Source organism: Diadema antillarum, unplaced genomic scaffold (genome assembly GCF_040938485.1).
Source record: "Diadema antillarum isolate AM-2024a unplaced genomic scaffold, OU_Dant_1.0 seq00001526_RagTag, whole genome shotgun sequence".
NCBI classification, from domain to species: Eukaryota; Metazoa; Echinodermata; class Echinoidea; order Diadematoida; family Diadematidae; genus Diadema; species Diadema antillarum.
Genome location: NW_027272258.1, coordinates 89203 through 373868, shown reverse-complemented (window position 1 = coordinate 373868; position 284666 = coordinate 89203). Strand labels below are relative to the sequence as shown.

At 38.2% G+C, this 284666-nt stretch overlaps 5 protein-coding genes and 2 long non-coding RNA genes across 9 annotated transcripts; 3 read left to right on the top strand and 4 right to left on the bottom strand.

Moving 5' to 3' along the window:
- Positions 1–3003: 3003 nt before the first annotated feature.
- LOC139710377 (uncharacterized) lies at positions 3004–7464 on the bottom strand. The gene is made up of 3 exons (XR_011709453.1): positions 7341–7464; positions 5938–6006; positions 3004–3118 (listed from the first exon to the last, which is right to left on the bottom strand). It is a non-coding gene; the product is annotated as an uncharacterized lncRNA (long non-coding RNA).
- A 20028-nt stretch (positions 7465–27492) lies between these two features.
- On the bottom strand, positions 27493–31579 carry LOC139710376 (C-type lectin domain family 19 member A-like). Its single transcript, XM_071622293.1, has 3 exons — positions 31411–31579; positions 30577–30849; positions 27493–28025 (listed from the first exon to the last, which is right to left on the bottom strand). The coding sequence occupies exons 2-3, from the start codon at positions 30847–30849 to the stop codon at positions 27759–27761; spliced, it is 540 nt and encodes a 179-aa protein (XP_071478394.1). The 5' UTR covers positions 31411–31579; the 3' UTR covers positions 27493–27758.
- Positions 31580–53886: 22307 nt separating this feature from the next.
- Positions 53887–60847, bottom strand: LOC139710381 (uncharacterized). The gene is made up of 3 exons (XR_011709454.1): positions 60596–60847; positions 57423–57502; positions 53887–56398 (listed from the first exon to the last, which is right to left on the bottom strand). It is a non-coding gene; the product is annotated as an uncharacterized lncRNA (long non-coding RNA).
- A 542-nt stretch (positions 60848–61389) lies between these two features.
- On the top strand, positions 61390–72748 carry LOC139710373 (steroid 17-alpha-hydroxylase/17,20 lyase-like). Its single transcript, XM_071622287.1, has 10 exons — positions 61390–61469; positions 63457–63634; positions 64371–64544; positions 66465–66558; positions 66816–66974; positions 68625–68833; positions 69189–69311; positions 70497–70736; positions 71086–71184; positions 72088–72748. Exons 2-10 carry the CDS (start codon positions 63469–63471, stop codon positions 72351–72353), a joined length of 1530 nt encoding a protein of 509 aa, XP_071478388.1. The 5' UTR covers positions 61390–61469; positions 63457–63468; the 3' UTR covers positions 72354–72748.
- Positions 72749–85088: 12340 nt separating this feature from the next.
- On the top strand, positions 85089–162276 carry LOC139710375 (epidermal growth factor receptor kinase substrate 8-like). Of its 3 annotated transcripts, XM_071622290.1 has the most exons (22): positions 85089–85347; positions 114064–114116; positions 131355–131488; positions 133438–133622; positions 134038–134186; positions 134683–134844; positions 135304–135453; positions 136907–136980; positions 145114–145325; positions 145863–145978; positions 146513–146728; positions 147413–147636; positions 148255–148444; positions 148810–148991; positions 149928–150087; positions 150722–150901; positions 151256–151322; positions 152316–152396; positions 152780–152957; positions 153275–153407; positions 155346–155481; positions 157384–162276. In XM_071622290.1, the coding sequence occupies exons 3-22, from the start codon at positions 131415–131417 to the stop codon at positions 157407–157409; spliced, it is 2895 nt and encodes a 964-aa protein (XP_071478391.1). In that variant the 5' UTR covers positions 85089–85347; positions 114064–114116; positions 131355–131414; the 3' UTR covers positions 157410–162276. The 3 variants fall into 3 exon arrangements, with proteins under 3 accessions (XP_071478391.1, XP_071478393.1, XP_071478392.1); XM_071622292.1 differs by lacking the exons at positions 85089–85347; positions 114064–114116 and adding an exon at positions 125563–125891; XM_071622291.1 differs by lacking the exons at positions 85089–85347; positions 114064–114116 and adding an exon at positions 128380–128803.
- Positions 162277–185081: 22805 nt separating this feature from the next.
- LOC139710378 (uncharacterized) lies at positions 185082–191847 on the bottom strand. Its single transcript, XM_071622294.1, has 4 exons — positions 191805–191847; positions 190634–190701; positions 188822–188960; positions 185082–186282 (listed from the first exon to the last, which is right to left on the bottom strand). The coding sequence occupies exons 2-4, from the start codon at positions 190687–190689 to the stop codon at positions 185875–185877; spliced, it is 603 nt and encodes a 200-aa protein (XP_071478395.1). The 5' UTR covers positions 190690–190701; positions 191805–191847; the 3' UTR covers positions 185082–185874.
- Positions 191848–206090: 14243 nt separating this feature from the next.
- LOC139710374 (uncharacterized) lies at positions 206091–244012 on the top strand. The gene is made up of 6 exons (XM_071622289.1): positions 206091–206146; positions 215469–215603; positions 216617–217003; positions 220596–220688; positions 236637–236794; positions 242445–244012. Exons 2-6 carry the CDS (start codon positions 215490–215492, stop codon positions 242527–242529), a joined length of 837 nt encoding a protein of 278 aa, XP_071478390.1. The 5' UTR covers positions 206091–206146; positions 215469–215489; the 3' UTR covers positions 242530–244012.
- The last annotated feature ends 40654 nt before the right edge of the window (positions 244013–284666 follow it).

The following is a 284666-nucleotide window of genomic DNA, read 5'->3' as shown; positions in this document are numbered from 1 at the left end:
GAACGTGGTATTGAATCTTTCAAATCACACACTAAATTCTGCTAAATGTAACCAAACAAAAATGATATAAAAAAGAATGAAATCAGCAAGAGAAAATAATGACAGAGAGTAATTGATCATGAAGTACCAAAACGACTTTCTACAAATATCAGACATCAAGACCATTTCTATTTCATACGATCAATTTACCATTTGCGCCATTGGCGCAGTTACTAAACAACATGTATTCAGAATTTCACTTGCAATGTACCTACAATTTGGGCCTACATAAGATATTTGTCTTTAACTTGTTGAGGGTGGGCGTATTTTGTTAGAACGCACATCCTATAGACACCTGCCCAAGTATACTCACGACTAGTCTTCAACTGGTTAACAATAAGGTAGCATACTGTAAAAGTGGAAATTTTTGCGGTGTTGAAATTTTCACGCATTTCACGCGATTAGAAACTAGCACGAAAATAAAAGCACGCAAATATTTTTGCTTGTCATATGTTTCTGTAGTAAATATCTTGATACCGCAGAATTAAAAACATGCAAAACTCTTCTTACCCAGCCAAGTGCGAAAAATTAGTCGCACGAAAATATCCACTTTTACAGTATCCAACAGTGTGGAACAGCAAGTCATTAGTCTAATGGCAAATATGTTTGATCACAAAGTGCAGAAGCTGGAAAGAGAATAAAATAAGATACATGTTTGTACTGCATTGTCATAGTGATTGGTTTTTGGTACTGTTCTGGATCACGATCGATATCTAGAATTGAATCTAGAACAATGTGTGCCCAGATCTATGGCACTGGAGGAACTGTGGCCTTGGTAGAGGTTTGCATTCTCCAATTGCTTCTGATTTAGATACAAAGTTTGGTGCAGTTTGCAGCTTTTATTGCCTCACTACATTATAACCAATTGAAGGCGAGCTAATTTACTATACCACGCATTCCCCATAGACACTTGCCTATATATTATTCAAGACTAGTCTTCAACGGGTTAAGATCATGTAAGAAATGGAAAGCAGATAAACAAAGCTCACTGTTCAAGTTGTGAGTTGGTGAGGATGAGTGGGTGCTAGGCAGCTGGGGCACCCGGTGGGAAGGCGATGGGGAGAGGCGAGGGGACACTCGTGTGGTGGATGAAGACCGACTACTGGAGCTCGCTGAATCACCTGAAATGATATAGAAATCAATTATCAACTCAGCTACTATGCTCATCACTCAATAAACTCATTTCATGAAGTCTTAATCTAAACATGCGACTGAAATATACAGACATCTAGGCTACACCTATGACAGTCATGTTACAAAAGATTAGAAGGAACTTCATTTTTCAACCATTCAACTGTTGAATAGAATGTACTCTTGCCTTCCACAGTACAAAAAATATCAATCGAAACATTCACAAATGCCCTTCTTGCAGATCCATCCATGCTGGAAAAAGTATTTCAGAGGGAGAAACTACCAAGTACTGAGTACACAGTCAACTCTGTACAACAATACTATTGATTTTCATAAACATTGTTTCAGAAATGCTATAATCCCATATATATCTAGCTCCATATGTAGGCAACTGTTTCTATTTCTCTTTTGTCAATGCAATATGGATGCTATCAAGTGTGTTTGTTGGACTGTGGTAGCCTCACAGACTGATTAGTCTAAATTTACAAAGGTAGTTAGAACTTTCCGCTAACCCATGGTTTAAGGTTTAATAGTCTGAAGCTAAGGGTAGCGTGAAATAGAGATAACTTGCAAATATGGTTTTATCAGCGTGCTTTTGTTATTGGTTTATTTTGGTGTACATTATGCAATGTGTCACATGCATTTATGCAGTCAGAATTTGCAAAATCCACCGACGAGAATTAGATTACCTGTAGTGAATTCCGATCAATGTGAGTGTCAAAATGACACTGTATCCCAAGGATTATTTTGAAGCGTTATGTGGTGTATCATTTTTGGCCTTGAATCATGATATTACCATGCCTGTTTTATCATTGATTTATAATAATATCTACATTAATTTTATATTAACTATGTTTTCTGTATGTTCATTATATGTTTTATGATACCACGTTGAAATGTATTATATTCTGTTTATTTTCTGTTTTCCACAGCACAAGTATCCTTACTGGGTAGAATGAGTACTTCATATGAGTTCACTATCAACATTTTATTATTATCATCATGCACAGACATATTCATCCATGAGTTTCTGGCAAACTAAATTCCTTAGCAGCTCCATATGAAAGACTTTCTTTTTATGTGGAAGAATTTAGAGATCCACAATAACATGATGTTTTTAACTTACTCTTACTTCTTGTATGCATTGTAAGATGATGCACTTTATTTCTAGCTCACAAGTCTGCTTGAAGAGAGTCAATTACCTATAAAACAATTACCACATTACAAGAAGAGGGTGAACACAGTACACATACTTCACCTTGTACTGCAATTGCATTGATACAACATCAGCAGTACGGTCCTGAACAAAGAAATAACCAATTTACTAAAGAAATCTCACAATTTTTATGTCCAATGCTGTTTTGATTGCACTATTTGGTTGATAATACTTGTAGTACTGATGGTGCAAATCTCAACTGCTCTGATGTATCACATAGTGTTTTGCAAATGAGGTATTATGCCTGGCAATTATTGGGCTGAAATGCAATACTTGTACTTTCTAAATCAGTACACACAAATCAAATTTAGCTTTCTATTTTGATATCTGGGCAGCTCAATACAAGGAACTAAGCTAAAAACTACAGAAGATTGTTTCACACAGAAACTTCAATTCCTCACTCTGTTTCTTGACAAAGTGCATAGATTCATTAGAATAGGTCTAATCCTCAAAACAATGCACACTACTGGGGAGGCTGTCTTTGTTTTTCAACAACTTTCTAATTTATCATGCTCCTAAGTTCTGTTTAAAGTCTCCATACAGTCCTTCTGTACTGGCCACAGCTGCCCGGGCTTTTCTACACATTTGTAATGCTGCTATGGAAGGTAACTGCTGCCCTTGTAATAGCTTCTGTCAAAGAGCCAGGTCTCAGTCTATGGTGTTTTATTCAAACTCCGCCCTCTGAATGAACTCTGAATCATGCATGCTGAAGCTCCAAATGTTGCAAAGTTGCTGAAATAACAAGAAAATTATAAAGACAATTTGATTATACAAGTATATGTATTGTGCTGATAGACAGATAGATGATATAAAATGAAATGAAATGAATGAATACACGATATTGTGATGTAAAGAATATGTCCTTAAAGTGTATACTTGCAATTCATGTTCACATTCATTAAATAGGGATGGGGAATCAACCCCTTGTGCTGTTGTAGTAGTAAGCTGATTTTAAAATTCCTGCTTATTCTACTCACTTGATGTACGGTTCACTTGTGATAACAAAATACAATGTACAATGTGTACCAGCTCATGAATGTAGCATGTAATTATGGTCCTCTACCTCTCAAATCAGTTCAGTGCACGATGAAATGCGGAAAGGTTTACAACTGGTCTGGTGCAGTCAGACCAAATCCATGGTTATTCATTCGGGTACAGACCTAAGAGGTGACAAGCACTAATTCACGATTCACACACAGCTCATTTTCATAAAAGATTATGACAAGCATCAAGTGTGTATCAGTGTAGAGATCCACAAAATGGCACAATTACATACAGTGTAGTATTGTACATCACTCCAATGTTTGCAGGAGATGGAGTAGGCACAGGTTACAATGCAACCCTGCATGATGATCATGTACACCATGCATAGTTGTGTTTACAGGTAGCTCACTTGCAGTGGCAGTTGCCCATCAATGGAACAGGATTATACAGAAATGAGCTGTAGCCTAAAGCACTTCAACTAGATTTGCCTGTACCAGATCCAAGAGCTGAGCTAGATCATAATATATGCCTTGGATGTATCCTGTGGAGCACAGCAAATAATGCCTTTCATGTACACATATATCCGTAATTCATCCACACAGTATCCCTTACTGTGACTCACGCGAACATGAAGCCCCAGGGTTAGCGTATTCCATTCTATATGGCCACATTTTTGTTTGGTTCTTTAAAATTGAAACCAATACTAATTGTAAATATAAGTGTACCTCGGTATTATTCCATGTTAAATGACAGCAAGATAGCAACATCATGGGACACCTGGATATAAATATTCCCTTCTTTGTAACAGCCAACATGGGTTTAGAAAAGGGAGGTCCTGCGAAACTCAACTAGTACGATTAACTGACGACCTGGCCCAAATTCTTGACGCGAAGGGTCAAGCTGATCTCTGCATACTAGATTTCAATAAAGCATTTGATTCTGCACCTCATCATCGCTTGTTGGCCAAGCTTGACCACCTTGGTATTCGAGGAGCAAAAAAGACTGGATCCAAAACTTCTTAACAAAACGTTCCCAGAGGGTACTAGTCGAAGGTCAATGTTCGTCCAGCCAACCAGTGATTTCAGGAGTGCTGCAAGGGACAGTCTTGGGTCCACTGCTGTTTTTAACGTACTTGTGATATCCCATCTTGCATCTCATTTAAAGTCAGACTGTTTGTGGACGACCTGGTTCTTTATAGACATATGTGACAGTGCACCTCAAAACGAACGTAAAGTCGCACACAATGATTTTGCGTGAGGACTGAAAATAAGTGAAATGGGTCAACCTAGCCGAACTTGACTTTTTCATATTTTCTAAAAGAGTGGGTCTTCTTTTACATTATGCTAAAATTTGGGATCATAAAACGGGCAGGAAAGTGTGTTTTTTAGCAGTTTATCTCGAACATTTTTGATAGAATACAGAGACTCCAACCCAAAGTACCTTCTGATCTGAGATTCTCTCGCCTGAAACCCCTAGCAAACGGGAGACTCAAAGTTGATGTGTGCGAAGCGCGAAATTCCCAGGGTTCTAGATGCTCTCTGGTGCTATCTAAGGCTTATTTTTTCAACATACGATAGAAATATGTAAGAAATCCTTTCCAACGGGAGACAAAGAGCCAGGGCGGGAGAAATTAAATCTCAAACGGGAGAACGGGAGATTTTGCAAAAATGGGTTTTCGGCGGGAGATCTCCCGTCGAAAACGGGAGAGTTGGAGTCTCTGAGAATAGTGTGATTAGGTGTGTCTTTAGAATTCCTTTTTCATTTTTGAAAAACCTTGTCCACACTCTTCACTTTCAACTCTAATAACTTTTGAAAGGATTGTGCTACTGCTTTGAAAGTTGGCATTAATTATGGACAGAATGTGTTAATGAGGCATGCTTAATTTAGTTTAATTGATAATCCCTTCATTGTTGTTACTCTGGTGGTTTACTTCCTGTTTTTTGTCCCATTCATCGCACAGCCAGCACGGTTTGATAAAGATTAGCGCTTGAATAGACATTGTACTTCAGAGCCTCTTTTCTCAGTTCACACTTTTCCTGAGTTTGTGCTTTCTTTCCAATATTTAGATAGGTTAGGAGAGTCCATTTGATTTGAGTTATACATCATTTTAAAGCTTAAAGTCTGCTCTTTCAGAATATGGTCTTAACTAAAAATTCATGTCTGGCGACTTTTTGTTTGTTTTGAGGTGCAGGGTCACATATGATCTCTCCAAAGGACTGTGATATTTTCCAACAAGATATCATAGCACTGTGCAATTGGCAGTCACAATGGCAGATTAAGTCTAAAAGCTCATGTGTCATATGAATATGAGAATAACCCACAAGAGGAGCCCTCATCACCACACATAAATTAGGCACAAGTACGTCACGAGTGGCTTTGCCCTACAGGAAGAGAAACATCATCCTTACCTACAATGTAGGCATACAGCTGACACACAGATAGAACCTCATCTGGTCAAGACACATCAATCAGACAATCTCAAGTGCAAACAAGATCTTAGGTCTTTTGCACCATAAACTCTGGAGCTGTTCCAAATTTACAAAAGAAATTGCCTATAAAACCCTCACCTCGTATGTCCAAAGCTCGCGTATTGTTGTGCCATTTGGGATCCTCTTCAAGTCACCCACATCACCAACCTGGAGAAAGTTCAAAGAATATCTGCTAGGTTTGTCACCAACTATTACAGGAAAACCATCAATCAGTGTCACAGACATGCTCCATAAAGATTGAAAAGTGGAATTCTCTTCAAAGACGCCACACTATTGCCAGGCTTACACTAACCCGGGGGGCTCCTTGTGCACAAGTATACTGTAATTTACGTATTCGGGCTGGTCGCAGTTGTACTTTTACCTAACGTTACAGCTAATTCATAAAGAAACTTATCTTCTGTAATTGTTCAATCCTGTCAAATATAGATCACCTAAAAAGGAATTAATGCCAGAATTGGACCACCAACCAGATCAAACCAACCCTTGAGGGCATGAATGATGAATTAAAACATTATTCAGACAACAAAGATTGTTATCATCACCCACTTTGTCTTTAAAGGACAAGTTCACCTTCATAGACATGTGGGTTGAGTGAATGCAGCAATATTAGTAGAACACATCAGTGAGAGTTTGAGGAAAATCCGACAATCCGTTCAAAAGTTATGAATTTTAAAGTTTCTGCTCAGTCATGGCTGGATGCGAAGACTACTGTAGCTTGTGATGTCACATGAGTACAACGGTATAAAGAAAGTACAAAGAAAATTCACCTTATTTTCACTTTTCTCGCATAACAAAAGAACACTCGACTTCTCTCTTTCAGAAGGCAAGGGGAATAATATTATCCTTAACATACATCAGTAACAAGTCCAAGAAATGTGCACTTCATTCAAAAAGTAAAATTTTGTGAAATTCTCTGTTTATTTTCATTATGTCGTTGTACGCATGTGACATCACACACTGTAGTAGTCTTCTCATCCAGCAGTAATTGCACAGATACTTGAAAAAATTCATAACTTTTGAACGGATTGTCGGATTTTCCTCAAACTTTCACTGATGTGTTCTACTAATATTGTTGCATTCACTCAATCCACATGTACATGACGGTGAACTTGTCCTTTAATACCCAAAAGGACAATCCTAATCTGGAAACACTGGTCACTGCCATCCAGCGTCCAGCAGAAATAATGACCATTACACATCAATACTTTTAAATCTTATTTGTCTAAAATGAGATTTTATAGTCCTGCAACTGTACGCATACGGGACTGCAGGTCAATAGCCCAGCAGCGGCGGTTGGTGCAGTACAAACAAGAGGAGACAATTACAAAAGACCCAATGATCTGTCTACTGTAGACCCACATACCTAAAATAATGTTAGTAAATTTACTGTAGAAGAGTAGGTCTAGTCAATCATCTGTCTGTATTCATGGTATATCTGACAGCATATCGTGTACCAATTGGGTAAACAAAACACACCTCACCTGATATGAGATTATGATGCGCTGTCATCATAATTGAAGACTCACTTCTATCAGGTGGGTCTCTCAGCAGTAGAAATTACAGATGACTCTTTGCTCTGTTGCTTGGCCTTGCTTTGACAATGAGATTATGGATTGCCATGGTACACCACACGCACAGTACGGTGTGTGTGTAGGTAGTAAGAGGCCTAGCTCTAGGCGCTTCCATTGTCGGTGCGTAACCATGTCTGATGTACACGAAGTGTGCACATTGACGCACAGACAGGACAGATGAACCAGATGAGATCAGATATTAATTATTATGATTACTAGTATGGTACATTATGCATTGGTTTTCCTACCTACATTCAGAATCAGTGGCGTAACTACGGGGCGGGGGGTGGGGCATGGGGGGCACGTCCCCCCCCCCCCCATCCGCTGGTTTAAAAAAAAAAAAGAAAAAGAAGAAGAAAAAAAAAAACCCTACCAAAATGGTAATTCAAGGGTTAGTAAACTGCTTTTGAAATCGACATGAAAGGATGATCAAGAAAAAAGATATTTTTCTAAGATTTCTTTTAACCATATATGATATATTAAAGAGGTATATACAGTGAAACATTGTTCAAAAAGCCGGAGACGACAAAAGATTGTGATTCAGCGTGATTCCTGGTTGGCATTTTGAATACAAGCAGGATGTGTGCAGTGTACTCAGAACATCGGAATGGCAAAAAGAGTCGCTGCAATTAATGTTGCGCAGTGTGATAGGTTCACACATTTGCTATCAAAGCTTGATCATTGATTTTGCAGTGTTGCTTTACATACTAGTCTATATCAAAATGCCTTGCAGTGCCAATAATAAGACTTGACCTTGGCTATTTCCTATTTTTTCCATCTATATGAAACACACACACACACAAACACAAACAAATTAGGGATGCTCTATATAAAGTGCAGATTTTGGACATCCTTCTCCCGCTTGTCACTTCGACGCCCCCTCGCTAGTCATACCTCCCCCAATCATGAACGTAAACCCTTGACTACCAGTGGCGGATCCAGGGGGCGCACCGGGCGCCCCTCCCTCCGAAGCGAAAAAAAAAATATATATACATGTAGCTACAAACGACAGTTTTTGGACGGTAAAATGTCAAAATTTTCAAGCTCGCTCGCTTCGCTCGGTCGCATTTAACCGTTATATATGCCATTCTCCTGATGTTACTGCCAGTAATTGCCAGCAGTTGCGCCCGGTGCGCCCCCCCCCCCCCCCCCCCCGAATCAATTTCCAAAGCGAAAAAAATATAGCTACAAACGGCAGTTTTGGGACTGTAAAATGTCAAAATTTTCAAGCTCGCTCGCTTCGCTCACTCGCAGTTAATCGTTATGCAATTCTCCTGATGTTGCTGCCAGTAATTGCCAGCAGTTGCGCCCGGTGCGCCCCCTCCCCTTAATTTCCAAAGCGAAAAAATATGGCTACAAACGGCAGTTTTTGGACTGTAAAATGTCAAAATGTTCAAGCTCGCTCGCTTCGCTCTCTCGCATTTAATCGTTATGCCATTCTCCTGATGTTACTGCCAGCAACTGCCAGCAGTTGGCGCCCGGTGCAACCCCCTTAATTTCCAAAGCATATGTATATATATATATATATATATATATATATATATATATATATATGTGTATATACATATATATATATATATACATATATTATTATATAGCTACAAACGGCAGTTTGGGGACTGTAAAATGTCAAAATTTTCAAGCTCGCTCGCTCCGCTCGCTCGCATTTAATTGTACAGTTATGCAATTCTGATGTTGCTGCCATGAGGTGCCCCCAATGTCTTGACCCACGGTACGCCTTTGTTCAGAATCCACTTCAAATTGTAATAAAAATTTACAGATTTTTTTTTCTCCTGATTTTATTTCGTGCATTAATTCATGTCTGCATGAAAAAGTCTCAAAAATTTCATCTTTATTTGGAAGTTAGAATATCATTGAAGACATACACTCAGCATAGATAGCAGCTATCTAACTATGACAGGCAAACTTTTTCTTGAAACAGGTTGATGTGCGATTCTTTTGCGAGATATTCAGAAACCACTATATGAAATGTTAAAAAGTCTATAATTCTAAGAGGAATTGAAAGTTTATTTGATGGAGATAAGTTTTAGAATGGCTGAGATATCTAAAAACCAAGATAGTAATCAAAACAATCCTAATTAAAGGTGGTTCCCATCTTTTAAGGGCTTGCTTTGTTTTGGATATCTTAACAATGGGATAAGAGTACAATGCTATTATAGGTCGTATATACCCGCCAAGTTTTATAGAAGCTGTATAGGCCTAGATACTGGAAAAAAATGATAATAATCAGGACCATGGTCCGTAAAGTATCACTTTGACCCCACCCCCCCCCCCCACACACACACACACACATCAGTGGAGGATCCAGAGGGGGCGCAACGGGCACGCGCCCCCTCCCCTTTATTTTTGGTTAAAACGAAAGAAAAGAAAACAAAAATTGGGGGAGGGGTGCGTGCGCCCCCCCCCCTTATAGTCCTTTTATTTCGCAAAGGCGCCTCCCCTTCACGGAGTTTTTTGGATCCGCCCCTGCACATAATTCCTGAGACGTGAAAATTGTTCTTGCTTTCAAAAATCAACAACCGTTTTTGTCCAAATATTTCACCCAAAGTGTGCACCAGATTGATTGATTTCAATTTTGAAAATGAAAAATATCTCTCTGGGAGAGAGATGGATACCCGACCCCTCCAACAACCTCTCCCTCTGTGTAGGTCCCTTTCCATATGCGCACTAAATCTACACTTTTGAGATAAAAAAACATTCGAATATTTCATCAAAAATTGTGCACCAGATCATTATGTCATTTCATACCAATGCCAAGAAAAATGTAAAAGTTCCGTCATGTGGGAGGGGATCTCCTTTCAATAATTGACCCCTTTCCCACTTGGTTCCTCTCCGTAGGGCCTATAGATTCAGTATACACTTTCGGGATGGACAATTTCCCAAATTCCATGGTAATGCTTTTCCGGGACATTTTCATTTGAATTCTAAAAATGCAAATGCTCCCATCACGTATAGAAGGATCGATTCGATCTTGGAGGACAAGGGGGCAGTTGCCCCCCTCCCCCGGCCCTCCTGATTTTTTCTTTTTTTGGGGGGGGGGGGAGGAGGGCAAACATAGCATTTTAACTCCGTTGATGATTCCCAAAATGCGGAGAATTTATTTTTTCTAAGAAAACTTTCTAAAAATTTCACCATAGTGCACCAGATCGTTGAATTTCAACTCTGAAAATGCATAATCTCTCTCGCCTCGAGTGCATGGGAGGAGATATACCTCCTTCAACAACCCTCCCGCTAGCAGTGGCATATGGCCAGAATTTCATCTGGGGCAGTTTGTATGCGAGCGAAGGGGGTGTTTGGGGTGTCCCCTTTCCGACAGCAGTGAGATTTTTCTTCTTTTTTTTTCATTTTAATGGTGCAGTTTGCTGCATGTTTTGGCATGCTTTATCAACCTGAAACAGCCCCCTGAGAAGTAAGGTAGCATTATTTCGATGTAGTTTAACAATATGCCTATATATATATACGTTCAAACGAATTTCTTATAGTACTCTTACAGTGAATATCATGAACACGAGTTTCCAGTGATGGCGATTTCTTGTAATGAGGGGAGGGGGGGGGGGGGGGGGTAAGAACGGAAGCCGAAATGATTAAGATATCACCCGAAGTATACATGAGTAATATGACCGCTTCCATGATCTTTTGTCCTTTCTATTTCGGGGGGGGGGGGGGAGCAAAAAGGGGTAAAACACTTAAGTTCTAGGAATCTAAAGTGACTCTGCGATGATACTGGATAGACATGCAGAATTTAGTTGTTGTTTATTTGTTTGTTTGTTTGATTGTTTGTTTGTTGTAGCCAATTTAATGCAGGAAGGATTAGTTTAACAGACAGAGGGAAGGAAAAGATTCATGCAAGGAGATAATGTATCGTATTTATGTCCTCGCATGATATTCCTCCAGCGTACTTTATTTTTGTAATTGAAAAACTGCAATAGGCCTATGAATATACTATACACTCTTAAAACATCCGAGTCAGAACTGACCTGGAATTGGGTCCGTTGGGGTCACACACCGTTTCCGGGTCAGAAATCACAAGGAATGGGGTCAGATATGACCCATTCAGAGTCATGAATTGGGTCAGGGTGACCCCATTCGGGGTCGACTTCATGACCAAATTCCAAGTCATTTTTTACCCGGAACGGTGTGTGACCCCAACGGACCCAGTTCCGAGTCAGTTCTGACTCGGGTGTTTTAAGAGTGTACATATAATAGGCTATATCAAATTCATATATGTGAGAAATAAGGAGAAAACCGTGCGTATAGCTTAGACATCATTATTCCTTTCACTATTTCTCCTTTTCGGAAAAGTGCAAGAGCTGAAAAGTTGGTCTCCGCCAGGAATCGAGCACAGCTAGGTCTTTGGCATGGAACGCCAAATCCGTGAACCGCTCTGCCACGGAGATGTCATATTGGTTCAGGCACAGAACTCAAGAGTTCTGTGGGTTCAGGCAGACCCACGCCCGATTACCCGACGGACCACATAACCCTTCAACCTTTTATGCGCATGTTCCTTTCTGGGGCAGAGAGCTGTGACTATATGGGCCTACATGATTGATATATATATCACGTCCAATGGCTCAAACATGGCGTGATTCCGTTTTCATGATGGGGGGGGGGGGGGAGGAGGCGGGGGCAAAACTTGGAAGATAATTTGCCAGGGAGCGAAGCTTCTACACGATGGGGGAGTTCCTATTTTCAGACCTGAAATTCAGTATAATCTTAAAGGGATCGTATAGTTTTGGTTGAGACCCAATTTCAGGTTTCTAACATTTATTGGTGAGATAATGAGAAACCTCTTATGACATAGGAAAGAGCATGTAATTCCATGAGGAATTCAACGTTTATTTGATGAAAATTGATTTTGAAATGGCTGAGATATCCAAAACAGAGCGATTCAATAAGGTGTGGGACCCACATTTTATTACGATCGCTTTGTTTTACTTTGTTTTTTATGTTTCAGTCATTCCAAACCCAATTTTCATCAAATAAACTTTGAATTCCTCTTAAAATGGTATGGTCTGTACTATTCCATAAGTGTAAATTCTAGAATTTCCAGCGAAAGGTATATAAGGAAAATTAATACAGTAGCCTACTCAGGGAAATGTTAATGGCTAAATCGCGGAATCTCGGCTCTTATTCCGAGTATGTGTCATCACAGGGAATACTAAGTCTATGGGGGAGGAGGAGAGGGTGTGGGAGGAGGATACCCTCTCACACACGACGGAGCTTTTGCTTTTTTAGATTTGAATAAAGCGATCTGATGCACACTTTTTTTGTGGAATGCAAGGTTATATTCGAAAAAAAATTGTCATTTCCAGAGTGTATAAATCTATAGATGGGAGCGAGCAATGGGAGAGTCGGGGGCTTTGCATTTGAATACAGAGAGCTTTATTTTCTTTTTTTCTTCACCTTGAAAACCTTTGGGGTGGCTACCTCCCCCCCCCCCCCCCCCCCCCCCCCGCGCCCAGCTGTAGGCCCCCTTCCCTACACTTAAGGGCTTTTTACACTTGTAAATTTTTGCTTAGTCCCGTACCAACAGTGGGGCTAAGGGAGGGGTGCCTTAGCCCCACCGTTGGTACGGGACTATCCTTAGCCCACTTTCTGTTTACACTCCTTTTTGCCAAAGTGGGCTAGCCCCACCGATAGTCCGGTACTATCTGGCCCTGCAAAATAGCAGGGTTAGCACCGCAATTGCGGTGCCAAGCAAGTGAGTGTAAACAGAACGAAAAAATAATCCGGGGCTAAGCAACGGAGACGAAGTCCGACCCCCACTGACCAATCAGAAACGAGGTAATCAAGTGTAGCCGGTGCGTGCGTGTACGTATCTCTACAGTGCACAGCGTAATCATGAATATTCATGTGGTTTGGAAAGTCCGGGGCTAAGAAATACGAGTGTAAAAAGGTCAGTTTTCTCCTTAGCCCCGGACAAGAGATAGTACGGGACTAATCATTGGCCAGTGTAAAAAGCTGAAAAAATTGGTAAGGGACTAACGATAGTCCTGGGTCAGAGAAAGTCCGGGGTTAAGAAACACAAGTGTAAAAAGGGCTTTAGTACACCGTTTATGTTTTGATATTGACAAATATTCTGTCAAAAAGTGTGCACCAGAGTGGCGGATCTTGTCGGAGGGGGGGGGGGGGGGGGGGCTGTTAAGGGACAGCCCCCTCACCTTTAAGCTTTTGACTGTTGTCTTTATTACTTTTCTTCTCTCTCTTACTCCTCAAAGCGCCTATAGATAGAGTGCTGGGTATAGGGACGCAAGGAGTGCGCGTCCCTTTTAATTTTTCAACATTTTTGTCTTCATCATTAGTCTTATTTACTCGTCAATCGTCTTTGATAATTATTAGAGAGGATGTATTCCTCATACCACACCCTCCCCCTTTCAGGCGCTCCGATCCCTCGCACAGTAACTTGATCCAAGTTTTAATGCAATGTCTGTCATTTTGTTTGTAGATTCTATTCTGTCTATGTGAGCGGCGTGTCACAATAGTCAAACCTGTACGGTCTATATCACATTTCGTTTCAGTGAACTCTGAAGGTTTGGTTACACGGAAAGATCCGGGTGTGCTTCTATTTCTAAGTGTTACCTTGATCTGAAATTTGAGACAGTTTGAGGTTATCTACAGCGATAAGAAATATGCTACTCTATACGGCTATTGCCAACCAGAGACCTTCCAAAATAAGTGCAGGTATACCAGATTCAAAGGTGAATAAACAACCCATTTAGGAGCAAGAGGATAAGGTGTAAGATTAATATCGAAGGTCCATAATAGAGTATACTTGAGCCATCCGACTTCAGCAACATGAACCGACTCTTTTCGGGAGTATAAGGAAAGGGCAGGTCACCAAGGTCACTGAACGTGCAGGAAATGTTATGACACTGTCGTTTAACACTGTTCACGTTTTTTCTTCTTTCTTCTCTCTTTTTAAGCTTCTAATCAAACCATCACATATTAAAGGACAAATTCGCCTTCATAGACATGTGGATTGAATGAATGCAGCAATATTAATAGAACACATCAGCAAGAGTTTGAGGAAAATCAGACAATCCGTTTAAAAGTTATGAATTTTTGAAGTTTCTGCTCAGTTACTGCTAGATGAGAAGACTACTGAAGCTTGTGATGTCACATGTGTACAATTAACGATATAAAGAAAATATAAAGAAAATTCAACATATTTTCACTTTTCTTGCATTAAAAAAGAACACTTGACTTCCCTCTTTCAGAAGGCAAGGGGTATTAATATTACTCTTAACATATGTTAGTGACGAGTCGAGGAAATGTGCACTTTTTTCAAAAAATGAGATTTTGTGAAATTCTCTTTATATTTCCCTTTATATATAGCAACATGTGGTGTTGTACGCATGTGATGCTGTAATAGTCTTCTCATCCAGCAGGGACTGTGCTGATACTTAAAAAATTCATAACTTTTGAACGGGTTGTCCGATTTTCCCCAACCTTTCACTGATTGTGTTCTACTATTATTGCTGTATTTACTCAATCCATCACATGTATATGAAAGTGGACTTGTCCTTTAAGTTACGAGACAAGGCAAGCGCTGGAGTATAGATATGAGATGGTACAAAGTACAGGAGATTTTAAATTGACATAGAAAAAGCATGCCATATCGATGGTAATGGGAAGTATCACATAGAAAAGAATATCATCTTTATCGAAGTTCATTGTTTGTCTGTATGTTTGTTTGTTTATTTATTCATTTTTCTCCAACATACTTACATACATGAATCAGAATTCTTTCCAGTATGAATACCTTAGAGAACATCAATGTATAGGCCTATAGATTATTGAACGTGATTCAAAGGAAGAAAGGAACGTTGATTCCATAACCAATATTGTATTACCAAATTTATAGGTCCCCCCCCCCCACAATTTCATCAGATTTGCATTCGATTTAACGATGCGGTCATTCAAGTTCGAGTGAATTTGAATGATCACCGAGATCGACATTCAAAAAGGTGACAAGTTCATTCAATTTGATTTCATCAGCATGCAATTTCGAGTTTCTCACAGAAACTTGCAAAAGGGCATTCAAATAAAAAAAAAAATGAAAGTGCATCTCATTCAAATTCGCATTAGCACCAAAGTGAAGAACGTTAGGAATTCAAATTCAGGATAAGGTAAACAATTACAAAGCATGTAATGGCCAGTATTTTTCGTTGGTGCTTATATCCTTTGTAGTTACTCGATCCTGTTTGAATATGATGCAAACTTGATCTACCTTGAAATGTGACTCTCGCTTCATACTATAGCTAACTTGGCTCGTTTAATAACCCCACTTTCAAACACGTATAATACATACACTTTAAATACACGACTTTAGCTGCTTCAGGACAGAATGTGCATGAACATTTGGAACACGGACAGAATTAGTGGATGAAGCTTCACCGTGACAACCAGCAAAACTGGCGATATAACCCTTTGATGAAGTGGGTATATATTTACAGTGATCCAATTGTGGCAACTAATGATAATATGAACCCGGGAAAGTAAGAAATGTAATCAAAATGTAAAATATGGATTCGGATATATAAGATATTCTGGGACATGGCTATTTCCTAAATATTACAAACTGTTCGGGATGAATTGAAAGTGAAAGAAAGGTCGACAGAAAAGAAATACGTAGCATACGATTAAGATTAAGTTATTGATCTATGAGACTTTGAAATGAAAATGAAATTGTATCATCCAATATATGACAGTGAAAAGGGGCACGTAGAAAGTGGTGTATGTTGATTGAATTCGAACGTTCAAAGTGTGAAGTTGTGTTCCTGCAAATGAAATTGTAATTGGTACTTTGCACGAATTTGGACGTCTATCCAGCTGGCGCCAAGTTGAATGCCAACTTTGAGTAGCTAAATGGAATGAAAAATTAATTTCCCTCTAAGTTGATTGAAAATGCGATAGAATCTAAAAGGAATAACACGAAAATTAAACTGAATACTCAAAGAATTAAAATGAATCGTTAGAGTATAGAACAGTGACCAAAATCGCTTGAATTTTAACGCCTTTTCATTAATTGGAATGCAAATGTAATGGAATTGGGCGGGAAACCTATGTTATACAAAAACTACCTAAGATATTATGCAGAAGAAGGACTGCTACTATAAGAGAATGCTTGAACATGTTGCAGCCCAGGAAACCTTTCTACTTAAGCAGAATGGAGAAGAAAGAAAAATCTGAACATGAATGCAGTCATTTTTCATATTCCGGTGCGTAGATACTCAATAAAAATAGGGTAAATTATGATTATGATGAAAGGGTGATGATGAAGGGGAAAAAATGAAGATGGAAGGTGATCTGATCAGAATTGTCTTTGATAGGCGTCAGTGTCTTCTTTTCTACTTCCAAAATCATCTGATATGGTATGTTGTTCTTGTTCGTTCGTTCGTTTGTTTGTTTGTTTGTTTGTTTTTTGGTCAATTTATAGTCTCTAGTATATAGGCCTATACTTTGTATCATCGGACAATCAATGGTGATATATCTATAAAGTACTCATTTGTAACGAAAAAGGGATATATTGGTTGTTACCTAATCAAAGTGTTCACTCAATTTTAATCCGCATCTCACCCTCTTTCATTTCATTTCATTTCATTTGATTTCATTTCATTTATTAGGTTTCCACACAAATCATAGTGTTGTGTTTACAACATCCATTAATGACAATGTAAAGTGACACAAAAATTATAAGTTATAAGTTCAGTATATACAAGAAGCATTTACATGAAATTGCTCTAATGGGTACATTCATGGCGGATAAATAAAACTGTGTGTGGAGGGAACCTACATAGAAGCAGATGCTTGTAGGAGTAGGTTCCCCGAAGGAAAATCAACACACTCACACAGCGACACTCTGCACGCACGCAAGTGCACCTGGACAGGCGTGCGTGCACTCACACACACACACACACACACACACACACAAACCCACACACACGCAACAAGGAGAAGAGAATGAGAAAGAGGAAGAGGAGAAAACACCAACAAGACCGTAATAGGGACAGTACCCTCAATGGTGCCAGGTAAAAATGGCAGAGGTAAATATGGCAGAGGTAAAAATGGCAGAGGTAAAAATGGCAGGGGTAAAAATGGCAGAGGTAAAAATGGCAGAGGTAAAAATGGCAGAGGTAAAAATGGCAGAGGTAAAAATGGCAGAGGTAAAATGGCAGAGGTAAAAATGGCAGGGGTAAAAATGGCAGGGGTAAAAATGGCAGAGGTAAAAATGGCAGAGGTAAAAATGGCAGAGGTAAAAATGGCAGCGGTAAAAATGGCAACGGTAAAAATGGCAGCGGTAAAAATGGCAGCGGTAAAAATGGCAGAGGTAAAAATGGCAGAGGTAAAAATGGCAGAGGTAAAAATGTCAGATGTAAAATATTAGAAGTAATGACTGCGATTTCGTCAGAGATAAACGTATGAAGAGGTTTTGAATGATAACCTAGCCAGAGCAAATTGTATTTATCGAATTATCAAATCCAAACTGCAGATTTGAAGAATGTTTATTGAATTACGTTTTAAAAAGATTAGAGCACTCTCATTATTCTGAGTTTGATTCAAGTGCAGTGGCGTAATCTGTCTGTTCAGAGGAATGATAAACCAGCTAAGAGCCTAGTAGGCCTATGGGAAATTATTTTTATTATTCAGTATTATTATTGTTATGTTATTATTATTATTATTATTATTATTATTATTATTATTATTATTACTATCTATCATTATAAGGGGGTTCCAACAATGCTGCAAAGCCCTTAAACAGTATAATCCTACGTTGTCTCGCCCAGTGAAGTTATCACACACACACACACACACACACACACACACGCGCGCGAACCCACTTTTGGTATAAACATACATATACTTCTATACGCAGATATACATACTCTCACATACACACTCTTACACAAACGAATTCCGCTCACGTCAAGGCTAGTACTCTATTGTCATTATTTTTCATTTTTTGAACTGTTTAGTGTAAAGAAGTGAAGGAGACATAGTCGAAGCAAACCGCTAATTTTCCACCTGTTGTATGTTATTTTCTCACATTCAGATTTCGTAGGAGCATATCTATCTCACAAGGCCTGATCACGACATAATGTAGAAGTAAAAATACAAAACGCAAAAAAAAAACAAACTACAGCAGATGTATCGGCAGACATAAGCTCTTGCAAAATATTTATTACATTGTTCAAGTATCACATGGCGCAAAAACAAATATCTCGAAGTTTAATGAACACTTTGTGGTCACTTTACAAACTTATGCATATTATAAAAACTGGAGACGAACTATAGCAATAGACTGTTCTAGTGAAAGAGAAAACCGACAGTTTACCATGGGATTTCTTTCAATCATTGTTGAACGAATCCGCAGGCGAAATAAATGTAAATGTTTGATGCCTTTCAAACGTAGCTGTTGCCCCAAAGCATGGGCGTAAATCACGGAACACACCAGAATCAGGTCAATAGCACCATTAGACCCAGAGATAATCGCAACTGTAGATTTCAAATGGCGACCATTTTGAAATCCAATATGGCGGACATAAAGAGAGAATTCCAAGTGCCCCAATATCTGAAAATGTTTGCAATATGTGTTAATGTACATTTGTGCCAAATTTGGCGCTTGTATTACAAAATGCACGATAGGTTTGCTAAGCTGCCCCACTAAGAGTATTTAGTGATACCCCTTTATAAAATATTTTCGTGTAATTAATGATTTGCTTAACCCCTAATTTTGGGGGAATGAGACATCAAACGGGGAGAAATGAGACAACCTGGACAGAAATTGGATAACCATCATGACCAAAGTAGGATTTACATGTGCCGCGGGGAGAAATGTAACACTGCCCTATTAAATTTCTCCCAGTGGTAACAGAAACAGTAAAAGATCCCTGCCAATTTTTCATACCTGCATGTCTGTTATCAAGCAATTTTATTTTCATAATTTTGCACACTTATTAAAATACCTATTAACATAAGGACCTACCAGAACTATAGTAAATTTGATATTTTACTGACAAGATACCTGTAGAGCTGTATAGTGGTTAATATGTCCATTTTCAGGTGTACCGAGGCTCATCTTTTTACTGATATATTTGGATTGTTGACTGGCCAAGCATTTTTCAAGTTACATTCCAGTGTCCCATTTCTCCCCGGTCTCCCCCGTGCTTTATTTCAGAAGGCACGAAAAGCGCGTATTGCGAGAAAGGTGTCAGACACATGAAGAAAAAAAAAAATCTGTCACTTTTACTTCGTCCTCTTGAATTTCAACGACTAAATTTTTATCAATGGCATTTTTATCTCTAGCATTTTGACCACTGACATTTCGACCACTGACAACTTTACCTCTGACATTTTACCACTGACATAATCATTTACCTCTGACATTTTTACCCCTGCCATTTTTACCTCTGACATTTTTACCTCTGCCATTTTTACCTCTGTCATTGTTACTTCTGCCATTTTTACCTCTGCCATTTTTACCTCTGCCATTTTTACCCCTGCCATTTTTACCTCTGCCATTTTTACCCCTGCCATTTTTACCCCTGCCATTTTTACCTCTGCCATTTTTACCTCTGCCATTTTTACCCCTGCCATTTTTACCTCTGCCATTTTTACCTCTGCCATTTTTACCTCTGCCATTTTTACCTCTGCCATTTTTACCCCTGCCATTTTTACCCCTGCCATTTTTACCCCTGCCATTTTTACCTCTGCCATTTTTACCTCTGCCATTTTTACACCGAACCGTATCAATGACGGTACCTGCAGGTGCAAGAGGAAAGAAATATGAAAGAAAAGAAAGATCAAACCATGTTTAGACCTGATCTATCATGCCGAATAATCTATATCAGTATCAATCATTTCAAATCATGTGCTAAATGATATCAATTCATATTATCACTAGAGTATTGCGAAAGAAGTTTACTTTTAAAGCTTACGTTTGAATGAATACCAACCGGGAGTTCGTCGTATTTCACTATCTACAGAATTCCAAAATTTGGGGACATTGTAAATAACAGTATTCTGTAATATTTGTAATCTATAGTTTTCGGAATATGAAACATATCACTCTGTCGTGTTGGATATATGTATTTCTTCATTTTTCTTCAGTAAAAACTCCAAAACTTCAGGCAAAACACAATTATTCAAATTATACATCAAAATTCCGAAGTTCATTGAATACAAATCATCTATTTTTTTAAATTCTACTATCTAAGAAAAGCGGATCAGTATGTGTGTATGAATTACATCCATAAATGCATCTTAAAACTCTTTTTGTTTTAGCAACTTATTAACTTATCAACATTCGTTCTAGCTGAGCTTCCCCATGCTTATCCACTTTCTCATAAGTTTATTTGTTCATACACTTTATTCTTATATATGTGGGGTTTTATTAATGTATGGAATGAGAGGGCAAAAAAAAAAGGATCATTAAGAAAATTTCATACAAATTTTCCAAGCTAATGGAGCACATTCGTTGCGTTTTTTATAATACAACCTGTATCTGTATCAAACACAATTCGATCTCTTTTGATTTTTGTTTTGATTTTGTTTTTGTTTTGTTTTGTGTGTGTGTGTGTGTGTGTGTGCTTGTGTCTTGTTGTGGTTGTTGTTGTTGTGGTGGTTGTGGTGGTGGTTGTGGTTAGCTTTTTTCTTACAATTGACATAGCCCGCTAAGAATATCGGATTATACTTTCCGAACATTATTAGCATCTTTGATCTCCTGATCTTTTTTGTTTTGTTTTCTGGCAAAATCGTAAACGTTTGTGGTTATTTCAAGTGCAGGGAGGGAGCTTTAGTAAATAAAGAAAATAGATGTTGAGTGAATATTCTCAAAGTTTGCAAGACAATTTGTGTCATTATTCCATAATTATACTAGTGTACGAACAAACCAAAAATGAGCAGGATGTGAATTACACCGGAAGCGTCCATGAGAAGAGGACTGATTAGAACAACAGTAATACAACATGTACAATTTTGAATGTATAAAGCCATTACTACATTACTTAATTCTTTCAAAAAAATTATGTATGGACAGCTAACATTCGATATAGGCCAATATATTATTTACATATCATTCTGAATGAGTGCCTCCTGTGACAAAACAGAGTCACGTGGATTTTATTTGCAAAGTAAAGAATAGAGAAAAACCGGTTGTATATTTCACAATGCCACACTGATATCATTCCAAAGAATGAAACTTGGAATCCGTCGAGTATAGACAACCAATATTGACTGCAGGTATAATATCATAGGGCTGATCAGACTTTCATTCAGTAAGCTTACAACTTTCCCATTGATGATAGAACCAAGGGGGTTCAAGAGAATGGAGTCGCAACTGTCTTATTTCCTTTGCTAGATGTTCGATGCCGCCGCTCAGAAATATTTGAAGCATGTGCTAAACAGGATCTGCCACGCAGATAGGAAGACAATTGACTCGTGTCTCATTGCATAATCACCAGCCACTTTCTAAGGAAGATATGTCTTTGTGATGGTAATTACTTTTCGCTATCCCTTCTTATTATACAAGGTATAGATAGGTGGTACAGACACGAGGATGTGCGAATAGAAATTACGCAAAAAATGCTGAAATAAAGATGAGAATTACTCGACTGGGCATACCCGGGCACTAATCTGACATACTATCAATAAAGAATTATATCTGAAGATTATTCCAGGTCAGTTTTATTTGTCGGAATTAAGCGGAAAAGTGATAAAACCGGCTTTCCAGGATGGTACAGTTTTTAACATTTTCTCATGATACAGCTCTGATTTACACTTTCGCACAAATTTCTGCACGGGATTGATTTTTGTTTTACATACTTTATCATTACGTGAAATTTCATTTCATTTAATAAATGAATAAGCAAAATATGGCCAATATAATGTTAACGTTCAAAATGAATCTTCAGATTGCTCAGCATGCAAGACGGCGGCTTCGAACATCGATCATCAAAGGCACAATGCACCTGTGAAATTCTTTTGCACATCAATAGAAATCTGACAACTGTTTGAATAATTACAGCCAGTTGGAACTTCAACTCTAAAACCTCCTCGATAGAACCAAAAACACGCAGGCAAATACAAAAAGACCCTTTCATAGCATTATCTGATGGTTTCTTGGTTAGTTTAATTGAAGTTGTATTTTGTCCTGTTTGGTTTTATTTAATTGTTTCGTTTGTTTGTTTGTTTGTTTTATTAATGACAATTAGGAAGTTTTTGCATCAAGTATAGGCCACCTATATTGCTTTGACCCATTGTGCACCCGTTGACGTAAGTTTCTAATTCGAGATATTGACGAGTGGAAACTATATTTTATGTCGGTTTCACGGTCCTTCCATAATAGCCCAGTGTAAGTGAATCTGTGGCAGTATATTAGAATAGAACATTTTCCTCATTTTCTGTACTGATTGTTCAAATTTATTCTGATACTTTTACGTCAGCACCACTTGTGACTCAGTAACCCTATGCAAACGGATGCAAAAATAGAGACTTTTACATGTTTTGGTCTTTTGGAATGGAATCACAATAGCCATATTCAAAGCGCATGTAAAAAAAAAGACCACAACAACAATGAAATTAATACTGAGGGGCATTATGCTGCTGGTACATAGCGTGGTCTGTAATTTGGGAAAGTACATAACAACCAAGAGAAATAAACGCGGGTTGAAGTCGTCGAGTGTACAGCCCACGCACACTTGACTTTAAAAGTACAGCCTTCCTCGCGTGACCAAAAATACCCTCGTCTTTACTGTGACAAACAAGCAGAACAAGTGATCCCTATATCCACTCGATCTCCGGATATCATCTCCATTACGAACTCGACCTTGCCTTGAATTATAACTGGGCTGTTATACTTCCACACCGTTATACCGTTAAACCCTGCGTTATACTTCCACACTAAAAAGAACAATTCAACATCTATTTCAATGTACTACGCCATTTTAAGGTGACTTAGATTGTGTAAAAGCAAACAAACAAATAGCAAATTCATGTTTCATCAAAATCGTACCTAAATTTTGCAATGTGAGGGGATTACAAAAGTTCAAATATGTGCCTGAGAGATGTGCGTGGGCTTTCAACATGAAAATTGAAAGAGGTCACCATAGGCCTATGATGATTACACCATCAACTCACAGATGTCTCAATGATTTTGTGCATAATCTTATATGAATTTCCGTTTTTCTTAAACATTAATACAATAAGTTGTATTTTTATGCCTCCTTTTTTATGCCGTCCTTCCGTCCGTCCGTAATCAATTTTGTGGACACCACAGCTTAAAAAAAATGTTTGAGATATGAAACTTGGAATTTACATAATAGGCTACATGAGGGGGTGAAGTTGTAACTATTGACTTTTAGGTGCAGATGCTCCTGGTCAAAGGTCAAGGTCAAATGTTAAACATTTCACTATTTCCCCTTTATCTATGCAGTGTCTGAAGGTATTTTCTTGAAACTATGTGTATACATGTACTAACCAATAAAGATTCCCTAGTGAAAGTTTCGGGTCATGAGGTCAAAGGTCAAGTGAAAGTTTTGTAATTTCCCTTTTTTCTGCATATCTCGGAAATGGTTCCATATCTTCATGGAACATATAGTACATCAGCATGTACTGACTAGGAGTGATTATCTATAGGGAAATAGGGGTCATGGGGTCAAAGGTCAAGGTCAACTCCTCACATTTTCACTTTTCCCTCATATCTTTCTTGCCAAAAGGTAAAATGTCAATAGGTCAAGTGAAAGTGCAAAATTTCACGTCTTCCTCCATATCTCGGAAGTGGCTCAAGATATCATTATAAACTAATATTCATGCATGCTCTGCCTGACAGTGATTTCCCTGGGAATTTTAGGGTAATAGGGTCAAAGGCCAGGTTAAAATGCTAACAATTTAGTATTTGATACAGAAATTACACTTTTAATCCATACCTTGAAAATTGCTCACTGCATAAAATTATAAAAGGTCAAAAGTCAAGTAAAAGTCCTCAAATCCCCAAATGCATGCTCTCTCAGAAAATGTAGCCATTCATCCAATTAAACCTATAGTGAAAGGTAAGTGAACACTCAACACATTATGACAAACACGTCATTTCAATATTTTGTCTTTTAGATCAAACTGTCATCACACATTATAAAGACATATAAAGACCTATTGAGGAGAATCATACATTATTGTGGAGGCGTACCAGTCGCCATAGCGACATTTCTAGTTCTCATCTCTAGGCCTAATAATCATTGTTGTCTTGTAACTAATCAACGATGATTACCAGGGGGAAAGAGTTTCATCTGCTGAAGCATCGTCCAAACACAAATCACTATTTTTGAATCTTTCTGAATACGAGTATTTAGGCCTAGCTGTGCGATGAGGTTATGACATGATTGCATAATTATTCATATACTTTTGTGTAAGAGGGTCTAACTAAAGCAAATTTATATTTGGTGAAAATGTATGACATATTAAAGGGATAGTACAGTTTTGGTTGAGACCTAATTTCAGGCTTCTAACATTTTTTGGTGAGATAATGAGAAACCTCTTATGAAATATGAAAGAGCATGTAATTCTATGAGGAATTCGACATTTATTTGATAAAAATTGGTTTTGAAATGGCTGAGATATCCAAAAAAGAGCGATTCTAATAAAGTGTGGGACCCACACTTTATTACGATCGCTTTGTTTTACTTTGTTTTTGGATGTTTCAGTTATTCCAAACCCGATTTTCATCAAATAAACTTTGAATTCCTCTTAAAATGGTATGTTCTGTACTATATCATAAGTGTTTTCTTGGTTTCTCGCAAAAAGTTAAAAGCCCATTTCTCATCTCCACCAATACTGTACCATCCCTTTAAACTGTGTTAATTCTCACAGATTCCGTTGAAATATCTGTTTGTTTATTTCTTCCACTGAATTATACTCTGTTGGTAATTGTTAATAACTAAAGTCATGTTGACCATGGTATGGAATTGCTAGTGTGCTGAACATCAATCTGTGGCTTCTATGCAAATTGCACATGAATGTATCGGTTCGAATTACATTCGTAGTGAATATCCCTTAATATGTTAAGAAATTGATTGTCTCCAAAATGAATTATTATCCAGCTCATGCTCAGTCACTGACGCCTTTTTTATGACGTTCGTGTATCTCAACTGGATCCAGTATGATGGAAAAAAAATCAGACATTTATCAACAAAATAAGACTTTGTGATATTTCATATTGTATTTCTTCTTTAATGTATAATTCCTAGAACCTTATTACAGTACCAAGAGTGTATATCACACCTGTGCTTGTCCTTTACAGCATAATATAACGAAAAATCAGATATTTATCAATAAAATGAGACTTCATTGTTTCGTCGGCAGAGAACCAGAAGAGTGTTGTCGCAATTTGGAGTTGTATTGAACTATTGGTATCATGTAGTAGAAGTTAATCTCCTCTACATTTTATGGTGTCGATTTTAAATTATTTTCATTTTCAGTAAAATAATTGTTTCTTTTTTTTCATTAACATTTTGCGCTCAAATCTTATAACGCGATAGCGCCCTTCAGGTTTTCAGCTAACGATATCTCATTATTGTACTTTTTTACTGTGTCATTCCTAGAATCGTATTCTCGCATCCGGAGTAATATGACACTAATCTTGTATTTGTCCTTTTCTCCAGCATTGTGCTGATAGGAGGATGTATTACTGTCTTTGTAAGAGGAAGACTGCTTTTTTTTCATTCAGTGGATAAAGTCCAAGCCTGCGAATCTTCTTTTTCCCCTCCCCTACCTCCCTCTCGATCTCCCTCTCCCTCTCCCTCTCTCTCTCTCTCTCCACTTTATCATTACTATTATAATTATAATGAAAGAATGTTTCTTTGTAAAAAATATCAAGATAAGAATTATTTTGCAAGACTTCCATAAAACTCGTATTATGATTCCCAATAAAAACACACCCTGTCCGTGTAAGTCTTTGTCTCTGTAATGTGTCAGTGCATGCGAGTATGGCTGTACGGCGTGTATGGTACGAGTTCTGGTGTATAATTCTTTTCTTCTTCTTCTTCTTCTTTTTTTGCAAGTCATTCTTAAAGGCTTGGAATGGGATCCTATAGTGCGATGTGAGGGCATACGAACTACATGCTTCAACCATTTCACTGTATACACTAGTCATATTTTTGCGTAGATCCTCCCTTTAAATCGGCGTTTTAGTGGTGGACACGTCTGCTGTGAGTATATGCCATGAAAAGAACATTGTTTCAAATATATGTTTATGTAGACTTATATATGAATATATGCAAATACATTGTATATATATATATATATATATATATATATATATAACTGTATAAACATAAATGTGTGTATCATATGTGGATTTTCATCAAAAATCATGTATGTATATGTATATATATATATATATATATATATATGTATACATGTATATCTCATAACATAAGGTAAACGTGTGTTGATATGAGAGTAAATGTAGGGTATTATGGGGTGTTGCAAGAAAGTTGCAATCAATTGCAAATAATTGCTAATTTTGAAACAATCATTCTGATTGGCTCAGGGTCTGCCCTATTGAGAAGACATGCATGCAACAATGATTTTGATTGGCCAGTGACAATCAGTTGCAAGTTGCAATTGATTGCAACTTTCTTGCAACACCCCATTAGTCTATAGCATATAGTACAGACAATGTGCGCATTCAGGCAATTTTATACTTTCATTCCATTCAAGTTCTTTTGAGTCGCTCCAAAACAAATACATCACTGAGAAAAAATGTGATGTAGTATATAGAGCAGTCTGTCTCCCTCTCTCGCTTTAACTTTCACTTTTTACAGTCTCTGACATTCACACTTCTCCCTACACAAATTCCATCAATCACAAACAGTCATGTAGATACAATGTGCTTGTATAGGACGCACAATTTTAGTCGTTTTCATTATTGTGTATTGATACAGAAGCCACATAAACAGAATCAGTGTGTAGTTTATGGAAGCAGTCATGTTTATTGATTGGTCGCGATGTCATAAACCATAATCTTCAATTCGTTAGACGCTATATTTCTTTTCGATCTAACCACCATTATGAGTTAATGTTTGTTTTTGGTGTGATAAAGAAATAAAAATCGTATAGATTTTTGAAGAATTCTACCAGTCATGGCACGAGGACTCGTCGTTGTTTTTAGTGGAAATTATAAAATGCCGTTCCGAATGAGCGATGGGGGGGGGGGGGGGAAATGGTTGATAGCTTTAGCAGCAACAGATAAAAAGTAGCTTAGAACTTAAACCCAAATCTGCGTCGTAACTTCCATAAAGGTCACAGACGTGTTTATGCTTTTACTTTGCAGATAAACGGCATGTTCTCCTGGCAGTAAATGTCATTCCAAACACGCAGGTTATCGTCGGCGTCATTACGACGCCAAACATGCACGCAGTCTTCAGCAGTCGACCCGTAGTAGCTGTTATTCGGCTCCCCGGACTTCCAGTTGTTGTAGTCAAAGGCAGAGTCGTCTGTGTTGACCCACGGACCACTTGATGTCTCTTGATGGAGTCCAAGCCAAAACCCGTGCACTGGATTACGGTTTTGTGCATTGTACTGCATGGAATGATAACAAGTTAATTGAGTAGAGTGAGTTCTCACAATATGTGTGTATGTACATAGTATATGTATATGATGTGTGTGTGTATATGTGTGTGTGTGTGTGTGTGTGTGTGTGTGTGTGTGTGTGCTCTTGTTGGAAAATATACGTGCCCTAAATCAAGTAAAGAAAAAAAAAAAGAATAGAAAGCAATGAACCAACACAACTTCTCTTAAATCGTTAACAAACGTTTGGCACGAATACGATTATTAAAGGATTGTGTCAATACAAACATGTCTGACATCCTAAAACTCCTTTAAAAAGTACAAAAGAAGTGAAATTAAAGATGCAAGACTCTCTACCTAATGAAATAGATACGGAAATTCGCCTGCCAGTTGCAAAAAAAGAAGAAAAGCAATACATGTATATTATGTTATGCATACAGAATGTATGAGTACCCCCGGCTAAATACTGGTTAGTGATAAGGATAGAGAAAGATTAGCGCTGGGTTAGGATTAGGTTCAGGATTAGGATTAGGGTCAGGGGAAGGGTCCGGGATAATTTTCCATGGGGTAATTGCCCTGGAACCGTTTTGACTATTTTAGTCAACATTACCGCAATCCATGTATAAATGGATGAATTTAATATTTGCTTATTGTTAGTTTTATGTCAGGTGATTTAAAGAATAGCTGCCGTCTTCATGTCTAGAGCATCCCAGTTTGGATGATCTTAGAAAAATGCAGCTTTTGGAGGAGACACTGTTCTGCTTTTAGGTAAGTGATAGTCACTATACCTGTCTATTATTGTAAGCACGCAAATAATCATTTTGGTTAATTTCTTTGTCAAGTTCTTATGCATATTATTTCTGTCAAGCCGATACATAAATTGATACAATATATAGAAGATAAAGGTCATTATTCTAAGGAGAATTCTTCTACGATAAATTATAGTTCATCAGTATATGCTTCTTCCTCTCTATTCTGAAACTTAGTGTATCCTCGATTCCTTTGTTCTTATTGTTATGTTTATATACCTTAAAGACTGCATGTGACTATGACACTATGAATGCAATATTTTTGTCCTATTTTGTTGTCAGATACACGTGTTGTCATTTTTTTCAGCGTTTGATTTCCTTGAAAAAAATGCAAAAATAAAATCGAACTGAACTGAAGTATATGCTCTGAAGCAAGCATTTCATAATCATTATTTTTATTACTTTTATTGCAGTAAAACTTTGATTGGGTAGCACAGCCCCGTGCTATATATAGAATTCCGCAATTAAAAGGATAATGTGGTTTTGGTTGGGCTTCATGTTTCGAACTTTTTTGCGAGATAATGAGAAATCTCATCAGAAATTCTCTGAGGAATTCAGAGTTAATTTGATGAAATTTGCTTTTTAAATAGCGGAGATATCCAAAGCAAAAGTGATCCTAATAAAAGGTGGCATCCACCTTTTAGTAGCATCGCTTTGTTTTGCTATGTTTTTGGATATCTCGGTTACTTTAAAACCTACTATCAAAATATTTAATTCCTCTTAGAATGTATGTTCCCTGTAACATTTCATAGGGTGGTTTTGTAAAGTATCTTGCAAAAAGTTAAAAGCTGAATCCTCAACTCAACCAATGCGACACCATCCCTTTAAGATAGATAAAATAATAATACAATACATCTGGTTTAGTGTCAGTAGAGAAAGAATGTGTTTTGTTTGTTTGTTTGTTTGCTTGCTTGCTTGCTTGCTTGCTTGTTTGCTTGCTTACTTGCTTGCTTTTTATCTTGTTGATAAATTTCTTGCCGCAATTTGCCGCAACATTGTTCATCTTAGAAGTCAATTTCAGTTGTATGTTATTTTGCAGAACCTAAAATATTGTCGTTTTCACTTCTTTAATTTCATTCTCAGTATATTATCTGATAGAATTTAATGTGGCATGCGTATGTCGCAATGAGTGACAGAAAAGCGTTTTGTTTTAGTAAGTTCAGTGATCTAGTTTGTTAGCCCAATTGGTTACCTTCTTAAATGCAGCATTTGCAATGTTCGCGGATCATGATTATTTTGGGACTTGACCGAACTCTAATGACAAATCAATATGAAGCAGAGTCTGATCCATAATACATTTTATGACTCTATTCTTAATTATGATTTTGTAATGTCAGGATAGCAGGGAGTCTTATTTACCTTCATATTTGATACAATTTCAAATAATTCCTGTTTATGTGTTGGCATAAGATATCCGAAAAACCTTGAAAGGCTTTCTCACCAGGAATAATGTTTCGAGCTAATTTGGTGCCACCTTTCGCACTGTTGGGAAAGATGTGAGTTAAATGTATATATCAGCTTTAAGTAAATAAGATCTAATTACTCCTATTGTTTGTTGGTCTCTGTTTTTGTTTTTGTTTTTTTGGTTAGTAATGAGATAATTTTCAATTCCATGCATTAACATAGATTCGTGGTATATCACACAAGATAAGAGGCATTCAGGACCATGCAGTTCAAAAGTTAAAACACTGTTAATTGAAGCATTTTTGTTCGGATCCAATGGGTAAAATCTTTCATTTTTGCTTGACACCTACCACCCAGTCTGGAGTGTCACCAGCGCTTGACCGGAACAGCTCGTAGGCAAAGCGGTTTTCGCTGTCACTGTGGACCGAGATGAGGTGGCCCATGCCGTTGGTAGTGAAGTGCTGGTTACATCTCTCCTCAGCAGCAGACCAAGTTACTCTGTCCCCGAAGTAGCGGTAGCAAAATCCCTCGAACTTGTGCCAGTACTGCGGGCAGAATTCGGCGTTACATGATGATGCCATAGCAAAGGCTGTTACCACCAAAATGCCCAGAAGTGACTTCATCTGTCACATGAAAATAAGAAGAATACACTTTGTTGGGCCAATAACAATACTACATCTGACAGTCTTGACTCATATAGTTACAACGTGAATTTCATGATAAAGAAGTTCACTTTTCTTTTCATCAGCATAAAATCAGTATTCGGTTTTGCAATACCAAATTTAAAGTGAAAGACGCAGTTTCTAACCAAATCCATGACATAATCCCACACACTCACAGGCCGATAGACTTTACCTTTAGTGGCCATGGCAGGACACTGAACTAAACCTGTCTGGAGAGATTAATTTCCAGAGTAGAACATAACAATGCTTAGCAAATACAATGTGCCATCAATGACTGAAAGTAATGAACCATTATGGAGTACATGCATTTTTAACTGCCGCAGTTAGTGGATACTAGACGAGAAGATTTGATGGTCTGATAATTTTCTACTTTTCAACGTGATTAAGAGTCAAGCTGAGGCTGGAAAACTATGACTTTTTCTTTTTTCTTCTCTCTTCTTTTGTATGATGTGATTGTGTATAGTAGTGTATTGGTTTCTTTAACAAGCAGGTTGGACTTACCTTCGTTTGTTTTGTCTGGAACGACCCTCCTGAAGCTGGTATACGGAAACGGGCGGAACACTAGCTCGCTGGACAGATCAGTATGTAGGATACTACCCAGATGTTTACTTGTTTTTAGTATATAAACCTCCGTCAAGGTTGTGGATATGACAAAATAGTTTTGTCTATAATAATAATTGCTGGCAATATCAGCAAAACAAGTTGGACATAATAAACAAGTGTGGAAGATTCTAGTTCAGGCGCATGCGCCCCTAACTTTTAGGCGTGTTCAATCAGTTTGGTAGGAGTGGTCTCGACGGAGAAGGCCCCGGGATGGAGGATGAGCGTACTGTGGACACGTCATCTCAGTGTTCATTCTTATTGGTTGCAGTCCTCTTGAAGGTGTTCTAGTAGCCTACTCTCAGTGGCGTAGACAGGACCTGGGGTATGTGTGCTATCATATATTTTATAAGAAAAAATGATAATAACCACACATGCACACTCACACACACACACACATACACACGCACACACTCACACACACACACACACACACACACACACACACACGCACACACACACGCAGTCATATACAGGAAAAGTGGCAGTCCAGTTTCGGGGGAGGGCAAGAATAATTACATGTATATTCAATATTCAATATTTTTGTCATGATGATGGGGAACACTTGGGATGATCATGCCAACCCCCCCCCCCCCCCCCCCCCCCATGTGAGCTGGGGATGCATCCCCCACTCGCTGTTTACGCCCTTTTGTGTACATGTTTGCACTCTCTTTATCCCACACTCAACATAGCCGGATGTTCGTTCAATCTATAAACTATGTACTCTCTTTATTTTAACTATTATACATCCATCATAAAATCTATAATATGTATATCTCCGGATATCTCCAATAAGATGGTTTGATAGATATCGTAACTGATCGACATCACTTGTAACATGCAATCAATGAAATCCATTTTCAGATGTCATTGATTTTCTCAGTTTTTCTCTTCCCCTTCTTTCTCTTTTCCCTATTTGTTTCAATTATTTTTTTGAATATTTATAGGCCTATTATCATAGTCATGATAATTCATTTACATACAAACGCCTAGATATATACATTATGTGCGTGTGTGTATGTATGTGTGTGTGTGTGTATGTATGAATAGTGAATAATACTCTTGAAGGCAATGAAACCTAACTTTTTAACCAGAAGCTCGAAATTAGGCAGAGTGTATTTGTTCTACATTTTTGGATTAAAAAGGGCATGTGAGGCGATCCCGTACAGTAATTTGTGTGGTGGATATGCCATGTTGTGGAGGGGATTCTACACCGGACCACACGGAGCAGCCCACGATGCGGGGTGTAGAGAGACTGCTACTTGTTGCTGGTGATACCTTCAAGTCAAAATTGCTTTGTGATGTCTCAGTTGTTTTGTTAGAAATTGTTACATTTCACAGAGTGATTTATTGAAAACCAAACCATACATAATCCCCAAGAAGCACGGCTTGTGATAAGTGGCGCCCACTATATAGCATTATATACAAACATTGTATGACTCCTATATGGTTACAGTATATTTTCGCAGAATGACGGTATACGAAGCATTGTGCGATGTCACAATGTATTGCTTTGTGACGGACATTAACATCATTATACACTATAAAATAATTTGGATCAGAACTGACCCGGAACTTAGGGGTCCGTTGGGATCATACCCCGTTCCGAGTCAATAATGACTGGGAATTTGGTCATGAAGACCCGGAATGGGGTCACCCTGACCCAATTCATGACTCTGAATGGGGTCACCCTGACCCAATTCATGACTCTGAATGGGGTCATATCTGACCCCATTCCTTGTCATTTCTGATCCGGCACGGGCTGTGACCCCCAACGGACCCTTTCCAGGTCAGTTCTTACCCGGATGTTTTAAGAGTGTATAGTTGTTCTGCTAGAAACTGTTACATTTCGCAAAGATGACGATACGAAGTAGTGTGCGATGTGAGAATAGGTCTATTGTAACATCATTTCACAAATAGTATCTATTTGGAAAATGTCGTCATTAAAAAAAAAAAAAAAAAATCGTCATTTTGCAAATAGTATGCCATTGGGTGTCAAACATGTCACATTCTGACCAGAGCCTAAGATACCGGCCTAAAGACCTAGGCCAAGGTGAAGCTCTTTCAACCAATTATACTAAAGAATACAGTTTTAATCAAAACTATTATAGGCCTGTAGTTCCTGCGATATGTCTACACTCTAAAAAATGCGGGGTTAAAAATGACCCCGAACGGGGTTGAAAATGACCCCGCATACTTGGTCAACTATGCACTAACCCCGTGCGGGGTCACTTTAACCCCGCATTGCGGGGTCACCCAAAATGACCCTGCAGCGGGGTTAAAATTTAACCCCGCCGGGGTTGAAATTCAACCCCGTTGCGGGGTCATTTCTAGATGACCCCGAACGATTTCGGGGTCATTTCAAAATGACCCCGCATGATTGCGGGGTCATTTAAAAGATAACCCCGCATGACTTGCGGGGTCATTAATCCGACCTTTTATGGGCAGCCAAAAATAACGAATTATTTTCACAAATGTGTATGGTATAGGTCTAACGTTTAATAGGACTCCAAATCAGAATAGGAGCCCAATAGTTCCGTAAAACCAAAGTTGAGTTATCTGCACTTTGTAAATAGAGCTGTGTCATGATTTTCCGATCTAAAAAGATCTAATGTTAGAACTCTAATTTTTTTAAGCACCAATTTTCATTCACGCATTCCAGCACTGGAACTATAATGTTAACGTTAGAATTAGAAATGCGCAATGGTGTACAGCGCAATGCGAATATAGAGGGAATTTTTGCTACGTTGCGTATAGCCATAGGCCTACCTTACAGTTAGAGAGTTTCTAGAATTTCTTTTCTTCGTGGGCCTAGTTATCTAGGCCCTAACGTTAGATATATTCTACATCTGAACTTTTGCAGTGTTGGTCTGCATGGCTAGGCCAAAAAGAATACCTACAATATACAAACAAAATCAAGAAAGCACCAATCTCTGCTTATTTGCCGGGGCATAGATCTTCCAAGTCATTTGTGTAGGCCGGCTACATTGAACAAATAACAAATGTCATGTAGGCCTATTAGTACATGTACTAGTCACTGTTAGAAAAAAATCAACAAGGTTGTTTAAAATTTTAAACAACCACAAGTTAACCGGTGAATCGCTCAACTGTTGTTTAAAAATTAAACAACGCGTAGTTGTTTAAACTTTTAACCCTTTGTTGTTTAAAAATTCTAAACAACTGTTGTTTAAAAGAAATTTAAACAACTGGGTTTTTTAAAAAAGTTGTTTAAAAATTTAAACAACTGTTGTTTAAAAGTCATTTTATACAACTGGGTTGTTTAAAAAAAGTTGTTTAAAAGTTTAAACAACTGTTGTTTAGATGTAATTTCATACAACTGTGTTGTTTAAAAAAAGTTGTTTAAAACTCTAAACAACTGTTGTTTAAAAGTCATTTTATACAACCGGGTTGTTTAAAAGTCATTTTATACAACTGGGTTGTTTAAAGCAAATATTAAATATTCATGTTTAGAATTTAAACAGTTCTTAATCCCATATTACTGTACAACTCACTTGTATATAAGCACAATAACACAAATGTTTATCTTTTTGGCCAATTATATATTTCAGCACATTTTCACTGTCTATATCACTGACAGCGTATCATTAGAAAACCTTCAATCGGTCAATCTGTCCATCGATGTGCAAACTTATTACAAATAACAAATTGAGCCAATCAAGAATTGTCTCATCCATTTTCAGAATATATACAGAGTAACAATTCTTCTTATACAGTTAACCTTTGATAAGTCGAAGTTCTCGAGAACCGAGAAAAATGTGTCGACTTGCGCGGATTTAGTAAAAATATGCAGTTTGACTGCAGAGGAATAATCACGAGCTTTTGTTATGCTTGAGTTAAGTGATTTCCCAGCTAAATTGACCTCGACTCATCTAAAGCTTAGTGTATTGTCAAATGTACATTTTGATTCCACTTACATACAAATGGGGCGCTTAACGCCGTAAAAATCACATTTCACAATATTTCAACTAAACTGCAATGGCAAATTGAATTTGAAACATGCAATAATTAAAGAATTAATTATTATGCATAACATGGATGTGTTCAGCTTGAGATTATCTATACCTGTGCCACATTGAATATTTTGTTGCTTTATTTCTCATATTGTGTGGGTGCATGGGGACCCTCAGATGGGTCCAAAAGGACTAACTGAATGAAGAGTACACAGAGAATGTAATTTTTCAGAATGCTTTTACAGTCTAATGCACACCTTACAGACATATTATCCAGTTTTATAGTGATCATACCCTGACAAGACAAGATAAATCTTGAATGAGTCTTATTTCCTGGAATGATATTTATATAATTTTCTTAGAACCACTGACTTTGTTCTTGAAGTGTTTGTCACTATTACATGCGCTTGGAAATCTCATAAGCGAAGAATAAGGGAATGGCCCCCTAAGGATTTGCTTTTCTGTCCCAATACTGTACTTTGTTGCCCCACTAAGAAAATATTACTGAAGGTATTGTGCTACACAGCTTCTCTATTAACTAGATCATTTTTAACAACGTTCAATTTGATGTAACAATATTTTGAATCATTTCAGTTGCAATGCTTTTGGGGAACATCTGCAATAGTAAGTCAGGGGTTATTAGATTATATTTCCTTGACAGTACAATGATGACTGTAAATATGCTGCAGATGGAGAAACCATTCACATTAAGAAATGTTTGATCTCTTGTGAAAATTCTACTCCATACCTATATTCAGCATATCTGAACAGACCAAATAACATAATTATACAGAAACTTACTCGTGTTTACTGGTGTAATTTGAGAAGTCATACCTGCTACCAACACATACAGTTTTTTTTTTTTCATAACTGGGATGTACCAAGTACAGCACATCTGTCCAGCAAAGATCATCTCTGTCACTCCTGTGATAGAGATGGCAGTAATGAAGATTACTCTATACACAATGAAATAAATTCAGAATGAAAATATACGTTCTACGAAACAGTTCAACTTGAATTTTATGAAGGCCACATTCAGTTCAGAGTGTCACCTCCATTATGCTCAACAGATATGAGGTTTTAATTTCACGATTGCTATATTTCTGAAAATTGACTGTCATGCTTTAGTATAAACCTGTGAAGATCTTGCCCAATATTTCATTAAGTCACTACTATGCAAAATACCCTTTTTAATTCATTTCTAGCCCATCTTTATCACAAGTTTTCAAGGGCCAACATTACCCACTAATAGAACAATCTTCTCATGACCTTTGATCTTTCCTTGTGACATGTATCCATTACTTATTGAGTTATAAACAAATAAAACATAGATACCAAACCTTTGCTTTGACAAATGACCTAAAAGTCAACTTTGTCAATTAAACTTCTGATGACCATGAAAATCTCATTCCACGCATCTAATCTTCCTGATTTGAAGAGTTCAGGTATGTCCTGATCTCTCTCACAGAATTGGACGTCACTTTACCAGGCATTTTGTACACAACTGTCTCCAAGAACTGCCAGGCAGCAAAACATTGAGCCTGGTACTCTACATCTAGGACATAATGCACTTTGAATGCACCGTCCACAGCCTTTGCCAAAGTTGGAAACAAGAATCCCTGTCTCTCTACAATAGGGAGTTTTCGCAAGCACAACGCGGCCGGGAGTTAAGCGTGTCGTGTGCGAAATTTGCTTCTGCACATGATCAAATCCGAGGAACGTCCCGTCCGGGGGAAAACGAGTACGGTACTTGGCCAAAATAGCGTTCGGTCCCGATGCTGGGCAGGAGTGAGCCAGTCAGTCAGCCAACCAATCAGCAATCTTGTCCCCACGCCTCCGTCCTGTACAGGAAAGCGAAACTGCATAGATATGGGGACGGGAGTCAGAGTACGGGGACTGTCATAAGTGATCGCTTCCTCGTATTCTCGGTCTTCGCGTCGTGTAGCAAAAACTTCCTAATGACAAAGGTTTGCAGTGGCTTCTTCCAGGATCCTCCCATCAGCAAGATGAAGGGCTGTGGTCTCTGCTTCCTGTCAATTTGTCCAATGTAGAAAGCCAGGTCTGTGCCCTCCTGTAAAATGAAATGGAAGTGGAAAAGAAACATGCATTATACGTATACATCTCGATAAAATCTTGAAATAATCTACGCAGAAGTGTTGGGTTGAGGCATTGGTATAATGAAGTCCATCAGAACAGACATATTTCCCACACCTCTCCAATGTTCAAGGTAGAGTTCATAATAAAGTGCCTGGCCAAATTCTGCAACATTTCATTTGCAAACATATACCCTAAATTGGGTATTTTATGTAGTATATAACATCCATGTATTACATTTTCTATTCTTGCAGGGGCTAACTATGACCTGGCTGAATGAATTTTCAATTGTGTGGCCTATGGGAACTTCTGAAAGGCAATTAATTTTATTGCTGGCAAGCCCAGGCAAAAAGTATTATCAAACAAAAACTACTTCTGAATTGCATTTCATTATTTTGGGTAAGTTACTCTTTCCAATACTAGTAGTATAACAATTTTGTCCACTTACATTGTAGGAACATTAAGGAGTATGCGAGGTCTTTTTTCTTTTTGGTATGGGGGGGGGGGGGAGACACCCTGTATCACATTGGATGTATATGAGTGGTATGTGATATATTTCAGCATCTTGCTGAATATAATGATACCATAGGTCAAGTGCAATATTTATTGATGAATGGAATATTCCTTATTGGCGACATTTGGGACCAATTATGCATTTCATGCCAATTTTTCCCCCTTTTTATCAAAATGAAAAGGACATATTGATAGTGGACAAGTGTGTGATTGAGCAGTCAGGCACAAAATAAAGTAAATATGTATGTTGACTATGTAATATAAGATTTTTTTTTCATTTAAAAGAATTATTGTGATTCACAGCATACATTAGCAACATAGTAAATTTGCATAAATATGTAGAATCCATGGACTAAACTAACAAATGAAACAGCATAAACTGGGAATTTCTGTAACTATGGACCACAGCTTGATGATTTTTATATTTTATATTGCAATGTCAAAGTCCATCTCATCATTTAAATATGAGGGCAACACATCACTTGTTTTAGAAGATTAGCCTCCGAACAGTTAGGTACTTACAGGTTGAAAGTCGCAGAATAACTCCAACGACTCCTGAAAGGAGCACTTGCCCCACACCCTGGCAGTCCAGCCTCGGCAAACTAGCGGCAGCATGCTGAATGCAAGCGTCTCTTTTTCCTCTGTGGAGCAAAATGTATGACACAGGGGGAGTATTTTGAATGATAAGTAAATATACCCTTTAAAAATATTAACACAATCAAGGCTGATAAAGAGAAATGCTGACAAGTATTAGCTTATGTACTTATATTGTACTTGATTGCAACCAGTATTACTAACTGTGGGGGGGGGGGGGGGGGCTGTTTTAAAGTTGTTTGGAGGGTATTGTAGAAAATACTACACGTTTTGAATGAGGGACTGATTCTGGCAATGGCATTTACTACCAAGACGGGCAAGTAATTGTGGATGAGTAGAGCAAAACTTGTAAGGCCAAGCATTAGAATTATAATGCTGTAATAATCATCATGCTATTCTACAAAGCAGCAATCAGAGTTACCATGAACTTGGATGAAAGAAAGTTGAATGGTGTTGACAGCCAGTGCCTTAATAAGAATAATCTTGCACTACTGTTAAGTGCTTAACAAAGACTATTGCAATATGAATGACATTTGGGCTTTTGCAGGAGGTTCATGTCATATTCTGGCATTGCATAAAGCAAGATCAGTTAATATGCATCTTAATTAGATTAGCAAGAGCAAGGGATGTTCAAGGTCCAGTGATTTTTATTACAAGTAGTAGGAAAAAAGAATGCAAAAACTTTAATATTTCATAAAAGACTTCTCTGTTAATGTTATCCTATAATGACAAAAGCTTGATTATCATGTGAGTTGATCAGGCAGTGGAGAAGAAAAGGGGAATGGTAGATGAAGGAGGCAAGGACAAACCGTCCAGAAGTTTCAGTGTACATGAACTGTGTGGCCGTGGGGTGCTATAATGTGAAAGAGGGGCAGGAGACAGCCTCTCCCAAATAATTGCCCAAGCTGTAGTTACAGTCATTAAAGCTGCACTACCGCATGTGATACAAGGAGCGAAAGAAGCTTGTATGAGCACAATTAAAGATGTTCTGAATCCACATGTCATCTCTTGAGGATTCAGTTCCAGCAGGACGAGGTCCAACATGAGCTAAGGAGGGACAATCTCTGCCTGACTGGCCTGCCAGAGGGGGCTGAGGAGACAGAGGAAGAGCTTACTGAGGGCAAGTCAAATGTTGCCAAGGAAGTTGGCTTAGACATTTGGAAAGAGGACATCTCATCTTCATGATCTTGTCATCATCTTGGGGAAAAGGCAAGAAGGAAAGAGCAGGCAGATCAAAGTCCACTCTATTGCAAACAAAAGGAACAAACTGTATTCTGGGCATTCTAGTCTGAAAGGAAAAGAGAACATGAAAAGTGTGTACATCAATGAAGATCTAAAGGCATGCAATGTGTCACTCGATCAGTGCATGATAAATTCAAAGGATGCTCATGATGTCGAATCGGCAACAAAACCAAATACGGGAACATGACATGCAAGTTGAATGATGGACAAAGCAGAGTCATCAAGAGCCCGGATGATCACTTTGATATTGGCTTTGAAATTACAGATCCACTTCAGTTTTTGCAGGTTTTTGCGAAAGTCTTAGAAATAACAAGCATTGAATGAACTTCTCGGTCTAACAATTTTTTTTTTTAATAGTTATATAAGTACTGTAAGTATTTTCTTAATGTTGTTAATAAATTCACCTCAACTCAAATGCAAAAAAGGAAAGGGTGGTACTGGGGCTGCAGATTAGAATCTCTACACAGAGCAATACTATTTAAAATGTACCTTGGGAAAGGCCATCGGTGTCACCCGTGTCATGCGTGTGACGAATAAGCAGCGTTCGCTGCGATGGACATCTTGATTCCCCATACTAGAGTACTTTGTCAGCATACATGGCCATACTGCAAACATCCTGTCTTCAGCCATGATCTCCTGGCTGAAGTCTTGCTTTTGATCTGTACAAATTAGGGAACAAGATTGCATTTGTAATCATATTAAGGGCGGCCCAGAAAGAATAAACCAAATGGAAAAAATATAATACTCAAGTTGATAACAAAAACACAAATGATGGAGTGAATTATGCATGATCATTAGCTTCTGCAAAAATGTTCATTCTATAAACATTTTTCTCACAAGTTTGTGTGAATTTGCACAATAAGCTTTGTTTGGCATGGAAATCTTGACAGACTGAGAAGAAAGCTCCTAATCTTTGCATAGAAACTTATTTGATGGTGACAAAAGTGCCAAAAATTGGTTCCAAACCACCTACCTACACGAAACAAATAGAACTCTACTAAGGTGGTATATTATTACTACAGGCATTAAGTTTACGTGTGTTGCATAGACTATTGTGCGTTAAAAACACAATCTGTTTTCTGTCTTTATCTTCATTTTCTATAGGGGTTCTAGGCCTTTTTTCTACTGGAAGCTTATGTAGACCTTAATTCATCGAGCATCATTGATGGCAATGATGCTCAGTAAAGAATGAATTGCTCCAGCAAATGTATTGGATTTTAGGGGGTTCGTTATGTTTACAGTAGATTTTGGTTGTACGGTTGGACCTACTACTCATCGACCGCCTAATGTTTATTTGCTTGATAAGAATATTTTACACTGAAATTCATGCAAAAAACTTGACCTACGTGATTGAGAAAATCCAGAGCTAGGCTATCAAATTCCTTTGTTCCCTTTTCGATTCGAAGTTTCAGTGCAAAAATATCGCCGTCGAACTTGCGTGGCCTCGTTTCAGCTCCCCGCGGTAACGCTCCTTATTGAGATCGACCGCTGTTTTTGCATTGACAATGCACGTAAACCGAGTTGTATTGAACACCGTGTTGTACGAAGCTTTTTCATAGAAACTTCCATAGACATTACATTACGATTCGGTGAAAATTTTCGCGTTTTCCCACACCATTCTCATTAACAGTCAAAGCCAATCCATTTTTATGTGCTTTGCGTGCAGTGAAGTGCGTACTAAGCGTTCAGTGCGCCAGTTAATAATACACGGTCGGTTTATTACAAGAGGGTGGTCGATGTATAGTAGCGTTTATAGGGCTATCATACAGCCGACCATATTATAAAGTTCTAAATTATGAGGTAGGAAATGATCGAGACAGGTCATTGTGTAATTGAACTTAGTTAGCACTAGCAGTCTAAAATTAGGCCCTAGCCCTTGACTAGGCCCTAACCGTCACGTTAGACCCTATGCCTAACTAGGCACCTACAGTAACTTGTTAGATTTCTACATCATCGAACTCGGACACTGCGCCTATAATTGTGCATGATGTGATACGGTGCCTGTTACAACTTAGAATGTTTACTGTACTGTGTCAACAATGGGAATATTCCGTACCGGTACGCTGATTTAGATGATTAGTTTTTGTAAAAGAAATTCGTATTTTATGTGAAGTTTTGAAAATGTATGTAAGGACTGAATTATGCAAGTGTTTATACAAGCACGAGTTGGTTGAAAAATATAATGTACGTACCGGTATACAGACTAACTTAACGTTAACGTTAACATTATAAACAGTTTGTTAGATCTAACGTTTAATACATGCATGAACAAGGCGAGGCGTAGCGCAGCTTGCCCGGCCAAGAACCCAAAGCGTGAGCCGTGACTAGCTTCATACATCATGCAAATTACAGATGGGCATGAAGCGATGTAACTATCAGTTAAATAGATAAATACCTTGGAATGACTGGCAAGTTCTTCTATAGCTAGACCCCATTTGCTGAGAATGTTCGTGACTCCATATAGCTGCATTGCAGTCATCGTCACTGCCGTCCATCATGATGAATAGTTGCGCTACTGTATAGCCCCATAGCTATACGTACATAAACGTGTGATGTACGTGTGTGTGTGCGAGGCGCGGTGTGGCCGCCCGGCGGCGATCGATTGCGACGACGAATACATGCTGGCCCGCTGATTGGTTCATGATTATCACATGACTTTTGCCCATCAATTTCTAAACAACGATGTTTAATTGTTTGGACAATCATTCCGAATTGTTTTTAAACAACCGCTGTTTAAGGCAATCAAGCTCCAATTTTCTATATTTAAACAACATTGTTTAGAATTTTAAACAACAATATTTTAAACAACGAAATTTTACACAGCGTTCTAACAGTGTAGTATCTCAAACTCAGATTCTCTAACAAGTTAGAGTCAGTCACATTACGGGGGTAACGTTAAAACCCCCCAGTATTACTATTGTTAGTATTCGGTCATTTAAAGGTGCATGGTCCCCGTGTTTTAGTCAAATGCGTACGCGGGCGCACGGCGCAAGTTTCCTATAGAGACCTACGCTATCGACTTCTTTTGGCGCTTACGCTTTGGCCCACTTTCCCGAGTCCGAAGAAGTCCGATTCACTGTAGTCAGTGGTCCGATCACAGTTCGGCTCATGATTCGGCTGAGGGGGATGACAGCGTTAGCAAACTTCGTTTGTGATGTCATAATAACAAGCACATATGCACGCACCCTGGCATTACTACAGACTGCGCGATGCGCAGAGAAGACAACAAAGGCAACGTTATTTAGCAACACCTACGCACTTTACTCTTGATGACAGCTCTACTTCGGTAATCTTCGGCAGTATCATCAACAGCGCCATCTACACTACCGGGACTATGCCCCTTTAAGCTTTTCTGCAATATTTTATAAACTAAAATAATACATACATACATCATATCTACAGCAACGTATGTGAAATATATCAACTTTTTTAATCTCAATTTTCATTTTTTAAATATCTCACAGAATTTCACAAAATCCCATAAGATATCACCTTGAAAATCCCCCAGAATACGGTCATCGCGATCAGAATTCGGTCACGCGATATGCTATAGAAACGTGTTACCACTAGTATATAGCTATTTATAGGCCCTAGCTACCATTACAGTTTCATACATAGCCTAAAAACCCTAACACCAACGCTGCAAAATAAATAATATAGACAAGGGGTCTAGGCATTATACGCCAGTTAATGTGAATGAACAACATAGAAAGAGATATGAAAGGAAAATAGTACCGATAATTACTTTTCTAAACACATAGTAGTCATTAAAAAACTAAAAGATTCACTCCAGATCCAGGCTTACCTTTCGCTTTGCTCTTCTTATCACACGATCCTCATCCCCAAACCACGTACCATGCCCCACCGGCCCACTCGGCCGGCCAATACAGTACTTAGTACATCAACTGCATACATGTACTGCGCGAGGCGCGTCGCGTCGCGGCCCCTCATCTTTCCGTGCAGCACACATACATTATGTATCACTGCGCGCTGCATATAGAATTCCATGACTGACGCGAAATTAAATAGTCCCAAGAAAAATCATAATTTTGACATATTGCTTCTCTGAATTACTGAATGAAACAACTTTATGTTGTACTTTTTATCATTTTGTTACTTCCTAACTGCAATTAGATTCGCAAGCATTGTGACCCTGTTTATCAATATCCGAATATTCGACCAGAGATTTTGCGGGGTCGCAATAACCCCGTTTTTTCTGGTCACTAGTGAATCGATCGAAAATTTTATCAGACGAAACAACCCCGAACGGGGTCAAATTATTTTGACCCCGCAAAATCCAACCCCGCAATTTTTAGAGTGTAGTGTCAGATAGCATGACCATCTACACATGCTTTGAACGAAGTGTTAACGTTGCTGGTAGTACACCATCGCTCAATTTCCATTCGTTCATATCTATAGCGCATAACTGATTTGTAAACTTGTGCATTCTTCTGTTTTGCTCCTTTTGGCAAACATCGAGACCGAATGCCATAAATAATGCACCCCCAGCAAGCACATAACGTTTTCAGAAAGTTTCCTACACGTTTGTTTTTGTTTTTCGAGGTTCCGTACGTCTTCGTATGGACGTTTTGAAAATGAGAAAATCTAAAATTTGGAAACAAGATAAAAGACACTGACGTCCGCAGAACGTCCACAGAACGTTTTTAATATTCTTAAAAGGTTTTCTAACGTCTATAACGTCCAAAAAGGTTCTCTGCAGGTCCTTAGAAAGTCTGAAAGGATTTGTATTGGTTTTTTAAACGTTTAAAACACATTTTTATAACGTCCATTTGAAACGTTTTAAATTCGTCGAAAACCTTCCACAAAAAGACGTTCTGAAAACGTTTAGACAAAACGTCAAAACAACGAACTTGGCTCGTTTCAAGAACGTTCAGAAAACGTCCATTTATGTGAGCTGGGTCATAGGTCTGACCAAGGAGGTTTGAGAAATAGGAGTAACAACAGTCTCATTCCCTTTGATCCCATGTTATATGCCGCCATGCCACTCAGAAATAGTTGAAGTACAAACTGTATGTGCTAAACTGGAGCTGCCTCAGAGATAGGACAATTGATTCATGTGGCATTGCATCATGACTCGTCACTCTCAAAGGAATGTCTTTATGATGGTAATTACTTTTCGCCGTCCCTTCTTAGAAAACAAGCGGCACATTAATAGTACAGGCACGGGGATGTGCGAATAAAAATTGTACAAAAATTGATGAAATGAAAATAAAAAATACTCATTTTTACATGACTTTACACTAATCTAACATATAAATGCAGGGGCCGCGGAACCGGGGGGGGGGGGGGGGGCTGGTGGGCTGGGGGGTTGCAGCCCTCCCCCCCCCCCCCCCAAAAAAAAAAAAAAAAAACACAAACACAAACACAAACACACACTTTTTGGATTGTGAAAAAAAAGAAAAAAAGAAAGAAAGAAAGGGGAAGAATCGGGGGGGGGGGGGGAATCACACTACCCAAATTTCTCACAAAAAGTGTGCTTCAAATCGCTTTTTCTTGATTTTAAAAACGCAAAAGCTCCACCGAGCGCCCCCTCCCACACCCTTCCCCTCTACCTCAATAGACTTTGTACATACACACAGATGATGCACACGCGGAATAAGAGCTAAATGCCGTGATTTTGCAATTAAGAATTTCCTGAAAAAAGTCCAGATTATTTCCATTAATATTTTTTGGAAGGGGGGGGGCTAGAAAAGTATTGCACCTAAAGTTTGCACCAGCTATAGCTGAATTTCAGGTCTGAAATGTAAAATCACCTTCGTGTGAGAGGAGAAATATCCCTTATATGTACACCCTCGTGTGCATGCATTTTCTGTTTGATTGCTTAACAGACAGTGTTCATGAAATTCATTGTAACAATCAATACAAGAAGTTTATTTATACCGCTTTATAGGCAAATTATTCAATGACAATCCACATCAAAATAGCCTGCTACCTGCTTAAACAAGTGGGGCCGTTTCAAGTCGATAAAAGGCGCAAAAACATGCATCAAATTGCACCATTTAAAACATCAAAATGCAAAAAGTTCCCACACCCTCCCCTCTCCCGTTCACTCCGCTCGCTCAGGCTCGGTCGCTTCGCTCCGATCCTTTGCATAGTATAAGCAAACCACAGAAGCAAAACAGGAGCTTCAGTGGTGGGTAGAGCACATTCACACTGCCTTCGCACCAATCCAAAGAAAGAAAGCAGATCTAGAATTGCGCTCAGATGCAGTAGTGGGGCAGGATGGGGCGCCACAAACCTTCACAGTAGTACTGGGGAAAGATGGAGTGAGAAGGAACTACATAATGCAAAGCATATAATAGTGGCATCAATTATCTTGAATTAGTTGCGGCTGGGTATGGTCTCAAGTCGTACTGCAAAGAAAGAGATGTGCATGTTTTGCTGCGTGTAGACAACACTTCAGCTGTAGCATACCTAAACAACAGGGGAGGTTTCAAGTCCCAAGGGGGTTTTCTTCAAAAAGTGGATCCTCAAGCGTAAAGTTATATACCCGTGAAATATATGCAAGTACAACTGTACAATGTACTGTATTCTTACTCGTAGTGGGGGAGGGGTGTGGGGGTGGCGGGGCGGGGCGGGGCGGGGCGGGGCGGGGCGGGGCGGGGCGGGGCCCCGGGGCGGAGGGTCCGCAGTTCATCAAGTTTGTGTGCACACTAACTAGAATGTCTTGGTTGTGTTGTGTTATTATTCATGTGTTGTGTTGTGCGTCGCACAGCCCATAGATCTGCACTGTCGATGTTCTGTCACAACAAGCCATTATGGAACGCCATTAGGGAAACAATACAAAATTCATTTCACTCCAGCCAATATTCATTTCACTTTTCACAAATACATTTCACTCACCAATATTTATTTCACTTTTTACAAAAATACATTTCACTTTTAGATAGAAATTCATTTCACTTTTCACAAAAATACATTTCACTTTTAGATAAAAATACATTTCACTTTTAAATAAAAATCCATTTCACTTTTCACAAAAATGCATTTCACTTTTAAATAAAAATACATTTCACTTTTCACAAAAATACATTTCACTTTAAAATAGAAATTCATTTCACTCTTCACAAAATGTATTTCACTTTTTAACCAAAAACATTTGACTTTTCACAAAAATTCATTTCACTTTTCAAGAAAAAAAATAAATCATTTCTTCTTTCCGTAAAAAGAATCATTTCACTTTGGCGTACCATATCACTCTGACGAAACCATTTCACTGCACTAAAACCATTTCACTCTGATAAAACCATTTCACTTCGATCAAAAAAATACGTTCCTCTCTTTTCCCGGCCAAAAGGTGGCGCCAGTCTGAGAGGAGTCACAGTGAGTGCTATGGCACTTAGCATCAAAGAGCGTACAATGGCGGCTTTGCATAGTGTCCTGTTCGCTCTTTCTACCCCGACAAATTGCTGAATTTCTCCTGTTGATGACATCCGTGCGATCTTGGGAGTGTTCACATATCGGTAAAAAAAGGTGTCATTTTTCGTTTGTTCAGTCTGTAACTTTTATGAATCCCTATTAACTGACGAATTCACTAGAGTTGTTGTTGCGCCACAAACGTGTCTTCGGTGAAAACAGCTCGCCCAGTCCGACGTATTGCGTCTTGTGTTACTGTGGGAGCCAGTATTCGGGTCCAGTGTGGAGCTGCTTGATCGCTCCGCCGGCGGCGCTGGCGGCAGTAGGGATAAAGCAAAGCCACGACATATGAGCGCGGGCAATGTGGCGGACGATTCTGACTTCAAATCATATGTCAGACAGGCACTTAGATCCAATTTAGATGGCCAGGAATCAATGAAGCAGTGTATCCAGGAACTTAAAACTACACAAGCTGAGCTGAAAGACTCGATTGACTTCGAAGCAGCAAGAAGCGATGAAGTTGAGAAAAATTAGTAAAGGCTCTCACAAAGAACATGTCTGCATGCATGAAAAAAAATTGACAATCTGCAGGTCGTCAATAACAACCTAGAGCGTCACTCTCGCAGATGTAACCTGCTTCTCTGCAACCATGGTCCAGAGAAAAAGGATGAGATCCCTGCCGCAATAGTCAACAGTGTCTTGAAAGGCGAGCTAGGCATTGATGCAAAGGTGGAAGTAGCCCACAGAGTTGGAAAAAGAAGGAGTGATGGGGCTGCCAGACCTATCATCTTCAAAGTCAGCTCAATCGAGGTGAGAGATAGGATCCTACGGGCCAAAGGCAAACTTCGTGAGGCAAAGTCACAGTTGTACATCAAGCAGGATGAGACCTTGTCTGATCGTAAAGCGAAGCAGCAACTGAAATTTGTAGCTTCTGAGGCCTTCAAAGCAGGAAAGAAAATGTTCTTCCGGCACGACAAACTTTTCATTGACGGAGTAGAATACAAGAAGCCAAACGCTGGCCCCCAAGCGGAAGTGGAAGGAGCCACCAAGGAGATAGCGTAGGATAGCGACGGCTCTTGTCAGTTAAACATCGGCTGCTGGAATGTTGGTGGTTGGTCTGATTCATGTTCATTGAGGAAAACCATTTTAGCGAAGTGTGATTTTGATATTATTTGTTTGGTGGAAACTCATCTTCTTGAAAGTCAATCAATTCAAGTTAGCAACTACATTTGGTTTGGGCATAAACCGGTTACAATTGCACAAAAATGCAAGGAAAGGATCTGGAGGAGTCGGCTGCTTGATACATCGTCGCGTGCTTCAGTATTGCTCGGTTAAATGTTTGGAGAAATCATATGAGGGGATATTATGGCTGCAGTTGAAAGACAAGCAAGGAAAGGATATGTTGCGTCTGTTACTTACCCCCAGAAAACTCAAGCAGAGGGGGACATGGTGAAGAATTTTTTGATAAGCTACTTTCCGGAGTATACAAATAAAAAAGATTGTGGTAAAATTCAAATCTGTGGAGATTTTAATGCGAGAAATGGAGATTTATCAGATATTATCGAAGGCATAGATTGCATTAGACAAAGAAAGACTATTGACTTTGAAACAAACTCTCAAGGAAGAAATGGATTTTTGTGTTTCGTCAAATTTGTGCTGCCTAAATGGTAGATATACAAATGATAATTTTACTTGTGTGTCTTATAAAGGAAGTTCAGTTGTGGATTACTGTATAGTACCCTACCATGATTTAAACCTATACTCCAATTTTTATGTTCTGCTCGTTGCAGAGTTAATTGACAAGCATTCTATTCCAGTGTTGGGTTCAATTCCTGACCATTCTATTCTATGCTGGTCACTCGACAGAAATCCTTCAGGTGATAGAGCCAAATGCACAGAGCCTGTTAATTCTAGTCCTCAAAATCTGTCTAAACTGTATCATTTAAATGATATAAATGATAGATTTATGTGTGATGAGGAAAGTAAAAATGCAGTAGATTCTCTTTTGAGAAGATTAGCAGATGGTGTACCATCACAAGAGCATTTGGATGAAGTATATGGTGAATTTGAAAAAGTTCTGCAAAATGCAGTACACAGGCATTGTAGGAAAAAGAAAACCAATAGACCCGTAAAAGGTCTCCCTCACACTCCTAAAGCATGGTGGGATGAAAATCTCCAATCCTTGTGGAATAGAGTGAAATGTAAACAAAATGAATGGTTGAAATGTAAAAATGCTTATGGTAGAAAGATGAAGTTTGATGATTATAAAGCTGTACATAGAAATTTTGATAAAGCTGTACGTCAAGCAAAAAGAGCATATCAGCATAGAAAAATTAATGCATTGGATGCAATGGTTAATAAAGACTCTAGTAGTTTTTGGAAGGAGATAGGGAAGATTGGCTCAGATGAAAGTAACAGGTGTTATAAAATTCCTGTGGAGGTAGTCAATAGTGATGGAGAAATAACGGAGAATTTTGATATTGTATCGAGTACAATGGCAAAATGATTTCTCCTCTCTTTTTACTGATAATGATGCTGGTTTTGACAATGATTTTTTGTTTGGTATAAAAAAGAAATTATTGGAGTTGGAATTAAATGTTCAGGAAATTGATTCACGGGGAGATGATCTGAATCATCCTATTGGATTATCAGAGGTAACTTCAGCAGTAAACAGAGCAAAATTAGATAAAGCAGCAGGAATAGATGGTTTTATTGCTGAGGTAGTAAAAATAAAGTTTCTATTCAGTTCCTGCATGCTTTATACTCTTTTTGTTTTGAACATGGTATTTCCCCACAGATATGGCAAAAAGGTATTATTCATCCAATTCTTAAACCTGGTATGGATGAATGTGAACCTTTAAGTTACAGAGGTATTACATTGATATCTGTGATTTGTAAGATTTGTTGTGATATCATAAAAGAAAGATTGATTAATTTCCTTGAAAAAGAAGGTGTTATTAATGAGGAACAGTACGGGTTTCGAAAGAAAAGGAGTTGTCTTGAGCACTTATATAGCCTCTATTCTATAATTGAGAACAGAAAGCTGTGTAAAAAAGATACTTTTGTTTGCTTTATTGATGCAAAAAAAGCATTTGATCATGTTATTGTTAATAGGATTTTGTTATGGTACAAGCTGAGGTCTATTGGTGTTCATGGCAAGTTGTATAACTCCATAAAGGCTCTTTATCAAGATACCAAATGTACTGTAAATGTGAATGGTAACCTTACTGATTTTTTTAATGTGGATCTAGGGGTAAAACAAGGTTGTCTTTTGTCCCCAGTCCTGTTAAATATTTTCATTAATGATATAGTTGATAGTGTGAGGCTGTGTAACAGAGGTATCCAGGTGTTAGATACAAACATTGATATGCTTATGTATGCAGATGACATTGTGGTAATTGCTGACAATGAAAATGACCTTCAGTTGAAGCTTGATAGTACAACTGTATATGTTTGTGGGCTCAGAAGTGGAGGATCGAATTTAATACTTTAAAAACTCAAATTGTACATTTCAGGAGAAAAGCCCAAGCAAAAACCACATCTTTATTTTATTGTAATGGTCAAAAGCTTGATATTGTTGACTCCTATAAATATCTTGGATTGTGGTTTGATGAATTTTTAAGTTTACAAAAAGGAACCAAGATATTGGCTCAATCTGCAACTAGAGCCCTCGGAGTGGTTATTAGTAAATTTAAATTGATCGGTGGTTCTCTGTTTATGACCTATAAAAAGTTGTATGATGCTATGATTTTGCCCATATTGCAATATGCAAGCGGTATTTGGGGCTTAGAAGAATATTCAGCCATTAATAGTGTTTTTTATAGAACATGTCATTTCTACCTTGGAGTGGGGAAATATACCCCTAATGATGCAGTTATGGGTGATATGGGTTGGGATCCCCCTTTTTTTATCAGTGTCAATCAATTGCTAGGCTTTGGTGTAACCTGAGTAAGTATACTAGTGACCATTACCCTGGAAAAATTTTCTTGTGGTCAAAGTCCCTGGCAAATCATGGTATTAAGAATTGGTGTTATAAGGTTAAACAATTATTTGCAAAACTGCAGTGTATGCATGTTGAACCATTGGCTGAGATTGTTAGTACACATACAGGTGAGCACCGTATCCAAAGCATGTAAATTATTTGTTGAAAATAAGTGGAAATGTTCACGGTTTGATGATAAAAGGAGAGTTCCCCAATCCAGAAACAAACTAAGAACATATCGTAATTTTAAACATTCTATGAATACTTCTAATTATGTTATGCAGTGTCAGAATTGATCTAACAGGCGAGCATTAGCTCTGTTTAGAAGTGGTTGTGCCCCTATTGCCCTTAAAACCGGATGTTATAAAAATGTCCCACACAATGAAAGATTTTGTATAATCTGTAATTCTGGTGATGTAGAAGATGAGTTTCATTGTTTTATGATTTGTTCGGCATACGATGATTTCAGATCACAATTATTCAGTATTATATCAGAAAGAGATTCCACCTTCCCTCAGTTACCTATTTACCTACAATTCCTTTTTTTAATGTCATCAAAGTCACTGTGCTGTCAAGTAGCCAGTTTTGCCAACCTTATTTTAACGTGCCGTAACAATTTATTATATTCCCACAGCTGAATATCTCTTTTATGTATTATTTAGCCCACCATATTCTCTCTTTTGTTATGTTAAATTATTTTTTATTGTCTGTATGTCTTACATGATTCATTTATATATTTTGTATTACTTATAATGTTTGATGTATACATGTATCACTCATAGGCCTTTTTAGGCAGGCCGTCCGTGTGACGGGTGTGATTTTTAAAGAATAAACTACTACTACTACTACTACTACTACAACCCTACATTGGAGCGGTTTTGCGGCAGCGGCAGCGGCAGCGGCGGTGGTTTGCCGCTAAACTCTGCCGCAGCGGCACGCTGTGCACACTGGAGCGGTTTGCCGCGCGTAATATGCAAATTAGATTGTTGCCCTTGGGCACCTGCAGTTTACTAGTAATCACTTACATAATTATCATGCACATGTATACTGTGAATACATTCCCCATGGATCTGAGAATTTACAAAATCACTTTTCCAAAACGAAACCAACGATAAAGGAAATCAAGGATGCGTAACATGCAAGAAGACTATTGGACAATCAGTACTGGAATCTCAACTTTTCAACTTTTTGCTTAAAAAAACAAGAATACTTTCAACACAGACTGTTCAATGAAACTGCAAAATATTCCTTGTGTTACTGATATTGGTATGCACGCAGAAATTATTGCATCGGACCACTGCCATATATACTGAGAAGGTGGTACATAAAATGTGTACATCCAACACCTCAATATCTCAAATTATGATCTGCGAATGTCACATTATCCTTGTTCTTGTTTTATTTTATTTTATTTTTTTTTTTTTACAAAATTAGTCAGCATCCAAAGCAATGATATCTTATCTTGTTTCATGTTAATGAGAAAATGACTAGTATTTTTTTTTTTCTGGTGTCGGTAAAGTCGTCAACTGTATGAAAGATGAGCTCTTTAAAAAAAAAAGAAAAGAAAAGCCAGCAACATACTTCTTTACTTGTTATTCCAATCTTTTACCGTAGAATAGTATACCGGTATTATGATATATATATATATATATATATATATATATATATATATATATATTTTAGATCATCATGATTGTGTCATTTTCATGTGCATGTTTGTGTAATGATTTTTGTACTTCATAACTCACTTTTCCTACTGCGCCTTGAGCACGTTAGTCATGTGAAATTGGCACATTAAACGTATACTGTATTATTATTATCATTATTACCTATTAACTCTATATGAATGAAATGTTAATGTTTGATTTGACTTCTGTCACAGTTCATGCTCTTTTTGGAAGTGTAGTTACAAAGGTGAGGGGATGTTTTAGAGAATATGCCTACCATTCACTCTCCTACTCAAACCTACTAGATCTACTGTATGTATGTAGAGTATAATGTAATCCACAAACGGCCCATAATAAACTCACCCACATACTGTACTCCCAGCTATGGAAAAACAAGAGTAGCATTTTCACTCTCCACAACATGTGTTTTATATTATGCATGGGGGAGAAATTAATGGCAATTTTGCATCCTCTTAGAAAAAACAAACAAACAAACAAAAACAAAAACTACACACACGCACACACACACACACACACCCACCCACACACACACACACACACACAATGTCAGTTTGGATTTCAAATTCACACATCTGCATTACACCATCAAATCTATGCTTTCAGAAATCTGGATAGCATTTTAACAGACAGTCGATTTCCAAGTGAACCACATAACTGTTGGGTAAAGTGATTACCAAAAGCCAACTGAGGTCGGTTTTATCTTAAGCAAGTTTTGTGGAATTGCACTAAATCTTTTCTTCGAAATTTAACCCCCGAATGAAAACATTAGTTAACAGGAATTTTAACCAACTTATGTCGGTAAATGACAAACATCACTCGAAATACACATCAAACAATGTACATACACTAATACAAACCACACATGTCAAATTTAGCACTTGAGACACCAATTCAGGACAATTGTTCCAACATACAATCTCATTTGATGTGATCTAATATGGCAGTCTGTTGCAGAAATAAAGTACAGTGGTATACTGTTAACATTTGCGAAGGGAAGTAATATAGCACATTCACATGTAAAATGAAAATTCACAAGATCTGACACTGTATGAGCAACTTTGTAAATCTGAATGGATACACATGAGTTGTCAAAACAATACAGTAATGGTAGTATGGTACTGGATTTTATGAATGATTGAAGTACATGTATGATAATTAACACCAATGTAATTTGTATCTTGGACCAATTTTCTATAAAATAAGCATATTATTCTCATCTCCTACATCTGAAAAAAAAGAAGAATTAATTCAGTGCAAATTCCTAGCAGAAATGCATACTTTACAACATAAAACAAATCAGTTGTTTACATTTCACTTTCAAACCTCATAAGGACCAATCTTTCTAAGTAATAAGAAACAAAAAGTACTTGTATTACATGTACATGGGTCTAGGGCAATTACCCCCTGGGCAATTACCCCGGACCCTTCCCCTGGTTCTAATCCTAATCCTAACCCTAATCTTTACTCTTACCTTACCACTACGCAGTATTTAGCCAGGGGGTAATTGCCCTCTGGGGCAATTGCTCGGATACGCATGTACATACATGTAGGACAGGAAAAATATAGGAGAGAATAGGATTGAGAGAAAAGAGCAGTACAGAGTTCATCAAATGAAGTGAGCAAGAAAGAGCGGATACATAGGGGTGGATGAGGCTTGAGATTTACAATGATATGGACATGTATTGAAGTTACAAACACAAACACAAGAAAATCAGGATAAGCAAAGGAATACAACAAAAATGGGCACCTAGGTGCTTACATGGTTCAATTTAGCTAGTCAGATAACAAAATCAAGTAGCAAACAGAATAGCAACATATTCCGCATATAATGCAATGACCCGTTGTGAGTTATCTGACATCAAATACTAATTTAATGCAAGGAAAGTACAAACTGAGTTTTCAAAATTATACATGTAATGAAAATAATATTCGATGCCATGTCAACTTTATAGATTTGGGTTTCCAAGATAAATTTGAAGCTTTCAAAAATCTGTAGTAACATGCTTCAGGTACACTATAAAGTGCTTGTTCTACTGCTAATTATTTTACTCATTGCAATGCAGCATAATACAATATTGCATCCATACTCCAAAGTCAAATACACACATGTGACAGGTACTATGTAGGTGCATAATGAAAAGGTGGAATTTCATCACATTTTTGAATATGTAGTATGTTGGCTACTGGCCTACCTGGGAGCAATGCACAGAATTCTTGTGTTGTGGGCCTGTACATGTATATGCTATCACATTTCTCCTGAGTCGAGTTCTAACTGCGAAGTGATACACAATAGCCTGCCTTGTATGATAATCATGAAGAACTTGATTACTTCTTACGAGCATAGATGAAATTGCTTGGGGTACACTACTCAAGTGATACATGAAGGATGCCAGTTGAAGACAATTATATCTTGTGTTTTCAAATTACCATTCACATTATAAAGATTGAAAGTAGTTTGATCCGCAATATTTTGGTTAAATTTTCTATAGATTTTTTTTTTCATTACCATGGAAACACATAAATTACATACCACATTTACCTGTAATAGTGGCCACATATGCCAAGTTCTAGGTCAACTCCTAAAAAAGCAAGAGAGTTGTTGTAACTTGGGTTGGAACCAGGTGCAAGCAACAATAGTGTTGACAGATATTTGGGCCATGTGAGGTCATTTAGAACTAGTTTCCATGGCGATGTCACAGTTTGGTGCTCTATACATCCCTTGTCAACTTGTACACACTATATGTGGGTGTGGTGTGTAATAATGGTATTAGCAGCTTTTCACATATTCGATACTTGTCTACATTATCATAAGTAAAACTAACTCCTTGAAAAGTGAATACATGTTTCAAAGAAGCATTGACCACTAATAGTATCAATATAAATGTACCTTATCATTCATACATGGTACAGGTGTATAGTCAAAATACAACAATATCCATCATATGGCAAATGGCTTGTAAAATAACATGGCCACTGTTATGAGGAGACCACAATTAAAGGTCAGTGCCTATTTCCCTATAACATTGTAAGTACATGTACTTCTCAAGCAAATGCTGTTTTATTATGCAGACTTGATACAGGAAGGGTGGAGATGACAAATAAATGGTTGCATTATGGTTGACTCAGCAAATTTAGAAAATAAGGGATGGATGCCAAAGTTTCAAATCCTCCTTGTTTGTACAGGAGTCCCTTTTAAAATGGTCTCACTGCCATACAATGTGGCCAGCAGTCGCGATTTAAAACGAAGATCAACTTGAAGACAAGATCAGCTGCACCCACAATGCCTTGAGGACTGTGCCCTGTGCTCTACAACTGCAGATACATGTACCTGAAGAGGGTATAATTTGCTTTCTCCAATAAGGAGGATGAAGGGCTGTGAATGCGGATGTTCTGTGTCGACCACGTATGAGCAGTTAAAACAGTCCTTCCTGGAAGAATGAAAAAGGCAAGCATATATGGAAACAGCGTGTAAACATTTTGAAGACATATTGATGTGCACTATTTTCTTATGCCTTCATACACATGATATTTCCAGTAATTTTGTATCATATATTTACTAGCAACTCCAGCAAACTAGAAGCAAGAATGACCAAGATCAGAAGGTCATTCTTCAAAGCTGAAGATCTACTATGCACATACAGGAGTGAGTCAAACATGATATCTGGAAACAGAGGGAAAACTTGTTTCAGAAGGGAATGGGGAGGTAGTACAGGCCTGTAAGAAAGCTATAGATCACAACAGAACAATTCACACAATTCTGGCCTTCATGGTGCTATCTGTTTGTTTGTTTGTTTTTTTTTTCCCATGTCTAGCTTAATTACAAACCAGAACTATCTTTGCAAAGAAGTGTAACTTTGTCTAAAGTCAATTTTTTTGACCAACCCCCCCCCCCAAAAAAAAAGAAAAATATATATCAGTGACAGACAATTCTTCATTCAAAGTTACATTTGACTTGCATTTTCATGTCCTCCGAAACTGATTAAATTGGTATCAGTACGGGCCAATTACTAGACCTAGGCACCTATGGTACACTATAATACACACTATTAAAATGATTGATTGGTCCACGCTGCATATTGTGATACCTGTCAAATGTATGGGCTGTTGCCATAGTCACTATACATTATAAAGAAAGAGAAGAATCTACATACATGTACATTTCCTTGGAATGAAAGGGCAGGGTAAAGATTATAAGATGTGCCTTCACAGAAATTTCACTCTTAAGTTCACTCTTTAGTTCTAGGTGACACTCAAAATATGTACATGTGTTGTCATTAGAATTATCTGGTACGGTACAATACATGTACCATCACTTCCAAAAAAAAAGTTGTTTTTTTTTTCCTCCCACAGGAGTAAGGTCAAGTTGTGAACAATGGTTATGGTATAAATGTACCTAGAATGTCAATCTTTTGAATAATGCACTTTCAGTAAATCCTGAAAGCTGAAACTCACAGCTTTCCAGTCAATGAGTGAGCTTGAATCAAAGCGTGGTCAGGGATGCAGCCTCCTTATGCATGGTCTTTCCGCATTCGCTGAATAGGAGGGAAGCAGATTCAATAACTGTTTACCTGAGGGTAAATAATATTCATACAAGTGAGGTGTTATACAAATGATGTGTTATACAATGCATTATTACATTATTTCCTTATATGAATAGGGGGAACTTTTTACTCAGCACAAAGAAAATGTAATACAAACGAGTCTCTTCTAAAAAGCACCTTAGCCCTTCACTCCAATAACCAACACCACATGCAGGAATTGATTGCCTGAACTTTTGGTATCTGATTTTTGCTCTTAAATTGCTCATTTTGCAGTACAGTGTAAGTGCTACTAAAATGCCAAGTGCTTATATCAATGAAACTATTCATGAAAATATACATTTGGTATTGCTACCAACATGAATTAACACACTGAATTACCTGCAGAACACAATACAGAGGTTCATCTTTCCTACCAAGGAACACAAAGGACTGGCACAGCCTCTTAGAAGAAGTAGTGGCTGCTTCAACCCTTGATACAATATGTCAAGGGTCAGCAATTAACCAACCACTGCATCATTGGGCATTTTTGTGATTGAGGGTACCGCCTATCGGCACCCTATGAATTTGCAGCTCGTTTATTACAAAAGTATAAAACAAATTTGCCTAAGTTTTTCCTCAAATAAGCTGTAAATACTGCAGTTCAAATCTCGTGACTGTTCTGTTGATTCTGAATCTCCATTGTAAAATTATGCAATTTTTCTTCGCGTGGCTGAAAAAGGGTACCTCACGATCTGCACCCCTTCCCTCCATAGGTAATACAAGTGAATTTCATAGTCATGCGTTGTTACTGAGTGGATATGTAATTGAAACATGTTTAGTTTGTTTTGTTGGCTTGATTTTCGTTTCTTTGTTACTGTTTTCATAGCTATAAAATGGCACTTAATCCCACGCGTACCTTTTTGTTCTATACGCACAAACAGCCATGATACGCAGGGTGTCGATGTACCCTGCCGATAGCTGGTACCCTTACCACACATTGAAGAAACCGTCCAAGTCTATTAATTGTGGGAAATGTGGGCATCTTTGGAAAGGCAAGACAAGATAATGCACATGCTTACCAGCTACAGTACAGTTACAGTTAAAGTGATTTTAAAACATTACCCTTAACTTGGTCAGACTCAGCCTGAGAGGATTTGATTCACTTTCTAACAAGACAAATCAGTCCTACTTCACTGCCTGTCTGATGATGCGAGACTGAATGCGAGTAAATTCAAGTAGATCGGCTTTGTCATGCCAATGTCAATGGACAAAGTTGTGGTTATGTGTATGCATTTATACCAGTGCAGTGACAGTATGGCAGTACAAAAAACAACAACTATGTAGTACGTGAACTAGATCTAGGCTGGGCCTGTATAGAGGCAGAGTCAATACCCAGAACATACCTTTTAGGGCCTAACGCGCGTTAGGTCTAGAAACTCTGTTAGACTAGAGTCTAGAATTATGTCTAAAGGCCGTGTCACACCAGCCTTGCGTGCGACTTGCAAAGAACAATTTTGACTACCTGGAGGTCCCTGTAGATATCCGCACATGACAGTACCTAGCATGTATCTCAAAAGTAGTCGCCCGGAGGTGCGCACGCATATTTTTTCACCCGCAGCCGTGTTTAGGCCCTGTCACACCTTTCCGGGCAAGCTACTCGGGCTTGTTACGTGTAGGGATTTTCTAGCATACCGGACATTCCTGAGGGCGGAAAAGGATTTGTGCGAGTCAGCGCATGTGTCTTACTTGCTGGAAGCGTTATACTTGCGAGTATACTGTGTGACCTTTGTACCAGTCGCGTGGGGGCTGACAACTTAGTGAAGGAATTTCTCTAATGGAATGGCTGAAATCTCACAGAATTTCATTATCTTGGCTGCATACGGGACTGCGAAGTACCTGCGTGGGAATTGCCTGGGAAGTACTGCCGCTAAGGGTCTCCTACTACTGGCGTTCTGCGTGGACCTCTACGGGCATTCCTGCGACTCACCCGGAAAAAGTTTTGGTCATGCTCAAAACTTGGCTGCGGTTAAATCGGACTTGCGTGAGCACCTCCGGGCAACTACGCGCTAGATACTGTCAGGTCCGGACCAACTGCGGAGAGCTCCTTGGAGTAAATTTGTTTCCCCGCAAGTCAAGCCGCAGAAGTTCCCCCGTACGGTATGACAAGGCATGAATGAAAATTGCAAACATTCTTGTTCGCCCGCTGAAAATCTTCTACGTGCTGGAAACTACCTCCTCGCCACAAGCCCGCGTTATGGTGTGACATGGCCTTAACGTTAATACTACAGTCAGAGTATCAGGCCTAGATAGAGGCTAGGTGTTTCTGTTGTTGTTTTTATTTGAATCTATTTGCCGTTTACCATTGATCATTTTTTCCCTGTATTAATTTACGCCAAAATGTTACTTATGAATTACTTTAGAAACTTCAAATTCCAAAATTTTCCCTAGGCAGGGCCTGCATTATTTTAATTTTATTAGAAATAAATCAAAAATACCAGGTAGGCCTAGTACTCTATGATATCAAATATATCTAACGTTAGAGTGTCTAGTCTAGTCTACTAAGAAGCTTATTATAAATAGGTTGCATACGTCTACGTAACCTTTTTTTTTTTCTAATGAGGATGTTGTTACGAATGTTAGGCCCTAGCGTTACCGCCTGCCACCGCTATACAACATGATACAATCGACCATATTGTGGTCCATTTATCATATGAGAAGTCCTCCCCATTTATGGACCCATCTCATTACTGGTCATTAGTACGTGTGGGACTATTTTTAGTCGGACAGTAGGAGTGCTCCTACTGGACCTAGTACTAGTTCTAGATCTAGCGGGTTACTCTGTTAGACTTCAAGGCTTCAGCACCACGTTGGCAGAATACTATATCAGAGTATTCAGACATAGATAGGCGTATATGGGACTGTGATATTGATAGACTGCTTTCTTTCGCTGGCGAGTCTGCGTCTATGGCAAAATACGTGGAAAGTTACAATCTGCAATGTAGCCTCTGCAAGAGAGTGACCGCTGTGAAGGATCGAAACAAATGGCAAAACCTCGAGAAAACCAAACGAGCAACTGAACAAACGAAAAATGACACCTTTTTTTACCGGTATGTGAACACTCCCAAGATCGCACGGATGTCATCAAAGGAGAAATTCAGCAATTTGTCGGGGTAGAAAGAGCGAACAGGACACTATGCAAAGCCGCCATTGTAAGCTCTTTGGTGCTAACAAAGTGCCATAGCGCATAGCACTGTGACTCCTCTCAGACTGGCGCCACCTTTTGGCCGGGAAAAGAGAGGAACGTATTTTTTTTATCAGAGTGAAATGTTTTTATCAGAGTGAAATGGTTTTAGTGCAGTGAAATGGTTTTAGTGCAGTGAAATGGTTTCGTCAGAGTGATACGGTACGCCAAAGTGAAATGATTTTTTTTTTACGGAAAAATGAAATGATCTATTTTTTTTTTTCTTGAAAAGTGAAATGAATTTTGTGAAAAGTCAAATGTTTTTGGTTAAAAAGTGAAATACATTTTGTGAAGAGTGAAATGAATTTTTATTTGAAAGTGAAATGTATTTTTGTGGAAAGTGAAATGTATTTTTGTGAAAAGTGAAATGCATTTTTGTGAAAAGTGAAATGGATTTTTATTTAAAAGTGAAATGTATTTTTATCTAAAAGTGAAATGTATTTTTGTGAAAAGTGAAATGAATTTCTATCTAAAAGTGAAATGTATTTTTGTAAAAAGTGAAATAAATATTGGTGAGTGAAATGTATTTGTTAAAAGTGAAATGAATATTGGCTGGAGTGAAATGAATTTTGTATTGTTTCCCTAATGGCGTTCCATAAGCCATATACATAGGCAACCTACATTTGTAATTATCTAAGCGCTGTCAGTAGTGTTGACCGTCGACCAGCTACGAGCAAGCTTCAAGAGGACTCGGTCGGTCTCGGTTAGAGCATTTCAATCCAGTTATTTCATATCTCCGTAAGTTATATGTTATTTGTGACCTGACAGCTATATGAGGCAAACCTAAGGTATTACTTCGCACCGTTCTCTTGTCGAAATTAATGCTGTCGTTAAAAAAGGGTAGAGGAGGATCGAGGAGGAGAGCATGCCATAACAGTCAGCCCAACCAACCAGACACCGTGCGAAGCAAGGCGAGCCCTTGTGCGCAGCGACAGACAGGGCTGTAATTGTAAATGTAACAGTAGGCCTACTATTAAGTAACAGGGTCCTAAGTTACTACTATAATGTCTTGGCGGAGAAACTGTGAGTAAGGTATGATTGATAGTACACTGTATGTATAATTACGTAGAGTCCAACCAGCTTATTTTAGACATCATCAGCAGACACTGAGGGATCAGTAAATAGCACAATATTTTCTACAGATACTGTAGAACTGCTGATGAGTCACTTTACGTAATAGTACATTCAGCAGAGGGGAAAACTGACAAGTATACAAGCAATCCATAAAGCCAAAGCCGTAAAAAAACAATACCGTATGTAAGGGAAAGGATGTTCATAATTGCAAAACTTGATAGGGATTCCCAATTTTTTTACTTGTTCATGTGACCAACATTCATATTTCGCCCTTGGAATTGTTTTAAGGAGAAAATGTGTAGCCTATTGATGTTGTTGTTGGGTTATTTTTCTTCATTGTAGCACTGGGTAATGGTAAACTCAGTGTGTTGCGTTATACATGCATCTGAGGAACAAACATGAAGAATTGCACTACTTCCAAATCTGATCAGTCATTGAAATTCTTGCAGTTGGTTCTAAGGGCAAAATGTAGCAGAATACTTGTAGACAGAATGCTTTGAAAAAAAAAGCTCTGTAAAGATAATCTTGTAGTTTATATTGATAAGTTAGTTTTTGTCATATTGTACAATGCACTACTTTCATAGAATTTCAGTAAAATGAATTTAAGAAGTTGTGTATAATATGTACAAGCTGAAATTTTTGCAGTGGTTAATTTATTTGTGCTAATTTCATGAATCACCTTTGGTCTACAAAAAGATAACTATACTATTATCATGAGCTGATATAGAAATCTGCAAAAACAACAAGAAAAAAATATAACTTGTTACAAAACAAAATAGCAAGCCATGCCAGATGGATTGCTTGCAACTACTAGCAACTACCATAGGTCTAGCGCTATATGTGGGCCATATGCCATCTGGGGCTTGGCAATAGGCTACGTGTACCCGGTATAGTCCAACCTCTCGTATCCAGACGTGTCAGGACTGGCACTCATGCAGATAAGGGATTTGGCTGGATATGGGAGACTCATATTTAACCCGTTGAGGACGAGTCCCGAGTATACTCGGGCAAGCGTCCATGGGAAATGCGTGTTGTAGCAAAATCAAACCGTCTTCAAACGGGTTAGTACACACAGCTGCCTACATAATGGTAGCTGCTGTACGTGTAACCTATTTCAGGTAGCATTTCTGAACATGTCACGTCCTCCTCAGCTGGTCTGCTTTCAACATTTTCTGATAAAATCTTGCGCAATGAAGGATACCCTGTACCATGCCCTGATCCAGTGAGAGGATTTCTGTCCTTGTTCTTGCAGTGACTTGGGTGTAGTGAATATCTGAATGTATCTTATTTAGATGACAATTTGTAAGTGACTGCAGGTGACTGTATGTTATCATGTTGGGAATAATACATAATTCATGTGAGTTTGTGTAGGAATTTTGTTTGAATTTGAAATCCCCATTGTCCTCGTAATTGTTCGAGAAAAAAGAAGAAGAAGAAAGTCATGGCGAGATGGTGTCCAGATCATAGAGAAATCCAGATAAAGGGTGGCTGGATAAGAGAAGTCAAACTCCACTTTGAATGCAGAACACACTTCCATGCCAAAATTTCAGCTTGTACTTCAGTAAGAAGGTCAAAATTGTCCTCAATCTGTGACATTATATTTACCATTCACTTTTCATGTAAATTCAATGGTCTATTTACAATTACTCAGGAGGTATCCAGTATGAAAGACATCCTAGGAATGTTTTTCAGTGTAGGTCAGATCAACAGTCTGACCATCACTGCAGCTATTGGACTGGTCACCTTAACTCTGGCTTATTGGTCAGTGAAGAGACCACACCGCTTTCCTCCTGGACCAAGAGGGCTGCCCATTGTGGGGAGTATCTTTGGTAAGCACCACTAGACCATGGACCACTTGTAGTAATTTAAGCTAGGATGGCATAACGAAGCATCAACTAATCAGGTCTGAGCATTGTACTTGGTGCATCAGTACCTGTACTCATTGCAACTGACGATAAAACTGCCAACCATTTAATGAAAAGAGACTAGAGAGATTGTATGATTGTATATTAGATGACGTCTTATAAAATTCAAAGAGATAGTGCTGTTATGCCTTGCCCACAGCTATGATAAGGGCATTTCTATACTTATCTTTCAAGCTGCCAGTACATTCGTGTAATACAACTTGCGATATTTTGTTCTTTCAAGCTGCCAGTACATTCCTGTAATACAACTTGCGATATTTTGTTCTGAGCTTTACCCACATGTACACTACATGCATCAGGTGAAAATATGGAATGATCCTGCAACATTGATTAAGATTTATGAGCTTCATATTGTTTCTGCTGTGTCTTCCACAAAGGTTCTGTTGGTATGAAGTGCCTTGAAATGAAAGCTGTAAGGAGTGAAGAAGACTGACTGATGACTCTGAATTTATGTGTTGTTGTTTTGTTTTGTTTTTGTGTGTGTGTGTGTGTGTGTTTTGATGGCATGACTTTTCTGTTTGAAAGTCATTGCCATTTACGGTACCGTACCATCATCTGGACTTTTTGATGACTATGTATGTGATATGGTTGATCTGATTACTCATTTACTGTCCTCTTGATTCACAATGTTTGTATCCAGGCATGATTGACAGTCCACAGATTATATTTGGACAGTGGGCCAAGATATACGGCAACATCTTTGGTTTCAAGGTAGGAGAGCGATGGATGGTGGTTCTGAATGGTCAAAAGGCCATCAAAGATGCTGTCATCAAACAAGGAGTGGATTTTGCTGGACGACCAGATTTTCACTCTGGTAAGTTTCCCAGAACAAAAATGACTTAAAAATTGTCATATTTTGATAATTTTGCATTGTTTTGCATAATGTAAATTAGTTCTCATACACATCGTTGCATAGCTACATTTAGGAGACAAGTGAATGTGTACATCACAACCAGAGGAAACACAGTGATGTGTGTTCATGATGCGCAAATGCAAAGCATTGATAAGTCAGTTAATTACACACACAAGTGCCACTCTTCATTTTGTGGGAGGAAGTGAAACCCTCATGAATGCTGTCTTTAGTAGCATAATGGCTAACGGTCCCCTAATATACTGGAAGTAGAACACATATCCCATTCCTCACCTTCTTCATGTTGTATGAGCAAACCCAGGAATACTACTGATAATTGCCATTTCTTGCAATTGATGATCACAGTTTTCTGTGCTCCTGTGTTGTAAGAAGATCAGTGCTTTTAGTCATTACATGTATATACATCATGCAAGCTATTGTGCACTACATTTGTACTAAACCAAAGCTGAGAAGTACCTTGAAAAGTGGAAAATAGCTGGGTATTGATCAGTTTATATACAGTGTACACATATGATACAGTTTGGGCTTCATTTCCCATCTTTCCTCCGCGAAATTGACAAACTGGATCACTTCAAAGCCTCACTCAAAACTCACATTTTTTACCGGACATTCAATTGCTAAAGTCTGTCTTGGAGGAGTCTGCGCCTTTGAATGTTTCTATAACAGATATATGGCGCCATACAAATGCTGTGGATCATCATCATCATCATCATTTAAACCCAAGAAGTTATGTAACACTTTGATCATATTGCCCTACCTCTCACATCTTGTGGAATGTTTGCATGAAGCAGGCAATGTCTCTATTAAACACTGCTGTTAAAGTGGTTGTATGGTGTAATTCAAAAGTTTTTGTTTGTTTTTATATCAAAATAAAATTCTGCCAGGTACTGACATGTTTCCCTCAGCAGCAATTATTATTAAATTTCTTTGTTCACTATACAACACAAGCCGTCCAGTCATAGAAACATGATCATATGACTGAGATTGTATCATAAGTGGTATACACAGATATCATATGTAATACTGTAAAAACAGTACAACATGTACAATATGCTGCTTTCCAGAACACAGAAGTGAATTCTTTCTTTCTTTCAAGGCATGTCATGCCTGGCACTTTTCCGTTTATCATACACCAATTTCAGAAAGTATTAAAATAGTTTAAGCCAAACATCACACAAATTCACGTCCAAGGTTATCTTCCAAACCATTTTTCTGTTCACATGTTACATTACAAAAGAAAAAAAAATCCTGAATTGCAAACAGACACAACATGATATTTGACAGATCCATTTACCTGTTCCTTCCGTAATGCTGTCATACTTGCCAATATGTAACACTTGGTATGCTAGCATCCCACTGTCAATGGACTTGTAGGTGGTAATGACATTAGACAACCTATTTGCAAAGCCAAAGAGACATTGGTTAAAGGACTGAGCCCCATGAAATGTGTGGTGTTTAATTCAATTTGAGAAACTTATGTTCTATTTGAAAATACATGTTGATGTTTGTATGTGTACTTCTTCAATTTGGTGATGTCTGTCATAAGTTAAATGACAATATTTGTGATTTATCTTAATGATATTTGATTACCCTGTAAGATAAAACAATGAGAATTAGCAATTATTGAATATCAGTGTCTGAAGCCAGAAAAGCTGAAATTAAATGTAGAGTTGTTCCTGCACAGTGATTAACCTTATAAACTCACCAAGGTAGGATTGATATTATTTCAAGATGGTTTCTAGCTTTTTTTGCTGTGTAGAGAAATGTATTGTCACAGCAATTCTTATGTATCAAAAGATATCTTTGGTGTGCCATGCTTACATGTGTTTAATGTATTTTATATCTGCTTTCCCTTATTTGCAGTTGAGATATTCACTGAAGGCTTCAAAGACATTGCGTTTAGCTCCTTCTCTGAAACCTGGAAACTTCATCGCAAGCTGGCTCACACGGCCCTGCGGTGAGTTGGAATTGAAATTAATGTTCTTTGTTGTTTGGGTGGTAGAAGGCTTCACGGTGCACCACGTATTCTTTCTGAAGTAAGTGAGTGGCCCTGAAAAGGGCCTACCCAATCCCGACATTTCGGCAAGCATGTTCTCGCCGTTCTCAAGGGATTCTCAAGGGATTCCCTTGAGAACACTCCCATCACCATCAGAATCATGATTACTTGTCCTTTGACTCCTAACTATTGAATGTAACTGTCTTTTCTTGTCACAGACATTTTGCCACAGGGGAGCCTCTGCAGAACCTAATCTCCAGCATGTATCCCAAGCTGAAGAAGGCACTGAGTGAGAATGGCAGCAAACCAATCAACCCAAAGATCCTCCTCAATCTTCTCCTCTACAACATCCTCTCACAGATGTGTTTCGGAAAAAAGCAAGTTTTGATTGTTACTTCTAAGTCAATGTATATGAGTAAACTTTAGATTCTTTAATAAAAGTTTGATTTTAGGTCTCAGTTTACTTCACGTGATGTCAGAAAACTTTGTGTTATATAAAGTTTCATATTGGAATGTAGACGGTTTGTCATGAATATGAGAAGAAAATGAAACATGTTTAAGTCCTACCCTTGTTCTCCTAGTAGTACAACCTTGATTTGTCTCAGTGTAGTAATGATGCAAATGCACCCTGTGCCACAGGTCAAGAAGAAGGGAGGGACAGATAGACACAGTAGCCAGGTGTACTTCACTATGTACACAATATACACCAGGTGTCAAGAAGAAGGGAGGGACAGATAGACACAGTAGCCAGGTGTACTTCACTATGTACACAATATACTTGTACACCAGGTGTGTGTTACAAGTGTTAGTGTATGTAGTGGCTCACAAATGCTATGTGTTCCAAAAGAACTTAATCCAAAGTGTATATATATATGGTTTTCTTGTTTGTATTCATTGACATATTAGGAATTCTTTGATAGTTATCAGGAATAACTCTTATACTCTTAAAAATCAGTTTCAGTTGTAGATCTTGAATTGGACTGATTTTGTCATCATTCCTGATTCATAAAGGGTTCAAGGAAGAAAAAGTGTTTGATGGGATAATTGTGATTGTATGAAAAGATAAACTGTTCTGTGAGAAAAATGCCTTTGCAAAGAGAACACCAGCATCATAACTTTAACCAGTCCTTAGCTCAGATAGCTCACTCATGTGTTTGTCAGTCTGCCTGCAGGAGGTTGGGAAAATGAGTTCATTTCTTTGGGATACTCTATAACATTTGCCTTTGAAAGCTTCTATGTTCAACACATTGAAGACTAGTCCCGAGTAAAGTCAGGCAGATGTCAATAGAAAACATGTAATAGAGCAAAATCAGCTCTTCTTGAATGGGTTAAGGCTTGTCTGTTTGATGAAATACAAAGTTTCAAAGGAGATATGTATGTGCAATGAACTACTCAATACAAGTAGTACAGTTATTACAAAAATATTGCACAATTTGAATTTATCAATAAATTGAGATGCAACCTAGCATGTCTAGTTATGGTGAACATAAGTAAAGAAAAATTCATCAAAAGTCTTGCTTTGTGGCCAGAAATCAAAAGTGATCAATGAAGTAATCGTATGGTGTATGTACATAGGTATTGGTATATTTTATACTGCAAAAATGATTACATCAGGGGGCTTCTCATGAAGCGTTTTGTCTAACAAATTTGTTGGACATAATTACTCTCAGCCAATCAGATGCGAGGACTTCATTAGCTTATAACAGTCTGTCAGAAAAAAATATCTAACAAAATACCCTTCAATTAATATCAGGTGATGCTTGTCTATAAAACATACAGCACCTGTAGGTTTCTGGCAGTGTCAACCCCCTCTCACTCAATGGAAGCTAAATTACAGAGCAGGCTTGGAAAGGGACATGTGAGCCAGATAGAGGAATACTCATAGGGATGCCTGCAGGTGGTCCAATGATTTTCAAGAGCCTGGTCAGACTGGTCTTGGGCTAAAAGGTTCATTGGGTGGCACAGTGTCTTCATGCCAAGTTTTGATCTTCATTTCTTTCAAATTCCCATTTATCTACATATACCAGGTATGAGCTAAATGACCCCAATGTGACAGGCTGGATGAAGATTAATGAAGAGATCAATGAGGGCTTTGGTCTCGGTCTTGCTGCAGACTTCTTCTCTTGGGCCAAGTATCTTCCTACCAGTGGGCCCAAGCTGCTTCGTGACACAGTAGCCACCTTCTTTGTGTTCTTGAAGGAACAACTGAGTGGCTTGGATAAGACCTATGATCCAGGTTTGTCATTGTTTAAAGGTGCTCAAAATTTACTTTGCCATAGAAATCAAAGAAGGGCAATGGGATTCACTGCTACATTACAAGTAAAGGACACACACACAAAATATATATATATATATATATTTACAAACAAAAATAATATAATAGATTGATTGCATAGGCAGGTGGATCCTGTACACACATGTCTTTTAAATGTTTTCTCATGGTTTTTTCACGTAATCACTATGGACGGGTACCTGGTAGTAGCTGGAACAGGTTGGAGTGTATGAATAAAGAATCATTACAAATGTTGAAGATGTATAGTCTTTCTCTTGTTCAATGAAGTGTATGTTGTTTGTTTGCTCCTTTCTTGCAGAAAACATTGATAACTTCTACCACCTCATGCTGAAGGCCCAGGACGATGCGAGAAAGGAGGGTGAGAATGTGGAGAAACTGACCGACACCCACGTCTTTCAGACCATTGCTGACATCTTTGGAGGTGATTTTTTTTTTTTTAAGGACAAGTTCACCTTCATATACATGTGGATTGAGTGAAGGCAACAATATTAGTAGAAAACATTATTGAAAGTTTGGGAAAAATCAGACAATCCGTTCAGAAGTTGTGAATTTTCAAAGTATCTGCACAATCACTGCTAGAGGAGAAGACTACTACAGTGTATGATGTCACATGCGTACAACAATATAAGGAAAATAAAAAGAGAATTTCACAAAACTTGACTGTTTGAATAAAGTGCACATTTCTTTGACATGTTACTGACTTATGTTAGGGGTAATATTATTTCCCATGACTTCTGAAAGAGAAAAGACAAGTGTTCTTTTATTGTGTGGGAAAAGTGAGAAAATCTTCGATTTCTTTATACTTTCTTTATATAGTTGTACTCATATAATATCACAAGCTATAGTAGTCTTGTCATCCAGCCGTGACTGAACAGAAACTTCAAAAATTCATAACTTTTGAACGGATTGTCCGATTTTCCTCAAACTCTCATTGATGTGTTCTACTAATATTGCTGCATTCACTCAACCCACATATCTATGAAGGTGAACTTGAAGGTGATGCAGTCATTGGTCCCCAGATGACTATCAATTATGCTGTCTGCTAAATGAATTGAAATTTAAATTTGTATGAAGATTGTTTTTCAGGATAGCTATTTAGTGAAAACATATTAAACCTGTAAAAATCCATGAATTTTTTACTTTCCATGTAGTGTTGATGGAATTTCTACCATTTTACTGTATTTATGAAATGCATCTTTAATTTGTTGAGGGACTGCACTTAGAGTCACGAAGTTTGCAGATTAGTCGCCTCTAGAATAACTGTAAATTGTGCCATTGCAAAGATCCACAGTTACATTTAGACAAGGGCCCTTTCTTGCCATTCATGTGGCATTATATGAATTGCAGGCTAAGGTTCCCACACTGTTTAGACACATTTGTCAAACCTTTCTTACTGATGCCTTGACGTGGAATAAAACAGTAGCTAGCAATTCTCTTCAACATGCTCATCTGTTTTGTAAATGCTGTACACTGTGATTGATTTGGATGCTAAAGTTGATTCTACGAACAGCACATCTCATCGGTCTAAGCATTTTCTTGGGTTGTATTACCAATTTTAAAATATCTATTCTTGTTTTTCTCATCCCTCTTATTTTATACTTTCCAGCTGGGACCACAACTTCTGTGGAAACCTTGTACTGGGCCATTGCTCTTCTAACAGAACTCCCAGATATCCAGAGGAAGGTCCAAGAGGAAATCGATGCAGTCATTGGTCGGAAGCGTGTACCAACCATTGAGGATCGTGGCACACTCCCGTACACCGAGGCAACTCTCTATGAGATCATGCGCTACAGCAGCATTGCTCCCATAGCTGTCCCACATGCCACTACCAAGGACACTGAACTACGTGAGTTTTAATCAGCTGGCTCCAATCCTCTGGACTAGGACTCTCCTTTAAACACTGTGGTTGTAGGAACAAGGTATACTGTGCAATATCTGTGTTCAGAATTGCCACATCTTGGAGACAGTGTTCGATTGAAACTCAACTCGGCTGTTAGCAGTTAGCAGTAGTTTAATTTATTTCACTGATTGCATGGCAATGTGAAAAAAACTAACATACTGCTGCTAGTACTGTCTGAAAACTCCCATGTATTCCATGTATCGCATTTCTGCACATGCTAATAATGTCAGATGCAATTGTTCAATGTTCTTGTGATAAAGTATGAACACACTTCCTATTCTGTCCCTTTATTCAGATGGCTACATCATTCCCAAAGGAGCTGTTGTCATGATCAACACTTACTCCATGCACTTTGACCCCCAGGAATGGGATGACCCAGACTCCTTCAAGCCAGGTATGTAGCCCAAAGTATGTTTTATAGCAAGAGCAGTTTTCAGGGAGGCTTAGGGGGCTTTCACACCAGGCTTGCATGGAGTTGGGTCCTACAGCATACTGACCATGCCAAGCTCATGCCCAACTTGGTACCAAATTGGGTGAAGGCTGCAAAAGGGTGTAAGAGATGGACACACACAAAATTAAATACGTTAAACTTTCTGCATACTTTCAGCATTTAGAGCTTTATTTGGTGAAATCTGTGCAGATAACTCTGACAAGATTAGCTTTGATGCAGTGACTTTGCTCGTATCTTCTTTTCCACATTCATGTTCATCAAACAACCACCAAGGATATGAAAGCATTGGTTCAGTTGTTCCTACATGTGTTCCATTGAGATTTTTCACACTAAACACACTTTACTTGTTATCACTCAATTTTGAGTGACGAATATGGAAGATTTTTTCATTGATAGTTGTTAATTAATTCATGGAGAGTTAAGCTGATCTGGCACCATGCTGTAAGAAAAGAAGAGTTAATCAAAAACCATGAAAGTTCAGAAATTTTCATGTAGAGCAACTTAGTGCTCATATTTTGTGCACTCTGATTGTGTCATTTATTGTGTGATCATAAATGCAAGTAGAAATGATAACAGTAGTACCTAACATTAGCATTTCAGACAAGCTTTAGGAACATAGTAACATTTGGTGTAGGGTTTCCTTTCAACTTCACCCAGACTTGTCCCTTCTATCTGGACTCTCATGTAAAAACAAAATGAAAGAAAACGCTGTTCAATGGTTACTGAGTTGAAACAATTAAATAATCATATCACAAAAAGCCCTTTGAGATTGATTTGCTCATACGATATACTTCAGTCAGCAAACCTAAAGATATAAACTTTGACATGTTGTGATCTCCTGTACAGAACATTTCTTGGATGACAGTGGCACAGTCCGCCAGCACCCTCCCAGCTTCATGCCTTTTGGAGCAGGTCGCCGTAGCTGTCTCGGAGAGGCAGTTGCTAAGGCCGACCTCTTTCTCATCTTCTCCTGGTTCCTCCAGAACTACACCTTCTCCAAGGTACCGGGTAAGGAGAGCGAGAGTCTCCTGAACATGATCCCTAAAACAGCTACAGGCCGTCTCTTGACCCCCTATGAGGTCATCATCACACCCAGGCCAATTGAGGAGTGATCCCATGTAGCACTTCTCTTGACTTCTCTTCAGGGATTCTAGTCGACCTCGCACAAGTCGAAAACTCGGCCAAGTCGAAGCTCCAGAAAAGTCCCGATTTTCTCTTTACTTATTTCTTTAAAATAATCTTTCACAAGTCAAAGTTTTACATGTCGAATTTTGCCTATGTCGAAGATAATTTCGAGTCCAGATTTGTGTAAATACATGTAATTTCCCTCGCACAAGTCAAAGTTTTTTTTTCCGGTACGTTATTCAAACATGGAAGTGAGCATTCTTTCATTCTTTACCAAACAAACGAAGGAAAAATCGCACTACTTTGTAATAAAATACTTCCAAGAGTCAAATGCAAGTTAATCCTAATGTCCCTTGTATCCTTGATGTCCAGCTGAGAAGAACATAAATCACATGTTCAAGGTTAGAGGCAAGCCATGTGCAGGCGGGCCCAGCAGGGTTTGTGGGGAAAAAGGGAGAAAGAAACAATCCTTACAATCTCCACCAATCTCACTGAGTGGCAAATGTTTGTGAGCGTAGCATGTTCAAAATTTCTTTGCGACAACAAAAACTGTTTCCGACAATAAAAACAATCTGCAAGTTTGACTGCATTTGTTTACGAATTTGCTTGCAAATTCCCTAGTATTCGCTACACCCACAAACATTTGCAGCTCAGTGAGATTTCGCGGAGCACGCGAACGATTTGTGAATAACACAAATGGCAAAATCCAACATTCGTAAGTTTTTATGCAAATGTGTTCGGACAATGAAGCAAAAAACAAAAACATATTTTTGCGCAGTTTGTGCCAAGTTCTCATGATTCATGTGTAAATGTCGCATGTACTTTTGCTAAAATACAGGGTTACTTACGAATAACACGCATCGGAAATGCAACCACGCAAATTTTTCAATAATCATCGGAGAATAATGTTTCCAAGGAGATTCATACATGTAGCTGTCTTGAGTTGAGGATTTTCTCTTTCCTGTATTTCTCCTTCCTTTCCCTTTCATTTTTCCATTGCGTATTTGTGTGCAGACCATCACTTTGTTGTTGTTTGTTTCTGATGACCTAGGCTACCCCACAATTAACGAGCATCGTTTTTCCTAGGTTCCCCCACACATTATCTTAAGTTTCAAATATAATTTCCGCATGCATTTAGAGTAATTTAAAGTGTACTTTGGGATCTTTTTTTTTTATATCAAAATTTCGTTTTCATATACAGTGTATATAGTTGCTTAATGAGTGGATGTACTACTGTAGTATGATATGATTTTGTCTTGCAGAAAACGTAGAGCGTTAAAAGGTCATACATCAAACATGCGCCAAACGTTAGTGAGAATGATTCAAAAGGTACATGAACAGGTATCGCAGTTATGTCGTAAAATGATTGGAAGAACTTCTCGGATTTCGCGAAACATACACGAGACAATTTCCAAAGTTTCTGGGTCTGTTCAGGGTTTCACGAAGATTTTGCAAACATCGCGCACGTCTGACGAAGGTCTCGCACGTAATGACAAGACTTTTGAGACATTTTTTAGACGAAATCATGACGAAATCATGACCCATTGTGAGGAAAAGCTTCGCAAAAAAAAAAATCAAATATTTTGAAATTCTTGCTGAAGTAACGACATCCCCAAACAATTGACGACGCCTCCGAACTCCTGCGTTCGTTTGATGAATTTTGCAGACTAAAATGTGAGTGTTAGATTTTGCCACTCGCGACGTGACCACATCAAAAACGCATATTACTCGCGGCGTATTTCGATTATCGCAGTCCAGTAATTGAGCTTCGCAATTTTTTAAATCAAACAAAACAAAAACACTAAATTACTACATATTGCTACCATCTAATGTAATTTAATGGCCAATAAAAACATAAAAAAGACACTGCGTTATAAAAATTCATTGGGAAATATCGCGAAACATGCGCAAGATATTCTCCGAAGCTGGCGGTCTGTTCGGGGTTTCACAAAGATTTTGCGAACATCGCGCACGTCTGGCGATGGTCTTGCGCTATGACGAGACATTAAAGACATTTTTGAAAACAAATCACGACCAAATCATGACGCATTGTGCGGAAAAGGTTCACAAAAAATTCTAATTGTTTTGAAACTCTTGCCGAAGTAAAAACGACATCCCCAAACAAATGACAACGCCCCGAACACCCATTTTTGTTTGGCGATCTTTGGCAGACATTATGTGCAACACATTTCGATTAACGCAGTCCAATAATTGAGCTTCAGGATTCTTTTTTAAAACTTGAACAAAACAAACAAATTACAACATCTTACTACCGTCTACTTTAATTTCACGACCAATAAAAACATAAAAAGGACACTGCATTATGAAAAATTTGTCAGGAAATACAAATGGAAAAAAATTCGACTTTCGCGGAAGTCAAATTTCGCATAAGTCGAAGTGTTTTCGTCTGTCCCAATAGATTCGACTTAGGTGAGGTTGACTGTATTACATGATAACTAGTGATCTTGAGAGTAGAAATCTAATCATCATTGCATATGTTGGGGAAATACGTGTAGACAAATGTGTCATGATGAGGTATAATTGCCTACAGAGTGTTATATCATATAAATGTGTAGTAAGTGTGTTATAAATTGTGTAGTAATCATATGCTGCAATACGATTTTATTTCATTATGTATTTTCCGAAATGTGCCTTTTTTTCATACTTGTTACAAAGAGACTTTGTACATGCTGTTATGCAAACTTGACTTGCAATGAGTACTCTTTCATTTCTGTCTTTCATCTTTAGTTGAATGATATCAAATTATTTTGATTGATCTATGTGGTTTTCATATTTATAGTTGTTATCAGGTATAATGACACACAAGTCTTGCATGAATACCAAAGGCTGTGTGTATTCATGGAGACAGCTATTTGTACTGTGCATCATGGTATAGGGAATAGACATTTACCTCCTGTATGTGAATATTTACCTTACACTGGTCAATAAATTGATTTACGCATGTATGGGTGTGTACATATCACTACTTCTTTGTTTGGTTGCTATCTGCTGCATTTACCTTTTGTCATCTATTATTTATCTGAATATGAGAGCTCTGTGCATGTAGTTTGTATGTGATGAGTTGTGCTGTATTAGCTGTTATGAAAGGAACACTTGAAAACACTCCCTCTTGAATTCTTTCATTTAATGATAAATAAAAAATGTTATTTATAAATAATAAATGATCAATAATTGATTCATTTATTTCTGTACTCATCAAAGGGATTTGTAATAGAGGTAAACTTTTGTCTCATCATGGTGTTCTCATTTTCATTCTCTTGGCAGTAGAAAAAAAAAATTGGAAGTAACAGCATTTATACACAATGTTTGCCATACTTCTAAATGGATATTTAATCCATTGCATACATGACATGTACTTTTAAAGGAAAGAGCCATTATGTAACAGGTCAAAACATTGCTAAAATAACAAAGCAGAGAAACTCTGTATGGAAGAGTGACAAACAATGTTACTATGTATTTTAGTACACATTGTATTTCCTAGCATGTGTATCAAGTGTATCTCCTATTGTACAAATTAACCACATAGAATTAATTCTAATTGTTCTGTAGCTTGATTCTTACTGGCTGGGCAATCATTTCATAATTCTTGGAAATATGCAAGGGCAGGAGACAAGGAGCAAAGAGACAGGGAGAGGGAGGGGAAAAGGGTGAATGACCTGTCACCATGACTTGACTTGCTCTTTCTACTGGTAAATTGAATCTTTAGTCTATGGTTTAGTATCTTCATCTAATTAGTTTGTTGGATTTTTTTTCTTCTTATACAATAAACAATGTTAGATGTCCCTGATTTCTAATACAGTACTCTCCGCGTAACCGGGTATCGCTTAAACGGGTACTCCGTTTAATTGGGTAGAAATGTCAAAGTCAGTTCCAATGCACATTAAAATTACCTGATAATCGGGTTGCCTCTCCGCATAAATGGGTAAATAATTTTCTTCTAATCTACTTTCTACCCAAATTTTATCACAGATATAACACTTTAAAAAATCATGAATGTCAAATTTTCTACGTAAGCGAGGAGTCTATAGTCAAACCACAAAGTTTTATGAAGACATATTTGTTCATAAAAAGAGTGTAAATTATTGCTCCTGACTGAGTAAGTGTAAGGTATGTATAATGTGCCGTGCAAGCACGCATGTTAAGCATACAGTGCAGGTGTTCGGTGCAGTGTACAATGCATGTTGTACATACACATTGTGTGTGTCAAATGTGAATGAGACGTGTTCTTCTGTTAATCGGGTACTCCGCTTAATCGGGTAAGAAACGCTCTGCCCGAGCCTACCCGATTATGCGGAGAGTACTGTATCGAATTTCAAAATGTGGTGGAGGATGGATGTCATTAGACAACGCTTTTCACATTCATTAAAGTCTTTCATAGGAAGAATAGTACCAGTTTTGTGAGAATTTATTGAATTCCTGTTTAGATGCTGTAACTTTCATAACTATACACATCATGGTTGCACTTTAAAAATGTTTCTTAAAACATTGTATCTTGTGAAATGTTCAATTGATGAAAAACAGAGGCACAAGAATATATACATGTAAAACTTACAGCTACTTCCCCCAAGAGTTTACCCATAGGCCTTTGTTTACAGTGCAGGGCTGGGCCGAGCCCAGCCTCAGTTGCGATACTCAGCCCAGGCTTTTAACTCAAACCTATCAATATATTGTCGTAGTGGCGCTCTGCTTGTAAACAAAACGATTATTTGGGAGCGCGCCAGTCACAATTTGGTACCGCATTTGGCCCAGTTTGTGTTTACAGTGAGAAAAGGCCAGGCCAAGCCCGGGCTTAGCCCCGGCCGAGACTACCTGTTTTAGAGCTTGGCCATGTGCGCAGCTGTTTTTGGTACTGCATTTGGCCTTTTGAGCATTTACAGTGAAAGGAAGTCCGGGCTCAGCCAGGCCTTTTCACTCACTGTAAGCGGGTTCTTAGTAACTTCAAAGTTTGTGAAGGACTCTACTGGTCTAGTCTGCAAGCTTCAGCCTGTTTTATTTAGAAATTGTAAAAAACCCAAACAAACAAAAGCAAAAAAGAACTTTATGAACCCCCTCAGAATTGAGCCAGACTTGTCTGAGGAAGATCTCTTAAAATGTAAGCTGAAGCTTGTGGACAAAACATAAACTAGCATCACGTACCAAAGACATAGCCCAGGTCATCTTTAGGTGTAGATCTGAGAGATGTAGTGATGAATTAGTCCTCACTCGGAACAAGGAGCAAACTATAACTATGGAGAATAAGTCAGGCAGGAGCACACACCAGTAAATTGGTCTCTCCTGCAATGATCAACTAGATAGGAAAGCACAAATACATGTAGTTTGCAGTCAGTGTCCATGATATATTTTCACCTTTCACTCTGTACAGTTAATTTCCCCACCTATCAGTTGTGACAGGTAGTGCACTGTATCAAATCAAGTGTCCTTTTCCCCAGTACATGTAGTCATATGCATTGTGTAATGTAATATTGACAAGATATGCAAGTGAAGTAAAAAAAAAAAAAAAAAAAAAAAAAAAAAATCTTCATCTGAATGTTATGTATAATACAGGGTAATAAGAATTATGATGTAATTTATTATTTTGTAATGTACAACCTGAAGTTTTATTTTTATAAAGCATTTATTGACATTCATGAGAATAATAAGGCAGCAAGGTCTCTACTTTTCATACTTTCACTGATAAAGTGTTCAAGATATGACTGACAGGAAATTAATAAAGCATTTACATGACTATGAATTTTGTGCTTGGCTGTTGAGTGTGTGTTTTCATTGTGGGTGAAGTTTTTGTGTAACTTTGTGTTTCCTGTTTGTAAGTACACAATCCCTGTATGCATCCACCCACCTCTTTGTCAAGTTATCTGTTCCTCCCTGTGATTAGTATTTTGTTACAAGCAATAACATTGAACTGCATTACAAAGTAACACAAACATAGCATGGACATACTGCAATATCATAAAGAAATGTGCAGTAATTACGGCAGTATGATGTAATATGCTTGTAGAATTAGCAATACTCAGTTGTTACTCAGTGATGTATTGCTGTATGTGCTTGAAGATATTATAACAGGGTAGGGTACAAATTGTATCACCATAGTTGCCATGTCCTCCCAGAGTAGTAAAATTGTCAGCCAAATATTGTGTAAAGTGTATGTTAGGAAATTAATGCTCTTCATGCTCACATAAACTTTAGTTGACCTTTTATCTTCATCAATGTTCCTTCCTTCTCTCCAATCTTTTTATTTTTATGCCTCCGCCACGAAGTGGTGCTGGAGGCATTATGTTTTTGGGTTGTCCGTCCGTCCGTCCGTCCGTCCGTCCGTCCGTCCGTCCGTCCGTCCTTCCGTCCGTCCGTAATGAATTTTGTGGACAGGGTAACTATCAAAACCTTTTGAGGTATCCTAATGAAACTTGGCATGTATGTGTATCAGGGGGTGAAGTTGTGCCTATCAACTTTTGGGTGCACATGCTCAAGGTCAAAAGGTCAAGGTCAAATGCTTAAAATTTCACTATTTCCCCCATATCTATGCAATACCTGAAGATATTTTCTTGAAACTTAGTGTATACATGTATTACCCAATTAAGATTCTCTGGTGAAAGTTTGGGGTCATGAGGTCAAAAGGTCAAAGGTCAAAAGGTCAAGTAAAATATTAAAATTTCACTTTTTTCTCTGTATCTTGGAAATTGTTCAAGGTATCTTTATGGAACAAAGTATATATGCATGTACTGACTGGCAGTGGTTATCTAGGGAATTTGGGGTTCATTTGGTCAAAGGTCAGGGGTCAAAGGTCAAGGGCAATACTTCAAAATTTTACTATTTTCCTTGTATTTATGCAATGCCAGCAGGATTATTTTTTTTAAAACTTGATGTATGCATGTATAACCCACTAGAGATTGTCTGGGATTTTTTATACCCCCGCCAAACGAAGTTTGAAGGGGGTATATAGGAAACAGCGGACGGTCGGGCGGTCGGTCGGGCGGTCGGGCGGTCGGGCGGTCGGTCCGTTGCAAATCTTGCGTCGCGAACTACTTCCTCAGTTTTCAACCGATTCCCATAAAACTTGGCACAGATGTGTGCCTTGGGTTGTAGATGTGCAAGACGTATTTTTTGACAGTACCCAAAAGTACGTTGCCATGGTAACGGCATATTATGGGCAAAAATAGGTACAAATCTTGCGTCGCGAACTCCTCCCACAGTTTTTGATCAATTTTTATGAAATTAGGTACAGATGTTCATCTGAATATGTTAATGTGCAAGACACATATTTCCGCAGTGGCAAAAAGTGCGTTGCCATGGTAACGGCATGTTATTGGTAAAATATAGGGCAAAATGCTTCATGGCAAAACTGCTTCATCAGTGTTCTTCCAATTCTCATGGAATTCATATTGGATGTTTGTCTTAGGATATAGGTTAGCATGACACATTTCTTGACAGTGACAAAAAGTATGTTGCCATGGTAACAGCTCACATATTATGAGCCAAAATGATGGAAAATTTTGTGTTGCAAACTACTTCCTCAGTTTTTGCCCAATTTCCATGAAACTTGGTACAGATGTGTGCCTTTGGTTGTAGATGTGCAAGACGCATTTTTCGACAGTACCCGAAAGTATGTTGCCATGGTAACGGCATATTAATGGCAGAAGATCAAGGAAAGATCTTGTGGATTTAACTACTTCCTCAGTTTTTTGACCAAAACTTATGAAATGTTGTTTTGACCAAAGCTTATGAAATGTTGTTTGGCGGGGGTATAACCAGTCGCTGTAGCGACATTTCTAGTTTTTTTTTGCCAAGAAGGTCAAAGGTCAAAAGGTCAAAGATCAAGTGAAAGTGCTGAACTTACTTCTTTCTCCATATCTCGGAAGTGGCTCAAGTTATCTTTAAACTTAGTACATATGTATGTATGTTCTGCCTGACATTGATTCTCTTATGAATCAAAGGCCAGATGAAAATGATAACAATTAACTGTTCAATACAGAAATTGCACTTTTTCTCCATACCTTGACAATTACTCAAGTGCGTAAACTTATGAAAGGGTCAAAGTCGAAGTTAAAGTTCTTAAATCCCCGAATACATGCTCTCCTATTCATCCAGTTAAACATAGGTCAAGGAAGGTGAACATTCGATACATTTGTGACAAACATGTCATTTTAATATTTTGCCAATTTTGTGAAAATGTAATCACACATTGTCCACATGTACTGTAGACCTATTAGGAGAATCATGCATTATGGCGGAGGCATACCAGTCGCCATAGCGACATTTCTAGTTTTCAGCCTGAGTTCATATTTCAACAGAGTTTCAAAAAGAATACACTTACCTGCTGACGACACAATATTAAAAACATGATTTCTTTGATACCATTTTATGTTGATCTGAGTGAAATAGGGGACTCTCTGTATAGCAATGCTTGCAAATTGTTCAGAACTCGGACTGTTTTTCCCTGGATGCTCTGCTCTCCAAGCTTTCATAATTACACTGTATTTGACCTTGCTATTTAATACTACTGTGGGTTATTCACCAATCTACCGGTACACATACCTGCTTTCTTACTTCTCCAATCAGCACAAACGCCCAGAACTAACCATTACTGAACAAGGATAATGCTAAATCCTTTTAATTCCTGTTGCATCAACTTTAGCCTTCACATGATTTGTTTAAGGATATAGTGTGTATGTCTGAATGGGTTGTGAAGTGTGCAATGAAGATGTGAGGGATTGACTTGATGCTTGTGAAACAGCTTTGATAGTTGCAGTTGATACCTTGGATGTGTTACTGTTAAGTGCAAGAGAATCACTAGATGCAGGTGGTATTGCAGTGACCACTGAGGCAATTCCCCTTATGAGCCAATTTTTTTCCCATTGTTGTGCTTGAACAATATACTCTTTGCAAATAAATGCTTGTATCAGTTTGGACCTTTTAGCTTATGTTCACATTACGGGAAGAATGTTTGAATGCAATTTGAGTTGGGTAAGAATTCCAGTTGTACACCCCATCCCCCACCCCCCCCAAAAGTAAATAAATAAATAGATAAACAGATCTACATATCAATTCATGACTCAAAATAACATTTGAAACCATGCATATTGTTCATTATGTCAAAAAAGTTAAAAACATAGGATCTTGCAGTGGCAGATCCCAGAGGGGTGCACAGGGTGCACCGCCCCCTTTAATTTTTCTAAAAATAAAAGAAATTTTTGAAAAATGAAAGGGGGTGCATGCGCCCCCTCCCTCCCTAAAATTGTATTGAAGCCTTTTTTTTTTTTTCCCTTCTTCTTTTTTTGCTTGTCAGGCGATGAAACCCAGAAGTGGGCACGAGAAACAGAAAAAAATGCATGGGAGCCTTTTTTTTTCCTTGTCAGCTGATTAAACCCGGAAGTGGCACCAGAGATATTTTTTGCTCCCCAACCCCTTTACAGAATTCCTTGATCTCCCCCTGTCTTGTGACATGCAAACATATCTGAGGTGCAATTGTATAGTTCTGGGGTGAATTTAACCAGTAGAAGTGCCAAACAAGCACCAATAGTCTAATAGTTTATGCCCCAGTTCCCCATCTCAACTTCAGTCGAGAGGAGATGAATATCAGTCTGCCAAGTGGGCTAATGGAATCTCTCCAGAGGCAGATGCAGCTGCCATTCAGGGTCAACTACCAGAAATATCAGATTTGGTGGCTCAGGCAGTCAGTGCCTATTTCCGTACAACAAAAGCATATAATATGAGGTCCAAATGGGATGATGATTGACCAGAAGTATTTCCCTTATGTAGTTTATTGAAAATCAGCCCGACAAAGTTGAATGCCAGTTATTCAATTCCGGCCACTACTATGATTGGGCAAAAGTGAACCCTTTTTGTCATCCTTTGTCTTTTGACTACAGACAAGACATGATTATAGTAAGTTATGTAACCCAGGCATACAGTCTGATTGGCTTGAAGTAGGTCCTCTTTTATAAACATTCATGTTATTTGTCTTATTGTAGGGATCGAGGAGAGAATATACTGATTTACTGAGCTCAGGTCCTTTCCCCATAACTTTCCCTTTATAAGAATAATGTATAACTTAGTGGTTGCTGATGATTGATTAGGCTCATTTTTACTGTAACTTTGTATCAGTATTCACTCTGGGAAATGTGCCATATAAAAGAGATAGAATTGTGAATCTCCCCCAATGGCGAAGATGAGGAGAAAGCTTGTGTGAAGCTGAGGATATCTCAATATAGGTATACAATGAAAGAACCTTCACAATAAACCCAGCAGGAGAGTTATCAACATTACTTTCAATGTAGCTTACCGGTAATGATGGCGAGCATTTAAGTAACTGTGTAAGTGACAAAGCAAGTGTCACAGGTCTATGCTATATTCCAGAGTCCTATAAGGGTTGAGTTAGGGTTAGGATTATTTGCAATACAAAATAGGTTGGTACCGGTCCATAAGTTCTGGAGTCATAGGGTTTGGGTTAACACAGTACCCCCCCCCCCCAAAAAAAAAAAAGAAAAAAAAAGAAAAAAGAAAAAAAAAAGGTCAATTATACAGGGAATACAAAAGAAACTCTTGAGTCTACCCCATGTTCAAGATGACTATATAAGAGTGAAAATCAAACAAAGAGGATGGTAGAAATATCATGAGTCTCAGACAAGTAGAGTTGTACAATTTTGTATGTTCCATGGTAAATTCATATTGGCAGATTTTACTACATTGCAGAGCAGAGGCTGAGGAACATTTCTTCATGTTAGATTCTTAGACAGGAAGAATGTGAGGATGGATCAGGTCCTTTGGAAAATATGGATGATGTGGTTTTATTTTTCCACTATTTTTTGCCATTTATTTTTACCTGAAAAAGTGAAAAGTGAAAGCCCTGTTCCTAATATGCACTATGCCTAATAAGATGAGATAGTCTGTGGTTGATGAAGTGCAAACTATCCTTACCTCTTTAGTATAGGCACAGTAGTATTGCTAATATAGAGGATGTAATTTTCATATATATGAAGAGTTTGTTTGCAAAAACTGATAAGTCCATTATTTGCCAAATGGAGATATGTGTTATTAAAGGTCAAGAAAAATAAACAGAATAATAAGAAACTTTTTGTTTCTTTTGACCGTAACTTCAAAAAATGTACCTTTATATATAGTGACCAATATATCATTTAAAGGGTATTATTTTGTACTTGACAGAGACCGTACTTCAAAATCTTTAAAAATGGACTTATCGGTTTTTGCAAACAAACTCTTTATATATTTTGAGGGCAAATTAGTAAAGAATTTTGAACTGGTCAGAGGAAAGCTTCTACACATTGACTTGCAAGCCCAAGGCGATGACCACCACTGTTCTGTGCAAGCATCTGATATTTTTGTTATCCTTTGCCATATCAACTGAAATATCTAGCATTCTGTTTTTACTTTGACATTATTATTATGAAGTAAACTGGGACATAGAGTGAAGTTTCTCTCAGGTTGCAGTAACTGAAACCATTGGTGAAGTAACTAAGATGACTGCGGGCAAAAAGCAGTCCTATGAAGTTAAAAAAACAGTGCCCTCATTAGGCATTTCAAAAAGTGGTGTCATGGATAGCTGATGTACCGGGTAAGTTATGATTTGCTTACTTTTTCTCTTCCATTTTAATTAATGTCACTATGTTCACATTTCTTGACAAACAAACAAAAATGATAATTACAGGGGGCGTGTAACATTTTTAAGGGCGGGGCCATTGGTACTTTTCATCCTTCTCCCCACAGCTAGCGGCCCGCCCCTGAAGTGACCCGATTCCACAAGTGGTTGTACGAAAATCTTCGTTTGCTGCCCTCTCTTGTTCAATATTTCACTATGTCATGGCGAGAGGTCTGTGTCGTACACATCAGGCGCAAGGCGGCGCTTTCTGATGGTGCTCTAGGTGCACGGCGCTCGCCGCCCGCCCACCTGTACCTCATCTCAGTGCCCGTGTGGGCACTGAACATCATGTATAGTTCCACATCTTTACTAGATATCAGAAATATCGTTCATAACCAGATGAGTTTTAGGGCAGATCAGTTTCTGTCTTGTATCATTTACTTTTACCACTGCAGAATTAGATTATTTTACTGTTGTCTTGAGTTTACTACCCTTGCTCCAGCTGCTGCGGGAGTGATAATAACAGTGTCTCGTGGCGCAACTTTATGGCGCCTATGTCGCCCTGTTCGTCGCAGCTCCCGCATGTTCAGACAGATGTAGATCATGTAAATGTAGTTGCAAACACGAAACGTTCCTGATGGCATTCAGTAAATTCTAAGATCGTTATAATATGCCTATCAAACCCATGGTGTCACAATGATTGCGGCTTCATCGATCCTCATGAATTTTGCATGACAATTAAACTGGCTATAATACCATTCATTATATGGCTTCATTTACATCCAGAAATACCCCCCTCCTGGAGACAACTAACATAGTTCCAATTCTTGATGCAACCTAAATGTACAATTGATTTCTCTTTTCGTTTTTGCATTGTAAATTAATGTATATTAATTGTCATCAGACTTTAATGGTAAATTATATTTTTGTCTTTGTATAGGAGAGCAATAGAATATATTTGCAAGTATCGCCGGAGGGAGGGAAATGAGTTGTTAAAATAGCGTACACAATTGACTGGCATAAAGCAAACACGGTTTCACGATCACACACACGCCCAGTTCGGGTCTGCGAGACGTACACACACACAGTGAGAGGGGTGAATGTGCATAGCATGCATAGTACGATCGGAAAACGCATGTACGCACGATCAAGAGAGGTACAAGGTGGGTAGTTATAGCTCGTAAGAGTATGTAATTAATAGATTGCAGGTGTTACTTTGTATACAAAGCGAGAGATCCAAGATTACGACGTTTCGCAAGGCATTTCTGGCAGCGAGTTCATCGTTACAAATTCTGTCACGTGTGGATCCCGAACTTACTCAGAAATTGAAGATATCATTCTGGGGACCGTTTGATGAGACCTCAAGCTTGGTAAGAGTTTACTTTGATTTCGGTGGTTTTATCGTAGCTGAATGCAGACACACGGTTGTTGCGGTAACCACGTACGCACATACGTAGTAGGGTGTCTGATCGCGCACCGAGTTGTGTCGCCCTAAATCTCTCCCCATAGGTTTTGCGTGGCGCTGCGTGTATTATGAATGGCGAGCGCGCGCATCAAAAAGTGGTCACGGTTTTCCACTAAAAAATCACCTTTCCAGCAATTTCTTAGGTTGATCCCAATCAACAATCTCGACAAGTTAGGTATCATCTGAAAGGGCAGAGTTTGCTCCATTCTACCCTCAGTCAGCATTTCAAAATTCGAAGTATTTCTGGGGAAAATCGGCAAAAGAAACATAAACTTAGCTGTTATTCCGAGACGGATTCGTTATTTGCAATGCTGACTGAGTGTTAAGAGGTTTCGGCTATCCGGAATCCATTGGTACGGTTAATTTTTTGCTAGCTCCACGGGATCATATTATAAAAGTGTGCTGAAAGTACCCATATCACTTACTCCCTAGCTCAGCGAACGGAGGAGGCGTGGCTTGCATATTCATCACTTCAGCGCGACAACGCGTAAAGCGGACTGATGCATATGCATTTTGCGCGAAACGAGCCACAATGACGCTTCCGGCGCGAAGATTAGGCCCGCACGTGCTTCGCGTAATGCATACAGAGCCGGCCCGCCCGATACGTGTGAAGTACTTGACATGCATAACAAAGTACACGTAACACTCAAAAGCGTAAGGTAACGGAGGTTAAATAGTCGCGAAATAATTTCTTAAAACATTGAAAAATGAAAGAAAATAATAAATTCATTAATTATTAAAGCATTTCACATCATTCTGAATACTTGCTCATTCCTCATGACTGCACTTAGCTGATCCACAATAAACTAGCTTGCCAAGAATTACGTTTTCAAAGTCTTGTTTTCTCAAGTCTTCGTTTCCGCCTGGGATCCCGTATTTTTTTTTTTAATCAAATGTCAAATTTTGATATTTGTCAAAATAATATTTCTACAAAGTAGATAATCTCATGCATATCTTGTATTTGTCATTTTGTTCTCCCTTATCGGCATACGCGTGACTTCGCGCACACAAGGGTTGTTTTTTTTTTTGTTTTATGCAATTTTTGAAAGCATTTATAATACGATAATGCGAACGTTTTTCAACCGCAACTAATGACTAATTGAAAGAAAAAAAATCAGGGTATTTGTTTTGATTAACGTTTGTAATCTGTGTAATCTTATTCCTTCAAGAGAGAATCTGTCCACAATTGATTCTTGCGCAAATGTGTCGCTCAATTTCATGAACAGCTCAATGCAGACAAATTTCCGTTGCATTTGCTTCGGAAACCTGATAAAATAGGTTAAAAAAAAAACTTACCTCTCCACTTCTGTTACATCGAAGTCAAGTTTCACGGTTCCAAACGATGGTTACTATCTGTTCGAAATATACATTTTACTGCTTCCAGCGGAAGAATGACTGTCGCATATTCTAGAAAGTCGGAGGCATCACGTTTTCATGACACACGTGGACGGAGTTGCGATATCACGTAGCACTGATCAAACATAAACAAATAATGACCAAACACAATAAATCCCCACAAACACACACACACACACACACACACACACACACAAACTCACGCCAACTGAGAAATACGCATATTAAAAGGAACGATTATTCTCCGTTTAGATCCGTTCATAATCATCTGCTTCGAACACGTCGCGACGTGAAACAAGAGACAACAAATCAACCTAAAGACGCAATAATTATTTCTTTCACAACTATCTGTTCCGTTTTTTTTCTTTTGCTTTTATTCTGATTAATTTCAAGTCATAATCATATTTGATATTCTCATTTTAAACACTCGTTTGTCCGGCGATAAGGTAGTCGATAACAGCGTTCCGTTTCCGTAAATGTTGACTCCAAATCTCACAAATTATACCCAAGAGCAAACGAAAATCGAACGTCATACTCGATCAGCAACAATGCGATGATGGACATATTACTGTTCTCACATTATTTCTTTCCACAAATTTATCACTGTACAATATTTTGCAACAAGAGTACACCAATTAATGTGTGTGATAGGGCCTATACGAGGATGTGAACATTTCATTATCTGTTTCTCGTCAAAATTATGAAGAATTGATCGTTTTGCCTGTATTTCTAAGTTTTATAAATCTCAACGAGTGACATACAAATACAGGGATGAGATAACAAGGAAGCCTAAACATTTTGAATTTTACATCCATTCAACATTTAATACGGAGACAAATTCATAGCGTGAAACTTCACAGCATGGATGTAATTAGTTGAGTGCTTGAAGCAAATGCAAATTCACAAATATATACATGTATAAGCTTAGTTACATGACTGGCTGATTATTCACGTGTATTTCACTAAACATGCATATTGAAACACTCGTTAAAAATGTTGATCTTGGAATAAATAAGAAAAAATGTCCGTTTTATAAAAAGGTCTGCGTGTTCCGTTCTGCAGAGATGTGATGAAAACCAAGAGCCTGGAACCTTGATGAAATCAAAAGCATATCTGGAAGAAAAAACAAGACAATGAAGGAGTGAGGAAAGCTACAAATAGGCGATGAAGTTTGGATGAAAAAAGATGGAAAAACAAAACAAGACAAAAATATCTTGTAATGACATGTATGAAAAAGCATTACGAGAGCAGTACAGTTTTCACGGGAAAAATAATAGACCACTAGAATCAATAAAATATACTTTTAAACAGAAAGAGAAAAATGTAGAGAAGTGTTTAAAATGACAAAAAAAAAAAAAAAAAAAAAAAGCTGCGCAAAGTTCGTGCTTGCGCTTCCAAATTTCAATGCGATAATAGCTAAAATTTTTAGTCGCGGTACTCGCACTGTACAGGTACACGTGTGCGCGTAACGTACACTGAGCAATGTAGAAGCCGGCCACGTGTATGAAAGTGGAATCAAAACGCATATCGGTAAGGTAGACACCGCCGACTCTGAATTCTTGATTTTACAATTTAGGTCAAACTATACTTCAATATCGATCATACTCACTTTACACACCCTTTCCGATCTGATCAGCGCTGATTTCAGGCTCTTCGTAAGTGTTTAATGCCGGCAGTATGCGTTCGACTGGGCGCGATCTGCAGGCCAATCCGTAGGCGGCCCCGGCCCCGGTGATGCAGGCCAGGCCGATGGATGGTTACATGGCGAGATAGCTCATACAGCTTCCGTGTTTATGTCGAGTATACAGTACACACTGCAGAGCGTAACGTGCGCCGTACGTTAGAGTGGGCGGGACGTAACGAGTGCGTATCCAAGCCGGGAATCGCTATGGAAGGTTGCGTATTAATGGCCTCTGTGCGCTCATCAATTGATCGCACGCGAGCCGGGCTGTGCGGGCAAATCTTACGTGCTCGCACTCGCGCTGTGAACCACTTTTTTCACGCGATTCTGGCCAAAATAGTCTAATCTGGCATCAACTTTCGAAGCTTATATCTCGTGATTAAAACATCTATAAGCCTTGATATTTGGCACATTTCGTATTTAGACATATCTCTTTTCAAATATGTAAGCAAAATCTCGGAAAGACATCTCAAAGCAATATTGTAAATTACCTTCAGACACCCTATACGTAGCTGGGCTGGGAGAGAGGGGAGAGTGCAGGCCGACAGACGCCCCACTCGCACCGTCAGTGTCCGCTTGTCTCCACGAAATGGTGCGTGCACTTGTTGCGTGTTGGCTAGGCTAGGCTAAGATTTTGGAGGAATGGTTCAAACTGTCCACCTCGAATACTAGTAAGTAACCATTATACTGTAGGCATTCTCTCGACTTATCCTGTCTAAACCATACGAGGTCAAGGGGAACATTAATTTTGCATAACTAGACTAGTCTAGTCTATTTGAGCTGCTTTGAAACACAGCCATTTTTTCATCAATTTCATTTCTCCGGGCACTAGAATTTATTTTGATCAAGAAAAACTGGGCAATAATTCAAATTTAACCTGGAATGGACAATCCCTGCAGCAGCTCATAGAAAGCTAAACCAGGGATGCCAAGTTCAAAAAAATTTTATGAGTGAGATATTCATGACTCGGCATCTCGACATGCGATTATGCACGCGAGCAAGGGTGTGGGAGGGGTTTTTCCCCCTGTGGCCCGAGTCCCACGGTAGGGAGCTTTTTCAATTTCATCAGCTAGGTGCATACTTAAGTGACTATTTTTTACTTATTGTGAAAGACAAAAGGGAAATATACCTTCATTTGCAACTATTACTTTAATCTTTTGAGCTATACTCATTATTATCTAGGCCCAAGTTGCAGACTTGGCCCGATGCGTGAGAAAAATGGGTGCCATGCGTGATAGCGTGAGATGGATCGTGAGATGGCCCCTAAATGCTTGAGTCTCACGCAGAATACGTGAGACTTGGTAGCTCTGCTAAACTGGGATGGACTGTGCAGTGGTGACACTGGCCAAGGGCAACGGTGCTTTGAAGTGCTTTCAATATTTATTATAAAATGGCTAATGCGTGCAAGTAAAAAGCAAGCTGTCAGGCTTACAGCATGCAACATTTGGACCCTACCATCGGATGATTCGGATGATTGGTAGGGCAGCCTTCTGGAAGGTATTAATAGTAGGTACAGTGACAGCATTATATCAGTTCGGGAAACCCACTCACAAGGGGGGCCCCTCCTTATAAGTAACCCGTCCCCCTTATAAGTAACCCCGTCCCCCTTGTAAGTAACCCCCGGGGCACCCCTTATAAGGAGTCTCCACGCTTTTTTGCAATGCAACGCGAAAATGAAAGGACTGCGGCAATTCGCTTGATTATGTCCATAAAGGTTCACAAGTTTCCTAGTTACTCACGAAATTTGAGCAAAATCGGTTTGAGGCATCATATCTAAAATCATGGATTTAAATGCGATGTCAAACGACCCATGCGAATGCTGAAATGCGAGCGATTACTGGCGTGAGTGTCGCCAGGCGCGGCGGCGCGGCAATGCTTGAGTGCAGACGTGGCGACTGAGTACGTACTCAGTCGCCACGTCTGCACTCAAGCATTGCCGCGCCGCCGCGCCTGGCGACACTCACGCCAGTAATCGCTCGCATTTCAGCATTCGCATGGGTCGTTTGACATCGCATTTAAATCCATGATTTTAGATATGATGCCTCAAACCGATTTTGCTCAAATTTCGTGAGTAACTAGGAAACTTGTGAAGCTTTATGGACATAAAAAGGGAATTGCCGCAGTCCTTTCATTTTCGCGTTGCATTGCAAAAAAGCGTGGAGACTCCTTATAAGGGGTGCCCCCAGTGGCGGATCTACAGGGGGGGTTTAGGGGGTTTAAACCCCCCTCTTGGGCTGCCAAGTAAAAAAAAAAATAAGAACATACAAACAAACAACAACTAATTAGTCAATTATTTGAAGACCAAAATCAACAATAAAGGCACTTTTCTTGCGTAATCAATTTTAAGTCAATTTTAAAACTGAATATGCAAAATTGTCGCCCCTAACGGGGCGAAAATTATAATACACTATCAACATACATTATCATATCTTTATACACTAATATTTACTTTATGAGTAAATTTAGTGTATAGATGGTAGCCTCGCGTCCTCGAGTGTGCCCCGTGGAACATACCTTTAGTAAAGCCGACTTTTTTTCTTTTCTTCTATGCTTTCTTGTAATACAAGAATAATTTCTATTGCTCAAACAATGTGATTACGTTTTAGCTTTTAATGAATACATTTCAGACGAATGGCAAAGTGAGAGTGGCTCGCTCGCTCTGTCCATACTTATAATAGAATGGATAGTTTGCATAATTTATGATCATAGTCCTTCGCGGGGATTTTTTTTACTGTGTTTAGTTCCCTAGGAATTTGATTTAAATGCTCTAGAAACGCGACTTTTATACTCTGTTTTTACAAAAAATCCCTATGCGTGGGACATGGGAAGAGGTATATCCCCCTCCCACACCCTCCTCCGCTCTGTCGCTTCGCTCTCGCCGCGGATCTCACACCGTCTCATGAAATAATGTTATACCCCCGTATAATCATAGTCATTTGCAAATGATACTATCCACTTTTTAATTTCCTAGAAATTTGCTTTTAAATGCTCTATAAACGCGACTTTTGTACTCCCCCTCCCCCCGCTCGGTCGCTTCGCTCCCTCGCCGAGGATCTCAACCATCACGTCAATGTGCCCATCCCCGTCGAAATTTTGCCCCCCCCCCCAAACCAGACATGTTCCACCGTGCTTGGGGCGCGGGTGGGGCTGCACCAACCCCCCCCCTCCCCCCCCCCCAAAAGAAAAAAATATATATATATATATATATACATTGTATATATGTTTGGCAAAAAGAGAGAGAGAGAGAAAATAGAGCATGCAAAGTAATTAATATGCTTAAAATTGCAAGCTGGCAATCCTAAAAATTGAAAATCTCCCTACTGTGGGAGGGGGATACCCCCCTCCCACACCCCCCCCCCCCCCCCCACTCGCTTTGCTCTCACTCACTTTGCAATACCCAGCTCAACCCTTAAACCCCCTCCTTGGAAAAAAGCTAGATCCGCCCCTGGCCCCGGGGGTTACTTATAAGGGGGACCGGGTTACTTATAAGGGGGACGAGTTACTTATAAGGAGGGGCCCCCCTTGTGAGTGGGTTTCCCGAACTGATATGGTTGGTGATTTCAGACCCATCGCACACAGTCCGTGGGTAGAAGAAATATTTGTAGGGGTCAATTGTGAATACATATATTCAGGAATACTTGGCCCTATCATGGGTTCGTGGTCGTGCCTTCCTAGAATAAGAGATGGAGGGTGCTGGGCGGCAGTGAGATGTTGACAAGATTCTATTGAACTGTGTGTACATATAATGAATTTACAGAAATGAAAAGACAAGCACAAAGGTGCTGTTGATTCTCATTGAATTGTGGAATATGGCTAGAAGTGACACCCTATTATAATGATTGCATCCATGGTCTTCTTCTATATCACATAAATGTGTCTGGTACAGTGGGCCTCTGGCATAATATCTTACCTTGTGCTTGTCAAGTGCCAAGTGTACAGTGGGCAGCTCAAATTCCTCTACAATTTTCTATGTGCAGCTTGACTTTACAGTTATGATCACATTTTGAATTCATCTTATTCATAATGTTTGTTACGTTGCAGACCTAACCCTAGGGCGCTGTAACTAGTATGCTGCGTGTTCGGGTCGGTGCGGTTACCTCAGACCCATTATGTGATAACTATCATCTTGATCAATGTAGCCACCAATTGGTTTTATTGATATTGACACACACAATAAAACTTACAGAAAACAAAGATTTGATGCATCGTCTGCACACTGTAGATTCTCTACATCACGGTTATCGCGCTGCATACATGTGCTGTTGCAAGCTACGCAAGGCGCTGTGTAGTTTCAATCATGCACTATACATGCACTATTACCCTAGCGCATGGTGACATTTTTGCATGTTCTTAAATTTTCAGTTGAACTGTGATTCACGAAATTTGTGAATATTAAAACCCCATGAAAAGAATGTCACACTGGCATTGAGATCAGGGGGTCCTATTCTGCCACTACACAATTTATGCCTTGGTTTATGATGTATTCACATGTAGCTAAACAATGCCATTGCCAAGGCTACTACAGTTTTTTTTTTTAATGCCATATATTTTGTGAGTATAATGTTTTGTGAATAGGGACTTGTAAGACAAGTTTGTAAGTGATCAACTTCACAGCAACAAAATGAGAAATAGGTTATTTCTTTTTCAGGAGAAAATTTGATGATTTCCTGCCCTGGAGATATTGTGCATTTTTTATGTTGCAAGAGATGATATTTTTGGCAAGTTGTCAATTTTGTGTACGTGCAAATTGACTCACCAAACTCACGAAAATTAAAATACCCTGCATTGTACAACATAAACTGTATCTCCAACATAAACTGTATCCCCAACATACACCCCCCCCCCCCCAAAAAAAAAAAAAAAAAAAAAAAGATTGTGGCAGAATTCCTTAAATGTGTCATTTGCTGCAATGAAAAAAAATGTATATAAAATATATATTGAATGAGGTCTGTTGATGCCCTGCACAAATCTATTTATGTAAGCAGCCATTAAGCAGGTAATAATTTTCCTGGTATTGCATTGCAATTTGCTATGCATTTTTACACCACTGCTACATAGACTAACTTAAATGTAGCAGTTTTCCTCTATAGAATTGTGCAGGATGCCATTTGAAATATTGTTCATCAGCTGAAATTGCTAGTCGAATTTGAGTTGGAAAATTATTCCCTGATTTAATATTTTCATATGATTTGCATTTCTATTTCACACCTTCAGTAATTAGGAGACTAGAGTAAGAGTTAGTTATAACTTTGTTTTGTAAGCAATTCATTTTTATATATGATTTCTAGTCAACATTTAAGTACCCTCCCATTTTGCATAATGTGTCTCTAAAGTTATCAACATGGACCATGGGTATACTTTGTACATGGATGTGTGTTGTGGGAAATTGGAATGTAATGAGGTTGGTGAGGTTGGTTCATGGGGTAACAACATTATTATTGGGGTTGTGGTACTGCTTCTCCTAGTGGGGTGATTGAGCAAGTACCCCTTTTAAATAACAAACAACCCCTGCTGAATGTGCAGATAAAAGTCAGTCTGAAAAAAAGGAGTAAAATTTTCTTGGCACAATAATTAAAATTTGATCAAAATTGGACAAAAATAAGGAAGATCTGACAATTTGAAGTTTTGCTAATTTTCAGGAAACATGTCTTGAACATTCAATATGAATATTTGTATATTATGCATATCATGTCATCCCTTAACTTTGAACATATTTTGTAAATTTATGAATTTTTAAGTTTCCAGTTTTTCATTCAAATGAAATTACACACATTCTCAAATCTTGATATCTAAGTGATCATTACTGAAGATATTCAACCTGGAACAACACCAGGTGTTTTATTTTCATAACAGAAACATTTAGTTTTGTCCCTTTTTTGTACACGATCAATGAAAAATTGAGTGATGACATCATCAGCTCACTCATTGTATTCATATATCAACTGGAACAGAACAGTTAACTGTAAAAATTGACCAAATTCACAAATTCATAACTTCCCTAATTTATGACCGATTTTGATCAAAGTTTCATTATTGTACTCAAAAGATGTAATACTTTCCTCTCAAACTATGTTGTAACTGGACTGGTATTCTTCTATAAAGAAGAAATCCACCCTGGAATTTTGTGAATTTCCTAAGAATTAAAGAAAGATAAAAAAGTTCCAACAGAACAGGGCAAAAATGATCAGGATAAGAAATGAAAGAAAAGTTATGACATTTTGGAGTTTCACAATTTTTCGAAAAACACTTCGTGTCCAGTTGTTATGAATATTCAAATCAGCAAGTTGATAATGTTGTGCCATCACAATGCTTTCTTCATTTCAAGTACAGAAATGACAAAAATCTCATATTTCAGCTGGGTATAAATGTCAGAACTTGCCTTCAAACCACCCAAAATAAACAAGAACACATACTACAGACTGTACATGTAAGTACTGTATATTTTGGTATGGGACTTTGCTTTTACCTGTATCACTTTGGTATGGGATTATGTTTTTACCTTTATTAGCTCTAAATTTCATATGAAACATACATGAAAAATTGTGAGGGCATGACATCATCAACTCACTTACAGCTGTATACATAGGAAGCTGTCAAGAATGCTTTATGAAAAAAAGAGAAATTTCAAAATGTCATAATTATATCTTATTTCTTTTCCAATTTTGGTCAATTTTTTAACTTTCTGTAGGGAATTTTTTCTCTTTCTTTTAAAGGGATTGTATAGTTTTGGGTGAGATCTAATTTCAGGTTTCTAACATTTTTTAATGAGGTAATGAGAAAACCCTTATGGAATGAAAGAGCATGCAATTCCATGAGGAATTCAACATTTATTTGATGAAAATTGGTTTTGAAATGGCTGAGATATCCAAAACAGAGCGATTCTAATAAAGTGTGGGACCCACATTTTATTACGATCGCTTTGTTTTACTTTGTTTTTGGATGTTCCAATCATTCTAAACTGATTTTCATCAAATAAACTTTGAATTCCTCTTAAAATGGCATGCCTACTCTGTACTATTTCATACATGTAAGTGTTTTCTTGGTATCTCGCAAAATGTTAAAAGCCCGATTCTCATCTCCACCAATACTGTACCATCCCTTCAAAGTTTGTTTATTTTTGGGTAGATATCCTCTCCAAGATTAGTTTACCCATGGATATTAATGGACTTAATATACGGTGTAGAGATTATAACATGGTATGCATGTGACATCTGTGCATCTATTGACATGCCAAACATGCCCTTTTTAAAGCAAAGGTGGAGACTCAAAGAAAAACACAGAAATTCAAGGAAAGTGTTTGAATTTCTTACCTCAAATTAGAAAATACTCTGAGCTAGGACAGACAAAATGGCTTGATAATAAATACCCCTCTGACATTAAGTTTGTTTGAGATATTGAGAAGTTTTGCTATAAAGAGGATTGTTTAGCCATACTGTGGATACTTTACGTGATTGATATTTAAGGGTTTGAATGTCAGTGTGAAAGGCTTTTCTTGATGAAGTATTCCTAGTGTTGAACTTGAAAAATACTTTACCTTGATTTGATACAGGAGCACAGAATGTGCAAATGACATTGATTATAAAAATACATTTGTTTGTCTATGTCGTGATTTTAAAGGTATGAGTAGTGAATAAGGAAAACGACAGAAAAGAAAAACACTACTGAAAGTAAAGTGTTTCATGTTCTTTAGGAAAATACATTAGTTATTGCTTCCCTTTAAAGCTTGATGTTTATCAATGGCAGACAATGTTATACTTATGGGTGTGTTTCCTTACAGTTTGAAGATATCATGCTCTGCACATGAAATCTCTCTGTGCCTTAATAGATGCTAATCACTAACATGCTTGATAGTAGTGTACTCTGCAGCCTCTCCTTTGTTTACAATCCCTGTGTACATGTATCATCAGTCTCCTTTCAGTTTTGGGATGTTGACGCCTCCTTGAATAAATATCATGATTTGCCTATCCTGCCAGATACCAAACTTGGGAGACACATTTGCAGTGTACCCTTTTATCACAAAGATCTGATTGGGCACGTCATGTGCTATTGTGTGTAATACAACTGTACATTGTCAGGTATGTTTTCACAATTGTGACTCTATGAGCTTTTCTGTTATGTCAGATGTCCATATGGTATTGCTTAATTTGTAAAGCCCACAAATTGACTCTCCCAGGCTTTATAACTGAACAAATCCAAACAGCTTCAATCAAGTTTTTAGTTTCCCTTTTCTGTTTCTGAGTTCATTGGTATTGTCTGTATGTGATATGCTGCAAGACTCATGAATTTGTATTGCAAATGATTCATAATTTTCAATATCTTGCTATGATTTTTTGTTTTCCAGTAAACAAGACACTTTTTGTAAACTGCCATAACAAGTCAAGCTCACTGTAGCTGAGAAGCTGTCTTAATTTGATTAGAACCCAGTGGTTGCAAATATACAATTGGTTAAAGCAGCATTTTGAATGTGAACACCATAGCAGACAATGTTACATCATTCCTCAGGTATGACATTCCTTTAGGTCATAGCCATGATATCATAATGTAAAAATCAAACACACACAAACAAATATTCCCTTGGTACGTAGATTTTTATGTGTATCATAACATACTAATAGGACAAAAACTGTTCTGATAGAGAATACTTGTTCTATTGCCTTCCTCTGGTAGAGAGTGTGTTATGGTTTGCCTGACTGATTAATTAACCAATAAACATTCACTTGTAACAGTAGTCAGGGAGAGAAGCGTTGGTCTACATTAGAAATGAAGACAGGGTAATGGATAGATACATAGAACTGACTCACTGTGAGTTTCTGAGTGTGTGTAATAGACAGTTCCAGTCGTTCAAGGGCATGGGAATCTTTTGTGCGCACAACAAAGGCAAGCCAAGGCTATATGTGTGTGAGAAAATAGATGTTTTCCTTCTGTGTTTGGATCACGACACAATTTTATTTTTTCTTTACATTTCCTTGTTTGTCTTGTTTTACTCCATGGGAGTAAAGAACAGTTTTTCTTTTATGTTTCTTCTGGATTGATCCAAGAAACAGTATTCCAGCCATCATACATGATAGTCACATCTCTGTATGAATGTGTTGACCCATTCCCTACAGGAACCTAGTGGCCTGTGTAGTATTAAAGTCTATGGCAATTTCAGAATTTAGTTTGGAACAGGTTAACTAAAACAGAAGTTTACTTTGTGTGTTTACTCAAAACAATTGTGAATGATATGTTGACTTTAATTACAATGAAGTAATTCTGACCTTCTTACTATCATACATTGTAAGTACATATGACAGGGGTATCTTGGAAATGTTACAATGATATAATTTTGACCTTCTTACTGTCATAAGTACATTTGTATATAGACAGGGATATCTTGGAAATGTTAATTTATCTATGAATTCTAATTTCTAGGCCGTGGTCTTGAAGTACGTATAGGTGTGGTACAATGTAAGAAACAGACCTAAGATTCTAGGTCTTTCCAATTTTATGAAACTCTGCATTCTGTGTGAATCACAAAGTCTATTCTTGTACGGACAGAACTAACGAAAGGGGGATTGTTTGTCACCCATGTGAAGATAAATCATAATTATGTTGTGATGGATGTTTTTAACATCTATCATCCATGGCTAATGTATCAGTGAAGGAAAGTGTATTAAGAAGGGATGTTGATAGTGAGGAGATATCACCATGCACAGTGCTTCAAAGGGATTCTCCTGTCTCAAGACCACTCTGACTCCCATATTCACTTCACTGTGTCTAGGACCAGGCCTCTAAGAGCCTCTAACAATTGAAGTCCTAGATCCTTCATTGTGTCTGTGGTCTCACCGAGTCATGAGTGGTGGAGCGGAAGGCATTTTCACTCAGGTAACAAAAGAATGAAGTGATGAAAGCAGGGATAATCAGTTCAATGAGTACCAGTTGCAAGCAGTTTCCCCTTTCTAACTGATCATGCCAGCTAACTGTAGTTTACACCATCCAGACAGTTCTTAGATGGTTGAACCATTTTTAAGAAGTTGTGTGTTTCAGCTTCGATGAAAAAAAAAAGAAATCCTGCAACTTCTCATGTCACACTTTAACACATTGAGGACGAGCTCATTTTGCTATTTGACACATATTTCCCACAGACACCTGCCCGAGTATACTCAGGACTAGTCTTCAAGGGGTTAAAACAAAGAACCAGAGAGTACAATTTTATGGCTTCAAGAAGTGAAGCTGACTGAATATCACCAATACAAAACTGACACACTCACACATAAAACTCAAGACATATCTGGGTGCCAATTTTTTTTTTAATCTCCTCTGAAGATCAGATGATGTAGATTGAGGTTTGTTCAAATCAGACAGCATCTATACATATGTCAATACAACAAGAGCAACACCACAAATCAATGTAAAAAATCAACTCAATCCTTCATCCTTCTCCACTGCTATAATACCAACCCCTCTAGAGAGGCCCCCAATCCAGACCCTGGAGTCGTCCTAGCATAAGGGAGGATTTATAGGACTAGAAATGCACCACAAAAGAAGCAGAAGAGGCAGGAGTGTGTTTAAATTTGCTGTGATTACAATGGGCACCTTTTTAAAGTTGCGCTCTTTCTGAAGACTTGCAAATGTTTGGGTTGATCCAGTACTTCAATGCCTTTTGTCAGATTTAGACAGAGAACAATTGTAGTCTTGTGCAGAGACATAGTATTAGTAAATGAAAAGTATGTCTGTCAGTGTGTAAGGAAGAATCATTCAGCGTTTCTTGTCTTTTGAATTATATCCTCAGGAGGGTTCCATATAGAGATTGAGAGAGTAGATCAATAGATAGCTTTTTCCTGTAAGGCAGTGCTGCACACTGGCACTCGTACAATGGTCCCTGACCAGTAAAAATCACTGTTGGACCAGTAACTTGTTCAGGAATGGACCAGAAAAAAAAAAAACAAAAAAACTTGATATGTACTGGTCCAACAGACAGGTTGGACCAGTTTGGGGAAAAAATGGGTTAGTGTGCAGCCATGTGTAAGGTGAAGTATAGGCAATTCTTTCTTTACTGCCATTGATTACCTAGCTTTTATTGCATGTCTTACTGTAAATGTAAAGATGTAAATTACACTGAAATCTGTTAGGTTGGTTCCAAGCAATGCAAGATATGAAAATAGGGATGGATATTGCACTTTGAACTTTAGTGTGTTGGATAGACTTTCTGTCTTTCAGACAGCTCTTTTGGCACTGAGAATGTGAAGGAGCATAATTTTGCAGAGATTTTCTAACCTGCATTGTCACTGAAATACAGGTTGTTATCACAGCCCTAGTCTCTTATTTGTTTAAAAATGATTAAAACAAGATGGTATCGCTTCTCATTCCTAACTTCCTCTTTAGGTTATCTTCTAGTTAATAAAGAGTAAAAGGGTGGAAGTTAACCTGTTGAGGACAAGTCAGAGTATACTCGGGCAAGTGCTTATGGGAAATGTGTGTTGTATAAAAATCAGTCTGTCCTCATCTGGGAGCATCAGAAGCATAGTGAACACATACAGGTATCTTTGAGCTCTGAGGATAAATCTACCATCAGACGTCTTCTGCACAAATCACAATGGCTTGCCGAGTTAACTGCTACCGTTAACCAATCTATGTTGACCAGCTCCTCACTTTAAGATCAAAATCTCAGTCTCCTATGCACTCCTGTGGTATTAAGTGAAGCCACGATGCTGTTAAGAGTACACATTGTACATGTCAGATACAGCCGAAAGATGAGATGCAGCTATGCATTCATTGATGTCTTGTCGTTATTTCTCCTGCACTTCACTTTTCAACTTCTGCTGTGACTTTTACTAATATTCCGTTATCCTGACAGCCCCTGTTTCATCTCATTTTACCTCTTCCTCTTCCTTCCATGAATCATTTATGTTGGAATGGTACATCAAAGACTGAATGAAAACTGGATTCCTACCAAAAGAAGTCATCGACATCGTAGTTGGTGGTATTCAAGGAGAAATGTCCTAATATTACGTGCCTTGTATGGACAGTGCATTTGAATGTGTACATGGAGAATGTGTTCTTGTTACATTATTATTATTACCACAGTACTGCAATTTAGGTGTTGTGTTGTTATGGTTATTTTTTTTTTGTCAGAAGACCATGCACAGTGATCGGGCTGAAAAGTGTAATTTTGGACACAATACTGCTGCCTCTTTTTTTCCCCCATGAGACACATACAACCGCATGCATAGCAGCCTGTGTACAAGCCAACGTGTCCTTAGTAAGCTGTGAATTTTTCATGGAGTCCTTCTCTTCTTACATAACATACTTCTAGTGTCAGGTTTCTTCATTGTCCAGAAGTGTCTGTGGCAATAGAACAAACGTTTCATCTCTATCTCCTCTATAGTAGAAGAAGCTGTAGATGAATGGGAAATCTTGAAACATGGCATGTGAGAAACCTAGTGTAAGTCAGCATACATTGTGTAGTGATTAATAGTGTGTCAGGTAGGAGACACTGACTGATGGCAGGGATGTAGGCAGGAGACAGAGTCTTCCGGTACAGGTCAATTCAGTCTGCAGGTGGGGCAGGATGAGGGAGAGTCATGGTAAAAGACCAACTCCCGCTTTGTATCGTAGCAGATGGGTTTAGAGATCAGCTATTGTGAATGTCTAGTATAGTCTTGTATATATTATATCAAGGTATTGAGTTATCAAGGTAGCAATGTGCTTATTTAGGGATGTTGATAGCAGAAGTGTGACTCAGCATATAGCTCCAGGGGATTTCTTCAGTAGCTACATGTAGCTTTGACTCTGTGGAATAGTAGTGACAGTTTAATATTTTGAAGAAAAAAGAAAAGACTTCTTACTTGGGCCTATGACTGCTGTCAAGAGATCATAGCAATGCTTCTTTCTGTGTGAGTTATGCACAAACAATTGGAAGGAGCAGAATTCCTGTAGAATTTGACAAAATCAGTCTTTTCCATCCCGCTCCAGATAATATGGTAGATATTCTTAGCTGGGATCCATACAGATTGTTAATGATTCAGACAGTTTGGAATGACTTAATAAGAAATTTGGTATCTTCTTTTTGCTATCTGGCACATGTGTTGCATGGTGACTTCTTTCCCTACTATGTGTAAGTATGGGTTCATTCATGCCTTTGTGATGAATAACACACACTTATCCATGTTCTGAATGGGCTTCTATACCTTGTCACCATCCTGTAGAGTAGGCTTCTTGGTTGACTGTAAATGAGAGTTAAAAACAACATCTGCCAATCAATAGCCGTCTGGGACACAAAAGGGTCGTCACACTGCCCTCTTCGGGAAGGCGTTTCCTGGCCAGGGGTCCAAGTGTGCAAGCTGCCATTGATTCAGAGCTCATTGATTATTGCCGAAGGGGAAATCTTACCAGGTAACCCACGCGGAGCATTCAGAAACAAACGGAGAGGGGCGATAGGGCGGCAAATCAATTGTTGATTCTTGTGTGAAGAGATGCGCAACATGTATTCTGTAAATAGTGTGGGCTAATTGTGGCCCTGTCAAATATTTATTAGAACAGCAATGGAGCTCAGATTGGGAGGAATGTTGGGCGTGGATGTTGCATATCATGCAGCATTCAAAGGAAATTATTCAAAAAGGATTAGACTTAAGAGCACATGAAATCCTGATCTTTGACTTTAGAATGAAGTCATGCCACATGAGTATGTAAACATGCATACAAACAATATAACTTGTATTTAAGTCAAGATATTTCAAGTGCCAACTTTTGTTATTTGTCAGTAAAATTCTGTTTTTCCTTAAGAATTGGCCATCCAAATTTTCACTTAAGTCTTAAAGGGATCGTATAGTTTTGGTGGAGACTTAACATGAGGTATTTATCATTTTTTGGTGAGATAGTGAGAAACCTCTTATGAAATATGAAAGAGCATGTAATTCCATGAGGATTTCAATGTTTATTTGATGAAAATTGATTTTGAAATGGCTGAGATATCCAAAACAGAGTGATCCTAATAAAATGTGGGACCCACATTTTATTACGATCATTTTGTTTTACTTTGTATTTTTTTTATGTTTCAGCTATTTCAAACCCGATTTTCATCAAATAATCTTTGTATTTATCTTAAAATGGTATGCTCTGTATTATTTCATAGGTGTTTTCTTGGTATCTCGCAAAAAGTTAATGCCCGATTTTCATCTCCACCAATACTGTACCACCCCTTTTAAGTTTTTTGTTTTTTTTAATACAGTTGTGTACAGGATCCATGTTAATTATCCAAAAATATTTGTTAATAATCCTTCATTTCTTTAACAGAAAAAAATTTGACACTTAACTTGGATTTTTATTGGGGTTTAAGAATTAATTTACCTTTCTGAGGGAGTACAGTGATTAAGGGGATAGGGTTAAGGAGAGGCATTGCCGTACACAAATTTTTTTCCCGCGGGTTTGGGGTAGAACTAGTATATTTTGTCTGGGGGGCTGGCAAGCAAGGGGGCTTAGTAAGTGAGGGGGCAAGGAGTTGGTATCCGCATCCCTCACAAGGGAACTTTTGCATAGTTGTAGAGTTAAAATTAAACAACTCAATGCAAGCTTTGGGTTTAATATTGGAAATCTTCAATGAAACTGACATGTCCATCTTGTATGCGATTAGGAGCTTTTGCAGTTTTGGAATTGAAATAGAATTATCTAGTATATATTGTCAATTGTCAATGAAAAAAGTAGAAAATAAGTTGTTCATCTAAATTTTTCTAAAAACTAACAAAAGCAATTTGTCATTATTACTGTTATTATTTATTCAGCATTTGCAAGACAATACAGGTGTACAAGTGAATGATCAAACAACAGACAAACAAACAAACCAAGTGTAATACATGGGCACAAGATGTCAGGCTTTCCCTGATGCACTTCCCTAAGTTGCTGGGTTGGAAAAAGCAGTCAAGGTCACTATGGCCCTTGGGTCTCTCCAACCAACTATAATAAAGGAAGCACATTTGTGGCATGATTTTCTCATTCACTAATCGGATTATTTGAAAATCTAATCCTAAATGCAACAACTGGGCAGAAGGAGGGTGTGGAAATTAGATATCCCCTCATGACTAAATGTTCATGACAATACTTTGAGCTATTTTCAAAATATGGGGAAAAATTATGACATTGTAATATTTTCACTTGACCTTTGACCTCATGGCACAGAATCATTGCGCAGTAACGGATCTTCAACTGTAGCGTGCTTAAGTTTATGCATTGAATAATGTCCAAGGCATGGATAAAAAAACTTTGAGTTCAGCATAAAATAGAATTTTTAGCATTTTAACCTGACATTTGACCTTGGACCTTGGAACCATGACCCCAAAATTAGGGAGCTTTAGATTTTCGCGACGGGACGTTCAGAGGAAAAAAAAAAACATGTTCTGAGCATGTGCAAAATCGCTTACCAGATGCGATCTATTTATAGCTTGCGTTGTCTTGAGTTTTCACTACGTGTTTTGTGCTGTTTTTACATCCGCTCAATTCACGACATAGAGAGCTACTTCATGCACCGATCATATGGGGGCACCATTTTATTTTTTATACGTTGCGTCTCAGCGTAATCTAAAGCTACTTTTCAACATGACGCAGGGAAGAGGAGAACGTCCAGCTCAAACATCGTCTCAAACGTCCGTGCAGCAAATCTAAAGCCCCCTATTCCGTAAGAGAATCTTCTTCTGGTAGTACATTTATGCACTAAGTTTCAAGCAAATGTCTCCAGGGCCCTGTTGTATGAAGAGATAAAATTGATTATATACTGTAAACGTCAATATTTTCGCGCGATTAATTTTTCGCGCTGAGCGGCTCGAAAACGTATTCGCGGGTTCTTAAATTCGCGCTCCGCAGCAGGTTACTTTACTGTAGTACACATTCACTGCTTTCATCCAAAGCCTCTGCTACATAGCTTGCTATGCCAGCGTACGACAAGCGACGTAGCGAGCGGCTCGACTGCGAGTACAAGCACTCAAATACGTAGTACAGCTGTGACTCTAGTACTGTAGTCACGGGGGACTGTAGCATCGATGCGTGCGGTGCACACATGCATGCTACAGTACACAGCAATCTAGGGTATCGTCTCTTCGCACAGTACTAGTAGCGTAAACATGCCTGTAGATATACGTAGCAGTATCATCGATGAAGCGCACACAATTCATCCCGTTCAAAATGTGCGTAGAAAATTGTGAAGATATATTCGCGCGTTTTTGAATTCGCGCTAGCCGAGCGTAGCGCGAAATCCGCGAAAATTAATGTACCGCGAAAATTTCCACGTTTACAGTACTTGATTTCACCTGTAAGTCTATGGCAGCCTGTGTGGTAAGGACATTTAAAATTGATTTTATCTCTTGATAAAACAGGGCCCTGGTGTTGTATAGATGTGGGTGAAGAGTGAACCATGAGATTTGGATGATGGATAGGAATAAGCAAGGTGGTGATATTAGTTGAAACAATAATGTTCACTTGAAGTGATTTTAAGATCATAAAAAATAAAAATACTTTCAGTTGTTGCTGACATAGATAACTGACAAAGTAGATACATTTGTATGTTGTATGTGTGCATGTGTTTGAGAGTGTTAACTCCCGACACCTTTAGGCTGCGTTCACATAGAAGTATACTATTCGGGTATTCGGGCTCGTTTTTCGAGGGCACACGAATAGCTTGAATCGAACGATAGGATTTCCTCACACTGGTTCACATAGGAGGGAACTATTCGAAAGTACCGAATAGCTGCGAAAAGTATAGCAAAGTGGGAATCGAGCTTGTTCGATTTTCTTGCAGCGTATACCGTCTCTCGTTTATGAAATAATGACACTTTTGGTCTGGATTTGCCCGTTAGCAAAAATAAGCATGTAGACTGACATTCTGATGTAGTTTAGAAATTGTTAATAAGATTTGCTGGGATGTAGGAGGAAGAAATCCTCACTGCATGGGATGGTGAGTTGACGGTGCGGGTGATGGTGCACTCGGTGCCCGAATAGTAAATACCGAATACTGAATACCAAATACCTCTATGTGAACGCAGCCTTATGTGATATATTTTGGGATACTGTTTTTCAAAGAAGTCACAAGGAAATACCAAGCATGTAAACACTATGTGCAGTGTATCATGGGTTTCTAGCTTGGCAACATTCCAGACTGAATACCGAATACCGAATACCGAATACCGAATACTTCTATGTGAATGCAGCCTTATGTGATATATTTTGGGATACTGTTTTTCAAAGAAGTCACAAGGAAATACCAAGCATGTAAACACTATGTACAGTGTATCATGGGTTTCTAGCTTGGCAACATTCCAGACTGAATACCGAATACCGAATACCGAATACCGAATACCGAATACTTCTATGTGAATGCAGCCTTATTTGATATATTTTGGGATACTGTTTTTCAAAGAAGTCACAAGGAAATACCAGGCATGTAAACACTATGTACAGTGTATTATGGTTTCTAGCTTGGCAACATTCCAGACTGACAGATAATGCTAGGGCAAAGTATTGCCCAGGTGCTCTTTTTGTTTCATTGGTTGGTTTATTTTTACATCCACTCTAGTTTTAGTCTCTACATTAAACCTTTCTTACAAGAGGGACTATCTATGATTATTCAGATAATGGACTTGGCTCATAATGAAACCATTTGATCTTGTAAAACCCTGTCAGTGGAATGTTAGTTTGAGTTTTAAATTGCTTTTAGTTGTTTGAATTGTGCATTTTACAAGTTCTGTGCACATCACAGGCAGATGTCATTTGAAATGTTTTGTGTTTGTTTGTTTTTGATATTTGCCAACAGGTTGTAGAACAGACAAACTGGTTTAATAAAGATGTTCTGCATGATGTGTGATATCCCACTGAGTCTCTTAAGGCATTTATGTTTTCAAACTCGTTTCGTGCATGGGAGGTCATTTGTGAATCAATGTTACCGCTAATCAGTAAGGTGATAATGGAGAGAACAACTCAACAATTCAAAGCTTCTCTTCCTGTCAAAAGACATGCACCTTTTTCCATGCTCCATTGATTTCTCTGCCAGACAATAAAACAGCACTATAAGTATTGAGTTTTCAAGACTTTGCGGCAGTGCCAGAATCAATAGAGTCTATTCATTGGATGGTGTTACAGTCAGTTCCCTATTTTTTCACCCGTCTCTGTGAAATAGTAAACATGCCATGGATGCTTTGAGGCCAAGAACCTGCAGAGAAGGGTTCAACAGTTATAAGCTAGATCTTAATTTCTTTTTCCACTGAGAATCTGTTTGCACATTTCATTAACTTCAGTTTGTCCAAGGACTGTGATCCACTTAAGGCATTTGAGCAGGCACTAGTCTTAAAATGAACCTATCAGACTAAAGCAAGAAGTGATGATAATGAGAATTTCCAGACAATAAAAGGCATCATAAACAAATGCATAGATGCACAATTTACAGACATTTCGTGCATGAACAACTAAGATCTTCTTTACCTGCTCAGCTCTGCTGTCCATGTCATAGCTGGTCCACCAGTGACTCCAGTAACATAACAAGATACATAACAGAGAGAATTTGCATACACTTTAATCAAGCACTAATATTGATGTTCATTGAGTAGCCTTTGTTTCGTGATCATGTTTCAATTGTAGCTACAATAAACATTTGAATGGTGTTTAAGCCGTGATGTACCAAACGAATACAATCAACAAATTAATACAGGCTTGAATAACTATAAATTATGTTGTGGAAGGCCATTTGAATGTTATGTATACATGTGGATTATTATTTAGATTCCTCCCTTCTTAGTTCAAAACTGAGTTTGTCTGAAGACCTGCGGATTTTGGTCATATTTCTTACTGTTACGTATATAAAACAGTCTACATAATAGATTTCTTTTTACTGGAAAAAAAGAGTGATTGTAACTTGTGCAAAAGCAGGAGATTTTCTTTTTTATGTGTGTTAGAGGTTGTGAAACGAAGTGGCCGTGTGTTGCAGTTAACTTTGTGAAAACTTCAGCTTTTGAATTCATAGCAGCTGCAGTTAATGGTTAAGTTATATCTTAGACATAAATGGAAAGTATATCTTTAGAAAAGACTGAAAATTTGAAACAATTTCGTTTTGATCGCTTATCTGGGAGTCAGGCATAATTACTGTTGGCATCCTGATCAATGCACTACCACAAATGGTAACTACAACTGTGCAACTGTGTTGTACATTGTAAAATAATATGTGGAAATATAGTGTGACATTCAAACACTCACAGGTTCACAAATGACATCACCTTCTATTTCTTTTCCCGACGCAACCGTGTCATGTAAAGATATTATGAAATATATTTGGATTAGAGCTTTGTTATACTTTCACCAGTCATATGTCAGAGTTTCCATGGGGCAAACTGCTTAAAAACAGTTCAAAATCTGTGTACACAAAGTTTGGTGGTTTTTTTTGGGGAAAAAAAAATATTTCCATGAGTCTTGTTTTGCTGTATTTTGCACATTTTTCATTGTGTGTGTGTGTATGTGTGTGTGTGTTTCACTCTCTCTCTCTCTCCAAAAAAAAATATATATATATATATATATATGATGCAAATAACCCTTCTGTGATTAGACTGTAAATTATTTTGTTCAGGGATCGCAAAGACAAGATATTGCACTTGAAAAACGCCATGTCCATGGCATCATGATCGTGAAGCTTTTCAAGGGTTAAGTGTATCATTGCCCGACAGCGCATTTGGTAAAGCACTTTCTTTGGCAATATTCAGTAATTATGAAGGGCAGCATTCTCAAAGTGTCTTCTTTGTTGGTTCAAACAAATGACTGCTCTGATTTCGGCAGCCAAGTTTTGAACCAACTTGCCACATCACGTGATTGTAGGAAGAAGATTACAGTGTTTTTACCATCCTTCCAAACCTTGAATTAAAGAACATTATGGTTTAGGACATAGAAATAGATGTGTAAATGTTGTCTGACTTAAAAAACCCACGGCGAGTATTCCAAGTATAATGTGTTTGCACAAAGTTTTAAAAATAATGGAGGAAAGTTAGATATGAGGTAACAAAAAACATTCCTGCATGATGTGTAATGAACCAGTTTGTGGTCAGGTAATGTGGGAGTGCCATGGTCTATTATTAAGTAGAAGCCTCAGGACAGATTTCATGGAGTAGGGATTAAAATAGAGAGAGAGACAGACAGACAGAGTACATGGCTGGACAGAGAACTGACCAATGAAAGTAATACATATATTCACGCTATCTCTGTGATATTTTCCAGCAGAGCCTATAATGATGTGCAGTATATAGAGTTCATTGATGAAGCAAGCTGATTACAGAAGAATATCTAGTTTGGGTCTTAAGAGCCAAGCACTGATGGGTGACGGAGCAACCGAACATCTCAGTGCTTTAGTGGAGAAGAAAGGGAAATGATTAGGAGAAAGTAGGAATCAATAAATTCCTGTGAGTAAGCTGCAGTGGTGCAATCCTAGTCAAATCCAAAACCTCATGATGGTGTACATACACAGTGCTACAGTTAATGTGGACGTTACCAAGGACAGGGCTCGTTGTCTGCCTAAGGACCACAGGAAACTTAACATGTCTTTAAAACATGCTCAGTGGATCGGATTAGATGAGTTCTTGGTGTTAGACTGTGGTATTTTTTTAAGTGAGTTTATTATTTGAATAACTTTGATGAAGCATTTTGTGTTTCCAATAGAAGTCTGGTTGATATGTTGAGATGATGTAGTAGCGAGTATTACACCAATATTAACAATAAATCATCGAAATAGAGTTTTCATGTCTACTGTATATGTCAAGACAAACAATTCCTCTAATTTCAGTTCCATCATTTTTAGATTTTTCTGCACTGATTGACTTTTTGTATTCTAAGCAACAAGGCAAGATTATATGTCTTCTTTTTCTCTCAAAAATCATTTGCATACTGTATACGCCGTTATTTTCGCGAGGGTTTTATTTTCGCGAATTTCGCGAGCTTTGGGCTGATCGCGAAATTAAAGACACGCGAAAATATTACCCCGTCACACCTTATGTACAAATTGATGACAAGCGCTGGCCGGACCACCAGCGCGCGCGGCTGTCACAGCACAACGGCCAGTACGTACAAACACTAGTACTGAGTACTGCAACTGCTGGCATCGTATACTACACTGTACATAGTACGCTACGGTGCAGTACGATGATAAACATGCATACGATGTGCAATCTCCGTGCTATGTTACCCTAGGCGTGAGGCCTAGGGATGCATGTAAAACTTTCGCTAGGCGCTAGCGCCGCTCTGAAACTTTGTAGTCTGCATCGACATTGCAACATGGTAGGTACTTGTGAATGCTGTATGTGATTTGTCTCACTGTAAGTTCCCGTAATTATTGTTTCATTTTATAAATCTTCTACGGTGTCATTTCTATTGTCATGTTTGGGAAGTCACAATTCGCATGCAAATGGAAAAACGTTACAAGTACAATGTACGTTGGCAAGTGTTTGAACGTGTTTCTCGGGCTTGGAAGTAGACCAGACTACTACTAGTATCACACGAAAATGCCATTGATACCGTGATTCGCGAAAATATCTGTACGCGAAAATATTGGCGTATACAGTACTAAGTTTAGCAGTCTGGATAAGTTGCACTCCTCAAACAATATTCAAGCTATAGATCAAAATAGTATTTGTAATTTTCATGACCCCTTTATGTACACATTATAATCTTTGTAGTCTATTGCTTTAATTCTCTCTCAGGATTTGTAGACATTGTAGTCATGTTAAACTGCAGGTAAAACTTGCAGAAATTAGGCCATTTGTGTCAGCAGATCTTGTCAGAAGATATAAAAATGTTGATGGTCTGTACTAGGTGATTTTATGCATCGTTCTCTGCTATGATGTCTTTCTCAAAATATTGTAATTATGTAGGTTGTAATGCAGAGTAGTAATGTATGGTTGTATGGTATAATGACATACATCTTGCAGGCATGATACCCTTGTGTTTCAGTTGGTCCTCTACCAGTCATTCAACTCTCTCAGACTGCCACCTCAAATGCTATGGACATTTGTGTTCAACAGCTTTCATGCCAGGAAGTTAGCACAAAGCAGACCAGGCTAATTCCTAGAGTGATAGATTTTTTTTTTTTTTAGATTTTTTCCCCCTGGATATTCATTTCTTCCTGTGCTCAGTGGATACTGTACTGTGCCATACATTTAGTGAGACAACATTTCTATGGATCGGGAGTTAAGACAATATCACGAGTGGTTAAATTCATGATAGAAGAGTACAGTAATGAAGAGAAAAATGTATGTGTGCACATCGTATTTCATATGGTCAGGATCTGACTTTAGATTTTCGCGCATTGTTAAAAGTCACAAATAGCACAATACTCGCAAAATTTGTGAAGTAAAAACTTCAAAATACATGCTGTTCACAGTAATGTTTCTCTACTGTCAGACTGAGCACTCTCTTTATAGAAAAGTAAGCACAATGTTGGTCTGTTTGTTGGAATTTTCGCCGAGTAGGGTTGTGACATTTATTTTGCATAGAATTGACATAAGGATAGCATCTCTTTGTTGACCTGTTAACATGTACAGCAAGATGTACTTCCTGGTCTTTATGTGTGCTCCCTGTCATGTTTGTCAGAAGGAAATACAGTTGATACATTGGGAATGGTGCCATTGTTCACTGTGTATTTTCAATTGTGCTAAATGTGGGAAAAACAAATCTCAAACCTGGTAAAATTCTGATAAGAGATCCATAATAATAGTTGATGATATACCTTTGTGGGAAGAGTAGGGGAGAATGTGAGATGTGTACATCAATGTGTGATGATAAATATGAACAGAATACCACACTCATGTAATTTCTAAATGACTGGTCTTTCAGAGTGGTAGAAACATAAAGCAGTTCATTTATGGTACACATATCACTAAAGATGTAATTCATGGCATAATACAAATTTCATACTTCACTGAACTGTTGCAAAAGTTGCAACATACAAATTTTATCAGAAATAAAAGGTTAAATGTGAAAATGATTCCTCATCTACAAAATTATTATTGCGAAGTGTCCTTTTAATGATACTATTGGAAAAAGATGAAATGATGCTGTTGCTGTGTAGAAACACCCCCACCCCCACCCCCCACCCCCCCCCCCCCCCCCCCCACACACACACACACATTATATGGGAGAAGACCTAGTATTCATACTGGAATAAATTTCCTTGGTAACTTGCAGTGTGAGATTGACCATTAGTGAGATCAGACATAGGCCCAAAAGGGATGTGTGATCATGTTTAGTCCAATGGCCAAAGAAGTGGTTGTGGTGGTCAACACCTCACTTTCTGATATGTGTGAACAGAAAAGTGCAATATTTAGTGATACTCATATTACAGACATTGCAAATGTGTTTGTGTAGCCCTATACAAAAATTTATATTTGTCTGTTTGTAATCCCACCCTGTTTACCAGACTACAGAAAGAAAAATAAAGTGTATGCACTTGTGATGTATCTGAAGTAGGGGGTCATGGTAAGGACAATGCACATATTATACCCTTCTGACATTCAAAAAGGTCTTATCTCCTTGAGATGTGAAAATTGGAGTTCATCTCAGAGCTCCAAAAGAGTAAGAATAAGAATATGAAAAAAAAAAGTATGAATGGAGTTCAACAAGTGAGGATCCAACCGCTGACCCAACCACAGATTTTTTTTCCTTTGCCCTTGTCTGAATGTCCTCGACCATTTCAAAGAGGTGTGCATTTTTGGCACTTTTGGGAATATAAAACAACTTTGAAGATTTTCCTGGTAAGGGGGAGGGGGAATAGATGTCTGGGTGTAAAACCACAACTCCTTCCAAACCCTAAGTGTGTCTAGCAAAACTCCTCCCAAAAATGCACAACTGTACTCTTCCCTCAGTATTCCCCAATGGAGAGATGCAGCTTTGATTGGTGGTGTGGCTTCACACAATATCTTGCCTATAGTATTTTGGTCAATTTTGAAACTGCAGTTTGTCTGCTTTTATGGCATCTACACAGGAGACTATTGTATACTGACGAAACATTGTAAAAGTTTAGTTCACATGGGGAGCAGTATTGCATATTTCTAAGTTATATTCACTATGAATGCATTTGGGACCTGTTGCTTAGCAGTATTGTGCAAGCACAGTATACAGCAATTGTATTCAGGTTTTAATGCACTAAAGACCTTACATTCTGGCAGTGGTGGTGCTGTATCTATTCTTGCCAAATCTTGTGTAAGACTCACAAACAGGCAAAGGTTGGGGTAGGTCAAATTCCCACACCAGAAGTGCATTTTATAGATTACACAGACCCCATCAATTCTTAGCTCCAACTGCACAAAGTATTCAAGCATTTTTGGCTTTGTATGCATACTTTACATGATAAACACTTTAATATGGTTGTGCCAAAGTTCATAATTTTCTGGAATGTCTTCTTACCCTGCCACAATTGATTGAAGCACTAGTTAAAGGTACTGTTTACCATTGGCAGCATTGATTTTAAAAATGTATGACTTATCATATTTGATGCATACGTGCAGGTCAGTTGTATTACAAAATATCCTGCCATATAAAAATGTTGCAATAAAGTCCAAAATTTATGGAGATATCACCATTTTTCTCAATAAACCACAACTGTAGACAGTTTATTCTAGAAACAGTGTTCACTCTTTTCACATTTTGTATGATTCAACAATACTTTTAAGCTCATTAACATTTCTATACATTGGTTGTTTCTATCCCTACAGTGTAATTCACATTTTAAGACTATTTTGAAACATTAAAGCTTGGTTTTTTATTCATCTACAAGTGGTAAATAATGCCTTTAAGGTACTCCAGTAATCATAATCCCTACTTTAATCTTGAGTGCAGAGATGTCTATTAGACCATAGCAAACAAAGATAGCATTTTTGAAACCCTTGTTGCAGAACTTGTAAATCTCTGTGCACAGCCATTGGACTCCTTAATAGCTCCTTCACATTATACAGTGTGTTCAGACACCACATATGATTGTAGTTAGGAGCTTCAAGAGATGGTGTTGCAACTGCTGTAATCAGACAGTATTATCAATTTTACTGTGGATGCACAAAGTCAAGAGAATTCCACAGGTACATTTGTACCTACATATATGTGTCTGGTTGCCTTATGTCTGATTTCCTTTTTGCATTCAAATGAAGAACCTAGAAAAGCTGTGAAACCATCTCTAACCACATTAGATGAATCAGACTGTTCATACATCCATTTATTATCTCACAGGACTGTTTTAGCACTAGTAGAGTGGGGAGTGTACAGTGTATAGAGGGGGACTAGAGTGGACCGGTCTAGGTTTTATCAAGTGTGCACATTCCGAAGTCCCACTTGTGTTATGTCACATTGCACAAGAGTACCAATATTAAGTTGTCAGTTAGCTTTGTCTTATTTCAGTATTAGAACAAACTGTACATGTAGGAAGCAGGTATAAAATTTGATCTGCAGATTCATCCCAAAGACATGAAGACATTACAGCTGGTTGATACAATAGTTACATATATTTCAGCCAATTAAGGCTGTCTGCATTTGCTTGTAAAAAGGTGAGGCGAGATTTAACTTATGAATTATTTGTTTTTTAATTTCTTGTTTTGTCCTCTGCAGGTAAAGCCAGACAGTCAAGGGAGGTCCAAAGATGAGATTCACTTGAGTTACAGGTTGGTATTTAAGAATCTTCACGGTACGATCTTTCAAACAGTCCCATGGATCACCTCTCTTTTCTATAAAAGAGTGAGCCCTCTATGGCACGCTATCCGGTCTTACCAAAGTTCATGTGATGATGGTGGTGGTTGTCGAAATGAGTGTTCAATATGAGCTCAAACTATGTTAAAATGTCTGTACCAGTGGGAAGTGACAATAGTAAGATATTTTTAAGTATTATTTCTACTCCTTCCAGTTTCCACAGGATGAAATCGTACTTCTAAGGAAAATGTTTTCCATTACACTTTAAACTGGAGCTTTAAAGAGAATCCTAAATCAGCAAATAATACCTCTTGTGAAAGCTGAGAATGTACTTAACATGAATATTGTACTTTTGCCGGCCAATTCCAGCATAAAAAGAAAGAAGAGAGAATGTAAATCCTCATTCTTAATACCCATAAAATTGCTTTCGTGGTGGATTATTGCCCTATGATTTAATGACATCACAAGTGTCTTGCATACTTTCACAGCAGCCTTTGCATACATGAATTGGTGGTAATGTATTTTCGTATCCATATAAACATTTCAAATTCCATGTGGCCAAATTGCACCAAAATCACACAAAGACTTAATGGCTTATTTTAAAACACTCTTGTAAATTTGGACCAAATTGGTTACCACAAACTGTTGATATTGATGGTGAATTGCATGTCGTGGCTCAAACAACTCATCACTCTTTGCAAGCTTTGTGGCATCACTGCTTGTACAATTTAAAATCGGTAGAAAAAAAAAAAATCTGAATCAGAAATTGATACTCACTGTCCTCAACATATTGAAACTCTTTGCTTTTTGGAAGTGGCTTTAAAATCCATTCCAAAAGTAATTATGGATGATCTATGATGATGAGCAACTCCAGCTCCTACTCATGATTTACAGCTGTGTTACAGCAGTCTGGTATGTATACCGGTACGTGTGTACATGAGTGTGTGCATTGTTCAGTAGGCCAGCCTCATGGCTGTGGCTGTTCACAAGCAACCAGCAAAGTGAACTCAAAGTGCTGCTAGCAAGTTGTGTTGATGCATGTATTCAGTCACATAGCATATAATACACAGTCTAGTCTTTTTTAATGAGCAGTATTCATAGTTTCTCACTCAGGGTCACAATTACAGCAAAAAGTAGGGATATCTGCATTAATTATGAACTTAAATATGCTGCAAACATAGCAAATTTGACAGAAATGAAAATTCCCTGCACAAGTTGACATTTTGAATAGACACACAGCTTCCATTGTCCCTTGTGTTTCTTCCGTTGTGAGTCATGCATATTCAATCTTTTATATCTCCACTTCTTCTTGAAAAGCCCATGATGAGGTAACATTCTGTTTCAGGTTTTCTCCAGAGGCTGCCCTGAGTATTGTCAGCTGTTAAAACGGAGTTTCAAAAAGCCATGGTCACATTTTCACCAAACTTGACTGGTTGTGGGAACCATAATAAAAAATATGATCATCTTTAAAAAATAAAAATAAACAAAATCTCTAAAATAAGAAATGATAAAGCATATATGCTATGAGTTAATACCAGGTGGGTGTACTTCCAAGTTTTTTATGGCAGATCCAGGGATGACCCCCTTGGGGTTGACTTCAAATTTGGGCCAGTTTTTACATTTTCAGTTTTTGTCTTTGTGTTTTTTTGGAAAATGCACTGTCATATTTTCTACAAACTTGGCAGGTATTATGTCCAGTATGACAAAATATACAAATGGACATCATGCCCATGTGGAAGTCCACAAAGCTCCTCAAGTTTGCTATGTTCTTCTCAGGTAATAATGTGCAAGAGTGCTATGGAAGGTGAACTCAGGATACTTCAGTGATGTCAGGTGATAGTCATTTGGGTGCTAAACTCACTAGGTCTCTTGTTGGAGGCTCCCAGTGACTCATGCTGTGAAGAAGACATACCATCTTTGTCAATTCTATTCTGTCACCCAGAGAGACTCATGCTTCAAGCTCAGCTTATAAAAAAAGCATTCACAGTGCTCGAGCATAGCCTGATTTTGCTTTATGGCCTTTGATAGAAATGATGAATTCAATGTGCTGTAATATGTGATGCATAATGCACACATTCCATAAGACGTCAGTCTATTCATACAGCATTCCATCTTGTACCAGGTACTGCCTTTCCTAGTGATTACAAGTCTCCTTTCTTTTCTCAAGATTTAATTTGCTGCTTGCATTGCTGGCAGCGGTTTCCTGCTTAAAGAGTTACGATGCGTAGCGGATGGTATATTGGCAGGGGTTTGCTACCTCAATCTTTGTGGACTGTGAAACGGTTCTGACTTCAGACAGAGATACATATAGATTTAGGTTTATTTCATGGATGAATTAAGCCACATACCTCTATGGTTAGCTGTACCCTCTAGAAGGTTGTGGTCTTGTCTATGATTAATTCCACTTAAGGGTGTTTGGTCTTGGAGAAGAATGTGTGATGTTTACTGAAAATTCTGAAATCCACAAACACCTGCTCTTTATCCCCTGAGATAAATTGAATTGGGTATGAGGTATTCATTTACATATTAATTTGGAATCCATTATAAATCTGGTGTACTATGCCTATCATGGGCTAATGAAGAACACTGGAAATAGTCAAGGAGGTTTGAGAAATGGAGTTCCAACTGGCTGTAAACATCCAAACAGCTACACTCAGTTTTCTTTTGACGCACAAAAGAATTCCACAGTGACCACAGGTGCATTTGTGCCTTTGATTATCAGGGTTCGATGCCGCCGTCTTTCCGAGCAATGGGATGATTCATTTAGAATGCTAACATAATGTCAGCTATCTTTTTTTTTTTGGATGAAAGGAAATTAAATTTCAGCTAATGATATGGCATATGAAAAAGAAAGTAACTCCTGTCAAGGATTATGTCAAAAAGTGTTAATGTGAGCCATACGTTTTAAAAATATTTGAACTGCACCCTTACTGGAAAGTCAATTATATCATCTTTCTGATCACTTCCGACAAATGAAACTGATATGGTATAATCTTCCAAGTGTAGCTCTTTATTTATTTGTATGTTAGATTAGTGTAAAAACAGGTAAAGTCTGGTAATTTTTATTTTTATTTCGTCAAAATTTGTGGAACTTTTATTCACACATCCTTGTGTCTGTACCTTTCTGTAACGCTCATGTTTCATAGGAAGGGACAGCGAAAAGTAATTACCATCATAAAGACATATCTTCCATTGAGAGTGACTGTCATGATGCAATGCCACATGAATCAATTCTCCCTATCGCATATAGCCGATATCAAGCGATAGAGATTTCTGATCAATCGCTCTTGGGACGTACACTTCCAGTTTTGCAGTTTACCCCACAGAACTATGTGGCTTACCACGTCATGTCCTTCACCAATGGATATTTTCCATAATTTCGTTTTTTGCATCATCGGCCCAGCATTGGGCCACTTTGCAGAAGAATCCCATTCATCAAATTTAAAGTTACAGATTGGAAAATAACTCTATTATTCAACAGATTATAAGACAGAATTTTATACGATCTTTGAATACTGGTACTTCAGTGTTCAATGTGCATAAAAGTCTACACTTACACACAGCGCGTTCATAACCAGAAGTTTGTATCCCAACAATTTAAGGTAAAAAATTAGAGCGCCACACGCATTCAGATTCAGAGAGCTATATGCGATAGGGAGAATTGTCTTCATATATGTGAGGCAGCTCCAGTTTAGCACATACTTCAAATATTCCTTAGTGGCGGCATGAAACATGAGATCAAAGGGAATAGCACTGTCGTTACTCCATCTCTTGAACGTCCTTGAAATGATTTACTGAGATGTTCTTTTTACCAAATTTCCCAAAGAGTGTACATTTGATACCATGCAAGAGGGAGCTTGAACATTGGATCAATGTTCAGTAGATAAACTTAACTTACTGAAGGTTTAACAGTGCTTTTGCACACATTGTTTTAATTGAAACCTTCTAGTAGCAAGACATATCAAGTAAGAGTGGACAAGCAGTCTACTGATATTTCCAGCAGGTTGGTTTATGTAATATTAAAAAGAATTTTCCCTTGATTTTAACATGGAGTCATTTGCCCTCTTGATGTGTCATTGCCTGATCCAAGGCCATGATTTCCAGTCCAGCTTTTTGCTCACAGATTTATCATCCAAACAGAATTATTTAGCAAAAAATATCAGATGTTGCCCAAGAAAATTCTTCTAGCTATTCTTATTTTGGTTTTGTGTTGGAGGCTTCAGTTTACTGTGTATGCTGCAGACTACTGTCTTTCTATATTGCTTTATACTCCCAAATGAAAGGTCACGTCTGCTTGAAGGGTTAATGCTCCTAGATGAAATACCTAGTTGTCAAGTGTTCAAGGACTAATGGACTACATGCTAAAGTACAGTGTAACTGTATTGTGCAAATTGTGTTAACACAGTGAATAGAAATGTACACAAGCTGAGATGAAAGCTGGTGCATGGTGGCTACTTTCTACCTCTGCTGCCACTGAAGAGAAAGGGAGGATTTGATCACCCAAGGGGACGTTAAGCTCTGCCATCAAACTCAAATATTCCTGGCCAAGGTCTGAGGAAACAGAGATTTTCTCTTCCAAAATCAGGCAGTTCAAGATATTGTGATGAATTTCTAATGTCTTCAACCTATTCATTGACAACTTTAAGAATTAGATGATATAGGTAACGTTTTAAAGCAAAGTCTATGCATATTTGTGCTTGAATTTTTAGATAATACTAGTCAGCCATATCACAGTTCTTTGCATTATCCTGTGTGGTCCTTTGTGTTGGATCTTTCATGACCTGTTTACACAGTTACTTCTTGTCTTCTTGAAGAAATTGAATAAAACAACAGAACTATCAGTGGGAAAAGTGTTTTTCCTTCGACTAGGCTTCCATTGTTATAGAAATAAATGAAGTATCATTTTAATTATGGCACAAGAGTCTGCTTTATAGACTACCAAGAAAAAGCAATAAAGCAATCTGTGCCAAAGCTCCCCCCCCCTTTTTTGTATGTGTGTGTGTGTGTGTGTGTGTGTGTGTGTGTGTGTGTGCAGCCTACATCTGTGGCAGAATGTAGAGGGGTGTAGGAAAGTTTATAATACACTCCATGTCAGGGTAGAGTTAAATCCAGAAACCCACTTGAGGCCATCTTCTGCATTCATGCAAAGAGTAACACTATTGTTCATTGGAATGCCATAGGAACAATGAGTGAGGAGGAGATAGAGGAGCCATTGTATTCACCTCTTTCTCTCTATCTCTCCCCCCCCCCCCCTTCTCTCTCAATGCGTGAGAGCACAATTTTCCTTGTATACCAATATCCGCTTCTCTCACTCAGTTTTCATACTTCGTGTTTTTATTTTTTACCTCTCATATTTCTCTCTGTTCTTTGCTTTTGATTAATTTTTTTGTGTGAAAATGTGAATATGTCTGGTAGCTCTCTTTCCTTTGATTAAGTCCTCTTTGTGTATTTTAACTTGTATATAGTTTCTTTTCTCTTCTTTTTCTGTTCACTACCTCTGTTTCTCACAGTGAATGTTCATGTACAAGTCTTTATCAATATGACCAGAGTCTGCTTGTCTGTTTATCAGTCCATGTGTCTGTCATTTTGTAAGCTGTTCCCCCTCACTGGCTTCCAATGCCTCTTTGACTTGTGGGCTTTGTATAGATCTGATTTCTCCATTTGTCTTCAGGGTTTTTACTTTGATCAGTGTTTTAATGAAGGTCCTCCTTTGCTTGTTCTACTGATAAATCACATAACCCAGAATCCATACTTGTACACAGTTTAATCAAATAGCCAGGAGCTGAATTAAAAAAAAAAAGAAGAAATCATTGTCATTACCTCTCAAAACAGGTGAATACTCTGGGACCACCCCCATGCTCTATAGAAAGTTCAGCAGATTTAATTTGGATTAAACTCTCAGCATAAGTATGGGGAACTGTAGTGTTTATCTTTTGTAAGTGTTTGAGGTATCCAAGGAAGGGAAAGAGTGCATAATTCCACATCTCATTTAGATCCTTGAGAAGCAGCCAGTGTAGCATGATTTCCAGTAGCCAGTACTGTGGTCTGAGACATGGACTGAGCCTGTGTGAGTTCCTGGACTGTAGGGTGATATACTGTGTGTATCTCTCTATTTTATGTGATGAGCTCCAATCTCAGACCTCACTATATCACACAGTAACAAAATAAGATGCATCACTCAAGGCTCTTTGTCTCTGCAAAGTCAAAATGTCTTCATTTAGATTGTGAATCATCCTATGTTTTGGCCTGATTATTGGAAATATTGAGTAGTTTGGCTGAATATTCACACACCCTCTGAGTGTCTGGTCAAAGCCTGGTTATTACAGGACTAACACTTGTACATACATGTAAGTAGTGTCAGTATAAGGTATTGTAAAGGAGACTAATGCCTGTGGCTTCACATCTACTATGCAATTAACATCTCTGTTTTGGAAGTCTGTTGACTTTGCTAGACAGAAGTTATTTTAGGACTACTTTGTACAGACTAGTAACCTTTTGAATTCAAAGGTAATTCTACAATTCAAGAGTACTACAGTGCATGACATTTTGTTTGCTTGATGGAGTCGAGTTTGAAACGGAGGCTGTGTTTTGAATGCTGAAAGGTAATGTGTCCAAGAGATGGCATTTAGTTGCCATGTGTTTTTTTAGTTGTCTGTTGGTATACCTTGGAGTATGGAAGGTGTCTTATAATGCTCTCACACAATGTTGATGTGTTGTCGAACCTTTTTGTTAAGACCTACAGCCTTCCAATTGCTGTGTCTCATTAACTCATGATTGGCTCTCAACCCCTGGAGAATGTTTTACTTTCTCCCAGAACTGATCCCATTACTCAATTGAGCATTAACATTGATCACCTGCTTTGAGATTCAGTTTGATCCAAACAAGTCTCCCCTTGCAGTAGATTGTCCTTTAAAAATACAATTCACTATGTATGATTTAGTTTGCTGTAAATTCAAGTGAAATCGAACAAATGAAATGGCACAAGTTTGATTAAAACAAGACATACAAGTGTGAAATGAAAAAGTTACCAATCATTATAGGTTTATATATGTATTTTTTTTTCCTAAGCAGATATATTTGTGTCAAGAAGAGATTCCAATGAGATAAAGTGATGATGTTGGTATCACACAAATTACCCTTTCATGTTGTATCCTGCACACCAAACTTTTGTTGTGTCTGAACACGTTAGCAATGATGAGGGAATGAGTTATGATTGCTAAATTATGAACCAAAAACATGATTATTACAATAGATTGGGGATACTCATATTTCAACTCAACTTGTGTGTGCATGGGGTCACAGATAATAATATATTATCACTATTTTGTAAGACATTAAACTCAAAACCCATACTTTCTTATTTTATTTCTGATTTTGTTTACATATCTACCTTAATTACATCAATTTCATTTTACTCATTTCATGTAATTCAGCATGAGCATGATTTGAAATGGCCCTGTAAGACAAACATGATATGTTTCATTGTACTCTGTGAATCTTAACTAGATAGACATCGTACATACACACTACAATGATCGCTGAAGAGGTGAGGAGATAAAGTACAATTCAATGTGGGAATATTTCCAACTGGTAGATTGGTATATATCTTCTAGAAAACTGTCCATTTGTGAATATGGGCTGTGTGGTATAATAAAGCATGTTGAGGGCCAACTAATGGACATACCAGTGGCTTTTTCATGCATGATTAGACTTGAAAGAACCCCTTTGAAGTTGGAGTCTCTGGAATAGAGGGCAGAGCGGTGTCATGGGTCCCATTTATTTTGGAGATACAATGGTACATCAGGCAATGTCAGCGGGATATCAAATCAGTGAATGCATCTGTGTGGAACCCAGGCTGATTGATTCCACTATTCAGGAAGTGGAAGATGTCACTGTTCCCTCTTGGTACCCGAGTAATATTAGTCCATTGCTTGCAGAAACCGGATGTGATGCATATTAAACTTTGGGAAATTACCTATCTCAGGGGGCAACAGGTAAATGATTTTCCTTCAGACTATTTTGTGAGGGGACAGAACCCCCCCCCCCCCCCCCCCCCCCCCCGAGTCTAATTTGTTTTTCATCAGTGGCGGTACAGGAGAGATATTGGGCCAGAATGAATGGTATTTGACCAGAAAGGCTGTATCTTATCGGAGTGATGCCTCCCAGTGAACTTCAGTGCCCCGCCCCTCAGTGTATACCTCATGACTAGGTGGGCTGTTCCGAGTGATGTGCTTCAATGAGCACATCACAATTAGAATAATATCTTGGCCAGATTAATTTTTTTTTGTAGAATTCTGTACTTTTGTGACTCACAGGAGCTGCATGGTAGGAATGTAATGAAAATTGAATCCTCTAATAATCTTTATAAGATGCTGAAGAATTTTGTGGCAAATGTGGCAACCTCCTCCTCCCCCCCCCCCTCATATATAAAAAAGAGATGGTCATCATAATGACAAATAAAATTTTATCACTACACATTGTCATGAGAATTGTCATGAGAATTGTCATGTGGAGTATTGAAATCCTTTTAGATGAGGGTATCCAAGGGATTAAAATCAGTTTCTTTTTTTTTGTGAGCATAAAAGTAGTATAAAAGGACAGACTCACGTGATAACCAACAGACGACCAATTTTGAATATGCTATGCCCACTGTGAAAGCTAACATATATATTTTATATAAAAAGAAAATCATTAATGCAGGTCAAAGTCCTTGTCTTTCAGCATTCTGTTTAAGGTATAATGTATGTCCTGTAGTGGTTTGTGGTACAGTGCCTACCTGTTAATCGGGAACTGCTTTAGTGGGAACCCACTTAAGTGCAACAAAAATTTGATGTAACAAAATGTTAATGTGTTATTTTCATCACTTAATCAGAACCATTAACCACTTTATTGGGACAAATTCTGACTGAAACACTTCCGTTGTCCATCATTCATCGTCTTAAGATGATAAGTAAATCCATAGAAATAATTGCAGGGATTTAATTTCCTCATCAGAAGGGTTATTTTCTAACCAATTCCAGATAGATTATGCCGACTGCAGTCGGAACATTTGTTGCTACAGAGCTACAGACACAGAGAGTCACCTTCGCTGCATGCGGCCCATACTCTCCCTGTTGTGCATAGTATGCGTGCACTTTGTGTGTTTGTTTGTGACAGTGTAAGAAGGAGGTGTGAATATGGGGAAAATTTGTTCGTACGATCGTTGCAATCAGTGTCGTCGTAATGTGCATGTTGTTAACACATTAAACAGTGTGTTAAAGTTAGTAGTGCTGCCTCTTTCTGTGCATGGATCAGGTAAAAGGCATCGTGATTCCCTCTGAACAGGGTTATTTTGTGGATCAAATGAATGAAGGTTTGTTCTGATGATGCACTTTTGCCAAAATTATTTGACAGCTGTGGGGTTTTTTTCCCTCCATTTTGTGTCTGCATGTTGTAGCATTCGTGTGCTTGTTGCTGTGGTTATCAGGGGGTTTGATAACTGTGCATGGTTTAGTATAATGCCCACATACTGGGCTTTGTGTTGTGTGGTTTGCACGGGCTAATACCAGCCCCTGCTTGAGCAATGGCATCGCTTAATTGGGAAAAAAACTTAATTGTCTCCCAACCCATCCCGATTAAGCAGTGAGCACTGTATCTCATCATGGAGTTACAGGTATGCTCTATGGTCTCATGTTGTTTATTGTGCAAACTTGATCCACCCAGCCAAAGTTCAGTGGAATACTTTACAGATTGCCCATTAATAGCACGCAGTCCAGAATAAGCAACCCTTTATCACAGGTATGTCCCTCCCCTCTCACCACCCCCCCCCTCTCTCTCTCTCTCTATCTATTTGTCTATTTGTCTCATATCTATCTGTCTATCTGTCTATCTATCTGTCTATCTATCTATCCATCTATCTGTCTATCTATTTGTCTGTCTGTCTTTTTATCTCCTTCCTTCTTGTTTATTTTCTTCTGTAGTCTGTAAGTTTGTATCCTTCTTTGTAGTCTTTGATGCTTGTACTTCTAATTAGCATGTTTTGACTATTACTGTTAACTCCTTAGAAGATTTTCATGATATGGTTAGAAATGGGAAAAGCCATTATGTGAGACAAGATGGTCTGTAGATATAGACTAAGATAGTGGCATTGTCACACAGTGTACTTTGAACGCATGTTATCAGGTAAATGTTGTCAAGCTGAAGTGATATTAGGTAGAAATCCTTGTAAACAAGAGAGGGAACATCAGAAGGATGTCAGGCATAAAACAGCTAAACCACGCTGCAATAGACTGAACGCAATTCACTGGATTTGGTCAACAATACAGTGTGCATCTCTTCATGACACATTTTGTTGTTAGGTGGTGTTGGTATGGCATCATTCATAGGTACAATGTTTATGAAAAAGGTTAGAGAAACTGTAGAACTTGACATTGCTCTTACATGTCTTGTCTAGATTGATCTTCCTCCTGGAGCTGTGAAATGAGACTTGTTAGGATAGTCTTGCACAATTGTCATGATCTCTTGTGGTTGGATCATTGTACCAATGCTTTGCTGAGAAGGTCAGAAATGCAATACATTTGACTGTTTCCTCGGAGGTGCAGTCTATTAAGTGCCTTTTACAAGAGAAATTTGAACTATCTACTCTGTGTGCTGTGAGCATTGATTAACATCTTGTGTGCACCCCATCAGAAAAAAAAAACATGTACAACAGCACTCTTTCACATTAGCTGATTAGTTATGACATAAATAATTGAACCAGTATTAAAAGCAGCAAACACTGGTGCTATTAATAAAAAGGGTTGACAGACTGACCTCAATACGGAAAGTAGGTTGTTGGGTTTTTTTTTTTTTTGGGGGGGGGATGGGTTAAGAAAAGCTAAATTTCTGTATTTGGGTCATATGTAACTGAATGCTGAAACATTTATATATGGTGTTAAAAATGACTTCCTGCTTTCAAAGCTTACAGTCATACTAACAGTTTACTTTAAGTAGGAAAAAATCCTCATGCACATAGATGTGATTTTATTGTTGAGTGTTATTTTTTGTGTAATAAACAAGATATTAGATGGCATAGTTGTTTCATCTATATCAGTATTACCTAAACTTTTTCTTATACCTCACACTATACACAGTGCACCAGTGCTTTAACCTTTCTGAATCCAATTTCCTTGCCTAGCAGTGTGTGTAGGTTATCATGGTGTGAGTAGTCACTTCCTTTTGCTGAACATTGATTTATATTGTCTTGCCCTGGAATGTCAAAAATTCAGTCAACATGTACAATGCAAAATATGCTGTTATTATGTATAGAAACCAGAGATTTTGTAAATGTTATTGTGTTGTACAGATTTCACAATTTGTACACATTTCATCAATTACTTGGCAAACAGAGGCTAAGATGTATTTTATTGCTGATATTACTTAGATATGTGTAATTGTCAACGTTTTTACTAATGCGTCATATGATAACAAAAATTTGATAAGCTGCCTTTGCATGAGAAAGAATGACAAATATGTGGGTTGTCAAATTCTGACAATGAGAGTTTTAGGAAAAGGAGAATGTTGACAATATGAATTGCACTACTAGTGGTGAGCAAACACAGAAATATGAGAAGAAGTGAAGCGATTACAGGGTATTCATTGACTTTCAGTTTGCGTGGCATTCCAGTTCATCACTCTTTTGTGCACAGGTATGGTGAAATCATATGGCAGGCGAGAAATACAGCCACTACTAAGAGCAGAGTTTAGGTGATCACACGAGATGTTCCATTATGGTATGTAGGTTGGTCAGCCCAGTGAGAAGACTGTAGTGTGTGTGAATTGGGTCCACTTAGCAATTCATACTGTTTAAATTTTGTTTATATGTCAGAGGTATGTGAATGGAGCTCACAAGAACCTACATTGTAAATCAACTGCAACATTAATGACAGAAATGTCTCATATTTTTCAGTCTGTTTGATGTGTGTAGCGAGTTATACAGAGCTCTCTGAGTTTTGTTATTTTCAGCTGATATTGTAAATATTTAGTTTGTATATATCTACATGTAGTTTGTTTGTACTTGGAAAATTCCAAACAATCCACTGGCAGCTCTTTTCATAGGAACAAGTGCTCTTGTCATTTTCTGTCATTTGCAGTATAGTATACATTATCAGCATACTGTAGAAGTGGTTTCTTTCGCGGTGGTTTTATTTTAGTGCTTTTCGCGCTTTGAGGTTGAACCGTGAATTTAACATCACGCGAAAATGTTTTGAACTCGTCGGTTGTTACAACACTATCATTACCGACCTCAAATTTAAACATATGCGAAAAAGTCGGCACCGATGGAAACCGCGAAAGTTTCTGTACGCGAAAGAAACCACTTTTACAGTATTTTTGTAGTTGTAATAACACTGAATGTGTTAACATGCACACAAGTGTAAATGTGGTGCTTTATGCTGTAACATGTACTTTTAACTGTAGCTTTTTAAAAATGAATGAAGCAAAGTAACTTGTCCAATGAAACATCCTCAACACGTGTGTTTAGATTTTTTTTTTTATTGCTCCTAAAGAAAAAAAAAATCCATCAAGCTGAAAAAAAAGAAACCGCTACGTGACGACAACACTCAAACTAGAAGACTTGAGACAAGTAGTATGGGAATCTTTTTACAGCTATCATTTCTTGATTTACAGCTGTACGATGGTTTTTTAATAAAGACACAATGCTACTTTTTAAATTGGCTAATGAAAAACAGCAAGTTTTTGTTGCCAGACAGTTGCAACTGTACATATATTACATAATGATTTAACATGTGAAGCATTAGGTTGATTTATTTCAAACTGAATTTCTCAAAATAATTTCAGATGGTTGACCCCTTCTGCACCCTTATGTCATTATTAAATAGAAATTTGTACAGGCACTGAGAGGGCAGTCACAGTCCACTGTTATACCTTCAAAAGGCACTCAGGATTTTATGACCACTTATCATTTTTAGCACAGCTCATACAAATGAAGAAGAAGAGAAAATCCCTTTGAACAAGAATAGAAAGCAGTGCATGCATTACGCAGTCATTTACAAGTGGTAGCATTTGATGAGATTCTTATTGATTTGATGGTTGGCACAGAAAGGCTTCAGCATGCATGCTGTGTCTGTTCCCTTGTTTCACAAGATGAATTACAGCCACTCTCAATCAGTAGTAACCATGACTACTGCGCTGCAGCATTGTGACCAATGTGTAGTTTGACCAGACTGGCCTGAATTAAGACCATGGTCTCAGTCTGGTGCCAATTGAATGCCAGTGATGATCAGTGGTTCTCAATTGACCACAAACCCTCTTCAGAATCAGACTAAAGCTCTTTTCAATTCCCATCAGAATAAGATTCTGTGGTCAAGATGAATCGTGAGTAAGATCTGCAATATTGTAATTTCAACAATCTGAGCAACCCATTCTATATGCACTGAGTTTAATGTATTGTTTGGCAAAGTTGCATGTAGTTGGCATTTGAATGCTTTGGAGGATGCCGATGGCTTAATAGAGAATGGAATGTGCATCTAGGCGGTGTTCACTCAACTTGAGCTGTCAATTGTCTTTTCTGCGTGAAAATATGCTGTCCACAATATCCGTGTGTATACAGTGTGTTAGTGTGTCTTTCTGTTGCCCTGTGATATTATGGTAGTTTTACCCACACTGGTGTAATCATTGGGGTATGTAGTTTGACAACCATATGAATGGTAAATACATACTTCTCTTAACATGTTATAACCCACAAAATAAAGCTGTGTCACTAATACAGGGAAGCGTACTCTAAATGACTTCTTTAAACACAATCCTGAGATTTTCTGTGACTGCCACAGTACCTGTTTGTGCTGTGCATGATCTGTAAGCTGTAAAGTGAACATTTATAGAGAAAATATGAAGAATAGAGATAATGTAGCTGGCTAGATGCTGTATAGTGTGTGTTCTATCTTGGCCAGTAATGATAATAGTGATAGTGGATGAGAAAAGTCTTGCAGCATTGAAGGATTAACTTCAAAAGTAAACTTTATGTCATTCTGTCCTACTGTCTGTCATTTAATGGTGTGAATTTGTTGGTATTAGCATGTACTATAGTGAACTCAGCATTAACCTAGCCTCCTGTGATAGGCTCAGTGGTAAAAAGTTTTACATTTTTGTCATTGCCTGTGTTGTTTTGTGTCTCTCTCTCCCCTGTCTTCATACGTCACTGTGCTACGCTCCATCAATTCTTTGGGAATGTAGTGGAGCAGTTAGAAGGTGAGCTATTGAAATCAGCTCCATTATATGCATACAAGGTGTGTTCGGAATTACCTTCATTTTGTTCGTTGGCCTACCTCCATTTTTGCTTGTTTTGCTGTGTACACATTTGAGTTGGTCTTTGGCAATATCATGCCACCACTGAGGCTGAGTGGAATTTGCACCCACAGTCTTGTGTATCACGGTGTGAATTTCCCACTGCAAAACACAGGGCAGAAGTAGTTATGGGGAGAAGTAGCGGTGCTTGTCTGTGCAGTGTATTATAGAAGCTGGATCCACACTGGACTATATGTCAGGATAGTAGCACAGCAAGACTTCAAAAGTTTTTTTAAGAAGAATATTTCACGTTGACAAGATTCAAATTGGAATATACATGGGTTGTGTGTGCCCATGACTAAATGTTCCTGTGGCTCAGCCCTGAAGCGCAGTTCATATTGTGAGTACACTTCTAAAAAGTTATCTCCGTACTTCTCTTTTCCTCTTCCGTTCAAGGAACATTTCATTTCACAGATGTATATTCTTGAAACTTACTGTATTCCTGTGTAATGGAAGTATAAATGAAGTGATCTTACACAGCCCAGGAAAATATTTCTTGACACGTAAGTTTCTAGACCAGCTTTGTATCTGAGTGAGGAAAAAAAAGAAGAAAAATGTTGGCAAACCCGAAACAATCTTCTTCATGCTAATCATTAAGAAAATGCAATGGATGCTGTGTAGTGAGCTGTAGTGTAATACTGAAAAGATTCATTTTGCTTTCAGTCTTGTTGAAGGAGAGCTGATGGTATGACAATAATTCAGTAGTGATCATAGGGGAGACCAAGAAGAAATGGAACAGTTCGTGTATTTGTGATGTTGTGTATCCTTACTTGCAACTCAGTATGTTTTTGATAGCCAACTCATGCTGATAATTACTAATTCAAAGACTGGTAGTACTGTTAGGTATCTATTTAAAGTAATCTTAATTTTGGTTTATCAGTGTGACTCATGGATTTTAAAAATTCATTTTGGGAGTAAGATGGCATACCCCAGGGTGAAGTGTGAGTTTGATAGATGGAACTAATGGGGAGAAAAGGGACACGCACTTTAAAGAGTCTCAATTGAAACCTTCACTAAAACACTGGAGAAGAAAAAGTAATGAAGACACATAGAATAACATCAAACTGGTAAAGTTCACTGAAAGTCAAGGAAAGTGTATAGGCATCATAGAGAAATTTCTGAAAATTAAAATGAATTATATCGGGGAAAAAGTGGGACACAATGGGAGGATGGATCAGGTTATCCAAAGTTACCCTATGCATTCAAAAATATGAAGATAATAACTTGTGATGTTACAGACACACAGACCCAGGATTGAAAAAGACACTGCTGGATGGCATAATGATCACTGCCATCTTGATGACAAAGATCAGCTCCATAGAACTCATTGACTGCCAATCAAAGTACAGTGTAGATTGCGCTCTCTTATGTACAAGTTTAATAGTCATTCACAATTTGCTGTACATAGTGTATGCATGGAGCATGCACATTGGACTGGTATGGGCCAATCATATCAATCTTATGTAGATTGAGATGTAGTCTTATACACTGTACTTCTTACACAAGAAATCCATTGACGTCCGTATACATGTTACACATATAACACTCAATTTTTCACAGCTAGCTAGCAAGCAAACTTTGTTTTTGAAGTAATGTATCTGTACTGCAATTGCTATTTGAATAACATTCATTGTAAATAAGAAAAAAAATAATAAGGACTGTTGTTTGTAGGCAACCACATGGGGAAGGAAAAAAAAAGTAGACTCGCCAGCCACACCATGCAGCAATTGTAGGCACATGATAGGCATTGATGGTATTTGATATTCACTGATATAGGCCGGCCCCTGATTGGTTGAATATTTTTTAAGATAGAGAAGTGTTCAAGTTTATCCCCTGTCCTAGATCAGCAGAGTCTCCTCTGCTTGTTACATTGAACCTGTCTGGAAGCTTATTTGACTGGTGGATTTATACCATCCCTTGTTGTGCAAGTTTCAAGTCTAACATGTGCACTTGGTAGCTGACATCCCAAAGTAAAGTGTTTGTGACATTGTTCCGTTTCAAGAGAAAGAGACCATTTTTATATGTATTTTGACTGTGGTCAAAAAATCAAACACCAGAACAGCAAATATGTTTCACTGAAATGGTCTCAAAGTTATCGATTAAAAGTGAAACCTAGAATGCGCCTACTGTGAAAACCAGCGTGTAATATATTAGCAATCTGTTACTTATTTTTTTATCCAAGTGTAACCAAATTTAATACTGTATACGCCATATATTGCGCGAGTCTAAATTTTTGCGAATCGGGAATTCCCGATGATTTTGCGAGTGGTTAAATTCATGATCGTGGAGTCCTGTACCGAACGGAGAAGAGTACGCGTGTATGTCACATTTAGATTGGGATCAGAGTCAATATTATCGCGTGTCTTTAATTTCGCGAATAGCACCTGACTCGCGAAATTCGCGAAAATAAAAACTTTGCGAAATCTTTGGCATATACAGTATTCTGTGAATTCAACTTAACTTTGAGAGCACAAGTCAACTTGAAAGCAAAGGGCAGTTTCCATTTGTTTTTGTTTTTTTCAATGATGAATTGGAATATTCTTTTACTACAAGGTTATCCATGGGGCCAGTATTATTCATGTATATGCCATATATTTAGCGAGTCTAATTTTGCAAATCAGGACTTCCCGACAATTTTGCGAGTGGTTAAATTTGTGATCATGGAGTAGAGTACTAAACAGAAAAGTGTCTTATTTATATCAGGATCAGAGTTATTATTTTCGTGTGTCTTTGATTTCACGAATAGCACCTGACTTGTGAAATTTGCAAAAATAAATACCTCGCAAAATATTTGGCGTATACAGTAATTCTATGTGATATGACATTAATATATTTTTGATTTAATATGCATTGTAATGACAATAATAATTTCTGCTTGTGTTTTCCTACAGGTTGGTAGATTGAATGTGGACACCTGTTACAGACATTCCAAGAGAACCAACTGAGCCAGGATGCCCATCCCAACATCCAAAAGAAGCCAATATCAGCATGAGTCAGCATATGGACCAGGTCCACAGAGCCATCAGTAAGTCATAATTTGAACCTTCAACCCTCATCCCAGTTTTGATGAAGAGCATGTGATGTGGGAAATTTGGACTCACCACCTCCAAAGAACAAAATGAAATCAAAACTTTGATATTTTGATAATTCCTCATTTCTCATTTAAAAAAAAAAAAACATTGTTCAGATAAACAATTTACCAGATGGAGTAAAGCTCCTCCAGTTGAAAATACAGAGTAGTAAGTTATTTCAATATGTTGAGTGAAATATTCAAGCAAACAAAATGGTCCTAATAAAAGATGGGTGCCACCTATCATTAGGACTTTTAATTCCCCTTAGAATTGTATTCTCTTAAACGTTTCATGTTAGTAATCGTTTCTAATTATCTTGCAAAAAGTTAAAATCGGAATCCTCTTCTTGGCCAAAACTAAATCATCCCTTTAATTTCATCAAATATTTCATACTAAAGAAACATGTACCATTGAAATTCTTTAAAATAGTTTTAAAGTAATTGAGATATCTTTTTTTTTTTAAAGATGGTCACTTTTCAGAAAAAAAAAAATTGAGTTGAAATTTCAGGATTAGCTATAAATTTAGTAGAAAAGAAGCTTTTAAAATTGGTTTTACTGAGACAAAACAATGTTATTATTATAAGCACAACAGGCTCATATAAATAAGAATATTGTACTTGGCCTGATAACATATTTGCATTGAAGAACGACAATGACAAGAACTGCAATACAAAATACACGAAACCACAGCAATGTAGTTTCCTTGAAATGACTGGTTGAATTTATGTTTGCATGTAAACTAGACAAAGATTAGTGCTTTAATACATACTCAGAATATCTTCTCTTCAGCGGTATCCTGTAGTGTTCATTCAAGATAATTCTAGACACTCTTTTATCACTTGAAGCATGTGACCACACCCAGAAGATATGACTAAATTGGACCATCTGGGGCATTTCTTTATATCAGAGTAAACCATTGTGGTGGGACAAACACAATAGGTAGGGGTAAAGGTTCTCTCACTCTGAAAGGGTTTCTCCCATACATGTACCTGAGCCTTGACCGCTGGATGATTGGCTGGCCTGCGGTCAAGACTGTATCTACTAGAATAAGTGGTAGTGTACTAAAAGCTGTCTTTTTTTCTGGATTAAAACAGGATTTTTGTATCAAGATCCTAGCATCAGGCAATTATATGATTAATCAAATTAATACCAGGATGCCAGAATCAATGAAATGACATTGTGGGTATTTTTTTTTCTCTCTCTAGATAGCAGTTTTTGTTATCATACTGTACACAATTAATACATGAGATTTAAAAGCCAAACCAAACCAAACTGAATACCCTGTAAATTATAAGATATGACTCTTCTTGTACTAAAGTGAAATACATGAAGCCTGCAGTATATTGTTAGTGTACATTATGACATGTGTACTATGTGTGAAGAGAGGTTTGTTTGGGTAATTGAGATATTTAATGTTCAACATGAACAAAAATGAAAAAAAAAAACAGCATCTGAGGTATGAGTTTTCTTCAGTTTGTCTGCCCTCTGTATAGATGAATTTGTAAGATGACAAGTGCTGATCTACATTTTAGCAAACATGTCACTGCCTGGAAAGCAGTAGATGACAGATGCGATTACCTCTGGTTCCTTTTTTTCCAAACATGTTTGCTAAAATGTACATCAGCAGTTGCGATCTTACAAACTTCATTTGTACAGAGGGCAGACAAATGTAAGGAAATTCCTACCTCATATCTTCACCTCTCTACATAATAATCTCTTGCTTTCAACATCAATATCGTTTAAACTTCACAATAGTGTTTTTTTCATAGGTGTTTGACAGGGGAATTAGGATTAAATTGTCAGTACAACTTTCTACAAACTGTAGAATATTGCAAATTTTGTCATCAATATCAATTTTTTTTCCACCAATATCAATTATGTTTGAATGTGTCTCATTTTAAAGGGCAATGAATGGTCATTTGGACAGAGGGCAGATTCCAAACGGCTACCCATCGAACACAGGGCGCCAAAATGGCCAGACCTATGGAGTACCCAATGGTCATGCGTATGGACCCAACACAAGTGTGCCACACCCCCATAATGGGCCATCCAGAGGGGCAAACAACAACAACCACAAAAGTTTATATGGTGAGGCTCCTGACCAAGTGTCTGTTAAAGGGAATTTTGGAAGAGATGTTGGCAGAATTAGGAGATGTGTGCTTGCTATTATGTAGACTCTCAAGAATGATAATGTAGCTCTTTTCCTACTGTGTAGTGTGCAGTCTTGAACAACACCAATATGCACAGTTGTTAGAAACTGTTTGAGTGAATGATTATGAGTTGGCATGTTAGATTCAAATGTTATTCTATGAACTGAGAGAACATTAAAGATCTGAGGAATGTGACATGTCATCAGTGTAACAAGCTTTGTGTGTGATAAGCTCAAAGACATCTAGAGAACATCCTTTGAGGAAAATGAGTTGAAATGAGTTGTCAGTATGCAGGAGGGGGAAAGAAAGTTGTATTTATCATCTTACTATTCTAACCTATGTGATGATGTTAGGTGGCTACAATGACCCAAGGCAGTCATCAGAGGCACTAGGTAGAGATGGCTCCAGGAGACCTGTCTCCTACGCCGGTCCCCAGCACACTGAACCACAGCCTCACCAACAACCTCAGTCACTCCAAAGACAAAACAGGTTTCCTGTTGAGGTAAGGCTCTCCTACTTCTCTTAGGCACTCTTATTCATGGCTTTATCATAAACTTCAGGGTTTTTAGGATTTTTTTTTATTTGAAAAAATATCAAGTACCAAAAGAGGTAGAACATATGGTGTTTAAGATCTTTTTTTATTTGAAAAAATATCAAGTACCGAAAGAGGTGGAACAAATCTTGTTTTTCATCTTTTATTTTAACCTTTATCCATCCCAGACAAGCCATCCTGTGGCTGACTTTTAAATGCATTGATGTCAGTCTCGTTGGTTTACTCATATCACCCTGAATGTGGCATACAGAGGGAAAGAGAAAATATAGGAGTGGATGCACTTGTGAATAATGACTGAGTGATAATATTGATAATTATGATAACAAATAAAGAAGTAACCGCTCTAAACTTTAAAATACTATGCCGTTAGAATTGCAAAGAATAGAAAGATTTTATGAAATGGAAAGATGATAGCAGTAACTTGAGAGATGTGTGCTTTCTGCAGCATCTCTACACATTCCCCATGGACAAGAAGGAAGGGGTGCTCTCAGTGGAAGATGGGATTCGCAAACTGAGGCTTCTGGATGCCAAGGGCAAGATCTGGTCACAAGATGTGCGCCTCACCATGACAGAAAAAGATGTTGTTCTTCTTGATGAATACACTCAGGTAAGAAGCAAATAGTGCATTGAGTAGAGTTGGAAGGTGGCCCAATCAGTCAAAGAAAGAACAGGAGAACTAAATATTAATACTGTTGTTTGATATTAAAGTGAGTTCCTCAGTAGAGCATGACAGAATTGAGAAAGTTTAGAAAATTGGGACAACTCCCTTTGAATCTGTACTGTTTTTGTGCAATTTCTCCTGTATATTAATTGTTGATTAAATGTATATATAACTCAAGCTTTCAGACACAAAATGTCTGTAACCAAGGATTTTTAAATAAATGGATGATACTTTGCTGACGTCTTGTAAAGTCGACATGAGCTGATTAATTTTGGCTTGTGTATAAGGACACAAATGGTTCAGCTACTTTGATGGTGAATAGATATCAGTTTACAGCTAATACATAGATTGTGTCATATTTTTCCAAAGGTGGTCAAATTCTGTCAACTTTGTTCTTTCTTCTAGGAAACATTGGAGGTGTTCCCTTTGCAGGACATTGGGGCCATCTCGGCAGAAATCAAGCAGTGTAATTATGACAGCTTACTGGTCATCATTGTTCGCTATGGCAACAAGAGGGTGCCTGAGATGATGATGTTCCAGTGTGAGCAGGTGCCGGTAAGTAGTAAAAGCCTTCATCAACTAGGACCTGAAATATGACTTCACAAAGCAGCTTGTGAGGTTCCCTTCCTTTATATCCAGTTTGCTTGCAACTTTAATAAGAAATGCAGTTCTTACATTGGTTGGAGGATATGGAGTCTTTGCATTGTTTCCTGACTTACATTCTGTGCTACGTGACATGGTCCACTCTCTAGTGTTCATCTCTTTCAAAGAATGTACAATGAAAGGAGAAAACAGTTGTGATTTACAAGTGGAGGATTTTAAGTCATTGTGAGATCATTGCACTTATTAACTCCCAACGTGATTACAGTCAGCATTAAAGTTCATGATTCTTCAAGAGGTAGTATTCCCCCCCCCCCCCCCCCCCCCCCCGCCCCCCATTTTGGTAAATTATACTGGAGAACCATAACCCAACAAGGTTCATTGTTGCTTGCACTGATTGCCTATATAGTATTTGGTGTATGCCTCTGCAATTCCACACATACATGTGATAAGTTAAAGCTTTCCCTTTGTGCTGTGAGAAAATGCCAAAGCATTCCAACTAATACCAAAAGTTCCTTCTCAGATTCCAAAGATGGACCAAGACTATTGACAGACACTTAGATAGTACCGTTATTGATGGAGCAAGTTGTTCAATTTTGTGTAGTTTACATCATCAATGAAGACTGAGACCATATTAAAATGTTCCATGTTGTACATCAAGTGCTGTCAATGCTAGTAAAGTACTTCAAGTCATAATCATGATTGTGCTTTCTGTAAACTCATGATCTCTCCATGCATTTTGTAGGAGACTTTGAAATAAATAGCGTAAAACAATTACACAACATTTCTTCAATATTGATGTATGCCTGCTAGAGTAATTTCTATTTGCATTGAAGAATAAAATTCGAATCACTTGCACCAGGAGTAACAGTGACCAATATGGTACATTACAAATTAACAATGTTATTCTATTCATGATTGCTACCTCTAACTTATTGCCTGCATGAGTCAGCTGCGCCATCAACACTGCTGGCTGTGTAGTCACTGTAAGCATATCATTGTCTTTTCAGGAGGCTTTAGGAATTAAGTGATGGATGCAATAGAAGTTCCTTTCTGAGTTGAATAGCCTGATTGAAGGTGATGTGGTTGGATGAAAGAAGTAAAGTCGTGACATGGCGCCTCTTGGCATTAGGACTACATGTATTGTTGTTTGATCATCACTACTATTTGAGCCGATTAACTACGCGGAAGAAACAACTTTTCTTTGGGGATAGACAACAGTTGCATGTGAATATTCACTTCAACCTGTGTTAAGAGACACACGTACATTGATTCATTCTCACAAATCACCTGATAATCTTGAAACAACTAATATGAGTTCAAGATTTCTCTAGAACATTGTACACAATATGTAGTGATTTGTGTGTGTTGTATCTCTTAACCTTACTTTGTTTTGATGTTCAATCAGGCGCCAGAGATTGCACGATCTCTTCAGAGGGCAGTAGACTACTACACCACTGGGAAAAAGAAGAAATCACAAAGGTAAGTTGGAACTGATCTTTAATTCAAACTCATCCACAAATTCCTTCACATCCTTGCTTCTTTCATGTCATTTAATGATCACACCCAAGACTACCATCATTCTCTTTGCCTTCTCTTCTAAAAGCTGTGCTGTAATTTGCCCCACAGACCTCTGTTGTCAAACCCACATCCTATATCATGAGCTATACAATCCATATTGTTAGTCGCAGAGTTGAAAAGACTTAAGATACATGAGAATGTGCATGCTGGTAATCCAAGCGAGTCAGTCCATGCACTTTTCAAGGCTGCTATAATCACAACATACAAAAGCTTTAACATGCATGGAATGTGTGTGTGCTAGGTATGTCTTTGTGTATGTTTGTGTATATGATGATTGTCTGTGAGTAGGAAAATAGGAGAATACAGATTTATTTTCATGGAGAAAAACAAAAATGGGGGGGAATGATTTCTGTGTGTGCTTCTCCAAACACTGCTTCAATCAAGTGTGACAAATGCTGTGGAGAAGGAAAGAACAAACAGATATGTTTTATCTCTTGGATTCAGAAGACTAAATCTCCTTGAAGAAAAGGTTTGTTGAGAAACTAAAAAATAAACGAGATATGAGCTCCAGCTCTATTAGTTTGTCTAGGCTTGTCTTATTACAGAATTCAGAATTCAACGAGGTTAGCGCCAGTGCCTTCATTGCAAGGACTAATGTAAGCCTTTGCATGCATTTGATATAGAAAATAAACATTATGTGATACAGTGACTGCACAGGCAGTGTGTACATAGTTTGCAAGTTAACTGTACACAAATTCAGTGATATTTCTGACCTTAATTCACTATTCGTGCTGAATTAACTGACATTCCTTGCATTTTTATTATCATAATTTTGTTGTTGTTGCTGTTACTAGTTGTGGTGGCTTTGGGGTGCTTGGGGGGAGATGTCAGATATAGCACAGACAGGAGGTCCTCGGCTTAAAAGGGTTTTTTTTTAGGCAGAATTCTGAGTTAAGAGACATTTGTAAACTATCAGTCAGATCTATTTTCCCAAACAATTTTTTGTGTCTCCTCTTGTGTGAACTAGTAGTCCATTAGCTAAAGTATAAGGAGGATGAATGAACTTTGCCCTGAAATATGCTCTCTGTGTTGCATAGAGTATACTAACAGTCCTTTACAATGAGTTTGGAGATGATTGACTGTGACCTTCAAAAGAGATCATGGCCTGCTAAGCTTCCTCACAACACAAATCAATCTCTTCATCTCACTCTCTGTGAGGTTTGCCGACCAGTTTAATCAGGCCCATGTCAATATGTTCGTATTTGTATTCCCCTCCAAGTGTCTCCAAGTTCTGCCCTCCGTGTGTACACGTCATACATTCAGTGTTTGTTTCCTGTGTTGAAGAGAATAGATCAGGGGCGGGATAGTGTAGTGTTAGTTTATGGCCCTCCCTGTCCTTCCCTAGTGGCTAGCAATGGTTGCTTGGTGTGTTTGAGGCATAAATCAGTCACAATGCTTTCTCTTCATTCCCTTTTATACCATTTCTCTATTTTCACTCTTTGTTTAAAAAAAAAAAATTGAACATTAATGCCTGAATGACAGAACTGTATAAGTTAATATAGCATTGGAAGTGTAGAGTTAAATGTGTCATGCTGTCACCTGTAGATAGTGAATGACACAATAAAGTGTCCTGATTTAACAATAGTTCTAGGGGAGTGAAATATTTTAGCAGCAGAAGCAGACTCGTAAACACAGAACTGGAGAAATATACCCATGGTATCTTTGCATATATTGATAGTACATTACACAGGATTAAAGAAATATATAGAGAGAGCAAGATAAGTCATGGAAATATGCCATTTTTATGTTTCTCACATTAACTGCACGTTAGTATGAAGAGTACAAGGCAAGTTCAGGACTATAAGTGCAAATAAGGAAGAATATTTGTGATATGATATAGTCAACTGAAAACATTTGTTATTTATTTTCATTGATAATATAGACAAGGTACATTGAACACATGCGAGGTATTGACAATCATTAAGAGTCCCGACTGGTCTTGGGTTTTCTTTCTCATAGAGGCAAAGTCTGCAATAGTAATTACAAATGAGTTCATAAGGCGTTTTCACATCAGCCCGGTGTTTCAAAATAACGCACTATTTTCTGACTTGGGAAATTATCCCGATCACGAAATAGCACGCTATTTGATAATGTGAACACAAATTAGCGCACTTATTGTATCGCACTGGTCGAGAAAATTTCTCGAGTCCAACTCGGGAAATTTCTGAAATAGCGGGATAATTGGCGAACTAGCGCGCTATTTGATATTGTGAAAACACCTCAAGAAATTAGCGCATGCATCCCATCATGCCTAGCATGTGTGACCCGATCGATCGAGGCAAACTGCACACAAAGCATGAGAAATTTTTGAAAGTGCAAACATTACTGATGCTGTTTGCACATGCTCAGCTGTCGAATTAGATCAAAATGATTTCGGGCTAATTCTCTTCGGGCTGATGTGAATAAGAAATGAAATAGCGCGCTAATTCGCAATCGCGAAAAATATCTCGAGCTTGGATTTTTATCGGGCTGATGTGAAAACGCCTATTTAGGTCTCAAAAAGTCTAACCGATTGAATGGAATTTCCAGTGTAGTGATGTGTCATCATCCAATAATGTACCACCAGTTTTCTGTTCTGTGAAGTTGAAGCATGAACATTGATTTTACATCATGTTTTATAGCTCCGTAAAGACAAACAAGGTGAAATTATATTTGGTAGCATTAATGTAAATTGGTGAGAGGAAATCACTTGATAGATGCCATAAACCAGATCTTTGGAATTGAGTGAGTGGCACCCACATAAACTTCAGTACTTGATATCCCCCTTGGTATCCCCTTGGTATGGGAATACACTACCTCATAATGGTGTATATGTGTATATCATGAATTGAGCTTGATACTGAAACCCATTGAGGACGAACTGATTTTACTATTCAGTTCAGTTCAATTCAATTTATTCATTTCATAAAATCACATTCAAAATATTTTTACCTAGATGTGTGAGTCAGAGGAGGAAATCACACAAAAGCCTGCGGCTTGGAAATGGAGATTTCCTTTACAATACAGTTTAAAATCACAGTTTTGAATAAATCATATAGGTCAAAATGTACCTAAAAATAGAACTAAATTCAGAGGACTACAAAATTAGCAATGCATTAATTGTAGGCAACACCAAACAAAACAACGACTGAACTGTAACAAGACGATACTATACAAAACAAAACAAACGTGCAGTATAATTGTCAAAGGTTTGTATGATAATTGCATGATTTCTTCATTATTTATTGGTACAAAGACATCGTTCTATAACACATATTTCCCATAGACACCTGCCTGAGTACACCTGGGAGTAGTCTTTAACTGGTTAAGCAGTAGTAGGGTACAAAGTTTAAGGTTAAATATGCGTAGTATAAGACAGAAATATGTACCAAGCAGTCTTCACATCAAACAAGCATAATGGTAACTGTGCAAGGCTCTATGATTTACTGAACTCTAAAACTCTCATCTGACCTTTGACTGCAAAGGTCTCTTGAGGTCAGTCAGAGTTAGTGTCAAACTGCTGCTGCTGCAGATCCCCTACTGTCTGCTTAGTCTTCACTATCAGACTCCTGAGATGACTTTCTGTGAGTTGATCGGTACAAACTGTTATTCCAAAATACTACTGACATGTTATTTTGGTGTGTGATTTATATTAGGTATGTTTTTTAAAATGTACGACTTATTTTGTATATCTGAATATCTGCCAAAGATGAAAAAAGATGTATCCCAGTTTCCTGGTGAAATCTAATGATGATTGAAAGTAGATATATTTAGTTCTAGAAAGAATGTCTCAAGTGATCAGACTAGACTAAAAGACCTTACTGGTGGAATGCCCAAAACCCTCTGAACAACCAATCTGTAGGTGGAGATATGCCTAGACAGTGGTATTTAGTCTACATGACGCATGTTGACTTCTGTATTTGCCTGGACATTTTGTGAGGAAATATGTCTCATATTTTTAGTACATTTCGGTGAGTTGTGAACATGATACTGTCCTCTTTTGCTTGTCTCTGCTGTTTAGACATTAATGTAATACAACTAGTTTCTGTGATATTATATCTTCTGCCCTTTCATCTGACACCTTTCCCACTCACCTGTGACATAGAATTCCTCATGTACAGTAGAAGCTAGGTATTCTCTGAACTCTTCCATACTCATTCTTCCATGGGCGAGTTCTTGCATGGATGGATTGAAGTGCTGCAGTGCATTCCTGCCATATTGGTTTAATAAGGAGAAAACAATGTAGCATGTAAAGTCTTATCTTGGTGTTGGAAAGACATTGTTCATGAGCAGTAGTGATTTGTGAACTATGATGTCAATCAAATTAGGATTTAGAGTGCTGGAAATGTTGTGAGAACTATGATGTGAGAACTATGATGTGCTTGGTATGATTGTATGAAGCTGGAGAAGTCTCAATATTTAACAGTCTTTTCATACTCTGAATATACCACCCCTAAGATTTCCTGTAATTACTTGTACTAAACTTACCAATGGCAGTTAGAGTGTTCTGTATGTGGAAATTACGTCTCATTAATAGCGTGAACAGCCCAGTGGTTCTATTCTGCATTTTGTTATACATTTTGTGTTTGTTTTGTTGTTATTCTTGTTCTTGTTTTCTTTTGGTGAAGGAAATGCCTTAAAATCCTACAAATTTATCATGGAAAATTGAAAAAAAAGAATATGTATATGTATTCATTGAAAAAGATATTGAAAGATAGACTTTGAAAGAGAAGATTTTTTTTTCTTTTAGATCCAAAAGTACACAATGTGACCAAATTTAGAAAGTCCCAGTGATAGTTATTTGCCCTACATGAAAATTTATTGTTTTTGTCCTTCATACCCCATGTTCATGGTTAAGGTATGTATAACCCTTGTGTATGCATCAGTCATTTTATGTACATTTTGTTTATTCACATTATCAACAGTATGATGTCACCATCCTCAGATCAGCCATCTAGAACATGGCCATTTTTTCTATTTCTCAAAATGCAGAACGGACAAGTTTTTGCATGATATCATAGATATGCAAAACACATTTTCCTTCTTGTTCAATCCCTTCATCTAAAGGATTTTGAAAGATTGAAATATTGGCAACATATGAAGAAAACTGTCAGAAAATTCTGCTTCCTGTGAGGTGTCTATTACAAGGAGAAAGAGACTTTGTCATGCCTGTCGTACTCCTTGTGTGCTGTAATATTGTCCATTCAGACTTGATTTGATCAGTCTCCATAAATCTTCGTTTTGAGAGTGAGGTTTTCTCATACTATTTGGACTTATCCTGGTACACTAGTGTGTGATGTTTTCATGCAAATGTATTATAAAGCCTGTTAATGGCATTATGTATGATAACCAGTATGAGTATATGCAGTGCCAGTTGTTGAAGCATTACACTTCCTTTCCATTCAATTTTCTGTCATGGAATAACATAGATAATAGCAGCCTTGCATTGATTCATGTCTTGTGTTTTGATACCTGGATCTAGAGACTGTTTGTTTAGTTGCAAGTTTGTTTTTTCTTCACTCTTTACCATTAAATTGGTGGCCTTATTTGCTGAACTAACACAGGGGTAACCAAAGTGAATTTAGTGAAAATGGTAAAAAGGGGGGTTGTAGAATAGGGATTTAGTTATTATGTAACGGGAAAAGATATATGTGAGGTAATGATTCAAGACCTGAATGAGATAAATGGAAAAGGATTACACTCTAGTGGAGTGGGACTCAGACTACACAGACTTGGCTCAGAAGGGTGATGATGGCTGGTGAAACTGTAAAGTGATGATGGCTAGATTAGTGTCAGTTTGAACTGGAATCTAGATAATCCTTTCCTTCCAAGATTGGGAAATTCCCATAGGCTTTGTACAGGACTTGTCAGATCCCAGAGACCACTTATTGAGTGTGTCAGCTGCAGGAGATATGTGAAATTATTACCCGTATCAGGTATCTGAGCTGTGGTTCTCTGAAATTGCATTCCCCTCGTCTTACGCGCTGGGTTACACGCCAGCATGGAGAAGAGGAGCAATTTTCCATATTCCCCGCTTTGACAAACGCCAATGGGATTTGCGTGTTAAAATCAAGGGGAATATAGCATCCGGGCACTTGAGCTCCCAGTGAGGAATATTTACTGTTGATGACAGTTTCTCGTGGAGTGGTTTCGCGACAAAGGGCAAATTCCCATAGGTTAACACGTTAAACTAAACGACGATCACTGTTACTCTGTGAGCCTTGTTGTTTCTAGGCGCACCGCATTCCCGAGTTTCGCGACAGGGGGGAAAATTCCCATAGGTTAACACGTAAAAATAGGGGATAATCCCTGCGCCTGTGTGAGTTAGCTACACGCTGTAGGTTATACGCTTGCCGCGTACCTGAGCTGTGTATACGATAGGGATGCAGCGCGCAGTGTGATGTAGAGCTCGAGCTGGCGCTGAGTGGAAAATTGCTAAAATTTACATTGTAATGATTTATTTTGCTGCTCAAGATCCAGTCCATATTATAGTATTGAGTAGGAAAAATGAAATGTAGTGGGTTTATAAGAAGTATTTGATTAGAAAAACATAATGGGAAAACCATATACACCAATAACAACATCATAGCAGGATCAAACTGGTCAAAGAGTGCTAGAAATCATGTGAAGTTATGTCAACAAATATCATTTTGTATCCAAATCTCAAAACTACCAGTACATACTAGAGATAGCAATCAGAACACCAGGAATGTGAGGCTTTGGATATGCAGAGCGAAGATACTTTGAGATTAACAGCACACATGGATTAAGACAGACTATTCAAAACAAAACAAATGAGCACAAGATATTGTGGTGATATTGCTTGACACAAGTTCCAAAAAAAAAATCATCAGTTGTTTGAGTACTCTGCTTTGGTTTTCCTCTACTCACCAAGGGTATGGTATCCCAATCCAGAGTGAACCAGAGTGAATAGAATTAACCTTACACTAAAGTGTACTGTAGAAGTGAAATTTTCGCACGACTGATTTTTCACTCTTGGCTGGGCAAGAAGAACTTCACATGTTTTTAACTCCGCAGAATCAAGACATCACGCACAGGAACATATGGCAAGCAGAAATATTCGCGTGCCTTTATTTTCGTGCTAGTTTTTGGTTGCGCGAAATGCGCGAAAATTTCAACACCGCGAAAATGTCCACTTTTACAGTAGTTAATTCCCTTCATTGGGTGTCATATGTACTACTGACTGTTTTGATACCATCTCCCTAATGCAGGACACCAGCTATCAGCTTCACACATATTTGTTCCTAAACAGATCACTGATAGATTACTCCTTTCGTGTGAATCATGCGTCTTGGTTATTGGAAATCATTGCTCTGAGCAGTAATCAAACTGTCAACAAGGTTATATCGATAGTTGTTTTAATGAAGGAATGATGAAGAATGCATAAGCAATATTGACATAATGAGATGCTTAGGGAGAAAGAAGCCGCAGCTTTTCTCTGTGTATGAAAAGTGTACATGTTTAAGAGAGAGAAAACAAAAATACATTGTCAACAAACCAAATGATTCAAAGAATCTTCGCAAGAATGAGCACTTTAGACTTAGAGTGTCTCCCCGGATTTTGTTACAGTGGTTGGTTTCCTTGACTGATATTACCTAAGTGTCTTCTTTTCAATAGGATCCAGCTCCCTGTATAGTATGACAGGAGGCACCCCTGGAGTATCTATTCAAGCCTGAACTCACCTGGTATCGCTCCACTTGGTCCGCATTATGCCTCTCAATGTCTTCTCCAGATTTTCTTCTCACCCTGTGTCTTTCTGAATTAGAGGTTGGGGAGGGAGCAGACTGTAAATCTGTAGCTAAATGAAAATCAGATTTCTGTAAGTCAGTTCCAAGCTGGTTACAATATATTCTTTGGGATCTAAGGCAAGTGCAATTCCCTTCATACTGCTTGATGTCAGTTCCGAAACATTATGAAGCCTTGCTCATTTTATACAGAAGCTTGTGTGATAACCTACAGTAGTATGGTTCCGACCGACCTATGTAGGGCATCATGATCTCATCACCTCTCTTTCTTTGTTGTTCTCTTCCCCAGGCCTGAGAGCTATGCTGCCCCACCCCTTTCCCACCCCCATGGTATACAGTCACAGGCACAGGTACATGCAGATGGAGGGCGGGGTATGTATGACACAGGGGCAGATATGTTCATTCCTCCACCACCAGACGAGCCCGCCCCACCCCCACCCATCGAAGGCAATGTCAAGAACAAGGTGGCTGCCTTCGCAGCAGCAGCGGCAGCAGCTCAAGGTAACTCATTAACCTGTCCGACAAGTGATAGCCTGTGCTAACGTATTTTGTGTGTGTGTTTGCCATTTACTGGCTTTCCCATGGAGACAGACATAATGAATGTACCTCCTGTTTATCAGCTTGAGAAAACTTATTTTACTTGTGCAAGGAGTGCAGGTTTGGGTTTTGGGGAAATGAATTACTATTCCTGTTCTTCATTCAATAAGCTAATGAACTGCTCTATATAGTGGGCATGTGTCTGTTGAGAAAGGGAATACACAACATAGATAATGTCATCTTTGCTAAGTATGCTAGATAAGTAGAATGAGCAAGAATGCATGTATCCGCAATGTCTGCCATGCCACACTTAGTCCAATGATGTCCAGATATCACAACACAAAATCTCTGCTTCATGTATTGCAGCAGGGTACATTTACAAGAGAAAATTGTCAAATTTGGAAGTTGCCAAAGAATTAGAGGGTATTCAGTGTATTTGTGCCAAGAGAAGCAACCTCTAGAATGACATGACTACCAGTGGCTTCCTTATTGTCCATACAGCCAATGGAAACAGTATCTCACCTCGGGGGTTCCAGTCTCCGAAGTCAGCCCCAGTCAGATCATCAGAGTCAGAGGAACCCTTGGAACTTCTAGCTCTTAGGACAGAAAGAGATGTCGTGAGTTTCAACCCTTTTTACTTCAGGGAAAGGGAATCGTAATGCCTATTCATTGTCACAGCTGTATGCTGTTTACCATTTCAGGTAAAAATATTAGAAATATTGTTTATGAGTACAGAAAATTGATTGTACTTTCAGATGCAACAAATGTACTTCCTGTTCAGGCAAAGTTGAAATGTTCCACATGAAATGATAGACCCGTACTACAGTTCCTATCATTTGTATGTACATACTGGTGTAAGCATCAATTATGTCTACATATGTTGAAAAAGGTCAAGGCCATTATTATGCAGGTTTTCACCAATGATTCATAATTTTATGTGTGCCTTTTTTTTTTCATTTAGATTTTATGGCAATGAAAATGTTTTGTAGAGCACATTAAAAGAGATGCTAGTTCATTGCCAATTTTAGAAAAAAAGTAAATGCATGAATGCATGAATGAATGAATAGATAGATAGATACATACATACATAGATAAATACATACGAAAATCAAACAAGATGAATAAAGATGTCTTCACCCTCCGAATCCCAGGAAATCCTCAACCACTGCTTTGACGACATTGAGGCCTTCATTGGCAGACTGCAGAAAGCAGCAGAGGCCTACACAGAGCTAACACGCAGACGACAGACAAGGAAGGGAAGAAGGCGAGAACACGGTGATGGACTTCTTTTGGCAAGATCACGACCACCCACAGATGGGGAATACATTGAGTGCTTCCAGAAATTCAAATACTGCTTTAACCTCTTGGTGAGTTGGATGAACTCATCTTGTAGACTGACATTGTCATCATATTGACAGGAGATTGACGCTGCACAGACAACTTTTTCTCTTCTTTGTTGTATTGTTTTGACATTAGACATTAGTGTGTGCACATTGGGGGGAAAAAAAAAGAAATATACTCCAATAGTCACACAGTGTGTTGTGTCTCCTGTACTAACAGCTTTTATCCTATGATTCTTGCAGAGACAATGTTTAGCAATTTGAGGCTTTCTTGGTTATTTTTCCTATCAGACTTATGCATGAAGATCATTTTTACCACATTAAACTGGCATCAAATAGTTAAATTGTCTTTCCAGTCCAAAGATATTTTTCTTTCAGTGATAGAAGTCACATACTGTTTGTGGATGAAAACAGGATATCTATTCAAACCTGTTTTCATCATATATATTTCTTTTTGTCTGGTATGACATGCTGATAATAGACAACCAGCTTATAATAGACAACCAGCTTATATATGTCAAAATTTCGAATGTACATTTCCCAGACAAACTAGCCACAAAGCAGAATACTCTTGATCCACAGTGACACTGTGTTATCACTGTGGGGGAAAAAAGTTAGTTGTGTACATGCTGTAATGTGATTGGTAGTGAGTACACTCTAGTTGATAAGACATGATGAAACTCTCTTCTCCCCTGACCGTCTCTCCACCAGGCAAAGCTGAAAGCCCACATCCATGACCCCAATGCCCCAGAGCTGGTCCACTTCCTCTTTGTGCCCCTCAAACTGATAATCCAGAGCTGTCAGGGACCAGAGCTGGCAGCCAGCGTGGTCTCACCCCTGCTGACTCCCCAGGCTGTAGATCTCCTTCAGAACTGCCTGACGTCACGAGAGCATGAGGTCTGGATGTCCCTAGGGAGGGCTTGGACACTGCCAGGGTAGGTCATTTTCTCGTGCTCTCTTCTTTCTTCTTTGTAAGGTTCATTGTTTTCTTTGCATGTTGTAATTCCCTGTTACCTACTCACGTCTACTCTACTTCAAAATAATGTAGAAATATTTCATTTGTTGACTCATAACACTTTACTTAAATATAGGATTATCTGGTTCTGGTTATCTGGTTATCTGATATCTGGTTCCTTCGTTAGAGTTTGTAATTTTGTGTAGTTCAAGGCAATATACCTGTAAAATGTTGTCTTTTGTTCTTGACACACAATTTATATTCAAAGTTGGAAACATGATGTGAACACATTGCACAATCTCCAATACTTTAATCACCATGTTGCGTTTCTTTATAGAGTTTCATTCAAGCACAGTTAATTTCCAGAAAGTGATATCCAACCATTTGAGCTCCTGAAGCAAAACTGAACTATGAGTGACAGTAATTTGAATAGAGTGCACATATCTGTGCTAACTTTACCTCCTTTGACTGATGTGATTAGATAGTGAGTCATTTCAAGTAAGAAGTTACAAGCTTCATGTGAAAGAGTTAATACACACAACTCCACACAAGAATACATGGCTGATTTAATGTTTTCTTAACACCACTGCCTTCTCAGGACGGAATGGCCCAAGGACCGACCTGTGTCCCGCTATGTCCCACGTTTCCGTGATGGCTGGACTCCCCGACCTATCCCAGAATCCCAGGGAAACTCAGAGCTACAGGCCTCAATACTGATCAACAATGCATCCATGGCTGCCAGTGCAGCAGCCGTGGCCAGGGAGTCTCCACGCAGGATGTCAGACAGGGTAGGTCAGAGGGGGTTTTTTTGTGAGTCTCTCCTCACAATGAACCACCAGCCACACATACTGCTTCCTGTGTTTTCTTTGTCATACAGGGGGAACTAACATTCATGTACATTGTATTTCTTTTTCCTCTCCAACAGAACCATTAATGAATTGATTATGATGACCTTCATTTTCAGTTGTCGTGAGATGTCTCAAAGAGAAAGGAAAAATTGTTAGTCCTTAAACTCGTTTTAGAGGTTTTCTGATACATTTTCGTTACGTCTTTTTGATCTTTTTTGAATTGCAAATTTAGTAATAAAATTGCATTGTGTACAGAATTTCAGTCAATCCTTCAGTTTGACTGAGCTTGTTCCTATCATCAACAGAGCCTGGAGCAAACTGATGGCCCTGGTCCCAGCAGTAGCCACCAGAGACAGCTGTCCAACAGCAGTGAGCCCATCGGTCACTCTACTGGTCCAGCTTTCCACACCAATGGTCCAACATCCCATGCCAATGGCAACAGTTACCACCAGAGGCAGGCATCTGACCCCGTGACACACAGTCCAAGGTACAGCCTGGTCAGAGTGGTGGAGTGAGAGGGGTAGTCCACCAAGCTAGCTGAGAGTCATGGAGTGAGGATGGCTAGTCAACCAAGCTAGCTGAGAGTCATGGAGTGAGGGTGGCTAGTCAACCAAGCTAGCTGAGAGTCATGGAGTGAGGGTGGCCAGTCAACCCAGCTAGCTGAGAGTCATGGAGTGAGGGGGCTAGTCCACCAAGCTAGCTGAGAGTCATGGAGTGAGGGGGGCTAGTCAACCAAGCTAGCTGAGAGTCATAGAGTGAGAGTGGCAAGTCAACCAAGCTTGCTGAGAGTCATAAAGTGAGAGTGGCTAGTCAACCAAGCTAGCTGAGAGTCATAGAGTGAGAGGGGCTAGTCACCCAAGCTAGCTGAGAGTCATGGAGTGAGGGGGGTTAGTCAACCAAGCTAGCTGAGAGTCATCGAGTGAGGGGGGCTAGTCACCCAAGCTAGCTGAGAGTCATGGAGTGAGGGTGGCTAGTCAGCCAAGCTAGCTGAGAGTCATCGAGTGAGGGGGGCTAGTCAACCAAGCTAGCTGAGAGTCATGGAGTGAGGGTGGCTAGTCAGCCAAGCTACCTGAGAGTCATAGAGTGAGAGGGGCTAGTCAACCAAGCTACCTGAGAGTCATGTCTACAACTTATACACTAGAGTGGTTCATGCAGATGTCATATCAAAGAGTCATATTTTAGCATTTCAAGAGTTTCAAGGGGTTAAGAGGGGAGCTGCGCCTTAAAAAGACAATCTGATTGACAAGATATTTTTATTTTGTCAACAGTAATCTTGTCTGCATTATTGCATGCACAATAACGTCCTCACATTATTTGATGTGCCTTTCTCATTTAAGAGGTTTGGTCTGCATCTATTAGAAGCTAGATGGTAGACATTTGCACCTGTAGAGTTAGTGTTCATTTTTTGTCATACTCCTTGCAGACCATCCAGCCTTCCCAGCCCTACACCTCCTCAGCCTTTGCCAAAGCCTGCTGCCAGCGCAGTGGCTGCTAAGCCTGGCCGCAGAATGGCCATCGCCATCTTTGATTTTGTAGCTCGCAACTCAAAGGAGCTGACAATCATGGCTGATGAACAGCTTGAGGTAAGATGTTTCAAGTTTGAAGAGACACGAGAGTCGTATATCACATTATCTTTAGCGTAATTACACATGTAGCTGTGATGTGAATGTTCCCAATAGTAGAATATGTTCATTAGTTTTTTATTTTATATGTACATATTCAGTACATCATATATATTGTGTGCAATGACCTTTAAGGGCCTAGTATGATGAAGCAGTGCTACAATGATAAAGCCTTTTTTGGCTATTCGAGATGAGAATAGAATATCAACCCAAGGTAAATTTTCAAGAAGGCAGAAACCTATGTGGCTCAGTGTAGCCAAGGGATCAGTGTACAGATATGTCCGTTTCTCATGACACTGGCAGTGGTTGCCCTGTAGTGCCACACAGTGATACACATTCAGGAGTGCCAAGCTCTCTCAAGCTCAGTAAATCTTAGTCATCTCTTTGGCAACCCTTCCATGTGGAAGATCCTTCTTGTGAACTTTTCTATCATCCTCAGTGCATGTAAAATCTTTGTAGACCTTCAAAAAACCATCTTAAACCTCTTTCTGTCAGAGAGTTCAGTTTGTCTCCAGAGGTAGTTATTTCTTCAACCATTTTTAAGATAATAATTAGAGTGTGTAAACTTGAGTTCCTTTTGCTGTTTCTTTCACAGATTCTGAATGATCAACGAAAGTGGTGGGAAGTGCGGAACACGTCTGGCCAGTCTGGATACGTCCCATCCACACTCCTGAAAGTGATGACACCGTCACCAAACACCAACACCAACTCAAACCATGTCCCAGAACCTCCCTCTAACCCGCCACCTCCTGCCCCACCCATGGCTCCCTTCAATGTGAGTTAGAGACCCTAGCTCCTAACAACAAACATGATCCATGTTTGCCTTTTTCTCCGTATGGATAATTTACCTGACTCTTTTTTTATTAGATTACACTTCAACTCACCTTAGAGCCCCTTAATTTGCTCTTTTTTGTTTGTGTAAAAGGTGGGTTAATTAAATGTAGATAAGATAACACATCTTGACTCTGTATTTTCAGCTTTCATGTTGTAGCAAGTGTCGCTCTGTCTGAGTTGATCACAAAAAGAAAAATATATTACCTATAAATGATATGAAATATAAGTTATCTTCAATATATCTTATTCTGTGGATGGCAGTGTGAGAGTTGTCTGTCTATCTTCCTATCTCCAGGCGGCTCCACCTCCCCCTCCTCCTCCTCCTCCTGCTGACAATCTCAGGAGGCCAAACTCAACTCATGGTAAGATTTACCCCTCAAAACATTTGGCATCATTAGCTTGTTTACTAGGGTCTGTTGGGAATCTTGTTCCCCTTCCAGTCTTTTCAGAAAGGCTTTACTGTGGTATGGCAAGCCAAGACCCATTTCCACATCCACCATCTTGGGATTCATTTTTCTGGATGACTGCTTACCCCTTTCAAAAGAGAATCCTCAACTTAAGGGATCGTGTAGTGTTGGTCGAGACCTAACATCAGGTTTATAACATTTTTTTTTTTGTGAGATAAGGAGAAGCCTCGTATGGAATATGAAAGAGCATGTAATTTCAAGAAGGATTCAACGTTTATTTGATGAAAATTGGTCTTGAAATGACTGAGATATCAAAAAAAGCGATCCTAATAAAATTGACAGGCAATGACTTTTATTAGGATGTTTTGTTTTTTGATATCTCAGTCATTTCAAAACCGATTTTCATCAAATAAACTTTTGATTCCCCTCAGAATTGTATGCTCTCTAACATTTCATAGAGTGGCTTTTGAATATCTCACAAAACGTTGCAAGCTAAATCCTCACCTCAACCAGTACTGTATGGTCCCTTTAATGCATTTTATTCATAGTGCCATTTATCTGTTTGCACGAATGAATGAGGTCATATTATAGTACTTCAAAGTGATGGAGAGAAGAAGAAATCATTGACCATTTGATTTCTGTAAAGTAACACATGATGGAGGTGAGAGTACTGACCATGGCCAGATGGTTGCGTGGATATGTGGAACATAAGAACTTTGAAGACAATGGAAATGATGCAATGCGGTAACAGCTTACATAATATGTGATTCACATTATGCTATCGGTTACTTTTTTCATATGAGTTACAGTGTATAGTGAATAGTTGAGTAACAGCAAAGTGCAAGGATTCTATTGCAGAGAAAACAAAATGTGTTGGTTGTGTAGGATTAAACTTTAATCATATTCATTGATGTATTTGTAATTCTACAAATGCCATCGCTCATGCAGGTCAGAATGGGATGGACTTTGCAGCCCAACTCCAGCACACACTGAAGAACAAGCAGCTAAAGACACCTGTCTTCGATAAGGGTAAGACTGTCATCTTATTCATTCCTCTGTTTTACTTCATTCTTGTTGTAATTTACTTGCTGACATATATCTGGCAAGTACCTTTATGGCTGTGTCTACTTCTTTTAATTTTATCATATGTAAATATTAGTTTCTCTGTCTGCATATGTACAAACTTTTAACCCGTTGAGGACGGTTTGATTTTGGTTACAACACGCATTTACCATGGACGCTTGCCCAAGTATACTCGGGACTCGTCCTCAACGGATTAATAGTGAATGCTAGTATTCCATCAGACATTGGTGAACATATTGTCTTTGGTAGCACAGCATGCCTTTAACGCTTTAACGTATGTGTCTATATGAATCTCTTTTAATGAAGAAACATCAAATTTTTCCCCAAAGGTCCATCCACCAACAAACACGATGATCTCCATGAAGAGTTGATGAGGCGTGTGAATAATGGAGCCCCCAAAAGGAATTACCGCGTTCCACGTCGCAGCATCAGTGATGTCAACCTGACCTATGATTCTGGGCGAGAGGATGTCATGAAGTGGCTAGAGTCAAAAGGTTTCACTCCACTGTAAGTTACTTTTTCTCTAATCATTTAAGCATGTCATTGACTACATTCTATAGTTGTGTTCTACATTTGTCGTGGCTTGCATTTACAAAGATGATAAAGTTATAAACAATGACATAATATTATGAGTCCGCTTTCTCTTTCTCTGTTGGGCCACTCTATCTGTTTGATTGGAATCGTATTATTGATAACAAAACGAGAGGACAGTCAGTCCATTTTGTAGATGATGAGATCACCAAGAAAATTATCTAAAAGTAAGGTAAAGGTCAAATTCCTTTTGTTATCTATTGTTTGACCTTTGACCTTCCTGTCCATCCCAGAACCATCCACAGTCTTGGCATCCTTAATGGAGCTCAGCTGTTCAGTCTGACTAAAGAGGAAATCCAACAGGTGTGCCATGACGACGGCTCCAGGGTCTACTCTCAGCTCATGATACAGAAGGCTGCTCTACAGGTAACTAAAGAAACCAGGCTTTGAGATACCAGTCTCTAAGGATTGTCACTCTACAATCCTATGACAGGATAACAACATCTAAACATGTAGTGTTTATTGAGGGACAAAATCAATGTTTATTGCCTTCTCCCTTTCCCTACAACTTTCTACATGAAAAGAGTTCAAATATTTTCCATGGCTTCTGAGGTAGAGTTCTTCTCCAGAGATCAAACATATGTCACACCAGGTTTCTGGAAGCTATGGGTGAAGGGAGTCAATAATTTAAAAGAGTCATTGGGTAAAGGGAGTCCATTAAGGGAGTCATTGGGTTAAGGGGGTTGATCAACAAGATACATGTATGTTATCAATGTGATGTTACTTTAATATGGAAGACCAGCTACAACTGATAATATGAATATGTTTCTTTTTTTTTTAAATGATAGAGGAAAAGTAGTACTTTGAATGTGTTCCGAAGCAGGTGTAGTTATGAAGACAAAGTTCAGAGATGGGATGGGAATGCAACATTATCAATTTGATGTGTAGTATTTCATATATGTACAGTCATGCACGGTGAAAAAAATATTTGTAAACTGTATATCCATCAATTGCATGAGTATGCACTTACTGACATCACACCTATATACATGTATATCCCAGGGACACATGATATATTCATTTACACAAATCAACTTATTTAATTCAGACATCTGCAAATTATTTGCCCTTCTATTTATTGTGCATAACCATAATAACTCACATGTGTAGACTAAACTTATGTGGTGATGGTGTTCATTGGTTACTGATTAATGTACTGACATTGTTACTACATGATAGGTTATTATTCATTGAGTGCAGTATATACCATCAATGCAATATTTTCAATGTATCAAGTATCTGATAAACTGCTTTCATGATGGTGTCATATTTCTGCCTTTCAAATACCATTATGAGAATGAGCGAAAGATCAGCAAAGAAGAAAAACCATACAAAAGAAAAAAATACAATAATAATGTTAATTGATAAGTGTTGTGTATCAATCTACTTTGTTACACATCATCATATGAGCAACTACCCCAAATATAAACACATGTATACCACAAAATTAAGTGACAGTACTCTAAATGAACAGTTTGCAAATTGTTGTCTACACAAACAAGAAAGATCAATAACATGATATTGAGTTGCTATGGTGTTCATTTTATATGAAACAAATAAAATCAAATGACCTTATATCAATTTCAACTGACTCTACTTTATTTACTGATTCACCTTGATATGGAAATTTACCATAAACACAGACAAATAATGTAATACAGAATTGTAACTGTATTGTCATTAATATGCAATATTTCTTGGAGAACTAGTACAAAGCATTTTTACAGCAAGAGTACTTGGCTTTGAGGATTCACTGATCAACACTAGAACATATTTTTTTTTAAATCTCACCTTAATTGATTCCTAAGTCTATATGTTGAGATGTGGTAAGCTTGTGATTTAAGGGAGAGTTCTTACCCTATGATTTCAAGTCCCAGTAAAAAGACACTACATGGAGTGGTCACACCCTACCACACTAATTGTCAATACTAGTCTACAGCACAACTACCATACACCTGCACGCCAACTAATAGAGCAAAGTTGATAAACCTGCATGTCATGTTTGTATCATGTGTATGTAAATTGCAGACTGATGAGCAATGTCTTTGCAAACCTGGAATACATTTTGATGTAGCCAGCTTACAAACTATCCTCAAGTTGCAAATATTCTAAAGTGTCAGAGGCAAAAACTGCATCAAACATTATTGTCCAGTTTTTAAACTGGAACCTAATTTGGTCTACTCACAACATAGACTTTACCAGACTTCTTTCCATAAAGAAGCAATGGACAAAAGATGTAAGGAAGATGACTTAAATTTTTTACTTTTTTGTCTTTGGTCGGACCTCTTTGTCCTGTTCCTGTAGGAGTCACAAAATGGACCTACAGAACTTCAGGCTATCATGCAACAGAGGAAGGAGAGATCAGGGGCTGACACCAACTCCAATTTGCCCCCGCCGGAATTCGACCCTCTCTCCCCACCCGTCTTTGACTCACCCACAGGTAGACATTACTAACTCCTGTCCAGACACCCTCCTCCCCTCCCCCCCCCCCCCCCCCCCCCCCACCATACCTGTCCAACAGTCAGCTCAAGACCACAGTCTTTGTCATTGCCTGCTTGAAGAGTGAAGAGTGAAATAACACAGAGTGATAACAGCAGTCTGAATTCAGTGACAGTGGGTTGGTTTTCTGTCTAGTTCTCATGAAATGTGTTCTGACCAGTCACTTCAACAAGTTCTTTCTTAACATTTGGTCAACACACTACTTCTTTCCCTTTGTTGAATATGTCCTTTTAGGATCTGTGTAGTCATCATTGCATTCCTGGGATGAGACTCTTTAGCTAAGGAACAGATTGATTGTTTATAGAAATTTAACGGCCATGATTAATTACATTTCTGCAGAGTTGCGTAGATAGACACAATACAGACTCATATTGCATTTTTTGTTTCTTTTACTTCACTTAGAGAGCACTGTCAATGGCACACTCAGTTTGTCAGGCGTAGTTATGACTTCCAAGTCATTTTCAAAGTCATAGCAAAGTATGGAATTAACCTGGTTATATCTCATATGCTCCTGCCATGAAACTCACCATATGCCCATATTTTTAGACCATGTTTTGAAACAGTCGCTTGTTTTATGCACCATCAAGTCATGTAAACCTCTGTTGCATGTTACGGACCCCTGCATGATCATGTCCAGATAGCTTCTTCTGTTATAAAATGGATGTTCTTGTTGTTGTTTTATAGAAAGAAAGAAGAGAGAGAAGAATGGGGCCCTATACAAATAATTTGCCCCAGACAGCACTTAACATAAAACAGACATTATAAATCTTAGAAAAATATAAACAAGATTATTAAATATATATGTATGTACCAAGTCTCCACGAGGGAGCTCATATTGTCTCCACAAAGGAGCTCATTAAGTCTCCACGGGGGAGCTCATCCATAAAATGGATGTTGTTGAAGATATAGTTATGTTTGTCATAAAGCCCAGATAAAAATATTTTGCATTAAGTGCATGCTCTGAGCTTTTGTTTGTAATTCACTTGATTTGAGTAAAGATGGGTTGGCCTCCTGATGTATGCATATAGTTGTGCTTTAATTGAGCCTAACAGAAGAATTACTGTAAAAGATTGTGAAGAACATTCCCTCCCACTGAAGTCTGTGTGATCTATTTCATTTCTTTTCCCAAATCACTCACCACCAATCAGTCAATGCCTAGTCTTTAATCCAGTAGTTTAATGCTTGCATGAACTCCAATACAAACCTGCAGAATGTACAGCCAAAGGATGGTACATTGTACCTTTAAATGACTATGTGTCTAACCATTTCTAATGATTGGCCAGACTGACCCAGTGTGACATTATACAAAAGATTTAATTTCGCTTACTTTTTTTTTTCTCCCTTGAATATGTTAATTTTACCAAAGCACAAACTTAATGGAAAGGGCAGATGTCACATGTTGAATGCATTATGAGAAAGACAATTTGTCTTTGTGATTCACACTATAAAGTCAAAGAATTTGAATGAGAATGAACTACGCTATGAATGAAAAATGGTGCCTTCAACTGCTTTTTCTGCATTTTCATTTGCTCTATTTGGCTCTACATGTGTAAATGTTCATGTGCTTCAGCTTGTGTCATCCATGCTTGATTTTATTAATATTTTGCAAGAATTCACCACAGTTATAAGATTGAGAGTGAAATTTACAAAATGAAAGTATTACCCACTAACACCCTCTTCTGCTCACAACTACACATTATAGACCTTTCCTTCTAATGCTTTGAATAGCAAGTGAGTTTGCAGTAAGAAGTTAAGTAATTGTAATTGTGCTGTTTTATTGTAATCATATGTAAACTGTCATAACTGCAATATATTTTATCCTGGCTTCTGTCTGTCACCCCAGAGATGGCCCCGTACCATGTATGGTGATGAGGAATTTGACTACCAGTCTCGAGGCTTCTAGCTTGCTTTCATCTCATGGCTCCTTTCATCTCCTTGCTCAAATTCCATCATATTTCCTGCCATAGAACCCACTTTCCTTCATGCTATGCAGTGGACTCTAAAAAAGGAGGGGAAAAAAACCCTTGTGATAAACACTTTGTTCTTGGGGAAGGGTTTCCCAAAGCTACTGGAGGACTGCAAAGCGGTTGTGGAACATGGAAATAATTTAAACCTGATCCCAGATATTTATTTGTCTCATCTACAAACTTCGGAATCATCATGACAGACTACTATTCCCTCATTCGAAGGAGATGACATTCAGTAATAAAGATAGAGGGTGGTGATGACATCTATCTAAACCCATGGAATGCAAGTACTGATAATGTCCCAGACCCATGGGATTAAAGAAATTGTATGACACACGATTCCTACAATATGTGGGGCATTATATCCTGCTGCTTTATTCATTCTCTATGCCTGCTGACATTCACTGACCATTGCTTGCATCCTGGGCCAATGCCTGCTGACCTTCACTGACCATTGTCTGTATCCTGGGCCAATGCCTGCTGACCTTCACTGACCATTGTCTGTATTCTGGGCCAATGCCTGCTGACCTTCACTGACCATTGCTTGTATCCTGGGCCAATGCCTGCTGACCTTCACTGACCATTGCCTGTATCCTGGGCCATCATGCCCTTCTCTCACCTCTCCCCCCTTCCTCTCAGCTTCAATCATGCAGTCATTCCCAGATGGTCACTTTAGCTGTTTTTTCTTCTTTTTTTTTGGCAAAGTGCTCTAGAGTTCAGCAGAATTTAGCAGTATCAAATGTATATCTTTTTTACTGGTCTAAATAAATGAGAAATAGAGCCTCTGTCATGAATACATGTACATAAGATGTAGAGAAGACCAGTTGATTATCATGGTACCAAAATGTATGGTTAGATGATTATGAATGATATTTTGAGAAATCAATCTCTTGATACAATTCAGGGTCGTTGATGAAACCTGCTGCCTGGTATGTTGATTTTTTTTTTTTCACTATATACTTCACTCTTATTATGATTGCTTTTCAAACTTTGCAATGGACTTGATGATTTGAGAACAAGAAGTATGATATCTAAACAAAGTGATAAATTAAACTCTGGTCAGTTGAATTCCAATTAGCTGTCCACTGTTTAGGAATCCTGTGGATATAGCTCCCTATAATTACTTGGACTGTCACTGCAGTAGTAACGGTGCTGAGAGGAACATCGTCAGTTGGGAAATCAAAGATAGTGAGTTTGTGAGAACTCTAAAAATCACCCACAGATTTTGATATTTTTTTTCTGAGTATGTTTGTACATGTACAGTCACTAGTAGTTTATTATGTATGATCCACATATTACACTCTATGTATGCTATGTATTTCTGAAAAACTATGTATTATGTGTAATGTGTATTGTTGTCAAATGTACCTCAACACCAAAACAAAAAAAGTTAGTGAGCTGCCAATGTACAATGGATGTGGTGTGACTATTTTGAAAAGCTATTTTTTACAGCTGTCTTTGATGAGTTTGTTAGCAGTATTGACAAGATATGGCAGATACCACTGCTAATTTCAAAGGTAATTTATGAGGAATGTATGTTGCATGCTAAAGGTATTGCCTGAGGTGAGGCAATTTTGTCTGTTCTTTCTTGGTTGTTCTGTGGACTGATGTGGCCTTTGCTCCTTTTCAAATCCCTTGTGGCTCAGTCCACCAAGTGGCAGTGTGTAACAGTATATAAGAAATATGACATACCTGTAGTGCCTTCTGAGAGTTTGTGCACTCTTTGGTCACAAAATTTAGTATTCATTAAAAATTATATATTTGAGAAGAGAAACAGCATCATACAATGTAATCTGTAAAAAAAAATACTGATAGTGCTGATGATTATAGAACGACGTCCCAGAGAGAAACAAAAGTTTATTTACATATTCTATGATAAGAAACTATGTGTATTCAAGATAGTATTCAATCACCTTTCTCAAGTTTATCAAGTAAACAGTATATTTTTGTTGTATAAATATCCAGTACACACATATGTATAGATGTCTGATGATTTGACACTTTCATGAATAAAAATGTTATATACAAATTATACTGAAGGACAGACTTATGTAGTAAAACCCTGTCACAAAAGTAGATGTTCACTGTGCCTAAGACTAAGTGAAGATGCATCATTTTTGTTGTGCGAATTTCTCATTATATGAACATCACTGACTTCATAGTCATGATCAAAACAAACCCCAAAAGAATGACAAGCACAAATGTTGTCATTATATAACGCAAACATAATGTACTCCTGTTTGGAATGAAAGTTGATTTATAATACTAGTGATATATGTTCAGAAGAAAAGCTATGATGTCTTAATGACATGTATATTATGTATAGCAGGTCTTTGCAATGAAGTTGTCACATCTGCCCATATGATTGTTGTAAATAGATATGAAAACTCTCATTATTTAATCTACAAATGTGAAACCTGTTTTTCCCATTAATATACACACATGAATGTATGTTTAGCATGAAAGGTATATATTCAGCGTGTTTTGTATAATTTGGGCTATATATCAAGAGTACTCCACACCATGATAGAATGTTGACTTATATGTATTATATATATTATATATTGTATAACTATCTTTTTTATTTAAAGCATTCTTATGGAAGTAGTCAAATATGCATTCACCCTCGAGAAAATCTTGTGTCATTCAGTGGTGTGAGAAAATGCATTTATGTGTAACATTTTGTGATAGTTATTCACAGAGATTTGGGCTTACAAACAATTTTCTGAGAGTAACATAATATGAAGGGTCACTGGCTTACTCAACAGTATGTAAAGCTGGGACAAATCCAGAAAGTGATCTTGAAAGTAGATAAAAAAGGCATTCACTCACAGTAATATCAACACAGGCCATCCCATAGTTTCCTCAACATATATAGCATGCTTGTCATCTACTCTTTCACTTTCACACCTTCATCATGATAATTGAGTGCTTGGAATTGGCAAGATGATAAAATGTTGATCTTCAAGGAAAATTTGAGATAATTTCTGTAGTACTAGTAACCAACCCTGATAGCCTGAGTCTTGTCTCAACACTTTTTGGTCTCACTAGGCTTCTAGGATTTCTACATAAGTTATCTTGTCCATAATAAACTAGGGTTACTGTCTTGGTCTAAAAAGAATGTAGATTGTATATACAACTCTGGCCATTTCAGACAAAGTCTTTTGATGGTAATTTTTCATTCATGAAATTTATTCAACGTAATTTATGGTTGTCTCATATATATATTAATGCCTGTTTACGTTATGTTATTTGGAATTACCATATAGAATTAATGATGATGAGTATAAATCCTTTCATTTGTAATGTATCTCAAAACAAGTAATAAGTATTGGATAAAACAGAAATAACTCCTACAAGTTTAGTTGAAAAGAAGGAAGAAAGCTTCCTCATGGCTTAAGAGGAAAGAGGCATAACAAATGCCACAGAAGAGCAAGTGGATGTAATAGATGCCTATTCTGCTATGTGAAATGTAAGTGACAATCAACATAATGAATTAACTTTTTGTAATGAAGTTATTTTTCAGTGAAGAAACCGTTCTCATAAGGTGTCATTATGATCTCTCATACTGGTGTGATTCAGATAATACATGCTCAGGAAGTAGATACGTACATGCATAAACAACAACAAAGATATGTATTTGATTTCAATTGACTTTTGACAACTGAGCTGCTTTGCAGCACGCATCATTATAGGAGCAAGAAGCTAGCAGTTGCGCAAACCTACAATACAACTCATTCTATGTGAATGCACTTTCATGTTTTTAGTTTCATTGTCCCAAAAGTCAGTTTTGAGCATATGTCACACCATTTGCCCAATTTTTCTTTTTGACGCCCAGTTTAATGGAACCAGCACACGATTCTGTATTTCACACCTGCCTTTGTAATGTTGGCATTGTATGATATCAGTTACTGTCCCAGCAAGTTGTCATGTCTTTAACCTTAAAGAGATTGTTATCCTCCATAGAGAACTTTTGTACATAATACGAGTGCTAGAGTATTTTAGTTAAAGCAATCTATGTGAAGCGACCAAAGCTGAATAAAATTTCATGTGGAATATCTAAACATCCTTTCCACTGCAGATTAAAAATACACTGTATTCTTTTACTAACATCTTGAAAAGTGTATGGCTCCTAGGTAACAAGCAGTATACAGTGACATGCTAATGCATGTCAGACTAAAAACATGCACATTTAGTAGCAATTCTTCTGGCTGCAGCAAATGCATGTTTAATAAATTATGTCATAAAGACCAAGGGCAGCAAAAAGCAAAGGCTTGTTTCATATAAAATACCTTGTTTTTAGTCCAAAATCTTTATATGTATCTTGAAGCAATGGATCATGATATATATAATGCTTTTCACGTTGTACTCCTCTGTGTATTTTGTTTTTTTATGCACAAGAGGGTAAAGTGAAAATGTTTAAATTCTGCAACCAAATGATTTACCTACTATACTGTATGATGCACCAATCATGCAGGCTTTATTCAAGCTATCTACAATGAAGATATTTTGTCATACATATACGTGTACCTACTTTTCATGGTGTCTGATGATACAGTATTTGTGTCAACTTGACCTGTCCATTTTACATGCATTTTAGCCAATATTTCCAGCTGATATCAAATGTTTAGCTTGCATTAATATCTTATGTTATCAATAACCTCAGCATATACATTTTTCAAACTGCTGAATTGTTAATATTTGTGAATGTTAAATTGACTGTACAATCTATATGGTGCAGAAAATGTTTATTGTGATTATTTCATTGCGGGCAGAATAAATTCTATTACACTTGAATGCGTCTTTTTTTCACTTAGTGCTTCTGTTTGTTGTTTTGTGCTGTATGTGTAAAATATACTTTCCCAAAATCATTGAGTGAGATTAGAGATGTAATGAGTCATTACACACAATCTTTTCTGCTAGGTATATGCCTGTATATGCATGTATACAGACAGACCTATCCCCAACAGCTCAGTTGAGAACTGAGACACTTTTAGTGTGCTTGTAGGCGGGAGGTCATTGTAAGCATGTTTGATGTGGTAGCCATTGTAGATACATTAATTGTCCCATATGATTATGTATGCACCAGCAGAATGATATACATGTAGTACCCTATAGGTATAAAGCCAAAGTCTGTGAATCAGTGTGGCTAAAACAAGTGATCCAAGTAGTAGGTCAGCCGACAGTATACCAAAGCACAAGGCAGTAATCATTAGCTCCTGGTGAAATGCAAAGTTCCCATGGTGTCAATCAAATGTTGACTTTTGCTGATGTGACCAGGTCAGTCTCGTCCATGTGCAGAACTCTTTTTTTCCTAGGATTAGCATCGTGAATAGATAGCTTGCTCTCTCTCTCTCTCAACTTCTTGTCATTTGGAGGATTAACTTTCAATTAGCCAGCTGCAAAGTTCACCAGTTATTGTTAGATGCGTATCAGGGGTGGATCCAGAGGGGGGCGCACCGGGCATGCGTCCCCTCTTTATTTGTTGTTAAAACAAAAGAAATTTTAAAAAAATAATGAGATGAAACCCGGAAGTAGAACCAAAAATATTGTTTGCCCCCCCCCCCCCCCTTTACGGAATTCCTGGATCCGCCCCTGCATATTGACCATTAGGTGTTGTTACCTGAAGTGGGTATCTCACTATAGTTGCCGACCTGAGACATCTCGAGTCTCCCTTGTCATGGAGACGTCATGGAGATGCCTCCTGAAATCTGGCCAAGTCTCAAGAGGTTCGCAGGAGAATTGAATGTAATCATTTTTACAGAGACGTTTTTTTCATTGTCTAGCATGTTCTTGGACACGTCTCCGCAACCTGGCGTAGACCCACTGGCAATACCTCGTCGACTTTGCAGTAGAATATAAGGTATCCCCTTGTTTGGAGACATTGCGGAAGTTGCCCTGAAGTCACCTTCTTAGTGAGAGCACTAGTCATTTCTACTTTTCTTGGGAGTTGTACGAGTGGCAACAAAGTCTTCTCCAGTGAGATAGGCCCTTTAGATGACTCTACTGCTATATGGTATGACAAAAGGCAAGGAAATTTTTTGAGGGATGGAGCTAGTGGATGCAGAAATAATATAAAAACTATAACAAATGTTATTTATTCCACCAAACAATTCGTGAATTTTTTGATGTTTTAAACTTTTTACATTAGCAGAAGTCGACATGGACACAGAACCAGAATTGTATGTAGTATATGTTAGAGGCCTTTAATCAGAGTTTAACAACATGTCTACGAAGGAGGTTCAAGAGATGGAGTTCCAACTAGCTATGATTATGCAAACAGCTGCCGGTTTTCTAGGGATGCCCAAAAAGAATTCTACAGGTGCATTTTAGCCTTTGATGACCGAGGTTTGATGCCGCCTAACCGCAACAGCGACCCTAAGGCTGCGTTCACAAAGAAGTATTCGGTATTCGGTATTCGCTATTCGCTATTCGCTATTCGGGCACCGAGTACACCATCACCCGCACCGTCAACTCATCATCCCATGCAGTGAGGATTTCTTCCTCCTACATCCCAGCAAATCTTATTAACAATTTCTAAACTGCATCAGAATATCAGTCTACATGCTTATTTTTGCTAAAGGGCAAATCCAGACCGAAATTGTCATTATTTCATAAACGAGAGACGGTATACGCTGCAAGAAAATCGAACAAGCTCGTTTCCCACTTTGCTATACTATTCGCAGCTGTTCGGTACTTTCGAATAGTGCCCTCTTATGTGAACCGGTGTGAGGAAATCCTATCGTTCGATTCAAACTATTCGCGTGCTCTCGAAAACGAGCCCCAAATACCCGAATAGTATACTTCTATGTGAACGGAGCCTAATGCGACGTGTAGCGCCCCGCGCCGGGGCTAGATGCCACCCTGTTTCTCAACTATGTGAAGATTTATTTTGAACGCTAACATAATGTCGGGTATGTTTTGCTTGTTTATTCAATAAATAAAATGAAATTTCACCCAATGATAAAGTATAAGAAAGGAAAGCGAATTCCGTCTAGAAATGTGCGCAATGAAACGGTCCTCTGACCCTCGTTTCATTATACGACATTTCATAAGCACTGTGTAACGGCCAGATACATACACCTGTATCCTTCGTTTAGTTATACCAAGGAGGTTGAAGAGATGGAGTAACAACAGAGTTATTCCCTTTGATCTATGTTCGAAGCCGCCGCTCAAAAATATTTGAAGCATGTGCCAAACAGTATCTGCCGCGCCGATACGAAGACAATTAACTCGTGCCTCATTGCATAATCACCAGCCACTTTCAAAGGAAGATATGTCTTTGTGATGGTAATTACTTTTCGCTATCCCTTCTTATAATGGGTAGGTGGTACAGACACGAGGATGCGCGAACAGAAATTGAGGAAAAATGCTGCAATAAAGATGAAAATTACTCGACTGGGCATACCCGGGCACTAATCTGATATATCTATCAATAAAGAATTATACTTGAAGATTATTACATATTAGTTTCATTTGGGGAAATTAAGTGGAAGAGTGATAAAACCAGCTTTCCAGGATGGTACAGTTTTAAACATTTGCACATAATATAGCTCTGATTTACACTTTTGCGCAAATTTCTGAACGGAATTGACTATTGTTTTACAATGTATACATGCTTTATTATCTCGTGAAATTTCATTTCATTTAATAAATAAATAAGCAAAATAGGGCCAACATTATGATAACGTTCAAAATGAATCTTCAGATTGCTCAGCAAGACGGCGGCTTGGAACATCGATCATCAAAGGCACAAGTGCACCTGTGAAATTCTTTTGTACATCAATAGAAATCTGACAACTGTTTGAATAATTACAGCCAGTTGGAACTCCATGTATAAAACCTCCTTGGTTATACCAAGGAGGTTGAAGAGATGGAGTAACAACAGAGTTATTCCCTTTGATCTATGTTCGAAGCCGCCGCTCAAAAATATTTGAAGCATGTGCCAAACAGGATCTGTCGCGTCGATACGATAAGACAATTGACTCATGTCTCAATGCATGATCACCAGCTACTTTCAAAGGAAGATATGTCTTTGTGATGGTAATTACTTTTCGCTATCCCTTAAAACCTCGGTGGTACAGACACGAGGATGCGCGAACAGAAATAGAGGAAAAAATGCTGAAATGAAGATGAAAATTACTCGACTGGGCATACACGGGCACTTATCTGATATATCTATCAATAAAGAATTATACTTGAAGATTATTACATGTTAGTTTCATTTGGGGAAATTAAATCGAAGAGTGATAAAACCAGCTTTCCAGGATGGTACAGTTTTAAAGGGGATGGCTAGTAACCGATCAGTGGGAATCAGTGGGAATGCTGAGGGATGATTGTTCCACTCCTTGTGGGATTCATTTAAGAGAACATATATCTACTGTTGTGTGAAAATTATTTGCTTCAGAACGGTCTCATATTCAAGTAATGTGCAGATTAATGCCCCGTCACTGACCAGGCACGCTAACCTGGAAACATTAAACTGCACATTACTTTAATATGAGACCATTCTGAAGCTAGTTATTTTCACACAACAACAGTACTCTGTATGTACTGTTAAATGTACTCTTAAATGAATCCCACAAGGATTGGGACAATCAACCTCCAGCATTCCCACTGATTCCCACTGATTCCCACTGATCAGTTACTAGCCATCCCCTTTAAAGGGATAGTACAGTTTTGGTGGAGATGAGAATTGGGTTTTTAACTTTTTGCGAGATACCAAGAAAACACTTATGATATAGTACAGAACATGCCATTTTAAGAGGAATTCAAAGTTTATTTGACAAAGATCGGGTTTGGAATGACTGAAACATCAAAAAACAAAGTAAAACAAAGCGATCGTAATAAAGTGTGGGTCCCACACTTTATTAGAATCGCTCTTTTTTGATATCTCAGCCATTTCAAAACCAATTTTCATCAAATAAATGTTGAATTCCTCATCGAATTACATGCTCTTTCACATTTTATAAGAGGTTTCTCATTATCTCACCAAAAATTGTTAGAAACCTGAAATTAGGTCTCAACCATAACTGTACAATCTCTTTAAACATTTTCACATAATACAGCTCTGATTTACACTTTTGCGCCAATTTCTGAACGGAATTGACTTGTTTTACATGCTTTATTATTAAGTGAAATTTCATTTAATTCGATAAATAAATAAATAAATAAGCACGAAATATGGCCAACATTATGATAACGTTCAAAATGAATCTTCAGATTGCTCAGTAAGACGACGGCGGCTTGGAACATCGATCATCAAAGGCACAAGTGCACCTGTGGAATTCTTTTGTACATCAATAGAAATCTGACAACTGTTTGAATAATTACAGCCTGTTGGAACTCCATGTATAAAACCTCCTTGGATATACCATAACAGGAAGGTGATAGAGGAAAAGAAAGAAGTATCTCTCCTTTGTACCCATGCTCCGTGCCACAGAGAAGTTATGCGCTCTGTTGCAGGTGTTGATGAATTGCTTCGACAAAAGACAGCATCATAATTATGTGGGGGCGCGGTGGATAAGACTCCTGACTCTCAATCGGAGGACCCGAGTCCGATTCCCGCCCAGTGATTACGTCCTTGGACAAGATGTTTTTAGCCACCAGATCCCCCCTCAACCCAGGTGTATAAATGGGTACCTGGCAACATCAGGGTAGTAATAATGTCAGGGCCCTCTGGTAGAGAAGTGGCAACACTGAAGTGGCTACTTTGGATGAATAAGACATTATCGTTGTTGTTGTTGTTGTTGTTATCATCATCATCATCATTGTTGTTAGTATTAATTTTATTATTATTATTATTGTTATTATTATCATTATTATTATTATTATTATTATTATTATTATCATTATTGTTATCTCTTTCTTATCCTGGAACCTTAGACTTCCAGTACTTTCTCAGGATTCGTGCCGTCCCCAGCAATGCTGCTTTTTGGAGCGTTTGCACTCGATCGGGCACACCAAGGTCGTCCAAGTGCCGTCGCAGCTGCTTTGGCGTTGTTCCGAGTGCTCCAACGACAATAGGGATCACCTTCGTTCTCATATTCCACAGGCGGCGAAGCTCTCTGGCAAGGTCTTGGTACTTCTCTATCTTTTCCTTCTCCTTCTCGGCTACTCTGCTGTCTCCCGGTACCGCGACATCGACGATTGTGCACATCTGTCGAGCCCGTTCTACGACGATGATATCCGGTCGCCTGTGCTGGATGACATTGTCAGTTTGAACATCGAAATCCCATAGGACTTTAACTTGATCATTTTCAGAAACTTTCTGTGGTTCGTGCATATACCATTTGCTCTCACATGGTATTTCATGTCTTCTGCAAAGCTCCCAGTGAACGACTTGTGCCAGTTTGTCATGTCGTCTTTTGTACTCTTTTTGCGCCTGTTTACTACAGCCACATACGATATGTTGCACTGTCTCGTCTCTTTCCCGGCATATCCTGCATGCGGCATCCACATCTCTCTTCTGTATCTTGGCTTTCAGAGCATTTGTTGACAGTGCTTGCTCTTGGGCAGCGATGATCAGTCTTTCTGTCTCCTTCTTCAGTTCTCCTTTCTTCAGCCATAATACCCAGTGATCAGCCACAAGCCGATCGGGTTGCAGATATCTGAAGGCATTAAAACATTACTGAGTAGTTCCTTTGAATATTGCATCTATGATGTAATACAGCATAAAGTCCTCGAGAGGGAAATATAAAAAATGGGGTAAGGGGTAATCAGAGTGGAACGATGAATGTACGCATACACGTAACATGTGAAACAGTTTCAGCAACCGTTAATAGTCTTTACGTGTTGCAACCTGTAATCAAGCGCCTTTTCTCTGAAGGCAGAGGGCAACTGTGTATAATTATCAGTATACTGAGTAGCGTATTTATGGTCGCTTGTGTATGTACATTAAATCATAACAATGTTCGCAGTTGAGCCAACGCTTCCTTTCAGCTCTAGAAAATGAGTATGATAGCTTTCCGAAAGGAACATATATCCGTATCCGTATTAGGACAAGCAGGAAATACGTTTTCTATCACGGAAAGTGGGAAGTGGGTGAGCGACCTTTCGTCAGTGAAACTAACTCTACTCGCAATGCGCTGTGCAGAAAATATAATCGATATTGTGTACATTGCACACTGTAGCTATGTGCTAAAGTATCTCTCCTGTTGAAAGAGATGGACTCTCTTGTGAACGTGTGGTGACTAATTTTCAAACCAGATTTCCCCGAGTTTTCAGGTAAGTTTTCTGTTAGCAAGATACGCTTAGTTTATCATGTTTTCAAACATAATCCGCGCTTTTTGGCTCATAATTTGTCGACTCTGATGTAAAGAGGATAACAATTTCGCTTTTTAATTCTGTACGATGCAAGTACGTGTAGTATGGATGGCGTGTGGGTACCGGAGAGAAATCAAAATCATTGGAATTGTTTTCTCTTCTGTATAGGCCTATATTTTGTGTGTGTACACGTAACGTCTGTTTGGCTAGGACTATAAATAATTTTGTAAAGCAAGGGAAAGGAGAAAATACTCCTAGTATCTGTTGCATGGAAAAGGGGCAATCAAACATAAGTCAGACATTAGCCAATCAGAATTGAGTTTCAAAGGTTTATTTTTGATTTCTGACTTATGTTTGATCTCAACTTATATGCAACATGGCCCACGTCATAAACCTTGCCCTCAGCTCATCATATTAAAACTGCAATACACACAATGTTCTAAGTTGCGCGTATCAAAAAAAAAGATCCAAACGAGTAGAAGCAGACGGGGATCGAAATGGGATCACACGAACACTGTGTCACATATAGCCTTTGGTGATGATCTATACATAATTCTTCCCTATATATAGCCTTGTAACCAGTAACGACTTCTGCCAGTCTGCGGAAAGGGTGTAGTATACGTGCTATATTATTGACCACACAAAGATTTTAGGATTAAACTACACGCATATTGGGGGCGAGTCCTGAGGGATTGACACCACCTTATCTCATTAGGGCATGTGGGTAGGACATTCTGTCAATTATGTGGAAATTTAATATTCCATGACTTCCTTGATTTACCCAGTGATTTTAATGAAACTTCTAACAATCTGTTCAATAAACTCTACTCTATTTATGAAAAAAAATAAATATATTGAAGTCAAATTGAACATGATGTACATGGGATTGTTTATTCAAATTAATTAAACACTGTATGCTGTGTATTATACAGAGCAAATATTATAGGGCCTGCATGTATCAAAATTTGGCAAACATGGAAGTTGTGTATTACTTACCATACGAGGTTTCAAAATGAAACCCTAAAAAAAAAAATACTACTTTGAACGACAAGGGGTCGTGCTCAAGAAAAACTTTACGATACGGGAAGACACATGGTTGGATGATATGAGTTTTGGATAATCATCGATAGAGATGATATCAACCTTTTTGTAACAAGAGTAATTTCAGTGTTGTTATTCATCAGTGTTTGTGAAAGGTGGCGAAATGTCCTCTTTTTCATTCTAACGAGTTTCCAAGCTACACAAGACCTTGTAGACTTAGAATACCCAAGATAGAAGGAGAGTTCATACAGATTGGTTTTGATTTCTGTCTGCAGAGAAGACTGGTTGCAATGGCCGAAAGACCAACTCCAACTCATCAAAAGCTCATATGCCCTCTCTGTCTGGAGCTATTCGAAAAAGCGACTGTCTTGAACTGCGAACATACTTTTTGCAAAAAGTGTCTGAAGGAATATGACAGAACTCACTCGGGGTCGGATAATATGGTCTGTCCACTGTGCAGACATCCTACACAGTTCGACAAGCGCAGAGTTGATGGACTTGTTGCAGACACCACGATGGACAGGATTATCGCAACCGCCAAAGCTGTGTGCGCTTCGAATGACGCGAAGTCAACGTGCACGGCTTGTGCAGGGGATATGCCTGCTGTTGCTTTCTGTGGAAATTGTGATGCTCTTTTATGCCAAGCTTGTCTGGTGGGACATGAGCAAATGAAGGCGCTGTTCAAGAATCATCATGTCGTCTCAATGTGGGATATGCGAGAAATTCTGAGCCCTGGTCGCGCAAGAAGTGGAACTTTGTCAACCCTCAGAGACGTCAAGTTTCACCAAAGTGTTGGGGAGAGCCTGTCGTCATCGTTACAAACTCTCAGGCTCAGAGTTATCAAAGAAATAAACTTACACGAAGATATGGAAAGCATGGTAGCAATGTCACCTGATACACTCGTCGTTGGTTATGCTCACAAGCCCATGGCTGACGTGTATTCTACGTCGGGCATCCGATCTGGCAACTTAAGGTTAGGCATTGATAAAACTCAGTGTATCGCCTTTCTTCAAGACGGCCGGCCGGTGGGTTCGCATGGAAAGAATATGAACATAATACGAATTTTCAACATTGATGGCACTCCGACATGCAGCCAGTTCAGATGTCCGAAAGGAGAGTCTTTGTGTCAAGTTGCTACTGGTCGAAATGATGTCATCTACGTAGTAAATGGAAACAATAAAGTTTATTTATTCCATGAAGGCTCCGACGCACCTCAAACAGTACTCACAACAGGCGACATCGAGCCACGGCAAATTTGTGCAAACTTCCAGGGCACAATGGTGGTCAGCTCGTGCTTCTTATCCCCAAGCAAAATGACAGTGTTTGGGATAGACGGACAGGTTATCGGAACTATTACGGCTTCTCAGGAGGACGAATTTCTGTATCCTGCCGTCTGCAGTGGCAGTAAGCTACTTGTAGCTCGCGTAAAATTCTTTTCAGAAACAGTGGAACTTGCACATTACAGTGTAGAGGGCGCTAATCTCGTTGAAACAGGTCGCTGCACTCCACTGAAGCTGACTGAGATACGATCACCATGGTGTCGACTCGTTAGCCTTTCAAACAACACACTAGCTTTCGGGAGTCATAGGAAGATCTATTTTCTCAAGATAGATTAACCTTATACTAAAACCAAGGAAACGAAATTAACTATAGTGTGGCATGCAGAAATTGTTCTTCTGGTAATAACTTTGTTCTATTTTGAATGCTTGATATTGATAGTGTCATATCTGAGCTATCGATTGCACTCGAACAAACCAGCGAGAGAAGAGGTTATGTGCAGATTGTTGTGAGTGTATGCGTGTTTCGAAAGTTATAGATACATTTATAAAGGCAATTTAAACCCAAAGTGTATGAAAGTAGACAAAACTATGGAATAATATAAATTCTGGAGGAATTCGTCATCAAAAATGTGATTAAACACAAACGTCATTCAACGTATGTAATTCAAGAGTAATTTGTACGAAGAGTGTGAATGTGGAAGAAAAACAAAAAGGAAATATCTAAATCAAAAATATAATCAAGTGTGATACAAAGATGAACAAGTTATGGGATTCTATGAAGAAGACGATACATAAGTTTACACTAAATATTCTTTTTTGAAAATAGTTTAAGAGAATGCAATGGGAACGAAAAGAATAAGAATCGTAAACCACGCCGGATAATTTGCTCATACCAACTGCTTTTTTTCATTAAAACAGAATTCTGAAAATTTCAGTCCTAGTTTGTTATAATCTCGGAATTATCATGTATAAACTAACAACTAATGAACTACCATCTGTTTTTATCCACATGTTCAAAAGGAATCGCTCTATTCACTGTTATCCCACTCGTCAGAGTGACGCCTATCACCTTCCCCGTACTCGCACTATTTTTGCTAAGAAAACAATTGTATTTACTGGACCCAGATATTGGAATGACCTTCCTCAAGATATTACTTCTTCCTTATCCCTCTTCACCTTCAAACGCAGATTGAAACAGCCATTACTTGGATACACTCTAGATAACAGGCTTTTAGAAACTTTTTTTGGTACTCCCAGTCTTTTGTCTTTGTCCGCAGCACCAAGTTATTTGATGGTACCGATACATTAAACATATAGCATTCTTTTTCAAACACAGCGAGATCCGTCTACAGTCTGGTTTGATCGATATTCATGTGGTTCACTAGTTCATTCTTTATATTGATTTTTGTACTGGTATAATTTTAGTTGGTCAAGATAAACGTATCCGTTCTCCGTATAATTCTATGCCTATTAATTCGGGAACCTACGGTTTACAAGAGTTATAGCTTTCATGTATGCCTTATCGTATTTCTGATATTTACTTGTGACTTCCTCAGATGATATGACCATATACACTTGTGTTAAGTATGTTTTTTACTTCTTCTTCTTCAATCGCTAGATATGGTTGTATATATTTTGTATTCTTGTTTTACTGTCAATCATTTTGTAATCTCATCATTGAGAAAGTGGAAATATGAAGTAAATTTGAACTGAACTTAACTGAACTGAAAAGAGGAAGGAATAGATATTATGAGAATAAGTCTTGGGATATGAAGGTGGAGAGAAATTCACAATATTTTAACTATTTTAAGCAAAATAACAATAAGAAAAATACTTCCGAAAAAATAAAAACCGTGGACGATATCTGAAATGTAGTGATGGAAAAAAGAATAACTGGAGAAATAATGACCTTTTTCTATCGGAGATTTTGTCAGCAGAGCAGACATCGAGAATTCAGACCATTGTAATGATAACTTTTTAGCATCCTGTGGAGGACCTACAAGCAATGGTAAATGACTTTCGTAGGAACTTGAAGGAGATAAAAACAAAAGGTGACATTGAAATGATGGGCAGTGATACTTCCACTATCAAATCTTATAAAACATTTTGGCTGGACATTGGAGAACTGGTAACAAAGGCCTTAGGTAAAGAACATTAATTAGGGGAATTGTCATCTTCACAAAGAAAAAACAATAACCAGTTACTCCGTTGAAAGCGAAAGATGAAAAAAAAAAGATTATTTCTATTTGTTGATAAACAAAACTGAATGAATACAGACAGTTACCTCCTTTATTATGTGGATTAAAACAAAATTCTAACGAAAAATGTAGGGAAAAAGATCGAAGAAGCATTAAATGAAACTATTTTGGGAGATCAAGCATAGGCAGTACGAAGGGGAGAAAAATTAGGGTGGTCTTACAAATTGCAAATTACACGATTCTTTACACATTCATCAAAACGTTCAGGGACTTCTGCTTTGCTTTGTTTTTTTTCGAAAAGCTTTCGAATCTGTCTTTTTTTTCTCTAATTTGACGCATCTTCCTAAAGAATGGTCAAATTTGTATGAAAAAAAATAGTTAAGTTGTGTTATTGACAGAGAGGATTTCCAATTGTTATTTCAAAGTGAAGAGGGGTGTTCGGCAGGGTGATCTACTATCCCTATTTATTCGATTTATCTATCAATCTATTCTATATACTTGCTCTATCCATTCTTTTTCATATAAGACTTGTGCTCAGAATAAACACTACAAGTTAACGTCGGCCAGTCAGGCGAGTGTATCTCCATCAGTAGCTGAATTGGCATATTTGCACTCCTTATACCTATTTCTCTTATGCATTGAAAATAATGACATACAGACTAAGAACCGGCAATTCTGAGGAAGAAATTAACTTCAGATATAAGGAAATTAAATCAGCTCTCTATGCAGATGATACATAACTACGTGTATATTGTACATAACATATATGCAATGAATAAGCCAAACAAATTATTTCAAGACGTTGGAAAAAATGTGACTTAAGGTAAATAAAAGTAAGATCAATACATTGTGCTCAGGATTATGCCAGAACTTGAAATGAAATTATCTTGAAGTGGAACATTTGACTTTATGAAGATATTAGGGGTGCTCTTTTCCTTCCGAACCCAATGTAAGAAAAAAAAAACAATGGAATAATCAAATCGTTTTTGGAAGTAAAAAAATAACTTATATGGAGAAGTTCCAGGTACTCTATGTGTACATTTTTCCTGAAATCATATATTGAGCGTGACGCACTCCTGTCCCAAGATGTGTTCATGATAAATATTAAATGCGTTGGGCTCTGATTTTATATCGAAAAGGAAGAAGGATAACTTTGACATAAATGCAATGTGCTAGATTATATGCAGGGTGAGTTTCAGATAATAAACTTCCGTACACTAGGGAAATCGCAGGAATTTTCGCAGAGACTCGTAAATTACAATGAAGATGTGAAAAGGAAGTAATTAGTTAATGTCGCCATATACGAGACGCAGCTGGAGATGATGTATTTTCATGTGATAAGCCTATGTTATGAGTTACAGCGCCAATTTTAAACGGATTTATGTGAGGCTTCTGAGTAGATAAGAGACGATTAAAAAGTGTAGCAATTAAATTGAACACCTGTATAATGTGATAATTTTCTGCAATAAACATATCTTGATTTCAAGAAAATTGTTTATGAGAAGATGCACAAAAAAAGGAGTTAAAGTACAAAAGGAAATCATGGAAAATTAAAGACTGATAGATATTTTGCAGGATTTAGCTTAGGTGACGGACGTATGAACGCAGGATTCTCAGTGGCTCTTACCTCCGCCTAAAAAGGGAGCTAAACATTGAAAATCAACCACAGCATCAACGTTTCAAGATTTGACGCATATGACAAGTAGATGAACAAATTTAATCATTTTACATTCCATGAGTTACTGTGCGCTTTCCTATATTTCTTGAGGAGAATTGGTCAGAATTGAGAAGTGGTCAGCAGACACGGCGGAAAGAAGGAGCAGTATAGTCTGGCCCACCCATGTTATAGAGGAGAAGTTGACCTTGGTGGAAATGCATTTTGAATGTAATCCTTTTGTGCGTAAATGTGGATATTGTCTATACCGTGTGTATCTATGCTCTATAATGTTCAACGTTAAATAAAGGTACATCAATATACATCTGCAACTAAATGATTGTAATTTGAAACATATAAATCATATATTGTTCCATATGACTATAAACAATGAACATCATGCCAATTTCAACTCGTCTTGCTGGTCCTAAACTCGACCGTACTTTCTACACTGAAATTAAATGGCATATGACTTCATTTTCTGCCATTATCCAACTCCCAGAATCATACGGAGAGCACGTTGGAATGACTAGAGCATGAATTCGTCAGCAAATACTCTGTGTACTTAGAGTACTTAAAACCTATGGTCATGCTTTATTCCTTGCTGATATTCTTAACTTTGTGTTTTGTATAGCATTTCGTTTGTTCGTATCTTGGTCGGCATTAGGGCGTTGGTCTCCGCACTGTTCTTTGTCTTTGCTGTTTGTCCTTTGGACCTCGAGTTAACATAATGGGGGTTAAAGGAAACCTCCTGATGATTTTTAAACTTTCACATTTAAACAAGCATAAATCAGTAACACTGAGTACAGAGTTTCAGAATTCATAGTGATCATGGTGGTTGGGATGAAGAATAAGAATGTTTTCAAAATTTATAACAAATTGCAATGGACAAGGATGATGACATGGCAGGGTCACCATAAGAATGTATGAGTTGGGGCTCAAGGGAGCGGAACAAAACAAGGAAGCATGCGTAAATTTTACACAGGTGAACTTGCAAGCAAGTGTATTGTAATGGAATTACACTGCTACATTGCTGATATACGTGAGGCTCCTTTGTCATCTTGTTCAGAGTAAGTTCTTCAAAGTACTGGTTTCTCTGCTCAAGGACCACGATAAATTCCGCAAAGCTATATATGGAGTTGTCGATTTATGTACTATATGATGGAAAATTATGAAAATTGTCTGGAATGCCCCTTTAATGAATGGGCGTGGTCCTGCTCTTTGACGGAGGCCTACACACCCGATGCTCGCTAAGGATTCCCATCATTCAGAGCGCACTTGCTTCTCACACTTGCTGAATATTGTGTAATACGCTCAGTTAAAAAAAAAGAAGAAAGTAAACACATTTTCAAGTTTATATTTCTTATACAATATTTGGCTAAAATGTAATGTATTATACACCATTATGAAAGGTAATTCTATTGGCTATCAACCCTGTAGGTCAATAAAAAGGGAAACTTTACGCATGAGTGAACACTTTTTTCTTTTTCAAGGCACAAAAGTTGCACATTCATATGTAAGTGCTCTTCCATGTTGCAATAAAAACAAAAGACAAATTTAGCAAGATAAAAAACATGAATTAAGTTGCCAAAATAACTCTTTGATTTCTATAATATATTTGTAGCCAAAAAGATCAATAAAGGCTAACAAAAATGCAGGAAAATGAAGAATCTTCTGTCAAATCAAAATTCAAATGAAAGAAGAAGCAATATTAACAAATATTGGGAGGAATTTGAATTGATTTCTCAAATTAGAAAAATTGTAAATGATATTTGGTCCGTGAATTGTCTCGTGAATTCCTAAATTACTAAATTAAAGAATGAATTAAAATATTCTGTTCATTTAATCGTCTTTGTGCCCTTAATCCCTATGTCATTTGCAGTCTGAATCGACAGAAAATTCTTATTTTTCCCCTTTAGTTTCGCACTTTCATTTTGTTTGAAGTTATAAAGAGAACGAAAACTTATTTTTTGCTATTTCAGTCATGCTTTTCCTTTTGTTAAACTCGTCTTTTGTTTTAATTGTTATCTGGAAGGGCATTTGCAAATGAAAGACAAAATGTCAATTTTGCAATCTTTACTTATGTGCCTTGGAGGACAAAAACGAATGTGTTCACTCATACGTAAAGTTTTCCTTTATATTGACCTACTAGGCTGATAACCAATTAATTACCTTTAATGATTTATATTATACACTGATTTGTTTCCCTTTAATAAGTTATATAATACATTGATTTTTTTTTCAAAATCTTGTATGGAAGATATGAATTCTTTCTTTTTTCTTTTTTCTTTTTTGCTGAGTGTATATTGGGTGATGTTGGGTGGTGTGACAGATTTAGATCACTTGAATATCAATACATCATTACTGCTAGAGCATAGTTCTCTAACCGATAGTGTACCTTACTACATCGATTCATTTCAAGTCGAACAAAATTACATTCTGAGTAATCATAAGCATAAACATGATAGGCATTTTATTTATGTAGATATTTGTAAAGCGAACTTGATAACTTGGCGCCCCTGTTTCTCCGCGTTCTACAGCATACTAGGTGTGTTAAATAAGAAACAAATGCAGGTTTGTTCCAGAGGCTTTGTTTGCAAGCTGGCTTGGTTTCATTGTCAACCATGAAGTCTCATCGTTTTATTCCCATTATGATAAACATTGCGTGTCTAGATATTATGGACATATTTAAGTAATTCTGTTCAGCAATTTTGATCCATATACCGTTGATTTTTTACATAAAATTTGCGTATTCACCCTAGCCCTGCCCCTCTCATTTTAACATGTATAATCGCAAAGTACATACATGCTCTGTTTGAACCCAACAATGGCAATTAGTTAGATATAAATCTAACGAAGGCATCTTCAAGGGCGATCCTTAATCTCTTTATATATTTCTGAGTGTTTCAAATCTATGATTGACTTCTTCTCAAATTCAAACCTCAATTTTCACCCCTCTACTTAATATTCTCTTGCATTTTTATAGATGCCTTGTCCGCCTTGGACTACATAACAATGTCGGAATTTCGGAGCTTGGGTATTTGTTCCAAGTTCATTGTATCGCTGCCGGCAATCAGGGATAGCCTGGTGGTAGTGTCGCTGCCCGGAAAGCAGTAGACGACAGGCTCGAGACCCGGGGTTACTTTTCTTTCCGACATGTTTGTTAAATTACAGATCAGCAGTTGTGATCTTACAAATTTCATTGTTAGAGGGAGACAAATTGAAGATATGGATGTATTTTCAACACTTAATTGATAGTGTTTCTCTAAATCGTATCAGGACAATAAATTACCACCCGAGGACAATCACCCGCCCCGGCTAAATATTGGTTAGTGGTAAGGTTAGAGTAAAGATTAAGGTTAGGGTTGGGTAAAGGGTTAGATTTTTGGTTAGGGTTAGAATTAGGTTCAGGATCAGGATTAGGGTAAGGGTCAGGGAAAGGGTCTGGGGTCCTAGACCCCTCTAAATATGTCAGTACCAAAGAGAGTAGATAGTCTCTTTAGACAAGACATAGTTGCAATCTGAGCATGTACGAATAAAGGACATTGCACTCCTTCTCCTGAAACTCGCTTGTTACTGTGTTATTCAAAAAGCCGGATATATAGGTCTTCATAAAAAGTTATAACAATGTATGACATACACACAGGTGTCTGTGTATAGTATTCGCTAATTAATAAAAGCCAATGGGTCTAGGACTACCCCCTGGACAATTACCCCAGACCTTTCCCCTGACCAGTTCATTATTCAAGCTCAATTTCGCCTATAAGGTCTCAAATCCTGATGTGTCTAACTGATCATTATTCAAGTTATTCAACCAGGAGTAACAGGATATTTTACACTTTGATAACAGAAACAATGAATGTTTGGCATTACTTTTGTACACTAATTAGCAAAAAAAAAAAAAAAATGAGAGGTGATGGCATCGGCTCATTTGCATATAAATGTAAACTGCACGAGAACTGTTCCGCAGAAATTAGCGAAACTTCACAATGTCATTATTTCCCTATTTTTTTCGATTTTGGTTAAATTTTTACTGTCATAGGCATACTTGTAAGATTTTAATCATTCTAATAAGACAAATCTAGATAACTGGACTTGAATTTGTCTTTAAAAGTAAACTTTCTCACAATTTCTCTGAGTTTTGTACCCTTTTGGATGGACGAGCAGGTAGGCTTGAAGGCTTGCGAGCTTGCCCGGCTTGCGAGCTGCTGCGAGCTGGGGTCGCCCATTATCACTGTGCGATCTGCTTGCGAGTTGCTGCGAGCTAACCGCAGGTCACAAGATTTTGTGATCATGCCCAAAACCTTGCAAGCTGCTGCGAGCTTTGGTTGCCCACTGTGTGACCTCAGTGCAGCTCGCAGGAGCTCGCTCCAGCGGGTGCACGTCAGGAGACCGACACCCACGAGTCATACAGCCCACAAGTCATACAGCCCATGATTTCGACATTAAGCAAACAAGACCCACGAGACCTACACATTAAACCCCATGTTGTATAGTATCTGTCGAACTCGTGGGCTGTTTTTACCTAGTGTCGAAGTCATGAGCTAGCTTTATTTGCCTAATGTCGAACTTGTGGGCTGTATGACTCATGTGTGTCGGTCTTGTGGGGTGTGACCCCGCTCCAGCTCGCACCAGCTCGCAAGCTCAGGTCGCACAGTGGACAGCATCGACCGCATCACGCACGAATGTCCAGTGATAGGTATACCACGGTTCAGACCAGCATAATTATCATGTTCACCCACAAACACGCAATGGTTGCGAATGACTGTGTATGAAGGGACTAGCGATCACTGGATATATTATACAATATGATTGCGTTGAGTGATGTATTGTTATAATGTCATAGAAAAGACTGCACAAATATTTTTTTTTCTTTCTGTTGTCAGTATATAGGGTTAGATGAAAAAAGTTTAAATATATTATATGATATGAGGGACATATCAGTTTGAAAGCTAACACGAAGTCCTTGTCCGGCAACACCTTTGATATTGACTACAGTACAGCTAAGGTACACAATATTTTATCAACTTTACACCAGATGCTGTGCCCATATTTGCCTGGGAAGTGCTGCCGCTAAGGGCCTCCTACTGGCGTTCTGCGTGGACCTCTACGGGCATTCCCGCGACTCACCCGGAAAAAGTTTTGGTCATGCTCAAAACTTGGCTGCGGTTAAATCGGACTTGCGTGAGCACCTCCAGGCAACTACGCGCTAGATACTGTCAGGTGCGGACCAACTGCGAAGAGCTCCGGGGAGTAAATTTGTTTCTCCGCAAGTCAAGCCGCAAAACTTCCCCCGTACGGTATGACAAGGCATGAATGAAAATTGCAAACATTCTTGTTCGCCCGTTGAAAATCTTCTACGTGCTGGAAACTACCTCCTCGCCACAAACCCGCGTAGCTTGCCCGGGGGGTGTTTCACAAAGATTTAAGTTTGACTTAACTCATGCGTAAATCCCCAAACCCTGCGTAAATCCCTAAGTCCTGCGTAAATTTACGCAGGACTTTGAATCCTGTTTCACAAAGCTTAAGTCATGCGTAAGTCCCACCAAGTCCTGCGTAACTCTACGCATGGCCTGAAGCCATGCGTAAAGTCAGACTTAAATTCCAAAATGGGAAGTTCAAAAGCATAATCAACTCCTAATATTCATTAATTTCTTCCACTTTATCTTATCCTGAGTGAGATGGCAGTCTTTTTAACAAACTAGAGAATCACTAGTTTCGTAGAGGGTCTACTCCTACACTATTCACTGAACAATGGTCCAAATTAAAAATAGTCATAAAAATAGATCCCTACCTACAAATGTACTGATAGTTTGAACTGTTTTAAGTTTAAAAACCAAAATTTTAGCTCATAAAGAGCTATATAATCTACATGTATCTGGACTTTGGAAATCAATTATATTTCTACCAATCCTTTCTTGCCTGTGTTATCTTCTTAGCTGCTTGCCCATGAATATTAATGCATGCCTATCCATTATAAATATCATGCATTCACAACAAATTAGAAAAACCTAACAAATTAGTTAGACCTATACGTGTTAGAAATATTATACCTCTTGTGTACAGGACGGGGCTGTGTCTATCTACACTAACTGGTTAGACCGATAAATTTGTCTCTTGTTCGGTAGCCTAATTGTATCTGTATATGGTCGACTGCATTAGCGACCGTATACAGTTAACAAGAGGCTACCCGACAAGAGGCAGATTTATTGGTCTACCTCTACACATGACTGCCAATGAAATTAGCCAAGTTTCCATTTCTACGGTACCAGTTACATCTTCATGAATGCTTTTTTTTTTCCTGGAAGCAAAAAACAAAACAAAATAAGACATAACAATCCCGCCCCCCCCCCCCAAGCATTTTGTGTCAGTTAGAGGAAACGGTTAGCCAATAGACAGTCACCTCTGCCTCGCATCAAAGGCTACAGTAACGTATACACGGAAAACGTTAGTAGAGGTCTGTAGTTTCTATGCCTAATCTTGATTGATGCAGTTCTCAAACACATTCCAAAATCCGAAAACGCATAAATTCATCAATTACTTTCCAATTCAACTCAGGGCCCAGCAATTTGACTTTAAAATTCGACCAATTGATAGCCATTAGTAATAGCCATGATTTATTATGGTTCTAACTAACCTTATACATGCAGTCTAGGGCAATCATGCACTTTCTTTTCTTCAAAATCATGAAGATGTGGCACTGTGCCCCTATCTCGATTGATAACACAGTGCACAGACTCTACACGAACTGTTACGCATAGCCATGTTTAATTGATAGTCATACTAATACTAGAACTGATAAGAGTTTATATGTAGACATAACTATACACAGCCCAGTTATTCGCACAGCGTATTAACAGCATCTGGTCGGGCTAATGTAGACATTGTCTAATGACATGATATTAGTAATGAGCAGACTCTACAAATTACAATACAAGTACCGGTACAACACACACAGAGTTCATAATATTCAGTCCCTTCCTAACCTTCGATGAATCATCTCTTGCTCAAATTACATAATTTCAAGGACCTACCTAATGACTAACAGATTAAGCTACACTCACTTCTGTAGTTACGACCAACCCTAGTTAGTTGGAAAAGAAAACTTCTCTTCGTGTGCAACAAGAGGCTAGCCAGAATCCTCTTCTACCAAGGTCCACAGTTACCAATTGTGCAATGTGAATGGTTGTACAGAATGCAGAGATCATAATAATCAATGCCAGCTAGCTGCTGGGAGCTGCGCGAGCAACCCCATTCATCCTAACTTTCACACAGTCCAATATAAACATGTGGGACTGGATTAAAGAAGCCTCATGCACAAAACATCTCTTATATCAAAATAATCATCAAACGAGCGGCTATTCATGTACAAAAGAGAAATAATATGAGTCAGTAAATGAGCACTGTGAATAACGAATGATACAGTAATGTCATATGAATCGTAAGCAAAATCAAAGCAATTTCCCTTCCAGAAATTACTCAAAAATCATCAGCAGACAACAAATGGCTAATTTGCATATTTTTGGCTCGTACATTATTATTCAAATCGAATAAGTCAGTCTTAGCCTAATTAAAGATTGACTTTGTGAAACAGACTTAAAAAGTCGCACTTAGACTAAGATTGACTAGCGCTAAGTCTGACTTACTAAGTGCGACCTTTGTGAAACAGGCCCCCGGAATGGTGTGACACGGCCTTAAACGAGTAGGCTTACGACCAAAGACGCTTAACTAATAAGACACGAAAGTGCGCGCTAATCCTGTACAAAACAAATGGACAGCGCACGGTCCTCAAGCGTATTACGCACGTCACCTGAGACGCGCTGTCGTGACACTTGATAAACAACAGTGCCAGCGGCTTCGGGGACAGCGCGTCTCAGGTGATGGGCGTCTTTCTGTCTTTGAAGATGTTGTTGTTTATCAAGCGTCTTTGATTGTGAGATCATGTTGTTGCCAAATTTTTACCTCCACGAAATAATCCTTATTACTTTAAAATCCCGTTCTTCAAAATAATACCCTTAATCGAAAAAAAGCTACGACTATAATTTTTAAATCTTTTTAAGATGATAAAAATACCACTGTCTTTGGAAATGAATGATGTTTCTAGGTGTACTGAGTTTGTACTTAGCTCTCTTTTGTATCGTCATGTAGGGTAGCCATTTTGTGTCCATTGTTATCGCGCGCCTTCGTATCTTGTTATCTCTACTATCTTTGCTTACGACTGTGAAGCGCGCGCAGTGCGCACTCTGTGTGCGCTTGCATTTTACTGCATTGTGAATGGCTGAAAGCCGACCGGTCGTAGATATTCAATATGTCAAATCTCTACGACTGGCGCTAAGACCCAGTCGTACGACTGGAAACTGGCAAGACTGTGATGTCACACTTCTAGTCTTAAGGTCTTAAGACCGGTGAATCGGGGCAAAATTGTTGTAGTGTGCGGCGGGCTTGAGACGCACACGCACACCCTCAATACAAACGTAGAATATGTGAATATGAAGTTACAAGGCTACAACCGTTAAGAAAAATATTTGCACACGTTGGCCCGAAATCACGAAGGTGGGACAAATGAAATCATGGTTTAAACCATGGACAAAAACCATGGAGCGCCAAGTGTCACAAAATGATTATTTTGTAAAGAAATGACATTTTGTAACTAAATGAACATTTCGTCTACGAAATTATAATTTCGTTAACGAAACGGTCATTTTGTGGACGAAATGACCAATTTCGTAACGAAATATTCCATGCGAGACTTGGCGCTCCACGGTTTTTTGTCCATGGTTTAAACCATGGTTTCATTGGTACCACCTGCTTGAATTCGGGGCAAAGTGTTGAACACTTGTCACTTCTTGTCATTTTTAGTCATTTTACAGTGTCGATCATGCTCCCGTGCAGCGATAATTTTTGACAGTTTTCTCTTCTTTCTTAGTGCAATAGGTCTCTAGTGAGAAGTAATAAGCCAGTTCGTAATTAGCTCAAGTGCACGTTGGTATAAATGACCTTTCTATTTTCTTAGTTGGTTAGGCACTTCACTCATATTCAAAGCAACATAATGTGCACCGGTGAGTTTGCCCGGCGTAACAATTCATGGAATTCGTGTTAAAAAAAAAAAAAAAAAAAAAAAAAAAAAAAAACCGATCTCGCACAGCGAGACCAATCAACGAGTTCGTCGGAGTTTTCACCGACGAATTTGCTATCAGCCAATCAGACGCAAGGATTTACACTGACAACTGTCAAAAGCTAATGAAATCCTTGGTCTGATTGGCTGATAGCAAATTTGTCGGTGACCACGAATCGTTGATGAAACGCGTCAAATGGTCAAACAACCCTCGGGGGAAGCATCCATTTCTTTGTTTTGTATTGAATGCATTAAAACATGTTTCTATTCGTAATGCCAAATACCAGGTTTGCAGTCAGGTGGATGTAATGGCAAGTATCACGTACAAGGATTGCATGAATAATCATTATATGACAGATGCCCATCTCCGTGAATTTAAAAACCATCATGCGTTTTGGTACCAATGACCTTTTTCTGCTCATGCGCAAAGTAGAACTACGAACTGGCTTATTTATCAACGCCCTCAGAAGAATTCAAGCTCTGCGCACGTACAATAGACACGACTGCCTGGACGGACAAGGGGTTATGAGTCTCATAGCCTTTTGTTCGTCCAGGTAGTTGAGTGTTATTGTATATACGTGCTGTGCAGGACTTCACAGAATGATGTTACCATTGTTTCTTTCCCTTTTCTGTGCAAGAAAACGTAATCAACCATCAGTCTATTGAATCAAAGTACAGGATATATAGATGGGTAAACTGCGAGCATATAATGGGCTGAACTTTTTGATGACTACAACCTCACGACACGACTGCAACCCGACAAAAGAAAAGAAAACTTGATGTGTTGATTGTCTTCCCCTTCAGGAAGGTACTTTTATTCAAAATTGCTGAAGGTGCGGTGCCATGGACACAAGGTTTAATGTTTACACTGATAATGAATTCAGTCTAATCGAATAGTGGGAAACACGTGAAATTCATCTGATAAGTGATATTACCAGTAGGTAACATTTAACGGTAATGATGAGACGCTGAGTGAATCAGTGCAGCATTCATCACATTCTGGGCTCTCATGTCCTTACCAGTAGGTAACATTTAACGGTAATGATGAGACGCAGAGTGAATCAGTGCAGCATTCATCACATTCTGGGCTCTCATGTCCAAGTTTCCGCAAAGTATTACAAACCTGTTGCTGTCAACTATACACATTATGTGTACGTAAATAAACCTTAGAGATCATTAATTTTCTTTTGACGGCTACACATTTATGATCAGGTAGTGCAGAGGGAGGCGTAATATTATACGAGTTTAGTGAGTTCCGACCGTACACAAAGTCCAAAATCATCGCTGCCGGGACTACCGGCGCAATGTCAGAAAGTTACGTTTTACTTCCAAGTTAATTCTTGTGAGCATTCGTAAAAACTAGATAATGAAAGAGTACCTCCATTCATTCGACAGAATGATTGCCGTGTTTTTTTTTTGTTTATTTGTTTCTCTCCTTTTTTTTCTTCACTTTATTAGCACCTCATAAGACCTGAAGATGGATTGATATAATAGCACGTTTCATTGTATACTATACTTTTATTTATTGTTTCTACGATAAATAGTAAAAAGACTTCTACACACCTCCTATTTCAAACGAGTATAGTCAACAAGGCAATCTCGAAATAAGAACAACAATGTGAACCACACTGACATTACATTATTTTATGTAAGAAGAATAGCAACAGCAAAAGTGAAGTGATGATAGAAGGAAAAAATAAATACTTAATATCTGTCACCAAGTCGGAGTAGATACTGGCAATTGTATTCCGTGTAATAATTGAAGTGTTCCTGAGCTCAAGAACATGATTTAATATGAAAAGACCATATAACTCTCATTCATTGAGGAAGACTTGGAGGTCATTTACGATGTCGCCTTGCTCCTTGTTTTTCCTTTCCAGTCTTTCTTGCCTTCTTCTTTCTTTTCTCTCTCGTCTTTCTTGCCTCCTTCTTTCTCTTCGCTCCTCCCTGGAATCACCTCCAGTGGTCATCACTGGAGAACTAGCTGTGGTTGTATGTTCGCTTACACCTGAGGGCGGAGGAGTAGCGTTCTCTGTTGTGGTCGGCTTGCTAGAATTTTCAAAACGGATAGGTCTGGGCTCGTCACAGAGGCCTTCTGGATAATTCGGGTAGATTTCCGCCTCGAAATTGATGGGTTCTCCGTCGTAAATGCTATAGCACACGAGACCCTCGGAGCAGTCACCAAATATCATCCAGGCACCTGCACAAGACTGTCCAACAACCTGGAGGAAAGATGAGATGAGATTGCAATATAAACTCTCTCAGTTTGAAATGAGCATCTTTAATAATTATTTTGGCGCGTTCTTCGGAAAATAACACACAGGTCTACTACAAAATGGCGATATGGTGTCTATTTCATGATCGGCTGAGAACTGTGTATCGCTGGACCAGACTTTTATTTTGCCTGAAGGCCCAGATACACGTGTCAATAGGCGTTAGAGTCATCCTGATGACGGGTATTGACAACCACTTGTCCGCGCTCAGCTGCACTGACTGCGTATTATAAATGCAGTGCGATTAATCGTTGTTTGAGTGTGCTGCTCAGCTAGCGTGGAGCTGAAGCTGCGGCTGGTGGGAATCTTGCCAAAATGGCTTGCTCGGAATTTGAAATAAACAATGCATATTTCTTGGAGACTGTTAGTAAAACTATGCAACCTCCGTAAATTTTGCACAGACTAAAACGCAAATCATTTGCCTCCACTTGGTGTGTTTCGAAATGTTCCAAAGTCACTATATCAGTGGTTTATCAATCAATTTGTCAATCAGTTGCAATGAAAACATCTCGACGGAAGAATTTCATGAATTTGAATAATTACGCAGTGCCCGCTGGATGTAGAACCAACACTTGCTGTCGGGCGGAAACTCGGTGGTCTAGTGGAAATGATGCCTGTCCGGAGATCAGGAGGTCGTAGGTTCGAATCGTGCTCGACTATGTACGCCCATGATTTTTTTTTTTTATTATGGCTACTACTTAAACACTGATCAACTCAGTGTTTATTACGTCGATGTAGGGCAATTTGTCAATCAGTTGCAATTTATCGAGAGAATTGTGAAAAATGCTTGTCATATTGTGTAAAAGTGTAAATATTAAAGCCTTGCATATAATGTGGTAATCCAGCTTTAGAGGAAATAAAATGTGATGTCACAGAGAAATCATAATTGGCCGTGTAATTTATCATGATAATGATAAATTAGTAATGTTTTCCTGTGAGCAATTTTTGTTACCCCTATGCATGCTTAATACATTTCAGTTCAACAAATCCACTTTGCACATTTCAGTTGTTGCAATGTATACGATATGGTTTCTGGTTGTCCTAGCATGTGCAAACAATGTTATATTGATAATCCGGTCTGTATTGCATTACATATTGTGTTGCAATGTGTTACGTGTTGCAATGTCTGGTAAGACTTGTTATCCCTCATTATAGTTACTAATAAATGACGTAATACGTCGCAAAACTGACGGAAATATTACGTCATAGATACCTAGCTATATGACGTGATAAATACGTCACAAAACTGACGTGAACTAACGTCATAAATACGTCGCTAATATGACGTAATAAATCGTCGCAAAACACGTGAAATTTACGTCACAGATGCGTCGCTAATGTGGCGTGATGAACGCGTCATAAAACTGACGTGAATTTTACGTCATAAATACGTCACTAATATGACGTGATAAATACTTCCCAAAACTGACGTGAAATTTACGTCATAGATACGTCGCTAAATTACGTGATAAATACGTCACAAAACTGACGTAAATTTAACGTCATGAATTCGTCGTTATCTATATGACGTGATAAATACGTCACGAAACTGACGTAAATTTGACGATATAAATACGTTGCTAATATGACGTGATATATAGGGCCTACGTCACAAAACTAATAAATAAATTTTACGTCATGAATTCGTCTCTGTAGGTCTCTTGATAAAACGAATATATAGAGTAGATTGTAAGTTATCATCATTGATTTATGGACTTGTGAATGATTTGGGAGGGTTAAATCATTGATTTCCGGGACTTGCAATTGATTATAAGTTTCGATAAAATGGGGCCGAGGATCATTAGGAACATTCACGGAGGTGAGTCGAATTTCAAACTTCAAACTTCTCAGTTCAAAGTTCAAAAAAGTTTAAACTTAACCCTTGGAAGATCCAACAGCTGGATAGCGAACTCTGCTGTACCGAGCGAGTCGGCAACCAACTGTCCGCACCAAAGACCCTCGTCAACATGTTGCTGACAAGACCAATCTCGACGCCGCGCCAGAATTTTGATGCTTTTTTAAATGAACGAATTAGAGAATACGGTACATGTACCCCATCGAGTAAGGTAAGTGCGTACCGGTGGACGTCAGAATCAGATCAAGGAGTTTCAGCTTCTCGCTTGCCTACGAAAACAAAAAAGCCCGTCGACCAGCCTGCTCGTTTTGTCAAATTACTTTCAAAACGATTTTCAAATTACTATCACATATTTTCGTTAATAGACGGTATTATCTTTGAATTTTTAACAGCTACCGCGGACAAAATACTGTTGTTGTTGTTGTTGTTGTTGTTGGGGGGGGGGGAGGGGTTGGTGGGGTAGAGGTTTTTAAATCGACCTGCTAAATTGCTTCTTTTGAAAACCATAATATGAAACACGTTACTATGAAACGCATGCATCATTCAACATGAAAGTGATTCGTCGTGTCTATCGCATGTGTGAATCGTTGCAAACAGAGAGGTCTTGTTGCAAATAAGTGCGCTGGTCCTTACCGGAGTGCAAACTTTACAACAGCCGCATACGTCATATGTGACCTGGGAGCCTTGTGGGCATTCCGGATCTCCTTTATACTCGCAGAATGTTTCCTCGTCATATTCTGGCCACCAACATGGGCAACTGAGGGCAGCAGACCTGATAACAGCAAAGAACAAAAACTTATTCGGATGAAGATACACGCTGTACTCATAATGGTAGTATCCGATACCTATCTTATGCATGTATTTTCAGGAAACAAGTCCTTTTAAATACATGCATTGATGAAATCAAAAGAAGAATGGTCTTTTGAGATGTTAAAGGATTTTTCGTTATATAAATGATGTCTTGTTGACGCACCATCACAGAAAGAACGCGAAAGTTTTGTGGCGTGGTTTTCATCCAGATGCCTTTTTCAGATTTGTTGACTATTCTTGGGGAACGAATTGAACCCAGCTAGTATAGAAAATTCAAATAGATTCAGCATTAATTGTTTGATTCGTATCTGACAAATAGCATAAAATGATCATGATGATTTGCAATTGGATATTCACCAAAATGTAGAATTTGACCTAGCTCGTGATGTTCGCAGCCTCAATAGCTTGGTAAATGGTGTACCGTCTCTAGATATCTTATTTTTAATCTTACTTGAAATAATCATATATATGATATAAAAATGTTCTTCTAAAAATGTTGATATTTTATATAAATATTAGGAAACTTGATATTGACAAAATCTCGACCGATGCTACTATACAATGCTTATTCTTCTTTTCCTGAATTAATGCAACACTGTTTGGGGAAATGGCAGATAGAAAAAAAATGGGGTTTTCAAACGAAAGCAATGCGGGTATGCTCAAAATGTCATTACTTGGTGCATACAACTCCATATTCAAAAGGTTAAATGTTCTTTAAATAATTGACATCAATAACTTTGACACAGCTCTATTATTCATGTACAAATTTTGCGCGCACTTGCTACCAAAATCTTTTCCAAACTTTTTTCACGTTCAATTTACAGTAAATGTAAGCCTACATTGATATCCCATGCGACACTCCAGGCTTTCATCTCCTTAATCCAAAAATCCCCATGGTGCACAGATCTATAAGAAACCACGGCCGGGACCAGATTCATCATTCTCATCTATGAACTCCTTTAAAGCTCAAACAAAGAAACATAATTATTTTGTTACAATACAGCCATACAAACGATGTCCACTTTTCAAATGTACCTGCTACGGATACTACTTGTTTTCGCTGATACACGTCAAACCTGAACGTGAAATAACTTCATAGTTTTGCCTGACTTGGATCTGATTTTCCACTTTAACAGTGCGATCAATACAGGTGATATTACAGGGTGGGTTGTTTTTGAGTGTTTTTTTTTTTTTTGGGGGGGGGGGGGGTTATCGTGAATGTATACACGCGCTGGCAACAACATGCATATATTGCGCAAATAAAGGGAGAAGGGGAAGAAGTGGAAAAACTTCGACACCCAATAGTCAGATAGTGGATGTTGAACCTCTTTGCTTCGACCGAGTTAGGTGTGACTAAGTCTGTTCATAGTAGCCAACTTGCGTAGAATGTTACCCTTAGCTTGACGGGACTGTCAATTTATTTGCCCGTTCACTTTATAATGATGGTCTAGTAGGAAAATATTTGATATTTTACTGCTACGTACTCAAAAGTGTAGATATTATTTGAAAAATATTTGTCAGCACGTAGTCTGTTTATCTTTACACTAATTAACATGAGTACGACGGGAAAGAATTGGGAAGCAAATTATTCTGTACTTCCGTCTCAAAGAACGATAGCTTTTAATCGAGTCATACCTGTCGATGACGAAGGTTGTAAGGAAGACTAAAAGACAGACCCTTACTGACGGCATTGTGATGAAAATCTGTAAATTAGAAGAGGAAGATAATTGTATTATACATTGTAATCTTTTTCGGGCTCCCTGAAAAGATTGGGACTTTATTCGATAAATTGATACGACTTAACATTCAATATAAAGGACAATACGTTACAGGCTAGTCAGGACAGATGTGATCTGAGTAATGTAATGGGGTGAATGCACTATGATGTACGTCTGTCTCATTCATGAGATTTTGGTTGGTATTTACTCTTTTTTCCAAATGACTGTAACACTTACAATTATCATGGTATTAATGACTTTGACATGAATAACGATTTAGAAAAAGTGAGAGTCTTCTCAATGACCCTTCCATACAAGCTAATCAATTATCGGAATATAATTTTCGCACAACATAGTAACAATGTTTAATTGAAAAGAGATCAAAAGGGTCTCGTGCCTAAGAAGCCGCACAATGAATGCAGTATATAGGCCCTTCCTCAGAATAATGAATGAATATTGTCGTACGTACCAAGAGAAGTATTTTCATCCTATTTTAATTCTCAAGTTAATCTTCTGCTTAAATTTTGTATGAAAGAAAAAAAAATAAGTGGCGTCATTAATTTGCTCAAGAATCTCGTTACACCAGCGATGTAACTCAAGTACCGTGAAAGCTCATGACAGCACCGAAAGAACGAGGAAACATGAAAGTAAAACAGAAAAGAAATGATCTGTGGAAGAGGAATTCTAACTTCTGTGAGTAATGGTAAAAATGTGGATGAATCAATTGAAAACAGCCTTTTCATTTGAAGACATCCTTGCTTAAAAGAAACTACAATAGAAACGCAATTCTATAAGGTTTCCTTTTGTATTAAACGTGGCGAAAATGGACAATGATATGGGTTTCAACGTGAAATTAACTTGTTTTAAAATGAATGTAAAGATCACAAAAATGAATTAGCTAAACAGAACTGAAGTATTTAAATAAAACAAAAACACACATTAAGACAGACGAGTGGGAAACACCAAAAAGCCGCCAGAAAAATTCTGATGAAATTGATCGTGTACATGCACTCTAACGAATTTCAACATGAAAATTTATATTGAAATACTCCCCTGAGGAAGACTATGAATACAGTTTTTTAACGTACCTGTTCTCCTGGAAGAATAGCTGTCACTTGTCACAGAACACAAGACTTTAGTGTTATACTACTTGGCGAAGTTCTGTTAGATTACAGGGCAGACAACGACAAAACGTGTCAGGAAAGACTTTCACTCCTACACTTCGACCGATGCACAGTCACTGAGTTTAACTCAGATGTCATACTCTCTTTATACTTTGCCTACCAGCAGAGAATGAAAGTTATGGGCATTCACGTCATCAATTAAAACAGATCTGATTGGTCCCAGACATGACCTATACAGTCTCGTCTACTCAACGCTCTTTCCTACACGTCACGGATTAGTCTGACGGTGCTAGACAGGATTTTTCTTTTCATCCTTCCGTTTTGCATACCATCAAATCAGGCAAAAAATGAACTCGGGTATAACTTTTACAGAAGTTCACACAGAAGCACACGGTTTCTAATACGGATCGTGTTCACGCTATCATTTGAATAACACATATTATTCAAAATACAATTAGATCCGTCGTTTTCCCTGTTTCTGGAAGTATTTAATAATAATAATAATAATAATAATAGTGAGACTCTTATAAAGCGCACATTTCTACCTAAAAAAGATACTCAAGGCGCTATAGAACAGAGTACATTTTGTGTCACGTTACAACAGTATCACAGAAAATAATAAGACAATAAACCAACAAACAATAGTCCTATACACGTACACATACTATACATACAGGTATACAATATCTTCAATTCAAATTAAAAATATATGTCTTGAGATTCTTTTTGAAACTATCAATGGAAGATGCTTCTCTAAGAGATTTTGGTAGGCCATTCCATAGTTTTGGGCCCATATATGAAAAAGCCCGATCCCCCCAATTATGCTTGATTCGAGGTACCTGTAATGTTAGCGAGTTTGATGAACGGAGATTACGTGGTGGTTGGTGAAGATGAAGAGTATTTTGAAGGTAGACAGGGGCAAATTTACGCAATGTACGGCAATGTATTTAGAATTCTAATAACTGAATGTCAGCTTTCATGACGTACAAGGTTGGAGATGAGATTGCCATCACAGACTCTAATATCTCGCAAAGATTATGTTCTGCTGGAGGACGTGTGAAATGATGGATTCTAAGTGTCACACGTCGTATTTTATCTTGAAGTATAGTCTTGGTGAATGACGCAGGACCAAGTAATCGTTTTGATGTATGATAATGATGATAGCAAAAAATATTACTGATAATAAAACTGAAGAGGCGAAAAACAATATATTGCAATGATCCGGTTAGGGTGACCATGCGTAGTCTCTACAGGATCAGCTCTGCCGTTATCATTCCCAAATACGAGATTAATCTGTTGCAAGTCATGGACGAATTGCCCTATTATCGACTTATATAGTGTTTAAGCAGTAGCCACGATAATATATATATATACATATATATATATATATATATATATATATATATATATATATATATATATATATATATATTATGTACATATATATATATATATAGTCTGGGCGTATAACAATGCTCGGGCTGGATTCGAACCTACGATCTCCTGATCGTTGGCGTCGTATTAACTGGATCATTGGGCTTCCGCTTGACACCCGCTGTTAGATTTGGTCCATTAATAGCATGCAGCGGGTACTGCGTATTCATTCACGTAAATAAATTCTTTCTTCGAGCCGTCCCTATCTGAATGACAAGTTTCCCTACATCGCCGTAAAGAAGCAACGATTATTCATTATTTTTAACATTAGACATGATATCAAAAGAAAAAAAAATCAGGGAGAAAAGTAGAAACCTAATGATAGTTAACTATTTCAAACTAGTTATGATGTTATGATGTGCATAAAGATTGTGACTGATACCGCTATTTCGAGCAAACATGGAAGACTTGAAAATCCATGTCGTCCTTTACTTCCTGCTCGATTGTGCTGAAACTTTCATTGTTATCCTCCGTTTTCTTTTACTCGTATATGAGCGAAACACTATCGGGAATTTCTCTGTAAAGCTGTCAAACACGGTGATAACCCTCTTTACACAGGACTAAGCCTGAATGACCGGGTTCGAGACTACTTTTTCATTACAAATGATGAAAATCAAACGAATGAAACGCGACGGCTTTCTGATTGTTGTGTAGTCTGCCCCGCGGGCAAAGTGAAAGTGAGCCATGCTCACATAATTATGTGAACGTCAATGCAACGTGTCTATGGCACAGCAGGAAATCACAGCCCCTATGCTACATGGTTCGGGAACGAGAATGACATTGCTTCTCAAAGATTGGTCTTTCTAACAGGAATCCTAGCCTATGAGCAATGACACTTGCTCTATCAGATGAATTATTGTTCTTTGCATAAACACATTACCCGTATCCATAATATGGTAATAAGTCGGGCCCGCAACTATGATTTTATTGGGATGTTGTAATATTGGAAATAGTGGACCTTGCTGAAGGAGTGAAACGACCGAGCTAGGTCGTATAGGTAGGCCTTCGGAAGGGCATGGCAGTACGCAGGAGTTTTTTGTGTATGGTTTTGATTGTGTGTTTGTTTTGTTTTTTGCTTTGTTTTGTTTTATTTTGTTTTTGTTTTGTTTTGTTTTGTTTTTTCTCCGGAAGAGGTATAGGGGCAAGAATATGCTCAATCTGGATGAGATTGAACATTGAGATCGCTTGGTGGCAAGCGAAGGAGAGCATTGGGAGGGGCTGGTCCTCCTCCCAAGTGAGGGAACTTTTGCATTTCAAGCACTGAAATTCAACGATCTGGCGCACATATTCGATTGCATATAGTGTTTAGGAATTCTTAATTTCAAAAGAAAACTGATATGTTAGAATAATCAAACAAACAAAAACTTTTTTTTATTGTAACGTGATTTAAAAAGAATCTCTAACGATGTAATAATTACAGTAATAATTACTGTCGACCCTTGACCTCATTAGCCCGTAGCAGCCCCTTATGAGCTGTCAAGATCGATTGTTACTTTGGTGGTTTGTATTGTACTTAATAATAACATCTAGCTATCTTACCTTTTTTTGGGTCCAGGTGAAGTCATTTCAAACATGCAAAGAAAAACAAACAAACAAACAAAAACAAAAAAGATAAGTCGTACAGAAAGAAAAAAAAAATCATTGACACCCGTTTGGATTGGCTTTGATCTTATGTTACCTAAAGTTTTATTTTTTTCTCTAAATGGTTCAATGGTATTTTCTCCTTCGATAATTGCTCCCATGAAATATCTGCAAGCTAAGCCAAATGTAGAACCTACCCACAAACATAGCCCCAACCCTAATTCTAATCCTCACATCAAACAAAAACCCAGTCACACTTTAATCCTAATCCTAACCCTAACTCCTTCAATGAAATAAGACCAGAGCAATATTTGTAGTAGGGGCAAATGTCGTATCACTTCCCTAAAGACACTCGTGCACGCTTTCAATGATCATTTTAATCATATTTGATTTCAACTTCTAAGTAATATAAAAAAAAAAACTCGTTTAAAAAGTTGTGATGCATCGTGCCGTTTACGATGGAGCAGTAGATATGTCTACACTGTGAGACCATTATTAAGATTAGATCGAGGTTAACGTGCACATCATTGTCTTGGAAAGGGTGGAGGAGGTTCACGCGCTATGAAAGTTTTTTTTTTTTTTTTATTTTTTTTTTTTATTTTTTTTTAAGCATCGACAGTAAACCGTGGATTTCTCGTATCAGAAAACTGTATCCAGTGATTCTTATCCCTTTTGGCGCCAGGGACTTTGGACAGTGTGTTCAACGCTACGAGATCTCCTTTGCGAATCGGCACTCAAAGCACACAAAGGATTAATTCGTGAATATAAGATGGTCATCATAATTATCAAACACTTGGCATTCAAAACTTGATACAGCGTGTGCTGGCTGTGACGGAGTACTGCCAGTAAGAAAGGGGCGACCCATGGATCTGTCCTAATGATGATGGTAAGGGTCCAGGAGTAGAGGAGGGCAAAGAATGGGGCGAAAGATCTTGGTTGAAACCTTTCTTTAACCACGGGTTTCTACCCGTAGGTAAGGGTTTTTCCTAATTAATCTTTTTTTTTCCTCTTCCTTTTTTCTGCAATAAGTTTGTGGGGTGCATTTTGCGTCATGGTTACAAGACATGCAGAAATCAAATAGAAGTCTGTCACATTTTTGTACATAGTTTGGGATTAATAACTAGCTGGCCATGCAGAAGGGCTGAAGTTGAATGAGTTCCTGTCTTTGAGGGCAATGGATGTTCGAGTACAAATGTACTTGGTGTGTGCTACTCCCGGTGACGCGACATTGCTCCTACGACAATTGCTCCGGTCTTATTTTCTCAAAGGACTTAGAGTTGTGACAGGGTTTAGGTTTAGTCTGATGTGACGATTTGAATTTGGGTTAGGGATATGTTTGTGATATTACTGAAGATCAATAACAACTTAGATAAGATGGTGAAACCATGGCTTGTCTTCTCAGTTCATGCAAATTGTTACATCCTGAATATATATTTTATATGAAATGAACTGAAAACTTCTTTTCTAAGAATCACATTTGGCCATGTATTATGATGATCGAAATTATGTTAGTATTCATTAAAATTTTGTTGTTAAGCATATCCCCCATTTCCTGCTTCAGACCTACTTCTAGAACGTGAGGATATGACATATAGTTGTCAGGTGATCATGACGTAGGTTCGGAAACACTGGAGTCGATTATTGTTTGGAGTGCGTCTATCTCCTCGTGATGACGGGAAACGTGGGCTGGTTAGCCTCCCAGAGTGATGGATGATATAGACATCACTTCACCAACGTAATAGCATCAAATATAATCAAAATCGACAGTAATATCTCCTGAATATCAGCTGTTCTTACAGTCACAGTAATGAAAATGATCAAGTTCCTGTTTAGATGAGCTTCGACAAATTTTCTTCTCACTCTATTCTGTTCATAATTATTTCGACCAAATGCAATCTCGCACTTCTCTGGAACTATTTACGTTTCAATGAAATTTGAGTGTCCACGTTCTACGATGAGTTAATCTTTACATGCACTCTGTCATATGATTTAGTTAGCGTCGACTAAACAATTAGTGAATCATATATGGTAATCACGGTTAAATTGAATTTTCACTGATAAATGTAACATAATGACATCAGCGAGGTGAGTGTACACCAAGGTGAGGATCTTTAATTTTTTAAATGATATCTATTCACTTTAATTCAATTAATACAAGAAACATCAATTCACTTTGGTATTATTGTGGAAACTTAAAAGAATAATTCAATTCAATTCAATTCAATCATAGTTTATTTCCAATCATCGAAAATCAAAAAACATAGTACAAAGTATACATGTGATGAAATATTGTTCAAACGTTTGCATAAGATTCATGTAATATATATACGAGACATATTATAGAACAACATATAACATGTACAATATTTAGGAAAACACTGTATAAATACTTCGTGGGCGAGCGGAAAATAAATTCGATTATGGAAAATAGTGATCCACTAAAAAGCATAGCTTGTCGGACGTGGATCGCTAGACAAATAATGAGTAAATTATATACTATTCTATAACAATATACATGTAATTATTTTGAGATACACCGGTTTGGAAAAAATATAGAATACCAATGCTAGTGCCCGGACACTGCTCACTCAACCACGTGTACCGGGAAAATATGACAAGGACAACACGTTCGTACACACATTCGATTACCCACACGTATACACTGTAAGACGCGTGACAGTACCGAGAGAGGAGAGAAGACGGTAACAAAACAAGTCTACGAAGAACAAGAGACAGGAAAGGAAGAGGAGAGAAGAAAGAAGAGATTCCGTCAAAGATAACAACTGAAATATACATTTTCATGTTTCCATTATACAACAAATAGAATGGGAATAGTACAGCAATTACCGAAGAAAAATGGACGTACATTTGTATATTACGGGTCTAGGAACACTACCCCATGGAAAACCACCCTCCGGATAACTACCACAAGGATAATTACCCCCCAGGACTATTCCCCCCCTAGGGCAACTACCCGCCGGACAACTACCCCATAGGGTAATAATACCCTCCAGGGCAATTACCCCCTAGGACAACTACCCCACGGATAGCTACCCCCAGGATGACTACCCCTGGAAAACTACCCCTTTTTTTCTTCACAGATAGGTTTTAAGTTTGGATTTAAATAGGGTACATGCAGGTAATATGAGACTATTAAGTTCATTTGCATAAATGGCATGAAGATGCATACAGAGAAACCCATCAAACTTTGTTTTTGGGAATTAGCAACTATTCATCCTTCCTTTTATATAGCATTTGCACCAATCAAATATTTTTGTTGACAGTTAATATGCAAATTATGACATCATCGCAGAAGTCTCATATTACCTGCATGTGCAGGTAATATGAGACTGTGCATGGTAGACATTGTGTCAATGTTAAAACGACAATCTTATGTCTTAAATTCATGAGTTTTTTTCTATTGGTGTTGTTTGACTATGTAATTTTAATAGATATCATATGACTATTATCTATAACTGAGACAAATAACACAATTTTAAGCCAAAAATTGATTTTAAGCATGAAACGCCATTTTCCGTGTGTTTGTACACAAATCTCAGAAATTCTCAAATTTGACGCCGTCATGAGATTTCATTACCGACATGAGATTATTACGTAAAGGTCTTTTACTTTTATTTTTACAAAATAGGTATCAAATGTTGCACAAAATTTCAAAGAAAAAAAGATAATCCTGATGGGCATTTTATTATATTTTATCATTCTTTTTCCTTTTTTTTTGCAACTGAGCTAGGCCTGGCCTAGCTCAGTTGCAAAAAGAAAATTGATAAAAAATAATAAAAACCGCGGAAATATCACACAAAACGTTGAGACCCCAGTCTTTTATGTTTAAAACCATGAAAATTGTGAATTCAAATGTTTGAAGTAATCGTGTACAGTATCTAACACATATAAAAAAAACCACTTAAACTGAAGATTATAGCACATCAAATTAATTATGGCATTAATTTGGAAGCACCCTATCTAAAGTACACAAATATTGATTTACATACATGTTCATATAGCTGTGTGTTGTACTTTGTGATACATTTTTTATATACTTTGAATATAAAAAACTGTCAGAAAAGAAAATGAGGTATTTTGATGTTGGCTTCTATCTAATTAGGCAAGTCACTTGAAGTCAGAGATGTCAATAAAACCTGTCCGCCATATTGACGTCTCATATTACCTGCAGCTTGTTGGGTCTTGTTGGTCCCCTTTGAAGCCATATAACACATATTTAGTACAGTACATAGACCAAAACACACTTTCTTTGGTTAAACCATTCAATGAGCTTACGTAAAATGCAAAGAATTGATTTCACACACAATAACTTTACTTACACCAGTGTAATTGGTGAAATGTCAAATCTTATATCAAGGCTAAAAAATACTGTAATTTTTACATATCTTTTCAGTATTTGGTGATATTCTCACCAAACTTTCAGTCAGCGAGCAGGAAAATCATCAAGAACTAAGCACAGTGATGATATAAAACTACAGATGGCGCTATATGCATTTTGGAAGTGGTTCAGGTGGAGTAATAAGGGTTTTTAAGTCACGCGTGCCATATTACCTGCAGTCTCATATTACCTGCATGTACCCTATTTTTTAAAATGACAGTTGCCCTATCTGAATAGGTAGCTGATTCCACAATTTTGGTCCTATAACGGAGAAAACACGATCACCCCATTCATGTTTTCCTCTGGATTTTTGGAGTAACAACACTTCTGATGGTGAACGTAGACTTCGTGTCGAATAATTGTATTTGGGAACAGAAAATAGAGAAGGAATTAAGGGGAAAAGGAAATGAACCGAATGATGGGGATATTTTTCGGGGGTGGGGGTAGTTATCCGGGTGGTAGTTATCCAGGGGTAGTTATGGGGGGAGTTATCCAGGTGGAAGTTATCCGGGGGTAGTTATCCGGGGGTAGTTATCGGGGGGGGGGGGGGTAGTTATCCAGGCGGTATATACAGGGGTAGTTTTCCGGGTGGTAGTTATCCAGGGGGTACTCATCCGGGTGGTAGTTTATCTGGGTAGTAGTTTTCCAGGTGATAGTTATCTGGGTGGTAGTTATCCGGGTGGTAATTATCCAGGGGTAGATATCCGCGGGGTAGTTATCTAGGGGGTAGTTATATGGGCGGTAGTTATCCGGGTGGTAGTTATCCCGGGGGTAGTTACCCGATGGGTAGTTATCCGGGGGGTAGTTGCCCTAGGGGGTAATTTCCCTGGAGGGTAATTGCCCTAGGAGGGTAGTTATCGGGGGGAGGGGTAGTTACCCTAGAGGGGAATAGCCCTGGGGGTAATTATCCTTTTGGTAGTTATCCGGAGGGTGGTTGCCCAGGGGGTAAGTGCACGGATACGGTATATTATATCTAAGAATAAAGCCCATTAAAAAAAAAACAGTTATCCTTATAGCTAACGTAATCAGTATTTTTTTCAATTATATTTTATTGATTTCATTCAAATCATTCATAAATCAACCCATTCTGGGTGTACCATGAACATAAACGGTACAAATGCCATTCAAAACACAAATCCATTTATCAACTTATACTGCGAATCATCTCTCTTCAACATAACAACTCGATTATAAATCAATCCTACTGACCATTTCTTCACGAGAAAGTATTGACATGTACAAAAAAAACATTATATTCTTTGACTATACTGAATCATGTTACTCACTCTCACAAGGGTATATACATATAAAAAAGCGACAAAAATACGTTACACAAAGCTAGAATGAAATAATTTCATTGAAAATCAAATCCCCATCCCCACCAACCCCGATTCACTAAAACCTACCCTACACCCACACCCACAACCACCAAACACATACACCCACAACCACCACACACATACACACCAAACACCAACACACATACACACGTACACCCCACACACAAACACACCCGAAGCGATACCAACTTCCTTCCTAATGAAAACGACTTCCAAATGTTGATTGATACGTAAAACATGCAAGCGTGTAATGGAAACGTATGTAGAAAAGCATCGTCCGCCCGCACCCAAATAACGCTCCAAATTCACATTCAAATTCATCAAACAAAACTCATCAAACTCCTAACTGCTGATAAAATCCTATAACCTTTATGCCAAACAAAAACTTACCCCTCCCCGCACGCGGCCAATAACACATTATATTGCCTTCACAACTGATATCTACACTGTACTAAAAAAGAAAAACAAAACAAAACAATACTTAAGCTCTTGTTTTAGAAACATTTTCCTATTTCAGCAAATGTAATCCCAACTTATTTCTTTTTAAAGCAATTTCTTTTTCTTCATCCCGAAAACTTATTATTCTTTTACAAATTTCCTCAAAAGTAGGAATTTTTCCCTCCGACCTAGATCTAAAAATGATATATTTCAAAATGAAAATTATTGCATCATAAAAATTTACTTTTGGATCCCTTCCTATAACACCAAAATGAACATCTCTCCGCTCTATATTTCGAAGATCTGCCATCTCAAACCTATCTATCCCTTTCTGCCACAAATTTGCCACAAAGTAATGCTGACGTGTATCGACGAAAATATACACACACAAACACACACACTATTTTGTTTTACGATATTCTTTATTTCGATTTCATTCAATATCAGGTCCACGTTGACAATGAAATCAATAATAACAACAACAATAACAACAAAAGGCAGCTGTATTCTTCTTTCTTGTGCTGCTAAACACACACATGCACACGCACACAAAATATACTAGTACGCGCTTTATAAATGTCCTCATATTTTCTTCCTATATTCCATTTCTGTTCAATATCCCGACATTATTCTGGTCCTATGATTCAATATTGTTGGTGATTTTTTTTTCTCTTTGGAAGCCCGTTATCAAAATTTCGGTTTGAGCACTTGTCACAGAGGTAGAACTATCGCAAAAACTCCGTTTGCAAGGGCAGCTTGGTCTGAGAAAAGCAAACAATCAAACAAACAAATGCTGATGACCACACTAGTGAGTATGAGAAAGCAAGGCGGATGTCAATTAGTACACCAGAGGAAACCGTCAAAGTTGTTGCGGATATTTCGTAATGGCATCACGCCAGATTTCCTTTTCTGACAAACTTACTGTTCTAGATTTCAAGATCGGCAATAGTGAGAGCGACGGTGAGGAAAATAGAAACCATATATCTATTTTTTCCTTTTTTTCATAGGTGGTATTCCACAAAAAAGAAAAAAAAAAGTGACACTTATAAAATTCCCAAAACTCGCAACGGTACTCCAGAGAGAGGAGCTCCCTCGCGGGGGCCAAAAAGAAAAGAGAGGGAGAGGAGAGAGGTTATTGGCTGCTTTATCTTTGAAAAATAAAGGATGATTGTCCTTTGTAAATCTTGCGAGAATGTAAGTTTATCTTTGTCTGTTTAACTTCGGAAATTCATTTCCTTTTGTTTAAGTAAAAATTCTATCTCCATTACAATCCTCACCCCAACCCCTATCAAAATCACCTGCACTCAGCAGCCTTAGTGGAGCGGCATAGCCTGAAAATGAGAGGAATTGTGCATTTTATGATAAAAGCACCAAATTTCGTACACACGTTGACAATAACATTTGAAATAAATTCAGATATTGAGCCCTCGTAATTAGCGCCCTCAGCGCCAATGGCAGCCATTTTTTCAAAATGGCCGCCAAAAATGCCATTTTCCTTAAAAAATTACAAATTTCAGTTGAGAAAATCTATAAGACTTTGCAAATGAGTGGGAAATAACATTCAAAATAGATTTAGATAGTGGGCCATCGCATATTGCGCCCTTAACGGCCATGGCAGCAATTTTTCAAAATGACCGACATAAATGCTGTTTTTCATAAAAATTACTATTTCAGAAGGGAAAATCTATAAGATTTTGCAAATGAGTGGAAAATAACATCAAAAATAAATTTAGATATTAAGATTTTGCAACTGAGTGGGAAATAACATTTAAAATAAATCTAGATATTGGCCCATCGCAGCCCATCGCAAATTGCGCCCTCAACGGGAATGGCAGCCATTTTTCGTAAAAATTAAAAAAATTTAGAAGGGAGAATCAAAAATAGTTTGCAAACGATGGAAAATAACATTCAAATAGATTTAGATAATTGGCAATTGCAAATTGCGCCCTCAACGGCAATGGCGGCCATTTTTCACAAATGGCTGCCATGAATTTATACCAACCTTTTTTTCAGAATTTTCTATTATCAGGAGGAAAATCGATAAAATCTTGCACTCAATTTAAAAATTCCATTTGAAATACATCTAGGGCCTATGTATTACATTATTGTAGATAGTGCCCTTTTACCACTGCAGTCATTTTTTTCAAACTGGCCCCATGGATTCCATTTTTTTTTTTGTTTCCTGATTTCACAAAGAAATAGTCAATAAGATTTTGCACACAATTTGAAAATTGTGGTCGAAATTGATATTTGTATTAGATTATTGTAAAAAAGTGCCCTCATCAGGCTTGGCCGCCATATTCTGGAATGGCTGCCATTCTTATAATTATTTTGTTTTAAAAAATGGCAATTTCAGAAAGAAAAGTCAACAAGATGTGTACATAAATTGACAATCATAAATTACAGGAATCAAACAATATGATCAAGCCATCGTTATAGGGGCCCTCATCGGCCATAGAAGCCATTTTTCAAAATGACTACCATAGATGTATTATTAGTTCAAATGTTTAGACAATGCTAATTCATAAAAAGGAAAAGCCAACAGGGTTTTGCACACAAGTTGATAACTTTGTCAAAATATAAAGAGATTATTTAGGCCATCGGTGAATTGTGCCCTCAGGAGCTAGCTATGGTAACTTTAAATTTAAGAATGGCTGTCGTCGATGTTTTTTTTTTTCTAAAAAGATGACAAAATGATTTTGTATACAGGTTGACAAAATCAAAGATTTAGATAATATTAATTCTAGATATTGTTCCTTTGCAAATTTTCAAGAAAAAAGTCACTCATATCGTTAATGCAGCCATTTTTCAAAATGGCTGTCAAGATGGCATTTTTCTTCAATAAAGATGTGCTAATGCCGGATGAAGGCAATGCAACTTTTTGCGCAAGTTGACAATTACATACAAAGAAGTTTAGACATGGAGCCATCATAAACTGTGTTCTCAATGGCCATTTCAGCTATACAAAACACTTTTCTTTTTTGTCTTGAAAATTTGCTTAATTTCAGAAGGAGAAGGCAGTACAGTACTCACAGAGACATTCTATAGTCTGCATTGCGGTGTTAAAGAAATCATTTGAGGAACAATGAAAACAAACAAGGCAAATGCTTAGCAATTATATCCCATCAATGATGAGCCCCCCCCCCCCCCCCCCCCCCCCCCACCACCACCACCACCACGCAATGAACACAATGGAGCTTTTGCATCTTTAGTGAAATTTGACGATCTGGTGCACAATTTTGTGGAAAATTTGCAAATTTTCATTCAAAAAAAAGTAAGAAATTCATAGACAATATCAATGAATTAAATGGAGGATCTGTCGCCTCTTGTTCTGCATGTTTAAAATAAAAAAAAAACAAGAAAAAACAGATATACAGGGACAAGGCAAACGGCTACATCATTTTTATGCTATATTGTACATAGTTTCCACCCTTGCTTCTTTTTACTATGTACTTAAAAGTCCACAGTAAATTACTGAAAGAGACCGTGGCAAAGGGGCGGGTGCACGTCACGAGACCGACACCCACGAGTCATATAGCCCAAGAGTCATACAGCTCACAAGTCATACAGCCCATGAGATATACAGCTCACGAGTCATACAGCCCATGAGTTCGACACTAAGCTAACAAGGCCCACGAGACCGACACATTAAGCGCGTGTTGTATCTGTCGAATTCGTTGGCCGTTTTCACCTTAATAGTGTCGGACTCATGGGTTTTATTTGCCTAGTGTCGAACTCATGGGCTGTGATTCGTGAGCTGTATGACTCATGGACCTGTTTTCGATGTCGAACTCGTTGGCTGTATGACTCGTGGGTGTCGGTCTACTGGGATGACCCCGAAAGGGGCTTCTCTCTCCAAAACGAGGGCACTTTTACACTTTTTTGATTAAAATTCAGCGATCTAATGCAAATTTCAGGTGGCAAAAATGAAAAATTTCCGAAAAAGAGTAATATGAATATCCAGGTACAATGGCGCCATGTATTAAGTTTGACAGCAACACCATATCATTCAATATAATTGGACTATAGGATGATTGTCCTTTGCAAATCTTGCGAGAATGTGAGTTTATCTTTGTCTGTTTAACTTCGGAAATTCATTTCATTTTGTTTAAAGGGTGTGTACAGTTCTGGTCGAGGTGAAGATTTAGCTTTTAACATTTTGCGAGATATTCAGAAACCACTCTACAAGATGTCAAAGAGCATGCAATTCTAAAGGGTATCAAAAGTTTATTTGATGAAAATCGGTTTTGAAATGGCTGAGATATCCAAAAACAAGGTGAAACAAAGAGATCCTAATAAAGTTGTGGCATGTCACCTTTTATTATTATCACTTTTTTGGATATCTCAGCCATTTCAAAACCAATTTTTATCAAATAAATGCTGAATACTTTTTAAAATTACATGCTCTTTCATATTTCATAAGAGGTTTCTCATTATCTCACTTAGAAATGTTCAAAACATGAATCCCTTACCTCAACCAGTACTGTACAGTCCCTTTAAGTAAAAATCTCCATTAGAATCCTCACCCCAACCCTCATTAAAATTACCTGCACTCAGCAGCCTATTATAAAAACAATAACCTGTCTGGATCTGGATCAATACGCTTCCGGACGCGTTTTTTTTTTTTTTTTTTTTTTTTTTTTTTTTTTAGACGGACAGGGTGGTACTACTGCATGTAGTGCTTCATACGGCATAATCGTGCTTCATACCACATTGCAAAGAGAATGTTATCAGCATTAATTTTTCCACATTTGTTTTAATGTGTATCATCACTGTACTGAGAATATGCAGTACTAAATGTTATTGTCATTAGTTATACCTTGAAAGTGGTTACACTCGAGTACAGTATTACGGACAATACCTGTGATACTCCATAATAATTAATACGGTGCACTGTGCATGTTGTGGGTGCGCTGGCGAGTGTTGATGAACATGAACAACAACAACGGTGGTATTTCCCTTTTTGCCGAAAGCTCTGTTCTGATTGGCTATAGACCTAAGTAAGTTTCGCTGGGGGCGCTTTACGTTCACGACAATTTTTTTTTTCAAAGTCGATAACTTGAATTGACGCGACGGAGTCTTGTGCAAAACAAAGGACCTGTCCTGGAAATACTGTAGGTAACTCTGCAAATGTTACGTCAGAATTTCTTGTTTAGTTAGGAGTATTTCGTGAATGTCATAGAATTTCGCATTGTCTAACGTTAGTTCGTTTAAAATTGTGGGGCAAATACAAACAGCAGCGAGTATCCCACGTAGTGCGGCGGTGGGCTACAGTGCAAGTGAAGACGTAGTCCCATACCTTGATGTTTGCGTAAGCTACAAATATTTTCCCCGAAGGCGTAGACTAGAACTCTTGAACCTTGAACCTTGAAGTAGTAATCCCTTTCAGCAGTTCCTTGAAACTATCCCGGGATGGTAGACGTGTCGTGCGTCAGTGAGAGGTGACATGGTGAACAGGATGATTTTAAATGTCACTGTAATGTACAATAAAAGTGACGGTGCATAGTGCTAGTTAGCCTGACCAGACACTGTGCTGCGCACAACCACAGGGTCTGACATGTGTTAGTGTTTCAACGTTGTAAACGACCGTCACTATTGACGGCAAAATCACATAAAATACTTTTTATTTTGTATGATTTTAAGAGTAATATAATTTGCAACACTTACCTACAGCGTATTTTCCTGATGGTTGAGTTGAATTCGGCGTTTTGTTGGTATCCAGACCTTATTGTTGAATTTTTCGGAGTAGATCGTGCGGTGGCATCTTTTCCTTCGAGAGCTTCACAAAAGCAACAAACTACCACGCATGCGCATTCAGAAGTGGTTGCTTTTTACGTACGCCCGTGCGCCCGTGCGTTTCATGTGTTACGTAAAGCTTGTAGTAGATCCGCGCGTGCTGCACCGGCAATGATTTGAACTTTTTTAGTCGGGGTCATCCGACTATCTCATCACTTCCGCCCCGACTACCTACGTTGTAGTATACGAGAGTGTCAATGCCATTCATATAACACGCAGATGAGGAGTGAAGCAGTAAGGACGTTTACAGACCTGATTTCAGCCATAGATTTCGGTAAGTTTTAGACGTAATTAAACAAAAAATCGCATACCGGTTATTGAATGATGGTCATAGATTACGATAATTCCTTATATTTTAGTTTTCCACGATTAATAAAGATATTCATGAAGGAAACAGTGAACGATAACAACGTCCGCGAAGGAATAGAGGTGCAGCGCTGTCGCTTCGCGACAGCGCTGCGTGTAGTTAAGTGCTAGTAAAAAAACATGCATCTTTTCTTAGAGTTAGAGCATGTGTGACCCAACAGAGGCTGCATCACTCGGATGACTGGAAGAGCAGCCTCTCTGAATGTTAATGGGTTGGTAATTGTGACCACAGCCTACAGGTCCTGGCAGATGGTTCCAGGTTCTAACAGCTCGGGGAAAAAAGGAAAATGTAAACACATCTATGGTCGCGGTTGGGATTATGTACTTGAGCTTATATGGTCATGCTTTCCTATGTAGGTAGCTGGGAAAATCACATGTGGTAAACGTAGAAGTTGACAGTAGTGTATCTTATGAAAGAGGGTGCACTGTGCAAGGAGGCGTCGTGTGTGGAGACTATTCCAACCAAGAGCCAAGACCAGCGTTGAGGAAGATGTTGAATACCTGTAGTCTCCATGTACAAACCGAGCAGCAGTTTTCTGCACCTGCTCAAGAGAGTTTACCATTGTAACTAATGTTAGCTGTGTGTGGGTTCCAGGCCTGTGATGCATATTCTAGTTGGGGCCGGACAAGTGCGGTATAGGCTCTGGCCTTTACTTCCTTGGTGCATGGTGATAATGTTCTGCGGAGAAGCCCTAATGTCTTGCTTGCTCTGTGTCTGATGTTCTGGCAATGTTTGTTCCAGCTCAAGTCATGAGTGATTGTCACTCCCAGGTACTTGTATTCCTGTGCCTTAGGTATAGGGACATTGTGGAGATGATACTGGAAAACGGAGGGATTACGTTTCCGGGTGATAGACAGGACGGCATGGATTTTGAAAACATATCCTCACATAAAATAGAACTTTCGCGAGCCGATGTGGGCCGCCATTTTTGTTCAGAAAGTGGATGTTACCATCGAAAAAATTCAGAAAAACATGAGAAAGACATCAATAACACCGCCAGAATTGCGATCTTGTTTGCGGCCAATGCATGTGCGCCCGCTATTTTCACATGCTTTCGCAATGGGAATTGGCGTTTACCCAATGTTCGCGAGACATGTGAAGGCGTTCAGCTAAAGATCGCGGAGCACGCGCATATTGCATAGGGATTGTACATCGTGCCGCAAGCAGAAATACAACGTCGCATATCGCCCTTATCGGCGAAAATTGTGCCGGGTTTTGCCCTGGTAAATCATGAAAACTGCGTTGGTCAATGGTAAATTTCTTTTATGAAAACAATTGCGTTAATGAATAATCTTGTCTATGATATATGAAATGGTTGAAAATAATTTGCCTGATTTGTTTACAAGTTGGAAAAACCCTTAACAATGCTTAAAGTGCCGTAAACGGGATATTTTACTCAAGTGGTCTATGGCATAGCAATGCCCGTTGCCAGTTGTCGTTGGCAATGGCAGCCTTTGTTTTCGGGCTGGGGCTGGGCTCTGTATCAGTCCGGGAAACCCGCTCATGAGGACCGCTCCCGCGTACGGTACGAGGACTGCCCCGCCTCATGAGGACCGCCCCCATGCCTCATGAGGCCCGGGGGGAGGGGGGGGGGGGGGGGTGAACGCCTCATGAGGCCCCCTATTCACTGTTATTCATCTCACATCTGACGTATAAATTGTCGCAACTTTGCACTGTGATTTTTTGTTACACACACATGTCCACTATCCATGATGAAAAGAAGAAAAAATCCTGTCTGGTTTTTTTTTTCAAAAATCGAGTTTTAATCAACCGATGCAGAGCGCCCATCAAAACACGGGCGCAGGCGTGTTCGCACAATGCAAGACTGCCGCACCTAGCGGCCTGATCCGACTAGTCGGATTACTACTATTTTAATGAAAATTTTATTATTACTATTAATTATTACTATTACTACTAATTATTACTGTTATTACTACTAATATTACTACTATTTTAAATCTCTATCTATCTCTAAATCTATCTCTAAACGTGCAGTTAACTGCGACCAGCAGCCCCATACACATAGCGTAATGCCTAAAATGGGGCTGCAGACTACGCACTGTGGCATTCACTGATTCAGGATCATTCATGACAGGGTAGTATCGCGGACATATTGAAATATCAACTTAAAATGGAAAAATTCCTTCAATTTGAAGACTTACTACTACTATTAGTGAACATACCTGGTTAACATACATGGTTGTGGGCATTAAAGTTTACTTCAATATCCAAAACTTATTTGCCCCTCTGCTGCTCCATCATCTGGATACGATATACGGTAACTAGCAAACTTTTGTTTTCTGTGCTGTGCGGTTTTAGTGAGAACATGGGCATAAGAATTGTTGTTCAGGGTTGTATTTGTCCTTTTTTGACTTCCATGCTTTCTCCAAGTTGGATTTGAAAGAGTTGAGTGATGTACTGCTTACCACATGATCTGGGAGATTATTCCATTCTGTGATGATCAGCTGTGAGAAGACATTTGACCGTTTTTTAGTTTTGCATCTGTTCTTCGTCACCTTGAACTTGGGCCCTCTACTCTAAATGTGGAAATTTTCGCAGTGTTGAAATTTTCTCTCATTTCACGCAACCAGAAACTAGCGCGAAAATAAAAGCATGTGAATATTTTTGCTTGCCATGCGTTCCTGTGCGTGACGTCTTGATTCCGCCAAATTAAAAACACGCGAAACTCTTCTGACCCGGCCCAGCCAAGCGTGAAAAATTAGTCGCGCGAAAATATCCACTTTTACAGTAGTCCTGTTGTCAGTTCTCAAATTAAAAAACTTGCTTGGACTCTAATGTCTTCCAGCCCATTCATAATCTTGAACGTTTGGATAAGATCTGTTCTGTGTCTGCGGTAACTTAAAGGACAAGTTCACCTTCATGGACATGTGGGTTGAGTGAATGCAGCAATATTAGTAGAACACATCAGTGAGAGTTTGAGCAAAATCGGTCAATCCGTTCAAAAGTTACGAATATTTTAAGTATCTGCGCAGTCACTGCTGGAAGGGAAGACTACTATAGCTTGTGATGTCATATGAGTACAACGATATAAAGAAAGAATAGAGAAAATTCAACATATTTCCATTTTTCTCGCATAACAAAAGAACACTCAACTTCTCTCTTTCAGAAGGCGGGAGGAATAATATTACCCCTAACACACGTCAGTAGCAATTCAAAGAAATGTGCACTTTATTCAAAAAGTAAAGTTTTGTGAAATTCTCTTTTTATTTTCCTTATATAGTTGAACGCATGTGACATCATACAGTGTACACTGTAGTAGTCTTCTCTTCCAGCAGTGACTGCGCAGATACTTAAGATATTCTTAACTTTTGAAAGGATTGTCCAATTTTCCTCAAACTTTCACTGATATGTTCTACTAATATCGCTGCATTCTCTCAACCCTTATGTATATGAAGGTGGACTTGTCCTTTAATGAAGGTAATTTCAGTTCTGCTAGTCTCTCCGGATATGTGAGATTTCTGAGGTTGGGTATTGGCTTGGTTGCTTGTCTTTGGACTTTCTCTATCTTCTGTGTATCCCTTTTCAAGCAAGGGTGCCATATCTGGGAGCAATACTCAAGTGATGGGCGTACTGTAGATTTGTAGAGTTGAGTGAATGATCGTTCGTCTAGTGAAGGAAATGACCGTTTGATAATTCCCATCTTACGATTTGAACTTGCTGTGATGTTGTCTACATGAGTTGAGAATTTCAGCTGATTGTCGGACATGACGCCTAGATCCTTCTCAGTGGTAGAAGATGAGATGAAGGGACCTTGAGATGTAAGACTGGAGTCAAAGCATGGGTTATTCTTCCCATATTAATGAACTACATTGTCATTGAAAGGTAACTTCCATGTGTCTGCCCATTTGCTCAGCTTTTCAAGATCTCTTTGAAGGGCTGTGTGGTCACTGATGTTGTTTACCACAGAGTAGAGTTTGGTGTCATCGGCAAATAGTTTAACTGTCGTCGTTGGCACACCAATGATATCAGGCAGATCATTAATGTAAATGAGAAATAACTCCGGTCCAAGAATGCTGCCCTGTGGTATGCCACTCATTACATGGGTTGGTTTAGACGAAGTTCCATACTACTACGGTACTTGTTGTTGATTCTGCAAGTATGATTTGAAGTTGAAGTATTGACAACAACATGGTTCGTGAACGTTTGTTATTTTTATTTTTATACCGCCAATGGCAATACTCTTCCTGATAGATCTAACGTTAGTCCCTTTCTGTTCAAATTGATGAATAATGTGACTCGGTCGAGAGGAACCTGGGAGAGCTACACTGAAATGATGGCCAGAGCATGCGCACACAGACATCTTATCCAGTCAATAATGGGTGATTTCAAGTTCGTTACTAGTGCTATATATGCTAGTGCTAATGCTAGCCCCCAAATAACTAAGTTAAATTGACCTCCGACACCGATGGTCAGATTAACGAGGCAATACGGATCAAAATTATCGCTCACCAGCACTAGGTTGTAGGTAGGTGTTGGAATCGCAGCACCGCGAGCTCCGCGGGAATTACACGATGAAAAAAGTGATGGCGCGTAGTTAAAGTCAAATAATTATACAAATAATACGTATAAAAAGATGTAGCTAAAACTGCTTAGTTTTAGACAAGGAAGACGGATTAAAATGCCACAAATTTCACCCCTTCTTCAAAACACAATTTTCTTTATTTTGCTCCCAGGCTCAGATTTCTATGGCCATGTCTGTAGTGTTCATGTTCTTTACGTTGGCGACCATTGCATTAGCATAGGCTTTGCACATAGAACGTGCATCTCTTATGAAAGTGAATACTGGTCTCGCATGGCAAACGCTTACACAAGCACCGAATTTGAAATGAAGAAAATGATAATCCCTGCTGGCTAGTGTTAGTCAATAGGGAAAAAGCACATAAATCGCTAACACAGACGGCGGAGCTCGGTTCAGCAGACAACATTCATCACCGAGCCCAGCACCAGCAACTGGAAATAAAGCAAGTGGCCCTTGATTCGACATCTTACGTTGTGGAATCAAAATAGCGTGCATAATCTGAACGCTTGTGCTGGGACCATCGTTCGACAGCCTGTGGTTATTGTTTGGCACCGGGTGACCGTAGTTCGACATTCGTGAGGTACAGCCCTGTGCGCTCGCCCTGCCTATGTGATATTAGTGCGCGTGCCACGTGTGGGCATTTAACTGTATACATAGTACATCACACGATATCTTTACTTTACTTACTTTACTTTAATCCATCGATGCTAGTAGGTCTGGGCCTGTTCATCGATCGATTGGTGGTCATTTGAATCAATCGAGATTTCAATTATGAGTGGTTCTATGGCAAGGTGTGTGTGTGTGGAGAGAGAGGATTCAAGACATCTGTTAGTATCCTTCAGGGTCATATACAGATGGTAATTCTTTCCAGTAGTTGTCTGGTCTGTTTTTGAAGGAGTTCACAGATGGGGCACTGACTACCTCTTCTGGTAGCTTATTCCACGAATCCACCACTCTATTTGAAAAGAAGAATTTTCTAACATCAAGGTGCGCGAATGTCTTCTTTGGTTTCAGAGTGTGACCACGTGTTCTGTCTTCATTGATAAGGTGTAGCAGGTCAGTGTCAGTGTTCTAAGCCATGGAGATACTTGTAAACATCAGTCATATCACCTCTCCTTCTGCGATGGATAAGTGTTGGTAATTTGAGGCGTCTTAACCGGCTTTTGTAGGGTATGATCTTCAAACTTGGTACCATCTTTGTGGCCGTACGTGGGACATTTTCAAGTCTCCTCTGTTCACTAATCCTGTACGGTGACCATGCTTCTTGACAATACTCTAAGACAGGCGTCACAAGTCCTACAGAAGTTTGAAGGTGTCCTCATCATTGTTTATGAAAGCTCTTCGTATTACCCCTAGTAGTTTATTGGACTTGGACACAGCCTGGGAGATGTGATCTTTGAAGGAGAGCTTAGAATCTACAAGCACTCCGAGGTCTCTTTCCACTTCAGATTCTTTCAGGGTTACAGTTTCATTGCCACTTTTCATGCAATATTCATGACTTGACTAGGAGGGTGACCTGCCTATCTTCACCACCATACACTTGTCAGGATGGAATCTAAGCTGCCATTCCTCTGCCCATTTCTTCATCTTATTCAGATCAAGTTGCAATTTCTGAGAATCTTCGAAGGTGTTGCTTCTAGCATAATGTTTAGTGTCATCTGCAAAAAGCTTGATTCCAGACTCAATAGTATTGGGAAGGTTATTAATATGGATCAGGAACAACAGCGGCCCGAGTACGCACTAGTCCATGTGTACTCCACACGCTGTGCGAGAGATTTAACGCATACACAACACGTTGACAAACCATGGTGATACCGCAAATTCTGGCATGGATGGAATGCAAAATATGAATATCGCATACATGCTTGAGTTTTTGAAATCTCATAAACGGCTGCCATCATGCCTATAGGTATACACGCTGTACAGATTCATCGCAAATAAACGGACTACCAGATAGTAACTTCAAAACTTGGAATGAAACGAGTCTATATCTCTGCAACTTTAATTACCCATTGAACTGCTTTTGCGAGTTGAACAGGGAGGGTTGGGACAATGATTTTGGGGGTCCGGCGAGGTGGCCCACTGTTGTGCTCTTCGGAACACATGTGGAGGTAGTTGCATAGTTTGAATTTCGCACTTGATATGCGGCATTTTTAATTCATGAATTTCAGTGAATTTTTATTTGTAAGAGTGGTCTATTCATGGAACCCTGTCGAATCAAGGGCCACTTGCTTTATGTCATAATTTTTTAGGTCAACTCCCAACACCAACCCACTAGTCTACAGGAAGTTCTTTTGACTTTAGCATGCTTAGTCATCTCCAAAAGTCCATCAATATTCCCAGTTTTCACCAAAAAAAAAGCAAAATTGGCATCAACTTTTCTAACGCAAACAGGAATAACAAAATATGTAATGTTAAGTCCAGTGTTGAGAATCAGGTCCAGGGTCACCAAAAAAAGCGCTAAAATCGAAAAATATGCTGTTACAAGATTTCTTGCTTGTCGCAAACTCAGAGTGTGATGGTGTCTGCATAAATGCAAAAGAAAACAAAATCTCTGTATATTATGCTGATGATGCAGAGACTAAATGTAGTCTCTAGTTAAATGCAACAGTGCCAAGTTTACTTGCCAGAATTCAGCCATCAAAGGGTGCTGCAATGTCCCTGATGCAAGCTTGCACAAACAAGGTATGCTGCAGTGCATTTTTCAGCAGCCCTGAATAAGTGCATTGACATAATTGAACACGGCTGAATTTTGTCCGGGCCCGACAGATTCTGGTCACTTACCATTTTAAGTGATATATCAGTCCGGGGGGGGGGGGGGAGGGGGGGGGGGGGGGGGGGGGGGCCTCATGAGGCGGGGCAGTGCTCTTGCAGGAGGCAGTCCTCGTGAGCAGGTTTACTGGACTCACATTTTGCACAGCAGTTTGCCTGTTTTATATCATGTACACAGATTGAATTAAGCAGCATGCAGCACTTTGCTCAAGGTATAATGCACAAGTGGAGATCTCAAGCATGAATAATTCATGTTGCACAGAACCCACTGAGAATGTCTGCCGCTCCACCACTCACTCCTGATTACTCAGAGAATGACATTTTTTACTATCACTGTGCAGTCGCAGCACGAAGAGAGTTAATGATATCTTGGACTCTCTCAAGCTCTCCTCTCTGTTGTGCGCTTACCAGGTCTTGCCTCATTGCTGATTGGCTGAGCCATTGCACTGCGTTGGTCATGTGTCTCTCTCATCTTCCTGACAGCACAGCATGCGTGCGTGGTCACTACTGCAGGCTAGCTTGCTCTTGTGACTCATTTATACCTTCACGGCCTCACTATGCACTTCTGAAATATTGGGTAGATGTAGGTTGGTTGTTATGGAAATCTAACATTGTGAACATTGATCTACACATATATGCATTTTAGACATCCTAGCACATGTTGCCAAAATTTATTTTATTTGATACAATGTATTGTAAAACCAGAAAACTTCACATGCATGTGATATGAATTTTGCAAATTTTGCAAGAGCCAAGCTTTACACACAAGAATGTTTACAAGTCTACACTATGTATAATGAATGCCAATGGCAATTTAAGAAAATTTCATGCAGTGGAAAAGGCCATCAGCTCCAATTCACAAAAATTCCATGTCGCAAATATTTCTGTTTTTGCAGTATGAACAAAACAGTAAGTCTTAGTAATATTATCTGTTGTGCAATGACTGTACTATTTCTTGTAGACCTTTGAGGGGTGAAAGACAATGGACATATCTCAGCTGGGGTTTCCTGCATGGAACATGTCCAAGACATGTCTTCAGGTGTATGGGACTAAAAGAAAAACAACACTCGATCATCAAGAGGAACTAGAAGGCCAGGTAAGAGCATCAAATACATGAAAGTTCCTGTTGGCCATGCATTTATTCTTGTCCGGGTAAAATTTTAAAAGTAACATTCCAGCAATATTTTTCTTGTTTTCGACAAGTAAGAAATAATAAAATAAATTTGCTTGTGACTGTGTGATGCATGTCCATTTTATGAGAAACTATTCATGTGCTAACATGAATCAGGTGACTTTTGGAAAACCCATTTGAGAACTTTTTGTGTGTATGTTTAATTGTTAGGTCATACAATTACATGTAATACAATTCATAACCAATGAACAAAGTTCAGGATCTCCCTTTGGGATCTTGAGTTATGGTGCCTTTGTGGGTTTTTTTCTTGAAAACGTGATATTTTCAACAGCATGATTTTTTTAAAAATACATACATGTGTACAAGAATTTTGAATGCTAGTGAAAATTTAATGTCACAAAAAGGCCATCAGCATCAATTTACAAAAATGTGCTGTGGAAATACCTTACTTTACAATACTGGTTACACTTACTGGTCCAATACTGGTCTAACAATGACAGGTCAAATTAGTAGAAAAAATGGGTTATTGTGCATCCCTGCTATACAATATATTGCACCTTCAATGACAAATTTAGTTATAACTTCTTTAGTACCTATAACAACACTGCAAGTATTGCTTATGTAGTTATGTAGCAAGTCTAATTTTTCGCAAATCATTGGTTAAATTCGCGATTGTGGAGCGCCATACGGAACAGAAAAATGTATGCGTGCACATGACATTTATGTCAGGATCTGAGTTACAATATTTTTGCATGTTTCATAGGTTTGCGAATAGCACTGTACTGGTGAAAGTAGCCAAAATAAAAACCTTTCAAAATATTCATAGTGTGTAGTAGCATGGAGTAAAATGTCAGTTTTACCTGGTCATGTACATGTACAATTGTACAAGAGGGCTCTTTCTTTCAGGGATCCCATACAATAAGATTATGACTAAAGCTTTTGCTGCTTGGTGTTTTTGTTTATTTGATTGATTTTAGTTCTGTCCACCAGCCAAAAGAGCCTATTTGAAAGCCCAAGAAAGTTCGCCAATGGAGGAGATGCCATTCATGGCCATCACACAGCAACCAGCCATACAAGAAAAGACTGTTAGAAATCTTTCACCATGCCATCAACATGACCAGCAAGTCCAGAAAACATCATCATCTTGGTTGTCATGGCAAGGTGGAAAGTTGAATGAGTGGAAGGAGGCACTGGAATCATGTGACAGTGTACAAGGAAGGGAGGAATCTTGTGAGGAGACGCAATCTACAAACATCCAAAGGCTAGAAGATGATGGTGTAGTAGGAAGTTCCTGTGTAGAGTTTGGAGGAGACAGGCGTTCACCAGACTGGCAGACATCAGAGAATCTCCACAAACAACTCATGGTATGAAACACTCGTATTCTGAATACCAAACCTTTATTCACATGTCAGGCTTTCTGATTAGCGTGGGAATAGGAATCTCCCCTTTCCTCTCTTCTGCCCATTCCCTCTAAAAGTAATGTTTTTTTGTGTTATCTGCTGCGGGTTGAAATTATAACACAATAGAAAACAGAAGATACCTCAAAGAACAAGGTATAGACACACTTGTTTAGGTTGCAACACTTGTTTTAATGTAACCTGATAAACTTCAATAAAATGAGATAAACGACACATATGAACACGTCAACTATATGAAGAAAGAACACCAACTGAAGCTGTGATGGAAGAAGGCCAAAACTTAAAATCATTAAAAAAAAAAAATGGCCAAGATTCCTGGTGCACCAAATTTTGACAAACGGCATCGCCATAGCCAGTGGGAATGTAGTGTGAACCAAGCATTTGTGGTTACATGGGGCATGACTTGTACCCTTTTATCCCCTCAGTCCCTATTCAATTACTCTTAGTACTTCTATGTCTTCCATGAGCATCATGGCAAAGGAAATCGTGCACTGAGTACAAGTATTCAGTTTTGTGGTCCCAATCCAAATTGGTAAAAAGTAATGAATTTTAATAGATTGAATATAATAACCTACTTTTGGCACTAGTGTCATGTCACAACAGCCAACCAACTTTGTTTGGAAACATGCAGTTGCATTAGACTGAAGATGCTCACACACCTCTGAGGCAAAGACACGAGTGAGTTTCTTGAAGAATATTTTGACATTTCACCTCATTTTGTGTGAATGATTCATACCAAGATAACAATATTTCTTGAAATTCTTAAACAATGAATCCATCCCCGCTAGAAACAAAAAACCATAGTCATTGTTCTTGTTGTCACTTCAAAACGTTGTATGCACATATACTAGGTGTTTCAAAAAACATTTCCCAATTTTGATCATAAATATTTCAAAAACCATTCATTCGATAAAACTGTCATTAATATGAGTAATAGCTGGATAGTGTACAATTTGGTTGCAGGTAATTTGCACGTGAAAGCATAAATCAGTTTCATTAAATCTAAGATTGATTTTGAAGTAAGGTTTCAGATTTTGGTCAGATTTTAACCCTCTGTACAAAAATTGAACTTCACACAGGAACCAATGATGTGTATGTGAGTGTGTGCTGACAATGGCCCTGAACAATGGACATGCCTGAACCACATGTTGACTAGGTGTTAGTCTCGCGCTCCCTGGCACATGAATGCTTAATCAATAATTCATGTGGATTGCCCTGGGCACTGCTAGTCTGAATTCATGCACGGTAAAGTGCTTGCAAACACCACATTTCATTCCAGCTGGCAATCATTTTCAAATTTTGCTTCTGACATATCACTAAATTTGGGATATAAATAAGCATGAATGATCTGAAGTTCCTCATTTTAATACAACTGTCTACTAATTAAATAGTCTGACAAATTTTTCGCTTTTTCGATAAAAAGAGATATTTTTGGGTAAAGAGTTCAGCAGCATTTATCATTGGGGCGATTTGTTTCAGAGTAGATTTATTTAAGGCTCCATATACACAAGTGTATTATACTCTAATTGATTTTCTTTACTTCCTGTTACCACGTTTACGATAGAACAGAAGGTATTCATCGTAATTTTGTTTTTCAGAAGTAGGGAGAGCACTGACGCGACTCAACGACAGTATCGACAGGCGTTTGACTTTACACAGATACTGCCAGAGGCTGAATAAAGACTAGCTGTGATAGTGGAATTTCTCATGAATGAATAATGAAGCATTCAAACCCTGGCCATTGTTCAGGACCATTGTCAGAGTGTTAACCACACACTCACATACACACCCATTGACCCCTGTGCAAAGGGAAATTTTGTACAGAGGGTTGAAAATAGAGCAAAGTCTGGAACCTAACTTTGAAATTAATCATGGATTTCATGAAACTTATTTATGCTTTCATATTTAAACTACCTTCAACCAAATTGTACACTATTCAGCTATCACTCATATCAATGACAGTGTTATCTGATATATAGTTTTTGAATTATTAAGAATCAAAAGTGGGAAATGTTTTTTGAAACACCTAGTACTTTGTGTTCAGCACAGACTCTGCAGAACGGGAAAGAGGAAACATGGATAGCGTGAATTTGGTTTTCAATGTTTTATTTGTCATGTGTTTTTGAAAGCAGCATGTCAAGAAATGGAGCCTTGTTGTATCCGATCAGGTAAATGTTTTTCTTTCTCATGATGTGCTTAAAGTGTCCTCATTATACACGTGTAACTGGATTCTTGGTATATCAAGCCCATTGTAACCTATTCGTTCTGCCATAGGTTTACATGCAAAGGAAAATGGGACCGACTCGATCATCTCATTAAAAGCAGTTACTCATTATGACTGAACTTGTTATAACAGGGAATTCTGTATTGACAATTGGCTACACCATCTGAGGGGCTGGTGCTCTTCCAGCTATGGGAGTCTCTGCATGTCAGTCAGTACATGGGATTACTAGGCAAAGTGAGAAAATCCTCCTTTACCTCACCTTGGTTTCTTATGAATTTGGGGGCATCCTACATATATTCCTCCTGGCCCAGCAGCTAGTACAACAAGCATTCCTGGTTCACCCTAAAAGTTGTGGTAGCAACTTTAGGACCATCTGGCCAGTTTCACAGACCTGGTGGTAAATTGTTGTAGCTTTATGCGGTCACTCACTGCAGCTGCGTTATCTCAGTTTTTCGTATAGTTTCACCCCTAGGGGGACCACTCTCTAAACTCATCCCCATGTCCCTGCTGGTCAGATCCCTGTGTTTGATGTGGGCATCATGAGAATTCCCGCTTCAAGGGAAGCTCCTTTGAACCCCTCTCCCTCTCCCTCAGTGAATGGATGCTTAGTGATTGTGATGGGGGCCTACCTGCTTCCCATCACACCTCCAGCACTTGGCCACCCTTCAAATCTTGTCATCATATCAACTGCTTATATGCAACTGCTGGTTATCAAGGACATGGTCCAACATCATGTGCTACTTTTACAGATGAACAATTTCACAGTATAACTTGCATGTTCCCTTGCCATGTCTTTTATTAGTCACATTAATATCACAGAAACATGCAAGTTATGCTGAGTCGAGGGGAAGGTGCATTCCATTGTCTTTTGTTAAACATTTCAGTACTTTAGCAATGATTGACAGATGAGGTCATCTGAGGAATATTGGTTTGGAAGGATTTTTTGTGGGCATTCCCAAATAAGAAAAATAGAAGAAAAAGATATTAAAAATATACGTGTATGGAATGTTTCTAGATATTCGTTTCACCACAAACGTGATGTTGAGGGTATCATAAATCAACACAAATCAACATGCATTTGGATTTCAGGGGCCCAAAATGTTGTGGTATACCCACACCATTTTGAACATCAATAAAGCAGTCTGCTGAACAAGCCGAGGCAAATTTGACATAAGTGGACCCAAAAGTTTTCTTCAGTCTGACTGATCGGAGATAAACAAGATTGACTGTAAATTTTTGAGAGTGGGTCTCAATATGTGCAAATACTCCCATATCATGCCCTTCCATGTTTTCTCTGTTTCACCTAATGATCAGAAACAGGTGGAGAGTCCAGACCTGCAGCAGGTGAGGCAGGAGACACTCAGAGCCAAGGCTGAGAAGCTACAGGCACAGCTCCACTACATGAGGGTCAGTACAAAGTATACTTCATTTGGTGTGTTTAGGGAATTGCACCCATTTATTTCTGTGGAAAATTTGACCCATCATATTATGAAATCAGGAAAAGTGTCAGCAAAATTATTTGAATTCCAGAGTAAGCATCATTAGAGGGATGTCTTCCTCTCAGGCTTGAAATGAAATTCCACGCTATCCTTACACTGACTTACAAATAAAGAAAAGTCTGCGAAACTGAAGGGTAGAATATTCATCAACAGCAGACTTAAAGTAAAGATTGTTACATTGCCTTGTGCTTTCACTGAATATTGATATTGCTCATGAATGCAAATTAACTGAGGTGATGATGTGAACTCTCATCATTACCATTGGTTTGTTCACAAAGATCTCACTACAAGATAATTTTTGACTGATAATTCATTCAGAAGCTTTGACTCCTTCCCCTAATAGTCATACAGTCAGGCCTCAATCATGCGACCATCTCTTAACCAAACTTCTTTATCATCAGGATATGTTAGGACTTGAAGAAAGTGATTTCAAACTCAGTTAAAACTCCTTCCAAACTCTTCCGATTCACCCATAACATTTCCAACAGAAACATTTTATAGATTTTATGTTGAAGTGTTTCAATTTCCTTTGAAAATAAACTAGAATTTCAAGTTGGCTAAGTCAGATCATAATACTGTAGTATTCGCTTCCTATCTAACTACCACTTGGTCCACAGCGACATGTTTGTACAGTGCACTCCTGTTACAACGAACACGGTTGTAACGAAATTTCGTTAGAACGAAGTAAATCTTCTGGTCCCAAAATTATCACCATTAAAGTCTATGGTACAAAATTTGCTTATAACGAACACAGTTACAGCGAAATTTCCGTTATAACGAAGTCTTTTCCGAGCGCCACAGACAAAGAAAAACAAAAGAAATGTGCTCCATTATAACAAAATGCGAATTGCTTTCGAAAATACGTAGCGGAACAAGCATTTATAGCGTCTCTGCATGGGTGAACGCTTCACACCACTGTGTGTTCGCTCCTTGTGTCACACACAGTTTCTGAGGGGAACTTGCGTTTATTATTGTAATACAGTTATTCCATCACATTTCACATAGCTTTGCAGTGTATGATGAATATTCAGCAAACATAATATACGTGGTTCCTTGTTTTTGTTATATATTGTATTTGTTGGGTTATAACGAAATTTCGTTATAACGAAAGAAAACTGCCGGTCCCGAGCATTTTGTTATAACAGGAGTGCACTGTACATTGTTTCTCCCATATCTGGCCAAACCACGTATCTGAAAAGGCGCCACTCCAGACATAGCTGGATAACAGAGGTCTTACTGTGCCTGGCTTTTTGTAACACAATGTTCAACATGTGATGCAAGGGATACAAGTGTCCAATTTCACTTCATATCAGCAACAACAAAATAATATATTATGAATGAATAAGGATTTGTGTGTAGATCAGTTGGAGAGTTGCAAATAAATGGCAGCACCACATCAGCTGATTGTCTGTCTGAATATATGTAAATTTCTCCATAGCAACAAAATATAAAGTCTCTGTGATTCTGATCTTTGGCCTAATAAGATGTGTCTTCCTGATTACTCTTTACACTCTCCCTGATTTGGATACAGGAACCCTAATACGCTGTCATTGCAACTTATACCACTATGATATACATGTAGCGGAAGCATATCAATCTTTAAGATTTTTAAACATTCATTTGACATCACATTTTGATGAAACTGCTACCATTTAAATCGCATTTTGATTTTTTGTTAGGGTGTATACCTTTTTGCATTTTCATCTTTCTTTTGTTTTGTAAATGAAATGCCCATGGTTCAATCTTGCATGCGTAAGCAGTTATGGTAGTTGGGTAGTTGGGCTTATGCATAGGTGACAGTGAGGCTCAACAGGGTCAAAAGAGAGTAAGTCTTTTCTTTTTTAATCTTTCCATACCTAGAAGTAATATAGTTGTGTTATATTTAATTTAGATAAAGGAAGTGGTAGACAATGTTAGTTGTTTATAACAGTGACAGTAGTAACCAGACTAGCCATTTGAAGGGGACGGCTATTCGGGGCAAGGGACCAAAGGAATGAAGTTGACATTTTCATCACCTCTTCTCCCATGATGACATTTTCACCAAACTTGGCAGAAATCATTCTGTGTACAGTGGGCAGGGGTGCAGAGTTGCTCTAAAATTATTCATGTGCCTCCAGTCTCATGGGCCAAGGACTTTGTTTATAGTTTCCTCTATGCTCTGAATACAGGGATGTAAATAGAGATGAATTAGATGACATGACAAGGCGGTACAGTCAAGTACTATCCTTCATTTTGCCAGCCTTGTGTGTGCTCTGCTGAGATGACCCTTCATCCGTACTGCTTGTTTGGGACATTTTCCACCACCCCTTCCCCTTAGTTTTTATTATACACTGTACCCCCACCCACACATGGTGTGTATGTGGGTATAAGAATCACTCTGAGGTCGGGTGGCCGGTCGGGCGGGCGGTCAGTCTGTTGCAAAATTTTGTGGATCGAACTCCTCTCTCAGTTTTTGAGCATTTGTGACCCGCTGCAATAAAAGGATCCGAAAGTCGGGGTGGACAATTTTCTGAAAATGACCTGATATTATTCCTTACTCTTCCACTTTAATGACATAAATAACATGGCTCATAAAAGTACTCGGATGCGGAGATATCGATGATTTCATTGGCACATCTCGAGTGGTTTGGGAAATCAGTGTTTCAAGAAAACCGCCTTCAAAGTTTTCGTTCCGACGCTATCGTGATACAGGGGAAGCAAGACAGTTCTCACTGTTTGACAAAAGAAGGTACACTCCTAGCAACCTCCGCGATGTTCATTCAAGCTTAGCGCCAGCGATCTACGCATGACCAATCAGTAACCAGGATGCCACGCACTGACCAATGAGATCACTCCCTCCTTGCGAGGGGTGGAGTCTAGCTGTGGCGCTAAATCCAAATCTTCGGACACGTTTCTGTTCCGTTGAAAGTCAGAAAATCATGGCCCAGAACAGCACTATTTTCTTGCCTTTCCATTGATCATTTAGCTTCGAAATTTCGGCAGATGATAGAAGATACATTAGACTCCAAACCCTGTCAAAGACAGAAATCTGAACATTTTGACGGATTTTGATGATCTGACTTCAAACTCGATTTTCTAGGCTCACCCGTCAGCGACTGCAGGATCCTTTTGTTGCAGCGGGTCACATTTGACCACAAATTTGGCATACGTGTGAGTCATGTGACTGCTATCAAAGGTAGATATGCAAGACACCTTTTTCGCTAGTATCACATAATGCATTGCCATGGCAATGGCATATTTTCATTTTAAAGATTGTGGATCGAACTACTCTCATTTTTTTAGCAAGTCACTCCAAATTGGCATGTGTGACCGCTATCAAAGGTAGATGAAAGGCACCTTTTTTGTTAGCATCGCATAATGCGTTGCCATGGCACCGGCATATTTTCATTAAAAATTGTGGATCAAATTACTTTGTCAGTTTTTGAGCAAATCACCCCAAATTTGGCATGTGTGACCGCTATCAAAGGAAGATGTGCAAGGCACCTTTTTCGTTAGTATTCCATAATGCGTTGCCATGGCAATGGCAAATTCTGTAAAAAATCTTACAAAATGTTGTGGATCGAACTACTCTCTCATCTTTTGAGCAATTGACCCCAAATTTTGCATATGTGACCGCTATCAAAGGTAGATGAAAGGCACCTTTTTTGTTAGCATCGCATAATGTGTTGCCATGGCACCGGCATATTTTCATAAAAATTTGTGGATCAAACTACTCTTTCATTTTTTGAGCAATTGACCCCAAATTTGGCATTTGTGACCGCTATCAAAGGTAGATATGCAAGACACCTTTTTTGTTCGTATTGCATGATGTGTTGCCATGGCAACAGCAAATTTTTTTTAAATCTTACGAAATGTTGTGGATCGAACTAACTCTCAGTTTTAGAGCAATTTGATTGAAATTTGGGATATATGATCAAGGTAATGTGTAGGACGCCTTTTTTGTTCATGAATAAATCTGTTGCCATGGCACCAGCATTTTTTTATACCAATCTTACAAAAATATGTGGATCAACCTAGCTCCCTGAGTTTTTGAGTATTTGACTTGAATTTTGGCACAATATGTGACCACTACAGTATGTAGATGTGCAGAACACATCTTCTATCGATGTTCAACTGTGCATTTCCATGGTAACAGCATTTTTTCACTAAAAAGAATACAAAGATATTGTGGATTCTGCAAACTCCCTCAGTCTGAGCATTTGGCTTGAAATTTGGCACATGTGACTGCTATAGTACTTAGATGTGCGAACTTAATCTTCTGTCATTGTTGAACAATGTGTTGCCATGGTAACAACATTTCTTCACTAAAAAGCATACAGAAATATTGTGGACTCAGCTTGCACCCTCAGTCTTTAAGCTTTTAGCGCGCACACAGCTGAAGGTTTATCACGTAACAAAGGCTTCTACCAGTATATTGAGAAATCGGGCGATTTTTCAGCTTGTATACCCATGAATGGAAATTACTGATCTCTATGGAAGAGCCCAAAGAGCTTTTTCACAGTGGTGGAGAGGAGAAAAATCTCTTTGGGAAGAGCAAGATCATCGGTGGAAAGTAACTGCTTGGCGGAGGTCTGCGCTCTCAGAGTGCTTTTCTAGAGTCTTACTGATTCAGTGCTGAAGCGAAAAATTGCTGGTGTTGATACCTGCATATAATTTTGGAGTACCAACCGATGTATTCTTAGCTCTTTTAGCACTTGATGAAGAGGACTTATCTTCACGTAGGTCAGGGTTAAAATGTGCACCTCCCTGTTTGAAGTTGGGTTTTGCTTTGTCCGCAGTTTTATCTGATATAATGTGAGTAGCACTTATCACATTATTTGTATTACATTGACCAAGCATTTCTGGTGATTCACTCTCAGGGTTGACTGAACAATATAGCCTTGAGAAATTTAAAGTGCTAGAGAACTGCACTACACATGCAATCCTATACTGCCCAACCCACCTCAAAATGCTTTAGTATACCGGTACTTAATGTGCATCTGTACTTTCAGGAAGGCTACAGTGGCATTATGACCTGTCAAAGCATTAGCTCTGCTGTTACGTGTAGTGTGATGCTGAGATTTGATGCAGAGCAGTAATTTTGCTTGTTTGAGAACAAACAATAAAAAGCCACTTCCTCATTAAGGTCCAGCTGCAAAGACTGCTTCTTAGTGTCGTTTTGTTTTATTTTTTGTCTCACCCACATAGCGGAAGCAAGACATTGTCATCATTTTTCTGTCAGCATCATGGCATCTTCAACAATTTGGTATGCTCTCTCTAACTTTCCACAGCTTTGAGCTCTGACCACCAAACTCACACCACAGGTACATAACCTAATGATGCTGGTCAAGTTTATGTGAGTGAAGTCTGACAAGCTTAAAGGTCAACATGTCAATGAACTTTACCTTATGATTAATGTGGTGTACTTTCAATAACTTTCCACAGCTTTGAGCTGTGATCACCAACTTCACACCATAGATGCATCACCTAGAGATGCCGGTCAAGTTCAAAATGTTGAATTCCAACAAGGTCAAAATATCAATGAAGTTCCTGTGATTTAAGAACTGTAGTATTTGCTCTCAATAACTTTCCACAGCTTTGAGTTATGACCTCAAAACTCACACCACAGGTACAAGATCACCTAAAGATGGCAGTCAAGTTTGAATTTATATTGGTTATGTTGGATAAGGTCAATAGATCAATTGAAAAACACTAGAATCACAAATTGCAATATACTGACAGGTAAGACATCACTTTGCATATCAATATGCCTTGTTTATTAATTGTTCTGAGGAAAGTTCTAGTGTTTTAGAGTGGTTTTGAGCCACGAAAGTGAGGGGGATGGATTAATATGTGGCAGAGATAGGCTGAGGAGGAGCTTGGAAGGGTTTGCCAGAGGAAGGATGATACCAGTGTAACGTGCGATATTCTCTTTGATATACTGGCAAAATATTCTGCATTTTAACTTAAAAATCAATATTGCACAAAAATCAAAACATATGATCTCAGCAGTTGGTCAATTCAGTATGCACAAATCTCATGGCTGGATCACAGTGTACAAGATTGGCACACACAACAGCACTGCACAATTTGTTGCATAGGGAAAGAATAATGATTGTTTGTGGTTGTCCCAAGGAAAGCTTCAGTTTGCCCCAGATGAAGACATTATCCTTTTCCTCATTTTCTTCCAAATGACTGATCAGGGGCATGTTGCATAAAGAGCTACAATTGGTTGCAACTTGTGAAATCAAATAAAATTCCTCCATTTGTTGCATGAACAAGTTACACTTGATATCAAATATGACTTATGATTGACATCAAATGTAACTTCACAGATGATCCAAGAGCTTGTGTAAAAAGTTCTGTGAGATTATTCTGTCAACGTTACTGCCCTCTAGAGCCAGAAGGGTACAGGTCCTGCTGGCAGTACGGTAAACCAGTTCACAGTTCCAATCTGTGCATGTGCAGTTAAAGGTCATTGCAGACCCTCTGTTGAAATGGATTTGCAACTGAGGTATTCAATACCTAGATAGGGCTTTATGACAACTACATTATAAATGATCCAGGTGCAGATTGGTATTTACAGGTGAATGTGATTCTTTTCAGCAACATTGACAAAAGCCATTCATGCAGCACTGACATGTAAATTACCACTTCCTGCATGGCTGTTTTTAACTGCCCTTCTTGAAGACTATTCCATGATTTGCAAAGTGTGTGGTTGGAGAGGTCATTGCAAACTAGTGCTACATGTAACTGTGAACTGGCTTATTGCAAATCAAATCACTTACGAGTGCAGTAAAAATAGAAAAAATCAAAGATATTTTAAAGGAGATAAGTCATACAGTGGTATGGAACCCCCACTTCAGGAATCAACTGTACTGCTTGCCCTGCAGGTTACTGCACTCTGATTCTATGATAATGATAACATTATCATAGCTTTAACTGGCTTTAACTTAATACTACTGTATACGCTATAATTTTCGCGTACATAAATTTTCGCGAATTGCCGCTGTCACACATTTTCGCGAGTGGTTAAATTCGCGATTGGGGGACCAGAGAAAATATGAAGTGGCAAAGAAAGTGTGAATTTTCAACTTACTAGCAAATAAGAATGATACTAGTTATACACTGTGCACATGAAAAAAACTTACCAAACTCTGCGATCTAGTAAGTTAGAATTCACCATTTTTGAAGTGGTTAAGTCCATCGCGCTAGATTTCTGACGAGTGGTCCCCTTGCGATAATGGATTGGCTCTCTACAGTATTCGTAAGTAGACGTCGACGTGCGTAAACAAGCTTAGCCAGTATGGTCTGTTCGGTAAGCCGTGACATGGTATACTATAGTACTGAAAATGTTCGTATCATCAAGGCAAGGGATTCATTTTGGAAGGTAATATTTTCGTGTGTTGTTAATTTCGCGAATAGCTCCCGACTCGCGAAATTCACGAAAATAAAACCCCCGCGAAATATATAGCGTATACAGTATCATTATTTGCCACCATTATCTATTAAAGTAGGTGAATGATAAAATCATATTTGCTCTAGATATCAAAGGTACTCACCATCACAGAAAAAAGATGAGTCTAACTCTTTTTAATCATTCTGCTTGAGATAACCAGGTCTATCACTAACATTGACTATCAAGGGAAATGGTAATAGAAATATGCTTTACCTCATTACTAGCAAGATTATACCAAGGCTGATGTCGGATGTACCCTGAAAGGGCTGAGCATGCTAGAAATGTAAGTTTATATAATACTCATTAAATCTTGTAAGAATGATTACTGGGACCCGTAGCTATCAGCCAAGTATGAGTCCTACAGTTTGTGTTAGATTGTCCGTAAAAACCAATGAAATGGCCATGTAGGTAGTGAATCTTGTCACATTCACATTTTACACCATTGTTGTTCTTTCCATATAGATGTTGGGCCTTTTGGGTGGGCAACCTACACGGCTCTCGTGAAGATAGCCCTGCTTAACCCGTTCAGGACGAGTCCCGAGTATACTTGGGCAAGGCTCTATGGGAAAATGCGTGTTGTAGCGAATTCAGTCCATCCTCAATGGGTTAATGTTAGTCATATTTGTCATCACAACTGTCAAAGTTGTTGCTGCAGTAATTATAAAAGATCAACTTGGTCCAATAAGAAGAGCACAAGTGCGAACTCTTCTACACATATTCATAGAAATGCATACCACAGGTTGTGAAAATCATGACTGTACAGTGCCAATAACCCCCCCCCCAAAAAAAAAAAAAAAAAAAAAAAAAAAAAAAAAAAAAAAACATTACTTCAGCTCTAGCTGACCATAGTAGTCTCACTTTACAATTTCTATGTCATGTTAGCACCCAAGGTTTTAGTGATTGAAAGTCAGGAAGGTGGATCAATTTATGGATGACAGTAAATTTGGAGAATTATGAGGTAGCATCTATAGGCTTCTTAACTGTCAATCATAGCACTAGAAAAACTCACTCGCCCACAAGTTCCTCACAGATGTCGCATATTTGTAATTACATCCCTCACAAATGATTCCTTGTCCAATGATTGGTCGAGAGCACTGAAAATGACAAAACATATTTCTACCATGAAAATCCTTGTTCCATAAGAGTCTTACTATATTCCCTAAGAAAATAGTAAATATGAAATAGAAAATAGTATAGAAAATAGTAAAAAAAGTAAAATAAACTACATCACACTGGTGATCTCGGTCATGATGTTTTTGCTTCGCAAGAGATTTCATGTACGAATGAATGGGTATCGTACCATCTTCGCTTTTGATATGGAGAAGACAAGGTCAATTTTCACATACAAATGAATGAGTATCTCACGCTGCAGACATGCTTATCCTCAATGCATGTAAAAAAAAAGTGTGTGGGAGAAAATAAATACTATGTCTATTAGAGAGACTCTTATAAAGCACTCATTCTACCTAAAAGGATACCCATGGCATTGTGGAACAGAATGTTACATTACAATGCAGAGTATCATATGTGACCCTGCATCACAAAACAAACAGAAAGTCGCCAGACATGAAATTTTAGTTAAGAGTATACTCTGAAAGAGCAGACTTTAAGCTTTAAAATGACGTATGACTCAAATCAAATGGACTCTCCTAACCTACAGAGATGCCAAGTTCCAAAAAACTTTTATGAGTGAGATTTTCATGACTCGGCGTTTCGGCGCTCACGCGCATGCGCATGCGAACGAGGAGGGTGTCACCCCTCCCATGGTAGGGAGCTTTTTTGAATGATTAGCTCTTAATGATGCAATCTGGTGCATACTTAAGTGACTATTTTTTACTAATTTTGACAGACAAAAGGGCAATATACCTTCAATTGCAACTATCACTTGAATCCTTTGAGCTATGCTCCTTATTTTTGACACAAATTGCAGACTTCACCCGATGCGTGAGAAAAATGGGTGCCCTGCGTGAGATCGTGAGACAGGCCCTAAATGCTTGAGTCTCACGCAGAATGCGTGAGACTTGGTAGCTCTGAACCTAACAAAACATTGGAAAGAAAACGCACACTCTCGAAAAGTGTGAAACTGAGAAAAGAGGCTCTTAAGTACAGTGTCTATTCAAGCGCTTTAATCTTTACCAAGCCATGCTGGCTGTGTGATAAATGGGGCAAAAACAGGATGTAAACCACCAGAGTAACAACAATGAAGGGATTATCAAATTAAACTGAAATTGAGCATGCCTTCTTAAGGCCCCGTCACACTACAGCGTATATATCAGCGAATGCCTAGCGGATGGGCAAAATTTGGCAAAGTCCAGATACGCTCTAATCCGCTCGAATTCGCAAGCAAAATGTGGTTTTCAAACGTTCGCCTAACGAATGATGAGCATATGCTAACCGTGTAACGAGCGGATAAAGTAACGAATGAAAGCGAATGCGTACAGTCCGTCCAACAGATGCTGAGCGAACAAAGCGAATGAGCAGCAAATGCCCAACATATGCAGAGCGATACTGCGGCAATCACGTGACGGATCTCGGATGACGCACACTTTACCAAATCATTTTGAGCAGTGACAGTGTCAAGTAATGTTGTCTCTCTAAAAAAAGAAGAGTGAAAATGTTCACTCATGAAGGAGTAAATATAACAGAAAAGAATGATTTTCGAGTGACATTGGAGTGACTTTGGAGTGAAATGTTCATTTTCACTAATTTTGGAGTGACCTCAGGGATCACTCGAAGATTTTGGAGTGATCCCTGAGGTCACTCCAAAATCAGTGAAAAATGAACATTTTTACTCCAAAGTCACTCCAAAGTTACTTCAATTTCACTCGAAACTCACTCTTTTCTGTTATTCACTCCTTCAAGATTGAACATTTTCACTCTTCTTTTTTTAGATAGTTGTGACTGTGAAATGGCCCCAAAAAGAAGGAAGCACAAGTAACCACTAAGTACTCCTGATGTCACTCATTCAAGATTCCCCTAAAAGTGTACTTCCTTCTGATGATCACGTGACGATGATGTTGGCAGTCCAACATCCTCCATTGCGTCTGGTGCCTCCAACTGGAGTCGAACTTTCACAATTCCCAATTTCCATTCAGAGATTCCCATTTACTACAGGTTGACTTTTATAGCAGTGGTTTAGAATAATGTTCTCTTATTACTTAATGCCAGACTATGTATAATGAAATGTCATATGGGGGGGGGGGGGGGGGGGGGGCTGTGGCATAGTGGATCCGACTCCCGAACCGAGGACCCGGGTTCGAATCCTGCCCAGTGCTTACATCCTTGGATAAGATTTTTTTTTACCCACGATGTCCTTCTCGACCCAGGTGTATAAATGGGTACCTGGCAACGCTGGGGTAATAATGATGGCAGGGCCCTCTGGTAGAGCAGTGGCAACACTGAAGAGGCTACCCTGGGCAAACATCTACGTTTGGTTAACGTGTGTTGCTGTGCAGATTTGCTGGGCGAATTTGGACGAATGGCGGACGATTGAGAAACGAATGCAGAGCGACCAAAAACTTTTCAATCAGCGGATGCTAAGCGAACACAGAGCGGATTGTCATTCCGTTCGTCATCCGCTCAAGATTTTGGACATGTCCAAAATCAAAATTTGGCTCCGGCGGATCTCTGCGAATCTCTCCGAACAGCTAGCGGATACAACGAACGTCAAGCGGGTCACGAACGACGAGCAACGGATGTGAGCGTATCTCCAAATTTTCGGATCAGCTGGGCATTCGTTGGCTCGATCCGCTCTAGTGTGACGGGGGCTTTAACACATTCTGTCCATAATTAATGCCAACTTTCAAAGCAGTAGCATCATCCTTTCAAAAGTTTTTAGGGTTGAAAGTGAAGAGTGTGTACAAGGTTTTTATGCCTCCGCCCACGAAGTGGTGCCAGAGGCATTATGTTTTCAGGTTGTCCGTCCGTCCGTCCGTCCGTCCGTCCGTCCTTCCGTCCGTCCATAATAAATTTTGTGGACAGGGTAACTATCAAAACCTTTTGAGGTATCCTAATGAAACTTGGCATGTATGTGTATTAGGGGGTGAAGTTGTGCCTATTAACTTTTAGGTGCACATGGTCAAGGTCAAAGGTCAAAAGGTCAAGGTCAAATACGTAAAATTTCACTATTTCCTCCATATCTATGCAATGCCTGAAGATATTTTCTTGAAACTTACTGTATACATGTATTACTCAATTAAGATTCCCATTCAAATTGCTTCAGTGGTCTCAGAGAAATGAAGAATTTTGTAGAGCATGTCAGGAATCTCTTCCCTCCAAGTTCTGTCTAGAGTGTTCACACACAAGAGCATCCAAGTGCTAAACTTGGAAGAATCAGAATCATGACATGCTTCACAAAAACCACATTTCTCTCTGACCGCTTAACAAGATTACAGGGGGTTTTCTGCAAAATAGAGCTAAGATGTAATATTATAAGACCCTGAAGTAGCACTTAGACAATTTGATCATATTGGGTGTTAGAAATGCAAAAATTTGATTGTAATTTTTTTGGGGATATACTGTACAGTATGTCCCCCAAAAATTATAATCAGATTTTCACAAGATGTGGGCAATGAGTTATAGTTTCATACCCTGGATTTGTATTTGGATTGATTCACTATTTTTAAAGATATTGTTGCGGAGGGTTCCGTTGTATTTTTTTTTTTTTTTTTTTTTGGGGGGGGGGGACATTATGGTATAGTGCACAGTACTTGGTGGCTTTAAGCACTCAGTTGTTTCTTGATTGTACACACTGCCCTCCTGCTTTCCCAACTGAAGCATGATTCACTGTGAATCCTGTCAAAAAAAGTGAAGCAAGGAGGATGCTCTGAATGGTAAATTACAGAATCCTGGCAGCTAATTTATCTGAACTTTATTAGGAGGGATATAAAACAAATATACAAGGCCATTGTTTGAGGCACCGGTTGAAACTATGTGCATTCATTGACTTTAGTAACACTATTTTCTCTAGAGCTGTTTCCCTCAGAAAATAATTTAGTTCTATTAAAGTCACCTCATGCATGTAGTTTCAAACAGAATCTCTCAAGCCTGGTATACTTACGAAGTATAGTATACCAGCACAACATGCAGATGACACACTATCCCAATGATTTTGTCTATTCGTAGATTCAGCCTCATCCCCCTTTTTTTTTTCTTTAATCGGGTAAAGAGAAAGAAAAAGCAAAATTTGCAAAAAGCATTCACTCACAACTTTTCAATGCAACAGACCTTGCAATCAAATAAAAAAATTCGTTTGATATTTGCACTTGATTTGAGTCGCACATGATTAGATATCAAACTTTTATGTAGTAGGCCCCATCTTTGTTGAAAAGCCATCCTTACATACAGTAGTGGAAGGAAATGAAGACTTATTCAAAAAGTATTTTTGATGTCTGTAGGGTCCTTCTTTTTTTTTGACTCCTCCAATTTGTTGGCTTTTTGCATTGTCTGCTGTGATTTGTGAGTTTGTGAGTGCTTCTAGTTGACCAGTTTGATACCTGGATCCTCCGTGAAATTGACAAACTGGATCACTTCAAAGCCTCACTCAAGACTCACATTTTTCACCAGACATTTAATTGCTAACTGTCTTGGAGGAGTCTGCGCCTTTGAATGTTTCTGTGACAGATATATGGCGCCATACAAATGCTGTGGATCATCATCATCATCCTTGGGCAAAGCTCGTGAGGGCCAAAACATAAATTCGTAAACATTGTCTCCTCTTTAATCAGTACTACAGGTATGTTGTAAGATGTACATTATGAATTGTGTGAAGATGCCATTGTAGGTATTCAAATGAAAAGTGATTGCTTAAGAGGCCCTCTAGTGGTAGTTTTGACATAGTTCATCACACACACTTGCACAAAACACTAATAGGGCATTTTATCTTAATTCATCCAATGAGAGGTGTATACTTCAATCAGCACCTAAGAATAGAGAGTTGTCACTTTCTGTGTTGTCATGATGACATGTGCCTTGAAGTGAGACTTCTAACAGCAGTATTATTACAAGGACTTCATCTGCTCTGCGTGCTATTGTTATCACAGTCCATGGAGGTTGAGAGCAATGATTACTGGTAGAGGTGGGCTATAGAGGGTCAATTTTAGGTCATATTTTCAGAACATGCTCATCACACCTTAGTTTGATGACTTTTTGCCTACTGACACCATTTTTGAAAAAAAGAACGAAAAAAATGCAAAATCCGGGGTGCCCCGGCCGAAATCGTAAAAAATCCAAAATGGCCGCCGTTTCGGCTTTAAAAAGACATTTTTGGCCATAACTCGGCTATTTTTTGGTCTATTATGATGGTTTTGGTGTCTAACCCCATGTTTTAGGGGTCAAGGAAATGGATTATCATGATGATTTTAGTGGAAAACCTAAGCTTCTACATGAAACTAACCTTTTTCCCATATTTAGGGTTGAATTTCCTTTTCCTTTACCCCCTACCCCAACCGCCATTTTTTGCCTTTTTTTTTTCGCATTTTTTTCAAGTCATGTTAACCGCCATCCTTTTGATAACAAGTTCTAGCAGTTTGTTGTTTTTTTCTACAGACAATACAGCAAGAAATATACAAATAACTTACAGTATACATGTATGTGTCGTGCCAATACTGGTATGTGGCTGGTGCATTCAGAATGCACGGTAACTGTGGAACCAGTATTAAATACTGTATCTGCTTTATAGTGTCCATTAACATTTTGGTCCTAAGACCTTTAACAATATAAATAGATAAATATAATAATAAATAATAACAAATAGCGTACATTATACATGGTTTACATATATGTGTCATGCACATTGTATATTGGTATAGTGTGGCTTTTCAGGATGCATGGTACATGTACATTGTGACAGTAAGCCAGTGCTTATACTGTATCTGCTTTGTAGTGCTGATAAACATTTGGTATTCAGACCTGTAGTGCATGACACATATGTAAACCATGTATAATGTAAGTTATTTGTATATTTCTTGCTGTATTCTTGCAAGAAAACACCACATTGATAGCTAGAACTTGTTGTATGGTAGTTAACATGACTTGAAAAAAATACAGAAAAAAGTGCAAAAAATGGCGGTTGGGGTAGGGGTAAAGAAGAAGGAATATTTATTATTATATAGATCTATTTATTCATATTGTTAAAGGTCTTACTGTGTAGGACCAAAATGTTAATGGACACTATAAAGCAGATACAGTACAATACTGGTTCCACAGTTACCGTGCATTCTGAATGCACCAGCCACATGACCAGTATTGGCATGACACATACATGTATACTGTAAGTTATTTGTATATTTCTTGCTGTATTGTCAGTAGGAAAAAAAAGATTGCTAGAACTTGTTATTAAGAGTATGGTATGTAGTTAACATGACTTGAAAAAAAAAAATATGGAAAAAAGTGCAAAAAATGGCGGTTGGGGTAGGGGGTAAAGGAGAAGGAAATTTAACCCTAAATATGGGGAAAAGGTTAGTTTCATGCAGAAGCCTAGGTTTTTCACTAAAATTATCATGATAATCCATTTCCTTGACCCCTAAAACATGGGGTTAGACACCAAAATCATCACAATAGACCCCAAAATAGCCGAGTTTATGGCCAAAAATGTCTTTTGAAAGCCGAAACGGCGGCCATCTTGGATTTTTTACGATTTTGGCCGGGGCACCCCGGGTTTTGCATTTTTTTCATTCTTTTTTTCAAAAATGGTATCAGTAGGCAAAAAGTCATCAAACTAAGGTGTGATGAGCATGTTCTGAAAATGTCACCCTCTATAGCCCACCTCTATTACTGGGCTCACACTGTTTTCTCATTGTAATTCACAGTCCATGGAGGTTGAGAGCAATGATTACTGGGCTCATACTGTTTTCTCATTGTAATTCACAGTCCATGGAGGTTGAGAGCAATGATTACTGGGCTCATACTGTTTTCTGATTGTAATTCACAGTCCATGGAGGTTGAGAGCAATGATTACTGGGCTCATACTGTTTTCTGATTGTAATTCACAGTCCATGGAGGTTGAGAGCAATGATTACTGGGCTCATACTGTTTTCTGATTGTAATTCACAGTCCATGGAGGTTGAGAGCAATGATTACTGGGCTCATACTGTTTTCTGATTGTAATTCACAGTCCATGGAGGTTGAGAGCAATGATTACTGGGCTCATACTGTTTTCTGATTGTAATTCACAGTCCATGGAGGTTGAGAGCAATGATTACTGGGCTCATACTGTTTTCTGATTGTAATTCACAGTCCATGGAGGTTGAGAGCAATGATTACTGGGCTCATACTGTTTTCTGATTGTAATTCACAGTCCATGGAGGTTGAGAGCAATGATTACTGGGCTCATACTGTTTTCTGATTGTAATTCACAGTCCATGGAGGTTGAGAGCAATGATTACTGGGCTCATACTGTTTTCTCATTGTAATTCACAGTCCATGGAGGTTGAGAGCAATGACTACTGGGCTCTTCCTCAGGAGAATCATCTCAGGATGGAAGATGAATTGGAGCAGGCACGCATCGCCATGGAAACAGACTATGTTCCGGACCCCTATCAGTATTATTGCAGTGATATACCAGTACCTTTAGCAGGGTGAGTTTCTGTACATGTACTATGCAGGTGCTGCGGAACCGGGGGGGGGTAGGTAGGGCTGGTAACCCCCACACTTTTGGTTCGTGAAAAAAAAAAACGAAAAAAAAATGAAGGAAAAATTGGGGAAAAATTGGGGGAAAAATTACAACGCCCACTTAAATTTGAATTTCCTAAGATTCCGCCCTGACATAAAGTTCCTGTTTAAAGATAATGAAAAGTTTTGGCACCTCAAAAGATTCCCTGAATTTCCTTGTCTTAGTTTGTGTTTCAGGTTAAAGTATGTTGTCTGTGAGACTTACTTGCCCCAAAGTGCTCTCATGTCTTAGTAATCATGCAATAATGGTTTCGTACCAGAGCCGCCGCCGTATGGCGGCAAGGTAGTATTGTACATGTACGAAACCACTGACTGCGACCAGCAGCGTGCAGCCCCATACGCATAGCGTAATGGGGCTTCGCATTGTAGCATTCAGGATCATGACAGATTTAGTATCGTGGGTAAATGTCGACTTAAAATCCAAAAATTTCTTCAATTTGAAGACTTACCAATTAATTTGAAGTATTGAAAACAGGCTTCGGACAACGTTTGGTTCTGCCAATAGTCCCTTTCTGTTCGAATTGATGACTGAATGTGACTCGGTCGAGAGGACCTTGGGAGAGCTACATACACTGAATACTACGGCCAGCGCATGCGCACACAAACATCTTATCCGTTCATGGATTTGAAATTTGTGCGCATGTGATTGTGTTCGCATGCACTGGCTGTAGTATTCAGTGTATGTAGCTCTCCCAAGGTCCTCTCGACCGAGTCACATTCAGCCATCAATTCGAACAGAAAGGGACTATTGGCAGAACCAAGCGTTGCCCGAAGCCTGTTTTCAATACTTCATCTTAATTGGTAAGTCTTCAAAATGAAGAATTTTTTTGGATTTTAAGTTAATATTTACCCGCGATACTAAATCTGTCATGATCCTGAATGCTACAATGCGAAGCCCCATTACGCTTTGCATATGGGGCTGCTGGTCGCAGTTACTTGCATAATTACTAAGAAATGAGAGCACTTTTGGGTGAGTAAGTCTCATAGTGTTAGTTATATGAAAGGTACTTTAACCTGAAACACGGAAATTCAGGGAAACTTTTGAGGTACCAAAACTTTTTATTATCTTTAAGCACCACTTACATTCCGAAAAATCAATAGTTCCCTCATGTATAAGAAAAATATCCCTGTTTAATCAACCTTTTCCTCTCTCAGATCCCCGATCATTTTAGGGGGATCATTTTCCAAATATTTAATCAAATATGCGTATATAAACGAGATATCTCAATTTCAACTATGAAAAGGCAAAAGCTCTCTCATACAGGAAGGATAGCACTCTCCCACGCTTTCTCCCAGTTTGCCCTGCCCTGTGCATACAAGTAGACTATGGCTACACTTTGAGTTGTCCAAATATATGCCACAAAATGTGTGCACCAAAACGTTTAACTGCAATCAGAAAATACAGAATCTCCCTCATAAAGGAGGAGGAGGCGCCCTCCCACATCCTCCTGCTATGTCTCCTTCCACAGACTTGAACTTCTCTAATTGACAAATTTCCAGATATTCCAACAGAAATGTGCCAAAGTTGAATTTCAGTTCTAAATGGAAAAAAAAAAGCTCCCTCGAATATGGGAGGGGTAACTTGCCACCCTCCCATTGATTGGTCTCCTCTGTAGACTTAGTATACTTTGGGGAATGACAATTTCCGAATTTCCCACCAAAAAAAGGGTGCTTCAAATCGCTTTATTTCAATTTTAAAAACGCAAAAGCTCCGTCGATAGGGAGGGGCAACCCTTCCCACACCCGCCTCTAAGCTCTACCTCACTAGACTTTGTACGTACACAGAGATGATGCACACTGGGAATAAGAGCTGAATTCTGTTATTCTTCCAAGGAATTTTGGGGTCATGGGTCAAAGGTCAAGGTCAACTCCTCAAAATGTCACTATTTCCCTTATCCATGCAATGCCTGCAGGATTTTTCTTGAAACTTCAGATATAAATGTATTAACCAATAGAGATTCTCTTGGAGGTTTCTTGCAAAAGGTCAAAGGTCAAAGCTCAAGTGACAGTGCTATGTTTCACTTCTTCCTCCATGTCTCGAAATTGACTCAAGGTGTCATCATGAAACTTAGTACATATCTATGCATGTTCTACCTGACAGTGGTTCTCTTGGGAATTTTAGGGTCATCATAGGGTCAAAGGCCAGGCTAAAATGCAAATATTTTTTTATTCAATACTGAAATTACCTTTTTTCCTCCGTACCTTGAAATTCGAGAGATGGAGTTACAACTGACTATAATTATTCAATCTGCTGTCAGTTTTCTATGGATGGACAAAAGAATTCCACAGGTGCATTTGTGCCTTTGATGTTCGATGCTTAAAGCCGCCATCTTTCTGAGCAATCTCAAGATTCATTTTAACGCTAACATAATATCGGGTATATGCTTCTCATTTATATATCAAATGCAATGAAATTTCACCTCATGATAAAGCATATAAAACAAAAGTCAATTCCGTTTCAAAATATGTGCAAAAGTGTAAATCTGAGCTGTATTTTGTGAAAGTGTTTGAAATTTTACCCTCATGGAAAACCGGTTTTTATCACTTTTCTCCTTATTTCCGCAAAATGAAACTTATATGGTATCATATTGAAGTATAGTTCTTTATAAATTGATATGTCAGATTAGCATACAATCACGTACATTTGAGTAATTTTGATATCTATTTCAGCAATATTTGAGCAATTTCTATTCGCGTACCCCCGTGCCTTTACCATTGTCTACCGCCCATCGTCTGTAAGTGGGGATAGTGAAAAGCAATTACCATCACAAAGACATATCTTCCTTGGAAAATGGCTGGTGATTATGCAATGAGACACGAGTCAATTGTCTTCGCATCTGAGCAGCAGATCCAGTTTGATACATACTTCAAATATTTTTGAGTGGCGGCTTCGAGCATGGGATCAAAACGAATAAGACTGTAGTGACTCCATTTCTCGAACCTCCTTGCTTAAACTTATGAAAGGGTCAGAAGTCAAGAAAAAATCCTCAAATCCCCAACTGCACTTTTAGACAGTAATAGTAAATCTAGTTCAAGGAAAGTGAACATTCAGCACATTTGTGACAAACCATCCAGTTTTGAGTTTTGAGCCATTTTCAAATGCTGAAGAAAATAAGTGCAGCCGTTTTTTTATTATTTTCAGTGAGGTATATCCTAATTTCATTGTAGCTTAAAAGAATCTTTTCCCCTTGTTGAATATCCTTGGTTTTTTAGCGATGAATTGTACATATGTAGTAATCTATTGTGTGAAAATTTTAGCAAATTTGAGCAATAAGAACTTATTTTTTCATATTTTTACAAATTGCTGAGGAAAAATAAGACTGATCCATGCCCATGTTCTACTATACATGAAGGTCATATGATAAGTGTTCTTATTTCAATGCTTTTTCAATTTTTAAAGACATCATTTGATAAGCAAAAACATAGTATTTTGGCTTAATATGTCATTGTTTGAGTGTCACAGCTTGGATATCAACTCAAATCATCATAAATCTCATATTCATTCTTCTATCTGTGTTTATAAATATGAGAATGGTTCAAAACATTATACGCACATTCAAGGTCAAACTGTTTGGATAATTCTTTGATGAAAAATATCATATCTTCCAAAATACCCGCCCTAATTTCATAAAACTTTGTAATAACGGCTAGTAAATGTCTGTTACCTATTCCTGAAAGTTTCACCTCTTCACTCTTTGGCAAATTAAAAGTGAAATATTATAAAATATATAAAATATAAAAAATATGAATTCAAAGTAATGCCTACAAAATTGATCATCCATTCTGAGTAGTGAAAATATGACATTAATTAATGTTTTGTGATATGTCATCATGGCTCTGGCTAGTGGTGAATGGAAGGGGTAATTATCAGGAATATCTACAAGCGATTTCAGATGAAAAAAGACATTCTCCCTTTTTTAAAAGAATTTTTCCAATATATTAGTCATTTCAATGTAATTTGACACCCCTAATTAAAATGCTAATTTATGCGCAGTTAAATGCAAAATTTTGACTCTTTCTCCACTTATTCACATGAAATGAAAATTTGAACACTCGGCTACAACAAACAGCAAAAAACACATTTTCACCAAATTTTCTCATTTTTCCCCTGTTACACATACCCTGATTGTGCTATTGACCTGGAGAAAGAATACATTGTATGTGTGCCTGCTCAATACCACTTTATCAAAAGATTAGAACAAGCAACAAAGGAAGAATGTACTGGCGAGCACCTATGCGGTCTTATCTCCCTAGGGTAATAACAAGGTGATTGTGATGGTCCATTTTCCTTCTTGTGTGAACCTAACAGTGTAATGTAAAACAAGGAATGTTCGCGAATTTCGCTAGAGCCAAGATTCGCGAAATAAAAATGCACACAAAAGTTCTTGTGTCCACTATATGCATTGAATGTTTGAGGCAACTCACGAAAAAGACTGTCAGCTCCAATTCACGAAAATTTCATGCCTCAAAAATATCTTGTTTTACATTATGGTACAACTTGGTTATGACAAGATTCCAGTTTATAACAAAAACATTTTCTATACATCATGATAAAAAAAAAAGATAAAACATATTATGCTATCTGATCAGATACAACTAGGTTCCATTTCTTGGCCTTCCACTTTCAAATTCAAACACACGATAAACAAAACATTAAAGAAATGAATTCACGCTATCCATCTGTCCTCTACCGTTCTGGAGCTGTACTGAATGATTTGTGTGTGTGTTATGTTCAACTATGCATTTAATATGATCTTATTGTGTTCATTATCATTTTATACTGTATTTCACAAATTAATATTTTCATTCTGTTAGAATGGTTAAACACATGAGGAATAGATATTAAGAGGTGTAAACACCTAATATACAACATTTTCAGAAAGAAAATAAATCATTTTCAAACCCTTAGAACTTTCTTTTCTTTTTCATACATCAATGTACCAATGATTCCTTTATTTCTCAAAAGATATTCATATGTATACTGGGTAATTACAACCTTAAGACTGCTCATATGTTTGATCAATTTGTAAATGAGCTAGTGCTTATGTTTTTTTTGGGGGGGGTTGGGGTTTTTTTTTTTTTGGTTTTTTGGTTTTTTGGTTTTTTGGGGGGTTTTTTGTGTGTTGTTGTTGTTTTTTTTTTTTTTTTTTTTTTGGGGGGGGGGGGGGGGGGGGTTACGGTTATGATGATGTTATATAGATGGTTCCAAGGATCAACCAGGGTGTACAGCAGAGTGTACAGTGAAAAAAGGATTTCAGTGTACAGTGAAAAAAGGATTTCACTGTACATCCAATCAGTCCCAGTGAATCTAATCTGCATTCTGTATTGTTTGTTCATGTTCAAAGAAGTGCCAATTTTGATAGTGGATATGACTTGCTAGCCTTAGCAATCCAGTTGTTTTATGTCTAAAGTGTTATTTGTCCCTTCGTGCTCAAATTGAAGTGATGCAATGCCTGTGTTTCTCTTTGGCTTTAGACAAAATGTTTCACGCGCTAATTGCCTAGATCACTAATGAATTCAATTTGTTGATATTGTTTCTCATTTTCTTTGTGACAGCCATGACTCAGGATCCTCAGATCAAGTGCGATGTTACTGTAAACCAAACTGGGAAGGCATGCTGGACCCTATAGGCTACATATGACCATCAGCAGGAATATGCAACAGCACCAGTATAATGCCATCACTGCTCCAACTGTTTAAAGGAAAGTCTGCTTTCATCAATTGTGGACTCCTATTTGTAGACACAAGAAGATACTACGAGAGCCTATATACACACACACACACTAGAATGCTAGAATGCTTGGACACTAGTTATCAGCAGTCTAGGCTGCCCTCACCTACTGATGTGTTCCTTCCCTGTGGTCTGTGAAATATGTCAGTTAAGTACACTCTGTCGTGCAAGGTTTTATTGTGTCCATGTGCACTGACAATCAGTGAATCTTAGCGTGGTGCTAAAGACTGAGATGTTCAGACATTTCTAACCATATTGATACATGCATGTATCTCTATCTGTGTGTGTAAACTCACATGCTGAAAAGTGTCTTATGTACTGTTATGAGAGATATCGTGCATTCCATCATCATGGCCTGCCTAAGTATAAAAATGCACTCTGTAGGAACTATGCTACAAAATTCTCTGGTATTCAGGAGGAAGTAAAATTGTGCAACATTTTCACATTTCCTGCTATTCTTTAAATTTCTACAGTACATGAAAATCATCAGTGTGCAAAGGAATCTGCCTAGACTGCCTAGACTACCTTGGTGGGGTAGTGGTGCAGGTAGCCATGTGCTACTGTTGATGTCAGACTGCACTGACCTTTGACCTGCTGGCTGTCACTGTACCAATCACTGACCTCTATACAAATGGAAGGGAGGCGGCGTGTGTGAAAAATGATGCCACAAATGCAAGAATGTTAATTACAACTTGTATGTATTCACCAGAATGCTTTCTCTCATTAAAATTTGATCTCATTGATTAAGCAATAAACTGCATTACATATGTGACCGTGCGTCACAAAACAACAAAAAGTCACACACACTGATTTTGTGTCAGGACTCAACCTAGGCAATCTGAGATTTTTCATACTTTCTGAAAGAGCAAAACTTCATCTACATTATGGTACAGTTTTAGGATCTTAAAACAAATGGGAAATTGTGTTTTTAGCAGTTTTTCTAGAACACTTTACTGTAGAATAGTGTGATTAGGTGTGTCTCAGAGTCCCGTTTTCATTTCTTAGAAACCCTTTATACACTCTCCACTTTCAACTCTAATAACGTTTGAAAGGATAATGCTAATGCGTTGATCAGTTATGGATAGAATATGTTGATAGAACACAATCAATTTCAGCTTTCTTACGTAAACTCCGAACAACAGAAGTTTGTGCATGCAATTGCGCAATGCCAGACTCGGTGCTATACGTAAACGTGTGGGACAATGCTACCACTGAGACACGTTTGTGTGTGTGCATGTGTGTGTACGCATCATACACAAACATTGTCACCGCGAGCTGCGGTGATTGGAGGAGAGAGGCCAGAAGACGCGTGGCTCTTTTTGCCTCTCTTCATGCGAATGCGCTCTGAGAGTGTGCGTCCATTCAGAAGCTCTCGTGGCTCGCTTGGACAGCCATTTTGAGATTTATAGCACAGAGCTCTTGTAGTCTAGAGTGTTGTTCGCTGACCCATTCAGCCAGCGCTATTCTCATTCGGTGTCTCTACATTTGATACAGAATGGGGGAGGCAGTGTGTTGCGTTCGTCTCCATGCCGCACAAACCACTCGCCATGATTGTATGCCTTTAAATAAGACTAGAGAAGCACTCTGACAGCGCAGACCTCCGCCAAGCATGCAGCTCATTTCCACCACTGAGCTTGTTCTTCCATACAGATATCAGTGATTTCCACCCATATGTACTTACAACATTGTGTGCTGAAAGTCGCCCGATTCCCCAATATTGAAGCCTTTGTTACGTCATAAACCCATCAGCTGCATGGCGTGCCTCGCCCTAGTAGAAACTAGAGCATGCACTTTAGTGCGTGCATGCAAACCTCAAATACGCGCAGCCTGAACTCCCAAGTTCATTGAACCTACCTGCCAAAATATCAAAAAATCCTTCATAAACTCCCTCAAAATTCTCAGATCACTTCCAAAAGTTAATCGTTTGTTACTTGTGTCATTCTCAACCTTTCCTGTAAGTTTCATCCTAATCCGTTAACTACTTTTTGAGTTATTTTGCACACAAACAAACTAACTAACTAACTAACAAACAAATGGTAATGAAAACATAACCTCCTCCCTTGATGGAGGTAATTAAGCGTTTGAAAAGACCCTGCAATGTATATGTTAGAGGCTCTTTTCTAATTAAAAACTTTTCATGATTATGTGTTTTCTTTTCAATATTTAGAAAGGTAAGGAAAGTCCATTTGACCTGAGTTATACATCATTCTGAAGCTCAAAGTCTGCTCTTTGAGAATCTACCTTAAACTAAAAATCCTTGTCTGGCAACTTTTTGTTGGTTTTGTGGTGCATGGTCACATATAATATTTCATCCAAAACATTTTAACCCTAAAAGAGCAGGGGGGGTTGCAAAAACTGCCCTCCTCGACGTTTCGCGCAATACTTCTGCAACACAGAAGACCTTGTCACAACGTTTCTTGCCTTTTTTTTTTTCAAGTCTTGTGCAACTTTTTTACAAAGCAACAGCAGGTTGGTCATTGTGCCCTGGCTGACCAATGCAATGTTCAGCTTAAAAGAGGCAAATCGTGCCCAGCTTGTAAGTATTGTGTGGCTGCTGTGATGTTACATTCAACATACATGACTTAAAGCTGCACAACAACAGTCATCACACAATGAAGGGAACTTGTTTTTGTGGCTAGATATAGTCTTGAGAGATGGATTGCTATTGCTATCTGTAGTATGATGGGTAGTACAGTCAACCTCGCGTAAGTTGACATAATCGGGACTGAGCAAAACACGTTGACTTACGCGTAAGTCTACATTTTGTTAACTTATAAATTCAAACTAATTTCCCCTGTACAGAGTAAGATTTGGATTACGATGCGGATCGCTACCCAAATCTTACTAATTTTGCCACTAAAACATGCCTATTGACATTAGCAACAATAATGTTTTAGTTCATGCATAAATCTTGCACGGATTTGTAATGACAAAGCAAAATTCCCAAATCTTTAGAGAGATTTTGAGAGAGCGGGATTGGAAACCTGGGCCCGTTTCTAGACACTTTACGTTTTAAACTTGAATTAAAAAATCAAATGCAAATTCCCCAAATTGCATGCAACTTTGCGATTTAAATTCAAGTGCGTTGCTGCGAAGATATGCGTGTGAATTCATATGATTCTGTCGAGATAATTTTTCAGTGCCGACTGAGTTGAAATATGTGTGATTTTCCTTCCCTACGTTGCCATGTTAAGCGTTTTGCTTAAATTTCTATTGCCATACTCTGAAAATAAATTGTTCTCACGCTCCGATTCGCAACATTACCGCTTTGTACGGCACGGGCCCATCTAAAATAAAAAGAAGAAGAAAAGTTTGTTAATCCGAAAACGACATCTTTTGGATTAGTAACCCTCGTAAAAACAAACCTCTTTCCATTGTTGGACTAATTTTACTTTGGACTGAGATTTAAACCTTCGGAATAGCGAACCGTAACAATAATTTGCTACCATGTTTTCATTGACATTTCGTGAAGCAGCATGTGTTTCGGTAGTTTGAAACGTGTAAATGTTGCGATGTCTTTGCCCTGCTAGTGCAGACTAAGTTCGGTCATGGCGAAAGTTCCCTAACAAAATACCAAATAAGCAAGTCTTTTCAACAATAACGCACTTCCGCAAAGATTTTCAAGCGTTTAAACGCAGTTTCTAGTTTTGCAAGTTTCTTTCTGCAACGCTCTTGCGTTTTTATGCCTCCGCCAACGAAATGGCCGGAGGCATTATGTTTTCGGGTCGTCCGTCCGTCCGTCCATCCGTACGTCGGTACATCCGTCCCGTGTTGTTTTTGTCGATATCCATGACGCAAATCTCTCGTTTGAAGAGGCTACACCCCCGTAAATAATGCCAGTGTATATCTTGGCAATCAATGACTTAAAAACCAAAGATATAAAACACCTGTTTCTTGACCCTGGCCTAATCTAAGCATCAGTCATCGCCACAGCGCCACAGGGGGGGGGGGGGGGGGGGGGGGGGGGGGCACAGCGAGAGGAGGAGATCGTTTTGGTTTTGGCATGGGTGGATGTAGCTCCATGTTTCGTGTGTGTGTACGTGTGTGTATGTGTGCATTGCACATTGTCAGCACCGGCAAACTGGCAATGCTCTCCTTCTTATTCCTGTATTTTTGTTATTTATGGGTCAATTTTTTTCATTCAAAATGTAAAATGGTTGACCATAGAATTTCTCAATAGAATATAAAATTGAAAACTTTAGAAAGGATAGAGAAAATTGAGTTCACTTTGAATGGTCTGCCACAGGCAGATATCCTTATCATGCTCTTATGTAATACGACAGCTGCTGTAGTCATTAAACCCTGGCTTGGCCTCCAGGTTTGTCACGCCTGAGCAGAAAGTTAATTTGCAATGGACAAATACTTCGACTCCCAACTCCCAAACGAAAAATCTTTAGCGAGGTATAGCACCCCATCAGCTTCATGGAAGTGGGGTCTCGCCTCAAACGAGGGATTGACGGCATGCTCAAGATCCGTGAGGTGGTTTTGCATCAAACTTGGTATGAGGGTATATCCTGGGGGGATAATACTTTGTTTGGATTTTAGGGTCACGGGGTCAAAGGTCACAGGTTATTTTGTGAAAAAAAGATTGAAATTTCATGTTTTTCTCCATATCTCGCAAATGGTTCAAGGTATCTTCATGGAACTTAGTATATATGCATGTACCGATGGGCAGTGAGTATCTAGGGAAGTTGGGGGTCATGGGTCAAAGGTCAAGGTCAGCTCCTCAAAATATCACTGCTTTCCTTATGTTTATGCAATGCCTGAAGGATTTCTTTTTAACTTGATGTATGCATGTATAACCCAATATATATTCTGTGGGAAGTTTCTTGCCCAAAGGTCAAAAGGTCAAAGGTCAAGTGAAAGTGCTAAATTGCACTTCTTCCTCCATATCTCAAAAGTAACTTAAGGTATTATCATGAAACTTACATATTTATGCATGTTCTACCTAACAGTGATTCTCTTTGGAACTGTGAGGTCAAAGATCAAAGGCCAGGTTTAGATAATACTATTTTACCATTTGATACTGAAATTATACTTTTTCTCAATACCTTGAAAATTACTCAATACATAAACTTATAAAAGGGTCAAAAGTCAAGTAAAAATCATCAGTTCCCCCAAATACCTGCACTCTGACATTTTAATCATTCATCCAATTGAACCAAGTTCTAGGAAAGTGAACATTCAGCACATTTGTGGCAAACCTGCCATTTTAATATTTTGCCAATTGTGTGAAACTTTCATCACACATTGTCAAGACATTGTACTATAGACCTATTAGGAGAACCATGCATTATGGCGGAGGCATACACCAGTCGCCGTAGCGACATTTCTAGTTTAATACAGCGTTGCTTGTGATTTGATGGACTTGCATTTGATTTTTAGAGTTGCATTTAAATGCAGTTGAGTTGAAGTTTCCTACAATTTTCTAGTTGTGTATGATTATGAAACGCAAGTCTTTTTAGCTTTCCATGTGATTTGATGGACTTGCATTTGATTTTCAGAGCCAGTGCGTTTGATTTTTTATTTTTGCATACGAAATAAAAAAATAATGCAAGTCTTTTCAACAATAACACACTTCCGTAGATGTTTATGCTTTTAAACGCAGTTTCTTATAGTTTCGTACAAAAACCGCAAGTCTTCTCTGCAACGCTCTTGCGTTTAAATACAGCATTGCGTGTGATTTGATGGACTTGCATTTGATTTTTAGAGATGCATTTAATCGCAATTGAGTTTCAGTGGTTCGTACAATTATTTTCAAGTTTTATATGATTATCGAACGCAAATTTTTTCAGCAACACACTTGCGTTTAAATGCGAAGTTGCATGTCATGTCATACACCTGCTTTTTTTTTATTGCATTTGATGACAATGTAGTTGCATTTTAATTAATTTCTAGAAACGGGCCCAGGTTTCTAATAATGCTTCAGAATAATTAACGTTAGAATATTCGGATTAACGAAAACACCTATTTCCTGTTCAGATAATGAATCTCTACTAGTACAAAATGTGTGCGTTTTGAGAATAACGAGAGGGAGAAAAGGGGGAGAGTGAACTGCCTTGGGTACTACATCTAATACTCCAGTGTAAATGAGTGAATGCCATTTCTATTCTGGCGTACAAGACAATGGATTCATGGCGTGAACGCTACCTCTCCATACACTAGGGAATTACCGAGTAGAAATGCTGTGAATCGGAGCGGGAAAAGGATTCTTTTCAGAGGATGGCGATAAGATTTTGAGCGAAAAAAAATTATGTCGACTTAGATGAGGGAATTAACACGTATTTCAGCTCAGTTGGCACTGAAAATCAGGTCGACTTACGCGAGTTGTCGACTTATGAATGTCGACTTAGATGAGGAAATTTTCAAAGAATAGCAAAGGCAAAAATGAGGACTTTTTTATCGTGTCGACTTCTGCAATGTCGACTTAGGCGAGGTTTACTGTATAATGTTGGTCAGACAATTTTTAAACAGATTTCATTTAATGAGATTACATTCTATAGAGTGTTTGTTGGAGAATCAGGAGGGGAAGTAGAGAGAAAATGAAGCGTGTGATCTTCCTATGATCACCGTATATACATGCATGGAAGCATGAAATGTACACTTGTACAGTGTTTGATGTCTGCATTAAAACCTATCCACTGTTATTAGAGGACAAGTCCACCTTCATATACATAAGGATTGAGAGAATGCAGGAATATTAGTAGAACACATCAGTGAAAGTTTGAGGAAAATTGAACAATGTGTTCAAAAGTTATGAATATTTCAAGTATCTGCACAGTCACTGCTGGAAGAGAAGACTACTACAGTGTATGATGTCATATGCGTACAACTATATAAGGAAAATAAAAAGAGAATTTCACAAAACTTTACTTTTTGAATAAAGTGCACATTTCTTCGACTTACTACTGACGTATGTTAAGGGTAATATTATTCCCCCTGCCTTCTGAAAGAGAGAAGTCAAGTGCCTTCTGAAAGAGAGAAGTCAAGTGTTCTTTTGTTATGCGAGAAAAATGGAAATATGTTGAATTTTCTTTATTCTTTCTTTATATCGTTGTACTCATATGACATCACAAGCTATAGCAGTCTTTTCATCCAGCTGTGACTGAGCAGAAACTTCAAAAATTCATAACTTTTGAATGAATTGTCCGATTTTGCTCAAACTCTCACTGATGTGTTCTACTAATATTGCTGCATTCACTCAACCCACACGTCTATGAAGGTGAACTTGTCCTTTAATGGTAACATGGTTCGTGTGTTTTGTATTGTAGACTAGATTGTTTAACCAAGGTACAATGAATTAAGCAGTGTTGTGGTTGTATTTCTCACTTCTTGACTTCAATACAAATGTACATGTCACTTTGTCAGGGTATTATGAATTTGGACTTTGATTGTCTGTTTCAGTCAAGAGACCATATTAGTAATAGCTGGACTTTGATTGTCTGTTTCAGTCAAGAGACCATATTAGTAATAGCTGGATTTGATTGTCTGTTTCAGTTAAGAGACCATATTAGTAATAGCTGGACTTTGATTGTCTGTTTCAGTCAAGAGACCATATTAGTAATAGCTTATTTGCTTTTTGTATAGATTTTAGGAAAGTTTATTAATAATGCGTATATTTTGACAGTCTGGTTCTTTTTATTGCCTCCGCCAACGAAGTGGCCGGAGGCATTATGTTTTCGGATCGTCCGTCCGTCCGTCCGTCCCGTTTTGTTTTTGTCAATATCTCAAGAACCATGTGGTGGTTTTACATCAAACTTGGTATGAGGGTATATCCTGGGGGGATAATACTTTGTTTGTATTTTAGGGTCACGAGGTCAAAGGTCACAGGTTATTTTGTGAAAAAAAAGGTTGAAAATTCATGTTTTCTCCATATCTCGCAAATGGTTCAAGGTATCTTCATGGAACTTAGTATATATGCTTGTTCCAATGGGCAGTGATTATATAGGGAAGTTGGGGGTCAGGGATCAAAGTTCAAGGTCAACTCCTCAAAATATCACTACTTTCCCTATATTTATGCAATGCCTAAAGGTTGTTTTTTTTAACTTGCTGTATACATGTATTACCCAATATATATTCTGTGGGAAGTTTCTTGCCAAAAGGTCAGTGCTGAAAGTGCTGAATTGCACTTTTTCCTCCATATCTCAAAAGTAACTCAAGGTATCATCATGAAACTTACATATTTATGCATGTTCAACCTAAAAGTGCTTCTCTTTGGAACTGTGAGGTCAAAGGTCAAAGGCCAGGTTTAGATAATGCTATTTTCCCATTTGATACTGAAATTATACTTTTTCTCAATACCTTGAAAATTACTCAATGTATAAACTTATAAAATGGTCAAAAGTCAAGTAAAAATCATCAGTTCCCCAAATACCTGCACTCTGACATTTTAATCATTCATCCAATTGAACCTAGTTCTAGGAAAGTGAACATTCAGCACATTTGTGTCAAACCTGTCATTTTAATATTTTGCCAATTGTGTGAAACTGTCATCACACACTGTCAAGACATTGTACTATAGACCTATTAGGAGAACCATGCATTATGGCGGAGGCATATCAGTAGCCGTAGTGATATATCTAGTTTAGATAAAACATAAATCTCAGAAGGGCCCAAAATCCATGTACCACCATTTAAAATCTGTTTGCCAAATTTCAAAAGGCTCTACCAAGAAACTTGTCTGTATAGATTTGAGGAAATTTTACCAAAATGCTTATATTTTGACAATCAAGTTCTTTTTAAGATAAAACATAGTTTTCAGAAGGCCTCAAAATCCATCTACCACTATTCAGAATTTGTTTGTCATGTGTCAAAAGGCTCTACCAAGAAACTTGTGTGTATAGATTTTAGGAAATTTTACTAAAATGCTTTTAGTTTGACAATCAGGTTCTTTTTAAAGGGGATGGCTAGTAACCGATCAGTGGGAATGCTGAGGGATGATTGTTCCAATCCTTGTGGGATTCATTTAAGAGTACATTATATATCTACTGTTGTGTGAAAATTATTTGCTTCAGGATGGTCTCATTTTCAAGTAATGTGCAGATTAATGTTCCGTCACTGACCAGGCATGCTAACCTGGAAACGTTCAAATGCACAGTAATTGAATATGAGACCATTCTGAAGCAAATAATTTTCACCCAACAACACATATATAATGTACTCTTAAAGATAATATAAAGTTTTGGTACCTCAAAAGTTTCCCTGAATTTCCTTGTCTTAGTTTGTGTTTCAGGTTAAAGTACCTTTCATATAACTAACACTGTGAGACTTCTCGCCCCAAAGTGCTCTCATGTCTTAGTAATCATGCAATAATGGTTTCGTACCGGAGTTGTTTACTAGTATGCGCCGCTGTACGGCTGCAAGGTAGTACACGTATTGTACGACACCATTATTGCATGATAACTGTGACCAGCAGCCCCATACACATACCACACAGACATCTTATCCGTTCATGGATTTGAAATTTGTGCGCATGTGATGTGTGCGCATGCGCTGCCTGTAGTATTCAGTGTATGTAGCTCTCCCAAGGTCCTCTCGACCGAGTCACATTCAGTCATCAATTCGAACAGAAAGGGACTATTGGCAGAACCAAACGTTGCCCGAAGACTGTTTTCGATACTTCATCTTAATTGGTAAGTCTTCAAATTGAAGAAATTTTTGGATTTTAAGTTGATATTTACCCACGATACTAAATATGTCATGATCCTGAATGCTACAATGTGAAGCCCCATTACGCTATGCGTATGGGGCTGCTGGTCGCAGTTAATTGCATGTTTACTAAGACATGAGAGCACTGTGGGCGAGTAAGTCTCACAGTGTTAGTTATATGAAAGGTACTTTAACCTGAAATACAAACTAAGACAAGGAAATTCAGGGGAACTTTTGAGGTACCAAAACTTTGTATTATCTTTAAATGAATCCCACAAGGATTGGAACAATCAACCTCCAGCATTCCCACTGATTCCCACTGATCAGTTACTAGCCATCCTCGTTAAGGTAAAACGTAGTTCTCAGAAGGGTGCAAAATCCATCTAACACCATTTGGAATTTGTTTGCCATACATGTATGTCAAAAGGCTCTACCAAGAACTTGACAGGCTGATGCGATATGCTAGGATAATGAGGTATTTGGAGTATTTTCTGGCATACCTGTTTGGATGGTACATGTGTTTCACGTTTTTGCCATTACCTATCTGGAATTGTGTTTTCAATGCATTATTTCACACATTTATTTCATATAGGTCTCCAGTTTGGAGCAAAAATAGGTTTCTGCAGTCTTATGGAAACCACATGTATGTTTTACTTTAGACATTAATATTCAATAAAAGATTACTGATGTGATTGTAGCAACACAAAATGTGGCAATGGCACACTGGGCAAGTGTCTTCATTTTGCTTTCTTGGTCCTTCTCTGTATTTAACTTCTTATTTATATTGGTGCATTTGATATTTGCTCATTGTTGGGAGGGTCAGTTACGTAGAAGATTTCAGAAAGTAACAACAAAGCTGCTGATTGTGGAGAATGTACTTAAATGCAACCTGTTCTAATTAGTGGAATCAGTTCTGTCTAGTTTTATGTGGATGTGTCGCACCCCCTTCACACATCAGTTTTGGATAATTCGAACAATTGTGACTGTGCATTTACATGTAGCTTAAAGGAAACCAAAACCCAAAGAGAAATGTGGATTGAGTGAAAGCAGCAACATTAGTAAAACACATCAGTGAAAGTTTGAGGAAAATCGGACAACTGATGCAAAAGTTATGAAGTTTTAAAGTTTTGGTGTTGGAACCGCTGGATGAGGAGACTACTAGAGGTTATGACGTCATGTATGGACAACAATATGAAGAATATACAAGGGGAATTCCACAAAAATTCATTGTTCATGAAAATTACATATTCCATCAACTTGATAATGACATATAGCAATTTTCCCCCTGCTTTCTGAAAGCGGTTAGTCAAGTGCTCTTTCATTATGCTAGAAAAGTGAATGTTTGTGGAATTCCATTTATATTTTCTTTATACTGTTGTCCACACATGACATCATAACCTCTAGTAGTCTCCTCATCCAGCAGTTCCAACACCAAAGCTTTAAAAATTCATAACTTTTGCACCGATTGTCCAATTTTCTTCAAACTTTCACTGATGTGTTCTACTAATGTTGCTGCTTTCACTCAATCCATGTTTCTCCTGGGTTTTGGTTTCCCTTTAAATGGCCAAATTTCATTTTGTTTCAACCAGTGACCATTACTCTAGTACATGTATGAATAAAGACAATTTGCATTAATTTTACACCTGGCAAATTCTCATTTGACTTGTTAGATGTAACAAGTTTGACAGACACTAAGGTGAGCTAAGTGGCTATCACTGCCAACTACAAACACATATGCTCGTATATGTTAAATTTCTGGTAAATGCACAAGTACATGAATTATATTCATGTATCATTACTTTGTATGTGTAAATGATATGAAAGTCATTCTTTGTTGTTTTTTTATTATGTGATCCTGCATTATGTGATCCTGTATAATTGCAGATTTTGTGGATCCATTAAGATCATAGAACCACTTTCCTGTATTTCATCTGCATTGTTTGAATGGCATTGATTCAGGAAGTGTGTACATGTATCGTGATAAGTGATTTTAAAATGCCATTCATGTTTGGTCTCAGTTTTCTAGAGAGCCTTTTATGCTGATATTTTCAGACTTTAAGCTTGTGATCTGTGCCTTCATTTCCCAAAGTAATGTATGATGTGATAATTCAACCATTTTATCAAACTGGCGTATGTTTAACATGTCATTCATGAGTGGAGTTTTGAGTGAAACACTGTGAGGTACATTTGTAGATGTCTATAATGGATGTAAGCTAATGATGTACAGTATATATGCACTGCACTGTAAAACTTAAGCCCATGATGTTAAGTGCCTCAGGATTGTAAGACAAAATGTTGAATTTGTTTCATGGTGATTAATCTGCAGAGACCATAACAATGTATTGCTAATATTATTGTTCTGAAGTCTGTAGAGTTACACATACATGACATGTAAAGAAGAATGATATGTTTCTTTGCAATTTCTTTGCACTGATTAAGTTAGATGACTTCATGTAGAGCAGAGCTGCTAGGTCCTTGTGATTCTACCAATAGGCTTCCTGCAAAATCAAATATTCATCCCAAAATATAAACAGGAATCTCACAGACATGTGAATTCTTTTCGCCCATTGAGATGCATGAAACGCTGATTACTGTATGGAATCTCCCTGATTTTGACAGATGAATGTTGGCAGCAAAAGTTGTTAAAGAAATTTTAGCCTTTCTTCATGTCAGTCAGTTTTATCATCCTAATTCCCTACAATAGGACTCATTGGTTCTCTTTTGTACTATCTTCTTTTTGTCTTCCAGTAGACTGGTAGGAATTTGAACATTCCAGGTGTAATTAGCATATGATAACATTTCTTGCCCAGTGGAAGATTATCTAATGTAACATTTTAGTGAAATAAGCATTGTTGCTGAACATGTCAAATTGAAGAAAATAATGATTAAGAAAAGAAGAAGAAGAAATATCTTCGATTTTGTCACATACAATTCGACCTCAATAATCCGGTCATGTCGGTACCGGCGCTCATCCTGATAAGCGAATTGGCCGGATATGGGAGACGCAATGTTAATGTATGTATATAGCTGCCATCCCAGTGCACTGGCAGCTAGGCAGGTAGCGTACCCCGCAACAGTGGTGTAATCTATGCTAGCCTGCTTTACGATGATAATGTGTGAATTTATGTTAGTTCTGTCAGGAATATTGTAGGTAAATCGTGTGAGTTTTGTAGAAATTTTGATTGAGTTTAAAGTCATTGTTTTTGGATGAAAAAAAATCCCTAAGTCCTTCACTGCGTGAATGCGTCCGGATAATAGAGATTTCCGGATAAAAGGAGGCCAGATAATCGAGGTTGAACTGTATTGTTTTTAATGGCCTGATTCAGAAAGTTTAAATTACACTCAGGCTTTTAGATTCAATGAACATAAAATAGCAGAAATACATGTAGCTCTATATGGCTTCTTCGTCCAACTTTTGTATATTGTTTGTAATTTGTATGCACAGTCCCTCTATAACTCGACGCCCTTACTGAAAGGGCTACCCTGTGAAATCAGAGCATTTATTCAAATAACTGAATAAACTTTTACTGATCACTTTGCGATGTAGTCAGCATTGTGTGATACTATCCATGTACTTCTCATTAGATCCAACAATGGTATTGCCAAGGTTATCAGCTTGTTCATATTTCTTTAGTCTTATAATCTACTTTGCTGGAACGGATTCAGGAATTCAGTAAAGTTGGAGCGCAAAGCAGTATATTTTTCTAGTGCCACTTTGGGGTTTAATCAATCAGCTGACAAGCATAAAACAAAAAAGGCTGAAGCAGAATTTTCTGGTGCCACTACAATCGGCTTGCAGGAGAGGTGTCTCTCCTTGGGGAGATTTTTCATTTTGTGTTAATCTTGGTTATTATGTGATTTCATGCATACTTTTATTTTAGAATTCTATTTTAAAAACAAAAGATATTAAAAGGGTTCCCCCTTTGTTGTTGTTTTTTTCTTTTTATTTCTTTTTGTATTTAACAAAATAGGGGGGTCTGCACCTGATGCAAACTCATATGGAAAGATCATGTTAATGTTATCTGTAAAACAATTTCACAAATTTAACAGAGGTGTAATTAATAGATTTAAATATTTTTGTCGTCTTCCACATTTATTATGCTTTACTCCAATTTTATATTACCATATTTGAATTTGGAATTTTAGTGTGAGGCAATATGCATAAACTTTTTTTAGAATAACAATTTATTAGTGCCAAAAAAAAAAATTGAGGGTAACCGCGTGCTCATACTGATTGATATTGATGAAATAAACTATTGATATATTTCAGCTGGGTCAATTTATGTTTAAATACATTAAAAAAACTACCACAAAATAGTAGTGTATGAAATCTTTTGTCATTATGATGCAGTGTACACAATTTTCCTACTCAATGTTACAGTGAATATCATTTACCATTATTACGAACAATTTGTCCAGAACACATTTGTTTCTCTTGGCCAGAGATTCTGGAACAACCTTGACAACACTCTAAAAGATGCTTTGACTTTTCTTCCACATAAATCAAAACTAAAAAATTAAAAAAAAACATTTATCATCCCTATCAAAATAAAAAAATAAATAAAGGATAAAAATCTTAAGAGTTTGTGTTTCACTGTTTGGCAAATTTTCATTGACTTTCAAGTTTCTACCAATGTCTTGGTGACTGTTCCTGAAAAATGAATTATAGACTACTAGTTTTTATTTTCCTGCCTTTCTTTGTTATGCCTATCTTTAATTATACCCCCACCCACACAGTGTGTGTATTGGGGTATGTAGAAATCACTTGGATGGCGGGTGGGCGGTCAGGCGGTCAGTTCATAGCAAAAAATCTTGTGGATCGAACTACTCTCTTATTTTTTGAGCGATTGACCCCAAATTTGGCATGTGTGACTGCTATCAATGGTAATATGCAAGGCACCTTTTTCATCAGTATCAAATAATGGCTGCCATGGCAACAGCAAATTTCCACGAAAACTTGTGGATGGAATTACTCTCTTTGAGTAATTAACCCCAAATTTGGCATGTGTGACTGCAATCAAAGTGAAATGTGCAAGATACCTCTTTTGTTAGTATTGCATAAGCATTCCATGGTACATGTAATGGCAAATTAAAAAAAAAAATCCCACCAAATGTTGTGGATCAAACTTCTTTTTTCATTTTTGAGCAATTGACCCCAAATTCAACATGTGTGGCCACCATCAAAGGTAGTATGTGCAAGACACCTTTTTTGTTAGTATTGAATAATGTGTTGCCTTGGCAATGGCAAATTTTCCTGAAAACTTGTCGATCAAATTACTCTCATTTTTTAGCAAATGTGGCATTCGTGACCACTATATCAAAGCAAGACATGCAAGATATCTGTTTTGCTGGTATTGCATGATTCGTTGCCATGGTAAGGGCACATTTTATGTTCTGGATCAAACTACTCTCTCAGTTTTATAGCAATTCAGTTGAAATTAGAGATATACAATCAATGTAATGTTAAGTTGTGGAAGACACCTTTCTTGTGTGTGAATAAATCTGCAACAGCAGCTTTTTTTTATACCAATCATACAGAAATATGTGGATTGACCTAACTCCCTAATTTATGAGTACTAGGTGTTACAAAAAACATTTCCCACTTTTGATCCTGAATAGTTCAAAAATTATATGTCCGATACCACTGACATTAATATGAGCAATGGCTGAATAGTGTACAATTTTGTTTCAGGCAATTTTAAAATGACAGCATAATTCAGTTTCATGAAATTAAACATTAATTTTTCAGTTAGGTTTCAGATTTTGCTCCATTTTCAACCCTCTGTACAAAACTTTAACTTTGCACAGAAGTCCATTGGTGTGTATGGGAGTGTGTAGTTGACGCCCAGACAATGGTCCTGGACAATAAACAGGATTTGAATGCTCATTATTTATTCATGAGGAATTCGACTATCACAGCTAATCTTTATTCAGTCTAAAATGTGGTGTATGCAAGCACATGGAAACATGTGCTTACTTTTTTCATGTACATGCATTTCATCCTTTGCTAGGAATTCAGACTAACAGTGCCCAGGGCAATCCATCATGAATAATTGATAAGCATTCATGTGCCTTGGAGCAGAGCTCTGAACAAGTGGTTTCCAGGTCCATTGTTCAGGGTCATTGTAAGTACACATTCACATACACATCATTAGTTCCTATGTAAAGTTTACATTTTGTACAGAGGGTTCAAATTTGACCAAAATCTGGAACCTAACTTTGAATTTGATCATGGATTTCATGAAACTGGTAATTATTTTCATATACAAATCACCTAAATTGTACGCTATTCAGCTACTACTCATATCAGCGATAGTTTTATCTAATAGTTTTTGAGCTATTAAGCATCAAAAGTGGGAAATGTTTTTTTGTAACACCTAGTATTTGTCTTGAATTGTGGTACATATGACCACTGAAGTATGTAGATGAGCAGAACTCATCTTCTGTTTATGTTTTGTTTTGTGTGTGTGAATCAATCTGTTGCCATGGCAACATCAGCTTTTTAATACCAATCATACAAAAATAATCGCACTGAACAGGTTTTATTTCTGTCGTCTGAACGAAGGGTAAAAGAAAGTCTGTTGTTAGCTAGTAATCTAATCAAGAGAAAATGTTCAGCATTACTTAACGCTAAGTATATTGCTTTCTAAATGGAAAAAAAGTATATATTCTCCAGACATCTATGAGTTGAAATCGCTGAGCAACTTCTGAAACCATTTCACTTGTTTATACGCATAATATGCTTACTACAGGCGTATCAAGCCGAGGGTTCTGTAAGCGTTTCCAGTCTCCTAATACATTGTATCAATATGTACATACGTTTCACCTCCCGTAGTCATTTTAACAATTTTCAATGAAACTGTACGTTTGGTGAGTGCATAAACACTCAAAACATTATAACAGAATTCAGTATTATTAAGTTTTGAACTAAAAATAGAGGGGGGCCAAGTGCACCCCCTCCCCTGCATCGACTACAAATGTCAAAACTCATTGTTTGCATTACAGGGGTGGATGCAGGAATTCCGTAAAGGGGAGGCGCCTTTACAAAATTAAAGCCTGGCGCACAGCCCCTCCCGCATTTTTTTTTCCATTTCTTTTGTTTTAACAATAGATAAAGAGGGTAAAAAATAAGAATACAACAAGAATGAAGGATTAGGAAAAAATTAAGATGAATTAAGAATTGACAAGAAATGAGGATGAAGAAGAAAGCCAGAAAACGCATCGGAGCCCCCTTCTTTATATTTTGTTAATACAAAAGATATAAAAAAAGAATTGCTGGAGAGGACCTTAAATTTTGAAAGGCGCCCGCCAACTCCCCTTTTTAGGGAATCCCTGTAATACAGCGCAAATGAATGTTGACATTTGTGGTTGACGCAGAAGCGGATCCCCCTCTCTCTCTCTCTTTCTCTCTTTTACCAAAACAAAAGAAAACAAGCAAGGTGCGCCAGGCTTTAATTTTTGTAAAGGCACCTCCCCTTTATGGAATGCCTGGATCTACCAATGTAATGCAAGCAATGAGTATTAATGTGGTTGATGCAGTCACAGATGCAGAGGGGGTGTACTTGGCGCCCCCTATTTTGGTTAAAACAAAAGAAGTAAATAGAAAAAAATGGGGCTGCGCCAGGCTTTAATTTTGTAAAGGCGCCCCCCCTTTATGGAATGATTGGCTCACCCCATAATGCAAGCAATGGGTTTTGACATTAACTTTGTGGTTGACGGGGGCGCACTTAGCGCCCCCGTCTCTCTTTCTCTCTCTCTTTTTTTAGACCTATCACTCAATGTGATTAATACCTTTACCTAACACTGAGGCAGTTACAAAGTAGCTCAACCAGCAATTACTTTGCTTGCTTTTTTATTTAGGAAAAAAAGGTTACCATGCCAATATATTGTTTAACATAGAATAAATGTATATTTTGCTCACTGATAGTCACAGCATGTGACATATCTCAAGTCAAGTGCTCAAAACGTGAGGGAGCAAGATTTAGAAAATTTGCAATCTTTAAATGATTTTCAAAAGAATTATGTTACCATGGCAACACAGTATTTGACATTAACAAAAAATGAAGTTTGCAGAACTATATATCATAGCCATCACATGTGCGAAATGTCATGTCAGATGCTCAAAAGCTGAGCGATTTAGCTGAATTCGCATTATCAGATGATTTTCATTCAAAATATGCTGTTATCATGGCAACACATTTTTCAACAATGACGAAAGATAAAATTTGTACATCTAGGTAATATAGTGGTCACATGTGCCAAATTTGAAGCCTAATGCTAAAATAAAACTGAGAGAGTTAGCTGAACCCAAATGTTTGCAAATTTTATTTTCATTCAAAATATACTGTTACCATGGCAACACATTGTTCAACAATGACAGGAGAATAAATTTGCACATGTATGTACTATAGCGGTCGCATGTGACAAATTTCAAGCCAAATACTAAAAACCCAGAGAATTAGCTAAATCCACTGTATTTTGTATTGAGTTTTCAGTCAAAATATTATGCTACCATGGCAATGCATTGTTCAACAATGACGAAAGATTAAGTTTTCACATCTATGTACTATAGCTGTCACATGTGCCAAATTTCTAGCCAAATGCTCAAAGACTGAGGGAGATAACTGAATCCACAGTATTTTGTTTGATTTTCATTCAAAATATGCTGTTGCCGTGGCAACACATTGTTCAATTATGACGAAAGACTTAGTTTGCACATCTATGTACCATAGTGGTCACATGTGCCAAAATTAAAGCCAAATGTGAAAAGACTGAGGGAATAAGCTGAGTTTCACAATGTTTCTGTATGCTTTATACTGAAAAAGAGGCTATTACCATGGCAGCACATTGTTTAGCAATGACAATAGATTAAGTTTACACATCAACATACAATTAGCATTCATATGTGCCAAATTTCAAGCCAAATATTCTCAAAGACTGAGGGTGTTAACAGTATTCACAGTATACAGCGCATTGTTCAACAATTAAGTATTAAGTTTAATTAAGATTAAGTTTGCACATCTATGTACAGAGTGGGTATCTGGTCTTCGTATCGGAAGGACGTGTTTTCATGAGCTCCCGGAAAAGTGCACTTTTTTTCCAATCGAATAGCAGATTCACAGGACGTTATTATACCATTCTGACGGCAAAAGGACGGTGGTGAGAACTACGTTATTGATTTTTCTTAACTATAGGACATTTTTTAGATTTTGGCCATTTTATTCAAATATTTTGGTCAATTTCTTCACTTGACTTTGTTTATTTTCTGAGCGTGAGCGCGGTATATAAACACTTTGCGCATAATTTTCACCTTGGATACTACGCATGACTAGCCGGGTTCACACGTACAAATTAGCGGGATGACGATCGCGATGCTCATCCCGAGTTATTTTGCGAGCGTCCACACGTACCAAATTAGCGGGATAGCGATCGCGATCGGTATCCCGCTAATTTGGCGAGCGTCCACACGTACCGAATTATCCCGCTAATTGCCGATAGAGATAACAGCAAAGCCTGCAAACTGGGTCACACAGCGCCCTTCTCTATCACTGCCTGCGCGCACTTACCTTTGTCCATTGTCTTTTACGCGTCAGTTGTGTGGTCGCGCGCTGTTGTTGTTGCACTCCAAAGAGGTGAAGGACCTCTTCGCAGAGGCCTCGCTGTTGTGATGTGCGTATTGCATGATGGGATGTAAAAACTCGAGATTCTAATCCCGACCGTTCACACGTACCAGCGCGGGGCCAATTATCCCGCTAATTGACGAACCAGCGCAAGATTTCTTGGGGTTAGCATCGCGATGCTTATCCCGCTAATTTTCGGTTTTTTTCTGTCCACACGTGCAAAAAACTCGGGATGACGATCGCGATGCAAATCTCGAGATTTGTATCCCGCTAATTGGTGTACGTGTGAACCCGGCTACTGTGAGCACGAGTATGCGCAAATTTTGTGTGCGCAAGTGATTTGTGTCAGCTCTACGCGGTGGTATTGCTAAGCCTTCTGAACTGGACTATTATGACGTCACAATGGTCATTGTTGATATAAAATCCCTCCGCGTAAAGGAACTTAAAGCGGAACTCCAGAAACGCGGTCTTAACAAAAACGGTGTGAAAGACACTTTAGTGAAAAGGCTGCAAAGTTCAATAGACAATGAAGTAAACGTAGATTTCCGTCAAACAAATGTCAGCAATGGCAGTCAAATTGACAAGGAGACAAATACGGACAACGGTGATCTTTACGAGCTTTTTAGCCAAGTACTATCAGCCGTTAGCGAACTCTCCATAAGACTCAACAAACTCGAAGCTATCGCAAGAGTTAATAATGAGGAGCTGGTAGAGGAGAAATTAAATCTCCACGGAATAGTGGGAACCGTTTCCAAAGTGCGTCTCCCTGGCCATGATGAGGGACACAAAACGGACAAAACTACCTACACCATCCCGACACAGAATCCATTCGATGTCCTCGCGGATGAGCACGGCGATCTACCTGGGCCTTCTCCTGTGATGTCAACAAGCGACCAAATCAGAATATCGTGAAAGGCACCATCTCCGCTATCTATCTAAGCGACCTGAAGTCATCCTTGGAAGCACGAATGCTAGTAAGTCTTCTAACAAATTGTCGACAAGCGAACAACTAAAGCAGTACCGAGAAAGTCATCGCCAAAGACGCTTGGATTTTCTCTGTGCTTCCTGAGGCTGCTACCTCGGCGTCAATACCAAATAGCGGCCAGGTAAGTGAGTGCCCGGAAGACAATAGACAACGCCATGTCACTGAGTTACCAGATGTTGTCATCGTAGGGGACTCTATGATAAAGCACATCGACGGCCGTCTTCTGAGCCGAAGACGCAAAGTGTTCTGCCATCCACACCCGGGTGCGAAGGTGGAAGATATCTCCGCTAAGAAGGTTACCGAGAGTGTAAAGGCGAAAGGAGACGTCATTCTACATATCGGGTCAAACAACGTTTCGCATGGCAATGGAAGTACATCCACCGCAGACGACATCATAGCCTTAGCAGACGGGATTTCAAATGAAGGATGTGAAGTTGCCTTATCTAGTATCGTGCATCGTAGATGGGAATCAGCTCATCAGAGGCGCCTCGTCGATGGGGTGAATGAGCGTCTGCATACCGCTGCCCGTGAACGGAGCTGGGGTTTCATTGACTTCGAATATGCGAAATTTCATCAGCCGACCCAGAGAGCAACCCACTGCATCTTCTCAACAGAGATCGTATGCTGAAGTGGTGGGATCCTCAACACCGAATTTCAGGATGATTCCACCTCGAGGGCGGCTGAAATCGACCCCCACCCACCCGTGGCTTCCACTGACAAAAGCTCAACAGGGGTGGCACGAGCATCTACGTCTCGTGACGGCAACATGCTGTTAACCTCCCGCTCTAACTTTGGTGAACACTGTGCGGGTTCTCGTTTATTGAAGTCAAAATCACAACCAATTTCTAACAGTGCTTTGAAAGTTTGTACCGAAAATTTGAATTGCAATGATAATGTTAACACTGGCGAAGCACAAAATGCTCTTCAGGAGCGACCACATGAACTAATCAAAAGTAAAATTAATAATTTGATGAATGGTTCAATTCCTCCGCTCAGAAAGAGGGGTCTAAAATTTGCCCATTTGAATATTCGTAGTTTAATTTCTAAAATTGATGAACTTAGATTACTTCTGAGACATACATCACTTGATGTCATTGGTTTGAATGAGACATTTTGTGATTCCATGATTGATGATTCTGAATTGCATATCGATGATTATGTCCTATTACGTAGAGACCGTACAAGACATGGTGGCGGTGTGGCTGTATATATTTCCAAAAGATTCAACTATAAAATAAGAGACGATTTGAATTCATCTACTTTAGAATGCCTTTGGTTTGAATTGCATTATCCAAATAAGCCTTCCATCCTTGTAGGGGAATTTTACAGACCTCCGAATTCTCACGTCGATTTCTTTGACGAATTAGACAGGACTTTGGACTCTGCTCTCTCGGAACATATGAGTTGTATTATATTAGGTGATTTCAATTGTAATTATATGCCACACCAATATGATGTGAATGCCGAAAAAAGTTATGTTTTATACAAATATGTACGGACTAAGTCAGTTAATTGAAACTGCCACAAGAGTTACAAATACTGCTCCACTTTAATTGATTTGATATTTGTATCAGACAAAGAACTTTACAGTGAATGGGGAATATTTGAGACTAGCATTAGTGATCATTATTTGGTATATGCTATTCGGGACTTCAGTGCAAAGATCCATCAAAAATCTGAATGTGCGGAATTTCGCTCATTCAAAAATCTTAATGAGGAGGAATTTTATAGTGATTTCAGAAGTGCTCCGTGGCAGGTCATAAATGATATAGACGACGTTGATGATGCGTTGGATATGTGGTTGACTCTTTTCAATGATGTTATCAACAAGCACATACCTTTGCGCAAAAAGCGGATAAGAAAACATGCATGTCCATGGATATCTGATGAGAGACGGAACGTGATAAAGTTCTCAAAGCTGCTAAATCTAACAATAGTGATGATCTTTGAAACACCTATAAATATCTAAAAAACAAAGATACTCATCTCATGAGAATAAGAAAAAAACAGTATAACACTGACCAAATTTTACAAAATCGTAACAACAGTAAGAAAATGTGGAAGAGCTTGAGGGAACTTACGCCTAAATCATCACCCATTTCTCCCAATACCATAAAGGGTGATGATGCAGAAGTATCGGACAACGCAAGTATTGCTGAAGCATTCAACAATTTTTTCATATCTAATGCTACTAAAATTACAAAAGACCTGCAGAGGAATACTTCGCAAATGATATTTGATGAGGACAAAGGCTTTGTTCCATCTCATTCTCAATTTAATTTAAGTATGATAACGAGAGATTTTGTATTGAGACAGATCGAGCTTCTTGGCATAGATTAAGCAACCGGAGAAGATCACATCGGCTGTAAACTTTTAAAGATGACAAAGAATGTTATTGCAGAATCTCTTTGCGATATTATCAACAAATCCCTGTCTACGGGAGTTGTTCCACGTGAATGGAAAAAGGCTCGGGTAGTACCGATATTTAAAGCAGGAGATATTTCTTCGTTGAATAACTACCGCCCCATCTCAATCTTACCAACAGTGAGTAAAATTATCGAAAGGGCCGTACATCAACAACTGAGCGAATTCATGAATGCGAATGATTTACTACACCCTAATCAATCTGGTTTTAGACCATTTCATTCCACATCAACTGCTCTTGCAAAACTTGTGAATCAGTGGTCTTTGAATATAGATAATAATCAAATTTCTGGAGTTGCCTTCATAGATCTTCGGAAGGCATTTGACACTGTAGATCATGACCTACTTTTACATAAATTAAAGTGTATAGGGTGTAGTAAGACGACTGTAGATTGGTTTAAATCCTATTTAAGTGACAGACAGCAAGTAACGCAATTCAAAGGAGTCAAGTCCCACCCTTCAACTATTAAATTGGGTGTACCTCAAGGGTCAATTCTTGGTCCCCTTTTATTTTCAATATATGTCAACAGTCTACCCGAGTGTACTTCAGAAGGTGTTATAGATATGTACGCTGACGATACGACCCTCACTGTCAGTGCTAATGACGCAACAGTTTTAGAAGAAAAGATAACTGTTGCACTAAATAAAGTAATGGGGTGGATTAAAAAAAATCGGCTCGTCCTTAACACTGACAAAACTTCTGTCATGATTATCGGCTCCCGTGCTAATCTCGGGAAAATTGAAAATTTCAGTATTTCATTAGATGGTAGTCGGATTAAAAGAGTTCAGTTCACTAAATCTTTAGGTGTTTTAATAGATGAAGAACTTAAATGGTCTAAACAAATCGAAAATGTATGTAAACGTACCCAAAAAAAGTGTCTGCATGATAAAGAGAGCGAAGGCCTTTTTGCCCCAACAATCCCTAAAATTACTTTATAATAGTCTAGTGTTACCACAATTTTATTACTGTTCTGTTGTTTGGCCACACAGATTGCAATACCATACAACTAAGCTAGACAAATTTCAAAAGAGGGCAGCAAGAATAATTTTGGACAAAACATATGACACACCGTCGGCTGATTTATTCAGAAGTCTTAAATGGATGACACTAGACAAACGTTTTGATTTCAGCCGCGTTATGATGATATATAAATGCGTCCATAACTTAGCACCTTCGTACCTTCAGGTGCACTTAGTTAAGCCTAGTGATGTACATGAACATCATACAAGGCTAATAGACAGTGGAAATCTATGTGTGCCAAGATTTCGCTCTGATTGTCACAAGTGCAGCAGCCCAATCGTATCCTCTGTACTTGAATGGAACAGGCTAGATCATTCAATTAGATCAGCTTCTTCCATATATTCATTTAAGAGATTGTTTAAGCAAAGTTGCTATTTGTAAGTAACACACGAAATTCATTCTGGGCTTTATCATTCCTGTATAATAGCGTTTTTAATTGTTATTTCGGCATTCTGGTGAACTCTTGCTGTGGCATGTACTTTTTATGTTACTTTGCAATGTACAGTATGCTGGTATGTATCTACACTGTATTATGTCATCTTCTGTATTAGTATATACGTTTTGCTATTTAATGTACATATGTTCATCAATATTATTCAGGGCTCCATGGAAGACCACTATTTATTGGTGAATGGACTAACCTGACAAAAGATTAGAGTGATACTATGGGCCTATAGACCGGGCCCCAGAAGATGTATTCAGCTAAAAAGGGTCACCGGTTTGATGGTTCCATCATGTTAGAATGTGACCAAGGGTCAATAAAATGCATTGCTGGCAAGTCACATTTTTGTGGCCCCTAGGCTTACGGTACAGGTACCGTAAGCCTAGGGGCCACAAAAAGGGGCCACAAAAATTCGTTTATTCAGCCGAAGAGGGTCACAAAAGGTACAGCTTTCACATTGGGCGCGCGCACACACACACGCACACACACACGCACACACACACAGACACACGCACACACACACACACTGTTTTTTCTTGGCCCGCGCCCAATGTGCAAAGCTGTATCATTTGTTGACATGGATCAACGGAACCCAAATTCTTCGCTCATACGTCGCAAAATCCAGCGAAGTATGAAAATGACTGCACTTACAGAATTGGGCGTAAAATAAAAAGTTTCGAAACTAATTTAATGATATTTGGTGTCATTGTCTTCTGCGAAATATGCTCTTTAATGATGTCAAAATATGTCACTTTTAGAACACAATATACTGAAAAAGCACCATTTCGTTGTTTTTTGTTTGTTTCTTTGTTGTTGTTTTTTGTTTGGTCCAATCAAGTTCTTGCAGCATTTTGGTGACACTTGAGGTGTTATCAAGGAGGTTCGAGAAATGGAGTCAGCCCCCGTTCCACTATTGGACCCCGATCTGGACCCCGTTCCAATTTGGACCCCAATTTGGACCCCGATCTGTCCCGATCTAGCTGATCGGGAGAGAGCGGCAAGAGCGTACGGAGATCGGAAGCATCGTAGCAGCAGCGTGTGGAGATCGGGGTTGGAGCGCGCATTTTTTCAGATCGGGAAGAAATTTTGAACCGGTTCAAAATTTCTTCCCGATCTCCCCGATCAAAATTGACATATTTTTAATCGTACGGCAAGCGGGGAGAGCGTAGTGACAGCGTAAACGCAGTGGGGAGAGCGTAGAGACGGCGTAAACGTAGCGGGATGAGCGTAACAAGGTCTTTCTGAGCGTAGTAACATCGGCACAAGAACGGGAAGTAATTTTAGCTGTAATTTTCGAAGAAGAAGAAGAGATGAAGAAAAAGAAGAGAAGAAAGCAGCGAAGCAGCTACCCAAAAGGCGAAGAAAGAGAGACTGGACGTGATGCTGAAAGAGGAGGAAGAGGACATAGCAGAATTTTGTAGAATATGAAATCATCTACAACTGGAGGAATACGGACTACAAAAGCAAGGACATCAAGAAAAAGTCTTGGAAAAATCAGCACGTCTTTGTTTATACAATGCATTGCTGTAAAAGAACCGTGAGTTGAGGAGCCTCTTCGAGGTCCACAGTATATTTCTTCGGTTCTGCATGCTAATAAAAGTTGACTGACTGCAGACCGACAGTCGAATCGGGGTACATCGGGGCACATCGGGCACTTTTCAGCTCTCTGAACGGGGTAAGAGCGTGATAAGATCGTATAGATCGTTCGGAGCGTAGATGCAGCGTGCATCGATCGGATAACATCGGCAACATCGCACTGACAGCGTAGCTACATCGTTCTAAAGCGTACCGGCAGCGGCAGAGATCGTAATGTCTCATTCCCGATCATCGTAGTAAGAGCGTAGCAACCACTTGGTAATCGTAACTGGCAGCGTACTTAGAGCGTTCTAACATCGTACTGTGTCCAGATCGGCTCAGGTTTTACCCGATCCTTTCCGACCTGAGAAAATTGTCAAATCGTAGCGAGAACGGCATAGTGGAACGGGGGCTTTATTACTTTGATCCCATGCTCGAAGAGCTGCCACTCAAAAATATTTGAAGTATGTGTCAAACTGGATCTGCCGCTCAGATGCGAAGACAATTGGTTCGTGTCTCATTGCATAATCACCAGCCACTTTCCAAGGAAGATATGTCTTTGTGATGATAATTACTTTTCGCTATCCCTACTTACAAACGATGGGCGGTAGCCAATGGTAAAGGTACAGGGGAGCGCGAATAGAAATTGCTCAAATATTGCTGAAATAGATATCCAAATTACTCGACAAAAGCTGTGTTCAGACGGAGGCAGTTTTGGTCGGAGTAACTTCGGAAGATAGGTCGGAGTAGTGCCCGTCTGAACAAGGTCGTGGTAACTTCCTCCGATCGGAGGAACTTACCACGACCTCTTCCTCCGAACGAGGTCAGTACTCCTGAGTTTTCTGAGGAGTATCTCGCTACCACGACTAGCCCTCGGAGTATCTATGAACTTACATACCTTACGACCTGGGTAAAACTTCCTTTGTCAAATCGCAATGTTGACATTTTGCGAGTAGGCCTATACACGTGTGCGTGTAGTGCAATTCTAACCTAGTCGATCGCGACGAAGAAGCTAGCGCTCATGCAGAAATTTCCATCAACAAGAATGGAGAAGACAAATGCCGCTGGTTCAAAAAAAAAAAAAAAAAACAATCGTATGGTCGACATGCGCGGCGCTACCACTTCCGGAAGTTACACCGACCCTCCACGGTGATCCCCGCGAAGGCCGTGGTAAATTGGTCGGAGTTTCTTCCCACGACCGTCGTGTGGACGCAGGGTCGTGGTAAGATAAGTATAAATTCGAATTTTAATTGCTGCGCCATGAAATTTTACTCCGACTAGAAATACGTCGGAACATGGCTATAGTTTCTGCACGCTAATCTGACATATTAATTCATAAAGAACTATACTTGAAGATCATACCATATTAGTTTCATTTGGCGGAAATAAGGAGAAAAGTGCTAAAACCAGCTTTCCATGAGGGTAAAATTTCAAACACTTTCACAAAATACAGCTCAGATTTACACTTTTGCGCATATTTTCGAACGGAATTGACTTTTGTTTTATATGCTTTATCATTAGGTGAAATTTAATTGCATTTGATGTATAAACGAGCAGCATATACCCGATATCATGTTAGCATTCAAAAGGAATCTTCAGATTGCTCAAAAAGATGGCAACTTCAAGCATCGAACATCAAAGGCACAAATGCACTTGTGGAATTATTTTGTCCACCCATAGAAAACTAACTGCTGATTGAATAATTACAGTCAGTTGTAACTCCATCTCTCGAACCTCCTCGGTGTTATGGTAGCGATTCAAAGTGAATCTCGCAGCTCTTCTCTGAACCATTTCCACTTTGAGGATCAGGTTCTTGGAAGATTGATCCCAAAGTTTGGAAGCATACTCTACAAAAATGATATTTCATCAATTTTGAATGGAGGATTTGGCTTGAGTGATCAATATCCAACAATAGTTAACGGAGTAAACATAATCATAACAAATGGAAACTGGTTTAACAACTTCAATAACTTGGTTAATCATGCTGTCGGATGATTCGATTTCTAATTGTTAAATGCTGTGGAGAAAATAACATGATATCGCATACTATAGACTGATTGTGTGATTTCGTTTGAAAACATTCACAAAAGTTGAACCAATTTTTCTACTTTGATGTTATTTGTAAAATCGGACGATGGAATCACTATTTTCTTGTCTTCCCGGATTAACTTAAAGGGATAGTACAGTATTGGTGGAGATGAGAATTGGGCTTTTAACTTTTTGCAAGATACCAAGAAAACACTTATTATATAGTACAGAGCATACCAGTTTAAGAGGAATTCAAAGTTTATTTGATGAAAATCGGGTTTGGAATAACTGAAACATCCAAAAACAAAGTAAAACAAAGCGATCGTAATAAAGTGTGGGTCCCACATTTTATTAGAATCGCTCTTTTTTGGATATCTCAGCCATTCCGAAACCAATTGTCATCAAATAAACGTTGAATTCCTCATAGAATTACATGCTCTTTCATATTTTATAAGAAAAAAAAAATGTTAGAAACCTGAAATTATGTCTCAACCAGAACTGTACGGTCCCTTTAAACTCTTTGTGAATTGCGTCATAATAAGAAATGAAATCAAATCAGGGGAAAACAGCTTTTTCTACAAACACATATATCTCAATTACAAAGAATATCGTTATTTCCATGTACATCACAAAAATGGGCCCTTTCGGGCATTAATCCCCTATTGGCCAGGGTCAAACTTTGGGTATCAACAGATGGGAGTTATATTATTTAAAATATACCAATATGAAACTGGGCAATACGGAATAACAGTGACATCTATAAGCGATATATCTGTATTATGTAAAATATACAAATTTCCGACTGTATCCCAAAATAGGCCCTTTGGGGGATATTGTCCCCTATGGGCTAGGGTGAAACTTTGGTTATCAACAGCTTTTATTTATTTATTGGCAGTTATACCTACGTAAACCTGCCCAATTGTGGAAAACAGCTTTTTCTACAAACACACACAAGTCAATTACAAAGAATATCTTTATTTTCATGTACATCACAAAAATGGGCCCTTTCAGGCATTCATCCCTATCCCCTATTGGATTTTCAACCATGGTGTGAGTTATACTATGTCAAATATACTAATATTGAAATAGGGGATAACAGCGACATCTAAAGTGATATGCCTCTTTTAAGGAAAATATACATATTTGCGACTATATCCGAAATGGGCCCTTTTGGGCATTTATCCCCTATTGTACAACCTCAAGCCATCGTTATTAAAGTTATCATTTATTCAATGACATCTATACAAGCATAAACCTGGTCAATAGGGGAAAACGGCTTTTTCTACAAACACAGATAACTCAATTACAAAGAATATCGATGTTTTTCATGTATATCAAAAAAATGGGCCCTTTTTGCCATTTATGCCCTATTGGCCGGGCTCAAGCTTTCGTTATCAACAGTTATTACTTATTTCAAAACAGTTATACCTATATAACCCTGGCCAACATGGGAAATCAGCTTTTTCTTCAAACACATTAACTTAATTACAAAGAACATCGATATTTTCGTGCATAGCACAAAATGGGCACTTTCAGACATTTATCCCCCAGTGGCCACTCTCTGTTCTGCCATGGACGTCACTGTCCGTTGGCGATCACTGATGCAGTATGTTTCCGCCATCTCCCTCTATCGTCGCACGAATGCAGCAATGTAGATCCTCTCTCGCTGACTAATCCAGCCATTGCAGAAAGGAAAGTGAGTCGCTGTCGTCCACGTGATCTCTTCCCATTCACAAATCCAGACAGGACTAGATGTTCAGTTTGCCTCTTCCTCACGACATGGCCCAAAAACTGCATCTGGCGTTTCCTGATGGTCGAGAGCAGCTCACGTCCGGCCGACACCATTTCTAGTACTTCTGTGTTTGATTTTCTTTCCGTCCATGATATTTTCAACATTCGCCTGTAGCACCACATCTCAAAACTTTCTATTCTGTGTCTCATCGGCTTATTAACTGTCCATGTCTCGGCGCCGTATGTCATAGCTGACCATATGTATGTCTTCAAGAACCGTTTCCTTGTGGCGATGGACAATTTGCGGTTCGTCATCACCTTGCGCATGTTCTGAAACGCTGTCTTTCCAATGCCGATTCTACGCTTGATTTCTTGTTCTGAGCGACTGTCTGAAGTCAGCAGGCTACCGAGGTAATTGAAAGATGACACCTGCTTCAGCTCTTGTCGATTTATCATTATCGAACATTGAGGTGGCTGCGCAGTTTTGCTGAAGACCATGGTTACTGATTTCGTGATGTTAATCGATAGCCCCTTTTCCTCGCTTGCTCTGGAGACAACATCCATCAATCCCTGCAACTTCTCTGCACTGTCAGCTAGAATCACCGTGTCATCGGCGTACCTCATGTTTGTGAGTTGACTGTCTCCGATTGCAAAGCCAGGTAATTCGTCCAATTGTCGCATAATTGACTCTGTGTATAAGTTGAACATGTATGGCGAACCAACACATCCTTGTCGCACACCTTGCTCAATATCCTGCCAATCACCAACTTCTCCATCATGCTGTACCGCAGCTGATTGCCTCCAGTACAGGTCTGCCAACAACCTTTTATCTTCGTCATCAATGTCTAGATTGTCGAGTGTCTTGAACAATTCTTCACTAGGGGATCCAAACCCGCGTCAAACCATATAGTTATCAACCGTTTGTATTCATTTAATGACAATTATACCTATATAAATTTGGCCAATAGGGGAAAGCAGCTATTTTACAAACACATATAACTCAACTACAAATATTGATATTGGTATTTTCATGTATTTCACAAAATGAGCCCTATTGGGCATTTATCCCCTATTGGCCAGGGTGAAGCCTTGGTTGTCAAAACACGAGAGATTTTTATGTCAAATATACCAACATGAAACTAAAAAATAGGGCATATCAGCGCCATCTATAAGCGATTTGCCTCAATTATGGAAAATATACATATTTCCAACTACAGTGTATATCCAAAATTGGGCCCTTTTGGGCATTCATCCCCTATTGGCCATCCTCAAGCCATCGTTATCAACATTTATTATTTATTCAATGATAATCATACCTACATAAACCTGGCCAATAGGGGAAAACAGCTTTTTCTACAAACACATACAACTCAATTACAAAGAAGATCGATATTTTCATGTATATCACAAAAATGGGCCCTTTCGGGCATTTATCCCATATTGGCCAGGGTCAAACTTTGGCCCGGTATCAACAGATGTGAGTTTTATTATGTCAAATATACCAATATGAAACTTTCCAATCGGGGATAACAGCGACATCTATAGGCGATATAAGTGGAAAATGGAAAATATACATATTTCCGACTATATCCCAAATTAGGACCTTTTTTTTTCATTTATCCCCTATTGGGTAGAGTGAAACTTTGGTTATGAACAGCTTTTGGTTATTTATTAACAATTATACCTATATAAACCTGCCCAGTAGGGGAAAACAGCTTTTTCTACAAACACACATAACTCAATTACAAAGAATATCGTTATTTTCATGTACATCACAAAAATGGGCCCTTTCGGGCATTTATCATCTATTGGCCAGGGTATCTACAGATGTGAGTTGTATTATTTCAAATATACCGACATTGAAACTGGGCAATACGGGATAAGAGTGACATCTATAAGCGTTATATCTCTCTTATATAAAATATACATATTTCCGATTGTATCCAAAAATAGACCCTTTGAGGGATTTTGTCCCCTATTGGAAAGGGTCAAACTTTGGTTATCAACTGCTTTTATTTATTGACCAATATTCCATTATTACCCTGCCTAATATGTTACAGCAGGACATAACTCAATTACAAAGAATATCGTTATTTTCATGTACATCACAAAAATGGACCCTTTCGGGCATTTATCCCCTATCCCCTATTGGATTTTCAACAGATGTGAGTTATATTATGTCAAATATACCAATTTGAAACTGGACAATGCGGGATAACAGTGACATATATCAGCGATGTATCTCTCTTATATACAATATATATATTTATCATCTATATAGGACGTTTTAGCGGCGCATTAAAAACGCGTATTGTAGTCCGCTCAATTTTTACCGTTCAATATCAGAGCTTATTGAACGAATCGCATAGACCAACGTATTAATTCCCCATAGGCTACCGTTGTTACTTGCCGTTCAAGATCACACGATATTCAATTCTGTCTCGTTTATTGCGTGAGCGCTTGCTGAATGCGCGTCGTTTTGTTACATTTTTCGCAAGCGCGCAAACATCTTGCTAGTTGTTTGTTTCATACGCAGTTTTAGGGGCTTCCCCTTTTCAGCGCTGGGATGGGACTGCCGAGTCAACTTCAAAGACGAGTAGAAGCTGGGTAATTTTGTGCAGGTTATGCTTGCTCTGCTTGATTGCATAGATGATAATAATTATATTGGATGGCCTTGATTCATGGAAAACCAGGGAATATTGCACTCGTTAGGGTCAATATTGCACTCATCTTCGATTCGTGCAATATTGGCCCTAACTCATGCAATATCCCCTGGTATCCCATTCATAGCCATCCAATATAATATATACATTTCCGACAATATTCCAAAATAGGCCCTTTGGGGCATTTATCCCTCATTGGCCAGTGTCAAACTTTGGGTATCAACAGCTTTTATTCATTTAATGAGAATTATACCTACATAAACCTGCCCAATAGGGGAAAACAGCTTTTTCTACAAACACACACAACTCAATTACAAAGAAGATCGATATATTCATGTATATCACAAAACGGTTTATCCCCTATTGGCCAGGCTCAAACCTTTGTTATCAATAGATGTGAGTTATATTGTATAATCTACTATAGGCCTACTTTGTGTCATTAGTAGTAATGACGTAAAGATAAGAAACCATAGCACACGCGATTAAAGATAAAGAAGAAAAAAGACATTTCATTCCTTCTGCTACTTTCAAATACTTTGGTACTTGTTTCAAACTGCAAGTAATTAGACTATCAAGCATCTTAAATTGGTCATTTCTCAGTCACTTGAATTCATTACATACTCTTTCTTGAAGTTCCTGAAGTTTCTTAAAGTTTCTTTTAAACTTCTGAATTCCGCCATAATAAGAAATGAAAGTTTTGTTTCTTCAAAATTCGCGGTATGTTTTCACACATTGTAACGTATATAATCTACTATACGCTTACTTTGCGTCATTAGTAGTAATGCCGTAAAGATAATAAACCATAGCACACGCGATTAAAGATCAAGAAGAAAAAAGGCATTTCATTCCTTCTGCTACTTTTTTCAAATACATTGGTACTTGTTCCAAACTGCAAGTAATTAGACTATCAAGCATCTTAAAATGGTCATTATAAGGCTTAAAAAAACTTAATGATTTTTTTTTCCTTTCAACAAAGAAGAAATAGCTTTGTACCCGATTCATCACAAAATTCGCGGTATGTTTTCACATATTGTTCCATATATAATCTACTATAGGTCTACTTTGCGTCATTAGTAGTAATGACGCAAAGATAAGAAACCATAGCACACGCTATTAAAGATCAACAAGAAAAAAGACATTTCATTCCTTCTGCTACTTTCAGATACTTTGGTACTTGACTATCAAGCATCTTAAATTGGTTATTTATCATTCACTTGATTTCATAACATACTCTTTCTTGAAGTTCCTGAAGTTTCTATTAAATTTCTGAATTCCGCCTTAATAACAAATGAAAGTTTTGTTTCTTTTGAACAAAATAGCTTTGTCATCAGATTGACAAAATTGACGGGTTTGTTACAAATCATTTTCAATACATTGCGTCATTACTACTAATGACGCAAAGATAAGAAACCATAGGACACGCAAAGATCAAGAAGAAAAAAGGCATTTTATTCGTTCTATTACTTTCAAATACTTTGGTACTTGTTTTCAAACTGCAAGTAATTAGACTATCAAGCATCTTAAATTGGTCATTTATCATTCACTTGAATTCATAACATACTGTTTCTTGAAAAACGAATGATTTCGTTTAATTTGCTCGAAAATTTGACGGTTATACGTTGGAAACGGTTGCAATCCCATTTGTAATGTTATGTATGATTTCCCCAATAACATTTCGTTATATTGTCGAACCTTCCCCGGATTTTTAGTGATTAACAAAATCGACGGAACAAAATACAAGTAATTTTCTCTCCTAACCTTGTAGAACACATCGAATATACTGCCCAATGTTGTTTACTTTGCGTCGTTACTGCCAAATACCCAATTTACTCGGAATTCAAAAAACTTTCATCATGGACTAATTTGATTCCATCACCGTTATGATGCCAAGACTCATTACACAGACTAATTTCACTTAAAAACATGATCATGAACCAATTTGGCCACTTTGATCTTAATTTGTAAAGTCATGCTAATATAATCACTATTTTCTTGTACTCACGCATGTTCTTTAAAACTTGTGAATTGCCTCATAATAACAAATGAAAAAAAAATTCACAACTTAATGATTGTTTTTCCTTTCAACAAAGACGAAAGAGCTTTGTACCCGATTCACAAAATTCGCGGTATCTTTTCACACATTGTTACATATGTAATCTACTATAGGCCTACCTTGCGTCATTAGTAGTAATGACGCAAAGATAAGAAAATTAGCACACGCGATTAAAGATCAAGAAGAAAAAAGACATTTCATTCCTTCTGCTACTTTCAGATACTTTGGTACTTGTTTCGAACTGCAAGTAATTTGACTATCAAACATCTTAAATATCTTAAGGTTATTTATCAGTCACTTGATTTCATAACATGCTCCTTCTTGAAGATCCTGAAATTTATTTCAAACTTCTGAATTCTGCCATAATAAGAAATGAAAGTTTTGTTTCTTTTGAACAAAATAGCTTTGTAATCAGATTGACAAAATTGACGGGTTTGTTACAAATCATTTTCAATACATTGCGTCATTAGTAGTAATGACGCAAAGATAAGAAACCATAGGACACGCAAAGATCAAGAAGAAAAAAGGCATTTCATTCGTTCTATTACTTTCAAATACTTTGGTACTTGTTTCAAACTGCGAGTAATTAGACTATAAAGCATCTTAAATTGGTCATTTATCATTCACTTGAATTCATAACATACTGTTTCTTGAAAACCAATGATTTCGTCTACCTTCCACGAAAATTTGACGGTTTTACGTTGGAAACGTTTCAAACCCGTTTGCAATGTAATGTACGATTTCCAAAATAACGGATTCTTTATTGTGTAGCACCTTCCCCGGATTTCTAGCGAGTAACAAAATCGACGAAATCGACAAAGCAAATACACGAAATTTTCTCTCCTTGTAGAACACATCAAATATGTTTAGTCCGATGTTTCTTTACTTTGCGTTGTAACTGCCAAATATCCAATTTACTGGGAATTCAATAAAACTTTTATTATGGTCTAATTTGATTTCATCACCGTTATAATGCCGGGATTCATTACACAGACTAATTTCGTTTGAAAACATGATTGTGAACCAATTAGGCCACTTTGATCTTAATTTGTAAAGTCATGCTAATATAATCACTATTTTCCTGTACTCGGGAAGTTTCTCTATAACTTGTGAATTGCCTCATAATAACAAATGAAAAACAACATTCATAACTTAAATGATTTTTTTTTCCTTTTGATAAAGAAGAAATAGCTTTGTACCCGATTCACAAAATTCGCGGTATGTTTTCACTCATTGTTAGATATATAATCAACTGTAGGCCTACTTTGCGTCATTAGTAGTAATGACGGAAAGATGAGAAACCATAGCACACGCGATTAAATATCAAGAAGAAAAAAGATATTTCATTCCTTCTGCTACTTTCAAATACGTTGTACTATGGTACTTGTTTCAAGTTGCAAGTAATTAGACTATCAAGCATCTTAAATTGGTCATTTATCAGTCACTTGATTTCATGACTTACTCTTTCTTGAAGTTCCTGAATTTTCTATTAAATTTCTGAATTCCGCCATAATGAAAAATGAATGTTTTGCTTCTTTTGAACAAAATAGCTTTGTAATCAGATTGACAAAATTGACGGGTTCGTTACAAATCATTTTCAATACATTGCGTCATTGGTAGTGATGACCCAAAGATAAGAAACCATAGGACAGAGATCAAGAAGAAATAAGACATTTCATTCCGTCTGCTACTTTCAAATACTTTGGTGCTTGTTTCAAGCTGAAATTAATTAGATTATCAAGCATCTTAAATTGGTCATTTATCAATCACTCGATTTCATAACTTACTCTTTCTTCAAGCTGCAAGTAATTAGACTTTCAAGCATCTTTAATTGGTCATTTATCAGTTTTTTTATTTCATGACATACTCTTTCTTGAAGTTCCTTCAACTTTCTTTTAAACTTCTGAATTCCGCCATGATAAGAAATGAAAGTTTGGTTCTTTTGAATAAAATAGCTTTGTCATCAGATTGACAAAAATGACGGGTTTGTTACAAATCATTTTCAATACATTGCGTCATTAGTAGTTATGACGGAAATATAAGAAATCATAGGACACGCAATTAAAGATCAAGAAGAAAAAAGGCATTTCATTCGGTCTATTACTTTGGTACTTGTACCAAACTGCAAGTAATTAGACTATCAAGCATCTTAAAGTGGTCATTTATTATTCACTTGAATTCATAACATACTGTTTCGTGAAAAGCAATGATTTTGTTTATCTTGCACGAAAATTTAACGGTTTTTACGTTGGAAACGGTTTCAATCCCGTTTGCAATGTAATGTACGATTTCCAAAATAACAGATTCTTATTTTGTAGCACCTTCCCCGGATTTCTTAGCGAGTAACAAAATCGACGAAATCGGAGGAACAAAAACAAGGAATTTTCTCTCCTTGTAGAACACATGAAATATACTGCCCGATGTTTCTTTACTTTGCGTTGTAACTGCCAAGTACCCAATTTACTGTGAATTCAAAAAACTTTCATTATGGACTAATTTGATTTCATCACCGTTATAATGCCGAGACTCATTACACAGACTAATTTCGTTTGAAAACATGATTGTGAACCAATTAGGCCACTTTGATCTTCATATTTGTAAAGTCATGCTAATATAATCACTATTTTCTTGTACTCAGGCAGTTTCTCTAAAACTTGTCAATTGCCTCATAATAACAAATGACAAACAAAATTCACAACTTAATGATTTTCTTCCTTTCAACAAAGAAGAAATAGCTTTGTACCCGATTAACAAAATTCGCCGTATGTTTTCACATATTGTTCCATATATAATCCACTATAGGTCTACTTTGCGTCATTAGTAGTAATGACGCAAAGATAAGAAACCATAGCACACGCTATTAAAGATCAACAAGAAAAAAGACATTTCATTCCTTCTGCTACTTTCAGATACTTTGGTACTTGACTATCAAGCATCTTAAATTGGTTATTTATCATTCACTTGATTTCATAACATACTCTTTCTTGAAGTTCCTGAAGTTTCTATTAAATTTCTGAATTCCGCCATAATAAGAAATGAAAGTTTTGTTTCTTTTGAACAAAATAGCTTTGTCATCAGATTGACAAAATTGACGGGTTTGTTACAAATCATTTTCAATACATTGCGTCATTAGTAGTAATGACGCAAAGATAAGAAACCATAGGACACGCAAAGATCAAGAAGAAAAAAGGCATTTCATTCGTTCTATTACTTTCAAATACTTTGGTACTTGTTTCAAACTGCGAGTAATTAGACTATAAAGCATCTTAAATTGGTCATTTATCATTCACTTGAATTCATAACATACTGTTTCTTGAAAACCAATGATTTCGTCTACCTTCCACGAAAATTTGACGGTTTTACGTTGGAAACGTTTCAAACCCGTTTGCAATGTAATGTACGATTTCCAAAATAACGGATTCTTTATTGTGTAGCACCTTCCCCGGATTTCTAGCGAGTAACAAAATCGACGAAATCGACAAAGCAAATACACGAAATTTTCTCTCCTTGTAGAACACATCAAATATGTTTAGTCCGATGTTTCTTTACTTTGCGTTGTAACTGCCAAATATCCAATTTACTGGGAATTCAATAAAACTTTTATTATGGTCTAATTTGATTTCATCACCGTTATAATGCCGGGATTCATTACACAGACTAATTTCGTTTGAAAACATGATTGTGAACCAATTAGGCCACTTTGATCTTAATTTGTAAAGTCATGCTAATATAATCACTATTTTCCTGTACTCGGGAAGTTTCTCTATAACTTGTGAATTGCCTCATAATAACAAATGAAAAACAACATTCATAACTTAAATGATTTTTTTTTCCTTTTGATAAAGAAGAAATAGCTTTGTACCCGATTCACAAAATTCGCGGTATGTTTTCACTCATTGTTAGATATATAATCAACTGTAGGCCTACTTTGCGTCATTAGTAGTAATGACGGAAAGATGAGAAACCATAGCACACGCGATTAAATATCAAGAAGAAAAAAGATATTTCATTCCTTCTGCTACTTTCAAATACGTTGTACTATGGTACTTGTTTCAAGTTGCAAGTAATTAGACTATCAAGCATCTTAAATTGGTCATTTATCAGTCACTTGATTTCATGACTTACTCTTTCTTGAAGTTCCTGAATTTTCTATTAAATTTCTGAATTCCGCCATAATGAAAAATGAATGTTTTGCTTCTTTTGAACAAAATAGCTTTGTAATCAGATTGACAAAATTGACGGGTTCGTTACAAATCATTTTCAATACATTGCGTCATTGGTAGTGATGACCCAAAGATAAGAAACCATAGGACAGAGATCAAGAAGAAATAAGACATTTCATTCCGTCTGCTACTTTCAAATACTTTGGTGCTTGTTTCAAGCTGAAATTAATTAGATTATCAAGCATCTTAAATTGGTCATTTATCAATCACTCGATTTCATAACTTACTCTTTCTTCAAGCTGCAAGTAATTAGACTTTCAAGCATCTTTAATTGGTCATTTATCAGTTTTTTTATTTCATGACATACTCTTTCTTGAAGTTCCTTCAACTTTCTTTTAAACTTCTGAATTCCGCCATGATAAGAAATGAAAGTTTGGTTCTTTTGAATAAAATAGCTTTGTCATCAGATTGACAAAAATGACGGGTTTGTTACAAATCATTTTCAATACATTGCGTCATTAGTAGTTATGACGGAAATATAAGAAATCATAGGACACGCAATTAAAGATCAAGAAGAAAAAAGGCATTTCATTCGGTCTATTACTTTGGTACTTGTACCAAACTGCAAGTAATTAGACTATCAAGCATCTTAAAGTGGTCATTTATTATTCACTTGAATTCATAACATACTGTTTCGTGAAAAGCAATGATTTTGTTTATCTTGCACGAAAATTTAACGGTTTTTACGTTGGAAACGGTTTCAATCCCGTTTGCAATGTAATGTACGATTTCCAAAATAACAGATTCTTATTTTGTAGCACCTTCCCCGGATTTCTTAGCGAGTAACAAAATCGACGAAATCGGAGGAACAAAAACAAGGAATTTTCTCTCCTTGTAGAACACATGAAATATACTGCCCGATGTTTCTTTACTTTGCGTTGTAACTGCCAAGTACCCAATTTACTGTGAATTCAAAAAACTTTCATTATGGACTAATTTGATTTCATCACCGTTATAATGCCGAGACTCATTACACAGACTAATTTCGTTTGAAAACATGATTGTGAACCAATTAGGCCACTTTGATCTTCATATTTGTAAAGTCATGCTAATATAATCACTATTTTCTTGTACTCAGGCAGTTTCTCTAAAACTTGTCAATTGCCTCATAATAACAAATGACAAACAAAATTCACAACTTAATGATTTTCTTCCTTTCAACAAAGAAGAAATAGCTTTGTACCCGATTAACAAAATTCGCCGTATGTTTTCACATATTGTTCCATATATAATCCACTATAGGTCTACTTTGCGTCATTAGTAGTAATGACGCAAAGATAAGAAACCATAGCACACGCTATTAAAGATCAACAAGAAAAAAGACATTTCATTCCTTCTGCTACTTTCAGATACTTTGGTACTTGACTATCAAGCATCTTAAATTGGTTATTTATCATTCACTTGATTTCATAACATACTCTTTCTTGAAGTTCCTGAAGTTTCTATTAAATTTCTGAATTCCGCCATAATAAGAAATGAAAGTTTTGTTTCTTTTGAACAAAATAGCTTTGTCATCAGATTGACAAAATTGACGGGTTTGTTACAAATCATTTTCAATACATTGCGTCATTAGTAGTAATGACGCAAAGATAAGAAACCATAGGACACGCAAAGATCAAGAAGAAAAAAGGCATTTCATTCGTTCTATTACTTTCAAATACTTTGGTACTTGTTTCAAACTGCAAGTAATTAGACTATCAAGCATCTTAAATTGGTCATTTATCATTCACTTGAATTCATAACGTACTGTTTCTTGAAAAACGAAAAATTTCGTTTAATTTGCTCGAAAATTTGACGGTTATACGTTGGAAACGGTTGCAATCCCATTTGTAATGTTATGTATGATTTCCCCAATAACGGATTCGTTATATTGTCGAACCTTCCCCGGATTTTTAGTGATTAACAAAATCGACGGAACAAAATACAAGTAATTTTCTCTCCTAACCTTGTAGAACACATCGAATATACTGCCCAATGTTTCTTTACTTTGCGTCGTTACTGCCAAATACCCAATTTACTTGGAATTCAATAAAACTTTCATCATGGACTAATTTGATTCCATCACCGTTATGATGCCAAGACTCATTACACAGACTAATTTCACTTAAAAACATGATCATGAACCGATTTGGCCACTTTGATCTTAATTTGTAAAGTCATGCTAATATAATCACTATTTTCTTGTACTCACGCATGTTCTTTAAAACTTGTGAATTGCCTCATAATAACAAATGAAAAAAAAAATCACAACTTAATGATTGTTTTTCCTTTCAACAAAGACGAAAGAGCTTTGTACCCGATTCACAAAATTCGCGGTATCTTTTCACACATTGTTACGTATGTAATCTACTATAGGCCTACCTTGCGTCATTAGTAATGACGCAAAGATAAGAAAATTAGCACACGCGATTAAAGATCAAGAAGAAAAAAGACATTTCATTCCTTCTGCTACTTTCAGATACTTTGGTACTTGTTTCGAACTGCAAGTAATTTGACTATCAAGCATCTTAAATATCTTAAGGTTATTTATCAGTCACTTGATTTCATAACATACTCTTTCTTGAAGTTCCTGAAGTTTCTTTTAAATTTCTGAATTCCGCAATATAAGAAATGAATGTTTTGTTTCTTTTGAACAAAATAGCTTTGTCATCAGATTGACAAAATTGACGGGTTTGTTACAAATCATTTTCAATACATTGCGTCATTAGTAGTAATGACGCAAAGATAAGAAACCATAGGACACGGAATTAAAGATCAAGAAGAAAAAAGGCATTTTATTCGGTCTATTACTTTCAAATACTTTGGTACTTGTGGCAAACTGCGAGTAATTAGACTATAAAGCATCTTAAATTGGTCATTTATCATTCACTTGAATTCATAACATACTGTTTCTTGAAAACCAACGATTTCGTCTACCTTGCACGAAAATTTGACGGTTTTACGTTGGAAACGGTTTCAAACCCGTTTGCAATGTAATGTACGATTTCCAAAATAACGGATTCTTTATTGTCTAGCACCTTCCCCGGATTTCTAGCGAGTAACAAAATCGACGAAATCGGAGGAACAAAAACAAGGAATTTTCTCTCCTTGTAGAACACATGAAATATACTGCCCGATGTTTCTTTACTTTGCGTTGTAACTGCCAAGTACCCAATTTACTGTGAATTCAAAAAACTTTCATTATGGACTAATTTGATTTCATCACCGTTATAATGCCGAGACTCATTACACAGACTAATTTCGTTTGAAAACATGATTGTGAACCAATTAGGCCACTTTGATCTTCATATTTGTAAAGTCATGCTAATATAATCACTATTTTCTTGTACTCAGGCAGTTTCTCTAAAACTTGTCAATTGCCTCATAATAACAAATGACAAACAAAATTCACAACTTAATGATTTTCTTCCTTTCAACAAAGAAGAAATAGCTTTGTACCCGATTAACAAAATTCGCCGTATGTTTTCACATATTGTTCCATATATAATCCACTATAGGTCTACTTTGCGTCATTAGTAGTAATGACGCAAAGATAAGAAACCATAGCACACGCTATTAAAGATCAACAAGAAAAAAGACATTTCATTCCTTCTGCTACTTTCAGATACTTTGGTACTTGACTATCAAGCATCTT

What these genes read in the sequence shown, in the direction of transcription:
- LOC139710376 (XM_071622293.1), bottom strand. Translation starts at nt 30,849, where the DNA reads ATGAAGTCACTTCTGGGCATTTTGGTGGTAACAGCCTTTGCTATGGCA. An exon ending in GTGACACTCCAGACTGGGTG is followed by an intron (nt 28,026 to 30,576) that starts GTAGGTGTCAAG and finishes CATTCCATGCAG; the next exon opens with TACAATGCACAAAACCGTAA.
- LOC139710373 (XM_071622287.1), top strand. Translation starts at nt 63,469, where the DNA reads ATGAAAGACATCCTAGGAATGTTTTTCAGTGTAGGTCAGATCAACAGT. An exon ending in CATTGTGGGGAGTATCTTTG is followed by an intron (nt 63,635 to 64,370) that starts GTAAGCACCACT and finishes GTTTGTATCCAG; the next exon opens with GCATGATTGACAGTCCACAG. An exon ending in TACCAAGGACACTGAACTAC is followed by an intron (nt 70,737 to 71,085) that starts GTGAGTTTTAAT and finishes CCCTTTATTCAG; the next exon opens with ATGGCTACATCATTCCCAAA.
- LOC139710375 (XM_071622290.1), top strand. Translation starts at nt 131,415, where the DNA reads ATGCCCATCCCAACATCCAAAAGAAGCCAATATCAGCATGAGTCAGCA. An exon ending in TCCAGTGTGAGCAGGTGCCG is followed by an intron (nt 135,454 to 136,906) that starts GTAAGTAGTAAA and finishes ATGTTCAATCAG; the next exon opens with GCGCCAGAGATTGCACGATC. An exon ending in CGTCTTTGACTCACCCACAG is followed by an intron (nt 155,482 to 157,383) that starts GTAGACATTACT and finishes CTGTCACCCCAG; the next exon opens with AGATGGCCCCGTACCATGTA.
- LOC139710378 (XM_071622294.1), bottom strand. Translation starts at nt 190,689, where the DNA reads ATGCCGTCAGTAAGGGTCTGTCTTTTAGTCTTCCTTACAACCTTCGTC. An exon ending in ACAACCTTCGTCATCGACAG is followed by an intron (nt 188,961 to 190,633) that starts GTATGACTCGAT and finishes TGCTGTTATCAG; the next exon opens with GTCTGCTGCCCTCAGTTGCC. An exon ending in GTTGTAAAGTTTGCACTCCG is followed by an intron (nt 186,283 to 188,821) that starts GTAAGGACCAGC and finishes TCTTTCCTCCAG; the next exon opens with GTTGTTGGACAGTCTTGTGC.
- LOC139710374 (XM_071622289.1), top strand. Translation starts at nt 215,490, where the DNA reads ATGGACATATCTCAGCTGGGGTTTCCTGCATGGAACATGTCCAAGACA. An exon ending in AAGAGGAACTAGAAGGCCAG is followed by an intron (nt 215,604 to 216,616) that starts GTAAGAGCATCA and finishes GATTGATTTTAG; the next exon opens with TTCTGTCCACCAGCCAAAAG. An exon ending in ATACCAGTACCTTTAGCAGG is followed by an intron (nt 236,795 to 242,444) that starts GTGAGTTTCTGT and finishes TCTTTGTGACAG; the next exon opens with CCATGACTCAGGATCCTCAG.